At 40.1% G+C, this 228,696-nt stretch overlaps 7 protein-coding genes and 1 long non-coding RNA gene across 12 annotated transcripts; 3 read left to right on the forward strand and 5 right to left on the reverse strand.

The window, feature by feature from the left end:
* Positions 1-286: 286 nt before the first annotated feature.
* On the reverse strand, positions 287-7,150 carry bves (blood vessel epicardial substance). Its single transcript, XM_034612362.1, has 8 exons — positions 6,928-7,150; positions 4,598-4,848; positions 3,195-3,319; positions 2,576-2,763; positions 1,916-2,024; positions 1,491-1,658; positions 1,248-1,389; positions 287-706 (listed from the first exon to the last, which is right to left on the reverse strand). The coding sequence occupies exons 2-8, from the start codon at positions 4,821-4,823 to the stop codon at positions 579-581; spliced, it is 1,086 nt and encodes a 361-aa protein (XP_034468253.1). The 5' UTR covers positions 4,824-4,848; positions 6,928-7,150; the 3' UTR covers positions 287-578.
* Positions 7,151-8,996: 1,846 nt separating this feature from the next.
* On the reverse strand, positions 8,997-16,212 carry popdc3 (popeye domain containing 3). The gene is made up of 3 exons (XM_034612366.1): positions 15,304-16,212; positions 12,705-12,813; positions 8,997-10,758 (listed from the first exon to the last, which is right to left on the reverse strand). The coding sequence occupies exons 1-3, from the start codon at positions 15,807-15,809 to the stop codon at positions 10,483-10,485; spliced, it is 891 nt and encodes a 296-aa protein (XP_034468257.1). The 5' UTR covers positions 15,810-16,212; the 3' UTR covers positions 8,997-10,482.
* Positions 16,213-25,451: 9,239 nt separating this feature from the next.
* Positions 25,452-32,857, reverse strand: stx12l (syntaxin 12, like). 2 transcript variants are annotated; one of them, XM_034612369.1, is made up of 10 exons: positions 32,707-32,857; positions 31,009-31,161; positions 30,820-30,889; positions 30,599-30,698; positions 28,637-28,774; positions 28,425-28,468; positions 27,586-27,691; positions 27,412-27,484; positions 27,241-27,323; positions 25,452-25,904 (listed from the first exon to the last, which is right to left on the reverse strand). In XM_034612369.1, the coding sequence occupies exons 2-10, from the start codon at positions 31,106-31,108 to the stop codon at positions 25,812-25,814; spliced, it is 807 nt and encodes a 268-aa protein (XP_034468260.1). In that variant the 5' UTR covers positions 31,109-31,161; positions 32,707-32,857; the 3' UTR covers positions 25,452-25,811. The 2 variants fall into 2 exon arrangements, with proteins under 2 accessions (XP_034468260.1, XP_034468261.1); XM_034612370.1 differs by having other exon boundaries at positions 32,653-32,827.
* Positions 32,858-40,433: 7,576 nt separating this feature from the next.
* On the forward strand, positions 40,434-42,639 carry LOC117777526 (zymogen granule membrane protein 16-like). Of its 2 annotated transcripts, none has more exons than XM_034612375.1 (7): positions 40,434-40,531; positions 40,687-40,739; positions 40,874-40,997; positions 41,539-41,638; positions 41,837-41,926; positions 42,017-42,222; positions 42,500-42,639. In XM_034612375.1, the coding sequence occupies exons 2-6, from the start codon at positions 40,688-40,690 to the stop codon at positions 42,143-42,145; spliced, it is 495 nt and encodes a 164-aa protein (XP_034468266.1). In that variant the 5' UTR covers positions 40,434-40,531; position 40,687; the 3' UTR covers positions 42,146-42,222; positions 42,500-42,639. The 2 variants fall into 2 exon arrangements, with proteins under 2 accessions (XP_034468266.1, XP_034468265.1); XM_034612374.1 differs by having other exon boundaries at positions 40,457-40,521.
* A 388-nt stretch (positions 42,640-43,027) lies between these two features.
* cmtm8b (CKLF-like MARVEL transmembrane domain containing 8b) lies at positions 43,028-46,824 on the reverse strand. Its single transcript, XM_034612376.1, has 4 exons — positions 46,655-46,824; positions 45,185-45,358; positions 44,260-44,379; positions 43,028-43,974 (listed from the first exon to the last, which is right to left on the reverse strand). The coding sequence occupies exons 1-4, from the start codon at positions 46,784-46,786 to the stop codon at positions 43,888-43,890; spliced, it is 513 nt and encodes a 170-aa protein (XP_034468267.1). The 5' UTR covers positions 46,787-46,824; the 3' UTR covers positions 43,028-43,887.
* A 37,084-nt stretch (positions 46,825-83,908) lies between these two features.
* On the forward strand, positions 83,909-113,556 carry LOC117777531. Of its 3 annotated transcripts, none has more exons than XR_004616625.1 (2): positions 83,909-84,038; positions 109,792-113,556. It is a non-coding gene; the product is annotated as an uncharacterized LOC117777531 (long non-coding RNA). The 3 variants fall into 3 exon arrangements; XR_004616624.1 differs by lacking the exon at positions 83,909-84,038 and adding an exon at positions 86,348-86,542; XR_004616623.1 differs by lacking the exon at positions 83,909-84,038 and adding an exon at positions 98,327-98,585.
* A 153-nt stretch (positions 113,557-113,709) lies between these two features.
* On the forward strand, positions 113,710-128,457 carry ctnnb1 (catenin (cadherin-associated protein), beta 1). Its single transcript, XM_034612357.1, has 17 exons — positions 113,710-113,867; positions 121,084-121,134; positions 122,036-122,260; positions 122,373-122,626; positions 122,715-122,953; positions 123,169-123,370; positions 123,473-123,617; positions 123,823-123,926; positions 124,066-124,200; positions 124,308-124,511; positions 125,112-125,270; positions 125,398-125,517; positions 125,834-125,984; positions 126,239-126,360; positions 126,516-126,576; positions 127,333-127,583; positions 127,906-128,457. Exons 2-16 carry the CDS (start codon positions 121,122-121,124, stop codon positions 127,545-127,547), a joined length of 2,349 nt encoding a protein of 782 aa, XP_034468248.1. The 5' UTR covers positions 113,710-113,867; positions 121,084-121,121; the 3' UTR covers positions 127,548-127,583; positions 127,906-128,457.
* Positions 128,458-133,685: 5,228 nt separating this feature from the next.
* On the reverse strand, positions 133,686-210,659 carry ulk4 (unc-51 like kinase 4). The gene is made up of 25 exons (XM_034610388.1): positions 210,595-210,659; positions 209,744-210,051; positions 207,808-208,031; positions 207,474-207,518; positions 201,419-201,526; positions 198,997-199,080; positions 186,805-186,966; positions 186,083-186,271; positions 183,718-183,845; positions 175,947-176,080; positions 175,696-175,817; positions 175,260-175,321; positions 174,857-174,903; positions 174,004-174,098; positions 170,529-170,580; positions 170,059-170,137; positions 168,538-168,630; positions 162,880-162,928; positions 160,145-160,223; positions 157,080-157,103; positions 151,786-151,955; positions 149,698-149,799; positions 146,611-146,805; positions 139,872-139,960; positions 133,686-133,746 (listed from the first exon to the last, which is right to left on the reverse strand). Exons 1-25 carry the CDS (start codon positions 210,657-210,659, stop codon positions 133,686-133,688), a joined length of 2,766 nt encoding a protein of 921 aa, XP_034466279.1.
* Between the last annotated feature and the right edge of the window lie 18,037 nt (positions 210,660-228,696).

A 228,696-nucleotide genomic window follows, 5' to 3' on the forward strand; every position in this document is an offset into this window, starting at 1 on the left:
ATCGAGGAGTGAAGCCATAACCAATTTCAATCGCGATGTCACACCCACCTTTTATAGCATCAAATACCTTATTAAAATCTAACCATTTTCCATTTCATGTGTACTTAAATTTTTTAGTTTGGCATCTGTTAACATGGAGGACGTGGGATTTAGGGCCTCTACTGCAGCCAGCCACCAGGGGGCGATCCAGATGTTTTGGCCTCACTATTTCCGAGATGTCATGTCTTCACAATAATTGAGCCAAATGAATCAATTAATGCAGCTTTCAAAAGAAATCTGATAATAATAGGTATACCAACATTGTTTGTTTACATAAAAACATTTACATTTCATAACATTGATTTTTAAAGAATAGTGATCAAGATTTGTGCTGACATTTTACATCATAAAAATAACTCGTCAGTGCTCTATGGTGGGGAAACTACAAATTGAAGACACTATTTCTACATGACCACACACACACGTCTTTTGACATTTCTTTAGTATCAGCCATGTTGGTGTTCAATCAGGCTCTGGATGTTAGGTTGAAAAAAACACCTACTTAATAATTGTGATGGTGTCCATTTGTCCCCTGCGGACTACACTTCCTCAGTGGACGTGCTGGGCATACGCTGAGACTCGGAGGGAGTAGATTCTTTGAAAACGTCATCCTCCATGCCTTCTTCTATGGGGTTCATCTTGGAGGCCTTGGTGCCAGGAGATTTTTCTAGAAAGAATATTTACACTTAAAGACAGAAAAAATGCATGATCTTGGCTCGGCAGCCAATTGAAGGGGTCCAATGTCACAAAGGACCACAAATGATTCACACTTGAGAAGGAGGTCCATACACTCACAGAGCAGAGGGTGTATGTACAAGCAGATATTCTGAAAGCAGAAAACAGCCTGTGAATGTTTCTCCATCACCACTCGTAGCTGATCCATTAAAACACTAAGAACCTTAATGCAGAACAGAAATGCTGCGGCTCTGCTGGGCTCAGAGTACTTTTAAGAGCAACACTGTACTGCAGGTGCTTTTAGCCTGTGTGCAGGGTAGAAGAATGTCCAAACATTTGGTTTGCTGGAGTGTCTCCTCCTAATGCACATGATGCTTTCACTCTGTTCACTGACTGAGTGATGTCACTGGAGTTCAACAAATATTGGCTGAGGGAGAAGTGGATATTTTAGATAGGTGCTGCCAAGTGTCAAAAATGTAGAAACATTGAACCACTTTGAAATTCTACACACAGTAACAACTCAGTTGACTTACGGATGGACGATCCAGCAGATCCTCCTCGTAGGATCTGGTTCAGAACATCATCGGTGTCGCTGGCGCTCGCCATGCTGTTCCTCATCTGCATCATAGACAGCTGTGAGCACAGGCTGGGCTGACGGTCCATCTTCTTCACTGCCTGGGTCACATCCAACACCATCATCATCATCATCATCATCACCACAATATGAATAGTTATGGTAGGGTAAATCTAGAATCTGACAGCAGAGCTTGACCCACCTTGTCACTGAGGGTGGGGTCGTTCAGAGAGTACAGTTTATTGGTGATGTCTTTGCCGATGAGGTAGCGGAACACCTCACTGAGGAAAGTGTCGGACTCCAGGAAGTAGGTGAGCCTTTCTCGAGACCAGCACAGGAACTTACAGTTCTCCTCAGCCATTATGGTGACCTGCCAATCAATCAATCAATCACAATAAACCATTGTTTTTCAAGATGTCAGGATTATATGCTATATGACTGAAACAGAAGGAGCAGCAGGACGTTAATTAAAGCGCTGACACATCATTCATTTCACCTCACAGTCATTAAGGGTCGGTGTGGATGGCAGGGCAGTCAAATCTTTGTGTTCTTTTAATAGTTTTTAAGAAATTCACCAACCATTGCACAAATTGGGTTTGTTCATTTCTTTTTCCGCTTTCATATTACCTGGAACTTATCTCCTTTGTGCATATTAGTGGACCTGAACTCTGGAGAATCAATGAAAGCGTTGGTGTAGATGTTGTGGAGGAAATGGCCTCTGTACGACACCTTCATCCTGTCACAGAGAAAGAGCCAAGTCAAAACTAGGATCTTACAATCTTACAAAAGTGCACTGTCTTCTAAAGTGATTTTAAAAAGGATGGTTTATTTGCAGTTCCAAATTAAACTGAGAGTTATTTAATGTGCCAGAAATTTTAAATCAAAAACGGTTAAAAGGTTTGAAATTCAAGCTGAGATATAAAAATAGTGAATTTCAGTTTATATGAAACTGACAAAAGCAAATAAGAAGTAAACAGAGAAGCTGGATCAACTCTATCTTTAGCATTTTTTATTGATACCTTTTTAATCCTAATTTATTTAACTTCTAGAATTTCAGCACTAAATCTTAATATTAATAACAATAATGAATAACAACAAACATTTTCCATGTGAACCTCCATTCCAGTAAAGACGTCTACTTAGTCCAGGTTTGTGTTGCATGCAGACAGTGCAGTATTAGTCAGTCCTACAATTTGACTCAAATGCTCAGACTCACATGAAACATCATATAAAAGATGGTTGACACAGAATAAGAGCTGCACCTACAGCCAAACAAGCAGCACATACTTTCCTTTGAGGAGAATGCTGAGGCGTTCATCCACGGACGTCTTGTCCTCCGCAGCGTAGGCCTGGCCTTTCTTTAGTGTCTGGATGGTGCAGAACTGTCCTGTGAGCCTCTGAAACAGAGCCTCCTTCACGTGGAGCGGCTCAAACATCCGCTTGTAGACTGACCGCAGCTCCCGGTCGATCTTAATCTGACAAGAGCAGAGACACAAACGTTACTCGTTGTTGATAATGATATGAAACCAAACTACAGTGATGCTGCTGTGAAATTACAGCCAGTGAGTTGGAGCAGTGACCGAGGAGGACAAGTCTCCTGTCTCATTATGAAAAGTCCTGGTCTGATTCTATCAGCTTGCTGGAGGCCCCTTATATTATATCCCCCGGTGGCTCCCATGGATTTGATCAATCCTGCATCTTATTAGCATAAAGCAGGAGAGAACCCAGGAGGATGAGCTGCCTCCTGCCGGAGTCAGCCAAGAAAATCTCAACACTGAGCCCCTGCATAAATAAACACACTGTTTCCCCAACGTCTGCTTCAGTATTTCAATTCGGTGAAAAAATTTGGCCTGAATGTGAAGGGACTGTTGAAATGTGAAGGAGAGCGTGTTGCTGTAGAACTCACTGGCCTTCGCTTGTACAGGAGGTAGAAGAGGTGCATGAAGTTGACCACCATAAAAACCACGTTCCAAACCATCACATCCAGGTTGCACCTATACAGAGTCGCCCAGGCAATGTAGAAACCACATCCTGTCACGGATAAAGACACACAACAAAAAGAAGTGAATGATAACACTTCAAAGATTCAGAATCTAAAACCAAACATAAGTTAATTTATCGTAGATACATTTATTTTCAGATTTGAATGACTCCGTCTCTTAAAAGCAATGAGAGAGAACAAATATTAATAATTGTGACCTGAGATAACGTGTTAATGATTGATGAATAATCAATGTCTGTGTTTTTCATGATAAAGTGCACATATTAATAGTCAAGAGTAGCCAATGAAATAAAAGCAGCGCATCGAGAGGAAAAACAGTTCAAACTTAGCTTGAGACACCACAGGCAAAAGGAATAAATTACAAAGTTTGTGATTGTTGTGAAACCATTGGATTTACCACTAACATCTTTAATTAGCCTATAACACATGAAAACAATGATTATTTGTTAGTGTGAATGACTTAAGTGACTTAAATCTATCAGTATGGATCAGTTATGTATTAGAACTCATTTCTGAACTTAGTGTGCAGGAAATTTGATTGGATCTCTAGTTTTAAAGTGTATTCCACATGTGTGAATTACGGTTTCACAACACTGATAAAACTTGCATGAAATGTTATAGGGAAAATTCTCCAGCACCTATTTAGTAATTGTTTTGTTTAAAACTGTTAAATTGGTAAAAACTAAAAAGGAGTAGTTTTAAAATTAAGATAAATATTTAAAAATAAACATGTCATTAATATTTTAATTGATTTTCGATATTTACTCACGATAATTGTTATTATTTTACTCGCAATGTTTTGAAGTTAGCTTTAACTCCTTCGGTTGTGTGAGTTTACTCTTCCTCTCTACTGTGTCTGTTTCTTTTCCTCTGTAAAACCCCCTGAGACAGAAAAGGCTAATATAAATAAATAAACTGTCAAAATGGCCATTTTTTCCATAAATCCTGCTGCTTCCTGTCTCCACTCTCTTTCCAAGGAGAAGATAAACATGTTGGAAGTGTTTTTTCCATCTGCCATCCTCTCCTTCCGTTTTCTGCCACTATCAGAGCCTTTTAGGGCCTCGGACAGGGCCCAGTACCGAAGAGATCCCTCTCTAGGTAGAAGAGCTCTTAGAACAAAAATACAAATCCTCCAAACGTGAACTGAGCTCAACTGACTACTCAAAAAGCTTGTGGTGATAATTTACTGATGCATTGACACAGAGCACATTTTTGATTACAATAAAAACATCTGCTGAGGCTGTTAATGGTGTTGTCCCTCTGGTGAGCAGAGGAATGCCATTCGGCAGGGGGCGCTGTGGGCTGACCTGTCATCAGCAGGAGGCGCAGCAGGATCATGTGCAGGCCCACGGTGGTTGGGATGACCAGGCCCAGCAGCAGCGACAGGTTCCCCAGATGGAAGAGGAGGTGGTGGGCCTGCTCCCACTCCTCGCACGAGGTAGCATTGGGCACAGCGGCGAATCCTGGCGTGGGCGAGGGGAAGGGGAGCAGGGTGGTGAAGGAGAGGAGGGGTTGATCCGAGGGAGAGGACATCCTTCAGCAGGGGTCACCTTAGAAACTGGAGCAAGGTTAGAGTCGATGTGATTGGATGAATTATTCAGGGCTGATAAGATGTTTGAGAGAAAACAGCATGTGCTCATCCTTACAGAACAGGGGCACTTGATTTTAACTTAGCATTTTAAACTCAAAGTGTCTATTGTTTCTTTTAGGTCATCACATGTATTAATAACTTATGAAGTTGTCATGGTAAACATGTCAGCAAACAGTTTCCTATTCACACATTCTGGACCTGGAGCAATATTTTCAATTATTTGTTGCTGTGTTTGATTTACGTCTACTTTAGCTCAGGTTTGGTCTTCACAAACACAGTAAATCTGACTGTTTATTATTTTATTTAACTTATGTTATTCAGGTGAATCCGGTTGACATAGGATGAATGTTGCAAATTATTCTGAGATGGTTCCTGCTCTCACAACACATACAAAATAATCCACAACCACCATCAGTGTGAATTTGGGAATAGCTGCCCTGAACATTACCTTTATGAAAGGGTTACCATTTGTAGCTTCAGTTAACGAGACACATGTTGCTATTTACTCTGATAATGTGGCAGACATACAAAAACAGTTGTGCAGAACACACTGATACAATTATCAATGTGCTTTAAGTGTATTGATGCTTTAATGTTCTGCCTACACAATGCTTTGTGTGTGCATGTGTGTGTACTGATTGTGCACCATAAATAGGCTCTCGTTTTTTTTTTTCACATTGTTGTTCTTCTACTTTGATGTGAGGGCTGCATTAAGAGAAGTAATTTAAATAACAGCGATCTCAATTTTGTATGCACACGTGTGTAAAAAGTACATGAATATGAATATTTTCTGAAAGTGCAAACAATTTGTTTACATCAGTCTTTCTACAGCTTGTGAGCAACCATTTCATGACTGTTACAATTATGTACATGTAACAGCTAGTTGTGTTTTGCTCTTTTTACCATGATTTGGATACTGAACAATAGAACCCCACTTTACTGTATTTCTTTTTTCTTTATTATTTATATGAGCTGAGATTATTTGTTTTTGCTTTTTCTGTTATTTTGTATCTGTTGTTTCAATTGCTGTAACCGGAAGAGAGACAGCATCTCACCTGTACTTGCATCCTGGTATTTGCTCAAAGTGAAATGTAAAATTTTGTCTTTTGTTTGTTTTTAAAGGGATAGTTCACCCCCCAAAAAAAATTCACTCATTATATACTCACCACTATGCCGATGGAGTTTCAGGGGTAAACAGTGTTGCAGCCAAATCCAATACAGTTGAAGTAAATGGTGACCGATTCTTCAAAGGTAAACTTTGTACTGCTCCTGTGGTTTCATCCAGGTGTCCGTAAGCCCTGACATTAACATTTTCTGTTGATTTTTTTACGTTTGAATAATTGGTCACCATTTATTTCAATTGTATTGGATTTGGCTGCAACACTGTTTACCCCTGACTCAAACACTTCACCCACCCCTCCATCGGCATAGTGGTGAATGGATAATGAGTGAATTTTCATTTTTGGGTGAGCTATCCCTTTAAAGCTTTACATAGCCTAACCATAGGTTATAGCTCACCATAACTCTGAGCTCCTATGCCCCCTTTCCATAACCACATCATCAACTTTGAATTAGTTTCCTTCCATTAACAAGTTGAAGAGTAAAGTGAAGATTCAAGTGTCCTTATGTTGTTATTATTCACTTCTGAGCCTTTTATGTTTCTGTATTTATTTCTTCTACTTCTCTTTAAGTTGTTGCATTGTACAGCATGTTGCTCACTTCTGGTTGTTTGAAATGAGCTTTATAAATAAACTTGACTTTAAGAGCAGTTCATGTCCAGTTCGTCACGCACACACACACGCACATACACACGCACACACATCCTGTGATACATCTAGACTCACACGTGAAATATAAACATGCGAAAACATGTGCTCTCAAAATAATGTTCAGATTTGAGCATGGCTCCCACTGTAACAGCTGTGGGTGTGTGAGTGTGTGTGAGTAAAAATAGACATGGTTGTACTCTGAAGCTGCAGATATTTACCTCGTAGTTACAACTTTCTCTCAAAGTAAAAGTACCGGGAGGAGCGGCTCGTTACTCACCTTTCCCCGGGCTGGTGTGGGTGAAGCGGGGCTGTGCACGGCAGAGGACGAGGGGCTGGTTCCGATGAAGAAGACGGTGCTGTGGCTGCGGCTGCTTCGTCGCGTCGGGGCTGCACAGTGTGCGTCGCACATTCCTCAGTGAGGAGACTAAAATAGGCAAGAAGGCGAGAGCAGTGCGCCTGCAGTGTCTCAGAGTCCCGACAGGGGGAGACAGAGCTCAGAATAACACCTATCATTCCCTCCTCTTTACTCTCTTTCTCTCTTTATTAAACAAGTTAAGTCCAGTGACAGCTAGTGTAAATACAGTTTAATACTTCTTGAAATATTGTCAGGTATTTAAAAAAGTTATACATTGTTAGGACATCCAGTTATTCCAGAAGAGGATTAGGTCAGAGTTATTTATTTTTAAGAAAAATAAAAACATTTACAATTTTGACTTTAGTCTTAGAATTGAATTTCTACCTCTTAAAGACCAATCACATAAAAGCATTGATTCAGTTTCTTCATGGAAGCAGGGGCAGACCACGCCAGGCCTCTGGGCTGTATGTACAGTTTAATTTGGCCCAAAAGACAATTCTTGAAGACGAAAAAGCTGTTTAGCAAAACATGAAATTCTCCTGACAACAATTAATAGAAAGAAAATAAGATAAAATGGAGCAAGCATAAGTAAACCAACCATGCAGTCCACTTAAATATGAGCACCTACTGTTCACTTTCCCAAAACAACTACACAGCAGAGTAGTGAATGCCATGGACAAGAATAGCAGTGATAGTGGACCAGTAAAGTAACACACAATCTTCCTACTCAAGCAGAAATACAATTATTAAAGAAAAATCTCTTAGAAGTGAAAGTATCATTTCAAGTTATTTAATGATAGTCAAATATACGGGTAGAGAATGTATAAACAAGTTCCTCTCTGCCTCACTCCTCCACTGGGAACTCAACAACCTTGACTTGACTTGTAAGAGAAGTGATTTGGCCAGCTCAGTGTCAGTGGAGAAAATTTCCAATAGGGCCACTGTCTCTGCTTTATAAGCAAGCCACTGGCAAAACAAACAAATATAGATAAATAAATCATATTTTCAAGAGAAACAGACAAAAGATTATTCTTTTTGTGGAAGTAAACGACAAGCCAGTGTGACTTCTGTTCGTTTGTGGTGATGAAGTCATGAGCAGGACACATTCAACTAAACTGGAGGAGGTACATTCAGATGTGTTCCAAATTATCCCTTAGTGTCAGTTTTTCTCAAAGAATGATTGCTAACGATAGCAGGCGTGTATGAATGCCAACTGACGTTTTTTTAAAACATTGTACATGGAATTAAATGAATAATGAGGTTGAGGAAGATCTTCAGCAAAGTGGAGCTCGTTCTTACAAATGAAGGGATTGTTTTGGGGAAACATATTTGTGGAGGTGAGGGGGCTGGGAGAGCACCCTCACCTGCTCATAGAGGATCAATCAGCACAGGTGAGAGCTGTTAGCTGATTGGTCCTCGTGCTTAAAAGGCAGCGTCTACGCTGCCTCAAGGAGGAACTCAAAAGGAACTCAGAGTCTCAGACACTGGAGAGACTGAGACACTGGAGAGACTGAGACACTGGAGAGACGCCCGGACTGAGCTGCAAAGCCAGTCTGCTTTAAGTTTGTAGTTTCTAAGCATTTTTTATTAAATGACCAAACATAAACTTAAATCAGACTGGCTTTGCAGCTCAGTCCGGGCGTCTCTCCAGTGTCTCCGTCTCTCCAGTGTCTCAGTCTCTGAGTTCCTTTTGAGTTCCTCCTTGAGGCAGCGTAGACGCTGCCTTTTAAGCACGAGGGTGCTCTCCCAGCCCCCTCACCTCCACAATATTCTAATGTGGCACAATCACACCGATATTATCATAATGATTCATCAATATCTCACACACTCACTGATGATGAATACTATTTAGACTGAGATGTAGTTAAAAGCATACGAAAACAAGAAATTAATAACACTGAAAACTACTGTAAATTTCAATTTAATACATCGTATTGTAGCCAGTCTATTTTATATTGTTTGCATTGTGTGTATGTGTTTACTAGAAAAATCGATTGAATTTACACATTAAAATAAAGTTACATTTATTTTTTAAAGTGAAATATAGACACAATTAGCCTATTTACATTTTACATTTGCACAATCTTACAACAATAGTAACTGATCAAATCTGTCAATATTGCACATCACAATCTTATTCAGTTAAGACATCTACAGCCTCCTATTAATGTCACTTTATACATGTATAACGTAATTATAAATGACTAAATAAAATAAATAACATGAATTCACCTTTAGGTTCATTTCACCTTAGTTGAACAGCACAATCTTTAGTGTCATTTGTCTACAACTATTACCATACACACAAACACAATTTTCACAAAATCTTCAACGGTTAATCACTTTAAACTGCTTCTGTGAAGAAGTGCCGCCTGCTACTATCTAGGTTCTGACAGATTGCGAAGCGAAGCAAAAAGTGAAGCAAAGCTGTCTTGATCGCCCTCTGGTAGCTGGCTGCAATATAGACCATAAATATTGCCTCCCGAATGTTAGTGGATGGGACCAAACTAAAAAGTCAAAATCCGGGTCAAGTTAATGTTTCTCAAAGATGTTTTCTGCCATTTTAGGTAGCTGTTATCACAATGATGTTTGTCTAATTGTTTATGTTTCTAATAAGTAGGGTTTAAAATAGTTTTTTGATACAAAATAAAAAACAGGGTCAAACATCATTATCGACAGTGGGAGCTCAATGGTATGGCTCTATCCCCGGATAGAGAATTTTCAGACTCTGGCTTCAAATGATGTCTTTGGCGTAAAATGGCACCATTCATATTGTATTTACATTATGGCATCATTTCTGGGTAGTGGGAGGAAATGGAGACAAGTCGTCCATTTTTATATAGAGTCTAGTGAGTGGTCATCAATACTAGAAAAGCTCTATATAAATACAGACCATTTGACCATTTGTCTATGAGATAAAACAGTTATTAGCATTAGCATTAGCAGCATTACAAACAAGTAAGTCCGAATGAAAAAGGAAAGTTACACAAGTGCAAACTTTGATGTTTTGGCAGATTTGGTGTAGTGTTTTCGAGCTTTCAATGTACCACATATCTAGGTCATGTGAAGCTTGAGTGTAGTTCAAAACACACTGAACGTAGGACAACCTAGACCAAAGTGTCCCATGGGTGGGACGATATAAGGACTTGTTAACAAGGCAGCTATAATGTAGCCTATTGATTTATTGGGCTGTCAGTCATGTGACCCTTTTCAAATAAATCTATAGCATTCCCTGGACACATGACTGGTGACATGTCTGCCAGCTCAACCTACCTACTACTGCATATTGAGATCTAAAAACGTAGGCAGATATGATACAACTGCAATTGAGACCTACTTTCCCTAAATGGTACAGTCACACTTTGGCCTTCTTAAATAACACTATATTTACATTACATCCCTACACACAGTGAGTCACTTCCAAGTGTTTTAGGCCTAGAGCAGAGTGTGTTTGTGTGTGCAAGTGTGTGTGTGTGTTCAGGCCGTGCTCCCACCCTGCACCGGCACTTGCAGGACATCTGCCCCTTCTAATTCTGTCCCTGGCATGTGACAGTAACTTGGTAAGCGGAGGTCATAGCGGCGGCCGGACTCGCTGAAAGCCTTATCATTAAGGGAGAACAGCTTCTCTGCAATGTCATTGCGCACAACGAGGGCGAAGATCTTGGCGATGTAGCGATGCTTAGCAAAAAGCAGGTAGAGTTTCTTCCTCCTCCACGCCACGTAGCGGCAGGGGTTATCGGCACGCAGGGTCACCTGTGGGGAGCAAAACATTCAACAGAGAGACAAGGCTGTAAGGAAGTAAACTGGTATTCAAGCTAAGATCCAAGTTATAATAAACTACTGTTTTATTTTTGGTCTATTGCTGATATAAATGTCTGGATCACATATGATTTGATGAAATCCGGATTAAACATGTCACAATTCACAGGGAGCATGGACAGTTTGAGGAGACCTATTATGTTCATTTCCAGCTTTATATATTTTTAGTGTGAGACTCCATTATTGAGCTTTGTATAATTCAGAGAGTTTTCTTTAAAAGACTTAATTTGTGTATAAGCATCCTGTTATGTACCCCCTCGATTGTCTGACTGAAATGTGCAATATCAAATTAGACCTTTTTAAAGGGATAGTTCACCCAAAAGTGAAACTTTACTCATTATCTACTCATCACTATGCCGATAGAGGGGTGGGTGAAGTGTTTGAGTCCACAAAACACTTCTGGAGTCTCAGAAGTAAACAATGGAAGTAACTGGTGACCAAGACTTTAGACGTAATAAAACAACAGAAAAACACTTCACCCACCCCTCCATGTCAGAGTGGTGAGATAATGAGTGAAATTTCATTTGTGGGTTAACTATCCCTTTAACGCTTAACTCTTTCTGATTGGCCAAACAACAGGAAGCCTGCCTGAGAGGCAACCCCCCTGTTTTTTGTGAGCACTGCCTCATCCTCTTACAGATGAACCTGGATTTATTCTTTCAGTCAAAATCACTTCCCTACCATTTGCCCGTTATTAGTTGTATGTTTGGGAAACAAGCTAAAATGCTAATTGAATAGTGAAACGTCTGCCGTTAATGTTACTGATAAAGTATTATTCTGCTGCCATCGCTAAACAACTGTATATTAAACCTGCACCCTCTGTTATTTCTATGGAGTACATGAAATGCCTTTTAATACTTCTCCAGCACGTGTGTGTTTGTACAGCTTTGTGAGGACCAGATTGAGCATATTTTTGGAAAGTGAGGACATTTTGGCCGGTCCTCACTTTGTGACCCCCCTTTAATGGACTGTTTGGGGGTTAAGACTTGGTTTTGGGTTAGGGTTAGAATTAGGTTTAGGTAAGGTTAAGGGTTAGGAATTTAGTTTGGATGGTTAGGGTTAGGGTAAGGGGCTAGGGAATGCATTATGTCAATGAATGTTCTCACTAAGACAGCTGTACAAACGTGTGTGTGTGTGTGTGTTTATGGTAATAAAGAATCATGTCACCCAGTCCAACAATAGGGTTAAGGTTAGGTTTTCACAACATTGTATTGTGGTGTCACAGCCATTCAGTCCATTCCAGTGACCCAATAATACACACTACACAAACTTGCTTGTTATTACTTACAGTCGGATTTTTGCAGCCAAATCCAATACAGATTTTGGGAAATATTTCCTCTATCGATATATATTGGCTGATGTTATTTTTATATACTGTATGTATGTATGTGTATATATATATATATATATATATATATATATATATATATATATATATATATATATATATATATATATATATATAGTTGGTCCATTTGTTTAGTGAAGATAGGCTGTTCTGTTTATTACATTTACAGTTTCTAATTTTCCCCAAACAACCTTTTCTGTATTAGGTTTAAGTTTTCATATCAGCACATATCAAACATCATATACACAGATAATTGTGATAGTCCGATATTAACTAATGAAAACAGCAAACCAATATATTGGTCAGCGTGTAAATTACACAAATGCTTTTCATGCCATGATAAGTCAAAACTGCTTCTGTAAAAAAGAGCGACAAAAGGTCTATGACCCAAAGAAATAAGATGCAGTTTGTTGAGGACACGGAGATTTGTGGAATTTTAAAAAATGGGGTTACAGGCTTGTAGAAGCTACTGACACAGGGTTTGGTGAATTGCCTGAAATGTGTTTTTGCAAATGCATGAGTTGAACTGAACCTGGAAGATCCCCTCCTCTGCTGGTCTGAGAGAGTCCCACTCAGGAGAATCCAGGAACTGAAACGGGTAGATGTAATGCAGAAACTCTCCATTCACTGTCACACGGACTCTGGAGGACGGAGGGAGAGTTGATTTTAAATTTCCAGAGGGAAACACTGCTACATGAAGGACACGTCAACACTAAATCACACAGAATACAAGACAGCGCTGATAAAAGCATGACCAGTGATACTGTCTTACAGCTGAGGTCCTGCTGAACAACTGGAAATACAGCTGCTGTGACTTACAGTGTGGCTCAAAGTGCAACAGGCTAGAGGATCTTTCTCTTTTACAGCATAAATCTGATGCATGCAGTATGATTAGCATTTGAGTTCGGTATAACCTTTAACACATCCATCATCAGACGCCTGCAGCAACACAATCCTCCTTAAGGTTTTACCACTTTAAATGGCCCTGAAGTGCAAAACACAAAACAAAACAGCAAATAAGAAAACACGATCGCAAATAGAAACCACAAAAAATAAATCACAAAACACATGGACAGTGCATCCGTCCAATCAGCGACAAGCCTTGTCTATAGCAGGTACCATCTACCTTTTGCTAGAAGTAATGCCGTTGTTTCTTCTTATTTGCTGTTGTGTTTTGCGATTTGCTGTTGTATTTTGTGTTGTGTTTTGTAATTTGCCGTTATATTTTGTGATTTGTGTTTTGTAATTTGCCGTTATATTTTGTGATTTGTGTTGTGTTTTGTAATTTGTTGTTGTGCTTTGTGATTTGCTGTAGTTTAGCAATTTTCTGTTGCATTTTGTGTTGTGTTTTGTAATTTGTTGTTGTGTTTTGCAATTTGCTGTTGTGTTTGTGATATCCACTTCAGGGCCACCAGTTATTAGGATGATTGCGAGTAGAAAAAATGATAATTTACAGGGCCTGGGGGCGGAGGTTAAGTTCCAAGAAAAAAAACCAATGTCTGACATTGAAATTGTATAAACCAGAAGATATTATTTTAGATTAAAATGATACATTTTACGAGAAACCGAGAGAAAGTCAGGTCTCCTCTGAAAATAAAGTTACAAATTTAATCGTTTTTTTTGCATCAGACACAATGGACAGATGCAAGGATATAACTGGTCACACCTTTATTTTAGCTTCAGGATCACCTCGTTTGTCTTCTCGACTGTCTGCCTGCACACTCACCACAGAACAGAACACACCTCTCCATGAGCAGCTCATCTCATCAATCTGCTCTGCACCTCATTCTCCTGCCAGCTGACTGTACATCATCACTAATGTATGATCTCAGAGAATATCCAAGTTGTTTTCTTATAAATTTACAATTCTGAGTCTTTCGTCAAATTATTATATATCCTCCGTTATACTTTTTTTTACCCACAATGAGCCTGATACACTGTCGTACTTATATTTGATCAATGTCATTTTTATTCTTTGTGTTTATTGTTTAAAACAGCACTGAACAAACGGGCTATTTCCCCTGCAAACTGAACATCGTATATATGAAGACAGTACATTCCACCTTGTCCATCATTTAATTGTGTCCCCTGTGTTGAATGCTGACAAATCTCCACTTCTCTCATGGAAACACACACTTTATGTCTAATGCCAGTTGTTTTCTCTGCTTCTTATTCCACGAGACGTTAGCTGTTGGAAATTTGAACAACTCTGATGAGGCTGGATTCATTCACAACATGCATTGCTGCACATCAAAATCAAAATCATCAGCAGTCATCAACACGCCCTGAACACAGAGCATGATGACACGGAAGCCTTGGCCCCACTTCACAGCTCCCGAATCGTATTAGAAATATGAAGGGAGAGTAATAAATTATAGCAAGACATATCTTCACTCCTATCAATGCTGGTGCTTAATGTGGTGATGTCAGAAGTGGGCACACTAAAGGTATAACATCTAATGAGCTATGAGTATTTATAATTATAATGTAATTATACTATAATGCAGGGGCGTATCCAGGGGGGCACTGGCCCTAGCTGAAATCAGATTGGCCCCTGAAGTGCCCCTGTCCTATCATTAGTCTAAAAAAATAGTCACTACAAACAGTACAACAACAAATGTGACAATATTTAAATAATTGTTTATATTTCCTACATTTTTTTAACGAAGACAATACGATTGAACAAGGAACACTTTTCAACGTATATTCAATGATGTGTGGTTTTGCTCAAAGCTACAGAGCTATGCATGGATGTTGGACATATAACTTCCCCCTCTTTATGGCCCCTGATCTATAAAAATCCAAGATGCACCACTGCTATAATGGAGGTATAATTATGTTGCAATGTGACACTTTTTCATTCTTTTGCATGTCCAGTGCAGTAAACGAATCACAGTGCATCACATCATGTGTTTATTGGGACAATTAAACATGTCAGCAGTAATTACCTCAAACATGTCGCAGCTCCTACTTGATGCATGTTACAAATTAGGCTTCATGACGTCAGTGTTTTCAGTTTTTAGTGTTTAAGTGACTCTGGCAAAAAGAAAAAAGTCGCGCTGTCTTTATTTAATGTGTGTTGGATGTATAAACTCGAGTGGAGCACTTCGGTGTGAGACACGTGCAGTCACCTGCCAGACAGCAGCACCGACAGCTTGTCGATGGCGGTTTTCCCCTCGATGGCGAAGCAGTGGCTGGGCTCTAAGGTGTGGATGTCTCCTTCACTGCAGGCCACGATCTTCCCGAACTGTGTGAGCGACACCCCCAGCTTCTGGAACATGCACTGGTACAGCTCCTGGAGGTCCCGCTCGAAGGAGACGCCCCGCAGCCGGTAGGCGACGTGCACCGCCTGCGCCAGGCTGACGGCGAACAGCGCGAAGGTCCAGAGGAACGAGTCGGTGGTGCACGAGTCCGACCAAGCCCAGAGAGAGGCGCAGAAGAAGCCCAGCGTGAGGAAGGTGAAGAGGTAGAGGAGCCCGTAGAAGCCGCTGCCGCCCATGAAGCCGAGGAAGAGGAGGATGTGCGCCAGGTGGAAGACGGAGCCCTCCGCGCCGTCCCTCCACGCCTCACACAGCGGGTAGAGCGACGGCACCTGCTGCACCGTGAAGTTCATGGCTTCGAAGTCCGGAGGCTCCATGTCGGAGGAAAGTCCACCACACCACCTGCCGCGGTGCGTCGCCGCGCGCTGAGGAGTTTATCTAAAGTAAAGTTGACGGAGCGAAGCTGAGAAACGCGCAGACACTTGTAGTGAGTGTTTACACCAAGACTGTGGAGAGCGGCGAGTCAGGACCGGATGTTGTGTGGGAGTAGAGAAAATAAAACAACATTCAAAGCACCAACATTCAAATGTGTTAAGATAAGATAGGATGAGAAAATATAAGATGAGATGAGATAAGATAATAATTTATTAGTCCACCATGTTTAAATTTGCCATGTTACAGAAGCAAAGAGGACAATAAAAATACAAACATTATATAAAGCAAACGCAACATGTAAACAATACGCACAGTGTATACATAAAATGTATATAAAATGTGAATAGAGCATATACAATGTAAACAACAACATACAATGCAAACAATATATTCAGTGCAAACAGTTCATACAATGTAAACAGAATGTGTCATGTGACCTGAACAGATAGTGTGATCAGAATCTATATTGTGAACACATTAGAATACATACAATGTAAACCGAATGTGTACAGTGTGAACAGAATATATAGTGTGAACTGAATCTACAATGTGAACAGAATATACAGTGTGACTAGATTGCCCATAAGACTGAATTGCACAGATAGAAAATGAAGTATTCATATTCGTATTCAGACAAAAAAATGCAGCCTCCATTATATTGGCCAAACTAAATATATATATATATATATATATATATATATATATATATATATATATATATATATATATATATATATATATATATATATGAGAGGAAACAGTATCATTATATTTGTGGAGGACCTATCAAGATGTATTAGGAGTTAAGTGCATAAATCAAATGTAATGTTAAAATATATGCAATATGTATAAAAAAAAATTTAAGTCAAGCTGTCACACATTTAATATTGCTTTATTCATTTTGGTTAGATTTAATGTACAAATTAGAATGATATAGTGTTGTTATGGCTATGAAGATATTCAAAATTAAAGGACTCATCAGGATTTAGTGAAAAAAAAAGATGATTGACCTGATGGGAAAATATTTATCTTCATACAATTTTTGGCCTTATTTCCTAGCCCTAGAATTCTGAAGATCAGCTCATGAACTCTAAATGAAAAGCTTTTATTTTGACAATCAGAGGAGCTCTTTCTTTGATATGTCTATCTCAGTGTGACTTGACACTGCAGGTCATCTACAAAAGAAGGCACTGGGCTGCCTCTCTTGGCTCTGGTATCCCCTTGATTCTAAATATGACATGGTGAACGGTAAATGAAAATGAATAAAATACATTAAAATAAGCAGTCAGAATTTGCAAAGTGAGAGAGTATATCAGCCTGTACGATGCATCTAAATAAGAGGTAGTCGTGAACTGATTTCTTTAAACGTCCTCATTAATCAGAGCTACAGGGGGTTGAGAGAGTGAGTGATCTTTGTGGACCAGAATAGCAGAAATACTCTCTCTGTGTATCTGGTCAAGGTGACTGTGACTGTTATCTGGATGGGAGAAAGCGAGTGTGGTTGCTACCGTATGTAGGGCAGCAGAGAGGGACAGAGAACCCCTGGGTGTACTTCACATCGTGTCAGACAGAAGCAGCAGAAACATCCTCACCATGTCTGGCCCAGTTTTTTTCAAACCAGGGTTTAATGATGAAGGAAAGCAACAGGACAGCTGGCCATCAAATGTCAGTTTTGGAGCTAGTTTTATGAGAGAATTGTTGAGTTTGTGTGTCACAGGGGAGTGTATCTCCATACATGTTTGATTGCATGCATAAGCCTCATATAAATAGATTCACCAGCATCTATTTTTAGAGGGTTTCCACCCTGGACAGCCTGTGTCTTTGTGATATGTCTGAATATGTGTCTGTCAACGGATGACCCCGTGCCAGTCAGCGCGACTGTTGCTGCAAATGGCTGTGCATCCAATCACACATCACCTTTTCCAAAAACAAACCCGTGAGAAACAAACTACAATTTATCTCCTCCAGCAGATAAGCTTTGGTGTTAGCTGCTAGTGCTCTTTTATTTTTAGCCATCCCTGGATAGAGCAACAACTCCATTGGTACTGGAGCAGTAACAGGGCTCATCTTGGGCCAGAGGGTGTCAGGTTCAGCATGCGTTGGATCGTCCTGAACAACAATCTAAAGCCTGGCTGGGTCAGTTTCTTCACTCCATTCATTCCTGCACTGATAGTCAAGACTTAAGATATTTGCTTTTGGTAAAAAAATAAAAATAAAAAAAGCATCGGTATAAAACAACAAATTAGTTTTGAGGTAGTTCCAAATGGTGCTTTTCATTCCATTAAATTTAATCTCAACTGACTATAGGAAAAGCTGACACCCATACATGAACTGTTTCATAACAACATTGGCACATGAAGAAATACAGCATTTGGAATGAAAGCACTTGCATGCAACAAAAGTTGTACCCAAGAGTATTTTTACATAAAGATTGAGTAGAACTTGTGTAAAATAGGGAAGTAGTCCTTATTACATTAATCTTCCTTATAATATATCATTATTATCGACTCTTCAGTGCACTTAGCCTGGCATCATCCCTCAGTTCATGTCTAGTTTTCAGGGGCCGTTGTCAACTCTCAAAGAACAGACGTCTCATTTCAAGGTCACTGTTGCAAAATAAAAGTGTCAGGATCCTGTGTTTTTGGGCAAACAGTGCATGAGTCCTTCTTTGATTGAGATAGTTGATGCCATGCGTACTCCCTGTACTCATGATACTCTTCTTTGAGACACTTGATTTAAAAGAATCTAATTTAACTAGTGCAGTGGACTCCACAGAACCTGCAGTAAAGACCTGCTGCGGCACAAAGAGCTGTTCGGCTGTTTACTCAAAGTTCAGTGAAGCTTGACTCAGTACGCACAACCCTGAGCTGGAGAATCAGTTGTCGTCTCCATTGTCATGAATGCGACTGTTGTTGTGAATGCACTGTTATCAGGATCAACAATGTCCCGTTGATTAAATCCCAACCGCTGCTGCTACAGAGCGCTTTATTAATATTTGATGTATTACGTGTCCAAATCTCACCAAATTCAACACTGCACTTTCCTGGGCCATATACAATACAAATGCCAAGTGTGGAGCCGATTACGTGGACGGTTCTTAAGATATGTGAGCCACACAGAGATTACTGGAATTAGAAGATCATTTTAAATTAGGAGGTTCCCAAACTCACTATCCTGAAGGAGGTTAAAGAGCCCAAATAACATTGATCGGAGCTAGTTTATGAATCACCAACATGTCAGTGTTTCACAGTGACGTCTGTTTTTGAAAACATCAGCTGACTATTCATGATTTTTGACCTGTCAGTCTTTGTAGTGAACTTTATACCTCTTCAGGTGGAGATTTCTGTTTCTGTTGAGTTCTTTTTCCATGGCTAAACAATGATTGCTGCGACAGAAACGGAGCCTGAATAGATGAACACTGGCAACATGATGATCAGACTCATGTTAAATTGTTGCATCTGGGTTGGGAGCAGGATAATTTGCTCTTTGACTGAGAGACGTGCCTCTCTCCCTGTGATAGATCCCTATCTCTGACATACCAATGAGATGAGCTCCTGCCTGGAGAGAAGAATGCCACAGTCAGTCTACCCAGTCTACAGATGTGGTTTGACATGCCTGTTGCACCTTAGAGGAACAGTGGCTTGCACAGAGGGCAGACAATACAGTATATGAGGGTGAATTCAGATGATTGGAGGCAGATGACAAGTGGTGGTGCACATGAAAGGCCAGTCCATGTTGTCCTGAACTTCATGTCAGGAAGGGTCCTCATGACGTTAAGTTCTGTGTGGAGGTCCATGTGTCCACAATTTGACTGCCAATGCTGCAACGCAAACTGGACACTTGTTTTGTGAAGTTTATGTTTATTTCCCATCATTGGTCCTACTCTTGCTAAGCTGTCACACACGTTCTCTTCCAACAAAGAAAGGAGCCCTTCCTCTTGCCTCGTGATTATTATTAAGTGTGTCTGCGTCCATGTCTGCAGTCTGCATGTGTCATCCAGAAACCATTAACTGACCTTTATTCTGTCTTTAAAAGCTTTCTGATGGTGTGAGAAAAATGTAAACAGTTCAGGATGAGTGCACAGAAAGAGGTTGTTTGTCATCTGATGGGAGGGTAATGACAAAGAGGAGTTCTTTAGCCATTCTTCCCTTGACCAACCCCATCAAACATCCATCAAGAGACATGAAATATGCTCCCTTTCATTTCCTGCAATCAAGAGAGCCTCTGTTGCCTCTCTTCAAAGAGGGGAAATCGCTGTCACTCTCACTTGTTGTTTGCACATCAGCGAGGCAGATCAGTGCTGATGATGTGTGTTCAAGTCTTTATAACAGAGGAAATGAAAGAAGAGCTTGGACAATGGGTTCAGCCTCCAACAAAAAGGATATGGAAATTAGATGCACCCTCCTTTTATCCTCACAGAATAATGAAAGACGAGCAGGCAGGCGGTTTCCATCTGACCTTTTTTACTGGGTTACCTTAGAGACATCCGGTCTCACAAGGAATACACACTTTCTATAATCTAAAGGCCAGGTGAAAAGATGGAGAAGACATTGTTACATGGGCCTTTTCCTACTGTATGTGCTTCTTAATCCACAAAGATGACAGGAGCTGCAGGTAAGAGCTACCATCTATTCACAGGTACACCATGAAACCATCAGACATTCAAATTTGATCAGAAATGATTTTTCATTACATCATACATGAGTTTAAGGATGAAGGGATCAACCACTCAGGAACCTCATGGGCAAAAATTAATAAAACAAAAAACCAGTTGATTTGACATGGTTTGCAAAGACACACACCTTTCTGTGTAAAGCCTCACAGCTGACAGTGTATGTCACAGCACAAACTAAACCATGAGGTCGAACCAACTGCCTGTGGAGAAAACAGTAATGTGTCAAGGGGAGGGCTACAACTAAAATTCCGCTGCATTAAACGTCCCAACAGCCACAGTAACATCCATAATTAGGACCTGGACACTTAATGGTACCAGGAGCCTATTTGTCAGGGACTGAGCAGGAAGACCAGAGAGCCACAGATAGTTTTCTTTGAAGAAAATAGTATTTTCATTTGGTTTTCATTAACAAAAATGCAAAAGGTCAAACTTCACAAATCTGGGCCAGCAAAAGGTCAACCAACCAAACTAGCCTCCGGTACCCAGTGAAGCCAAGTTAACATCACCACAAAACTGCCTCTCAACTTACACAGGGGAACATATATAGTGGCTGATCAAGCCACTCAAAACACAAAAGGGGGGTAGAATTAGACATAATAATATTGAAAACAAACTACAGCCACAACATAGGACCCCAGTATAAGGCCGTATAATATTAACTTAGGAACAATAATTAAACATAAATATCAAAAAGTAGTCAAAGATTAACAACTACAAATCAAAATAAGGAAACAATATCCCTCCCCATGATTACAAGGGACATGGTGCAGTCCAATTAATGCTCAAAGCCATTCAAGGTTGTCTGCTGCAGCTGGGCCTCCTTTTGATGAATGGCCAGATGAACAAGCTTTAAAACTCACAAAACTATAAAAACGTCTGGTTAATGCTTAATATGTTGTGGTTGTTGTAGCACATGGGTGTGATGAACAGTTTCAATAATCAAAGCCCCCTGCTTTAACTTTGCCCTGGATGGATGAAATTATAGGGGCTGCATGTCTATCAGGCTGAGACTTTAAAAAGCCTCTCGGAGCCATAACCGAAACCCTTTTTCAACTCATTGGTAAAATGTTTTTGCCATTTCCACACTTTATACTTAAAGGCATATTTCTACTTCAAATTCTGCGAGTTGTATTGGAGAGCTTTACCTTTTTCTTAAAACTTAAAATATGCAGTTTCACTTTCACCTTACTGTAGCAGCTTGTTGCTTCTGTTGATGTGACACTACATGTATCCTAATACAGCGTTCCCCTGAATGCTGTGTCTTTAACAGTTAATAGCCTTTGAAAAGTATTTATAGACGACACAGGAAATTAAAACATTCTCATTGAAAGCCTCATTCATTAAAATTATCTCAAGCTAAGCAGCTTAAGACAAATTGAGGCATTTGATCTGCTTAGTAAAATATTCCTGTAACACACTGGAATGATTCTAATGTGTCTAATCAGACATCTGATACAATGACTCCACTGTCTCGATACAGGAGTAGCAGCAGCTTTCCTGTGGAGTTTACAGCCGTGCTGGCAGCTCCGTACAGCAGTGCTTTGATGAGCAATGCGAACATGCTATTTTTTAACAGGTATTATAATGGTAATCAATCAAATTTTATTTGTATAACAGAAGTGCAATAGATGTCAAGTGTAAAGGAGAACATCAGCAAGATAAGGCTATTTGCAGCATTGATTAGAATAAACATTTTGAAGCATAACTGAAGGTTAATGAATTGATGGATTATTGTCAGTAATGGTCGAGCAGTCATGGGTGATGGTTATGCTGATGTTTACCATATTACACTCCTTAGTCAGTATGTTAGTTTAGTGCTAATTTGCTAATGTGCTAATTTATGATATGTTGGTGGATAAGCAGTATAAATGATGGACTGATTGATAGAATAACAAGTGAGGGATTCCTAGAAGTCCCAGGACGGACAGAAGTGCAATAGTTCCCGCGTGTAGCAGAGCTCATCAACTAAATAACATTTACAACATTGATGAGAAAAGACAGTGTCTAACATAATTGGAGAGGTGTATCCATGTTTAAAGTATTTATACAAAAGACAATGTCTGGCAGAGAAGAAGGGAGCAGGAAAGACAAATGTACTGACTGAATGATTGCAACAAATATCATGGAAATCCATTGAATGCTACTCACCAATTAAGCATTTCAGTCTTGTAAGATTATTCGACTCACAATGGACAGTTTCAGTGCCTCTATTATCCACAATGCAATTTCACTGCAGATAGTTATTTTTTGTTGGACTCAAATAGTTGGAAAAACAGTAAAAATTCCCCAAACTACTACACATCTGAACTATCTAACTTACTAACGTTTTTCACATGTATATATATACACACAGTATATGGCTATTCTAAGACTATTTTTTGGGGGATTATGTAATGTTATTTCTATCCCCCCCAAAAATGATAGATGGGACTTTATCATATTGTTTTTTGTAATTTTAAAGGTTATGATTTCATTAATATCTTCATTCTGATCTTTTTTTTCAATTGTTGGTAATGACATGTAATGTGATGGAATAATAGTTTCCACTGTCTAAGACCAGGTGTAATCCATCTGCCTTTAGCTTATGCTGATAAGTCTTCATGTTGGCATTTTCAACCCTGTTAGCTGACTTTGAAGAGACATTCGTGGTCCCTGGAGACTGTATCCTCATCACTTAATTTGACTTGTTTGACTTTGGATGATGAAATCAGATTTGTCCTCCAGAGTTAAGTGATTTTGAGTGGCTGACACCTCATCTCTTAATAACAGGTCGGTGTGAGCGTACCCACACAAACCTGCTGGAACCTCATGACCTTACAGAGACGATGAGGACCACTTAGAGCTCCTCCGCAGCCTAAAGACGGCGTGTGGCCAAGACAACCCTGATGTTAGCCTCATCACATCCCACCACATACTCTCCTTTCTCACTTATTTTCTATTCCGTTCACACCAAGTGTCTCATTCAGACAAAATCCACCCACCATTTGAACATCTTGACTTAACTCTGAGAACGACAGCTAAATGTCTCCAGTACAATAATGAGGCACTCAGAAAACACTACAAAGTTCAGTTCATAATTGGATACTGTTGGATCTCAATCAGCAAAGTAAGTCCACATCACAAATACTGTACAAGTCTATTATTCCATCACTTCAGTGGCTACAAGTGCACTTGAGGCCTGATTTCACTGGCAATCAAAGTCCATGTCCAAGTGATTAGCTGACTTAAAAGCACAAGAAGCACTGTCATGAATACAGTTTGTGCTGCACGAACAAGGCTCAGGTGTATTTCTTACCTGAAGCATGTTGTCTTTGTTTTAATGTTCAGTAGAATTACCTGTTCTACTGTGAGTGGTTGAAATAGTAGCGCTATTGCAAATCAACAATAAATTGAAAGGGGTTTGTTCAGATAACAAAAATATACTTTTCCTTACCTTTAGTACTATCCAGGCCAGCAACATATTGTTAATATGATGATTGCTATGGAACTATTTTACACATTTTAATAAAACAGATATATCACTTTATCCATCTCTTCTCTCTAGAGAATATTGTCATTACTAACCCAAATAAACCTGTATTATTTACATTTAAAAAGTTCTCATTGGAAAAAAACTTGCCATAAACTTGTACTCTTGTAGGTGCTCTGAGAGAACACACTGCTCGAAACACAGTGGGCGACAGACAGAGTAACACCCTGAACAGGTCACCAGTCTGTCACAGGACGGACTCAGACAGGAGGAGAGTCATTGATCACATGTTTGTGGTGCAAGTCCAACATCCCTTTACTCTGGACACAGACATATACATTTTGCACTGCTACTCTAATAGTTTGGATGTAAGTTATTGACACAATGCTCTATAGATTAACAGGGAGATTTTAAGGAAACAGATTTTTCTATCAATGATATTCATGCCATTTTATGCCATTTTAATGCTGTGAGCCTCATAAACTATCCAGTGTATTCAGGTGGAGGCTGCATGCTGCAGTTTTTGTTCTTTGGTACACTGACTCTTTAGGATTGAAGCTCTTGTTATTGTGTTTGACACCATCACATTACACATAGAAATGTTTTTTTGTTTTTATTCCAGCACAAGTAAAAAAAATTGACCAGTATACACTTTGCAGCCTGTCCACAAAAAAAAATTGTATCATATTTTTCACATTTTAAAGGTGTGCTTTCTTCTTGTTCTACTGTCTATTTTAAGCATTTTGTTTTATTTTTTCTCGTTTTCACTCTTGATGATTGTATATTTAGCAGATGTTGCTGGTAATAGCTACATGTATTTGTATGTGGTGTGTTTCCACTATGGTGGTCCCACTTCAGTACACTAAAGTATAAACTCCAGGGCTGCTCATTTACAGTATCAGGTAATCTCCTGTCTGTGGTGTTGATCCCACTGACTCCCATCGTGCTTAGCTCCCCACCTGGTGGACGAAATGAGACATGACACCAGCAGCACATCATCAGGTGGATCTGTATTAAATTCTCTTTCTGCTGAGCACGAGCAGCGAAACAACCTGTTTTACTGAAGACACACATTCATCATATTTCTTTCAACATTATCATGAGTAAGACACTACTTACTACACTCCACATTCAAACAAGACAAGATGGACTTTCTCTGTACAAAATTGTGCAACATTGGTCATAATAATCCAAGCTGGGACTGTAGTGATAAAAGTTACACTGAAGAGAACGTTACTTTTGTGTAGGGATACAAGGTTTGTATTGTGCATGCATAAAAACACATAGCTTTATTTTGTCAACACACACACACACACACACACACACACACACACACACACACACACACACACACACACACACACACACACACACACACACACACACACACACACACACACACACACACACACACACACACACACACACACACACACACACACACACACACACACACACACACCAATCATCCCCTCCTCCATTCTGCAAAATCCCCATCCAATTATCATCAGTACTATTCGCAGTAGCAGTGGAGTTAGAAGTACAACAGTTGTAACGTACCAAACTACAGGAGGAAGAACTGAACATGTGTCCGTTTTTGACTTAAAAAAACAAACGATAAAAAATGTTCGACAGCATCACAAAATATATTTGCAGGTTAGTTCCTAACATGTTGCTGTTAGCCTCCAAAGACATAAAATATAACAAACCAACTCTTATTCCCACTCATTTGTCCTCCCACATAAATACACACACACAGAGGAAGTTGTGTGAAGGTGTCATCGGGCTGTGCCTCTCCTCTCATTTGATGGCCTGCCAGATGATGATGATGAGGATGGTGAGCACAAGCGTCAGCACCATGGCCAGCATGCACATCCTCTTACGAGATTTCCTCTGCACACAACAAATATCATGTCAGAGTGAGTGAAGAAGATGGGACTGTGCTGTTTTACATCACTGTGGCACTGGTAGAGGACATAACATCAGATCAAACTTTATTAATCGACAAATGATAATGTTGTATCACTTCCTTATGGTTAAAAATAAATCACATGAAAAGACCCAAACCAACAATGTGTGGGTGAATGTGACTGAGCCAGGGGTTTGGAAATTAAAATAAAAAGTTAAATAAAATATTTAATTGAATTTACTTTACTCAGTAAAAGTTACTTTTACTCAGTAATTTCCTGGTTACTGTAGTTTTTATTAAATGTGACTCAAATAGGAGGAAGTGTGCATTTGGAAAATGAGTGGGTAACAGGATGGTGTGTGTGGCTTGAGTTAAAATAAACAACAATGTATGAATGTTCATAGTGAGGAACATAACACCCACTACACTCCGGTAACTTAACAGGTATAGGAATATATCTATATGAATTCACAGGACCGGATAAATGGGAGCAGGCACTGGATGAGAACTACAATATGTAGTTCATATATTTTTTGAAGAAATCAGAAATTAAAATGATTGTGCAGTATTTGTAACATCAAAACCATTATATATGAAGCCTAGTCGACACCTTTGACCCTTAAACTTCAGCTGAAAAAACTGTCACTACCGACACTGAACTAGTTATTACATTAAAATGGAGACATAAAGACAGAAATAACCAGTGGTAAATACGTTCTTAGTGGCTTTGCTGCTTGTAGAAAGTGAACATAAGTATTAGCTTCTGATAGCTGCAAACTGGATCATTGACAGCTGCAGGAGTTCAGGGACTGCGACAATTCAGATGCTTTTTCAAGAACACAACTCAACCACTAAAACAGGAGGACAAGAAGCCCATAACCCTGCTGATGTGAGTTACTGTGTATGTTATATTTGTGTAAAATCATGGATGAGGGGTCAGGTGGTGGGACAAATGTAAACGGGTCCAGGTGAGTCCAGATTTGACTTGGAGATAATAGCGAGTAGCGGGTCGGGTCCAGTACAGAGCTTTGCAGGTTACGGTTGGTGTGGGTTTGCAAAGATGGAACAGTGCTGCTCACTGCATGTGTTTGTGCAGCTCTACAGATGAAGGGCATGTGTGAGGCTGTTTGTTAATGGGATCAGCTCTTTGTTGGTTTGGTATTTTCATGGAATGTAGAATCAGACCACGTCTTACCCTTCAACATGCAATCATTGTGTATTATTTAGTTTATTATGCCCTACATCTGTAGCTGGCTTTTAAAATGTGATTAATCTTTACATGTTGTGTTTCCGTTGTTTTGTCCAGACCCTCTATCCTACCTTGTAATAGGCTGCCTTCTGCAGCTGCACTGCTCCTCTGTCTACATGAACCTCAGCGCTCTCCACATTGGCCTCGATGCTGTCTGTCAACGGAAACACAGGAGCCTCAGTGTTAACACACATACACACATCTGTAAGACTCAGGGCTAACACGAGTTTCCTTTTACGTACCGATCATATCTCCCTGGTCGTGGATCATCACTGCCAGGTCCTTGAAGATCTGGTTCACATCCATAATGTCGGCCTGGAGAGGAGGACAGGAGGGACTACATGAGGACAACTACGCAGTGACAGTGTGACAGCGTCCCTCTCTCTGTGGGACATCATGTAGGTTCAGGTTTATACCTCCAGCTGTTTGATGTTTGTCTCCCTCTCCTTGATGAGCTCCAGGTCCTCCTCTGTGATGGCGGGCTCCTCAGTCTGAGTCTGGTTCTGACCCCATTCATCATCCCTGAGCAATACAATAATAATCATCATATCATGATATATATATAACAATACAGATCAAAATGCATTTAATTCATAAATTTACAAAATATCGACAAATACTTATGGCTCTGTTTATGCTGTGATGTCTTGAAACAACCACCTGATTTGATCATGACGGCTTGATCGGCGACTCTTGAGGGTTACGTTCTAAAATTGCTGTCCAATAAAGGATGTTTGAGGCTCATTCTTTAAGTGCAATAACAAAGTATTCCACAATAACACAATTTATTCACTTATTAATAATTTTCATTAAGATGTCTAAGATTCGGTTATTAAAGAATTATGACCAAGACATATGAAGTACAAACATTATTTAGCTGTAAAGTTGAACAGTATCCTCTATTGGACAAACTGTGTAATGATACTGAATGTGTCTGAATGACCTTACACATATCTTTGGCTTTACTGTGCTGATATGTCTTATTATTCATCAGCCTGCATTTCTACAATATGCTAAAAGCTGATCATATTGATAGTGTCACCATGCTCTGGATTATAATGTCTCATTATTATATTTGGATACAGTGAAAATACTTTCCACAGAACTGTTTCACTGTGGACTGATTCTTTAAAAATAGCTTGAACTTTGCAGTTTATCAAAGAACTTAAAGAAACAAACTGAACAGAGAACAAAATGGCCGACAGAGATTGTGGGTGAGAGTAAAATAATTTTAAAAAACACTTATGAAACTTACTTTTCAAATGTCACCAGCTGGTCATTCACATTCACTCCATCTCCCTGACAGACACAAAAAGGTTTCATCAGCATCAGCCTGCGTCACTTATCAATCACGCATTCATATTTAACAGGAGTAATTCAAGTCATCACTGTGTGTTTGGGAGTATAATGTTACTGGCGGTTAAGTCTAAACCATTGTATTCAATGTAAAGTCTGGTATTTGTTCACCATGACTCTGGATCCGGCTCGAGCTCTGGCCACTGACTCCTTCTCTTTCTCAGCCGCCTTCCGCTGTCCCACCTGGAAGTTGTTGAGGGCTGCAGAGAAATCATTCATCAGGCGTTCCCTCTGCAGCTTCTGCTGCCTCTGGAAGAAAGAAGACAGGAAACAATAAAGACTGTTTCAATGTTCTTTCTTTTAGTTTCTCATATCGGACACCCAAATGCACAAATGTTAAACCTTTAATTTCCCAGATCTGCAGAAACCAGTAGAGGCTGGAGCAGGGTCACTGCCTGAGTACTATTAAGAGAGCAGGATCTGCTGTTCCTTTCTGGACAGAGCACAGTCCCAAGGCACAAATACATAGAAGTTGTTGTGAGTCCAAAACAAAATGTTGATCTAACTTTTCTGAATGTTTTTTTTTTATGCATAAATAGAGCAGGTTCATTTCATAGCTGTGAACGAGCACTGAAAGAGAGAGCACAACTGAGTTAAGTTATCATATGCATTATAGGTATAAATACAATTTAAATATCATTGTTTACATTTTTATCAGTGAGTTCTTTAAATAAATTTATCACAGACATCCACTAATCCAGGGGAATACAGAAAAAGTAAAGCTTAACTAGTTTTAAAATATCTCACTTTTAAATGTCTAAATCCTTATTGTGTAATTAACATGTTATTCAACATTAACATTTATTCTAAATGTTTAAATAAATAGATCATATTTTGTTGCATGAATACTGTATGTCCCGAGGTTAAGCAAGTGGACATTTTGTTTGCCTAGTAAAAGTTTGCAAGTCCCATTTTTGTGGGTTTGACATGTGCATGTGAAGTATTTTAGCCTTCTCTGTTTATTCTGTATGTAACTTTACAGGTGTGGCGCTGTCCATGGTTCTGAAACAGAGCAGAGGACATCACGGTGCACGTCACTCAGTCCGTTTACTTTTCATGGTGAGAATAGAACTAATTGAATGTACCCCCATTGTAACAGGAGACAGACAGACAGACAAGGGATTGATTACTGTGATCATTCAAAGACAATAACTAAGATTTTGTTTGTCACGACAGTTTTGTTCAGTATTGTCTCGTTTCACCAGCTGACACCAAGGTTGTCTGATGTGCTCCAGGAGCTGTGGATTATTTTTAGATGTGCTCCATGACCTTTGCCCTCACCTGACCCTTCACACTCCCTGTGTTTCAGCACCTCCTGATGTACAAAACACACATTTCTCTTTCATCACCGTAAAATCAGTAAACTAGTCTCTTTTTGTGAGCATAGATGTTTCTTTTACATGGACTCAAGTGTATACTCCTGTTCCTTTTTTGTGTTTTCAGCCTTAATGCCTTTTAATTTGATGGCATATTATTTATAGGTGCTTGTGTTATTTTATGGTGCATTCACCTGAGATGGTACTCTCAACAAAAGCAATCCATGAATCATCTTTGTATAAATAGCAAACATATCGCATCATATGCTGGCTACCGTAGTTCGTTATAAGTCTAAAGTTGAGACAGTTAAAACAGCAAATTCATGATCATGGTTGTGGAATGACATGTGTTATGGAATTTTTACTGTCTCCTGTCCTCTCTCTGGGGCATAGTGCAGCTGGCTGTTGTGTTTGGGGAAGTCAAAGGTCAAAGGCTTTACTCCCTGACACCACAGATATGAGACTGAGTAAGTGTTACATTATCTGTAAGGGTTTAAAGTATGACCACAGGAAATGAGACTTCAGAATATGAGAGGACATCATGCACAGTTGTTGTATCGCTGGATTCTAATTTTCTCCTTGGCCAAGCTTCAATACATATTTCAGCATAAGACACCAAAGGGCTCCTGAGCACTTTCTTCACTGATGAGTTGACCTTTGACCAGCAGATTTATGTACCAGATGTATGTTAATTCAAAATGTCATTAATATGAACATGTAGCTTGAGTGAAAGAATGAAACAGGCTTCTACACTGACCTGCTCGGATGGAGACAGTGGCGGGGGCAGTGCTCCCAGCTCCTTCAGGTGTCTGTTGGTTTCTTTAGCCAGCTGGTTGGTGTAGTGCTGGAGCTGTTGGCTGCTCGGTGGGAGCACAAACAAATGCTTAGACTGAACTTTTGAGTTGTTGCAGTGCTCACAAACTGTATCAAATGATGATAACATGCATGGGATACTGTTAATGCCAGACAAGCACTCACAGCCTCTCCTGCAGCTCTGAGGTCTCCTCGCTCGTCCCCAGTTGGTAGAGGAGACTTTTGATCTGACCAGCTGCAGAGAGAAGGAACCCACGTCAGTAAACATGCAGCTGTTTGGGGGAAATAATCCATGTGTAGAGGTGTGAACACATTGTTGTGTGAGCGTGTGTTGGATGCAGTAAGGAATCTCACAGTTTTGGTTGATCCTCTGGATGTTGAAACTGCACGCCTGGATGAGGCTGCTCATGTCCCGCGGCTGGGACCAGCTGCTGTCTCCTCTCATTGACGACATCCTGGCTGTAGCCCGCTGGTCTGTCACACTAACGAACGCTCTCTACACACAAGCTAAACACGGCACAGGAGAATAGTTACATTATATCATTTTAACATTTCCCTAATTTAATTTCCTCCAATCTCTTTTTATTGGATTTATTTGTGCTGAAATAAAAATGTCAATTTCAAAAAAGGTACATCTTATCATATCTAAGATTTTCTTGTCTTATCTTTTTAAATTCAAGACACATACAGCTGTTAAATATTGGAAGCAATAATGGAGGACAGCAACAAAAACAGCAGCAGCAGCAGCAGCAGCAGGGGTATATCCGGCCCTTCTCCATAGGAGCGAATGTCTAAGTGAGGGCCAATGAAAGGAAACAGATCGTCCACAGGTATCACCGTGAGTGAGTGGGTGAGTGTGGTAATGACGTTTCTAGTTTGTGAAAACAGAGTCAGTTGCAGCTTTAGAATTGATGCGCGTCAATTTGTGGTGTTGCGGTACAGTTGTTTGTATGTAAGTTATGGATGCCATAATAAAATGGACTTGACTTTAGCTTGAATTTTCTTTTAAATTCTTAAGTACAAACACTTAAACCTTGACATACAAACACTCAGGGTCAGCCTGAAAAAGACTTTAGTGGTTTTGATGAATAAAATGTAATAAAAGCAAATTATGAATACCAGAATGAAAATTGAGCTGACTTTCCCCTTTCCCCTAAGATTTCTGCAGTATAATTACTTGAACCTTGACATGCAGACAGTGGGTGTCATCCTGAACAAGAGTGAGGTGAAAAGTCTTTGTCACCTCTTAAGGATTTTGTTGTTTTTAATAATATTTAACTGGAGCAAATTCCCATAATGATTTTGCCTTTGTTTTCTGAGTTTTTGGTGATAAGACCTGATGCTGGTGTTAATGTGCTGTAAACAATCCATCCTCTCACTGCCACACCCCTCACCTGAACACTCCGGAGAAAGTCCGGACCCAATTAGCCGGACATCCTCCGGAGGATCATATCTAACAGCGGCTAATGCCTCTCATCTGTCCTGCTTTGGTGAGAGCACTGTGTTCAGGTAAAAACAGGCTCAACTGCGTGGTCACCGAGTAAAAGCGTCTCGAGCTGAACACAGAGAAAACAGCTCATCACGTGATTTCATTGCATAACGCACAGTTCAGACCTTGGACCTTAGGCTGCTGACACTGGACTAACACAGGACGAACATAGGACTAACAGGCTGCTGACACTGGACTAACACTGGACTAACACAGGACTAACAGGCTGCTGACACTGGACTAACACAGGACGAACATAGGACTAACAGGCTGCTGACACTGGACTAACACTGGACTAACACAGGACTAACAGGCTGCTGACACTGGACTAACACAGGACGAACATAGGACTAACAGGCTGCTGACACTGGACTAACACAGGACTAACACAGGACTAACGCAGGACTAACACAGGCTCCTGACACAGGGTTTCATCCAGCAACTGACACCAACACACATCATAATAGACCTGGTAAACAAACAAATTAATCCGCGCTAATAGCTCCAGCCTGCATATTATGGTCTGCAGTGAGGTTGACGTCACGTTCACATAAAGCTCTTACTTGACCCTGACGCTGCTGGACTCCACAGTGTTTGTCTCTGCGCCCCCTCCTCACATCACATCTTTTATTCCTCTGCCACAATTAGCAGCAGACCCAGCCCGGCCGTGACGTCACGTGTCCACAGCACTAATCCGACGGCAGCTCTCGGGATGCGTTCACCGTCGATAAGGAAGGTGGGGATTCACACCATTTCACTATTTCAGTGGATTTCCCTGGGAACCCGAGGAATATATCAAGACTTTAGACACAACAAAAGCAACACAACCGTCCAAATTTATTCTCAAATTTATAATGAACAATAAGAAACGACCCCCCCCCCTCTTCCTTTTCTTTCCTTTCCTTTATATGAATGCTTTTTTATCATTTTGAACATGATGTAGGTATATACATTTTTATTCTTTCTGACACATATACATTTGTCTACATGCCTGTTTAATTAACTCTACTGTCACTTTAGCTGGTTATTTTTCTGTATTAGGCACATATTTGCAATGTTTTTATGATTTCATTTGTAAATAAAATTTTAAAAAGAACACAAAATTCCTGTGAGATAATAGCTTGCATTATTAGTGTTATACTAGGTTCACAACACCATACAATACTATTTTCTGCTGTTTATTCAGCATTCACACCCAACCAGCTATCATCCCCACATGAGATGTAGTTCATCATATCAGCTTTTGGGGGTTGTCTTATGTTCTTTGTTTGTTTGTTTTCCCAACTAGATACAGCTTCATGACATGTATGCACACATCATTTGGTTTCATCAAAATCCTGGAACCTACCACTATAATTAGAGTATAGTCACCACCAAGAATAAAGAAATAAAGAGTCACCACCAAGAATAAGAAAATGTCCATTGAAACATTGAATGTGGACTCAGTCAGTATACAGTAAAGTCTCTCTCTCTCTCTCTCTCTCTCTCTCTCTCTCTCTCTCTAATCCCGTGCCTGTCCCATGACTTTCCCACTGACTAATAATAAGTCTGATTGCAGCAGTGTGGAGCCGTGCACGTGACAACACACTAATCTCTCTAATGCTGCTGGTGTTATCTGATGCTGGTGAGATGCTATATAGTATATATATATATATATAGAGATGCTATATAGTAGGTCCATAACTTGTTCTTATCAGGGACAATGTGAGTTATCAGTGTAGACTTTTATTTATTTTTACATGAAACCATTATGAAACCAGCGCTCACTGCTAAAACCGTGGAGCGTGCTCACAGTTTAAAGACAAATGGTTTCATAACACATTGTGTATCGACAGTAAGGGAATGTGATCATTTGAACAGTTGTGATGGTGACAGTTAAGACTTCTGTCAAAGTCAGGGGGGGTTTTCATGTTAGTTTGCACTTAAAGCAACACGTTTCAATGCAGAACCAGAAAACTGAATAAAATGTATATGTCACAAGCCGACAATCAAACCTCACAGCAGAGCTTTTAGTCAATTTGAAGTCTAAGTAAAAAGACATTTTACTTAGACTTCAATTTATGTAATAAAAATCATTACTTTTTCATTTAACTCTTTTTGAGTGTCATTCCCTATGCTGGTGACTTTCAGTAACACTTTTATAATGATGTTATGTCAAGTAATCAGCAATGACTGAGTGACATGAGAGAAAAATACAGAACCAATGAGTGAAGGTGCCCTCTGCTGTAATAGACTGTGTACTGCATGGCACATGAGCAGAATGCATCATCAGGAGCTCAATGGCTCCCTTTGCTGGGGAGGTGAGGAGTGACATGGCACAGTAAATGAGGCAAAGAATCAATCACCTTCCATTTGACCCTTTGAACTCTGTAATAGAAATGGTCCGCCAGTGCTCACCCTGGTAACTTTGCTTACTGTGATGTCATTTCTTGTATCTCCAAATGCTTTATATCTCCTTAGACTGAAAATTGTGTTATAAATGAAAGAAAATGCCTGATGTTCTGTCATTACATTTTACTAAGTTAATACATAAAATATAATGATCCAAACAATAAAAACAATGAAATATTTCATTCCATGAGTCATTTGACCTTTGTAAATTTTATATTCTTGAGATGTGTCCCTTTTTGCACCACACATAACAAAACGTAATGATGTCATCACAAGCAAAAAAAAAAAATGATTTGACTTGACTGTGTAATTTTTATTTTAGATCGATTTAAACAGGGTTGTGCAAACAACAATCACCTGCACGGGGGCTGCCATGTTTGTTTTAAAGAGTTAAAGGGACATTAAGGATATAAAGGTGATCAGTGCAAATATGTGTAGTTAGGCAGCATTTATAGAATACTACTTACTTCAAATATATCTATTCTAAAATGTTCACATCTCTCCGAAGTCAAAATTCAGGTAAACCTTTTTAATCTCCTCCTTTTTTGTCACTTGAGACTGAATTTAAAGATGTTTGCATTTCGTTTTAACTCTTTTCACTCTGTCTTTTCGTGCGACAGACCAGAATAGCTATAAACACACTGGTTCTTTTCAAGGACCCTGTTACGACCCGGCTCGCTAGGGAAAAGGAGGTAACATAAAACCAGATGATTTTGGTTATAAAATTCGTTTTCAGGATTAAATCAAAACACAGTCGGTTAACTAACAGAAAAAATGGGCCGGTGGGTGCTGTTTCAAATCAAAGAAAGGAATATTACAAAAAGAGGGCTCTTAACAAGAGCTGCACAAACAACCAAATAGCAAACCAGAACGAAAATAAATCCTCACTATTCCAGACAACAGCTTCTAATTTAAAGACAAACGAAAATATCCCCCTGCTCCTAATGTTTCTAACTAACAATTCTCAAATATACAATTCTGGGTGTCAGTGATCAGTATGAAACTAACTGGCCCAACTCTCAGGAAACAGAAACCAGTGCCTCTTAAAACAACAGCAGGAAATACAGAGCTAGAGTGGCGAGCTGTTCACACACACAAATGCAGCTGCCCTGACTGACCAGCTGGACAGAATTTATATCGCCAGCCTTAAGTGCTTCGTCATGATGGGAGGCTCGGGGTTGATGGCGCTCCAATCCGGACCCTTGTCTCCACCACCTGCCAGGATTCCACCGGATACAGAGACAGAGACACAGAGACACAGAGACACAGAGAGACACAACACACATGGACAGGGGACGGTAACGGCTGTAACACACCCAGAGTGATGAAGCGAGAGTGAGAACCGTTTGTTACAGCAGTGTCACATTTCAGAGAAGAGATACATGTTGAACAATGGAACATTTTAGTTTGTTTAAGATCATTCAGTCAACTGAAGTGAACTTACTGTTGGAGTGGTGTGTTACGCCCGGGCTAAGAGAAACCTGAGCATAAAATAAAGTCTGGCTCCCCTCTTTCCCCACTCCCCAGGATGACCAGTGCCACAGCAGATTGCGGTCCAAACAAAAGTGATTTATCTTATCAATCAGATAGAAGAGGTGTCAGGAAGAGCACAGCCAAAACAACAAACAAAACTATCTATAATACCAACTAACTAACCTATATCCAAAAGAAACGAACAGAAAATACCCACAGAATTCCGAAGATCCGCAGTGTGCCAGCATCCTGACAGATCATCAGCCCATCAGCTCCAAACTCCTGGATCCACGAGAGGTGGCGCTGGAGGCCGTGCCTGTAACGTCCTGCAGGGCTTATGGCTGCCTCTTAAGAACACCTGCTTCAACATGCAATCCCAGAAGCTCGGTGTTCTGGCTGCTGTACAGACAAAAGTGGTTGATGAGTGGTTGTCCAAGGTTCTGCCTTCCCTGCCGCGCCAAGTCACCTTCTCCCCCTCCACCAGAGACAATGTGGTCCTGTCCATCTTGGAAACTATGAGACAGGACTATGCTCCACACGTTCTGGTAGGGGAGATCGACTGCTATGTAGCTGATCTCTTAAAAAACGGCAGTAATGTGGCTGCTCAGAAGATCTGTGAACTGTTTCAGCCACAGATGTCCAAGAAGGTGCCAGTGTATGTAAGCACAGCACTGCTCTCAGCCTGCAGATGTGCAGGCTGAGAGTTACAAAGGGTGCAACCACCCCTGTTGAACCCCTGGTCATTGGTTAGGAGCCCACAACAGGACTAGACTCTGCCTCCACCACCTCCTGGGACCCCCCCTAATGAACCTGCTGCAGTCCTGGAGAGAGAGGGTCTTTGTCTGGGACCCAGCAGACACTGTGTTCCACCAGCTCCTGTGATCCCACCTCCTGTCACCACTGCAGAGCAGCCTGACATAGACCTCAGGCAGGATGAGGCCAAAACTACAAAGAAAACAAAAAAGACTCGGCTGAATCCAATGCTTCTCTTGCTGGTAAAGCAAAAATCTCCGCTGCTGTTTTCATTTGAAATCATTATCCCTAGAATTTATTGTTGATTATATTTTTAATGTTTGTGTTCATTCTGTTCACATTGTGAGAATGCTCACATTATTACAATAATGAATAAATAAATTACAAATATAAATATTCTAATATTTTTTTTTTTCATTATGGTTTATGGCCTATTTCAAAATAATGAATGTTGTTATAATTGAAAGCCGATCCAATTCAAAGTCCTGCTGCTCACACACAAAACCTGACCGAGATCGGCAGTTGAATGCACATAGATGCACTTAATGTGTGAAAGGGTGAATGGCAAAAACTGTACTGTAAAGTGCTTTGGTGGTCATCAGAAGTTCCTTTACTCTTAAGATAATAATTTACACAGTTTTGGATTTTGCCTTTTTTCCAGTTTCCATTATTTGCTCTGAATCAAATGTTTTATGGTGACAATTGAGCTCAGCCTGGGCCAGGGCTTTAAACTCTTTTCCAAAGGATTTTCTGAAACATCAAGAGATCTAAAAAATGGGGCAGTCAGTTTTATATGGCCTCCACTCCTCTGACCTCCTCTCCCCTCCATTCAGGACCAAGCACCAGACCTGGGAAGACAGAACCTTTTCTGTAGCTGCCCCATCCCTCTGGAACTCTCCTTACAAAAACAAATCAGAGACTGCACTGAACTTTCAGTGCAGTCTCTGATTTGTTTCAGTTAAATCCAATTAGACCTGCTTTTAATGTGTGATTATGATTTATATTTTATATTCATAGTTGTTTGCTTTAAAGGTTTCATTTTTTTTTTTGTAATCCTATAAAGTGTCTTTGAACACTGTTAAAAACTGAATATTTTTTTGACCTGAATTTTCTTGCCTTGTTGTTATGCTGAGGCATTGTGTTACAAACAAGAAAGTCCAGTTCACCTCCCTCACTTATGGGAATCCACTCACAATGACAGCCCAGTTTCCAGTAAGACATTCCATTTGAATGGAATGTATTTTGCCACATTCTTGAAGCACAGTATAACAATAGTTGCAATTTGAAACTCAAATTTATATTAGACTAGACAGAAACTGCACTGACACATATTCTGACCTTCATATGCCAGCATGGTGGGGATATCATCAACTATAAGTGATGATGATTGTCGTATGAAGAGATGCATCCAGCACGAGGATCTCAATTGCGGGAACAGGATTCCTGCAAGACCGTGCATAAACCCAGAGCCTGTGCCGTGCTCTGCCATACTTTCCTGCAGCTCAACACCTCCTTTTCTCTCTCTCTCCTCAACCTGAGATACTTGTGTCCAGTTTGACAGTGTGGGGCTGATGCACACATTCACACACATGGTAACTACAAATACCAACATTTGTCAAACAGATTTTCCCCGGAAGAAGAATGGACTCACAAAAAAGTCAGGAATGAAAAAATCACGATCAGCCTATGGGAAAAAACCTTAATCAAACGATAGAGCTCAGATTAGATTCAATACAATTTGATGTTTAAACATTAACATGCATTATTCAGAGGGAATAACAATGTGTAATAATAATAACAATTTGTCTGTCTATTCTTCTCTCTTGCTCTTTCTCTCTCCAACACGCACGCACACACACACACACACACACACACACACACACACACACACACACACACACACACACACACACACACACACACACACACACACCAGTGTTGGAATAGCAGCATGTAAAGAAGATGCTATTTTCCAGGTGTTCAGGAGACACAAACTGCAACATCTGAGGAATTTAATGATGATGATTTTCCTCCACAGCAGTTTGACAGGTTTGACTTTGTGACCAATCAGCAGATAAACAAAAGGGATGGGGAAAAATGTCTTTTCTGATGTGATCTCAATCCACACTTTTGTCTTTGGAACATTTCTAAAAATGTTATCTTAAGTCTCCAACCCCCTCTCCTGCTGGCCGGGTCCTTTGTGACTATGTTTCATGATGACGGACCAGCCACCTCTGTAGGTCAACTGTAGTCACGGAGCAGTCGGCTGCTCTTTGTTAACAGATGCTTTGACAGCAATGACTGCAGCTAAGAAATGCAGCATCAGCCAATCTCTGAGACGCACATGTGTGATATGTCTGAGGTTTGGCATTAAGAAATCAATAACCGTCCTGAATGGAGAAGCATGACCCCAGATAAAAGTAGGTAGGGTGTGATTAAAAACACATTAAAAGAAAACAATGCCAAATAATTCAATCCACAAAGGCCACCTGGCAGGGGATTTTCTGATATGCTCACAAGGGAGTCTAAATTCATCATAAATCAAATCTGCTCCCTCCTTTCTCTGTGTCTCATGTCCAAATAGTTTTGGTAAAGGGTGCGGTGAAGTACATGTGATACATGTCGGCCAAGGACTCCAGGTGAGTCCAGTAGAACCAGTTTAAACAATCATGAGGAACATTTCTTTTGTGTTACGTACTTCCTGTTTTTTTGTAGCTCTGAAGAACGTCACTTGTGCACAGGAGGACAATTTCTATGAACTATAAGAAGGTGGATAAAATTTCGAGTTAATTGTATTATTTGTATCGACCAGTAACATGTGTATAACCCTGTGATCTCTGTTTTTCCTAACTTTCCATATCGTGAATAATATGAATAATTGTCATTAGTGAGTCATTATGTTTTTCATAAAATGAAACTGACTTTGTTTTCAAAGATTTATTGAACGGCTGTTATTTTTTCATACATTGCATTTCGGCTATTTCACTGGTCTGTTGAGTAATCTTCAGACCCAAGTTCACAAATACAAAAAATAAAAAAACTGTGCAATTGAGCTTGATACAAATCATTGCAGCAACAAAACAAACATTGTGCTTTTTAAAAATACATGGAAAGAAATACATATTTTAACATTTCCATGACAACGACTGCATCTGCTAGAAAAAGAATAAGTTATATGCTCAAAAATAGCAGAGCTCCTAAATAGGCATCGAGGTGAGATTAAGGGCGTTTTAGCACCTTAAAGTCTGGATGTCTTTATTACATTGTTTACATTTTACCCGATTAACAATTTGCCGAAATTGTCTGAACGATCAAATACAATGTTTTCACATTCCAAAAGAATTGAACCAAGGTTCATTTGATCTGGAACTTTTGGTCGGACAAAATTTTGGTCTGTTGGTCCTGTCCGTGGTATGAGGCACCTATTAGTTAATCAGGAACCTTACAGCTCTACTTACTGAAACAATCATAAACAGATTCATATCAATGGATTTTTCCATTTAGCCTGGAAGAAAAACATGCCGCTGAACAAAATGAACTGAAGGATGACTGTCAAAATTCTCTTCCTGGTTCAATGTTTAATTCCAGTAACCAAAAGCTTTTCCGTGAAATCAAAAACAACTCAGCTACTGTTCATCCAATCACAGGTCATCAAGTAGGAATGTTTGTCAGTGTGTGTGGTGAGCAAGGTAGATAGCTAAAGGTATTTAAATGCCAGTGTCACAGTGTCTGCTCATCCTCTGCTCAGTCTGCTCACACAGGTATCAGAAGGTAAGTTGGATGAACCCAAATATTTCAGTTTGAAAGATTCTTAGTTAATATATTTAATTTATTATGATTAAAATAATGTTTAGTCACTGCTTCTAATAAGTTGGAGTTAAAACATAACTAATGTAGATGATACTATTGCTCTCTATTGTCACCAGAATGCTTTCCCTCCTGTTCTTCGTCGGGCTCTTTGCCAGCTGCCTGGTAAAACGTAAGAAATGAAGCCTTTTAACACAATTCCTGAACTTTGTACACATCCGACATCCAAGATATTTCTATATGGATGGTTTAATCAAGAGATGAAGTTTGTCCCTCACGTAATACTTATTTTTTCCACTTCTCCAGCCAACACGGCCGTCTACTCCTTCTCTGGTTCCATTGGTGGTGGTGGGATTCCCTTTGCCTCATCAGGAAATGGAAGGGTCACAGGGATCAGGGTCTGGGAAATCCCATCTCAATACATCACTGGGTTAGTCTTTCTTCCTTTCATTTATTATGAAAATGTTATATTGTGAAATTTTTTTCATCGTAAGTTTTAAATGGCACACATTTTAAATCCTGAGTTGTGGCAATATAGTGATGTTATACGTTATACATTATATTATATTATTAAGTGTCCTTGGGCAAGATACTGAACCCCGTCAAAAATGCTGCACATAGATGCACTGTATGAATGTGTGTGTGAATAGGTGAAAACTGTACTGTAAAGCGTTTTGAGTGGTCATTAAGACTAGAAAAGCGCTATATAAATACCGACCATTTACAGACCATTTATTGTCTGGATATATTAAAGTGAACCATAGATTCTTCTACTCTCTGTTCCCCAATAATTTTCATATAGTTCCTTATTGCTTTAGATGGTGACAGTGTTTATCACTCCTTTCTGTGCATTTTCTTTATTCTAATTTTATTGATTAATTGAGTAAGATATCGAGACTCTATGGTAAGATATCGAGACTCTATGTATCATTTTTTTTAGTTCACTGTGTGTTTCCTCTGTTTCCTTGCAGTATCCAGCTGCGCCATCAATACATTTGGTCTAAAGTATTTGGACGGGCATATGGCCCAGTGAATGAGATGTCACTTTTTGATGGAGAGGCCGTTGTTCAGGTTAGAGATTTCATCGATACTAAAATAAACAACTACTTTACAATGAACAAAAAATTCAGATAATTTCAATGATTAGATTTATGATATTTTTATTGAAATGACAATTACAGAATTTGTTAACATCATGTATTAACTTATTGAGTACTAACTACATCCACAAACCATGCTAGTTTGTTTACATTGTCTCTCTTGTTTCAGGTCTCTGGTAAATACCACAGCAATTACATCTATCAGCTGATATTCGTAACCTCCAGAGGGCGATCTCTGAGCGCTGGCCAGCCTTATCAGGTCTTCTACCTATTTTCTATGTTGGAATTATCAATAAGGATGCTCGTGGTCATGCAATAACATAACAATTATAATAATGTTGTGTTGCAGAAATCGTTCAACTTCTACCCGACTCACCCGGAATCAGAGCTGCGAATGCTGAGCGGCCGACATAACGGCAATGGGATTTCTTCACTGGGAGCTCACTGGGCATCTGAGTTCAATAGTACTAGCACATAATGAATGAGTTAAAAGCTGAGTAGTGGTGTACTAATGATTGGTTTGATGGAATAATCAAAACTTGTCACTGATCAACCTGTAAATAAGTGACCAACATGTGTTGACAAATGTGCACTGGGTAATTTCACACCACTTTTGGAGCAATACCTTTGACAATTGAATATGAAACATTGTTTTATAAGTTAAAAAATAAAGATTTAATGGTGAAGGCTCTATATTAACTCATTCTGTGACTCTGTGGTGCATTCATACTAAACATGCACATATCAGTCTATATACTTTCTTATGTATCACATAAAGGGGCATTTATTAAAAGCACTTTGCCCATCTGTTTCCCTGAAGGAAACAAACCAGAAATGTATCTCACTTTTAATCAAAATCATATATGTTTGGAGAAGATTCAGCTGTTATGATAGAGGGGGATTATTGAAAAGACTATGGTTTTCATTCATGCATATTTTTAATGGTTGGAGAAATGTACAATTTGAATCTTATTAAATTTGGGTGCAAGCAAACACTGTTAAAATGTGTAGTAATTTTCCCTATCCATACGCCTTACCAATCACCACTCTCCCTCCCAAAAAGTAAACCTATGTTGCACGTTTTTTTCTTCGGAGGGAGGAGACTGAATTATTCACAGTTCTTATAAGCTAGTTGATACATATTTTTAGGCTCTTATACAATTATCTGAGTATGTCACAAAAGAGAGCCAATACAAAGTAATTGCTTGGTCAAAATCCATCAGATATTGATGTTTAAGGTGTGTTAATTGATTCACAATGTCAACCCATGCACTGAGGAACACACAAGAAAAAAGCCCAGTTTCAACGTTGCCAGTGTGTGTCGGAGTGTGGCAGATGCAATAAGAAATACCAGCCGCTGTCAGAGTGGCACAGTGACTTATAAATGCTAAAGCTAACATTAACAACAAATAGGGAGCCAAACATTCTTTCAATCATCATTTACTCATTTGATGGTTTCTTGTCTTGAGAAAATTTTCATTTATTTTTTCAAACCAGCCAATTAAACATGGACGTTTTGAAGCTACATATTCACGGCCTGACCTCTGTCTGCGTTGCAGCTTTTCCTCAGAATGTTTTCAACTTCTCTTCATTTGCTCAACACTAGAAAGCAGATTAAATGATCTGAAACATAAACTACTCGAAACGAAACGTTCTATCTGCTACTTAACCATTTGTGTGGCTGATTCTGAATGGGGGTGAATCTGTTCATGAGGCCACCATTTGTTTGTTTGGTCAGTTATGGTTATCTCTGCCAAGGAAGTTTTTGTTTGTCTGTTAGCAGGATGGTACAAAAAATACTGAACGGAAATCCCACAACACATTTTAACTTTGCCAGATCTAGCACTTAAGAAAAACTGACTCTGTTTGTCCAGCACACATACACAATATTTAATTTGTTTTAAAGGTCTTATTCTTTTGTTCCACACAAGAGCACTGATGAGTGTAGATGACTTCAGTGTGACACCACTAAGCACAAACAACCACATACATTTTGAAAGCAGCTTTTTGTTTCATCTTTAAATTGACTTATGTCTTCAATAAACTTATCTGAATTACCTGTCAAATACTCTGCATTCCATCGTGATCATTTACAGTCTCCTCTCAAGTTTTGATTGAACTGAAGCATCTTGTTTGAAGCTTGATCTCCTGTCATCTGATATTCCCCTCATGTTCATTCCTCAGTAATGCACCTCCTTGGTTGATGGTAACATAATTAAACTAGTGCTCCTCCTCTGTGGTTTTCCAGGCGTGGAAACTCAGGTAACTGCTTCCTGCATAGCACAGTGTGGTCAGAGAGGCAAAGAACTGGAGGAGTGAGAGGTGAAGCAGAGGTGAGAAACACAAGGAGGAACAGCTTATAAATTCAGCTTGGTGGTGAAAAACTAAGAAATGTAATACTATGTTATTAGGTAATATATTATCCTTACATATTATCAACTAGGTGAAAGGGCCTGGTCACACATACCAATATCGTTCACTAAAGTTGAACTACACACTGTGATTTGCCTCGCTACAGGAAGTGAATGTTTTGTGACCGGGCCCTAACACCAGAGAAAACATTTGCACATGTAATGGCAGGAAATCTCTTACTGCAGATGCGACCCAGCAGTTGTAGTTGTGTCGCCCCCTAGTGGCCTGGTTGACAGTCAGAGCATCTGCTACTGCTGTCGCGAGATAGAGAGCTGCTGCACTGCAGTTGAAACACAGCGACTAGAGGAGACATAGACACAAACTGTGAATTACAGATAAAAAGACAAAGCAGTCCAGCCCTCTTTCTAGAATTTACATCCGCATAGTACTAAACTTATTATGTTGAGGTGGGCTGCAAAGTTATTTTTGTGCCATTCAGCACAAATGTCTGCCACAGACTCGAGTATCTTTCATACATGTTTGTCACCACAGTGTAATTGGGATAACAATTACAAGTAATATATTGAAATAATTTCCAGGAGAATGGGCTTCTGTAGAACAATAAGGAAGATTTGTTTTGTTGTTATGAGCATTGTCTGGTGTTTAAAAACGCGTGTGCTGAATCTTAGATAAAGACATTGCTTCATTCATCTGACTCATCATAGGAGCTAAGCATTATTCCACAGTATTGAGCCCTAACCAGACCAAGATAAGAATTAAAAACTATGTTATTTCGGAAAGAGAAAGGAGAAACTGAACAGAATATAAACTTATCAAGAATAAGCAGAAAAGTACCACAATGCATAAAAGAGAGAAATGTTTTTAAACTTGAAACTTGTAAGAGGGATTTGAATGCACAGTTCCCTTGCATATAATATGTGTGGTTTGTTGCCAGTTAATGTGTATAAGATTTGCCTATATAAATCTTCTAAGTAGGGTAAAATACACTTTATATTGTAAATGTGTTTAAACACAACCTCTTAAGGATACAGCCCCTGAATCTGGACACAGCTTATATCTGTTGATCTTAAAGGATGTTAATATGACCACTGTCATCACAAGGCATGCATTGTGTCAAGGTTGTTCCCAGATCATGGTACGTTACCAGTGTCGTCCAGGGGACCCGTGGTATTCTCCTGTGAGCTCCAGTGAGGTAAATTAAAAACAGGCAAACTGTCAGAACCCAGCACGAGATGGCGACAAACATCACCCAGCAAAGAGCAGAGAGATGATAATACTCTGTACCCCCAATGAGAATCCACACTAACATACCAAACACCTGGAGGAGAGGAGAGGAGAGGAGAGGAGAGGGGAGGGGAGGAGAGGGGAGGGGAGGAGAGGAGAGGAGAGGAGAGGAGAGGGGAGGAGAGGAGAGGAGAGGAGAGCAGAGCAGAGGAGAGGAGAGGAGAGGAGAGGAGAGGAGAGGGGGATTAGGCACAAAACATTGCTTTATGGTGATTATTTACTGAAGCACAAAATTAAGTCTTCTATCGAAACAAGCTGAGCAAATATTTGTCTCAGTTTCTCAGTAAAGGAGATACAGTCGATGTGGGACATGCAATGTAGCATTTGAGCTGGTTGAGGGACAACTTTTCCATTTTGTGTCACTTTTTTATTCTGTTTTTCGATTTGTTTGTTTTCTCTTGTATTCATATGTTGTTCAAAGAGCAATTTCACATCCAGCATTTTCCCTCTCCTCTGCATCAAAGTGCTGTGGTGGTCAGTGGCGAAATCGCTTTGCTCCCATGCAGCACTTCACCAAATCCACCCTTCCTGTCTCACAGGATTCCTGCTGCATGTTTCATATCACAGGAAGAAAACAGTTTCTGGTGTGAAACACAACATCGAAACCACATCGGTTTCTTTTACACTGAAATATAAATTGATTATGTTATAAAGTTATAAAATTCAATATCTATGAATATGGCTGTATAACCTATAATTCAATCTTACAGTGTGCTGTACAATTTCCAAAATAAGCAGCTTTAGAGTGTCCAATTCCATTCTACTTATTAAAAAGTGTTGCAATCAGATCGGTCCAGCCTCGGCATGGCAGCCAGCCAGACTGTATTTACAGACTGGCTGTCCTGTTTCTTTCCCTCAGCTGATTTGGAAAGGAAGGGAAACAATGAAGGAGAGAAAGGAGGAAGAGTTGATTTGCCTGGTGTGTTGGTTGCTAACTTCCTATTTTCATAGAAACATAGTTTTAGTTTAATCTATTGAATACAATTTAAGGAAAAATGCAAAAATAAATTGATGCTATTATTACCCAAATATATTTCACATTGATTAAGACGTTTTTTTCTAGTGCAAAACCTGCTTTTATATGTTTCTGTACACATCTATACGATTAAACTGTGGAATAGAAACAACCTAAACAGAGATTACACTGTGTCTGGTCTTTAAGTGTGACATACTTTTCTGATAAATATTTAAAATTACGGTGATTATCAACGTATGATCAGATGATCCAATAGTAAATTGTTATCATTAGTTGCATTGTAAATTTGACATTTAGACCTGCTGATCATTTCTACAGTTATTTAAACACCTCAAAACTTTAAATCCCACTTACTATTTCAGCCTGGAGGAGAACTCCCTCAGCGGTCGTGGTGAAATGCTGGTCGAAGGCCAAGGTGGAGGTCGAGATGTTGTAATCTGGTACTGGGGGACTCCTGCGGCCCGACACCACAGCGGATCTCTCCATGGTGCACTGACACAGAGAGAGTGTGTGTATGTGTGAGTATTTTCAGTGTCGCTGCAGCAGAGGAAGTCGTGTTCCTGTCCCGGAACCCAACAAGGACACCCCTCTATGAAGTGATGTTGTAGATCAGCTGGTAGATTAACAGAAATGACATGAACAAATGTTTGAGTTGTGCCCTGTCACATTTGATAATTCAAGAAAAAAGACGTTTCTCTCATTTGGATATTTAAAAAGTCCGTAAACCTACAAAGTACAGCCCAACAAAATAGGTTTCCTGTTCTGTGGCTGCTTTTCTATTTCTCCTATTGGTTGATCTCATACAAGCTTCATTTGTAGGAGCCGTGATGCATTACACAATACATTACAGCAGTGCTGGGATGAAAAGTTCTATTTACTTCCTTACTCTACTAAAGTACATTTTTCATGTATCTTTACTTTACTCATTTTTCAGGTACATTTTACTTTTACTTGACTACATATATCGGCAAAAATCTGTACTTTTTACTATATTTTTATAATATTTTAAGTAATCAATAAGAGAAGTGACCCTACCTCCATTAATTCATATGCAAGAGTCTTTACTATTATTGTATTAAACAAATTATACAGTAAGTACTTTTACTTTTAATATTATTTAAATGAAAGTACTTTTACACAAATAGAAACATTTATGTGGTATTTTCACTTAAATTCATTGTTGTCTTTTTATTTATACATTTACTTTAGTAAAATGTTTGAGTACTTCTTTTACATGAAGTGTGACATCTGTATGTAGATAAATGATGCTGATCGTCAAGAGGAAGTGTTGCTGTCTGTGTGATGGACCAACGTAATGCTACAACCATTGTTAACCACTAAACTACAATTATTGACTATTTAAGTTGATATGCTACATTCATCAATCAATCAATTTTAATTTGTTTAGCCCATATTCACAAATCACAATTAGTCTCATAGGGCTTAACAAGGTGCAACATCTTCTGTGCTTAACTCTCAACAAGAGAAATGAAAAAACGTAGAAACCTCAGAGAGAGCCACATGTGAGGGATCCCTCTCCCAGGACGGACAGAAGTGCAATAGTGTATTTGAACACATAAACAAAATAACAGTATTTACAACATTGATTAGAATAAATAATATTTAACATAATGGAGATGTGTGTCAATGTTTAAAGGATAAGAGAATGTCTGCCAATTGTGATCTATGGTCCATGATCACAATTTCTCAGATTTATATATATGTCAGATTTATAATTTGTGTCTTATGTCATTATTCGACACAAAAAAGAGGTACCTAAACATTCATACTTCTCCTCCACTGAAAAATACAGTACTAAAGAATATGCTAATAGTGTTTGTTAACACAAATAATATGTCACTAAGATATCCATCCCGAATTCCTACTAATTTCTACACACGCTAAACTCCGTAAAACTTTCACCATCAGCAGATGAATGTAAAAACTGTTCCTCATGTGTCAGACTCTGCACATTCAACATTTTCAACAGTGAAGGTCAAACGTCCAAGAGAAGAAACCATGAGGAAAACACATTCCGAGCTCGTTAAGAGGGGAATGTGAGACCTTGATGCTGTGATAAGTAAGTCTGTTCATTCATAAGATAAAGATTAAAACCATGGTAGCGACACGGTGGTGGAGTGGTTAAAGCTGTTACAGAATCCTGTCTATGTTGAATTTGTATGTTCTCCACATGTTTCCGTGGGTTTTCAACAGTTATTGTGACTCTTTCCCACAGTCCAAAGACTTGTAGGTTGGGGTTCGGTTAGTTTGAGACTCAACTGACCAAAGGTGAGAATGTGAGTGTATTTATTCCTGTATATTGGCCGTCTGATTGGCTGGTGACCTGGCCTGTGCCCCCCTCTCTCCCAATGTCTGCTGGGATTGGACAAGCAGTAAGGATAATGAAAAAATTGATTAAAACCATGGTCCCATCAAACTTCTGCTCCTGCTGTGGCGCTGCTATGGAGGCAGTGGGCAGCTTTAACCACTGGGGGGCAGAAGTTACACACGGATGAAAAACAAAAGACCAGACCAGAGGAAAAAGCAGAGTACAAGGACAAAAGGTTGAGGTCGACTTACAAACTAACAGGGCTGATTTACACAAATATTTGTTTTCATTCATTTATTTATGTAAGTTGTTATTTTCAATGACTGTAAGGCGACACTTATTCATTTCCTGAATGTTTAGGCCCTGCAGAAGCAGGTGTGAATTAGGCCCCACTCCACTGAGGCAGAAACCTCAACAACTGAATGTTACCTGCTGCTGTTAATGTTGCAAAGACATCTATATCTGTACATGTCTTATAAACTCATTAAAAAAAAACCTCATTTTAAAGAGATGATAAAATCAGATTCCCATTCAATTAGTGTTTGCATGTAATCAGTGGGATTATGTGTTTCTCGACTCTGGCAGCAGTTTCCCCAGGAGGTACTTTCTGATTGGAGGGGATCAATTGAAATAAGCCGGTGACTATAGTCTCAGGCCTGTGAATTGCTCAAATTAATTTGCAGACCAAGCCAGAATTCTTTAGGTCGCACCCCGAGTTCTACCTCCACTTTGACAAATGCAAACAAACAGAGCCATAACCTTCACATTGAGATTCTTTGTGTTGTTGTGCTGCAGTCAATATCCTGCACCAGGCATTATCTGACTGGATATTTTACATGCGTTATTGTGTGGTACTTGATGGGCCGATCCTTCCCCGCTGAGCAGATTCTGCTCCGTACAGCAATATATCCCCCGCATCAATCTATACTCTGCATCACTCTCCCTCCATTTACTGGACCAATAGGCAAGCTTTTCTTCCTTAAGCCGGTGAGTGGCTAAATCGAGCCAATACCATAAAAACAAATGTCAGCCTCTGCGTTTCACGGGACTGGCAGGCTGAGACAAATAGATTTTCTATAAGTGCTGTCTAACAACTAATTATCACAGCCGGACTGATGTCACTTCACTTTTTCTAATTAATTGAAGATGGAAAAAAGATCTCAATGTCATTGAGTAATGTCAGGGCAGATTCTTAATTATTTCTTGACAGAATGAACATGAAGACCTTCTAAAAGTTTGAGCTTTTACAGAACATGCTCCTTTGTTGTGTATTGTTGTGTGGAACATTGCTGTGTCGATGACCGATGTGTTTCCTGCCCTAGTACATTTTAGTTTGGGTCAACATGCTTTTGCTTGTCCACCCAAACAACTGAAACTATTTGTGTTTATACTCAGAGGGGCGACATTAGTACATTAGTTAAGAGTGTCCTTTAAAGTCCAACATTAAGGAGGCTTGTTAGCTGAGGTGTCCGTTGCAGATTCTGCAGTCCAGCAGAGTATGGAGCGTATTAATAATGGAAGCCACTGTCGATGTGCTCGCATTAGAGCCCAGTCTCTCCTCAGCCACACACAGGGAAAAACCCTGATTGATGACATGATCAATTGGAGTTGCTCTAAAGTTATTCCAAAGCTTCCCCCCTCATCCGATATGTCTCTGTCCTCCTCCACCACTCATTTCTCCTCCTTCTTCTCCACCCACTGTAACGCATCTCCTCTCGACTCGTCTTTCTATAGCTCGAATGATGGTACCGTTATTTGTCCACACAGCAGCCTTCATAAAAACAAGGTGAGAGTTTAGTTTTGCATTCATCAATTTGGACTGAGTTTTGTGAAATCATTGAGGGTTTCATCGGATGTTGAAGGAACATGTGCAGAAGATTAGAAAAAACACCATTTAGTAAAATCATTTAATGTCAGAAAATACTTTTAACACATATTAGTATAGAAGTATCATATCAATTAGTATCCAAGCATGATAGTGCATAGTCCTTGATAGGAATAGAGCACTTTTGCTCTATTGGTTTAGAAGCTCATATGAACTGTATATTACTTTGAATTCTCTAAAATACCACAAAGGCTTGGAAGCATAAGGTTCCCTGCTTTTGTATTTTTTGTGTATTGCCCAAGAACATTACTCTGACCTTATATCTGATTCTTGATAACAAGTGACAACGAACAAATATTTCACTTGGCCCATTTATGTTATTGTCGACCACAGATGTTTTTACATCTAAGTCCAGATTCAAAACAGCAGCCAATATGAATTGTCAGGACGTAGGATTATGACCAATTATGACCACGAACCATAGAAAATCTGAATCATACTCACAATAATGTTAGAACAAGAACTACAATTTTACAGCCATGTGGCGAGATATAAAATAATTAAACAAAATGTTTCTTGTTTTTTTCGATTCATGATCTGGGCATAAACTTTACAAACGCAGTCAGTACTCGACTTCTGCTACTGATTCCATTTATATAAATGATATTAAATTGAATGCAATCTTTCACAAGACCCCAGTTAGCCACACAGCAAACTTATCTTCATCTCAGACTGATTTGATTGAAAGAAAGGAAATAAAACAAATGGGATTAGTTTTCTACAGACTCCAGAGGGAATTATGCATCAACCTAAATGTGCAGAGTTGTACCCTTTGTAGCTGAGGTTCACTCTGTACCTTGTATTCTGTGAGTGTGGAGAGACAGACGTCGAGGTATCACGTCTCTGCTGGAAATGACAGAGCTTTTATTTAGTTTTCCTCCTCTCGCCTCTTCATCGTCTTCATCACTCCACTGTATTTACTCTTCGATCCCTCTAATTCTTTCCCCCCCGTTCTGTCCCTGTCTTCATGGTGTGTGTTTCCACTCGGCTGCAGTGACACAAAACCTCATCGTCTCACACACACACACACACACACACACACACACACACACACACACACACACACACACACACACACACACACACACACACACACACACACATACACACACACTGCACTGTTTACTGAAACTCTACATGCCTAAGATGTAAATAACCTGAACTCCGCCTGAACCTCCCCATCCCCTCCAAACACACACACACGCACACACACGCTAATAAATGTGTGCTAGCCCAGATGCTGCACTGTAATTGGCCGCTGTGGCTTCCCGCTGTGGCAAAGATATTTTTAATGCACACACTTACAGACATGCACACACTAATCCTTGCCTCTGCAACATCTGCCAGATCCCGCAGCACATGTGCTAGTTAAATGCAACCACGCATGCATGTACACACACACACACACGTATACACGTATCGTGCATGCACCCATTGTAACCACACCGGCTGCCCCTCCCTGTTAACCACTAGCCCTGACGTCAGTTCTAAATAAAATGATGCAGTTCACAGAAAGGCACAGCCTCGCCCTCCGAGGCTAAATCTGCTATTTGCTCTTCAGCAGCAGAGTTTCCCCTGCACTGCTTTCTTGGCTGTGTGGAAAGGCCTATAAGTATCATGTGACGCTAAACATTGCTCCTGGAACTTTCAATGAGAGTAAATCAAAGTTATTCAAAAGGGTGTTTGTCATGTGACAGCACCATCTGTCAGAGAACACTACAGTGTTCAGTCCTCTATTTGCTGCTCTCTAACTTGTCTACTTATTTCCCTATGTCCTCAACTAATAGAACACTATAGGACAGAAGAGTCTATTAAATTTCACTTGCACTCTTGTAATTTTTCACTTTACTATGGTTGTTGTTGCTCTTTTGTGTTTGGCTAAAGAAAGACACATTTTGATGCTAATACTTCAACAAGTAAGTGCTTTAACTGTTAGTTAATAGCAGGTATTCAAGGTTGGAGCTCGTGCGTAATAATACATGCACGTCCCTAACTAGGAACTCATTGAAGGGAGCTGTGGCGGCGGCTCACCTCGTCGACTTTGAGTTAATTACAACAGAGAGAGTCATAAGGTGAAGTGATATTATTTGAAATGAATGAAATGTTCAGTTCTGATCAAGGTGATATTGAAATCTGATAATATGAACTGACAGCTGGTACAAGTGGGCCACCTCTGTCACTGGGACAGATTTTAAACTGTACACTTTTATATTGTATTGAATTGCACAACAATTGACATTAGCCTATATCATTATACGGTAACTTTCCTTGGAAATTCAAATGAGATTGTGGATGAAGAACCATATATGATTGTGTTTCTATCTAATCCAGTGGTTTACGGATCTGCTAAATAAAAACTTTGATGCAAAAATCACACAGAAATCCAATATTACCATCTGCTCATGTCCTGCAAACCGCCAGAAATATTTAAGTGATAGCCACCACATTGTAACAGTATTGAAAAACCACTGCTGCGGGACAAAGATTTATCATGTTTTATTATACCGTCATATTTTCTACACGCAGTCTGTAAATCCTCTGCAGTCTAAATGGTGGCCAATTCTGTGGCACTTTCTACTGAGACCACTAATTAGTATGCAGTAGAGATAAGTGAGCAGACGCTTGGATCTCACTGATTAATTCAGTTTTCATTGTTTCTCATGGTCTTGGTAACATTATGAAATGTGAAAAAAATCGTGTTTTTTAATGGTAGAAGTTGTTTTGTTCTTTTCGACAAGGCAGGGCTGCTCCGTTTCTCGACGAGCATTTACTCTCTACTAACCTCACTAGTTAAGAGAGACAGAGAGAGTTAGGGGAGGGGAGACAGGGCGAAAAAAAGGAGAGAGAGAGCGAGAGAGAGGGAGAGAGAGAGAGAGAGAGGGAGAGAGCATGGATGTATCAAACAGCAGCCTCCTGCTGAGCAGGGAATGGAAAAGCTGCTGGCACCAACATGAATATTTCAGCAGAAAGCTACAGCTCTCTGTACCCCTCTTTCTCTCTCTCTCTCTCTCTCTCTCTCTCCCTCTCTCCCTCTCTCTCTCTGTGTCTCTCACCTTTTCCTTCTCTCTACCCCTCTCTCCCTCTCAACCCTCCACCACCGCCCCCTCACCTACTGCCTCCCCTCTCTCCCTTTACTCTCTTTTGGAGTGGCCAGTTATAATGAAGGGTGATGGAGATGGAGAGAGCGAGACAGAGAGACATATACAAAGAGGGAGACGGGCTCAGACTGAATTCTGGGTAGCCGAATCAGAAAATGGCTCCTGAATGTAAATCTGGGGAGGCAGCAGCCGCAGCAGTGTTGCCTCAACTTGGCTGCTTCCCCAACCCCCCCCCCCCCTGCTAGACACTTGTAATGGTTTGGCCCGGGGTAGTTCGACGATGAAAACAGAAGGAATGGAACAAAACAAATATCAGCAGGCGGGAAGTTTCTCTGGAGACATAGATTTTTAACAGTTTACCATTAGGTTTTTTCCCCCCAAAATTTAAACAACTCTATTCTTCATTTGATGTTTATTCATAGCAATCTTGTTATCTTTTCTGTGAAGAGAGTGTGTGTATGTAAATGTGAGCCTGTTCTCTATTGGGGGTGTGATGATAAAGACCACTGATTGATCAATGGAAATCCCTTGATCAGTAATAATGACATTTTCTGATAATTACATATGGCTAATGTACAACATTAGGATGCAGAACACACAACACAGGTGAGCTGCTGCCTGGAGGAGCAGTCTGTGATCTGAAATCGTGGTTTGTTTGTTTTTTTCTCCAAAAAAGCTCTGTTGTAAATTTGTCTAGAAAGTGTAAATTTTGAGCTTTAACAAAAAAAGTCACTTGAGATTGCAAAATGTATCTGAGTGACATTCACGGTCCTTTGTATTTTTTTGGCATTGCACCGAAAATAAACAAAACCCTTGGGTTGCCAGGAGTTTGTCATCTGAAACATTCAGAGAGCAGGGACTTCAGCATGTCGCATGCATCCTGTTTGAAAACGCTGCCGCCATCGATTCATTCAGTTCTATGAGTTAAACCTCCCCCGAAAACAGAGATTAATAAATTGTTTCTTAAAGATGGTTCTCAAATGATGATGAAAAAAAAAAAATCCATGTTGTTGATGCGAGAAGAGTATTAAAGTTAGAAATCTCCATTTTCCATTTCATATTGTGACACCTACAAAGCCTTAGGAACCTATGGAAAGTGAAATGACACTTTATAACATATTGGCTTTTGATAAATGTTGGATCTATTGCCCTGCTCAGCTTGTTTTGTTGTATCAGCCTAATGGACGGGCTAATTCAGCCTGTTTCTTTTGGGAATATAACTGAGCCGTTGCTGGTACTGCCAATATAAGCAGCCAGCCAAATAGCCTCCAACCTACTGTACAGATACAGCCTCATTATTTTGTATTTGTTTATTTCGCTCCATCAGTGTTGGGCCTCTGCAGCTGGCTGACTCTTATTGGGCTAGCAATATGAATAGCATTGTTTTAGGATTAAAAAAAAAAAAATTTCAGTGCATGAGTCGGTGCAGCAACAGGATGATGTCATCAATCTGCAAAGTAGAACTTCTTGCAAAAGGTGATTATGGGAAAACCTCACAAAAGCCCTGCACTCATGTGTCACTCTGAGGTAGGACATGAGTGGGCGGAGTGAGTGGCCGAGCTGACCTTGTTTTTGTTTGAATCTTGTGCCAGTTTTAATGAATATCCTTCAGAATGTTCTCGCTTGTGCTCCCAGCGCGACGCCCTGATTCATAGTTAATAACACGTTGAGCTTGCATCATGCAAAATGAAGAGGCCCACATCGCTGCTTACATTAATGCTGAACAAAAACACTCAGAGGAATCTGCAGATGTGCGGCAGAAGTGCAAAGGGACTAATTCAGTTTTAAAAAAATTACAACTATTGATAAACTAATAATCCTATAGCTCTGTAAGTATCAAATCTTTGGTCGCATCTTTATTTCATGGACACTGACTCCCTGCTGCTGACCTGCCTGTTGAAGGTGTGAGCTTAAAGGGGGTTTCTTCACAGGGATCCATCGCTGGGTTCCAGGTCAAATTGAGTCAAGTTTCATACAACAGGGGTACACTCAATGTTCTTCAAGACAAAAAGCACAGAAAGGCAAAAATCATACATGACGAAAATATCCATCCATCCATCCATTATCGGTACCGATTATCTTTGAGGGTTGCAGGGGGCAGCTGGAGCCAATCAAAGCTGACATAGGGCAAGATGCGTGGTACAGCCTTCACAGGACAAATAAACATTCACACCCACGGCCAATTTAAAGTCTTCAATTAACGTTACCCTTTGGACAGTGGGAGGAAGCCAGAGTACCCAAAGAAAACCCACACAGACATGGGTACAACCCGAAAAGTAAGTGGATTCGAATCAGAAACCTGACCTGAGAGGCGACACTAAACATGCTAAACACTGTGCCACTGTACTGCCTGACAAAAACATACACTGTCAGAAGGTATTACAGTAAAAAAAGGCAATTGGATAGGCAGGTATAGTGATTATTAAAAGGGACTAATAAGTATATAAATACAAGATATATTTGTCAACACATCAATTTAATTTAAAAAAATGTGACTCCAGAGGTGATTATGACAGATTAGCGACAGCATCATTTGCAGCAGGTCCGTTTACAGCACCACAGGAAATGAATTGTGAACTACCTCAAATAAATATCAGTCAGGATCATGGGGGTTGCATGTCTCTGGCACGGATATTTTGGGGCTCAGGGACGAAAATTTTAGGAACCACTGATCTGATGTTTCTCTGTGCTGTGTACTCAACAACGCATGGAGGAGCTAAACCATTCATAGATTTCAAAATGATAAGTATTTTAAAATCAGTTCTTTGTTTTACAATATAATCCAGTATTAGCAAAGTGCTATATATGTTAGAGTGTGTGGGGGGGAAGTTGAGTGTTGGGCCATTGGCTGGTTATTTTTCTATCTGCAGATACGCTTGTCATCATACAGGCCCAAGTGGTTGCCCCTGGCCAAGATATGGACCAATAAAGAGCTCTGATAACACTTCTGCTAAATATGAGTCAGTGTGTGTGTGTGTGTGTGTGTGTGTGTGTGTGTGTGTGTGTGTGTGTGTGTGTGTGTGTGTGTGTGTGTTTAATAGTGTGCTTAGTGTTTCATGGTGGTAAATCGTTCGTTCTGTCTCATCTCACACACCGCTGGACAGCAGAGTCTGCACTACCCTGATAACACACACATGCACGCACACACCGCCGCATCACACAGAGGCACAAGATTTCTCTCACACTCTTTTAGGCACACACACGCATACACACACACACACACACACACACACACACACACACACACACACACACACACACACTCACCAAGGATACACACAGCCCCTCTCTCCATCCTTAACTTGACAGTTCAGTAAATACTGCAGCCTGTAGAGTAACAGCCAGTCTATTTGTCTGTCTGTATGTGTCTGTTACTGCCCTGCTGCCTAGGTCAGTATTGATAAATCTAGGAGTCAGTGAAGCTCTGTGTTACAGTGGAGTTGGAGCTATACAAATTTAACGTAAAGGCTAAAACCTTCCTAACCTGCTTTACAAAGACTTTACCCATTTTATTTGTAGTCACTTTTTATTTGACTACAGATAGATACCAAAGGGCTAAGAAACTGAAACCTCATTCAGGAGAATTTGTTAAGCTGCTAGAACCAGACAAAGTCAAATTGTTAATATAGTGTCAGTTTGTCTCAAAGAACTGTCACGAAGCAAATTACAGATGTGGTACGGGATATAATGAAAAAACAAGGGAGGACACCACAAGAAATATCATCATCACTACCATCTGACATCAGAAGCCTTGTCAAAGTGCAGTATATCCAGCATCATATTAGAGAGGTTAATGTGATGTAGTTAGAAGTAAATGAAGAAAGAACACCTTTCACAGACACAGAATCACAAAGTGATTTACATTAACAACAACGAACAAGAGATGCACAAAATGAAGAGAAAACTTAACACAATGCGTGTTTAATAATTCAGTCACACACAAAGGATGTTAGATAATAAAAATTGATAATGCCTGGGAAAGCAGATGCCTGTGCTTAAAGACAAGAGCAGGCCTGAACCATGTTGATGTTAGATATTATAACTTCTGTTTCTTTCATAAAAGTGGCTAAACTGACTTTTCGATTTAGAAGTGTATTGATATATTTTGCGAAATTCCAAAATATTGATGTTTGAAATGGGACCGATACATGATTTGAAATGGTATTTACATGAACTATCCTGGTGTAAACACAGAAACAACAGGGCTGTCTGTTAGAGATTGGTGTTTTTTCTATGTTACTTTCTTTTTCCTTTCGAAAAAATGTTTGATGATGTTTAGTGAGATCTTTACTGAAATACAAAGTCCATCTAAGTGGACAACAGAGCGAGAGCTGCAAAAGGGAAAGAACGATGGATAAAGTGATATGAAAATATAAGGGCGCAAAGACACAAACAACAATTCGGGAGATGGAGGAGAGGGGTGGATGAAGGAAGAGGTAGATGGAGTAATGATAAGAGAGAGGTGGAGTTGGAGGTGGAGATGACGGATGTGAGATGGCAAAAATGGAGGCAGGAGCAAATGAGAGAGGGACAGATAGGTGAGTAGAGGAGAAAAAGAGAGCAGTCAAATATACTAACACACAGGGGTTATTAAGCTATTGAGCTCACAAAGAGTAGTAATAAATGGCAATATACCGTGTGTGTGTGTGTGGAAACAGAGAGAAAGTGTATGTATAATGGAGCGTTAATACTGTTGGCTCTTAAAGGTAATTTTGGCCTGTCACTCTTCTAAAGGCCATCGCTGTGGGCCATCAGCCCACCACACACAACCACCAGCACACTGCAAATGTCACCATTATCACAACGGGCCGTGCCTGAGTGTGTGTGTGTGTGTTTGTGTGTGTGCATGATAAATTACTCTTCTGTATTCTTCTAAATCACTCTGATTTTCTTGCTTTCTTTTCCCTCTGAGATCCTCTGATCTGAGAGGGATATGTCTTTATCTTCGCCCTGACCATCCTCGTCTCTCTGTATCGACGAGGCAGACTGTAAATATTTACATGTCCTGGAACCCAACTGATCGATCTCTGTCCATTTCTTTCTCAAACTAACAGAGATCAGCTATGCACTCTCTTTAATTGGCTCCTTTTTTTTCCCAGCCATTGTTCATTATTTATGTTTTCTGTGTCTGCAAGAACCGTAGCTACACTTTTAACATTTCTTTTAAGCAACTGACAGCCAACATTGTCTCTCATGTGTTAAAAATGTTTTATCACCATGAGGCCGAGCGAAACCATTGATAATGCATGGGAACATGCTTGTCAAGGGAGAATTCAGTTTTTCTCTCTGGGAAAATGTTGTTTTAGGCTATTTTTGAGATGCCATGGTTTCTGCAGAAAATGTATGTTACAGATCAGTTTTAGAGCCGAGCTGTTGTCTTTTGACCAACTGCACATTTGTATTTTATGAGGACGTCTACCAGATAATAAAAATATTCACGTTGCATTCTTCAGTCTCGAGGTTTTACTTCCTTGATTTTGTTCCTCATTTATCATAGAGACTTAGCACACAAACATTTTATATTTTAAAACATTGAATATGGGTCAATATTACTTTGATTGTGTATTGTGAGGTCTCCAGGTCGTCTTTAATGAGTACCTTTTGATGCTTTCTCACTCGACTCAGCCTTAACATTTATTTTATTTCAGCTCAAGATCACGCTCCAGCAGAAGTTACCACATGAAGCATCATTGAACCACACGCTCAAAGCTTTTAATCAAACAAGCAACAAGCTTGTCCAGACCAGCAACAAGTGTCTTAAGTTTCTGTAAAAGATTATTTGCTTTTCACAGACAGTTGGGAATCAAATTTGATGATGAGTCAAAATGTATTTAATAGACAAAAGTGAATATACTGAAGCTCAGACCTAATCAGTGACTTTGGTGACAGTAAAATGTATACACAATATTTATTTTGATGAAAATGTGTCATGTGGAAACTGACCTTCCTTGTCACATCATTTCTAATGGTTTTAGCTGTGTATTATACACAATAAACGTCTTTACATGTATTGCTTTGTACATGTAAAGCCGACATGTGAGGTTATAATTACACATCAAACAAACAGTCATCACACATGATGAATGTGCTAATAGGCAATGATTCTGATTTAAACTTTAACACTACAGGAGGAAGATTTCTCTGTTTAACGACATTGCATCAATAAAATAAAATAAAATAATGATGACGTCTTTCTTCTTGTAAAAAGAAAAAGAAAACATCCAATTCTGAAAAGTTGTGTTTAGTATGATACCTTTTTAACCTTTTTCAGACAGGAACCATGCAGCAAGAGTTTCATCACTCAGAGTTCACAACAACGATGAGGGTTGAGGGGCGGTGCAACATGTAGCACGTAACGTTATTAATGACATTAGGGTCGGCCCTTATCACCAAAAGCTCTCTTGACATCTGCGTTCGCTCACAATGAATCCTGTGGAGGTTCTCCTGCTGTTTTGTTTCAAATGAGCTCACTTGGACATTATCCAGAGTTTAGTCTGGGGGCTGACAGGAGAAACTCCAAACTCCTCTCTGGAGGATTTCAGCACATTATCCGGAGTTTAGCGCATGTCTGAAAGCAGCTTTTGTGTTTCGTTAAGGTAGGTCACTGAATCACATTGAAACAGTCATAAAGAATGATCCAGTCATGGTAAATAGTAAATACTGACACATGGGGTGGATGCTGATACTTCTGAAATTTGTAGTCTATACTATTAAAGTAATGTCATTAAAGCAATGTTTTTTAAAAGCTGAAGGAATGCACTGAGGTTATGTAGCCTGATGTGTTGTGTGGCATGCTGGGTAATGTTTCCTGACAATGACTCTATAGACTTCCAACAGACTGAATAGGAATTAGTCTCCATTCACCACCACACCCGAAAGGTCTGACCCCTGTGTGTGTGTGTGTGTGTGTGTGTGTGTGTGTGTGTGTGTGTGTGTGTGTGTGTGTGTGTGTGTGTGTGTGTGTGTGTGTGTGTGTGTGTGTGTGTGTGTGTGTGTGTGTGTTTCTCTGAGGGGCTGGTGGTAACACTGCACAGAGGGCGCAGTATTGTATTGTCCTCTGGGAGATCAATGACATTCCCCTCCTTTGAGTCCACAGATAATCTGTCTGTCTGTGTGTGTGTGTGTCTGTCTGAAAGTCTCGGCCAGCTGAGCTTTCTCTCTTCTACACACCACTCCTCTGTCCTTCATTCTGTTTTGCTGCTTTTCCAGTTGCAGTGTTGGTTGTCCTGTGTGCCAAGATAATCTTTAAAGAATCAGACTTTTACCTGTGATGTTGAGGTAAAGGTTCTGTGCATCTAAACACATAACGTAATATGTTTGGAAGCTGTAGGCATGATTTCATATGAATGTGCAAATGCTGGTCTCCTGACAGGTACTTCTGTTCAAATATTCTTGTCTCTGAATTAAAAGATGCACCATATGACTTTGTCCAAGGATCACCATGGTAGAGGTTTCCCTGTGTGACTCTATAGTTGCTTCCAGACATGCACTAAACTCTGGATAATCTTCTGAAATTATCTGGAGAGGCATATGTGAGAACGCAAATGTCTGAGTCAGTAGCTGCAGACACTCCGGAGTTTCTCCTGCCAGCCCCCAGGTAAAAACTCTGGACAATGTCCCAGTGAGCCCACGTGAGAACACAGCAGGAAATTATTCAGAGGATTTACTACAAGCGAGTGGGCTTGTTGATGACGTGTGACCTTTGCAAAATAAAAAATAAAAAAAGACTATAAATATCTCAGGGTGAAAAAGAGGTTTCATATATGTAGAGGACACAGATGAAGATGTCAACTTGGAGAGACAACAACATTCAAGAGCTTTTGGTGATAAGAGCAAATGCCGGTGTTGATTTGCTGTAGATAAAATGTACATTACATCCCCCCTACTGCTGCATCACCCACTCGCTTGAATGTTCCGAAAATGTTCCTGTTGTTGTAAACACGTCTAAATGGAGAATTTCCTGTTGCGTTGTTCATGTGTGAGCGGCAAACTGATCAGAAAGTCTGGACCCCATTGTGCGGACATTTTCCAGAGTTCATGCCTGAAAACTGCTTTAGATAATGACAAAAACAGACAAAGCTGGCTGCACTTCCATGGAATATATACAACTATGAGGCAAATAGGATCCAAAACCTTAAAGTACTCAAGTCAAACAGAATCAAAGATCCATCAACCATTTCACAGGGTAAAGTATCACGGGGGAAAGAGGTCTGAAAAGATGATTTTTGCTTTATTTTCTTCAGAGGTGATACTCTTTTGCTGGAACAGGTTCAGTAAGTGATTGTTAAAGTAACTGACATGGGTGCTAAAAGATAGTGGAGGGGTCATGACCCCCACTGCTGCAACCGCATGTATTCTATTTTTACCCTGAGGATCAAATCCCCCTTTCCCACCCTCTCTTCTCTCTTTCTAAGTAAAGACAAAAAAAGACTCTATCACAGTCTTTAGAAAATAAAAACGTACCCGTTCATATTATAATATACAGTATATTGCACAATGATTAATTTCACTTAAATGAGGGTTTAAATCTCAATTGTTTTTTATACAGTGGTTTTTGATACAAAAAAAAGCATCCTCACATTTCACCTTTTGGTAATGATGGTATGGCTCCGTCTTTTTAAAAAGGACATCTCATGGTGTCTCATCTCTAATAGACATCAATGTTGATAAATAGGAGAAATATAAGGGAGTGACAGTGATACTGAATAAAGTAAAAGGAGACAACATGAGATATACATATAGAGCTTATACTGTTGATTTTTAACCATGATTAAATCATCATGTGTGTAGGGAAACACACAATGCCAGGGTACACCACTGTGTGATGATTGTAATTCTGGGCAACAAAGATTTCTCAGTATCGGTGGCAGTGATTTGACGTTTAAATATGTGTTATGTGACAATTCTACATTAAAATAACTAGACCTATGTTACATTATCCAAAATGTTTCCAACCATGGTCAAACCCATAGAAATTCCCAATCAAGGTAATGGGATGTTTCATGTTTTACTTGTGGCTTTTACCATCTCTGCTATAACTTCTTAAATGATGCTATGCTATGCTATGCTATGCTATGCTATGCTATGCTATGCTATGCTATGATGAAGGAAAATCACAGGACTAACCAGTTAGCCAGTCTACAGTTTTTCCCGTCCACTGTTTCTATCGATCACATTTATTCGTTGCCGTTTGCCTTAATACGTTACCTCATCCGTAAACATGATTTGCACTTGAGTCACGTCAGGTAGATTTTAATCAGCAATGATGGTAAAGACAACAACTCCCATGATCCCACGCAGCTTCATGATGTCATCAAACTAAGTCTTTTGAAATTGTTTTGATCAAGAGTACCCGAGAGGCCAAAGTTACATATTATATATGTTTAGTGAAAGGTGCATATTATGTACATATTCTGCATTTCTTTTTTATTTAAAAACAATATTGTATTGCCTTTTTATATCTACCTCATTCTGACATGTCTGCAGCTGTAACAAGTGAATTTCCCCCAGTGTGTGGATCAATAAAGATTTATCTTATCTTATCTTTGAGGCAAATTATATATTTTAGATTTCTGGTCAATAAGAAAATTACAAATGGCTAAATAAGTCATGATATTATAAACAGCATCTGAATTAGACAGTACCACCATTTTTCTGCACCAGTGTAACTGTGACACAGTGTTGTTTTGGACCTTGGATTACTAATCAACCAAACACAAGTGTCATTGAGATTAAAAGAGGAGGATGTTAGACTGTTAGTTTAGCAACCTCCTCTGACAAATTTAATATATTTTCTACAGCTCAAAATCAATCTACCAATGTCAAGATCGCTCATTTTAGATTCTGTTTTCAAAGTAAGGTTGTCCATATTTGGGAAAAATCAATGTGCAAATTGGCCACTCTCCCTGAACCTTGACGGCTTAAAGCAAATTGTTTTCCTTCATCCAAAAATGCAAAATGTAATCAATAATTCGGAAACTAATTTAATGAAAAAATTCTGAGTGTTGACTTTTGAGAATAGAGAGCAGTGCCTAGTTTAATATTGTGTTATTGGCACTAAATCCCATGAAAATACACCAACCAGCATTGAATTGATCCGACAAATAAGCGGTGCCTGAGTATCTAAAGTCGGATTCACTCCTCTGTGGCTAAGAGCTCCACAAACCACATAAAGTCTCACTGTAGTGCTGGTTGACATTTCTCCATCATATACAAGTCAGACCCTTTTTGGAAAAGTTAATTATATATTTGTGACGTGTATTTACATCCCCAGTGGGGAAAATGGGCTGTAGGTTTAGTTTCTTTGTGGAGTTTTTGGCAGAAATGTAAATATAGAAAATCTTCACTATTATCTAACCTCAAGAGAAGCAGCAAGAGATCTAGTTGCTGGCTTGGCTGAAACAGACAATTTGTTCTGTAAGTGTTATGGAATATATTTGTGTGTGTGTGAAAGGGCCTAAAATGAGTCAAAAATGAATGATTTCGGGATGTGGGCTGAGATAGAGAGGTGAGCTGAAGAGAAAAACATGGAGAGGGAAATTCAGGAGGAGTCGAGATGGAGGAAAAGTAGGAAGGAGAGAGGGCATCTCCACAGCTGATGCTACGCTCAGCCAGAGGGTTCCAGAAAAACAAACACAGTAGCCTTAGCTATGCACATGTGCACACACACACGCACACACACACACACACACACACACACACACACACACACACACACGCACGCACACACACACACACACACACTACCCTGCTTTGCACACAAATACACGCAGGTGGGACTAAGGAGTGTAGTGTGCCAATTTGTTGTACCCCTGATCCCTTCTCAGGAGACCCACAGACAGGCATCCAGCCATGCCAACACTGGCACTGGTCCCACTAACACACACACACACATGCACAAACCTGCACGCACACACAAAACCCTGATACTGCAGTGCCTGCAGCCACAGTGTGGTAGGGAGGTGTGTGTGTGTGTGTTTGCCTCCGCTTTTCTCCATTTTCACAGACCACAAGAGACAAACGCTGAAGAATTGGGAGCATGTCAAAGACACTGCAGCCATTTTCACACATGGAAGATGGAACATTTCTCACTTGAAATATCTGTGTAAGGTTGTGGTTCACGCTTAAGGTTCCCATCCCATCCATTTGGACTCTTTTCACACATAAATGTTGTGGATACAGCAGATTTCTCTCCTCCCGACCGCGGTGGCAGGACTGTCGGAGAACAGCAGCTGGATAATGACACACATTGAGAGTGAAGACTGTCTCAGTTCTGTCACATGTTGCCTCAGGGATGAATTTCAGAAATCATTTAGCATCTGAATGACTGTTTATCTCCCCGCCTTCGTCAGCTTTGAGGGAGCTCATCCTCTTTTCAGTAAATGGGCAGAGAAATGCAAGTGGCTGTGTTGGTGTCATTGAGGCAGATATGATCCCAGAAGTCAAGTTTGAGTCAGAGCTTATGAGCCCACAAATCACTACATGGTAGTTAGGATTTAACACCCATTATCCTGTCATGATAATCATCTGCTACAAGGTGAAATTGATGGCATTCACATTACAGTGTGTATGTGTGTTTACTACACTGCAGCACTTGACAGACCTTCGGTGGATTAGCACAGCAGGAAGATAAATTCTCCGTGTTCCAACAACTGGTTCAGCTCCACACTTTCAATAACATCATCATTTTCTTCTTCAGGGACACTTCAACCTCTGAGGACATGGTTTGCTGATCCAACAAGATGGCTTCTTTGCTGCTCAAATCTAATTTCTTAAACAAAAAACCATGAGTCCTGCTTTTCTGGTCTGTTCTTCCTCTCCGCGCTAATGTCATTGTGACCGTCCTCTGGGCCAATTATGCAGCGTGTATTGTCTGATTGGACGACATATTGTTTCAGCAATCAGCGCCACTGTGTGTGACTGTATGTGTAAAGGGATTGTGTCTATCTGGCTAAGTGTGTCTTAATTTATTATCTGATGTGATAAGTATCTCTGCAGAGGAGGGTGGAGAGGACAGCATAAATTGAAAGATAAAACAGAAAGAAAGAAAGGCCTGACTCCTGTCTTTCTGTCTTTTCAGGGGCCCAGTCTGGCTCTAATCAGGGAGACGTAGGGCCGACCGCACTCAATTATTCACTCATTAGTCAGCAAACAGGAGAGGCCACGGAAAGCTGTGTTCCCTGCATGCTACTGTTCACACACCCCTCCACGCTCTTTGTCTTTTCATCGGTCTGTCACTTTTCAGACAGCCTGTGCACTTGTTGCATTTTCTGGTTTTGTTTTCCACAGCATTGTGCCTCAGTGATTTTGAATGCCAGAGCTATAATGATTATTACATGACACTGCAATCTGAAAAAGAAACAGTGTTCCCTTTCTACAAAGATTCTTACAAGGACTCTGCGACTTCTGAAAATCAAGATTTTTTTTACTGTGCTTTTTGTTTGTTTATTTGTTTTTGTTTTTGCTTTGATGCCATCACAGCTATTCAAGGGAATAAAACCCAGACAATACTGCCCTCAGCAAGAACGGGATATGCAACTCAGAAAGAAATCAATGTCTTCAACGCAGTGCACTGTGAGGGAGCAAAGTATCATGGAAAAATACTGTTGGTCATAATCGTTGGCTAAATTGCTTGTCTACTTTGGCTCCAAACGTCCGGATTCCATGGCCTTGACTTGCCGCTGGAAATAGTTACTGTTCAGTTGGCATTCTTGAACCTGCCACTCATTTTGTTGGCATGGTTTACTGAACTCTACAATTCAGTAGGTAGATGGACAGCGTGTTGAGCCCTGTGGGGCACGGTCTCTTGAACTACAGGCCTGGAAAATGTGCCAGTGCTCTGATTCTGTTACTTATTTATTAACTGCTGAACCTAGAGAAACAGGCAATGGGCCAGAGAAACAGAAACAAAACAAAAAGATGATTTTTATTTCTTCCAGTGTTTTTTTTTTTTAAACTTTGACCATGTAAACACCATGATGCATACATTTGATTTGTATCCACACAGGTGTGTCAACACCATAGACTTTAAATAAAGATGGATGACGTGTCTCCAGAAATGAAGCCAAAATATCCTGAACAGAAACGCTGCCTTCTTGCATCGATAACGTCATTTGGAGCCAGTGGTCCATGGTAGCGCTGTCCATCGCAAGTGACTCTCAGCTGTCAATCATAGTTTCATCCCATTTTTATAGTAATAAAAAAGTAAATAGAACCAAACTTACCTCACTGTCTTGCTACCATTGCTGTGATAAGAACTACTTAAAATGACAGAAACCATCTTTGAGAAAAATGTATTTGACGTTTACTTTGACCATGGGTTTATGCCCTTCTCCTCAATGTGATCAGCAAAAGATTACATCAGCCATCTACAACAAGTAGAACAGATGCAGCCAATAAAACCCCTCGCTGTGTTATAATTCATCATAAGGCATGTTATCAAACTACATTTTAAACCAAAAGTGTGAATACATATATAAAAAAACAACTCGGGTGAAAATCTTGCTGTCATACACTGCTCTCAGGCATGCCAGAGTAATTTGCTTTGGACATTCTCCCGAGTTTTTCCAACCAGAGAATGTCTGAGTGTGCCCAATTGAGAAAACTATCTCTTTGAAAAATAGTTCATTGCTGAAGCACAATGAATATTGGGATAGGTTGGGCTGGGAAGGATCCACCCATTGGAGCCTTTGTTTGTCGGCCTCATTTGAAGGAGCCTTCAGATGGAACATCCCAGTCACACTGCTGTGACGCAATTGCTCTTCAAATGCATCTCCGAAAGGATGCAGCCCCTGAATAGAGACACGTGAGCAAAATTCAGACACAAGAGAAACAGGAAAAGAAGCTCAAAATAAAACAGGAAATGACACCACACAAGGATTATGAGAAATTAACTAAACTTAGAGACATGAGGAAGGATAACAATCAAATAAAGAATATAAATCCACACATCCAAACACAAGGAAACAAGGTAAAAGTCCACACAACATAAAATCTTTCAGAAACGTCCATAACACAAACATTCTTTTAAAAGTTAACTCCAGTTCAGAGTCATGACACCATGTAACACGAAGACATCCAGTCATTCATATAAACATTGCTAAATATGCTTGAACAGTTTTCTCATTTTCTGGTTTGCCCAATTCGAACCAGTGGGAAAAGAAATAACAAACATCCCTCTTGCACACCTGCTCAGCCCATAAACTTTCCATTGAGATTACAGCACAAACATGAAAATAGCTTTTCTCAGGGTACACCCGTTGCTCAGATGTTAAAACGTCAGACATGAACCTAAACCATCCTGGGTTAGAGTTTGACTGAAGACCGTTGTTGTTGTTGTGGTGGTGCGATCCAAAATAAAATGCCTGAAGAAATTCTTAAAAAAATACATAAAACCTTTGTGGAACAGGTTAACAGATGTCTCGTCCTTGGGTAACACGTTTTTGGGGCTTTTTAATACGGTTAGTCACTGGAGAATATTGGCAGCAGGGCTGACCAGGTATATCCAGCTCTTTAAAGAAATTACTACTATTTTTCACCATTACCAACATTTACAAACTGACAAAAAAGAATCTGTCAATAATAACATGTTTTAGGAGAAGTAGGCTTTGTTGATTTTTGGCAATTTAGATTCATCATTTAGTTTGATACTTAAAGAGGCCATTGTGATTAAATATCTGCAATTTACCCATAAGGGGCTTAAAAATTGAACAAAAACAATTAATAAAAGAAAACAAAGGTGGGCATGACTTAAATAAGCTAAACTAAACTATTCTTACTGCAAATGTTGGGGAATGAATGAACTGTGCTCCTTCGTGTATTTATCATTATTGCTCATCATAACTCACCTGAATGATCCGTTTTCACTGAGGTTTCAATGACACCATGAATTAATGTCAACTCCCACTGTCAAGACTCACTCACTGTCTTTGTCTCTTCTGGTTTTCTGTCTCTCCATCCAACGTTCTCTCTTCTCCCCTCTGCTCACTCCCTCTGTCTCTCACTCCCTCCTGTGCATTCACCTGCACCCCCTTTACAACAGAGCTGTCAGCAACGTGTGTGTGTGTGTGTGGGTGTGAGTGCGTGTGTGTGCGTGTGTGTGTGTGTGTTAATGAAACTGACAAATCTACTCGTGCTACTCCTCCCTCTCCAAACCAGACCTGACAAACATATGAAATATGCATGCTCAGCAATTTGTTTCATACTCTCCTGGCAGTGGCCTTCTGCAGAAGCTTCTTTCCAGAAAAATACACTTTAAGACAGACAAACAGCTTGTTTTCACATTTTTCTTTATAATTACTGTCAGTTTTCTCTCGTTGTTTGGTCAGGGTTCGGCAACGAAAATATTCGGTAATGTTTTGGGAAATAAGTACTCAGTCATTAAATCAGGTTAGGGTGAGTATATACAGTAAACAGACACAGCACATAGGCTACATGGAACAGCGTGTGGCAGGTGAAACACAGGACTAGGGTTTGAGTTCTGTAAAGCTGATTCAGAGGAAGTGTACAGGTATGTGTGACTTTCTCCACCTGGCCCCCTAGTATAATGCCATTAAACCTCGGAGCTCGGAACTTCCAACCCCCGAGTCGGAATTAGCCACTGGAACGCCCCCTCAAGTCTGAATTTCAGCTCGGAAGGTCAAGCAACCTAACTGCCCACAACTTCAAAATTCAAGATGGCCTCTCCGTATACAGTATAAACAGTAGAGAAAGCCGTAGCTGTTTACTAATACTTCTGTCATTAAATGTGTCATAGACATAGTACTGTCCAATTACTGTGTGTGTATGTTTTACTGCTGTAATAGTATGCGTGCAATGCCATGTAATGCATTATTAAGAATGGCCAGCAAACATAAAACATTGTTCCTGTGCAACTGGAACACTATCAACTTGGGTGTGACATCATTCATAGCTCCAAGGTGTCATGGAAAGCTAGTATTGTGAATGAGTTTCATCTATAACAGTAGAGGGGCACTCAGTACAGTGCATACCTCCGCTAAAGCGCAACAGCCCCCTCATGAAACCATATTTAAATTCACTAGATACACAATTTTTATTTGGATCTGCACCAAATTGCACACACTCATAAATATCAGTCCCCTAAACATGTCCGATTTTTTATCAAGATCGAACAAAAATTTTGAAAAATGTTCTATATCACAATGTTAAAGAAAGTGAAAAAGATTCCTGGATCCGTCCCCTGATCCAAATCTGCACCAAAGTTCAATGGGTTCTTCCTTGACTGATATTCCGTCCTTTCCTTAAATTTTGCGGTAATCCGTCCTCTAGTTTTTGTTTAATTCTGTTAACTAACAGGCAAACAAACGCAGATGAAAACAAAACCTCCTTGGCTAAGATAATGATATTAAAGAGAGTGTAGGATGCCAACAGTAAAAACTGCAGTTTGGAGAGCATCAGAGGTGAAAATACTTCTAACATCATTTGTGAAATATATGATGACAAAGTCCGAAAATCTTTGCCTTCAAGAAATATCAAATGAACCCAACCATGGACCTATTCTAGTCCATTTTTACATACATAACTGAATATGGCCTACTACAGTCTAATTCCTGGGCTTCACCAAGAATCAACGTGTCAAGCCACTGTCATCAACACTGAGGACAATGATGATAGATTTTCTGATTAAAACGTTACACAAACAACCCCACAAAATATCTGTTAGTGTCACTTTTGTTAGTGTTTCCAGCCTTTATAATAAAATGTATATAAACAAAGATGCATAAAAGGTGAAGCACATGTACATACAAGATAGAACAACATATCAATGCAAGACCTTCTGAATGAGAGTAAATCTCCAAAAGGAAACACTGCACTTGTATATAACTGTTGCAAATGTACTGGTCAAAGCCTTAGCCTGGAACATTGTTAAAAACTACAGTTGACAGATCCAAGATCAGGTGTCACTAGTTGTGCTGTAGCTGTTAAACAAGTCCAGGTGAAAACTGACAGCTACTTTTCATTGGCTATGAACTTTTCTACCTCTACCTGACACATGCCAAATGTTACAAACTCCTTCACAGTTCACGTCTCGCTTGCTGTTTTTGACCCAGGTGGTTTTACTTGTCAAGTTTGCAGGCTTTCGGCAGATTTTGACTCACAAAAGTACGGACAGTGGCAATATATTGCAAGTGATTGAAACCAATTATAATATTGTTTTCATTTTATCTAAAATATTTGCAATTCATACATGAAAATGATAGTTATTTATGAGAGAAACAGCAGGCACATGTGTACATTGGGAAATTTTGGGAGAGATAAATAAAATCGAAGCTACTAGATGCATGCAAGGAAATACTGAAGAGCATAACTAACATTAACTTTCAAATAACTTCCAAAATATCACAGCAACACAAATCAAACTTATAAACATCACAAGGAATCGCATAAACAGTCTTTGCTTAGCCTAGTATAATTATTAAGCCCAGTTGTGTTACCCGTCCATGGAAAGGGAAAAAAAGGTTGCTGTGCTGTTCGAAGTTCTGTGAAGTCGTCTTGCTGGTTTTGTGGCTCCTGCCTTTGTGGTTCTGTTGTGCGGTACAGCTCAGTTGCTGTTTGAAGTTCTCCGGCAGGACATCGCGTCGCTGCTTGAAGGTTGGTAGAGCTTGGATTTGAGGAGGTTTCCTTGTTGAGGTGAGTGGAAGCTGCACCTCTCCTCCATGAAGTTGATTTGAGTTGAAAGAGTGAGCTGGACTGCCACCCTTCTCCTCTGAGAGGATTCATGGAAAGAGCGGTGTGCTCCTCTCGAAGGCTCAAACCTGTGCAAGGTTTTCGACAATACCACAACTGTCATACAGCTGGAGTATGTTGGACATAGTGTGCGAAGGCAGGTCCAGGGCAAATGGAAAACACAGCAAGTGGCAGCTCAATGTGGTCATGCTGTGGCGACTCAGATCCACTTCCAATCTCCTGGGACTGCAATCTTCAGCAAACAAATGAAGACTGTAGGGTATAAAAAGGGTTGTTGTTAGCTCCAAGTGGAGTGGCTGTGCAGCTCGAACATTTACATGAAACAGTAGACTAACTAATTTACCAGTCAGTGCCCAGCAGCCGACCAAGAGTGTATACGCATTTCGATCCACTCTCAGAAAACAGAGGGATGCACAAGTGTGGATCCTCAGTGAAGAGGAAGAAAGCAGTGGACAGAAAGGAAAACAGCCCTGAGGGAAAGAGAAAACAACAAAAATGTATTATGTATGTTACCATCTTAATGTACAGTCTGTTGTTCTAATTGGTTGGACCTCATATGAAGAATATATTTACCATTTGCTGAACAGAAGTCTGTGACTGCTGTTGTCTTTGCTAGTGAAGTTCCAATTTGTTCCCACAAATCCAGTAACACAACTGGATCTAAACTTGAAGATCCAGAGCCATTTTCATGCTGCTAAAAAAAAAAGAAACATCAAAAGGAAAACACAGGAAAATATTAAAGGTCTTCTTCTGGGATTCATCACATACATTTTTTTTAATTACATTACAGGTATTGTCTGACCTCAGAGAGTGTGTGTAGGAGTAGAGACAGCAGACCATCACAAAGCCCCCAGCCGGAGGGAAGAGGAAGCAGCAGCTGACGAGACAAGAGGAGAGGGTAGCACTTCAAACAGAGGAGGATCACTTTAAACTTTGCATCAAAAACTTAAAACTAAAAATGAATCACTCATCACTGATTCAGTACCTCATACAGTGTTGGAGGAAGTACTCAAACACTTTACAAGTTAGACCAATATGGACTCAAGTAAAAGTAACATTACCACGTTACTTTTTTACTTGAGTAAAAATGTTCTTCTAGTACTTGCTTTTAAATATACTTAAAGTATTAAAAGTACTTCCCCAGTGCCTATCCGCTAATGCAACAGTCTACTACATCATTAACTCTGTCTAGTGTATATTTTGTTTAATAAAAGAATAATAGAGACTCTGACATATTAATAAAGAATGTTGCTGCTGATACTGCTGAAAACACTCATATTAATTAATGGCGGAATCTAAGCAGCCACTGGTCTCTTCTACATCCATTTCAGGGGTTTCTTCTTCACCAGTGATGCTGCTGCTGGAGGCGGGGTCTAATTGTCTGCTTTGACTGGACCAGTGCAACAAATCCCCTCTTGCTATTTATTACTCTTAAAAGTATATAAAACAATATGAACATGTAACACATCATATTGTGAAAATGCAGTTGAGTACAGATGTTTGCTGATATATGTGGTGGATTAAAATAGTCCCTGAAATCAAATCTACCCAAGTACAGACACATGTAAAATGTACTGAAGTACTGTAAATGTACTTTGCTACATCCCAACACTGACCTCATATGAGTCCAAAAGCAGGTTTTGCAGCAGGGAGGTTAGACTGTTCACATCAGCTTTGACATCGACGTTATGTTGTGTAAACAGACACAAAACAGACGCAGCCAAAGGCTAAAAAAGAGAAACGGTTACAGTTTATCAGACAACTGGCGAGAGTCATAGTAAATGATATGTGAACATGGTTGACAGCTGCTTTGGACTAACTTGAGTGGGTACTTACTGACAAAGGAAAGAAGTCTGGTTGACTAAGAATTGCGAGAAAGGGCTTGGTGAACTCTTCCAGTCTAGAGTAAGAGAACAGTTGATGAGCTGCATTAGATGAGGGACTGTGATGTATGATACAAACAGTATTCAACACATGAACAGAAATAGCTTCAGTGAAGACCAAAACAAACCTGTGATCTTCTTCTATCCAGTCGGGATGTTTATCCCAGTAGATCATGACGACTGTGATAATTTCTCCAAGTGCTGACACACTCCACGGTCGCTGAGCAGGAAAGACACATACCAGAAAGGTCAGGAATATTGTTGACTGATACCTGACCATGCATTAATGAGTAAGTGATATATACCTAACCGGGACGTAGTCGGAGTTTTCTACAGTAACGTGGACAACGTCCAAGAGGACATGGGGTAGTCCCAGTTCCTGGCCAATGTAGTTGGACCTCTTAAGGTCAGGAGTCTGTAGCAGGTTGCGCAAGACCTTCAGCAGTTGGTGAATCTGCCATGCTTCTTCAACAGCCCACCTGTTAACTAACCAAACAATAATAAAGAAGAGATTCAATTTAAAATCCTCCCTGAGGAAGTGTTGATTTATGCACAGTTTTACCTAATTACCTAAATTTTAAAAAACAGAATCTTGGCTTTAAGTTGAGGTATAATGGTATTGAAGTTAAACTGCTCTCCCTGCTGTTTGCTCTGATCTGATTCTTGGGCCAGTTTTTCCCAGTACTCCACACTGTCAACATTCTGAAAGGGCGAGACAAGACAGCAAACACTTTATTTATTACAAGGGCACATTTGCTAGTGCAAGAGAAAATATACATATATAATGGAACAAGACACTAAATACGAAATGTCTTTATATCACCAGAAAAAAAACACCAACACTGACCTGCTGGTTATGACTGGTCTGTTTGTTGTCATTGCATCTACTCAGCAGTCGTGGGCCGACCTTCACAGACAGAAATTCCTTTTCGTAGTCTATGCTGATCTGACCCCTGCAGAGGAAATACCCATAATGGTGAACACACACTTAAGCCTGCTCTGGTTATATATTGTATCTTTATTCCTAACTTCCATTAATACCTGGGTTTTGATCTCACGCAGGCTTGAGTCTTTTGGTTGAGGACTTGATTGGCAGCTTCGGATTTAGCTCTGACAGAATCACCTGAGGTTACAGAACCATCACTGGGGTGGGGCGTGGCTCTGCGGAGCTTTGTTGCTTTTGCGGAGTCAACCCTTTTATTTCCCAGTCCATGCTTTTGTAGCAGGTATTAAAACTAATATTGCATTCCACCAAAAATCCCTCAGCTTGTGTTAATTATTGCTGTTTATTGTATTGGTTGAGCTTGAACTGGTTGAGCTTGAGGTTGAACTGAAAGTGTATGGGGAGAGTTGCATTGTTCCAGCTCTTGTGGTACCAGGTCAGCGAGACGACCTTATCATTGGCACAAATGTGATAAAGTTCCTTATGCACCAGTTGAAAAACAGTGATGATTATTGGCAGCTCATCGCATGCGTCATTCATGCGCATGATGCTGAGTATATTCGGTGATCTCAACTTCAGCGGCCTTTTATGCTACTTGGATGACCTGCTCGTTTTTGCACCAACTGAGGGGGAGACTTTACAGAGACTGGAGATTGTCTTCCAACGACTGCGAGACCACAACCTCAAGTTAAGTCCTAAAAAGTGCCACTTGATGCAGGCGTCTGTCAAGTTTTTGGGCCATATCATAGATGGCAGGGGGGTGGCTGTGGATCCGGCAAAGGTCGAAGTCATATCTAAGATGTCCAAAGCTGATCTCATGGAAGATGATGGGTGTACACCTTCAGTGCGGAGGATCAGATCCTTTTTGGGGATGGTATTTTATTACCAGCATTATATCCCCAATTGCTCTTCCATCGCTAAACCACTCTTTGCTCTCACTGCTGGACAGAAGAGAAGAGGAAAAGTGAAAGTAAAGGAAAATGCGGGGACATACAGGAAACTTAAACCCGATGACTGGACTCCAGAATGTGACATTGCTTTAGTCAGTCTGAAGGAGAATCTATTGAACTGCATGGTTCTTGCCCACCCTGATTTCTCACGCCCACTGATTCTGTCAATCGATGCTTCCTTGGACGGGCTTGGTGCAGTATTGTCACAAATACCAGTAGGTGAAAGTAAAGCACGACCCTTAGCTTTCGCAAGTAAGACCCTGAGCAGTTCCCAAAAGAGGTATCCAGCTCACAGGCTAGAGTTTTTGGCGCTTAAGTGGAGTGTGTGTGAAAAGTTCAGCCATTGGCTAAAAGGCACTTATTTCACGGTATGGACAGACAACAATCCACTCACATACATAATGACCAAACCAAAACTTGACGCCTGCGAACAGCGCTGGGTTGCCAAGCTCGCTCCATACATATTCAATCTAAAGCACATTGCAGGAACCAAGAACATAGTGGCTGATGCCCTCAGCCGGGACCCGTTTGCTAGGACAGTTGGTCAGAGCCTTATCACAGAGTGTTATGACTACTATGTCTACTTACTGAATCTGGGAAGATGGGGTTCAAGATGTCTTTCGTCTAAAGGTACAGTGTTTTCAGACAAAGAGATCCACACAAGGGTATGCAAATCAGTCTCATCCTCTCCCACTATCATGTAACAGAACATGGTATTCCATCATGTATATCTTCAATTAAAAAAGATATCCAGTTTAAAGTTGCAAAATCACCATTTTCATTTCCCATTTTACCCATTGATCTTTTCACCTTCAGTTATTGGAAGAAGTGAGGACTTGAACTTCAGGTGAAAACCATCTTCTGGGTATTTAACAAAGTTCTTTGAAGGTTTTGAGGGAATCAACAGATCAAAACACAACATGCGTCAATGCCAGAACATTGTAAGAAATGTGAACAAATATTTTCTCTGCAGCAGAATCTTTAGGTAGGTTATATAAATTATATAAATGAGGCCTGGTATTGTGGCAGAAACAGTAAGTGAATATGATATGTAGGCTGTTGCTAATAATAAAAGTAGATCCACATTAGCAAGAAGCCTTTTGAAAAAAAAAAATCAGTGTTAATAAAATATATGTTTATACTGTGCTGTGGATAACAACATCATGCCGCATGCTTAGTTGTGGCTTTATTTGTTTTTGTTTTACATCCCTTGTACCAGGATTTTTTTTACTATTTTATATATATTACATTACATTACATTTCATTTAGCTGACGCTTTTATCCAAAGCGACTTACAATAAGTGCATTCAACCCTGAGGGTACAAACCCAGAACAACAAGAATCAAGAAAGTACAATTTCTTCAAAAAAGCAAAACTACAAAGTGCTATAAGTAAGTGCCATTTAAGTGCTACTAAATTGTTAGTTTTAAAATTGTATTCAACTGTAGAGAAGCTAATACAACTTTTTTTTACAGTGTATCCATCTGTCACCATGAAGACACCTTCCAGGAACTGGCAGCTTAGTTCTTCACACAGTTTGCCAAAGTATTTGGCAGGATATTTCCAATAGTCTGCAGATTTAACATATTAGCATTCTTCATTCATTGGAAAAGAATAGTGCAACTCCAGTGATTCTCAACCCTGTGTGTCTATTGCTGTAGCCAAGCATTTTAGCGGTGTGTATGCCAAGTGCTGTATGCGTGTGACATGTGTTGCTGTGTTTGCATGTGTAGCTACATGATTTGTACAGAATGTGTGCTTGTCGTCTAGTTCAGGGATAAAACCAGTAAAGCTCTCTTTGCGAGGCTGACTCACCCGTTCCTGCCATTTTTAATATCTGTGCCTCATCAGTTGTGATGCCAGGCTTCTTCTTTTTTTTTTTCTTTTTTTTTTAAGATCACAAATTCCATCTCAAAATAGAACTCACCACATTTACATTTCAGTGGAAAGGGGATTGTGGACAGCAGCAGGCCCAGAGTTTCAGGGTGGATTGCCCCTTGAGTTTGCCTTGTCAGTCCAGATGTGCTGCCAACAGCGCAGTGATTGAGTACAGTCAGATTAACGAGGATTTAGCACACACACACACACACACACACACACACACACACACACACACACACACACACACACACACACTTGGACACAAACACACAGATATTTGGACACACTCAACACACATCCTTACACTTTTTTGGGTGTGTGACCAAGGTATTACTCGCGTTGTGGGGTCCTAAATCTGTTTCTACAGTCACATTATGGGGTCTTGTGTTCCTCATAGGGATGTTTTATACACATGAAGCCTATGCTCCACCCACACAGGTGATTTTATACTAGACACCTCCTCAGCACTATGTGGGTGTGGACCATGCTTTTTGATTGACAGCACCAGTCTCCTGTTAATTCTCCTGGCAAGTCATGTTTAGGGTTCAGTTTTTAGTCCAGGAATAAATTGAAGTTTAATAAAGAATGGTAAGTCTAACTAAGACCAATCTGTGTGTGTGTGTGTGTGTGTGTGTGTGTGTGTGTGTGTGTGTGTGTGTGTGTGTGTGTGTGTGTGTGTGTGTGTGTGTCAGACAAAGATAAAGATAAAGAGATAAAGCAACAGAGCTGCAGGTTGCGTGCAAACTGGGCAGCTCAACAAAAGGGGAGAAAAAAGACTGTTGTTTTCTGATTGTTATCTTAGGGGCACTGCAGTCTGTCACATACAAACACACGCTCATGTGCAGCTACACTTTCATTCAATCACTGTGTCCTGCGACAATCTCTGGCAGGCCTGCGTACAGCAACACGCAACATTCATGTAGTGGATGTTCAGTCAACATGATTCATGTGTTGAGCCTCAGGTAGCCACACACTGGGGATACGGTCATCATATTCTGCCTCATCTTCATAGTCGGAAGAGCGTTTTGTCATCAGCTGTCACGCGGCACCCCCGCTGCAAGTCAGTGTTTCAGATAAATCCATGCTAATCCCCAAATTCTCAGGTCAACTACCACAGCTGACGCACACACATACATACACACACGCACACACACATACACACTTTCAGCCAGGTTAGCTAGCTAGGCAGGAAGTATCACACCTGACCCCTCTCTGCTGTTTTTCAGGCCGTGCAATTCCAACACTAAAGATTACCTCTTTACATGCGCTTGACCACACACACACACACACACACACATTCAGTCAATGTGTAACAACCCGGTATGGCTGGACTGGCACTATCACACCTGACCCACTGAAACACACTCAGGTGTCCCCGAGATAGTCTCAGTTGGCAGGACGACTCTGTGGAGAGGCGATTGGATCAGCTGTTAGCTGAGGACACCGAATGTAAAATGGACACGAGCCAGAAAATCTGAGTGAGGCCTGAATGAAAAACGAGGTTGTTGAGAGGTAAACAAGTTTAAAAAAAACACAATGAGATGGACATTCATACTCAATATCCAGCCAGTGTTGTAAACTTGACTTATGTGTTGCCATTTTACTTTTTAGATACATGAGCAGCCAAATTTAGATAGAGATGTAATAAAAAAAAAAGAACAGTTTTAAGAATATGTTGTGTGTTTTTTCTTAACCATAGAAAAAACAAAATATTTACAGCCAGGCAGTGTTAACTCTTTCCTGGTATGCCACTTCAATTTATGATTTCTCTGTTGGTTGCTCACAAACTTGTGGATTCCCAAACCCCAGGAGTCCAATGTTATATGCACCTATAGGCTTCCTGCATGAATGACAGAACTTTAATTATTACATACCAAATTACATTATTATTTGGCTTTTCACAAACATTTTAAAAGCTTGTATATGTCAACACCAGTTAGTCCACTCTTTTAGATCAAGGGCCATATATTGTTGAACATGTTCCATTGAGCAAAGATCCAGGATCTGACCCCTTTGAACAGATTGACACCAACATTCAATGGTTTATTTTTTGACACATGACCCATCTCTCCACCCAGTTTGGTGCAAATCAGTGCAGTTGTTTATTTGCAACTGCTGACATTAAACAAACCGACACGATTGAGCACAATCTCCTCTGTAGGGGTAAAAACACATAACTCAGGCTAGAGCCTCTTTGTGATTCGTAAAGGTCAATCTCGAGAAGTCAGTGACACATTTGTAACAACATGTCTAGAAGGATATTTAGCCAATGTTCCTACAGGACAAACATTCATATCATTTTATGAAGCAGATTTACCATAAATCTACTTAAATTGTCATGTGCCATTAAAACTGCTCAAGTACAGGAGCAAAGCACGTAAGCCACAATTCATCTCAGTGGGGGTGAGAGCTCTGTGAGGACGTTTTTTTAAGTGTTGTCAACATGTCGTTCACTCGCTCTTATGAGTTACCTGCGATTACTTTGTGTGGAGTCTATTTTCCTGCTGATGTTTAATTTCACAGTTGCTTGTTCATATTTCCCAAGGCTTCAGGCCATACTGCATTTCTGCTTACATTTCATGTCATGGACAAAAGAGAAGTCAATTTAACCGCAATGTGTGCATAAGTGTGTGTGTGTGTATTAGTGTGAATGCACACTTTTCACTGCGTCTCTGCTGCTGTGATTTAAAGGCCATTTAGAGTGGAAAGAAAAAAAATAACAGCCATTAAAAAACTGAAAAGTCTATTAAATTCAATCAAAATAAAAAACTAATAACTTGATTTTATAGTTAAGTACATTAACGTTATAGATGGGAATAAACTTTATAGATGATACAAATCTGTAACCTGCTCTCAGCTGAGACAGAGGAATCAATAGAGACCTGCACTGCAAAAATATATAATGATTTCAATGATAAATTGGAGCTTTACAGCAGCCAGAATAAACATGAAATCAAGGTCCACGTACTCTATTGCCTGATATTCTGTGCGAGTACATACTATAAGTTGTCTTTTGCCGATTTTCATTTGGGAATGATGCTAACTATGAAGTAGTTACAGAGCAAAACTTCTTGAATAAATTTCCAGTACACACTTTTTAAGCTCAGTCTGTTTGCATAAGCTTTCCTCCATTTTTGCATTTCAACTATGTACCATACAAATTATGGCTGTATCAAGAGAACTCTTCCAAAATTTTGTGTTATTGATGTTCAGGGATTTTCTAACCACGAACATGAGATGCATGCGTGAATCCTGTTCTGTAGTAGATGGTGCTATGATTATGTTGAATTTTCAAAAACAAAGCAAAAATTGTACATTACAATCAACTTCGCCTGCTTCCTGTTGAATAAGGGCTATTGCTCCAAGACACTTTTTTGTAAGTCAGGCCATGATACATATACCTACCGATTTTCTTACATGTTAGTGAAACAAACCGCTGGGGTTGCTTTGTTTAAATCAGTTTTAGCAACTGATTTGACTTTGGTTCTGAATTAAACCAAAACATGGGCCACGTTAATGGGGGCATGGTCTTCCATGTCCTGGAAACTTACATTGACAATCATTTCATATTGATTTTTATTGTTGAGCTAATCGCAAGGTCCATAGTAGAATGTCTATGGAGAGTCATCCATGTGATTGTATCTTTAGGAGTTGTAACTGTGTACATCGGCAACAACTTCAAGAAACACAAGCAAATCCAGTGAAACATGACAGGGACAAAAAATAAGAAAAAATAAACACAATAACAATGGGGATTGGGGATACAAGATGTACCAAATGACAAATAGCTGTAATGACAGAAAATGTGTATTTCAACAGAAACATTGTTTTTGTAATGTATCTCAGCTTTTAAAAAGACTGAATAGATTACAAAGAAACATGAATGGGCCTTCACACATACAGTATTACATTGGCCAACAACTGACTTTGCCACTGCAGTAAAAGCTGAGCCAGATTTTATGTTTTCTTCACATGTTCCCAAAGTGATATTTTTAAATAACTTTCAAATAACCATTTTTTACTACTTCAGTAATTTCTGACCAACAGTTTTAAGCCCAATTCCCACGTTAAATGGTAAATGTACTGGATCTATAGGCCACTGGTCTCAACCAGAATTGCTTCCCATGCACCAGAAAAATGGTGGTTACAATAATAAAAAATGTGTTGTAAAATATGACAGATACAGTTTATCAAGACAGAAATACAGAAAAGAAAATAATCATAATCAATGAAGTCATTATTTTGTTACAGTCTCACATACTACTGGTATTATGTTGTATGCTATAACAATAGTTGTCCGACGAGGCCCAGACTTAGCATGACGTTGCTGTTACTCACACATATTTCACACTCCAGAGCACTCATTCCCTCTCAACGTGCCTCTCTGCCTGCTCATAAGGTATTTGCGTGTTTGTTCTCTTCACAGTCCCATTTTTCCTCTCCCTCTCTCTCTCTGCGTACAACATACCAGGAGAGTCAAAGTATCATACCAACACCTCAGCTCAGGCACACTAAAGTCACACACACGGTAAAGCACACACAAGTTGGTAATGGCTCTGTGGTCTGAACGGCCAACCACTAGACTTTAAATAGCCACACCTCTTACAGCATATCAGCTGACAGTGAGCAGACCTGACAGTTACTCACCATCACTGCTCCATGTCTATATGCTCCTTAGTCTTCTATGAATTTAAACTTCTGCTCCTTTCAGTATAAGAGCTTAAAGGACCAGTGTGTAAGATTTAGGTGAAAGGGATCTATTGGAAGAAATTGAATATAAAATAATCCTAGTGATGTTTTCACTGGTGCGTTTCATTAAAATTGTACTAATTGTTGTTTTCTTAACCCTAGAATGGGCCCTTTTATATTTAAATACTTTTTTATTATTTTATTTACATCAGTAGCGGGTCCTCTCTACGGAGGCTGCCATGTTTTCTACAGTAGCCAAGACTGGACAAGCTTTGTTCAGCTGCAACATGCAACTTCACCACTAGATGTCACTAAATTCTATACATTGTACCTTTAAAAGGTATACCAAGGTGATACTGCCACAAGCATCAGGTGTATACATCTTAACTTTAGATCATGTTTTCCTAACAAAGGGTGATTTTATGAGCAGTGAGTTTTAATGTTGCTGTTTGTCAGTGCTTGTACAGTTTTCCAGTTATTTATCCAGGAGAACAACAGGCCTCAGTGTTTCATTGGCAACAACTGCTACACAAAATAATCCACAGCATCAACCACCTGTTTGATTTCACTGACTTTTCTCTGAGTGAGTGGGTAATTTATAAAGAAAGAAAATAATAAGAAGGTGGGGGTTATTAGTTGCAAGATTCCTGCTCAGTGCAACAACTTTGCAAAGGCATAAAGAATTAACACAAAAAAAAAACATTGTTTAATATATTGCTAGATTATGACTTTTTCTAAAGTTCATGTATGAAAACGGCTTAATAGAAATGAAACTCTTTAACATTGTCTCTTTGTTTTGGTGTGTCTATTTGTAGCGCGTTTGTCTATTTGGTTATGTTGTGTGAATTCGCAGCCCATGTTGTTGAACCGATGAACATGTTCCCTGGCTTTGCTGGTCTTTTCTCAAGATGCAGTGCATTAGCCACCACAGACCAGGCCTGTGTAATCTCTGTCTGCACTTTATTACAAGTAATTTTGCCTGCATGTCAAATTTCATGTTGTTTTGAGTTTAGTGTCAGCCTGAGATTTTTAGGTTTATGAATATCAACCGAAGGTTCTGTCTGTTTACAGGGTGAATAGTGGAATTAGCACAAAGCTGAAATCTACACGTTTCAGGGTGTGTAAATGCTCGTATCTGATTTGCTGTTGCAGTGCGATGCGGCAAAGGTTGAGCGAGGTTGAACTGTTTTGCTGTTGCTCTGAGCAGCGTCACCCCTGCTGCGCCGATGCATCGGTGTCTGAAATGAACGAGGAGGCCGTGTTTTGTGATGCAGTGCTGCTGCCGGTCTCAACACGTCCGACAGCAGAACAGAACGGATGGTTTGTGTTTAACCTTGGTCTCAATGTCACTCACTAGCCTCATGCTTCTCAACAGCCCAACAGCCCCCCCCCCCCCCTCCTCCCCGAGCCCACCACCACCACCAGCCCCCACCCTCAGTTGGTGTGTTTGAGCTTCTCAGCAGGGGGCCTGCAGTTCCAGAGATATGTGGGGGTGGTGTGTGTGTGTGTGTGTGTGTGTGTGTGTGTGTGTGTGTGTGTGTGAGAGAGAGTGTGTGTGCGTGCACTTGTTCTTAGGCATATGTGTGTGTAGCCTTTCGGCTTCTCCCTGTTTGTGCTAACGTGATAATTGAGTATTCCAAGTTCTATCTGCAACTGTGTCACACTTGCACATACAATAACACACACTCTCACACACACACACACACACACACACACACACACACACACACACACACACACACACACATACCAACATCTCACAGCTCGTTTGTCTCAGAATAGCTTCCTCACTTGATGACATACTTCAACCTGAGCTATAATGAATAGTTAGCGATAACACATGCAGAGAATAATCTGTTCTTTTTTGTTGCTTGCATGTCAGCTTGTATGATGTATGTAGCATTATCTCAGACATGTGCATTTAGTGATGGATTTAGTTTCCTTTGTATTTCTTGCCTCATATATGAAAACCCTAGAGCCAGAAAGAGCTAATAAATGTTTCAACAGTCATACTTGATCCTTCCCCTGTATATTTATGATTTATTATTTTTGATCAGTTATTAATTTCTTCATTATGTAATGTAATTATGAAGTCTAAAAAAAAATAAAAGAGATGTGAGAGGCAGCCATGCTGGAGAAAGTTTGAAGGAAATTGCCGGGCTACAACTAGAGCACTGTGAACAATGTGCTCTCTTTCTATCTCGCTCTCTCGTCTCTCTGCAGGAGGATGAAGCACAGAGATGTCTCCAGAATCCCTTTAAAGGAGCCACCAGGGCGCCCAGGGACCGGTGAGCAGCAACCAGAGACCAGCACTCGTCCTCCTGCCCAGAGTCAGAGGAGCGGTGAACTGAAGAGATGATGCGTTCACAAGCCAGTAGGTCATAGCTGCAATCTGAGGCTCCAGGCTAACACATCACAGACAAACCAGAAAGGCACTCTCTGGCTTTCAATATTGATCACTTCTCACACATTCACAAACACATACACACACACACACCCACAGACAAGCATCACATGTCAGAGAAATCAATGAGCAGACAAATTTACACTGGCTGTGAACCAAGTAATTCTACTGGTATTTGTGTTATTTTTTTTTAGTTTGTGTCAGCTCGAGCGTATATGCATGAGTGAGAAACAAGAGTTGAAAAGTTGAATCCAGAAAGTTCAGAGATTTTTAACAAACGATTGGTGGTGGGGTGGGGGGTGTACAGAGAGGAGGAGAGGAGGCGTTGATGAGGCGTTGTCGGAAGGAGAAGAGAGGAGGGGATTAGGGTTGGCGGTTCGCTGTCGAACCAGCATCGATACAACGGCAGCATTTGCCTAATCCCCTGGTAATGGGAGCTTAGCAGCCTCCTCGGACACACAAACACTCCCACTGCCTCCTCCTCCGCTCCTCTCCTTCCCTGCCCTCTTCCCTCCTCATTTACATAACATTAGAGACATTAAGGCGGCCCCAACAAGGCCCCATTATGTGCCTGTTGGTTTTGGGTCCCAATGCGTCGGCCCTGAGGCTTTGGAGAGGAGAGGAGCAGAATGAGTCAGAACATCACAGAGGCTTGTCCACTGTTTTGTCTGCTGGAGATGGTTTGTGTGCTTCTAAAGGACGTATTGAAAGAAAAGAGAGAGCGGTGGAAAGAGGGGCAGAGAAAGTGATAAATGGTTCTCTGAGAGTCCAGAGCTTGTGATCTGATCGCAGATGTGCGTCTAAAAAAAAGTCAGCGGCAACACCTCGAAAAATGCACAGGCTTCAGCTTAGATAGGTGTTGTTTGCTTTTCTGATGATTAATAAGGCAACAGGAACTTAAGAAGCACCGTGGTAATGATGTTTCATGGACGCTTCTTGGCTCCAGAGTTGTTTTGCGGAGCAGAAGTTCAGATATCAAGGTGACGGAGCAGAAGAAGAGAAGTGAGATTTTCCCCTCACAAGCCAGTGTTTACTCACCCTGCCACACAGACCCTTCTTTATCACCATGAAACTATTCAATATACCATGTGAGGCAGCAGCTTTTCAACCGGGACAAGTGTAATGGTGATAAATGTGATAATATGTGGTGCAAACAAGCTGCAAAAATTCTCGTTAAAAAATGTATTTTTTAAGAAAAGACAATTACATTATATGACTGGAGAAACAGAAATCCTTACATTCTCTGTAGCCTATTAAGATATGCATTACTTCTAATAAGTGATTATTATGAAAAGACACCGACAACACAAAATACTGCATCATTTTTATGCCACCATAATAAAGATATATGTGGAAATAAATAAATGACGAATAAATGACAAGTATTTATTCTAAGGGAATTATTTTATAACATGATTTTTTTTACAACAAATGATAGAGGCCCCACAGCAAAAGGTGTGGCCTTGACAGTCCAGGAATAAGGAGGTGTTATTATAACATGAATTCTACTGGTTGAGCTAAAGACAGCAGTAACAGTTTCTCTAAAGTTGAATTATTCACCTCATATTAAAGCAATAACATTTTACAGGAAAATATTGTAAAGAGGAAACCTGTCCAAGGCCATGAACATTCACACCAACATAACACACAACAGCATTTTCTGTGTTTCCTGTTCTGTAATATCTGCCTTTAAGATTATAAAAACTATGTATATCATGGTTGTTGGAGTGTAAGAAAATAAACATTTCATACTGCAGACATTTTCACCCTTACAAAACCACTCGAAAATGTTTTTCTTTGCTAGTGTTGTAAAATAAAACACAAAGTATCTTATAAAACAACAGAGAATTTGTCTGTTAAACATGAACAAATTACTAAATTTAACGATAAACAATTTGTCAATACACTATAATTTGGTTCTAATTTTTGAATACACTTTTTCAAATTAAGATCATTTATCAATACTTTTAACTAATACCTGGGACATAAAACAGTCAGCTGTGTCTTACGCTGAAAAGACAGACCAACAAACTGCAGTGTCACAGTACTTACTGATACATGGTACCGCAGACCTCATATAAATTTATATATATTTATATTAAGTGACAAACACATCCTCCAGTTAATCGTCAAACCACAACAAACCATGAACCATCAGAGAAAAATATCAACAGTGCTGATGTGTTTCTCTGCTTTTTATAACTTTCCCCCTTTTCTTCGCTTTCATTTAGTCTCATAAAGCAGAGTTTTCAGTTGGCTTCAAAGCTCAGTGCCGAGCTCGGTTGGGGGCCTTCAAAGCCCCCTGTCTGACGGCAGGTTTAGGCACAGAGAAAGCTTCTTGTTCTTTAAGGATTTGGCTCACAAATAACGCCCAGCCAGGGCCAAGGCAGCTCGCTTGCACCCTGACAGGATCGTAGGCAGACTTCAGCATGTTAGTGATGTGTTTTTTGGGGGCTATTCCTACTTCTGTCTGAGTGAGTACCTGCTCTGTTTGGTTTTATTCTGCTCTGTGCTCATGTTTCCAATGCTGCCCTTTTCTTAGAAATACTACAAATGTATCTCGTGATGTTTGAGACGAAAGACATTAATCTAAAAAATTGTTGATGTAATTTACTGTTATGTTATTATTATTATATTATTTCATGTTAGTAACAAATTTTTTAAAATTGAAATTTAATTTAATAACAAATATATTTGAGGTTATCTTTTGTTAATCTTCTTTTGGTAATGGTTCTCAATTTGAAAACAATTTAAGTTGAGGGTTGAATAATCAACATGAAATTTTAAAATGAGTCTCTAAGTAATCACAATGCTTATGAGACCTTTTCTTACAGGGATATTATAATGGTTTAATTCTTACTACTTAATTATTACATATATAGAACTATGATGATAGTTGAGTTTAATTTTTTGACACTGGATAACTGAAAAGATAAATAACATTTTACTCTAGAGTGTTTCTTTCTTTGCTTCTTGTCTCAAGTCTTAAATGGAAACTTGGACCCAAACGAAACAACAGGTTTCTGCACTAAATACCATGAAAAAGGGAGGAGACCTGACTCTGACCAATCACAGTATTTTTAACAGGTGACGGACAAACAGGTAAACAAAAACTGTTTGTGCAGAGAAGAAGAAATAGAAGATCTGTGTGGATCTTCCCTCAGTGTTTGCTGAACAAATTTTGCCTTGTAAATCATTGGCAGTTATAAATCGGAATATTTTTTTGATGCAATAGCATTTTGTCCGAGTTTTTATACAAATTTATGTTATTTGGCAGGTTTTTTTTTAAATAGTCAGACATCTTGATTATGACGTGTTCATATTAAACAAGCACATGAAAGGGATTTTTTTTTGTTCATGAGTAGATTTAAAAGTTAGCTGGCATTTTTGTGTGTGTGTGTATGTGTGTGCACTACTTACTGACTGTTTTTGATAGCACACTAGCAGAAGTAACATTACGTGTGATAGCGTTTAAGGCCTTTAAGTTTGTTGTGCAGTGAAGAATAATGAGTGAAGGAAACAACTCTGTCACCCAGCAGCTTCTTCGTCCCTGACGTTTGAAGATGGAGGTCAGACTCTGAGTGATATGTTGATGAATGTGGATGAATGTTGATGAATGTGGATGAATGTTGATGAATGTTGATGAATGCTGATTCCTGCGCGTGATCAGTGATAATGCAGCTTGACCTTGAAGAAACTTCGAGTGCTAGCTTGAGCTCGGTGCTCTGTTGGCCTGTTGTGCACACGTCACCTTATTATTCTGTTGTTATAAGACATTAACCTGTGATATTTTATATGTCAATACATTAAATCTAATGCATAAAAACCAAAGGAAAATGACCCACTGTAAACCAGGTGTGAGGAGCTTAGCACTGGTCAGCAAACATTTCTAATAATTGTCCTCCTGTATAGTTTTTGCATTTTTTAAACATATAAGTTAAAGACACACGTTTCATAACGTTAACACAAATACAGTACAAACTGTTTTGTCTGGCCTATAGCCTTGCTGAGGTGTTTTAAGGTATGGTCATTTGGAATTAAAATAAAGTCGCTCTGTTATCACCCACAGTGTAAACACAGTATAACCTTGGTTCTCCTATTCACCGGCTATGTTGATTCATACTTGTGTGTTGTACTGTGGTCTCACTCTCCTCTATGTTCTTCCTTTCACTTGTTTGGCTCTGCACCTGTTTCCTAAGTCTTCCATTTTTTTTACCAGACACATGCAGCCTTTTCTGCTGCTGCTCTTATTGTTAGTCACTTTGGATAAGGGCGTCAGCTAAATGCCTTAATTGTAATTGTAAATTGTAGGGCTGCCCACACGTTAGCCCAGCAGTCACAGCCCTCTTCAGAGAGCAGCGGCGAGAGGCTGACGGGATGAGATCGAAACAGGCAGCCATTATAATCAGTCATTGAGCCTTTTGGAGGAGACATTCAGTGGCCGTGGTTTGTTCTAAATTTAAAGGGAACCTCTGTGACCTGCTGGCTTTCACATCGGCCTGAAGCCACTCCGCTCTCCCTCCCTCCTCTCTTGTCTTTTCCTGCGATCCCTTATTCATTCCCTCACTCCCTCACAGTCTCTGCTTTTCTCCCTGCTAGTCTTTGTTTGTCTTTCTTGTGGAAATACTCAACGTTCTTTAAAGAAATAACTAAAAACAGAAACTTTGAAAGTCACATTTACGATTAGAGTATTTGATGTTATGACACGTGGTTGCGTCATCAGTCAATGATATTATCATTGCCAATAATTTTCATACTTTTAATATCTAGTATATTTTCCGAGTCAGTGAGATTCTGCAGTATCCTGAGCTGTTCTCTAATTAGACTGTAATTTACCGTTGATGGCAAACCTTTCCTAGAATTGTTGTTGGCATCACTATTGCAATAATCTGCAAAAGTTTAGTTTTTTCTTTATTTGATTTGTTGTTTGTTGTTTCCTTGATTATTTTACTTCAGTGTGTAACTTTGTTAAAACACTTTAAGACCGAAATAGTGGCGCTGTTCACAATGTGTTTCCCTTCTTCAGGTTTAAATATGGACAGGGGTTATGTGAGGAGAGTTGTTGTGGGAGTGCGCGTTGCCTGAATGATAACCAATGAATGACGGCCGCGACAACATCCACAGTATTTTAGGAGGAGCCATGAAAACATAACGATGAAATAAGATTGCAGTATTTACGGTAGAGGAGAAATTAGAAAAACTACCGTTAGATGCTCTGATAGTGTGTTTTTTAACTTCGTGCAATGATACAACATGATTATTGACTCGTTCGGTCTTTACTGAGTTACTCTACTGTTCGGTGGAAAGGGAGGGGGCAGGGATTAGAGCCCTTCCCAGCATGCCTTGAGCAGAGGACAGGGAAACTCCCCCTAAGCATGTCACCAGAGCATCATATGGAGGATGCAGATAGACAAACAGTCACACTCGGGGGCAATTTACGCTCTCCGATCCCTCTGGCTTGTGTGTGTGTTTGGGCTGCGGGAGGAAACCTGGGCAAACATGGAGGTTAAATCAAACGCCACACAGAAACCTACGGTGGGCCGATGCGGTACCCTGGTATTATTATCCGTCACACCATGTGTCTTGGCCTTACCTTTCCTCTCTCCCGCCATTTCTTTCTTTCTCGGCATTGCACTGTATGTGTGTGTGTTAGTGTGTGTGCCTGACTTCTCCATAAAGAAAAAACGATGGTTTTCAGCTCTCCAATATGCTAATCATATTTCAGTTGTTAGCTGTAGCAGGAGAGAGGGAGGCAGGGAGGGTGTGAGGGGGGGAGAGCAGAAGGTGATGTAGACGAGAATACGAAACAGTGGAGGGGGAGAGAAGTGAGGGAGAGAAATCGCATTGGGAACCGGAGGTGAAATAGACAAGAAGGAAGAGAGGGGGCGAGTGGAGTAATTAGTTAAGTTTGGCGCTGGTTTATAACTCAGACACCTTGTAGAGACAGTTGCGAAGGATACCTGAATCTTCCTCCCTCCCTTTATCTCTCCTCGTCCTCTCTCCCTCCCCCCGTCTGTCTCCCTCTCAACCTTTAAATAATGCAGTGCAGGAGATGGTTCTTACATACTGAGGAGGTGTCAGCACGCAGTTATGGGAGCGTCAGCACCATTGCACCCACCTAACTGACACGTACACACGAGCGCGTCCACACCTGCACACACATCTGTCATCTCTGTTTAGTGTGTATACACTCTGCCACACTGACGAGATAATTAGACAGGCTTATACTGTTAGTGCGATGCATTAAGGCCCAGTAACATGAAATAAGTGCTAATGCCACATATTTATACACAGACACACACATTGAAAAACGTACTGGAAATGCCAAATTAATTTAAAGGTACTGCATACAAAACTAGGCCTTTACAATATAATGTTTGCATTAGGTGACAGTTTCAAATATTTTACTGTAAAAGTGCATTATGATTAATGTTGACATTAATGTGTTATAACAAGATGATATTTCACAGTGGAAAACAAACAAGAAGCAGTGGTTAATTCAATAAAACAATGTAATAATGAATGGAACGGATGGGTTGATATATTGAGTACTCAATTGTGTGTATTATATACTGTTTTAAATGTGATATGCATTTCTCAACATTGCTTTCTTTTTATTACTTTGTGAACTAAAAAGCTTTTTTCAAAGTTAGTCTGACAATTGAGGGGATATATTATTATTATTTGTATTATTATTATATACACTATAATAATATAATAATAATCATAATAAATATGCCAAGCTACATACAAATATTTCTATGATTGCAAGAATTTATGTTGACCCTAATAACAAGATAATTTAGAAAGCAATGTGAATAATAATTAATAGCATTTGATTATGCTTGATGGGGGGGGGGAATTGTAGCACAGCAGAAAGCACACATGATTTAATCTATTCTTTTGTTTGATTAACAAAGATGAACCCGGTGTAATATGGTCATTTCTTTTTGCCTGCAGGGATAAAAATGTTAAAATGAGCCAAAATGTAATGTGATTTATATCCAAAGCATTTTCATATGGCTGGATGCTGCCAGATAAAATGGAACAGCGTTTGTTTATTCATTTTTTATGTTCCAGCCATTTTCAGCCATGTCTTTATAATGTTATGTCTCACAGACCATTGGCTCACCTAACACCTATAGAAATAGCAGGGAGCCATAATGTAACCGTTCAGCCAGCTCTTGTTTCCCCTTGTTTCCGAGCCACTGTGGACCTCTCCTGTTTTATTTTTTCCTTCCAGGAACTGCTCTTTTCTGAGAAAATACAGCCAGACACTTTTTTTGTCTGCCTGTCAACACTGGATCTGTTGCTACTTTAATAATCTCAACGTCAAATTTGTTTTAGACAAATATCTAATAATAGCCAGTGTGTTAGACAGAGGGCTCTTACCCAAGTTTAGACGCAGAGAGCGGTTACACACTGTCAGGATCCCTTGAATACTGAGCTGATGAAATGGTTGCCTATAATAATACGATAGACAACACATGGCATTGTATTATCTTTCTGCAGGACTAATACTGTATGTACATTCTTTGTGGGCATGTTTAATTGCACTGTGACCTTGAAATGACACAGGAACATTTAGAGAGTAATTTAGAAAGTCAGCAAAACATTACTACATCCCCCCCCCCCTCACAGCTTCAACACTTTATTAAAGGCCAATACCGGTGTTTCTGTGATGAAGCTTGAAATGTGAATACAACGTTTAATCATTTATGCTAATTTCAATATTATAAGCAAACAACTCACAAAATGTTTTCTTCGACGTGTTAAGAGTTCCGTGTTCAGTGTGTGGAACACCTAACAAAGCAGGGCTCAATGAGGGAGTAATACGGCGGGGAAGAATGTGGTAGAATAGATTATTATATTATTAATACTAAGGGGATATTTCCCATATCATTTGAAAGGAGAGTATCACCCACACGGCTTTGTACCCACAGCCGAGGCGAGGCTGCCTTTATGCATAATTCATATTTCCATATCGTCATGATGATCATGTGCTATGAGTGTTTGCTCTCACAGCAGGGAGCTGGTTGGTGGTGGAGGTGTGTGTGTGTGTGTGTGTGTGTGTGTGTGTGTGTGTGTGTGTGTGTGTGTGTGGGGAAATCAAGGTGTCAGGAGGGACAGAAAACGCCCTGCAAAGGGGGGCTGGGGGCGGGGGTGGATGCATGTTTGCCTTAATTATCCCCTCGTCTTGATGCGGCCCATTTTCAGATTTTTCTAACTAGTTATTTTCACACAGTGGAGACAGGCGGCAGGAGCAGGACGAGGAAACAGCTCATAAATAGCTTGTGAGTCATATTTTAACTCACAGAGCTGAAACACCTCTGCCCTGTGATCCCCAGGATTTTTAGTGTATATTAATTGACTGAAACCTACTCCTCTAAGATTGTATCACAAAGATAATGTCACATAATCTTATTTTGGGCAAATAAGAGCTCGGAAATGTTTCGCTGTTTTAAAAGACCAAAATATATATAGATCTAATATAGAAAACATCCTTAACATTAAAAACACACTGTCAGGAAATCGAATATATAAACATATACATATACTATAGTTAACATGTAACTGGGGTGTCAACTGACAGCAGTGAAATGGAGATGTTGCAGTCTCAAAAAACCAGTTGATCAAAAACAACACTTCCGGAAAAAGATCAAATGTAAAACAGAGGTAGAAGCAGAGTGAAAACAATGGCAATGCTTAGCTTCACGTTTGGAGTGCAGTGTTTCATCTGACACTGGACAAAAATGCAGACATTTTCAAATAAACAACTAAAACTGTTCATTGAACTTTATCTTTACATCTTGACTCCTACGAGCATTTAGATTTATATACACTCAGTGAGAGCAGCATATTCCATTCTTTCTATCCATTTCAAAACATTACCTTTTATATATGATCAATCAAGAGTCTTTCAAATTTGAATTGTTTGTTGGGCATTGGGGTTTCATGATATTTCGGTCCCAGCACTGGCTGAGCAGATGTGGGTGGGGCTCCGTCCTTCTTGAACCACTGTGGCGATGCCTCTGACCCGAGCATTTAACCTTCAACCATTCACACTAAGACATCAAGAGTAGGATTGTAGCATTTTAAGTTCCAGTAATTAAATAACATTTACAATTCATTTATATTAATAATGATAATAATAATACTAAAAATGAAAACAGTAAGTGTATCATTATTAATATGATGAATGAGGGTTGTTATTCTTCCTCTCCTATTGTCTGTTTAACCCCCCTTTCTCTCCATCCTCAGTGAGGTCGAATCGATCCAGTTGCTGCTCTGAATCTTCTCAAGAAGCTTTTACACACACACACACACACACACACACACACACACACACACACACACACACACACACACACACACCACACCTCATTCAGTCTCGATATTCCGCTCTCCCTGGGGACAAGATGGACGAGAATTAACTAGTTGTTATGGACACACACCTATCCCATATCCACAAGAAAAGGCACACAAATAAATACACACATTTACTTTTATGTGTGTGTGTGTGTGTGTGTCTGTCTGTCTGTGTGTGTGTACAATTTACCACTGAGGAGTGTGAAGTTACTCATACTTAGTATTCCCTTGGTGTCTTACAGAAAGATATTGCAAAGTGTGTGTGTGTGTGTGTGTGTGTGTGTGTGTGTGTGTGTGTGTGTGGTGTGGTGTGGTGTGGTGTGGTGTGTGTGTGTGTGTGTGCGTGTGCGTGCGTGTGTGTGTATATGTGTGTGTAAGGGCTGGAATTCAAAATGGTATTGATTAAACACAGCAGGGGGTGAGTGTGTGAGCGCTGCAGATAGCTCACTCACCTGCCACTCTGCACATACACTACACACACATACTACACACACACACATCAAACTGTCCACTGGCTTCATTAGAAAGAGGCTGCCTGGCTTTCGATATGATGAATAAAATAAATCAAGGAATTTTAATTCAGCTTTGAGCAGCGAAATATCAAATTTGTATTGAAAGTGTGTTTACCAACCGTGTTCTGTCCTCCACTCTGTCCTCAAGACAAACGATGGAGGATGTGTTTGACAAGCAAGCGCTGACAAAGACCAACTTCTCCTTCACACAATCCACCCCAACAATGGCCGTTTGAGCTACTGGTGTGTCCACGTGATCTTTTAAAGGGTCACTGAACAAGGCTTTGAATGAACACTGCACACTTAGCTTTGAAAGATATTTGTTGACTTAGTCTTGAGGAAAACCGCCAGTTTTGATTTTCTTTATTTCACTTACAGGATAACTAGGTTCCCGTTGGCAGAAGGAGAGGCCGCTTTTAATAATTTTTGACGCTGGTATCTTAAGAGTTAACATCACCAGATTGAACCAACCATAATCTGAGATATGTGTCCATATTTCATGTGTTATTGATTTGGCAAAGTTCATATAATCATAAACAAAGGACGATTAAAAAAGTAGCAGTTGTTCTCACTTAAAAAAAACCTCTTCTCTCACAATTAGCGGGTAAACGCAGGTTTTTAAACCCGCTAAAAAATTTTGATTTTACTTTTTTTTCCCCCAATGCGTCACGTTCAACATCATAAACGCACCAGAAACTGAGGCGCTCGCTCACCTTACTGTTTTGTCAAATCGTTCACCCGAGCGCCATATTTCCATAACTGCTGATAAAACCTGTGCCTTCTGCAGTCATTTGACTTGGGAGTGAATGCAGATAGAATCCATTCCCATTGCAGTATAAAGTCAGGTGTTAATTGGTGTACAAGGTTTTTTTTAAAAAGGGGCCTTAGTTTGGTTTCTGTAGCCCATGTCAATATGCAGGTAATTTCTAAGCACAAGTCTCTTCGCATGCAAGTGCAACAGGACGGTGACTTAAATGGTTCCTCTCATCAGTCGGGAGCCTGTGTTTGTGATAAATATGACACGGTAGTCGAGGAAATGTGGCGGTTACATCTGTCCGACCCTGCACAGAGCCAACTGCTGATTGATTGGTTCCATTTTCAGTGTTTCAGCCACCAGCCTCTTTAAAGTGTGACGCCATGGTGACTTCATCATTTAAAGATTGGGATAGGTTGTGGTCGCCTTACATCAATCAATTAGAGGAGTAGATGCATTTACGGTTCTATTATTACACATAAACACAAATCTGGCTCCTGAAAGACTGAGGAAAGAAATTATATCTTCTAACCTGTGTCGCCAATGAGAAAGACCATGACCATTACTATTGATAATGAATAAGGCTTCATATTTGAGATATCCAGAATTATGCATCAACACTTATTACAGTGAATGCAAAGGAAACCAGAACTTAGACCAGATAAGCTGTCACATATGTACAAGATTGTAAGATACACTCAAGTAGTTTGATTTAATTAAAATGTTCTTAACAACTATAATAACTAAAAAGTTTAATCTAAGCATTACCGATATATGCGCATAGTACCACTCCTGTCCTCCACACATCCCTCCTCTGCTTCTGTCTCCAGTCCTGTGCCCTATTCTATTCTTCTCCATATCTATATGAGGGTAAAGAACTGAAAGGTAGATGGTTTGGTTCAATGTTGTGGTAAATAGGAGAGGAGGTTAAAGATTAAAATATGTTTTACCGAATTTTCCAGGCTGAGCTCTCACCCATTTACTTATTCTGTGAACTACGCCAGGATGGGAGGAGAGGACAGGCTCTATATTCATATTCATCTCGTGTCATGTATGTTTCTCTATAACTCTACGGCTTCACATACGAAAATACAAAATGTTTAATGTTGTGGCACAACTTATTCAGCAGATGGCAGGACCGGCTGGTGGCTTGTTACTGTAAGTCAATGTGGCCTTCAATCGACGGTTTCCCTTTTTCTTTTCTTTTTTTGAGGGAATGCACTTTGCCTATGGTTATCTGGTTTTATCCCACTTACAATAGTGATGCTGGTTACACAAATACACAATAGTGTTTACTGAGTTTTCTCTTGGGCTTCACACAGTTAATGACCCATTACACCCATTTCTAGACCTTTTGACAAATATCACCTCTACTACTACTGTGTAGCATATGGGGGCACTCTGTTGTGTCCTTGTTCATTGTATCTCTATCTATCTGCTTGTCGTTCTGTCCATATCCTTTTTCTTTCTTCCTCGCTCACTCTCTCTTTCCACACTACTGGGTTTTAATCACTGCTGTAATTGGCAACTCCCTGCTGTGCATGTGCACACACACACACACACACACACACACACACACACACACACACACACACACACACACACACATTGCCAGAGGGTGTGTGTGCGTTTGTGCGTCCGTGCGTGTTGTGGGGGCAGGAGAGAGATAAGGATAATGAAAGAAGGAGAGTTTCAGAACTGCAGGCCAACTCACCAACTCAACAATCTGTCTGCTGTGAGGAAGTGGAGCTGAGCAGGCAAATGATAATTATCTGAGAGAAAAAAGACATGGCTCAAGATTTATTATAGAACACAAACATTGTGTTGGAGTTGGTGGAGAACCTGACGCTGCCCCAACTTATTCAAATTAATCATTAGGCCTGTCGTACTGAAAGTATGTCACCATTGTGTATATGCAGTATAAGCACAGATGCATGTTAGCACAGGTAAACAAATGAACAGATCACAGTTTCATATGTTTGCATATGGAACAAAGATTCTGATTTGTTCCCCACAGCCTTAAAAGTTCATTATCAATTGTCCATTGTTGATGATGGGATGCAGACTCATTTACACCACACTGACACCTCAGGCATGCTCTGAGCAACCACAGTTGTTCACATTCACGTCCAATTTTTAATACTTAAATAATCAGAAATCATCTAAATCACAATGTTTTCCCAGTTAAAGCCCTCAGAGTTCCAACTGAGGTTCCAGTTTTGTGCTAAATGTTATTTAAAAGTTATACAAATATTTAAAAACCTTTAAGTAAAAACACTGTCATAGTTAGTATAGTCTTATAACAGTCTAAGGCAGACAGAAAGTAACATTATTCTGAATAACTGCAATATACTGTATATTGATTGCATTTGATAACTGTCTTCTGGAAGATTTACTTCCAGCAGGGTTGTTGTAGCAGGACCCAGCATGGAGCTGGAAGAAGAGATTTGGTTGATTTTCACAACTTTGCTATGTATGCGTAGTTCCCTCAATGTAATGTTATGGATTTATACATTTGAAGTCAGGATGCATAGCTGTAATTATTTAGCAGGAAATTGGGCTAACTGAGCATGTGCTGTGACACACAGAAAGATAACAGGATGGGAGATATCTTCGTGAGTAAACATCATTGAATATAGATCGTATAGATTGCTTGCCATAAAATCTTGTTAAATTATAGAAATGGCCTCCTATGCACGAACAGATCTGCTGCTGCACATGCAGTGAAAAGGAAAAATTGTTTTATTTAACATTTTTCTTAACTTTGTTATGAGTACATGTACAAGTGGGGGAACAATAACAGGAACACATTTACAATATTTATGAATCTATTTCACTACATCAAATTTATCTGCAGCAGAAAATGTCCATCCATCCTTTATCTATACCACTTATCCTTTGAGGGTCACAGGGGGAACCTGGAGCCTGGAGAGGTCACCAGACAAACAACCATTCAGACTTACATCCACACCTACAGTCAAGTGTTGGAGTGGCCTTGTCAGGTGCGTGTGTTAGAATAAAGTGCATATCCCACCACAAACTTCCTTTCCCATCCTATCAGCACTAATGAGTCAGTGCTGACAGAAATCTGCCCTTCACAGTGTTGAGACTTAATGCACAGAGCAGCACCACAAGCCAAAGTGCAGCAGAACACATACACTGTGAAAAAAAACTTCCACTTAGAAAATTGAGCAGGAAGAATGTGTTTCATCAGTGAAAAGGGTTTGTTTGATTTCCACTGAATATGCCGAGGCTCAGTGAACCAGCAGTTGCCACCAAATCCTACACTGTGAGAACCATGTGACAATGGCCATGCTAAAGAATCCTGGCTTTATGGTTATCATGGCACATTGGCCGCTAAAGGGAAAGGTTCATGCTTGTGTGTGTGTATGAGTGTCTTTTATGTGGGTCACCCCACCATGTCTAATGGCCCCTCGCTGCGTGCCGCGTCCTGCACTGAGCTGCTCCCCGCTGTCACACTCACACACACACAAACAAACGCGTACACGCAGTGGGGGAGATTTTGGGGTGTCCCTCATCCTAATACCCTCCACAATACACCACCACTGCATCTGTTGCTCCTAGCTGTTCACAAAGTTGAAAGTTGGATCAGTGAAGTGCGAGCATGTCTCCCCTTTCTGTCTTTCTTAGATTTTGTCCTCTCCTCATCACCTCTTCTCTCTCTCTCTTCTTTCTAATACTTTTTAATTGAATCTTACACCAAAGACGGGTGCAACGGTGCATTTTGGTTCCTTTTTCCCCACCCTTAGTTAACTTGCTTTTTAGAGTTAGCTGACGGCCCATTCTTTGCATTTAGTCAGCTTAAAGTAGAAGAAAAGAGCGGCAGGCCCCCATCACGTGGACAGCAACTCTCTCAGACAGGTGAGCATCTGCAACATGCAACTTTTAAGCACCTCTGTGACTTGTGCTGTGTGTTCTTCTCTGAGGAGTCTATAATTGGGTAGCTTGTGTATTACTTCAAATACTTTTGAATAATTAGGAACGTGCTATTGGATGGACATGTATCAGCTTGTTAGCATTGGTAGTCCTGGAGTAAAAGCTTGGCATCTCTTACTATGTCTCAGAATCCTCATATTGTAATGGTACGAACATATTTTTAATTAGAAGCATTTTTATTACTGGTAGGACGAAGAAAGGTTTTTTGTGCATGTCTAAATGTATTCTGGGTGAACATGTGTAGCTTCCCCACAAAGAAGCCACTGTTTTTACTTTCCTTGCTGCGTCTATCCAGGCAGTTACTGAGAAGACTGTCATTAAAATTGTAGAGCTGCAATTATATATATACTATCTGTTTTGTGGAGAGGAGAGGAGAGGAGAGGAGAGGAGAGGAGGAGAGGAGAGGAGAGGAGAGGAGAGGAAGAGAGGAGAGGAGAGGAGAAGAGAGGAGAGGAGAGGAGAGGAGAAGAGAGGGGGATGGGTGACCGAGAAAGGGGGAAGGAAAGAGCTGAGATGGTGAGAATCAGAGAGAGCAAAACACACCAAAAAGACAAACATAGGATTATTACGACAATAAGACAAACTTGGTGCAACATGAAATCACATGAAACATCTGTGCACATAGACACACCCTATATGGCATGCATATTTACTTCGTTCCACATACACACACAGAGTAAATCTCAGCCACAGAGAAGCCAGCTACGTCAGTGTATTTTCACACTGCAGTAGTGTCTCTTTGTCTGCCTGTCGGCCAGCCAGCTGTAAGATGGAGGGCGAGAAATATGCTTTTATTGGACGGCTTCAGGAGACAGAGGACTCGGCTTTGTAATTTTTGTTTCTGTACAGCATTGTTGTCACATTGATTTCTGTCACACGATTATTTCACTTTGCTGTTCGCTGTTTTCGATTTGTTCTTTTTCTCCGTCAACGCGTGTATGTCTGATTATTTGTACGTGAGTTGGGACGGTGTTAATGTGTGTGTGGATGTCCAACAATGCTTTGACTACAATTACTAGTTCTGCACTTTAGTTATGTAAGCTTAGTAGTTGAGACAGTGTGTGTGTGTGTGTGTGTGTGTGTGTGTGTGTGTGTGTGTGTGTCTGAACAAACAACAGCTGATGCTGCATGTGGACAGGTGGACAGAAGCTCGCAATCCCCCACTAATTTTGACACACATTAGGTATGTGTTAGCATGTTTGTGTCGACTCTTATGTGGACTCACACACACACGAAAGAGGTCATTGTTCCGTACCATTCTTTTCGAAAAGGAGAACAGTTACCATATCGGGGGGCACACACACACACACACACACACACACACACACACACACACACACACACACACACACACACACACACACATACACACACACATCACGTTAAAAAAAGAATGGGACTGCATTTTAATATAATGTATACCAATACCTAGGTTCTGCAACACATGCTGCTTTTTGTGAAGCTTCCAATATTTCTTTCTTTTCTTTTCTTTTCTTTTCTTTTCTTTTCTTTTCTGTTTGTTTGTTTTTGCTCAATGTACAGTGTGGTGTTCATCACCAGTGACAGCTGCTCATCATGTTTATTGGATGACAGAAAATATAACTTGTCACAGTTGCTATGTCATCAGCTGTGCTCTCTTATTTCAAGCTCCATTTACTTGACCCAACACAATAAACACACAATCAGAGTCACAACACTGATGCAGAGACAATAACAACTCCCCCCATGCCTGACTCTATAAAACCAGCAGTGTAAGGGCTAATGCATGCCGATTTTAACCTGAACAGATGCAGCATAATTTTTCGTGCAGGTGTCAGTGATGCACTGCCTAAGGTGAAAGAGCCATTTCAAGGGGAAAACATTGATATATGACACACACACAGGCACAAAGTAAAACCCTAGAAATGCATGGCGAAGCAGAAAGAGCCGCAGAATGATTCAGATGTATAGAAGGCCTCAATGAGAGGATCACCATTGTGTGATAAACACAAACACAGATGCATTTAGGTTTTGAATCCAGGTTGCTTTTCATTGCTCGCAGTGGGAGCCGTCCTAAAGAAACAACCCTCACACACACGTACGCACACACACACACACACACACATGCACACACACCATGGACCGGACTGATAGGATTAGACTGGTGCTATAGTCACTCTCTCCCTCTTTTTCTTCCTTTCTCACCCCCTCTCCCTCACGAGCTTGCCAAGCCTTGATTATTCACAAGGTTAGTTCCTGATTGCCTATAGCAGTAGCAGACACAGGTTCATTATCTCTCCACCTCTTTTACTATGCCTCTCTCTGTCCTCAGTGGTTGAGTGAAAAGGATTCACTTGCTTAGGACTCACTAACATTCTCTCAAAAAATTAGAATGGCACAAAATCTAATAACATTTAAAGCAAAATCAGTATCTCTTATAAATACAGTTTTCTGTATTTATTGGGATTGGATTGTATTTATCTTCTTTAAATCATAAACCAATGTTTTCACATTACTAATATTGAGGGAAATCTATCCATCTATCTATCTCTACACTTTTTTGTTTATTATCAGTGGCTGCTTGGCTCTGGATCTATAGAATATTATTTATGCATTCAAAGATGATGTCAGCTGTCAATTATATTAATAAAAATACAGCAGAGCTGGAGAGAGGCGGGCGTTGCAGAATACTGATGACACTGTATGTGGTGGAGAATATCGGCACTGCTGCTGCAGCAAGCTTCAAAAGGTTGCCGTCAGCCAGCATTTTGTTGTAACGCTGGAGCTGCCATTACAAAATCTCCACTGGTCGCTCACATACAGCTTTACAAGAAAATATTTTTAAAAATAGAATAATAAATCCTGAAAAGAAACCAGCTGCTGTAATCTCTTAAAACATATTTCCTTTGTGAGAGAAACTGTCCTGATGCAGTATTTCGTTATTGATCCTCTCACAATAAATTAAGTTTTATTTATTTTGTCCTCATTCGTTTGTCCGGTTATCAAAAGAGTGTTAGTTTTTCCTTCTGTGTGCCAGACAATGAGTGTAGTGTTGACACATGTTAGTGCTGGCTGGTTAGTCGACACATAAAGGAACACACAGCCCCTCCATCACTATTCAGCCATTTTGTCTCTCTGTCTGTCACACTAGTGGAGTAGATGTACGTGTGCGCGCGTGTGTGTGTGTGTGTGTGTGTGTGTGTTTGCGTTTGTGTGTTTGTGAGAGAGAGAGAGAGAGAGAGAGAGAGAGAGAGGCTTTTGTTAAGGTAATGCTGAGAAGAGAGCGAAGGAGAAGACACCGTGAAAAATTACTCAGACCATATCCAAGTCCCAATGACCCAGACCAGCTTTCTCCATATAGAAAACATCAACTCTGATTAATTAAGTGATTTTTACCACGATAGTCCTTATTTATATATTAGCAGCAAAACAGTGGAGTGAAATCAAATATATTTTAGTCATAAATCGTTAGGAATGTGTTGTGCGAGGTAGTGATCCACTAGATCAGTGGGCCTGCTGTCTATTGTGTGTTAAGTGGATTAACAGAGTGGTCAGTGAGACAGACAGCCAAAGTGGCAACCATAACCATTGTTTACAAGCTTGTGTCGCCTCTGTCGCTTCACATTTTCATACGATGCTGATTTGTTGTCTTAGACTTTCTCACAATGGCTGGACGGAGTTTGTGCAAAATCGTTGTGTAATCTTTTTGATAAAAGCATGGAAGTTGGCCCAGTGACATCTCACATATTTACAGACATGTTATAACTTCACACCTACCTCACTGTGGTTGCATGTGAGACTGGATTCTATATAGATATATTTCATAGTAATAGGTTGTTATATTCACATGGTGGTTTTATAACAGATTGATAAACTAATATCATGCAAAATGCCAAATTAGCGATTGTTCTTGTAAAGCAGAACATTACATATTTCATCATTGTGAAAAAAAATTTCTTGTCAGATAACTTTAAATGTCCAAAGAAATACAAGTGTTATTTTGTCTTGTTTTAAATGTCTCCATTCCATTAAACTGCAGCTCTATTATTTTCTATTTCATAAAGACATTTCCGGTAATGTGCTGCTCAGCCTTGTTAGATTCGTGATTTACAATTTTATTTGTAATATAATATAATTAAAGATTAGTCATCTGGTATACAGATTCAAAGCAAAGTCACACAGTGATCAGAATAATGACAATAATCACAATAATAATCACATAATTATATGTTTTCAGGTGGTTATTCAGATGTGATTATTACAATATATTGACATCAGTTTAATATCAATCATAATGTATTGTGAATGCTCTATATTAACTTGCTATTTCCAGTACCATTAAAAAAATGTAATCATAAAAAAAAAACATAATTAAAACATTTTCACACCCACAGACCATGTTCAGATCTGTTTCATCACCAAAACATGTTGTGTCTCCTCAATATTTAAAAAGTACAAATGAACGTGAAATAAACCATCAGCAACAGAGCTTTATTTAGCTTTTACATTGAAATGTAATTAGCTAGGATTGTTAATATATTGTTTACCATTTGTAAAGAAAATTGTTAATTATAGGGTCTTTTTATATGTCAAATACTTTCATAATTAAATAGGTTAAAAACAATTATTACATTATTATTATTATTATTATTATGTTCTATAATTTAGCTTAACTAATTTTCTCACATATGAAGCAAATCAAATTATCGTACAGCGCAGCACCTTCATTGGCTTGATATGTTGAATGCACCTTATTTGATGGATACAGTTTTCCTGTCAAATCAAAAATGGTGCAAGTAAAGTTTGCCTTTCATTTTCTTTTTCTATGTGTATAGTTTTTTTCCATCAGATGTGCCAATCTTCTGAACTACTACTTGTTTTACTGCAAAACCTGTTCTTTTGGCTGTGGACCCTATGACATACGATCTTGTTTTAAGTGAGATTTTTGACCTTGAGCTCAGAGTTCATTCTAAATAGAGTTTGAACTCCTCAAGTTCATTTGGTTCTTTTTATCATGACCACATAGGATCTCAGGCACTGAACAATCTCCTGAAACATTAACTTGCAGTTCCATTTCAAACTTGATTTTAATTTCTTCAGTTTCTTAATATTCATTTCTAAAATAGTCTTATACATAAACTATATTTATGTATGTATGTATGTATGTATGTATAAATATATATATATGTATAGCTATACATCAATATAGGGAAGCCACAGGCATTGTGATGGGAAAAAATATGTATATGTAAATCGTTTTTTAGCTTTTGATCAGACTTCTAATGCTAAATGATTTCAAGTGAATCCTCTTTCATATTTATTATCACACTACACATTTCTTATCTCTACAGGTAAAAATTACTCACATCTTTCAGATTGATTATCAAGCTCTCTACATCACTACCTGTAATATCTACAGCACGTCTGTATCTATACACTTAACCTTACTGACAATATATCTACATGATAAGATTTCGATAATTTTGATAATTTCTAACACACACACATCACACATCTGATATATATATATATATATATATATATATATATATATATACACATATATATATATCTCATTAAGATGAATGTGTGTAAAGCCAATTTCCCTCTAACCATTGAATCTATTACCTCCATTCATTATGTTTGGATGAGGCCTATGATGTAGGCGGCTATTCATGTCCAACCGTCTACATAAACAGAAACGTGTCATTGTGATGGTGTGTGTGTGTGTGTGTGTGTGTGTGTGTGTGTGTGTGTGTGTGTGTGTGTGTGTGTGTGTGTGTGTGCTGCAGATTTTTAAACTAAAAACAATACTCTCTATCTCTCTCTCTGTTTTTCATTTTTTCACTCTTTCCATCAGTGTAACACATTTTCCCTGTCATGAACACACACACACACACACACACACACACACACACACACACACACACACACACACACACACACAGGGTCTGTCAGACATACGGAGGATCAGTCATGCTGGAGGTCGTCTATGGGCCAACTTGACATTGTTGTCTATAAGCTGCTTTGGGGCGAGTGGAGAACTTTAAAGGACAATTCCAAATAGTTTGTAGAAGAAAAGGCTTTCTCGCTTCACATATAGCTTAGTGTGCGTGAACCAGGCTTTGTACAGAAGGGGGAGGGCATGAATTCATTTCAACTCATTCTCGGTTCAACCCCTTCCAAATGTGAAAAGAGAGTGCAATTGATTTGCTAATGATAGAGTATTCAGTCCTAATAAGGTGGATATGACAACCTTGTCCTCCTCGATGGTGACACGTTTGGAAGAAAATTGGCTTCCTAAATTGATTAAGCTGAAGGTGAACTGGAGCCAGCCGTACAGGATGTTGTGTTATGCTACGAAAAGATGATTTGATATAAACGTGATACAGCTGTTTATATCAGGTTTATTGCTCAAATTTGTTGGGGCTGAACAGATCATGATTATTGAATCATCGCGTAACAATGGAATATGTGCTCAATATTGATCTATTTAATGGCATCACTTTCCTTGTCTCAGACAAGGACTAGCGCAGGATGACAATCTTCCATCTTTGGAAACAATAATTTGACATGCTGAATTTCAGATTATTACATTTTTCTACTTAAATCATATTGTCTGTGCCTGCTTCATTTTCTGCATGTATGGTAACATGTATTTTAACTATGGGTCATCTATTTTTTTTCTATTTTAAAATTGTGTGTAATTGTAATATTAAAGGGATTTATTTCCTCATTCAATTCCCTTATTTAAATTTCCTTGAACTGATAATCATTTATTTAAATAATAATGTTCAGTGATACAGTTTATGATTGTTGTTTGTCTTGTGTCAATTTGTTTACCCTCAAACAGCTGTTAAAACATATGGCCTGGCATTATTTTAGCATTGTATGATTTATGTTTTCTAGTTTATCCAACATAAACCACATCTCTTATATTGTGAATAAAAAATCACTGTAGAGAACTATTTGAAATGACCCCCTTATTTCCCATCAAACTAACATTTCTGCTCGCTCTTGCCTTGTAAAAAATAATTTCTTACTTCACAGTTATATGACAATAATATTGACGGTCATTGGATCAGGCAGTGAATGTGACACAAATGGCACATAAATCCAGATGTGGCTGGTTTTAATGAGCAGCTGTTAGCGATAATCTATGTGATAAATGACTTTTAGCAGCTTTAAACCCTTCGGCTGCAGGATCTCTCCATGTGGAGTGTAATTTGAACATGACATCGTGATAAGTAATGAAATATCAGGGAGCAGTGGGATCGCTCTGGTGCATCCGCCGCACATTCACAGTGTCATGTTGACTGTAATCCAGCACATGGCCTCCCTCCCTCCCTCCCTCTCTGTCTGTCTGTCTGTCCGGGGGGTGACATCGGAAATTTTCTTTCAATATGGAGTAAAACTCAGAGGGAAACAAGCGCAGCTGCAGTGCACGGCCTTCCTTGTCCACAGGCTTGTTGTGCTAGTTGCCATATTGTGCTGTGCCATAAACATGTGATGGACACAGTGCAAGAAATCTCAGCGTGATTTTACAGTTAGATCACAATTACACCACTGCACCGTGTAACTGTGAATAGCTGTCTCTAGGTTTCAGCTGTGTCTGACTATCAGACCCTCAATTTGCTCCAGCAGAAACCAGCATGAGTGTTGCCTCTCTGTCTGCACAGGATGGATGCGGGATGGGGGGACTTTTACCATGGCAACCACTAATGCAGTATAGATGCAGAGACCGAGCCTTGGCTACCGCCGTAATAATACTGGATTCATGGAAGGCAGGTGAAATGTCATGCAGGCGGTTGTGACCGAGGAAAGCTTTTGATGTCTGGAGTGGTCAACACTAAAATCCCACTGGTCTCTGCTGTAGAAATGAGGTTATTGTCTAGAATTAGTTCAGCACCGCAGCATCCTTTCTATTCAGTCACTATTCAGCAGTTTGTAGATGGCCTCCTGTATTGTATTACAGCACCACTTCTTTTTTTTCATGTTAGCTCTGACAATATTGTCAAGTGTCTCCTTCACATTGTTTTCCTATATCGGCTTATACTGGTCAATCCTCGTAATCCCACTGTAGCCGGACTCAAATATCTGCTCCCTGCAGTGTCATCTCACCTTTTTCTAGGATTTCTGTTTCCTTCTCCTCACACACTGGATTACAAATGGACGTGTTTGAAAAATGACACCTAGAATTTTCATTACGGTATCTTTGTCTTTTATAATCTTGCCATGTTTGCGCTGTCCAAGAAAAGAGAAGCAATTTCACCTCTGTACATTCAGTGGTTTAGATGATGCAATGTTTACATGTCCCGTACACTAAAAATTCACTCTCTGCTGAAAGATGCAGGGGTGCAAACTAAATTAAATAGCATGTATTGAAGGTGATAGTGAAGAACGTTGGATTATTATTCAGGGTATTTTATATTGCATATTAAATACACTAGGCCTCAATAGATAAATGTCATATTCATAAATATAGGGGATACATTACTTAAAGAAATACACATACATTTGAAATTGGTCACAGATTGAGACCTGTGCAGTCCTGTACCCACTGTGTGTTTAAAAAATTATGTTTGGTTTGTCTGGCTGCATGAGAGCCATTTTTCAATAAGGCCATAAGTCAAAGCCCTTGACACGAAAGTGTCCAAAACAAACATTGCATCTATGTGTTCCCTGTCCATAGCACTTCTTTGGCCTGTGCTGCTGTTGTAATGTGCGTGTGTGTTCCTGTGTTTGAGGGGGTATTTGTTTTGTCTGCCCCTATCTATAGTTCAGTCCTGCCCCTTTCTTTCACAGCTAGAGAAAGGAACCACACCCCTCAGACCTAGGCCCAGTGTATGTGTGTGTGGCATTATGCTCTCCTGGGATTTGGGGATTTCTTTAGCAGTCTCTCTTAGGGTAACCTCAGGAATAACTACATACACACTCTCTCTCTCTCTCTCTCTTTACATATATATATATATATATATATATAAATTAAATGTATTATTTAGTTGTATAACCCTTGCTTGCAATATTATATTCTTCACTTCTGATGCTTTCCCAGCCTTTTACTGCGGTAAGTTGTAAGTCGGGCAGGCAAAATATTCTAAATTCATTCTGCTCTTAACGTCATGTGTCTTATCTTCAATAAAGATTAGTGAGTCCGCTCCAGAAGCAACCATTCAAGTCCAAGACACGACACCACTCCCTCCAGGCTTCACAGAACCTGTTTGTTCTGGATCATGAGGAGATCCTCTCATTCTCCACGCTTGGGCCTTTCTGTCACTTTGATTGAGGTGAATCTTGATCTCATCAATCCAGAAAAACTTTGTTCCAGAGCTTTTACACCTCATCTCTTATTTGCTAATTCCACTCTGACCTTCCAGTTGCTGCTGATTGCATTTTGTGGTTTGGCTTCAGTGTCCCTGCTCTCAAATTCCTCTTCAAATAATGTTGTTGTCCTTGACCGATCAGGTCCCTAACTAGGTCAGAAACTTATGAACCCCGCAACCATGATGCAAGTGTTTCTCTAAACCATAGTGACTGTGTCGTGATGACTACTCTCTGTACGATGTCTCCTACACCAGTATTCTTTTTGATTTTTAGTACATTCTGAATTGTTGTATGGGTTTTGCCCAATGTTTGTGAAATGGCTCTGATCGATTCTCCCTCTTTTCTCAGCTTCAAAATGGGTTGCTTTTCTCCCATAGACAGCTCTCTGCTCTTTATGTTGTTTTTACCTTTTCAACAACAAATGCAGTCTTCAGAGGTAAAATCAAACGCTGAAAGAGTATGAAAGATAGACACATACATCCAGAGTATTCACAGAATTCAATGCTTAAACAATGAATGTAGTTGGGCAAAAAGAATCACCTGTCAGTCACATGTTACAATATTTTTGCTCACATGAAAAATGCATGGATTTGAAGAAAAGGCGCTGTGTCCTAACACATCCAGACGTAAATACATAAAAGCTGAAATTCTGAACTCGTGTTTCATATTCATCTTTTGATCTTAATCCAAATGTCGCTGGTGTCCAACAAAACAAAGGCATTGGCCCTTCCAATATTTATGGTGGGGACTGTATATATATATACATGTACATATTTTGTCTGCCTGTGTCGTGTGTGTGTGTGTGTGTGTGTGTGTGTGTGTGTGTGTGTGTGTGTGTGTGTGTGTGTGTGTGTGTGTGTGTGTGTGTGTGTGTGTGTGTGTGTGTGTGTGTGTGTGTGTTTAGACAGAGAGGGCGAGACACATGACTGAGGAAATACCATACGCTGTATATCCATATAGGAAGTCTTAAAGGAAACATTCACAGACATGTAGAATAAATTAAAGACTGTAGTTCACGTATGTCAATGCAGCTACACACACACACACATATGGAAACACACCGAGTTGGCTTCAGCCAATAAAAAAAGAGCTTGAATCTGACCTGTGCCTCCTGTGAACATAAACCCTCAGGGAAACCAAAACCCTCCTGCTTCAGTGTGTGTGTGTTATTAGTGTGCTATCCTGAGGTTTGTGTTATCGTGGGCTCATCCTGTGTTTAGTGAGAGCAGAAGCCACACACACACGTGCAGTTTCCTCAGTCGTGCATTAAGCCGGATGAGTGCACAAGTCAGGATAATTGTTGGTTCAGTCAAGGTGTGTATTTATTTGTGCACTGCGAGTGGGTAATAAAGTATGCAATCCCCTCAGGTTTGGTTGTGTGTGCCGGTGTGTATCGAGATCCTTAATCTGCTTTTCACATGCATGGTGTTGTTTTTTTGTCAGTTTTAGAGGACGGTAATTCTTTTAATGTTTGGAACGTCAGACCACTTCACCATGTGAAGAAATAAAGAAGGTTGATGGCTTCATGGACTCAGTGAACATATTTTATTCACTATTAGTTGTTTCCTTTAAAGCTGAATTGACCGCAAGCTGCATACATGATGTTGAATAACATCAACCTTAACGTGTCCTGCATTGCAAGTCAACATGTGACACATTTTTCTTTACTACTAAGGATTGATAATTACTGTGCTACATTAATTAAGTTTTACCTTTTACAAAGTTTTTATGAACTACATGTATAGTTATAAATAAATACAAAATTGCCATTATAAATGCACTATATGCTTAATATAAAATATGCTGTCTTACTGTCAATAAATTGCAGGTGTCAATCCTCCGGCGAACTCGTCCAGCTGCCACAGTGGAACATGAAACGGCCTCTCCAGCTGGAAGAACAAGAGCTATGTGGGCTCCCTGAAGTGGCACAACACCGGGCCATTGGAGGGCCGCAGCGTGTTTGGGCACAGAACAATCTGTGTTATTTCAGCACAGCTTGTTGGATGGAGAGCCATTTCACAGGCATTATGGATTAATCTTTGGCAGGATCTCTCCAGGATCAAACCAAATTGGATGTTTAACCTCACGTGTCCTCGAGCTGAGAGTCCTCCTCTGATAAACCGGGATAGAGAGGATTGAATGTGACCCACATATTTTTTCTCAATGTATTACCTGACTCCCTATGAAGGGATGGAAATGTAGTTACTCTGTACAGTGAACATCCGTCTTCAGGTGAGTCATCTAAAGAAATAAAGATTCATTGTGGTTAAAAAGAGCTTTCACTTAATACAAAAAAAGTTTTAATGGGCTTTTTTTCCCAGCTAATTCTAAGCTACTTGTATTGTTTTGTTTTAAATAAAATTGTAAATTGAATAAACTGTAAGAGCGATAGCTTTTTACCTCAACTCTTTGACTTGAAACCTCTCCATTCTTACACTAACAGAAGAACAGATTTTCATAGTTTATCTATATTTATTACTCCTGTTTATTTTCATTCGAGACACACAGAAACTAGATTCACGGCTGAAAACGTCTCATCTCTTCCTTCACTTATTATTACCTGTTTGTTATTTTGGGCTGCAATGTAGAAATATTAAAAAGTTCAGTATGACAGGGGAAGTGATTGACAGGTCTAAATTTAACTATTCACATACAGGAATAACTGTAATGTAACAAAAGAGGTCGTATAGCAGTGTGTGGAAATAGCAAAACAAAACAATGTGAATGGAATTTCATGAATGTGATCTGATTTTCTGTATAATCCCACACGCATTGAACACGAAAGCTGACTGTGTTTTTCAATGAAACATCTTGACACAGAAACACTGAGCGCAGAGACAGTTTGATTGATGCAAAATGAGTCACAGATAAATTTACACGAACGGTAATTTCGATTTTTAACCCTGGTTCTTGATCCTGGACCAGTGGTCACAAAATGATACAGTGTATGTTTACAGTGTGGTTCTGAATAAACCCAGCTCTGAAGCTGCAGTGCAGCACCCTCTGTTGAAACCCTGTCAATCCTCTGCTGTCTTTGTTTAAGGAGTTCATGTTACATTATTTATTCCTGTTGCTTTTGCATTGTGTGACAGGAGCAACACACAGCTTTGATTGCTGATACATCTGTCAGAGACACAATAACATTTTGAAAAGGCTGTAATAATCAGTGAACTAAAAGACGTCTGCATTTTGATTTGTGATGGGCCAACACATGTCCAACTGGTAAAGGTTTTCAATGTACAATATAAAAAAACATGCAACATGCTCCTTTTCACTGCTATATGATCTTAATTATCAGATGTTTGTGTTGTCAAGGTCAAAGTGAAATATAAACAGGTACACAGTTCAATTCCTAGAAATACTTTTAGGTTAGCTCAACTTTATTTCACCAATAGAAAGACAGTTAACTGGTTACAAATCACATCATAACAAAAGTATGTTATTATTATGGCAGTGCACCATTCTCCCTGTTCAGAGATACGTTTTTCATTATTTAATTTTATCCTAGAAACCTGACCCACAACTACAGTGTTTAGTGTTTGATATGAAGAATATATACTGAGTAAAGATGGAGTTTAAGTGCCTTGCTCATGGAAAAAAGATATCCTCAGCCATATTAGAGACACACCTCACCAAGCACATGGTCCCCAAACCACTGCACTTCCTTTCTGCTGACATATGTTTTGGAATATAATCAAAAGATCTCACATGCGATGTGACGTCATCCTGTTTTCTCCAGTCACCCACTGTGCCACCACTCAGAGTCTGGTTATATCAGCACGGTCCCGAGAGATCACGTGACTGCGTGAACTGATTTCACAAACCATGGCTGTATATTAAACTGACTGACAGTAATTCTCACTGTGGCTTGAAATCCGTTCAAAATCATATGAATCACTCACAGTTTCTGTAAATGTCAGTGTTGCAATCTAATGACACAAGGTGGACTCACACTAGGTGATGTCATAATTATCATATGTTCTATCCCATGTGCTGCACTGTAAGAATTAGAGTTTGGCTTTCACTAACTTATTCCACCCACATGCTGTAAATAAAGGTTAATGAAATAGCCTGCAGGCAGATGAGAAGAGAGACTTGTTCCTGTGTTTGTCCATGACAGTGTCACCTGTAGAATGAAGGGATAGTGTGAAGGCAGCACATTACTGCTCTCCATCTTTTATTACACAGACATTAAGCGACCGAACACCGACTAGAGGACTTGTAATGCATATTTAAATTTCCTACATGGTTTGACTCACTTAGTATGGAACGAAATAAAAAAAGTCATCTGAAAATTAATAGCCACAACTCTGTGATCTTAGAATAAAAGAGAGATCACACTTTTCCCTTAAAAGGGCCTCGGCCATGCCCATAGATCACTAATAATTCTAATGACTGAATCTGCTTTCTAATGGAGTCAGGAAATATGATTAATCTAAGTCTATAATATTTTGAAGAAATAATCCCTTTAGGAATGCAGGCATTGTTTGATCAGTTAAGTCTATAATACAATTAATTGCCTGAACTCAGATTTTCTCCCACTCAAACTATAAAAAACAGTGGTAATGAGTCACTTCTTTTATATATTCCCTTAACGTGTGAGATTTGATTTAATTCACAAACACAGGCAAATGTATTTCATTCATCAATAACTCAATCACTGGGTTACAAATTCATCAGGAAGGTGCTCCACCCTGCTGCAGGACCAGAGGCCTGATCACCTGATCGCTTTAGGGACCCCAACACCCAATGAAATGCTTACACACATATTACAAGAACAATCTGAATGTCTGACAGAACAGTGGTTTGTGAACAGGTCAGCTCCTGAGACTTGACATTTGACATGAACGGACATTCAGTGTCTGTTAATCGACTGCCAACATAGTGAAGAAAACCTGTTTGTTGTTTTCAAAGTTTATTATTGTGTGCTGTCATTGGAGATATTCACTCAATTTTGTATTTTATTTTTAGGGTGGACATGAAATCTTTCATTTATGTTGTTCATCTTCATCTTCTCTGGTCTAGTAACATATATGCTTATGGTTACACCTCTGCTGAGATCTTTATATAAAAACCCTTATGTGGATATCAGGATAATTCATACAGACCCTGTAGTTGCAGAGATACTCTCTAATAATTCCAGCCATGTAACATTTAAGCATTGGCCTGGGAAAAGAACCGATTTTAAGAGGTTGAGTCTTAGTTTGACCTTTGGTGTCACTTAGCTTTTTGATAAGGTGATCACATTGTTTGGTAGCTCTAATGAAACTTCTGTCTTTATAGTGTTTTTAAACCGGTTGTTCATTACTGTGTATACTACTGATAGTGTGGACTACTTTTTGAATGTGTGTGTCATTTGTTATTCTGCTGATAAACGGTGAAACTCTGACTCATTAATCGGACTGAACGTGGATGTGTCACCGTTCTCAGGTGTAGAAGATTCTTTCAGCCCAGGAAGTTTGACTTGGATTGGATTTCCCTGTTCCTAGTCGGCCGGAACTTCATTCAATTGTGTATTCATACTCTGCTGCGGGCAGTGATTTATTTTTCGTTTGCTTTACATTGTTTGAATGAAATAAAACTCACAACCAAGCCGCGTGGTTTCATGTTAGATAATAAATGTGTATGAACGTGAAGTAGTTGTGTGAATGTAAAGATTTATTTGATTTGGGTTTCTATTTTATTAGAACGCAGGGCAGGATACGCGACGACCGGGAGGTGTTGTTCGGTCTATATAACTACGCCGCCATCTTACCTTTCCCAGTGTCTGTTCCGGGCTGGTGTGAGTCTGACTGAGGAGGGAGTGGACGTGGGCTCCCCGCTGACGCTCGACTTTCTTTCTCCATTTCTACGTGTTTTTACCCTCCAGGACCCGAGTGGACGGAGTTGCTTTTGTTGACAAGGGTAGGCTTCCCCATTCTTCAGCTATGGGCTCCGCTCACTTTCTGCCTCTGGTCTTGGCGGTGACTGGCAGCAGGAACGGGGACGGACGGGTTGTTGTGTGCGGGCCGGCCGGGGATGATGCTGCTGCCGCCGCCGCTGCTAGTGAGCCTCTCCCGGCAGATATTTGGGATCTGCCGGTGGCCACCGCCTAAAGGGAAAATCCACATTTTACCGACGACATTCACTGACTTTATCACAGCTCCGGTAACACAGACACCAGCGGGTAGAAGTGGGCAGTAGTTCCACTGCCTCGCGGTTTTATTCCGAACCTTTTTGGAGGTTTAGGAGTAAACGCAACATGTTGTGTCTTCGCTTGTTTCACTAGTTAGCTAACGTTAGCCCGGGTTAGTTAGCTTAACCAACAGTAGCCCAGTTGTGCTGCTGCTCTAGTCGGACTCGCTTGTTTTTGCAGCTGGTTCGGTTTAACAGTTAACACGAGAAGAGACCCGCTTGTTGAGCCCGGTCTGCGGTGGCCATGTGTTCACATGTACCCATTTAGTCCAGTTAGATAAAGCAGCGGTCTATTGACCTTTACGTAAACATTTCCTTCAAAGTTGAGTTTGAACTTTTATAAAAACTGAAAACTGCTCGAAACTCTGACTTTGAATGAAGCTCGTTGCCGGTGGAATTGGAATTTAAATGTTTCGTCAACGATCATACGCGAGTGAGTTTTTAGTGAAATGTCGGTGCGTGTGTTTTCCAATCGTCCTTTTAAACAAAGACCGACACATTCCTCCCTGAGCCTGGGGAAGACGAGGAGGAGCCACGGTGTGAAATTTGAGTCGCTGGTGTTGGAGTAAAGAAAGTCCGGGCAGCTGTGGAGGAGACGGGGAGAACCACGCTAATATTTCTATGATTGTCTGGATAATGTGTCGATCTATTGTGTGTGGGGGGTTTGGTTTCCTCGCGTTAGTTCCAGCTGCTCAGCCAGATGTGTGTGTGTGTGTGTGTGTGTGTTGAGCAGCTGGGCACGGACCGGCGGGTCACTACGGAGGAAAGTTGGATTCCTCGCTGCTTCTCGCCGCACTGTCGATACTGGAAACCAGCGGACTGGCTGCTTCTGTGGATAAAACTTAATGGTTCTGTGGTTTAAAGGCGCTGATGGTTGAGATTTGGTTTTACACGTCATTGATTATGTTTTGGTTACATCGGAAATGATGATTTAGATAAAAAACATGGATGTTTATCTGCGTGGATGATGACATCTCATCGGGCGGCTCCCAAATTTGTTTAAATGGCTAAAGCTCTGAAACTACTATACTGTTTATTTTAGATGAGGACGGGGCTGGATCCAATTTTTACTTACATTTACTGGACCAATAACACAAATCTCTAGTATTTCCATACCACAGAAATCGCTGCATTGACTTTAGGTCTGTCTCAACATGGTTTAAAAAAATCAATCTCCAATCAGATTACACTGTGGAACAAAAACTGACTAACATCATCTTGTCAGCGAAATTTCCTTCAAACAGTGCATTAAATTGTTCTAAAGACGGAAGCGTGGGTGTTGTCTACATCACAGACCGGTAGTGGTTTGTTTTGAGGTGATCCACTTGCGAGGAGGCTGTTGTCATCAACCTCTTTAGTGGTATTGTATTACCTTATAATGTAATCTTTCTGTCTCTTGAATTCACCGTTGTGGTTATTTGTCATACTTGTATTTCTGAGGCACATTTTAAAAAAAATGTTAAAGTAAATCTGAAATTATCAGTATAAGTGTTGATCAATTGGTATTAATACATGTTCAGTTTAAACTGGTGATTAGATTTTTCTCAAGAAAATACAACATTCAAATTTTTCCTTTTTTAAATATATTTCAATCAATATATAAGCATTTCCAGGGCTCGTGTTTCTCCATGGGCATGTGTTATTGTGCAGTTGAGACACAGACAAAACACTGCAGCGGCTGCAGGCATTGAGCTCATTGTGTTGTTGGCAGCCAGCAGTGAGTGCTGCTGACCCTGCACATTACGTGGCTAACACTGAATCCTGTGGCAGCTCCGTCTCCCTGCTTGTGCTGATAATACAGCTTGTTTGGGTCATTATCTTATGTGCCTGTATTGAAACCACTGTGGGCTTTTGTCACCGGAGAGAGAACGGGCTGTGCGGGAGTTTAGATGAGATTTAGTTGAAACTCCTTTTGAAGTCTTGTTCTCAATTTTATTTTTTTTTAACTCAAGGACTTTGTTACCTCTAACAAATTAATTTAGCATGAATTATTTAAATGCCACCTCACACTAGGAGGATAAAATTAAGTCCCAAATGTCTCCGGGCTAAATGAGTGAAATGCAATTAGAAGTGCATTTCATACAGTGATTTATTTTTTTGAAATGGGAATAGAATGCTGTCCTCTGCACCCTAGGTAAATATAGAAACTTAACTGACCTTGTTTTTTGGTTGCCAGGCTCAAATTTGCTGACAGAATGAGGATCTTTTCTGTTTAGAAAGTGGAAATAGGATTGGTCTGTTTTGATTGCCATCTATGAATAAATATGGTTTCCAACCCTCCCAGGATTGGTCTATTTAAAGTTCCCACAAATTAAAAAAGGAAAGGAGAAGACAATACTCACAGGGCAGCAGTGAGGACGAGGATTTTTTTATTTGTGTGACAGCATCTGTCATTGTTTTCTTGTGCCTGAAGGTGTTCAAAAACTCAAAATTTCACTTAGAGCTCACAGCCTTTTATAAATTTGTGCTTAGCTAGCTCCTCGTGTTTTTAGATATTTAAACTCTAAAGACGCTTTAGACTTTGTAGGAGTCATTGTGGACATGGAATAACGAGCTGGTGACTTATTATTTTTTAATGAAGTTGTCTCATGATACTTGTCAGTCATTTGGCTTAGTGCCTAATCTTGACAGAGATGACCTCTGTGCAATTAAGCAAGAGCCACATGTGGGAAATCCTGATGGTTCAACGAGCCAAGTTTGCCTTAGTATGTGAGAGCAATCAAGATTTTTATTTTCTTACTTTTTACATAATTATCCTGATGATCCATACTGCACAAGCCAAGATTGACTATCTGACTCTTGTGACTGCTATGTCACTCATTACTCATCTGGTTTGAGTCATATGGCTGAAACTGGATCAGGCACAACTCTACATATTGGATTTCACATGTGGCTTCAAAGAAAGAAGAAGAAAGAAACCTCTTTTTAGATTCTTGTGGTTCGGCTGCAAGCCTGATATCTAGGAACACTCTTCCTGTAATGACTTTTTGTTTTAAGAGTCAGATTCTTGACTTTAGGGTAAGGCGGCCATTTGTGACTCTCAATTGAAGACCAGACTTTTCTCGTTCGGCCTTCAAAAAAAGCTATCGTCGGCTCAGTTCCCAAAGCCAGATGTAAAAGACCACATTTTCCACCAGTCTGAATGATAAATGGTTCCACTGTGCACTTTGATTGTATGTTTGATTTTTCTGCAGCCTTGTATGGGACATATGGCTCCCATTAGGGCAGGGCTGGGTTATGTGAGGGCAGGCCTGCACAGCTCTGGAGGATGGCGTGTGAACAGCGAGTTTGAGTTGGTGTGTTTGTGGTTAGAAGCAGCAGTTTTGGAGCCTGACTCAAGATAGTGTTTTAATGACACAGCCGAGTTGTGTGGTGTGGGTGTGCGAGGAGGGAAGTAATTCAGAGCAGTGGTTCAGTTGTCCTTGAATTAATCTGTATATTGATGACCATTTAATACCACAAACTCCTACACATCGGCTTTTCCTCATGCCAGACTGATTTGTACTATTATGTGCTATACTTGTTTTTTTTTCTCAGCCTTTTAGTATTCTCTTTGAGCTTTATCATTTTTAATTTGATTCCATTATATTCTTGTTCTAGACATAACATATTATACGTACGGTATAGAGCATTTTAAAGTTGAGATAACAAGTCCTCAGGAAAACAAAATGTAAACCTTTAAATCACCAACTGTAGTGTCTAAATAACCATTTGTTGGCTTTTTGCTTTTGGAGCCTATACTCATGAATATCTTTAAGACTGTTAAATATTGGCATATAACTCAAACACCAAATCACATTTGATCTTAAGCAGAGATTAAAGAACATGAAATACCTATATGAATCTGAAGGGGTTAGTAGGGCTCATTAAAACAAAAGAACAATCATATTTAAATTGATCCTCATTTAACTGATCCGATACTGACTCACAAAATCCTGAGCTAGATCTTTTGATGTATGACTGTTACAGTCTTTAAAGATTTACTATCACTTGTCTCATGTAGTCATTCGTCTTACGCAGCAAGATCTGTCCACATGAGACAAAGGGGGCGGTCGTAGCTCACTGAAGCCATCACAAAGCCTAGAGGCAGATGTCTGGTTGGATTTTAGTCTTAAGAACTCTAAAGAACTGGTCGAAGCAAAGCTAAAAGCCAATGAAGGTGAATAACTGAGAAAAGAACACTAATGTGAAAGTATTGATTGAGACATCACCCAGATACTTGAAGTGCAGAACCATCTGATCAAAAAGCCTCCTAAATTAACATCTAAATTTATGTTTTTAATACACAGAAGCAGGGCATGGGAACTTAATGAAATGTATCGAAAGAAACATTTATAACCTCTAACCAACCTAATTTTGCACATGTCGGTTAATACTTTCCCCAATGCGTGCATTCACGCGCTGTTTCCGCTACGTTCCGTGTGGTATCACCCTGCTCCTCCCTCCACACTCCCCTGATGACCTGAGCTCACATTACACGTTAACAATAAACACCAACACTAATCAGAAGTTATTAGGACACGTAGGCTACAGGACTTGAAGTTTACCTTGTGTATGTTTGATTCACTCTAACGTTTAGGAGACACATATTTAAACACTGAAAAAAAATTCACTACGGTGGAGGAGCACTTGTACAATGTCCTTAATACATTAGCTGAGTCTTTTATATCCTTGTGAAAATGTTACAGTATTGGTGCTAGGCGATAAAGCCAACAATTATATCGCAAAAAAAATGTTCATGTCTGTCAATAGTAACAATCATTTTACATATCTGAGGTAGATCAATTTTGTGTTATACCTCCTCACTGTGCTGGCACACAATGGATAAGCATATCGATATCTATTGGACTTCTGTTATTGCAAAATGTGATATGTGAGAAGACCTGAGGGGTGTCTCTTGATCAAGTTGATCACATGACTTATTCAGACAGCCTATTCACAGCCGAGTGTTTTCTTTGAAACTAGACCAAAAGTAGATCAATTCTGAAGACAGGATACCTCTCAGATATCGACTGTAACATTGTTAGGCATTATTATGTCATTGACCACAGGCAGATAGATATACGACTCTTTTTCTGGGGGATGTAATTATTCATCTAACTCAGTAGTTAGATGTAAATTGTTACAGGGGATGGGTGTATGTTGTATTATATTCTACTACTTTATTTTGTGAATAATACCCTGACTGTCAAATTTCTGCAGACCACAGTTACCTGACCTATTAAATAGTATTTCTCGCAGCAATTTTTTCACCTTTTTTTATTTTACAGGCACTGACCTCAGAGTTGCTGCTGTCACTAACAACATCTGACCTTAGTGCAGTAACACAGCTGCATTGAGCCCTGGGGCAAAAAGTGGCTGCTCAGAATGTGATTCTCTTTAGCTGCTTTCAGACGTGCACTGAACTCCGCACTTCCTCCGTATTTACTCCGGAGGAGGGGCATGTGCTAACGCAAATGTCCAAGTGAGATGCTCTGCGGTGTCGGCAGACTTTCTTTGCCTGGCCCCCTCGTATAATGTCTGTAGAAATCCAGGAGAAGTGTTGTGTGAATACAGAGAGGGATTCCCTGCTGGATTCACCACGAGCGGGGTGGGGGGGTTGGCGGTTCAAACACGCAAAGGACGCAAACATTTAAAAAACAAAAAGAAAACATCTCCCTGCGAAAAAGATATGTGAAGAGAGTTTGTGGTGATAAGAGCTAGAGCCAGTGTCTGTGTGATGTAAACAAAATCTCGTGATCTACACAGCAGAGTTAATACGTCACTTCCTGTCTGCCTGCTGCACCCAACTGCTCCACCTCTTGCATGAATAATGCTGAGGATTTGTTGCTGTTGTTCAGCGTCTGTGCAGCGAACCACCCGCTGTGTTGTGCATGTGTGAAAGGCAAACTTTGGGTAAACGCTGCAGCCAATTCTCCAGATTTTACCCGCAGGTCATGTCTGAAAACAGCTATACACTGACTTTCAGTGGGGACAACTGAGAAATAATCCTACACGAGCTGTTTTTGTGGGGATGAAAGTAGGTTACTTAAATTCACACTATTGCATAGAAACATGGCCGGACCGTCTTGTAGTAAATTATTTTTGCGTTAATGCGTTTTGAACAGTGCTAAAGAGATTTGATGTCAACAACGTAGAGCTGTGGTACTTTTTTTTTTTTTTTTTGGCCATACCCTTATTTTCCATCACTTTTCTCTTAGTTCTTACAACATGTCCAAACTGGTATACCGTGACTGAATGGGGTTTGGTCTACATTCATCATGGAGGACTCATCTTTGAGTAACTACAGATACACTTGAAAGGGTCTGACTAAAGAGTCTCTGACTCAGGGACCACAGCCCCACTTTCTCATTTGAGTTATTTTCCTAGTGTTTTTTGTGTGTTACTGTCATGACATATATCTATGAGTTTGAATTGAAAAAAAACATTTTCTGACTTTATCCCCTCTTGCTCGCTTGCTCTACCTCTCTGCTGCCATTGCCAGTGTTTACTTTCCTGGAGAGTGTGGTTTCAGCTTCAAAGCCAGTGCAGGAATGCGTATGCCCTCCTCCCCCCTCCTGCCTCTTTTCTCTCCACCCAATGCTCCACTTCCCCCCGTCCTTCCTCACCTAAATAGTAGCTAGCTGCTAAACTTAATGAAGGCTTTGTGTGCGAGCTGCTGTTGTTTGGATGGCTGGTGTGAACAGAGGAGGAAATCCAAGAAAGGGAGGAGGCAGGAAAGGAAAGAAGGCCCAGGAAACTTACTTGTCTGGACTGCTTCATTTTAACAAAACACCTCAGAAAAAACACACACAAACAATCGGCCTTAATCTCTGCTATGATCACTTTGTTTTAAAATAAAATGTCTTGTGTTTGATTGGAAAGAAAGTAGATCGGCAGTGTAGAGAGCAAAGGCGAGCTGTGACTGGGGTAGTTGCCCTAATTGCCTTTTTTTTCTCCGTTTCAGATCAGGAAGCTGTGTTGGTCGCGGTTTGAGAACGGAACATGGCTTCCCAGGGTGAGTTCATATTTTTCAGAAATTACCTATTTACTCTCTAGCTTCTATTTAATCATTTCTCTGCATATTTGACACCCCCCACACACAGTGTGTTAAACTTTGCTGCTGTTCCAAACTGCCTCTTCTCCTGGTGCAGATCTTTTTCTCATTAGAGCAAAGTGAATTAGTTATTGATTTCAGTTTAGTGTGAAATCAAACTTCATGCTCAAATGGTGAAATGGCAGGTTAGAGTGAGATAGAAATCTATCCTGTGCATTCAGAGACTGTTGGTACTCTGCTTATTAAATAACATTGTTAATACAGTATTTTGAACCATCCTTTTTACAAAATACTTTTGCTGGATAGGACAAGTGCAATTAAATTTCTGACAGTTATTGTGTAGACCATTTATTTCTCCCGCAACACTGTTCCAAAGAAATTATAAAGCTGACAATACCGGTTCCTCTGCATTATGTCATTATTGTCATCTGCTGCATCATGGACTGCATCAAGTTTTTCTAATGGATAACCACATAGCTTCTCTGCTCATTGGTTGTAGTCAACTATTGGCTGTGTCTTGCGTAGCATTTTACTCTTCTGGTTCCTGCCTGTCACCATTTACAAATTTTCTTCACCTTGGTAAACAACAAATTACAAGTGCAAGATGGCCAACAATTTTATTTGGACAAAGATTTGGATCATGCAAACACAGTCTTCCCATGTCTGACTGCTTTTTGTGATATTTTCTTTGCAGGGAATTTGCAATTCTAAAACACTATTTTACAGATCTCTGCTGTCCAAGATAATTGTGATTGGTCTAAAGAATCTAACAAGCCAGAGCCTTTTTCCCTCGATAGAAGAATTGAACAAGCTATTTTTCCATTTGTTGATGCACACTTTTTAATACTCCTGTCTCTTACAGCTGATCTGATGGAGCTGGACATGGCCATGGAGCCAGACCGTAAGGCAGCAGTCAGTCACTGGCAACAACAGTCCTACCTGGACTCAGGCATCCATTCAGGTGCCACCACAACTGCTCCCTCCCTCAGTGGGAAGGGCAACCCTGAGGAAGACGATGTCGACAACCAGGTTATGTATGAGTGGGAGCAGGGCTTCAACCAGAACTTCTCCCAGGACCAAGTACAAGGTAAGTTGTGATACACTCCTTTGATAATAGGAGAAAGAGCTGTTCACTGCACATGGAATCTTGGAGCTTAAAACCTAATATAACAAAACAACTGATGGTCCCTCTTTTCCAGATATAGATGGTCAGTATGCCATGACACGTGCACAGCGGGTGCGTGCGGCAATGTTCCCAGAGACTCTTGAGGAGGGCATGCAGATCCCCTCGACACAGTTTGATGCAGCAAACCCCACCAACGTCCAGAGGCTGGCAGAGCCATCGCAAATGCTCAAACACGCCGTGGTCAATCTGATCAATTATCAAGATGACGCTGAATTGGCAACCAGAGCCATACCAGAACTCACCAAACTTCTCAACGATGAAGACCAGGTACTTGTCCATTGTGAAAGTATCTCCTGGATTTAGCTCTTGTTTTTTCTTACTATCATCCCATAACGTTCGTGTCTGTCTCCTCCAGGTCGTAGTAAACAAAGCTGCAGTGATGGTCCACCAGCTTTCAAAGAAAGAGGCTTCTCGCCATGCCATCATGCGCTCCCCACAGATGGTGTCTGCTATTGTCAGGACCATGCAGAACACAAACGATGTAGAGACGGCTCGCTGTACCGCGGGAACACTGCACAACCTTTCCCATCACAGAGAGGGTCTGCTGGCCATCTTCAAGTCTGGAGGAATACCTGCTCTAGTTAAAATGCTTGGGTATGTGAAAGGACGATGTGAGGATAGTTTGTTTCTTTTATTTAATTTACTATTGCTCACCTGTACAGAAAGCAACGTTTTGTTTTTTTTTACGTGATTTTCTGATTCTCAGTTAATGGTTACTCTCTGACTCCGCTGTCTATCAACTGTGACAGAGATTTAGTTGTGCATCTTTTCCAGTGGCACAGTAATCTAATAATCTGTCTGTCCTGCAGTTCACCAGTGGACTCTGTCCTGTTCTACGCTATCACCACCCTCCACAACCTCCTCCTGCACCAGGAAGGAGCCAAGATGGCTGTCCGTCTAGCTGGTGGTCTACAGAAAATGGTGGCTCTACTCAACAAGACCAATGTCAAATTCCTGGCCATCACCACTGACTGTCTCCAGATACTGGCCTACGGCAACCAGGAAAGCAAGGTGAATAGCAGGATTTTGACATTTCAAGACAACAGCTCTCCACAGTGGCCATCATGAGAACATTCAAACCCCTAATGTTTTACATGTGTTCTGTTTGTGTAGTTGATAATCCTGGCCAGTGGTGGCCCTCAGGCATTGGTCAACATCATGAGGACCTACACCTATGAGAAGCTGCTGTGGACCACAAGCCGAGTTCTCAAAGTGCTGTCAGTCTGCTCCAGTAACAAGCCTGCCATTGTAGAAGCTGGTACGTCTCAAACAATCGAGAGAATATCATGCTACTGTTATTATAGATTTATTGTTTTTGTACATTCATGAGTTCTTCCTTTTGGCTTATTTTAAATGTATTTATCATCTCAACCACTGCAGCAAACAACAATAACAGAAAATATATTGATTTGTGATAACGCTAACATGTTACTTTTTGGTAACTAATTCTCTCCATGTTCCAGGAGGCATGCAGGCTCTGGGGCTCCACCTGACAGACCCCAGCCAGAGACTGGTCCAGAACTGTCTCTGGACTCTCAGGAACCTATCAGATGCTGCCACCAAACAGGTGATGAGAACTGTCCCTTGTACTAACACTGAAGCAGAAGTCATTATGTGGGGTATCGGGCAACATTACTGAGCAGATGCCTATACAGACAACTTCCCAGTCTTTCCTTGCATGTTAACATAACTGTGTATCTCTACAGGAGGGAATGGAGGGTCTGCTGGGAACCCTGGTTCAGCTGCTCGGCAGTGATGACATTAATGTGGTGACCTGTGCTGCTGGTATTCTGTCTAACCTGACCTGTAACAACTACAAGAACAAGATGATGGTCTGTCAGGTGAGGAGACACACCGCACATACACAGTTCATATTTAAAAAAAATTCTAATATGATTGAGACAGTAAGATTGAATGTGTGATGTATCATTAATGTGTCTCTCTGTAGGTTGGAGGTATTGAGGCGTTGGTGCGCACAGTGCTCCGGGCAGGAGACAGAGAAGACATCACAGAGCCAGCAATTTGTGCCCTGCGTCACCTCACATCTCGACACCAGGACGCTGAGATGGCACAGAATGCTGTGAGACTGCACTACGGTCTGCCTGTGGTTGTCAAATTACTACATCCGCCGTCACACTGGCCTCTCATTAAGGTACACACACAGACGCGCACAGACTTGCCAGCAGCAGTCTGCCACATAAGCTGTTCTTCGTACTGTCAGACAGTTATTTGGCTGTACTTTTAGTGCACTGAAGCATTCTACACTTAACCAAACATTGAAGCCAAAATAATGGGCCAAACCTGGCTTTAAAGGCTCAGTATTGTAGTGGAGCTGGCTACTGACCCATGTTGGCAGCAGATCTCCTTTGGGCCTCTCAGGGTTGAATGTTTTGTGCAATAAAAATGCACTGACTCACTGCTGTAAGTTGCAAATCCCTGCTTGTTCTGTGCCCAGTCCAATGTAGAGACCGCAAGGTGCACCTGAGTGACATCATCAGGTCTATAATATATGGTATTTGTTGTTATTGACCACTAAAATCAGTATTAGTACAATTTGTCCCTCGACTGAGACAAATTGTTTCACCTGTGGTCTGGCAGAGGGAATCAAGAGAGAATTAGAATGTTGCAATTCAACATATGTGAATACAAACCTGTATTTGAAAACGTAGCTTTTTACTGTGATCCCTGATCAGCTGTAAAGCTAACTACCTAAAGTTGGCATTTAAATAACATGTAACTGTTTCTCCATCAGGCGACAGTTGGTCTGATCCGTAATCTGGCTCTGTGCCCTGCAAACCACTCTCCTCTGAGGGAGCAGGGAGCCATCCCCAGACTGGTTCAGCTGCTGGTCAGAGCACACCAAGACACACAGAGACGCACCAGCATGGGAGGCACACAGCAGCAGTTTGTGGTGAGAGCTCGCACGAACACACACGTCCATAACTAAACCAGCATGGCATAATGGAACACATAGTCCAGTGGTGCCATGTTTCATCAAAGTGTTTCCTACAGTTTGAACTTGACTAATTGTGTTGTAGGAGGGAGTTCGTATGGAGGAGATAGTGGAGGGCTGCACAGGAGCACTTCACATCCTGGCCAGAGATGTCCACAACAGAATAGTCATCAGAGGACTAAACACCATTCCACTCTTTGTACAGGTACAATAATGCTTTTTTCACACAGTCAACCCAAATAATATTGAGAATGAGGAGCTTGAACTGCTCTGAAGATTTCAAGATGTTATAAACTTGATAATTGTCAGAAGCAAATTAATGGGGAAAATGGATCTAAATATTTGTAATATAGGGGTAGTTTTAAAAATCATGACTTTTTCCATGGTCAGTAAAGAAGAGTTTCTTGTGCTGTCTGCTGTGTCATCACATTCATTGTTGCATCCCTGAACTAGTGGTCTGCAGCAGCACAATACTGTGCAGCCTGAGTTTTGCTGAGCATCCTGTCTGTATTTGTGTGCAGCTGCTGTATTCTCCCATTGAGAACATCCAGCGTGTAGCAGCAGGCGTCCTGTGTGAGCTGGCTCAGGACAAAGAGGCTGCTGAGGCCATCGAGGCAGAGGGAGCCACTGCCCCACTCACAGAGCTCTTGCACAGCCGCAACGAAGGAGTTGGTATGTGAACAACACATTTACATACTGCAGTCATTCACATACTGGCTACTCTTGAACTCCACAGATGTTCAGAGTGAGTCCCACTGGGAAATGTCTGGTTATGTTTGTATAAAACACTGTCACTTAGAAAAAACTGTTCTGGACTCATGGCAGTACCCCCTATGATGGCTTCATTATTCTGTTATTTATAGCAAGAGTATTTTTGACACGCCACATAAACGTGACTAATCTATAAACCCCTCGTCTTCCTCCAGCCACCTACGCTGCAGCAGTTTTGTTCCGTATGTCTGAGGACAAACCCCAGGACTACAAGAAACGCCTCTCAGTAGAACTCACCAGCTCGCTCTTCAGGACAGAACCAATGGCCTGGAACGAGGTGCGACACGTTTAAAATCACCTCTGGTGTTTAAAGCAGGATGTTTGTGCACAAAACGCTCAGATATTTAAAGTTAACTTTGGTGCAGAAATGTCTGTGCTCTATTACAAACGGTTGCCTCCTGCTCATCTTTGTGTGTGTCTGTTGCTCTGTAGACTGGAGACCTGGGTTTGGACATCGGAGCACAGGGAGATCATCTGGGCTACAGACAGGAAGGTAAGTCATCTCACCTCCGGCTTGGGGGGGGGCGCTCTAACACATGGGGGACAAGTCAGGAATGTCAGAGCTGTTGTCAGTGCCTTTGAATTCAGGCTAATTCTGTCCTATGAGTTCCTATAAACCCATGGAACTCTTATTCCCCTTTACATCTAAATTGTCAGTCCACTGACGGAGCTCTTTCTGTCCTTGTTATTACTGCAGATAACAGGATTGGTTGTAGCAGGTCATGATAGACAGAGAACCACAGACAGTGAAGAAGGGCAGTAATACTTAATTTCTCCCTGTGGTCAGTCAGCACAACACAGGTGGCTCTAACACATGCAATACTGCAGCTCTTAGTTGTCACAGTTGTCAGTCATCTGAATGTTACCAGTGTAGCAGGACCTTGGACTGTGTACTGCTCAATAAGCTGAGGGGCCTGCGTTGGCTGTTTAATTTACAGCGCTCTCTCTCTCTCAGCACTAACAGCTTTAATTGGCTCTCAGTCCGACTAATGAAAGAATGACCTGGTCACTGCAGATGTTTTTCTGTCTGTGGGACCAAAGTAAACGTGGTGAACTGGACCACGAGTTCAGCTAACTTCAGTTCAAAGTCTTTTTGAAGGGAGTTGAGCAGTAGATCAGAGGAAGGGCGTGTGCTGTGTTGCTGTGTAGTGTGGATTGATCATACTACTGTGTGACCGCTTGGTTTGTTAACATGCTTCTAACAACTGCTCTGCTTCCCCTGCTTCTCCTCCATCCACTCCTCCCCCAGACCCAAGCTACCGTTCCTTCCATTCAGGGGGTTACGGAGGGGACACGATGGGCATGGAGCCCATGATGGACCACGATCTGGGTGGAGGCCACCACCCGGGCCAGGACTATCCCCCAGTTGAGGGGCTGCCTGACCTGGGACACGCCCAGGAACTGATAGAGGGCCTGCCACCCGGCGACTCCAACCAACTGGCCTGGTTTGATACCGACCTGTAAATACCAAGAACAACATTAAACTACTCTTTCTACTAGGTAAGAATATCTGCAGTCCCTCTGTGGCCTTGTGTTAGCTGACATGAGAGGGAGCCATTTCCTGTGCCGATAAAGCAGAGGCACAGGAGGGAGGTTTAGTGTCTGGATAAAATGGCTGAGGGGGGAGGAGAGTGGATTTACTCACGGAGGCTGCTGCATGGTCACACTGCTCCTAATTGCAACGCTGTGTGATGTGGTGTGTGTGATGTTTGATCTGTGTGTGTGGTCTTTACCGAGGCTGCACTCGGTCTCCTTCCTCTCACCTCTGGTTTTTCCCCTCATTCCTTGTCTGCTCCACTCATGCCTCTCCTCCCTCTTGCAGCTGTATCATGTGATCTGGATGAACCTGCATTGTGATTCGCCCACATGGAGGAGGCGGGGTTTCAGAAAGTGCCTGAAGATGACTCAACAACAGCAAGCAGAGTTTCCTGTCTATGGGAACTCCATTGGGACAAACAAGATTTAAGTGCGGTTCTGTTCTGGTCTCTCAGCCTGACGGGGGGCTGACATCAAATCGTGACATGACACATGGATTCTGATCTCAACAATTGATTTTCAAAAACCCTTTTTATGTATTTTGTTTTTCATTTTTACTTCTTTCACTTGTTTTACTTTTTTATTGTTTTCCTCAAGTCTGTAATTGTACAAACTGGTTCTAGTTTGCTTTTTTCATTATTCAGAATTATGATACTCATCTCTTGTTTTTGCAGTCCCTTGTATTTTAAGTCTGATAGTGTTGAGTTTTTTTAGTGGTAATGCTCCATTAAAGTAAAGAATCTGATCACATTTTAAATGGTGTCCAAACACTAAAGTTAATCAGTTGAATTGTATTCTGATGATCAAGTGTAACATTGTGTAGCTTTTGTATAAAAAACATGAATTGGAAATCATGGTCCAAATATCAAGCTATTTTCTTGCTTTAAAGGTGGACACTGACGTGTCTCTGCTGTTCCAAAGGGGGTGTAGCTGACTAAAGCTGGAGGGGTGGAGGAGGGCTTTTACTGGTCTGCTGTTACTAAGGGGAGGGGTAGTGGGAGGAGCTGGTTGCTGTAGCCTGCTGTGTTCTGAAACAATAAAATGGACTGTCATTTCACCTGGACGCCTCCACGTCTCATTTCACCTACACCCTAGAGCCAGGAGGACGGGTTGCACAAGGAGACACTATGAGATAAATATGTCTACCGATCTTTTGACTAAATCCTACAAGTGAGTCCACAGCAGAGATCATGGGTTATGGTAGAAATGCAATTATGAGTTTCCTTCTAAATCTCACAACGTCAGATGATTCTGAATAACTATAAAAAAAGATGGACGACACGTCTCCACTTCCTCCCACTATCCAGAGATGAAGCCAAAAAATCCTTGATACAAACGTTGCCATCTTGCAGCGATGGCATCATCTGGACAAGTCTTACCGATGGTAAGGTCCTACACTCTAAAAACTGTTGTTTAGTCTAAAAACAAATTAACGCACCAGTTTGCATTGATCTTTTTGAGTTTTTGGCAAATTATCTTTAACCAACAACCAACATTGAGTTAGGGGAATTAGCTTTTCATCTGCAATCAAAGGTATTTTGAATCTCTACTTACTTAAAAAATTGTTACAATAAACAATAGTTTTCAGGTTGGTTACTCATTAAAATTAAGTTGTTCCAAGTACTTTTTCCAAGTTATTGAGAAGGACTTTTAAAGTGTTTTGTACTTGATTTCAATGATAATGAACACAGGTTTTTGAGTTGACAACGATATTGTAACCTTTAAGAAAAAAAGAATTGATTCAACAACATTGTTTGGCATTTAACTTTTTTTTATTTTGAACTGCAGTTCAATTGAACAGTGAACATTTCTATGCATAAGCTGCATAATGACATGAGTAAACCGACAATCATTTCCAAAACACAAAAACTAGCATTTCCTCTGTAGGCTAAAATAACTTTCTTTGAAAATCTTTAAATAACCGTTAAGACAATATTTCTTGCACATAAACCATATCTCAGGCAACTTGACAGAGAAACAACCACATATAACACACAAATAACACAGTGCCTTGTGTTCCCTATAATTTCACACTCTCAAACAAATCCTCAGAAAATAGCGTTCTTGAGATTGGTCACTTTTGCACTGGTTCTCAGTCCATCAAGTCCGAGGAACAGTTTCTGAAAAACCTAAAATTTTGATTTAAGCTCCTTCCGATAACTCAGATTCAGGGCATATATTGTGCCCATGAGCAAAGCACAGCAACTTGGCATGTCCTTTCCCACCAGGATTTTTGGCTCCCTCAACCACGATGGTTGCTGACTTCTGGTCCGATCCTGGGGTCAACTGCTTATCACCAATAATGGCAATATTCATCACTTGCATATGAGAAACCTGTGTCTGTGTTCAGAGATCTTACTATCTAGATAACCAATAGTTTCCTCAGTGTGAACGTGACTCACAACAAGCTCAACTATATCTTTGAGTACTAGAAGTACTTCCCATGCTGGTTCACCCTCAGGGATTTTTGATCCAATTATGAGGGGCAGGAATCGCAGCAATGACCAGTTTTCATGGGCGTTCCCTCCAACCCTTTTCTTTGCTGCAAAAGTCAAAGGGATCTGCTGTGGAGCATCAGTCTTGTCTGACCATTTGTAAGGGAATGTTTTGATGCATTTGTTGAGTTCATCAAGGTTGAAGTATTTATTTTTGATAAACACTTGAAGACAGAGAGCAAGTTCTCTGGGAACCACACCCTCAAACAGATCATGCAACAAATCAGGTGGGTAACCTGACAAAACATTGAAATGCTTCAGATTCTCTGTTTCTCAAATGCTGACCGTGATGTTCAAAAAACTCCTTTTCTGTGGAGATTGCACTGTTACTGCAACACTGGCAAGTAAAAGAGACTTTCTACACATCTCACTCTTTCCTGAGTTTCCTGAGAGTGATTCCTTGATAGATGTGATCTAAGGCTACCCCATGTTTTGAAGGAAGAGAAACAATCTTGGTGAAGACATGGCAGTGATTGCCCCCCATGACCATGGTGTAGCCTGTAATGTTTTAGCAACTCTGTTTTTGAAGAGGCTCCAAATTTACACATTTTGCAACCCCAGCTCATTATTTTTTTTTACAAATGGGCCAACTTATTAAAACACTAATCAAAATAGAATGACATAGTAAGCCTATCTTGGATACAATTGTTAATGCAAAGTCTTTATGTCAAGTAGATAAATGTAGGTCTTGATATTTTATCCCTAAACTGAAATGTAATGCAGCCTTTAAAACTACGAAAAATACAAAGTTGTTATATCACAGCAGTAACCAATATCTAAAATCATTTATACTACAAATATCACACCTAACATCTCTTTTGGCATGTGCAATAGCCATAAAAACAACACTGAATTAAATGAGCAAGAAAGACAAAAAAGAAACTCCACTAATTTCACCCCTCTCACAGAACTTTCCACTTTCCAAAGGCTGGTAATTTGTAGTTAAATAAACAAGAGATAATGCTTTCTCTTTCCACAGCATAAATGAAAAGACCCCTCTTGCTGAGCAGATGCATAAAATGAAACTTTATCATTTGTATCCCTTGCTGAGTTACATTAAATGGTATGATGGCCTGCTAAATATGAATAGCATTAGCTATGTGTAGTAGTACAACATGTTCCAGCAGCTGTAGCCTAACATCCGTACACAATCCCACTAATGGTCAAGATCACAATTGAGAACACTGAAATTTATTGTTTTTTACATGTGAGTGAGATGATACTTGCCTTGAAAATGTCCTTCAGTCAGGTCCTCTGACAGGCAGTCCCAACTGTCTGAACATGTCCGGGCGTGTTAAATGGGGACTTAAAATCCTGAACTAAGTTGGAGAAAAATTAAGTTGGCAAGCAAATTTTATGAAGTTACTAGAACTTAAACTCTATGTCAAGTCACTTAATGCAGACATATAACTTGAAATAAGACACAATATTAAGGTGATGTAATTATCAACATTATTATTTCATCGTAACTCAACAAAATAATGTTGCCAACTTAAAATGTTGATCTGAATCAATAAATTCGATCTTTTGGCCTGCTACCATGCATTTAATTAAGTGGCTGTAACAGGTCACCTGAATTACTTTTTAGAGTGTACTGATGCTCTCCCAATGACTCGTCTCAGCTAAGAACTACCAACAATGACAGAAACCATTTTTGAGAAAAATGTGTTAACGTAAGTTGTTAGTTTTGTCCCATGTCCCATCCAATAACATGGAGGAGGCTGAATTTATGACCTTACAGTCTATGGTTTGACCAGTCACATCACTGATGCTGCCTTCAGAGGTCTGTAGTATTGAGCTGTGTCTCAACTAAACACAGTCAAACATACACAGCAGTATAATAACTTCAGCTTATATGGCTCTTTGGGTCAAATTAAAATCAGGCTCTCTGCTGTAACAAGGCAGGATCTGACAGCCGTGGACCATAACACAAGTGTGACCCTCAGTCTTACCCAACAAACAGCTGGGTAGCATGGTGTGGAAAACAAGCGTCCACATCCACCTGCAGAGACGCGCTGTTTGGCAGGAAGTCAGTTCAGGTCATTGTCTTCCCCGTATGAGACTGTGTCCTAAATTTCAGTTGGTAAAACTTGGTGAACGATGTTAGACAGTTGTGTCTGCTGCAGCTTTCGTGAGATTAGTCAGCTTTGCATATGAAATTAGAACCTGGAGTGAAGAAGTAAAAGCTCTGCCAGTGGTGACCATGACTGTGTCCAGGATTTTAGTTTTCTCAGAGGTGGTGTCACCTAGAGGACACACATTTCTTAGTCAGTGTCTTAAACTGATTATCAACCAGCTTTGTATTGTTACAATATCAATAATACAGTATATGAAGAAGAGCAATGTTTAATTTCCCTCCGTGTTGCCTGGACCGTGATTAACTTGAGTTTTTGTTGCCAAAAGTCTGCTAGACAACTATTGTGATGTCACTGACAGACTTACCAGCACCCCCGGCTGTGTGCTGGAACTGCAACATGCACCTATCCATTTTTCTGTGCAGTTGTATCGAGAGGCAGCGGATTAAAAACATCCTGGTCGGAATCAAGCGGTAGAACAACAACTACAAGACAATTATCTGATAGAAAGGAAGAAAGCAATAACGTTGAATATTGAAAGTGTAATTAATGAGCTCAAACACACTGCAGAGCAGCTACAGCTTCTGGAGGAGGGAAGAGGCAGCTACTGCTGGGACACCTGTCTCCTCACAGACACTCTGTGTAATTGTGCATCAGAAATCAAATGCACCTCGTATTAGGCAACAGACCCAACAACGACCTGATGAAGTTATCTGACTTTGTAGCGAACTACCTCAGTCTGTATATTGGCAGCTCTGGTCCCTGTTGTCAGCCTGCAGAAGAAAACTGCTTCATTTGTGTGGTATCTTAACTCCTGATCACAACCAGCCTCAGTGTGTGATGCCTACAGGAAAGGAGAAATGCTGGCAGCAGCTGAAAAGTGTGTTGTTCACAGCTGCAGCCTCAGATTCTCTGCCTCCAATACTGAGTGGATGAGACCAGGCAAACCCAGAGGCTAGTGCTGTGATGCCTCTGACAGGCTGGATGAACACCCTCACTGTAATCCTCTACAGCCTGACGGACACTGGATGGATGTTTTGATTGAGCTGTCAAATTATTGTCGTGACAGGGCAATATTTATTACAGTCATTGATCCAATTTGTGAACGTAATGAGTCATGTAGAGTCGAGTGAGCGCTCTGATAGCACACGGACAGATTCACTGGTGTCTCACAGCTCACAGGAGCCTGTCTCAGAATCAACCAACCACATACAGCACATCAGTATGTTTATTTCAAGCCTGTGAGGAGCAGAGATGTGATACATAAATAACTAATATCTAAACAGTTAACTTATTGAAAAAAGTTCATATCTATGTTAATCCAAAACGGACATCTCCAAAGAACAAACACATCTACTTAAATAAACCATGAAGACACAAGTTATCTGAAGAAACAGTGAAATATCGAATAACTACGTCGCTAATCATGCGTTTGTTTTAAAGTGGTGGTGGTAAAGGGTTGCACACTGTCGACCTTCTGTGAGGAGGAGAAGCTTCTAGGATCCAGAGATCTCCTGGAGGATTTCACCAGCCAGTGGAACCACATCAACGTGACACCTGGGACACAATCAGATATTAGCTTGTTAATTCACCGTATCACAATTATGTTGTTTACACAGGCTTTCTTTAACCCTTGTGTGGTGTTCATGTTTTGGTCACTCAGCCAATGTTCACGGGTCTTGTGGACCGGCTGCGGACGGCCTGGTCCTGGGGCTGGCTGCGGACGGCCTGGATTTGGGACTGGCTGCAGATGGACTTTTTTCGTAGCTGGCTGATGGTCAATCTCATCCTCTTCTTCAAACTCACTGTCAGACTCTGAATTGACAGAAACATGATCTTCATATTCTGAAAACTCTTCCTCTTCATTGTCTTCCAAAGCTTCTCTCTCTTCAAAAATCATTTCTAAGGCCCTCTGAGCAGAGTATCTTTTCGCCATCTTCATGGATTGTGATAAGGAACCACACAGTCAAAGCTATTTATTTGTTGTATCCCGCCCCAAATTTGCAGCTGGGATAGTGTGAGAGAAAATGTAGAATTTTTCCTGCAAGACAGAGGGTAAAATGTGCAGGAATGTGAGAGCAGAGGTGCTTGAAATGTACAATTTAACACTTTTCGTAGTCCTGGGTCCAGTGGACCCGAACACCACATATGTAATATAAATGTGTAGGGGGGGTGTACAGTGTACAGTCACTGAAAATATGTGCTTTTATATGTTCATCATAGAAAATGAGCCAAGGCCAATGAGTGAGGTTGAAAAAATTATTTATCGCATCATTTTTCTTTAAGCAAACATTGAAAACAGGTCCCACAGACCCGAGGGTTGAAATGTGCAGATCATAACATCACATAATGTACATAAGGTACCAGTAGGTAAACTGTATTCTGTAACATTTCATAAAGGTTTAACATGTTAGTATATTTAAGTCGTTCATATTTCTCTCACTCTCTTCGGACACACACAGCAGATGTTACACAAACCCACAGGTCAATGGTTTCAGTCTGCATGGAAATTCAACTGCGACTCCAATCTTACCTTTGGCTGAATGAATACACCCAAGATTTGATCTAATAACTTTATTAACACCACCTAAAATAAACGTGCAGTCACATGCTCCCTTGAAGGTCCCATTGCCCGAGTTGTGAAGCCGCTCTTCCAATGTCAATTATGTTAATTGATTTATAAGTGATGATGTCAGCAACTTGGCCACTCGTGAAACTGACTTGAGATAGCGTTCATGTGAACTTTCCCAGTGGGGAAGTAATTTGCAATTATTCCAACACCATGTGAATGCACAATAAGTCTTGTGGGTTAAGGTCCAAGCACTCGAAGTGGTTCTAAATGGGTAAAAGACCTTTGTTTCAATGGGCTTGAAGCATTGAAAGACACCATACACCATCACTGTCGGCTTATGCCTTCACCGCGGTGAACTGACACTACAGGTGTGCTGGGTGAAAGCATGCAGTATCGTACCTGGCCTCTAGGGGCATTGCACAATACATATAATATAGAAAATGGAGGAGACAGGTTTTTTTTCCTTGGCCTCTAGGGGCATGACACAATGAACAAAATGGAGGAAGTCCCCTGCTGGCCGTCAAGAACATCACTGTTGTTAAGGATGGTGCAGAAAGAGGAGAGTTGATGGCAAACATTAAAATGCAGCAGTTAGGTAAACATTATATAAACAATACTACAAATGTACTCCAGTGAGTATCTACAACGATGAAACCAATTTGAGCTTATTTAAAGAGGGATTGAAGAGGAAAAACCTCACAGAATGATCAACTGATGACTATGGGATCATTTATAAAATAAAAAAGTCAGACACTGGGGAAGAGGCACTGAGGTGGGGAGTGGGGGGGCCGATGCAAACTGCTGGAGGTGTGTGTTGTTAGTGGGAGCGTGTTGTTGAAAATGACAATGAAAGGAATCAAGGTTGTGTTGAGGTGGATTGTGTTGCTGAGTGGACTGAATGATTAGACTCTGTGGAGAGTTACAGTTTCTATACCGAGTCTCCACTCTGGTCTGAGCTGCTGGTTTAGTTTCTCACTGGTCGTGTTTGCTGCGGTTTCAGTTTTGTTTCTTGTGCCAGTTCTTTTTAAATGACTTCCTGTGAGTTGTTGTCTTTAAATTACTGTCACGTAGTATGTTAGAAGTTTCTTATGTCATATTTGATGTTACATAGGTTGGATTTCTCTTAACTTTTCTCTGCCACATGACATATTTGTTATGGTTTACTAAAAATATACTCAGACCCCCCCCAGGGCTGTCTATGACCTCACTCCTTCTCTCCCCTCCTCTTCCCCCCCTTGCCCTCTTAGCTTCCTCCCAGGTGTCTGTGAGGGCATCCATGCCAGCATAAAAAAACACTTACTCCCCTTAGTTAATTCAAACTCTATATAATTAAGCTAATTAACATATCTCCCAGAGGCCTCAGAAATCCTTGAAAGTTTGTGGATTTGGAAAATAAATAAATAAATAAATTGGATCCATAAAGTTTTAGCCCAAACTTTAGTTTGGTCACTCATTAAACTTCCACAGCCATCAGCTACACAGAGGATGGTGGAAAATGAAACAGATGGTTTTAGATCACATTGAATGACGGCTGCAGCAGCACATTAGTTTACACTACATGTGTTTTTTCCACCATTTCAGATAAAAGCAGGAAACTAGAGTTTCCTCAAACTGTTTCATTAATTTACATTCTTCATCTCTCTTCACACTAACACAGTAAATTGGTTCATTCACTGTGAGATTACCTCTGTGGATTAATCGCAGTCCTTCAGCATGGTCTACACTGTCATGAAATGTACCAATGTCATGTTCCTTAAACCAGTGGCTCCCAACCTTTGCCTCAAACCATCAACTCTTCTCATCACGCTCTATATAGATGATACTTTCTGGTTTGCTCTAGTAAGAAATCACTGCCCTTACAATGGGGAGAAACTAGAGTGAAACAATGATTTAAGATTAAAAAGATTTGTAAAACTCAGACCATCATAGTTCTGATGTGCTGCAGTTTAGGATATTTCTACATATTGAAGGTATTCATGTGCTTTGGTAAAATTCTTCACAAACTGTAGCTAAAGATTTTAGAGTAGTTTTGTAGTTTGGCAGCTCTGCAGCCTGAGCAGGCATTAGTGCTCAGCACTGCTGACGGCTTCATGTGTATAACTGACTGACACAATAAACTAGGGATCAGGTTTTTGGGCCTTACGGCCCCTCCCACCCCCCACCACACTTGATCAGGCTTGAGGTTTTGAAAAAGCATTCCTCAGGTTGCCATGGTGAAGGCTGAATGACATCATTTAGGTTAGGATCTCAGCCCAGACTTCCCCTCTCCTTCACACTTTCTTCCATCTTCACTTTTCTGGCCCACCTCCTCCTCCTCCTCTCAATTAAAACCAATCTCCACCCCTCCCCCTTCCTTCTTCTCCTCTTCTCTCTCCCCTCATAACTCCTCTCATCTCCTGCCCTTTCTCCGAAAACCTCTGCTCCCCTCCTCCTACCACTAAACCAGTGGGAGTGTGCCAGTCTCCGCTACTTCAAAGCTCGAGCTGATCTCTGCTTTCATGTGCCAGAGAGGGAGAGGAGAGAGAGGAGACGAGGGGAGAGGAGAGCAGAAGTGGGAGAGGGAAAACATGAGAGGGCGGGGGGGCGGTCGAAAAGAAAAAAAATGAGGAAAATAGAAAGAAAATGGACGGGGAGAGAGGAGGAAAAATGGGTATAGGGTGACAAAAAGGCGAAAAAAGGGACCAAGAGACCAAGGAGAAAAGAGGGAGGGGGAGAGGGTAGCAGAGGCCTCTATAGCAGGACAACAATACACCTTTATTATTGATCTGACAGGTTGTGTGTGTGATTGAGAGAGTTTGTATGAAGAAGGGTGTGAAGAGTGTGTGTGTGTATACACTAAAGGTCTGTGTGTGTTTGAGAGAGAGAGAGAGAGAGAGAGAGACAGGAAGCTAGTCTCATAGATCAAAGACAGCATGGTCGGTCGCTACGGTGACAAAACCCTTGGCTCAAAGAGGGAAAACATATTCAGCCGAGATACTCAGAAAAGATCCATCCCCCCCCCCCCCCCCCCACACACACACACACACACACACACACACACACAAGGATGTTCATATAAATTTGCTCCATTCTAAAGTCACAGCTCAGTGATATTAAATTGATGTGTGTTTGAGATGTCATTGTCTTTATGGCACCCTGCTGCTTTGCAATAGATCTCACTTATGACAAAAACAAGTGATTGAGTTTATTAAAATGGAGTAGAGAAGGCATCAAAGTAATCTCATGAAATAGGGGAGTAGAATCCTTTACTTTTTAAATAAGCAGAAATGTACAAATATTAGCATTACTCAAAATCCGATTGATTCACTTTTACTTAATACAAAATTTTGTTTTTATATTTTTGTTCTAGTGTACAGCAAAACACAGTCTGACAATGCACATGTAGAATACTTTCCTCCCTTCATTTAGAACGTGTTAATTGCTACATGGTTGAAAGTGAGTATAACGGGATAGTTCACCCCAAAATTTAAATTCACTAACAAAACACTTTTGGAGTTTCAGGGGTAAACAGTGTGGCTGTCACATCCAATACAATTGAAGCAAATTGTGACCAATTCTTCAAATGTAAAAAAACACGAGGAAAAAAACATAACATGCCTCCATACTGCTCGAGTGGTGTCATCCAAGTGATATTTAGGCTAAAAACATGGTGTAAATGACGTTGTTTTGAATTTGAATGTGACACTTCCTGCTGCATGCCTGAATAATACGAAGGATTTGTTGCTGTTGTGAACACATCTGTGCAGAGAAGCTCCTGCTATGTTGTGCTTGTGTGAAAAGCAAAGTATGGGTTAAGTTTGGACCCACTTGTCCAGAATGTATCTGCAGGTCATGTCTGAAAATGGCTTTAGTCATGAAAGAGTCACAGTTAAAGATAGGGTTGGTAATCCTGGAAAATCTAGTAGGCTACACTTGCAACCAATGCTTGACAACTGCAAGAATACGACTCTTTTGTGGCTCGCTCGCAAACGTCTGACTATCGTCTCTGTTTCATCGTGTATGTCTCCTCAGCTGAAGACTCTGGTCATGTGCAGTGAGAGCACAGCCAGGGTGCTTGCAGGCAGGCAGGCAGGTTGCTTAGTGACAGACAGGTACACCAGCCAATCATTTTAGTCCAAATAAAATTATTGGTTATGTTACAGTCCTGCAAGAACCACAGACCCCAGCTTTTTTATTCCTTTTTCAGACAACATCATTTATTAATGTCTATTGGAATGGTTGTAAATTTCAACAAATAAAAACTGTTTTAGAAACAACTTATCGTCTCTACCTTTAAAGCTGTAATTGCTGTAATTTTTATGTATTTTAACAATCCTCACACATACCTCACATTTCTAAAACTCGTATTTGTTGGAAGGAAGATGTTCTTTTGACGAGTGAGTGGAGAGATGCAGGTCATGTTCCCTGCCCCTGATGTGAGAGAGCTAGAGGCTCCCAAACAGAAACAATCTTGTTTTCTATAAAAGTAGATATTTAACCTCTCTTTAGTGATCTATGTAAAACATATATTCTACCAAATTGAAGAGGCAATATTCCCTAATAATTACTACAGAGATACTCTGCACTTTCTCTGGAGGAGGTGCATGTGTAAACACAAATGTCATGGAGTGAGAGCCTCTGGATTATCTGCGGACTTTCTCCACCTGGCTTCCTAGTATAAAGTCAGCAAAAAATCTTGAGAATCCGATGTGAGAACACAGCAGGGGATCCCCGCTGGATTCACAGAGTGCTAATGAAGGGGTAGATGACGCTTCTAATAAGTGACAGACACAAAAATGAATACAAATATCTCTGGGTGAAAAAGTGGAGCCGCGCACTTAGAAGACATCGTTTTTGATGTGCTGTAAAAGAACAATCACATGAGCTCCATAGTGGAATTAATGCATCACTTCCTGCCTCTGCCTGCTGCACCCGACTGGATCAGCGCTCGCCTGAATAATGCAGAGGATTTGTTGCAGTTGTGAATGTGTCTGTGCTGAGAACCTCCCGCTGCGTTTTGCATGTTTGAAAGGCAAACTGCAGATAAAGTCTGGACCCAATTCATCAGACTTTATCCACAGGTCATGCCTGAAAACGGCTAAAGAGATACACAAGCAGCAGACACACTCACCTGTTAGATGTGGTTATATCCTTCAGTAGACTCACTAGATCCGCCCCTTCAGGACATTCTAACCAATCAGATCTGTCTGTAGTCTGCACCTTAAGAAACAGGGAGAGAGGAAGGACAAAATAATTTCAATCAGGAGAGACTTGATTCTCAATTTAACGATGTTTATTTTGACAAACGAACAGAAGTAATGTGAATGTTTACAGTCTTTGGCATTTTAGACCCCTGTGAGATGTCATCAGGATTAGAAGGGGGTGGAGCAGAGCATCGAACAGGAATACCCCCCGGGGTCTAGACACTGGTGGTGGTTCATCAGTCAATCGATTGTTTTGGATGGCCCATATTCGTGAGAATTGTCCTATTGGACTTCGCCAATTGTGACATCCTCTGCCCTTAACCCTCAACAAGAGTAAGGAAAAACTACAAAACCTTTTTGACAGGAAAAACGTAGAAACCTCAGGAAGAGCCACATGCGAGGGATCCCTCTTCCAGGACGGACAGAAGTGCAATGGATGCCACGAGTAATAGGTATATTGTCGGGCAGTCTTGATGATTTTTTAGTCCGCGATCAGCTCCCACCATGATCGGGTGCCGCCGTAATCCACGATCCATTGTCATGATCCACTGATACTATTGGGATCCATCATCAAGGTCCATGATCGCTGCCAACACGATGTGAGATTATGCATACGATCAGTTGAGGTCGGGATCCGGAAGAGGTGATGAATATTCTGCTGGAGACTGGAGGAGATTGGGGTGGAGGAGGGGTTATGCGCGTCACTGAAAGACGGCTGACTGCGGAAGAGAGAAGGGATTTTAAAGTTTGACAGGTGCTGGGAAATTTAGGAACACCCACAATCAGCTGATTAATATGCAGGTTAGGTCTTCCTGACTGAATTTACGCTAAGCTTCATGATGAAAGAGAAAAAACACACGGCCACTTTAGTATTTAGTTAAATGGCAGCAGTCCACACTCAACAAAGGTTGAAAACAAATACTGAGCACTAACACAGTGTAAGAGATCATCACTGCCACAGGATTGTACAAAACAGATATGACCAGTCAAAGCTGACCACATGTGAACTGTGACCTGCAATTCTGCAAAACCCCACTGAAAATCACTATCTGAAAAATACATTCAGAATTCAAATCTTTTTTTCCTTTTTGTCTGTTTAACTAGTTTAACAAAAACCAAACTTACCACCTTGTGTCATGTTACAAGTTAACAAGCCCAAAAGTCAATATTGCTTTTGATTCAAAAACATTAATCCTCAGTGTGGCTTTGTATGATGTCATTTTCCAGGCCTTATAAACAGGCCTGTTATAACTGAACTGTTTATCAGTGATGTTTCTTACTTTCAACAAAGTAACACCAGTCACGATTGTCAGTTTTTTTAAACAGGCTTCTGAGGACTTCAGCAGGAAGCCAAGCAGCAGTAACCAGTGTTTCACTAATGATAACAATGATACATTTGTTTATTACTGCCCCAATATTCACATTCTTCATCTTTTCACAGAATTGTGTTGATCACAGCATATAAGACACATCAGTCTGTCTGATCATCACACAATCATCCTGCATGTTGGTATGAACAACTGCTGAGTGACATCCCAGTAATTGGTCAATACCATTTCAAAGGAGATTGATCTAAGTGCTAATGTCCCTAAAATCCAGTTGAACGCACAAACATACATACATACATGCACACAACACTCTGTTATTTTTCCTTCTTTCTTTATACTAGGGCAGTGTCCGCTCTATCTTCTTGTCCTGTGATAGTGCTCTGGAGATACTTCAGCATCTTTCCTTTTTAGTGAGTCAAACAAATCTACAATATACTGTCACTTTGTATTGTTTGTTTGTGTGCATAGCTTTTTATAAACAGTCTATGGTGCAGAGTGAAGTTAGACAACTTTGTGTTCATCCTACCTGGTTTATCTGCAGTGAAGATTTTATAGATAATGTCTTTCATAAAATGAAACTGAATTTGTTTTATTACTGTTCATGTGTGGTTTATATATATGTTTGAATTATTTACTGAACTGCTGTTATTTCTATTTCTAGAAGGCTACACACCTAGTCCTCACACTGCTATGTGTCGGAGTGTGTGTTCACAATGGTTCTCACTAACAAAAGTGCAATTATAATGTTTAAACTGGTTGCTAAGTACAGGTAATAATATGATTTAATATTACAGTGGCAGTTAAACTTATGTAACAATTTACTATCAATAAAACATTATAACAAATCTGTTTGCTTGTGTTTCTTTAAGCCCTGTTCAAGGTGTGTTTGTGTGTGCGTCTGTGTTTGTGCGTGCTAGTCAATGTTTTGTGAATGTGTTCTCTCTGATCTCCAGTGACAGCATCACCTCTGTCTCTGTGGTGACACAGCATGGTTGTTGCTAGGCAACGGAGTTAGGAGGAGACAAAGATGCTCGCCTCGCTCGCACGCACGCAAGCACACACACACTTTCTTATCAACCCATCTCCACCCTCACTGTCCACCTCTTTGATTCTCCCTTTCTACCGTATCAACACCTGATTCAAATACTGACCGACAGAAGGACAGACAGACATGATGCCTCTTAGAAAGACAGAATAGGGCTGTCATATAGTGACAGTGTATCTGACAACAGAGAGAGAGTGGTACATTAATGCATAAATAAGTGAATGTGAGTGAGATTATTGAGGAATGATTGTTCAGTGGATAACAGGTAAGTGCTACACACTGCTGTTATAAAAATGGAGTTCTTTGAGAGATATTTACCAACACTGGGGACTGTCTGGAAACATTTTCATGTCCTGTGCAGACATTTGATTTCACTGTCCATGAAAATATTATGAGAGTTTTTGATTTTAATAATCTTGGCACTATACAATCACATTTGATTAGAGTGCATGATATCATGGTCATTATGACTGCCTCATTTCTTCACCTCTTTTGGACCCACATTTGCAGAATGAGACAACTGCCTTTTTTTGTACTGTTGTATTATGTATTTACCTTTTTGTGAAAAAGTTACTGGTCACAAATAACCAGTCATCATTTTTCAATCTGTACAACTTGGATAGGTGTGAGGAAAATATCTTGATGGAACTGAAAACATGTTGAACACAAATGTATATCTTCAGTTCAATTAATGCCACTTGTCGAGACTTGATATAGAACAACAGTCAGGTGAGTTTGATTGAGCACCTGGCAGAGAAAGGAAGCACTAGAACGGTGGGACTGATGGATTGATAAATAAATAAATAAATGTTCATGTTTCAGCTCAAACATGGAACAGGTCACAATAATTGGACGTCTGCTTTGACATTTTGGAGACTATGCTGAGATATTTCAGCCTATGGAGATGAGAGAGGAGAAAGCTTCTAGACATAAGTGTGAGATTAACAAGCAGTGAGACAGGACAATGTCAACAACCGCAGTGTGCCTTCCCTCATACATCCAACCCTGTCAACATATTGTGTGTGACAACATTTACACACAAATACAAGAGTAATGAACATTATCACTGCTGGACAGGTTAACATGAGTGAGGGAAACATGATTTGTACGTTGTTAGGATGACCTTGTAAGAGGCAGAGACCAGAGATTTAACCGACCCCAGATGTAGATTTATTCATAGACCAAAGTTCAGATTAGACAGCATCAAGGAAATATTGGGCAACATCTCCAGGCATAACTGCCGGCACTGACCAACAACGCTGGAATAAAGGGCAGCCTTATATACCTCTTCACCTCTGGGTGCTACCAACAGCAGGGGTGCTCAACGGGACCTATTTTACATCCCACATAAACATAAAAAAAACACCATACGAAAATCTGACAAAACGAATTCTAACAATACATAAACTATCTAAAAATGTAAATGTCAGAAATCCTAAGACCATACAGAGCAAACAAACCAACCCTTCATGTTTCACCCACCCCCCTATGCCTCTCCCCTACGTTCAAACCCTCCCGGATTGATAAAAAGGTGCTTGTTTCCCCGGGGACTCTTCGACATGAGCATCCAGAGACAGGAGAGCACAGGTAAGTGTATATTTGTCTTGTAGTTAAACCTAAAAAATAGATGCATGTAGTATGTAGTGTTTCTTGCTGATTCAGCGAGCCACAGAATTGCCGGTCTGCACTCCACTAATCACGCTGCTGAAATGTCGTTTACAGGTAGTGCACCAATCCCACCACCTGGCGTCCGGAATAACCACACTACAATACACACAGACAACCATTCTAAAAACAACCACAATCAAATCTGAAATATATTCTCTGTCTGTCCTCATTATTTAATTTGCAATTATTCAACTGTGCAAATCACTGTATTTTAGTGGAAATATTGCATGCAATCCGGAAGTGACACAGAAACATAACAGAGACTGAGAGGACCTCTGTTACATACATATTAACCACCAGTTATTGAACACAATTCATTCAGTGTTTCTCGAGGGAGATTGTAAAGTCTAAAAAACATTTTACAGTGACAAAGCAAACTGCTTTAAAAGAAATAATGAATGCTTCTTGCTCTGAAAACTTCCTCTGAATCCGGTTTCATTAAATTAGTATTCCGCTTTAAGTCTTTCCAAGTTGTGACTGGAAAAAAAAGACAAGTTGAAAATGTTACTTATTCACTCGATTCATTCTCCATCACTTCTCCCCGACAGTTTCCAAGCTATTAGTGGGATCTTTGATTGAGATTAACAGAGCCCTGAAATCAATGAAAGATAATTAAAAAGCCTTTGTTGAAGGGCAGGCACTCGTCTGCGTGTGTAGGTGTGTGTTTGAGACAGAATATGTGAGTCATTGTGTTTCAGGGACGGTGCAGTTGTGAAAAAGTGTGTGTTGCGGATAAGGAATGTCTGTTGCTTTCTTTCAAAGCTGCACATTGCTCTCTGCTGACTGACTGACAATGAGATTCAAGAAAATTAAATTTAGCAAACGATTAGAGGATTCTTTTTTTTTTTTAAGTTTAGCTATACTGGACTCCAGTAGAAAAAAGTGCAAGGTGGGAGAACAGGTTCGCAGCAGTATGCTGAGGGAGAGTAACACTTTAACATTGAGACAATGTGTGTGTCTGTGTCTGTGGTGTTGAGGGTGGTGAGCAGGATCTAGAATACACATGTCAATGTTACTGTAGCTGTTAGCACGGTGGGTAATGAGGAAGTTTGCACATGAGGACAAATTTGTTACGACAGTCAGAAAGAGAAAGAGGTAAATCTGTGAGCGTGTGTGTGATAGAGGGAGTTAGTGTGTGGGTGGTTCAGGTGTCTTGATCTAATTGGTGAGAGGAATCAAAAATATACACATGCACTCTTGCACACTAACACACTAACTAACACACACACACACACACACACACACACACACACACACACACACACACCTACAGATATTAGGTAGCCTCCAGACAAAGTCAGGGTGACAGCTGACCTTGTGTCCAAAGTACAGCAACTCTTCATTGACCCTGCAGCCATGTCAGAACATTAAGAATGTATATTACATTATTCATAAGTAGTCGACAGCAAAATCAGCCATTTCTCCAAACTTGGTCATGTTGATTTTGAGATGTAGTTTCACTGGACTGTCCCCTCCAACCCTGCTGTGTCCTTTCTTTCACCTGACAGTTCAAACTGATCTTGTACAATTCAGAAAAATCCTGGATTATTCTCAACGGCAACATTTTTAGGCATCTTATTCCTGAAGTATGGTTAAGTTTAGTTAACCAAATCTTCTGGTTTAAGGTTAGAGAAATGCCATCATGGTTTAAAAATTAAGTCTGAATTGCCGGCCTGAGAAAGGATGCAAACCCTGGTCTTTGGTGTTCAAGTAAATTGCTAACTTGTCCAGATGGTACAGTCATATCTTTCTACATTGCTACTGAGTGTTGGCACTGACTGTGAATCTTGTACTGCAGAATCATCCAATATGAATTTATTTTCTTTGGAAGGCTACAGAATGTATACCAAACCCATGGTCTGAGTGCTTCACAACAGGATTTGTCTGATGTGGTTTGAGTGTCTGCTCGCTATTTTACTGGCAGTTTACTCAACTGTCTCATTGGGTTTTTAATTTGCGTACTGAATTGTTGTTGTGATTTTATTGTGGTGTGTGTCTAACAGGACAAGAAATTGCTTCCTAGTTAAAACCTGTCTAATTCTGGTGACAGTTTGCTGAAGCTGCATCCGTATTGCTCATTTTTCCAGATTGAGATAATATTATTAGAAATGAGAGAATAGAAGCCTCAATAAATCTCCACCTGCTTCACTCCAGTAGACTGTAGAAGTCAGCCGTCTTTGGCCTGTACTACAAATCATTTTGACTATCAGACAAAATTGGACAGGCACTCAAAACATAGAGTGACAGGCTGATACAAACCTACACTTTTTCTCCCTCTGTCTTGCTCCCTCTGTCAGTCACGTCGTGGTGAAACTGCTCTCTATTTTCAGCACAGCATGACTGTGTGTGTGTGTGTGTGTGTGTGTGTGTGTGTGTGTGTGTGTGTGTGTGTGTGTGTGTGTGTGTGCGCGTGTGCGTGTGTCTGAGTCAGTTCCCGTTATTCCAATATTTTCATTCTTCAGTGGCACAAGATTCTTCAATCAAACATGCTTCAGGGTTGTGTTTTGACCAGTACTAGGAAAACACACTGAACACAGATGTTGACATACGATATTTGCTTTGTGTTTGCAGTTGCAGATGTGAGTCTGTTTATGTTTGTGTGTGCATGTCATTCTATGTACTCACCAGCTGTTTGATGATACTAAGGGTTGTGCGCTGTATTTGGGGCGTCATCATGTGCATGTGTGTGGAGAGCACGTGTGGGAAGCTTTGCAAGCAGGAAGGTGACAGGCAGTCGTGACCCTCTCCACGGTACAGCCGGGCCAATAGGTACAGACATGGAATGGATTCCGCCCACACTTCCTGGTTTTCAGTGGACAGCTACAGAAAGAGAAAATATGTTCATAAAAAATAACTCCTGTTTATATATAATAATAATGTGGTCATTAAATAGTGATTTAATTCACCTTCTCTTCCAGGTGTACCTACAGTACATACCATAAATAATTAAACTAATTAAATGGCATTAATTACATTTTATGAAAATAATAAGAGACATAATGTACTGTACTGTATCGATGCATTGATTTATTTATAGTCCATATAAAATAAATATCAAAAATGTAACAGCCAATCATCCAGGATCCCCCTTCCTTCTACCATGTGTATATGAATAAGATAAGTCTATAACTGACCCACTGTGGAAAATAATTATTGCACTCAGGAAATCTTACTAATTCACCATGCATCAGTAATTGGTCCACTACCTGCTTTACTGATGATATTAGATTCATATTGACACTTCTGCTCTCTCTATTCCATAATACCCCATGGGGCAAAAGCCCTGTGCAGAGGCTGGGGGTGTGTCAGCTGCCCCCTTAACCCTCTCCCCCACAATCAGACACCCACACACACACACATGGCTCACACTCGATGTGTCAAGTATAAGTAAAAACCTCTATTGTGTCCCTTGAGACTCCATCCTCTCCTCCTCCCACTCGCCTTTCTTTTCCCTTCCCTCCTTTACGTCCTCAACTTCCCAGGATGCTTCACAGCACCCTCTCTCTTTTGAATGGATTCTTTCCATCTTTACATGTCATTTCATAGTCTCAGCCCCATTTCATTCCGTTGAACGTCTTCCACCCGTTACCTTCTCTTCTCCATTATATCCATTTATTCATCAAGTTTACAAATCATTTTTATTTTGTTTTTAAGTAAAAAGTTACAGAATGAAAGACACAAATGGCATTATTCAATTACTGAATTAGATTTGAACTATATCATTGTACTGAGATAACAGTTCTAAGATTTTGAGTGCAGATAGAGGAGGAATTTATTCTGCATCACATTTATTCTTTATCCAATTATTGAATCCTCAATACTGCCTATATAGTGGCAGAATGTGTGGCTGTTTGAATAGCTACTGTGAAAACATTTCCACATTTCTCTCAGCAGAAAGGCCATGATTGAACCCACTCTTATCTTCCTGTTTTCAGATTGCACAAGTTTTTGTGTGGGTACTTGCAGATATAAGACTCCTTTCTGTAAATGTATGGGTATAATATTTGTAATAACTGCAGAAAAAGGAATTCAGTACACTAAACAAGTACCAGTATGAAAAATAGGGATTAAAACAGCCAGGGTTATGTCCCAAACCTATGAAACCACTCATGTCAACTTGTGATGGGGCTGGGTCCTGCAGCATATTCATAGATCCCACTCACAAAATGATGAAGAAAGATATACAGTTGCATTTCAGTCATTTTAAGGTGTTGAGGGGATTCTTTTCATGACAAACCTTTGACTATTTAATTTTGAGGAATTAAGATGATTTTTATGAGTGAAATAAGCAACTGGAGTGGGACTTAAAAAATACTATTCTGTAGGACTGCTTGATTTATTTCATCACAGACACACAAACATCTTCAGACTACAGCTAATGAAGGAAGAACTAAACTCAGTCAGTAGTTTTGGTGTTTAAAGTGCAGTCACACATGGCCGTAAATTTGAGAACTGACACATTTAGTATGAGCTGCAGTCAAAGAAACTTGTCATCACGGAACAACAGATGGTTTTTCTGATGGTCTTTTTGGATTCATCTGGTGTTAGTTTAAAAATATAATTTTACAGAATTATTGTGAATCGTAATGGACGACAACTGATGCTGCATCATGGAAGCCTTTCTGGGAAACAGAAAGACTGGCAGACTCTTTCTTTTGACCGGTTTCGTCACCTCTGTGATGTTAACCAATGGAACACAGATGATGGTGTTCTGCTGGGAAAAATGATGCTGTAAATAAATGTAAACATGGGTAAGATAAAAAAAGAATGATGGTGTTGGAAGATGGAGCTGTGATTCAAGTAAGGTTTGTCGAGCTGTGGCAACAACACCCCATTTTTTTTTGTATTTACCTCCACCAAGCAGGTTAGGTTTTCTCCCCTGTCAATTTGTTTGTTAATTTGTTTGTTTGTAAGCAAGATTGTGCAAAAACCATTGGAAGGATCCAGATCAGGGGGATCCTGTATTTTTGTATTACTTTCTCTTAACCTAACCCTTGTGAGATGATATTTTTTTATTTTTCCCAGGGAATACAAAAATCAGGCATATTAAGGGAACTGATATCTATGAGTTTGAGAAATTTGGTGCGACTTAATTGGATTTAAGGGACTGTTGGGGCGGTGGTATGCGCTCTACTCAGTGCCATTCTAGTTCCTCAAGGGATTGTGTCGACAGAATGAAGAAGAAACATTAGGCACATCGTAAAAATGGCAAACTGTGGATGGGGAGGAACATGTAGTCTGTCATGTATCTCAGTTAAGATACAGCAAGGATTTATGACTCTAGTCTCAACAGTCTCAAATTTTGTGGTCTGAGCCGAGCATGAGATTTACACTCACAAGTACACATGGAAGTGACTGTGGTGGACATTAGTGTTTGGTGAAAGGTGCTTCTTAAGGTATTACTTTCAATCAAAGGAGTTGATTTCAATTGCTAACATCATATTTCATGAATACTTGTAATTTTTCTTCCTTGTATAATGCCTGGAGACTAATTCAGGTTCACTCAGACTAATTCTCAGAATGTGGAAAAACATGGGCAGGCACCATTTCTCCTGTTGTGTTTTCTTCTCTCTCTAACACACATGCATACTCACATTTCCCCACATGAATAAGGATGTATCCACAGTTTGTTTAACTGTACCAGGCACACTAACAGTCTATAACCAAACAAACACACACACACACACTCGGCTCTTTGAGTGTTGGTCTCACCATGTGAATGAGGGGTGTGCTGAGTTGACTCAGGGGTCTGTTGGCTAGGAACAGATTCTCTGCTGCCTCCCTGTCTACTGCTGGACAAGATAGCCTCTGGCTCTACACACACAACACAACACAACACACACACACACACACACACACACACACACGTTAAATCATTTATAGAGATTTGACAGTCAATAATGATGGATCCAGAGACCTGCCAAGACAGATTCTGACAGACTGAGACAGACACAGAAAGACACACTGATAGATGGACTAAGGGAGGAACTAGTTTTCCTCTATACTCTGTTATTTTAACCCTTGTTCAGGACAACATACGTTCATCTATTCATTTTAATTGTCACTTTCTTTTATACAGAGATATATTACCATTAAGAAGACACTGCTTTGCGTATTTACACTGAACTGAACAAGCTGGCACAACATACAACATACAACCTTTTCAACAGAAAAATGGAACTAAGGTTCATCATTCCCACATTGATCCGACTTTGTAAAAATAAGCTCATAAAATGTAAGTCCTCTCATGTCTTCCTTTTATACTTACACCCCACCCTCACTGCCCCTTTAGACCGTCTGTCCCTGACTTTGGCTTATTTTAGTTCAGTTCATGGCTACAGTGGAACTTCAGCCCAATTAGCAGTGGAATAAGATTAATATTGGCACACGTTTTCTCTCTCTCCCACAGTCACTCCTCTGTTATCCTCTCCTGCTTTTTCTTTTTTTATGAAGTATATATAATCTCTCTCTCTCTCTTGACCAACAGAGTAATAGTTTGGGGAGAGTGGTCTAGTCACGTCCTCTCTCCTTATCAGACCTTATTACCCAAATGAATTTGGTTTGGGCAGAAGTTTTCTTTTTAATGAGCTTTGCATTTCTCACAGAATTGATTTCCGCTGAACATTCGCCCTGCTCCCTTTTCCATCTGTCTCTCCTAACTCTCCATGCTTCCCTCTTCTGTCCTTCTCTCTTCCACCCAGTCTTTTACCCTGCCTCCCCTTTAGCCCCCCCCGTCTAAGCATTAATATGTATGCGTTGGGCTGGGGTGCACACTATGGGGAGATGGGGTCTGGTGTGTGTATGTGAGCATATGTGAGTGTGTGTGCATCTGTGTGTAGGGAGGCAAGCTGAGGACAAAGCCAGTGGTGATAATGAGGCCGCAGGGACATAGCCAGACAGGCCCCTCTACGTTCGCCTGTAAGTATGAGAATGTGTGTGTGCACGTGCACACGTGTGTCCCAGTGACTTGGGACCCTATCTGCTTCCTCCTGAGTTCACAACTTCAATATTGCAGTTGCTTAAACCTGCTAGCCTCCACTGCACACATCAATGGACACACACTCACAAACAAACACACATAGACACACCTGCCTTCAGGGACAAGATACAAGGACAACATTTTTAGGGAGCTGACTTCGCTTTGTGATTCTGTGCTCAGCAGAGATGAAACTGATAAATAGTAGTGAATCAATGTGGGAAATACACCAGACTATAAGGACCAATATTACATGATACAGCAAAACAACTGAAACACAGCTAACAATCATGAAAAATATTATAAAATACAAGCGAGGCCATTTCTTTGCAAGGACTGTTGCAATGCAGGAGAACAGAAAGTTGTAGTTATAAGGATATTGGTTTGTAACTTGAGGCCGAATATCCTAAAATATCTATATTTTCTCAAAAGATAATTAACATTAATATCTAATGAATAATTAATATTACAATTAAGCCATTTATGTGCCTAAACAGCAGGTTTTCATTCACAGACATGAATATGGAAAAAAAGACGTACTTCAATTTAGTTTGTTGAGTAGAAATCTTTATCTAAAATGTATTCTCTTTATATAAGCTTTTTATTGATGCTTCTGGGAAATTCTTTTGTGCAAGTGACCGACCATAATCCCTGACACTGGGGCAGGGGATCATTTGAAATACACTGCTCATAAAGCACTGAAAGATCACACTGGAGGTTGGTTCTTGTTTTCTGTTCTGCTCCATGCTGCAATGAGAGGCAGCTTAGTGACCATTGCTGAAAAGAGGGTGATGAGTTTATTGTTTATTTAACTGTGCTGATACCTTCAGTGCAGAGCGGACGAGATGTAATGTTTGTTTTAGTATGTTGTGAAGCAGTTCCAGAAGAGCTTTTAACACAAGATGGCCGATCTTCCTTGTGGCATGCCTGTCTTCGTCCAGGTAGACCACTGCAGCCGCCGAGAAGGTAGTCACGACCAACTCTATTAGGCCTGTGAGGCAGAGAAGATATCATCATGAGAAGGCTATGGCTAACCTGCTGGACTTTGTTTCAGCCCAGTGAAATGAAAGATATCATCATCTACACTCTGTGGACAATCTACACCACATTAACCACAGCCAAGGAAATGTAACAGACCCACCACATATCATTTTGCCACATGTTAACTGAGTTGTAAAGAGAAACCTGAGTGTGGAAATGTTTGTGACTGCAGGCTCTGGTTCGACTCCTCAGTAGATCAAGATAAGAGACACTCTCCCTCATCTGGCCATTAGCATTTCATTGTCACTAACTGGCCAAGCAGAAAGAAAATAGCTGAAAAATTAACAATTTAAACAGAACTTATACTGTAGAGGGATCGAATCGTATCAATGCATGCAATGGTAACACAAGCGATAACATCGGAGCACAACTCAGTTTAGATGCTCAACTAAAAATAAATTCTGTTCTGCTCTTTTTATCTCTTTCACCTCCCTCCATTTCTGCCTAGAAAACCATCCAATGTAGAACAGGGTTTAAAGCTGCTTACCCTTGCTAAGCCATGAATAAATACCACTCACTAAAGTGAAAACCCACGTTCCTTGCTCATTAATTTTAACGTGGAACAGAAGATACTGTGTATTTTGCAGGTCTATCTGTGTAGTTAGCTGTTGTGTGTATTTGTCCCTAAGATGTTCTCACCACATGTCTCTGGAAGTGGAGACAGGATGGGTTGACATGACACATGCATTTGAGAGAGAAAAAATGCACACTGCATGAGCCTAAGTCCAAAGTCAGTTCCATTTCTGTTCACTAAAAATAAGAGTTAAATAACAAATGAACCGATTCACTGTCTTCACTGGGGAAAGTACAGCCAGGTTATTTTCTATTCCAAAAGATCTTTATTTAGAATATAGATGTTGTGTGTGTTTATTTTTGTGAGTGAAAGTGCAACAGTGCAGACACTAGAAAGCTATTAGGCTAGACTTCTGTGAGTGAGATGTACTGTTACTTTGTCAGGCGGCCTCATAAATTAAATAAACAGGCTGCTCTACTTTGGACTGTTCAGTCAAACAAAGACCTTCTTCTGTTAATGTGTTCTGACAATGCAGTCCTGTTTAGAAGTAAACTCTGCTCTAGATAGATTGTTTCTCATGTATCATGTATATTAATAACGTCGTTCTGTTAATGTCTGTTGAGTATAGCTGCCCCCCTTATACTTATCCATCTGCAACATATTATGAATAAAAGACAAAAAACGGTATATTTGATCAAATAAACTCCATATATGAGTCATCTATTTACAAAGGATTATAGCCATTAAAACAATATAGCTGCATACATGATCAAATCTAAAATTATTGCAAATTTTTTTATGTTCATATTGGGAATATCCTCAGACATAGCATCTGCGTGTTACTGATGATGATGATATGCCCTATTAAAGTATAAAATTCTCTTTATAGGAGTCTAAATATTCAAACTGGTGTTCTAACCTGCTACAGTTTGATGTAGACAAACCAGCACTACAAAGGCCAAGATGAAGTTTTTACTCTTCCACACTATACACATTTTCACATGAGCTAGGTGCAAAGAAGAAAAAGGTTTGTGGGAAGGCGAGGGTGACAAAAAAGCCAGAAAAGCTGAAGAATGGAGAAGGAATTGGTCTAAGCAACTTTATTTCCAATCACTTCTTGTTTTCAACTTTTTGTCACCATGGGCAACACCCTGTAGCTCATAAAAACACCTGTTTGCTCAAGGCATCAATGTAATTAAATTATATGGCTGTTTAATTGTTAAGAAACAAATCAACAATCCTGTTTCCATGTACTCCTTATGGAATAAAATCGCATATTTTGTGAGTCACTGTAAATAGTGATATAGAGAAAACTGATGTTTCTCACTGTTTAGACAACCAAAGACCATGTCTGTTCTTAAAGGGCCCAAATTGCGTAAAAATACATTTTCTGGGCTTTTACTACCCGTACTGACTTGAAGGGGGTCAGTAGGGACCCTCATAGTATGAAAACAGTCACTTCTGATGTGCCGTGTCGCTGTGCTCAGTACGGAGTAACGTAGACGTTACTTCGTATTGAAACTCCATTGTGAAACTCCGTACTGTAACTCGGGGCGTTACTCCTACATTGGCAAACTGTCCTGCTAAAACTTGAACAGACATGAGGACGGTGTAACTTACCGTTCAGGAACATCCTGTTGTAACCGACAAATATGTGGCTGGTCTTCTATAGATGTATCAAAACAGTACAACGTGTCTTTCAGCTGTGTTTACTGGAGTGAATGCGCCAGAATGAGACCGGTGATAGGCCTGGTCGCGTGTCACTCAAAGTGCAGTCAGCCAATCAGAGGAGGGGCTCAAGAGGAAGGGGAAAACAGCCTGTTATGTCTACAGCTCCAGAGAGAGGCAGAAGACAGGACATGGAAATACACATTGCAGCAGTTTTTTCGACTTTAAACCACTGATATATCATCTTAGGGGTACTAATACCTCAAATTAAATCCCAGAAAGGTGTAAAATATGGGCCCTTTAACACAATAACACTTATTTGACAGAATTTCAACAGCAACCTGTGACACACTGCATATACAGATTAAAGTGATCGATTAATCTATATAAATAAGTTAAAACCATAAGAGATATTTAGCTCCATATTAATACTATAAAACCAATGCTATGTCAGTAAAGCAGATTCTGCACTGACCTATAGATCAACAACAACCTCCTCAACTGCTCACAGATTGAACAAAAGCACATTTATGCATTCTTGACCCACTGTGGTTACTCTTGATCAAATAATGCTCAACAAGCACCAAGCTGCAGCTGAATAGTCTGACAAACCTTAAAGAACAAGGGGCTACTTTTAACAAGCTGTGCAAATTACAGGAAGTGTGAGGGACAAAAGCTGTGTCCCAACTCAAGGACACAGTCTTTGTGGGCCTTGTAGAGTGCGGAGGCTGGACTGAAATGAGACTAAGTGGTCTATAGAGGATTTCTGTGATCGTCACCAGCTACGACGAGAACATTTCAATGCCCCTTTTTTAATTTGTGTGCGGTTAGCTGTTCGGTTGAGTTGCAGCCTGCTACTTTAGCATTGGACATCTCGTTGCCTGCTGGCTACCTCTTTGAAAAATGGCTTGTCAAGAGAAACACAATGAATCCCATTGCTTTGCCCAAAAGGGATCCACACGGAGCCTTTGTATCTCGGGGAAAAACACATTTGTCGGCCGCATTTGAAGGAGTCTTCGTAATCAAGTCTTGTCTAGCAGCCCCTGAATTGACACACTACTGACATCATTTCAATTTTCCTTGAACTTTGTGAACTGTTGTACTGAGCACAACAGTTCGCAAAGTTCAAGGAAACTTTGAATTTAAAAAGTAATGTCAGCAGCTAACATAATGACCCTTAACTCATAATGCATTCCCTAGCCCCTTAACCTAGCATCATAGCTAACTTTAACCCTTCCTCTTACTTTGACTTTAACCTTAACCGAACCAAACCTAATGGGGACATGACTTTTTCTGCAATTGAATACGAATACATATAAGGAGCCCATTGTATCTTTCTTAGGTAGGTACATAAATAAAATGCCAGAGCATCCAGTGTGACATCTTTGCGTGTGTGTGTGTGTGTGTGTGTGTGTCTGTGTGTGTTGTGTGCATGTTTTTGTGCATTATGTAATTATGAATATTGGTTTCACTGACAGGTGAGTGAGTGGAAACCACTGTGGTCTGTCCTATTTTGGAGATTAGACATTAACTAGGTTAAAAATAGATGTTCCACAATGCTTTGCAATATCATCTATTTATAAACCACTGTAAAATGATTTCTATTGCAGAGGACGATGATGGTTGGCTCAGGGCATTACTGTCAAATAAAGAAACAAAGTTTTCTGAGGGGGAAAACCTCTATTAAACTGATTTATTGTAAATAATGGATAATGCTTCAGTTTATTTATGAAGCTCAATTTAAGCATTTTTTTATAATGTTATTTTCCACATTAATGATTGTTAACACCTTGTTCACTGGTGCCAGAAAGTATCCAGACCCCTTAATCTGTTCCACACTTTATTGTAATAAAATACAATGTGATATAATTGCAATATTTGTCACTCATTATAAACTCAAACTTATTTATTCAACTTAAATTAACCCATAATGACGAAGTAACAACATACTTTGCAAATGTATGAGAAAACTAAAAAGTTAAATCTTTCACTGAAACAAGTATTTAGACCCTTACTTCAGTCCCTTGTAGATTTGCTTTGAGTCTTCTTGGGTATGTGCACTCTTTGTACACGTGGATTTGAGTAGTTTGTCATTCTTCCTGGCAGATCATCTTGAGCTCCATCAAATTGGATGGAAGCATCTATGAACTGAGATCTTCAGATCTCTCTATAGATGTTATATGGGGTTTAAGTTTGGGCTTTGACTGTGCAACTCAAGGCCAGTCAGAGACTTGTCCTGAAACCACTACAGTATTGTCAAAACGTTATGTTTTTGGATCATTGTTGTGCGCAAAAGTGAACCATTGCCTCAGTCTCAGGTCGTACTCTCTGTAGTTGACTGCATTCATCCTTCCCTCAGTTTTGACAACTCTTCTTGTCCGTGTCACTGAGAAGCTCGCCCCATACCACCACAATGCTTCATGGGGATAAGGTACATTAGAAGTGCCTGGTGTTTACTGGCCGATGTGTTTGGAGTTCTGCACAAGAGGTAAAGTTTTTGTTTAATCGGACCAGATAATCTTTCCCTTCATGCTCTCAAGAGGCCACTCCAAATTTACAGGAAATTAATTGGCAAACGTGTTTTCTTTTAAATGCAGGTAAATGCTAAAAAAGCAATTGGCTCCATTCGCATTGCCAGTGGTAGAGTTTGCCTTTCTGTTTTTCCCCCAGTACGTCATGTATGACATCACAAACTTGCCAAAAAGTGAGGCGTTTCTCACTTTACTGTCTTCCCAAATCAATACGCTCAGTAGGGTGTAATGTTTCAATCACTGCCAACTGGAGACGGAGCTGAAAAAAAAAAAAAAACATATCTACTGCACAGTCATTTGACCCATTGCAGATACAGGTCAGAAGTTAGTGGATGTATTTTGTGGTTTTTTGACCTGTGGAAAAAATGCTTAAGTGGCTTTCGTCCAGCTTCTCTACAATAAAGGCCTGGTTGCTGCTGAGATTAACGTTCTTCCAGCTGGTTCGCTCAACTCTGCAAACAACTTATGGAACTGAGTAGAGCGACCAAAGTCAAAGTGGTTCCTAACTGTTTTCCATTTCAGATTCATTAAAGCTAATGGAAACCACTTAAGGTTTCAGAAATGCTTTTTTGTAGAATTACCTGGTCTACAGGTGAATCAAGCTGCATGTGGACAAAACCCATGGACATCCATGGACAACCAGGATGTATCTGACCACAGCTTGCAGTGCCACATAAAGGGTCTGAATACGTACGGGACATTTCAGTTTTGGGTTTTAGAGACATTCGGAAAAAATCTAAAAACATGTGTTCTGTATTTATAGGTGTAGAATTACAAGCAAAAACTCCAAATGTATCAATTTAAAATTAAATCTATGACATGACATGACATGCACAAAATGAGGTCTGAATACTTTCTGAAGCCAGTGAAGAGTATGCTCATCATTAATGGTGAAAATCACAGTATAGTAACCATGAATGTACATATTTGATATAGTAAGACTGGGTTTTCATACTGGGATGTTGTTCTTCCTAAAATAAATAATGTTACAAATCTATCTTTTGCCTTTATATGTTTTCAGTGTATCCAAGGACTTCAATGCAAATTGCACCAGCACCAATGAATCAATGAACTGAATAAACTGAAGACACAAAGTGAAACCTTGAATTTGTTATTTCTGATTGATTGTTAAACTGTCAATTCAGTCACCTACTGGATGCTTGCTACTATAAAAAACATTAATATGGAAGATGGCTGTGGTATAAATGATACCAGAGGGCATTTTTATTGATTGGACACATATGGACATGGTGTGGAAGAATCATTATAAACTTTTAAACACCTTTGGGGAAATAACCTGAGCCCAATTTCAAATGGCAATTTATAAATGGAAACAGCAGCACAGAAGCAATTACCTAAAAAACTCCTCTGAGCTTCTCACAGAAGGTCAGGAGAAATAACAAAGATTGGTGATGGATCAAACCCGATGAGGAACCTCAAAGACCTTCAAGGATTGTGAAGACACACAGAGCCCCTGAAGACTTTAATTAATTAAAGGACATACATGCTTTAATTAACTGACACCCTGTCAGCACCACAGCCTAAGACCAAGTTGAGGGCTTGCTTAAGATGCAAACAGAGTTTGGCTGTTCTACATGCTCTACGTGTATCATGTTCTTATTAAATCATGCAGGCTGCTTGTCAATGTACCTACAAAATGATTCTCAAACTTGCCCTTGGGAGAGGCAAGGCTTCATATGATTATATAATCAGATAATAACCAAGACATTCCACATTAGTCTGTTCGAAACAGAACAATCCACAACAAACTTTGTTAAGGGAGTGTCTCTTACTCCCCAATCAAGTTACTCTTCCTCTCCCGCCTCTCTATCTCTCCCTCTATCAAACTGTCACAAACTTCATCCTCCAGTTTTCTCCTCTATCATCTAATCCCACCTCCCTGTCGTCTCACCCGAATGCCCATATTCTTTCTCTATAGTTCATTCTTGCTCCGTGTTGCCCTTTTTACCTCCCGTTTTGCTTTCCTTCTTGTCTTTCATGCCTTTCTCTTCTTTTTCTTTCTTTCTTTGTTCTGTTCTTCCTCCCTATCTCTGTCTCTCTCCCTTTACTCCCTCTGTCTTCATTCCCCAGGGGGTATTATCTCAGTCAGAAGCAAATCTACCCAATTATAAACGTCATCTCCTCCCTCTGTCTCTCTCTCACACACACACACACACACAGATACTGGGTGCTCCTGCATCCACCGTCCCCCACACCCACCCAACACACACACAAACAGGGAAGCATACGCACAGATATATTAACACAAGCACAGTGTGCATCTTCACTGTCTATTTCATTGCCTTCCAACACACACTCACAAATACATGCTCACACACCACCCTTCCCTTCCTCTTTCTGTCACACCTTAAAAAGCCAATTATACATGCTTCCTCCCTTCTCCTCTTCTCTCCCTCTCCCTCCTTTCTGCCATCACCACACCGATCTAGAGTGAACCACAACAAAAAGAGTGTAGAAAGGGGAGAAGAAGATAGAAGAGGAGCCCAAAATAGAGGCTAGGGGAGAGGTAAAAATGGGAATGGAGGGAAGCCAGAAGAGAGGAGGAAAAGGGAGCGAGATGTGAGCTGATTAGAAAACTGGATAGATGAGGAAAAGGATGGATAAGACGATGAGAACAAGTTAATATGGCAAAGGGTAACAGAGGAGGAGAGGAGAGAAGAGGAGATGAGCGGAGAGGAGAGAAAGAGAGAGTGAGCAAGAGAGAGAGAGATAGTGTTAATTGCCTGGCCAGTATTAGTGCTGGGTTGACAGTTTCGTGTTGAGAGGAGAGGTGATTGGATGATAATGATGCTGACTACTGAACTGCTGTACTGCTGACCCAATAGAAATGGAGGGAGAGGAGGGGTTGATAGTTATGGTGTTTTTTGGGTGGTGAAGGGAAAGAGGTGCAGAGAAAAAGATACACGAAATGAGAAACTAAATTATGAGGGAGAGAGAAACAGAGGCAGAAAGAGAGAGAGAGACAGACAGAGGCAGAGAGGAGTGTTTGTATTTTTATTCTTGTGAACATTTTTAATTTAGTGGATTTATTATGTAACGCTAGATTTCAGCTGCTTATTATTCCTTCCTTCTAATGTTAGTCCAAATCCCAAACTATGTCTTGGTTCCTCAAATGGGCCTAAAATGATCCTGAAAACTTCTGAAAAATGTCCTCCCACAAGTCGTACATTATGAATTACTCCACCCCTCACTGGATCCATTCGAATCATGCAGAATCGACAAGAAATTCTAATATTATTGAGTTTCACCATCCCTCTGCCACACACACACACACCCACAGACACACGTTTGTACCATTAAAAGTGGGTTAGAAAGTGAGGACCGGCCAAAATATCCTCACTCTATAGGTTCTAGGCTCAAATTGGTCCTCAAGTTATACTGTAAAAGTACACACACACACATGCACACAGACTGAATCTTCAGTGAGGTTACACAGCAAGGCAACTGCATTTTGGACCATCCCACTGTTAACATGAGTTCTATTGGCCTAAAATGAGAGAGAAAGTTACAGGAGATCTTCCAACAGCCAGTATTCCATATGTTTTGTAACTTTATTAGCACTTCTAACATCTACTGTTGAACAACAAACTATATGTGACCTGAGATTATTAATGTAAATAATTATAATAGGACTATGATAAGATAAGATAGTGGGTTAGGGTCACATCGCAATAGGCAGTGGTTTGTGTATGTGTGTATGCAGAGTTATAAAAACACAAACACACCATTATGGATAACCATTCGATGGATTCGAATCTGTTTTAAAGGCATACATCTTTCTTAGTAAAAACACATGTATGCTGCTTAACCCAAAATTGGAAGCTTTAGTTCCAAATGATCAACTTCCATGTTATTCACCCCTGTCCATTACTGCTGCAACTGCAACATACAACTGCTGAAAAGATGTTCAGTCAGTGTAACAATGGGACATGGGCTAAGAAAGACACCCATTACCTTTTGCCATTGATCTGGACAGACGGATTGATCCAAGAATATTTAATTCATTTTTTTGCGAGATGTGGCATATTTTTTTTACATTTTCACAAATTTTCCAGGGGAATAATATATGACTCTTGATGCATATTTAAGGAACTGATATCTAAGGGTGTGTACAATTTGGTGCGGCTTGATTCAATTTTAAGGGAACTGTTTGGCCTTGGTGGAGGAGGTATGCGCTCCGACAAGTGCTATTAGTTGGAGCCTCTATTTATAGAGTAGATTGCAAAAGCATGGCTTTTGAATAAAGGCAATTTTTAAAAAGTCTTTAAGGCATTTAGCTTTTTTTTTTTCGCACCATGTACTGTACCTAGGGTGTTGTTTTTTTCCCACAAGCATTATTACACACAAATCTGTGAAACTGTGGGCAGGACCCCCCAAAATGACAAATTAGTTAAGTATTACTAATACTAGTATTGGGTCACACAGCACAGAAGCCAACCAGCAAGAGAAAAGAAACTGTCTGGTATATGCACTGTTGTGTTTTATTTATAATTACATATTTGATCTACTGTGAACTGTAAGTGTATATTAGGTTCAATGTTGAGCAAAAAATTCTAATTAACCTATCAGAGGATGGTGGATTCGTGACCTGTGATAATAGATCGTTTTAAAAAGAGGGAGCCAGACTGCAGTCGCCACTTTCCTCCTACTTCTATTTCTTTGCACTCTCACGGACTCCTTCTCGTTTGCTTTTCCTTAATTTACTCTCTTCCTCTCCTCTTTCTCCTTCTCAAAAATCTTCTCTCCTCCCTAATTCTCTTCTCCTTCTCTCTCCTGCCCTCATTTCACTATTTGATCCTCTCTGGGATGCACCAGCTCTGCCTGCAGGGTCTGTGCGCATCAGTGTGATCTGTGTACGGTATGATAAGCCTGACTGGTACTCATCATGCACTGTAGCCTGAGGCTGAAAGACAACGACATCAATCCACACCTAGGACAACTTGCCTGTCAGTACCAACAAATGACACAGCTAATTTATTGTGATCTTTATGGGCTAACAAGCCATGAAAAGACTTTGTGCACATCACTGAAAGCGTAACGCCGGCAAAAAACAACAAGGAATGTCAAAGAAAAATGATGTTTAACTTGAAGACTCACTGTCCTGCCCCTTGACTCAGAGCATTACAACCTTAGTAGCCAAGGTGTACGTACTTACAGTATGTTTAAATAAGGCAAGATTTTCAAATGTATTTGACTGTAACCTGGTGTGAATAGTCTGCCTCCTCAGGCGCAGCAACCAACCAATTAAGAAGCATGGTCTAAATGGCTTCCTGAGGCCCTTTAATGTCTGAAGCAGAACTACTTCATCATCTCGACAAATACAATTAGGTGAGTTTCTCCATGACAAGTGTGATCACCAGTGACGGGCCAATCAATCCAGATCAGAGTGTTTCAGGCAGCATAAATCAATCCACATGTTAGCAATACAGACGGCACTAATGGATCCTGACATGACTGCTTCAGACAGGAGTAAACAATCAGGAGAAAAGTTAATCACGCTGTGGATAACAGTATTTAACATTCTGCATCAGCTAGTCAGGGCTGGATGGGCAGCCATGCAGAACACTGATTATTAAGTGAGAACGTGTGAGCACATTTCGTGTGTGTGTGTGTGTGTGTGTGTAAAGCATAAGATGTTTGTTGCAGCACAAGTGTTTTGATTTTCTGAAAACATATTGTGTTGTGCTTGTCGGTGGGTGAATTAGATTGTGCGTATATGCAAAGAGGGTCAGGTGAAATAAATTGTCTGCTGGAAACGTTGTTATGCTTCGCTGATAACAGACAAGTGCTGAGGTGTTTGTGTGTATATGTGCTGTGTGTGTGCACTCTGAATAGTGAAGTCCATATTCCCACTCTATCAACCCTTCTCCCTCTCTATTGCTGACCTGCCAGTCAATTACACAAGCCCTCTAATAGTTCAACACCACTTGGATTAATTTACATAAATACATCTATAAGGTTAGATGGAGTTAGTGAGAGGTAAGAGAAGGAAGGAGCTGTAATAAAACAGAGCAGAAATGACAAAATAACACAGATTGGGATAACTGGGTTAGTTTTGCTGAGTGACTGAATGACCGAGTGATTTACTGATTGTTTGAATTGAGACTAATTGATTAACTGATTTACTGAGATTGGTTTCTTACCATAATGAGCTGAAAAACTGTTGGTAGGATCCTACTGCGTTTGATCAACCTAAAAGGGAGAGAGAGAGAAAACGCAGACTGGATGAGAGATAGAAAAGGGCGGGAGAGGAATTAATTAAATTTAGCAGCAATTCACTGCACTGCTCACATACACACTTGCACATGCACACACACTGGAAGGTTTCATCTTCATTATGGTTGAAGTTCCGCTACAACGACTCCTTTCTGGTACCAGTGGGATTGGCGAGAGGGTAGAGACGAAAAGTGGAGACATGATGAGAGCAGATGAAGTGAGACGAGGTGAGGACGGAGAGAGGCAAGGACACGGGTAGAGGAGATGAGATTTAAGGGGAAGATCAGGTAAGAGAAGATTACATTTGGTGATGAGAAGAGAGAAGGTGGGATGTGAGAGGAGAGGATTAGGACATAGAACAGAGGGTGGACAGAGGAGGTGAGAAACAACTGGGTGGAAGAGGGGAGTAGAGAGTGAAAAGAAAAGAGTGATGTGAGAGAGAGAGAGAGAGAGAGAGAGAGAGAGAGAGAGAGAGAGAGAGAGAGATGTGAATGTCAACAGTATATTAGAAATGACAGTCTTTTCCCTTACTGATTGAGGTTCACAACCAACTGCTGTGTGCTTGGATTGTCCACACATATTCACACACACCTACACACTGTGTGTATTGGAAAGAAGAAGGCATTCAGGCTGCAGTGGGAACAAAGCTGCCTAAAGTCAGACAGGTGTTAATATACTGAAGGCAACAAAGCCTGACCATTGATTTAAAAAATCTGTCCTCACTCTAACTATGATTTATAGTTTGTCCGACAGGCGTCAGGCCATTCATGGAGGCCACCTTTAAACAAGCTGATTCAACAGTGTCCTACAGTTACAAACATTATGTTGCACCTCGTCACATGCTCTTTTGGGACTGAACGGGATGGGACCTACGTATGGTGCATATTAACTGAGAAGCTTTTGTCATTTAATATAAGTTCTTGTAGAAATGCCGAAATACTAAATGTTACTGCCCTCTAGAGGTGTTAACAAGTTTTTCGTAACTTTTGTTTTCGTAACTTTTGACATTCCTTTTTTACGGATTAAATTATTATTTTTCTAAACAAGTCAATTGCCTAATTTATTACCACTGGGTATTAGAGCCACATTGAAGGAAAAAAAATTCTCAAATTTTAAGAATAAAGTCATATTATAACAGTGAAGTCATAATTTTAGGCTGTTTAAATGAGGAATGTGGAGCATCTTTGAACAAGTTTCACATATACCATAATACTTACCGTAATACACATCAGCACCACATTATCATAAGTATCAGGACTTTGGAAAGATTGTGTAAGAAACTGTGTCTATTCTGAAGAAGGAACCACACAGACTTTAAGAAATTTGCCTCTTTTGTGGAAAAGGAAATGTTTGATAGTGGTCGACTGTATATCGTTGGTTACAGCTGCATGATTTTCAAAGAGGTTTCATAGTTTCAGAATGAGACTGGTCTAAGATTTTGGATAAAGAAGGAGTGAAACTCCAGAGAGCATTGTTTCTCGTAGCAGCTTTTCCTAGAAAAATTTTGTCTTTTCTCTTTTACGATTATGACTTTTTTTGGTAATATTATGACTTTATTCTGTTAATATTAAGTTTCTTTACCATTTCGAGCTCATTCTTGTAACATTATTTTATGAATGAATTTATTTTTGGAATCTCACACGTCTGTCATTCGTTATATATATATATATATATATATATCTCTTCATCCTTGTTGAATCAAAGTATTTTTGCTTCAGTCATACATGCTACCTTTTACACTTTTTTTAAACTAAACATTTGCTGACATATTCCCCACAAATACACCAACTTCTCAGCTCACAGTCAGCATCTGAAAAAGAAAGATTTATTGGACAAAAGAGTAACTTCAGCTGCTTCAGTCTTCTCGGGGATCATGTACCTCATTTGAACTTCTTAGTTGTAATACTAATTTGGTAAAACTAGAAGACTGCATGGTTAGATTGTTAGACTGGGACATTTTCTGCCAACTTTGACAAGTCTATTACCTTGAACAAGTCTTGTTAAACCATTTTCAGACAAGACCTGAATTCTGGAGAATTGGGTCTGGATTATATCTGCAGTTTGCCACAAAGCAGCAAAAAGGAACTATTTTTCAGCTGAATAGTGACTTAATCCATGTATTTATATTTAGATGTCTCACTGGCTGTAGGCACAGGGTGCATGTAGACACACAGGGCTCAGGTATTTCAGTGGGAGCAGTTTTTTACTTGACAAGATGAATGAATCCAGAGATTAAGGATGTACTTTTGCTATTTTGCTCAGTACTCTATGTTAGGTCTTTTATGAAGGCATAAGTGTGTGTGTGCTCGTGAGTGTGTGTGTGTGTGTGTGTGTACGTACGTGTTTACAAATATGATGGATGAACTCCCATTAGTGAGGTGACAGCCTGAGACATGAGAGGACAGGCCAGGCCAGCGTGACATGATAAACTCGACCATCGTCCACCTACCAGCCATACATCAATAGACAGTGTGCCCAGACACTGAACAGACCAGAGCACAACACACTGCCAATAATAGAACATAAGACGGCCCTCACTGCAGTAGTCATACATCACCAGCTCTATAATAGAGAATATAGTATAACAATAAGGAAAGGCTTTAAACTAGATTAACCCATGCTCCACTGTAGTCAGATATTGCTGCTGTCAATTAAACAGTAATAGATCAAACTGAATCATGATGGTTTTGAAAAGGCAGCATGGACCTTAATAAAATATTTCAAGTGAAAACATTATAAACACCAAGTATAGTGAGGTTATACAGTATTTTAGCAGTAGGAAGTAATTTTAACCTATAATCAAAAGGATGGTCTAATTATTCATGAGTGACAAATCTCTCGTTTTTATATCATCTAAAGAGTATTTAACATTTTCTTTATGCATTTATTCATGCTAGAGAGCAGCGCAAAAAAACAGACTCCTGCATGCAATAACATGCTTTTAACATGTGAAAATGATCACCAGAGGAATCACTAGGTGTCGTTAACACCTAGTGATTCCTCTTTTCTCTGGTATTGAGAGAGTTGGACTGGAGCCATTTCATGATGTAATGGCTTAAGTCTAAGTCAAGCTATTAACGAATGATAAAGTAAAAGACACACAGGCAAGAATTATGAAGGTTTAAGATACAGTAGATATTCTTCTAAAAATTCCGACACAATATTTAAGCAAGGTAAACCATGAGAAAATAAAACCTTATACTAAGTTGATAAGCATAATGTGTGAAAAGGCCGCATCCACATACAATTTGCAGATAGATCCAGTAGAAGGACATTTAAGCATACAAGGCCACACACGCGCAGGCGCGCGCGCGTGCACACACACACACACAGAGCACGAGGTTCTTTGGCTAAAGGTCACAGTAAATGTAGTTGTTTGAAGGTGTGTCTGGGCTGTGATAATGTAGAGAGAGACAGCAGGCTGCCTTCCCAACGTTAATGTCCCCAATTTACCATCTAATTACCGCACGGCTGGCTTCATAGCCACACTTATCTAACCAAGACCCAGGCAATTTAATTTCTGATTGTATAACCGCAGTGATGGAGGGTGAGTTGTGGAGAGAGGGCACAGGGAAAGACAGAAATGTGGACTAATGTTAATAAATTAGAGATGCGAGAGAAAGAGAACGAGGGAGAGAGCAAAAAAAAGTAAAATATTGTTAATAATGTCAGAGGAAAAAACAGATGTAGAGAGAAGAGTGCTGACACCAATTTGTAAAGTTCACATCACTCTACTTGTGTCAAGGAAGGAGGGGATGAGGAGAGAGGGAGGAAGAGAAGGACAAAGATGAGAAGGGCTAATATAACTGATAAGAGAAGTAGGGGCCTACTCTCCTATGTGGGTGAACTTTGAACTCTGGGAGGGATGGATGGAGATGGACGAAGAGTATGGCATTAGTGATAAGAGGTTTATTAAGTTATAATGGTTGAAGTAGATTAAATGAGTGGATGGAAGAGGAGGAAAAAATAAGGGACAAACTAAATATTAACAGTCACAATATGATATCAGCAGTAAACGATGGAAAAAGATGACCCAGGTGATCAAATTCTTGGTGCCGTTAAAAGCTGTGGGATTTAACACACAGATGTACCATTTACAAACAGTGTTGTCAATGCAATATTGTGTTTTAAATGATGCAAATACATAAGTCTGGCTAGTTAGAGTCCGGATTTTCTTGACAGTACATTACAAAGTTGGGAAGAAAGATCACAATTCAGATTGTGGATTGTTATTGTTCATTAAAAAGGTCATGGTATGACTTTGTAGGAAGATTGCCCACTCTTACTTCCATTCATCTTCCTCAATCTCTCTTCACATCTCTTTCTTACTTCCTCCATCTGTCCTTCCATCAACCCCTCCATCCATCACTTGCCTTTCCCATTTTCTCTCTCCCATTCTCTCTCTCTGCTCCTTTATTTTCACCCTCACATTCTGTGTCTGTCAACAGCTGAAAAGAGAAGACAGGTGACCAGAGAATCAAGATTTACTGACAGCTGCTGTCAGAACACATCGATCAAACACATCGATCAAGCACACATACATCAGGGCACGCACTAAAAGACCCCCACACAGACATACACAAGGTGAGTCAATCTCAATATTAGAATAGGGATCAGCAGATTCTCTGTAACATATTACCTCTTTATTTTGGTGTCAGAAGGCTGCTTCCTTAGAACTTATTTTGTATTTTAATTACTTCAACATTATGCAGCAGTGAATCTTAACAGAAACAATCATTTTGCCTTGGAGCTGTATATTTCAAGCATGTGCATTACACTTTTTTAACAAAGCTCTTCAGGAGTAGCTAGTGTGCCAAGATATATATCTGCACAACATGTCAAGTCTTTACACATCTTAGCTGATACAGCAGCTTATACCTGCCACTAAACTGATTACTAATGTAGAAAACATTGGCGTTTTCACTGTAGATCACTGGCATTGGAGTTGCTGTGCTGATGTTGCTGTTAGCTGTGAATGTGTATCAGCGACGTCAATAAATAATGATTATTTGTGTACATCTGTATGTTCTGTACTGTAGTGAGTAAATAAAACACTACCAATGGTAGGTTTGTGTGTTTGTGTGTACATGTATGCATCTGTGAGTGCATGGTTTTGAATTAGAAACACTTATTAGTGATTCACAGTGCTGGACTGGGAGTGACTGGCCTTGGCATTGAAACATCACACATTCAGAGCCTAAAATGTGCCTGAGTGTATTTGTGTGTGTTTATTTGCTCGGACTGCAAAACGCTCCAATACAACCAAAGCTTGGTTTTGGACAGAGAGCAATAATAATGGAATATCTCCATACAAACCTATTGTCCACATATACTTTCAGTTACTTTTAGAAGGAATAATGGATTTTAAGAGGTGCCTGACCAGCATCTATAGAGAAGGTTTGCATGTCAGTCTGTGCTGCTGTACATAGGACCAACATTAATAGATGTATAATATAAAAGCAGTAAACTATGGTGTTAATACTTAGAATAGTACAGTCACATTTTGGTCTTACGATGCCTTCTCTGTCTGTGTGTGTGATTGATTGTGTGTGACTTATGAGGGACCTTTGCTTTGTGTACAGTACCTTTGTGTCTGCCTGCTGTATTCCGTCATTGATACCAGCAGTTTGAGTGCGTAGAGCGGGACAGGCTCTGCAGCTTGAAGAAGAGATTCATACCTAAACACAAACATTCATGAGTACAACATTTGGCTTTCGTAGTGTTAATTATTAATACACTGTTCTGATCATTAGTAACAGAGTGTAAACTGGAACAGATCTGGAGAGAGAGCACAGAGCAGAGGGGGAGGGGGAAACCAGATTCATAATAGGAGGAGGAGAGAAAAAGGAAATGTGGGAAGAAGAGCAGAGGCGAGAATTTGAGAGGCAAGGGGAGAGGACAAGGGGGAGATATGAGGAAGAGAAATGGGGGTGGAAATAAAAGTGAACAAGAGGCAATGCACAAGACAAAATTGATAGAAATGAGGACATTTTGGCAGGGTAGATATGTAGGGAGAGTAGTATTGTGAGAAAAAATAACACAAATGTCAATGTCTATTTTTGTTACTGCATGACTGTCTCTGCTCTCTACAGTATTGTATGATCTTTGGATGTCAACACTCATAAAGACAGATGCTTGTTCATGTCAAGTACTTGGATGTGACGATTACCACAGAAGCAGAACAAAAACAAGTTTGTATATTCTATTTTTAAGGAGGATAGAGGTACGATTTTGAATAATGTTGTTTAACACCATGAGTATCAGGTAATATGTACAATTAGCTTGACTGAAGGAAACCCCAAGATCTTGAGTGGACCTGTTAACGATTGAGTTATCACAATTATTATTACAGTATGATTATTAATTCATAAAAATGTTTCTGTGTAAGTTTGATATATTAAGAGTGGAGCAGTGAGAGAGCGCTGCAGGTCACCTTTTAGCAGTAATAATGGCACGACATTCACCAACTCTGGTTCTTAATGAGTTCACAGCTAATTACCACCCCCTACCGACATAGGATGACATGAGATAAACAACCCGAGCAACATATCATGTTCTCAGAGTATATATAGTTATTTCCTACTGGGCTGTCACATGCTTTTTACTTCAAGTGGCTTCAGTCTAGCTGCTCTACAATTAAGGCCTGATTGATGGAGTTGGCTGAGTTGGTGGTCATTATTTTCATCTCTGCAGAGGACTTCTGAGGCTCTGCTGAGTGACCAATGGATTCTTGAATATCTTGCAGAATCCTGCTGGTCCCAAACTGCTGCCATTTCACAATCATTGTGGTCACCCTGCTTTTAGAAACACCCAACTCTTTAAAATAGTTTTATGCCCTTGTCCTGATCAAAGCCTCGACAGAATTTTATCGCACGCTGTGTGAATTGTGGGACTTTACATAAACAGATGTTTGCCTTTCTACACTACGTCCAATCAATTGAATTAAACTGGATGAACTCAGACCAATTCCTGACACATCTCAAGGATAATCAAAGCAACAATGCACTTGACCACACTTTAGAGAGCCAGAGTAAACGTCTGAATAGTTTTGTAAATGAGAGTTTCTGTCTTTTCCTTCGTCTTCTCATCTTTATTAGAACTATCACCATCGTGGACCAACAGGGTGAGACCTATGGGTGAGACTGAGTTCGGACAGCACCATCAAAACAACTACAGAGCACTCCACTGTAACATAAACACAGAAAAAAAAATGTATTCATATTTTACACAAAATCAGTGACACTCAACAGCTGAATAACATTGTGCTAATATCAATCAATCAATCCATCTACTGTATCTATCTATCTATCTATCTATCTATCTATCTATCTATGGGGAAGAAAGGTGAATATCACATGAAATAAAGGTGAATGTCATTATGTCCTTTTGCTATTTTGCTCTATCATTATAAATGCCTCTTCCACTTATTCACCTCTGCTATTTGCTCTGCTCTTCCGTAGTCTTTACTCTGACATTTACTTCTATTTCTGCTCCTTTTCTGTTTCAACTCTCTCTCTCTCTCTCTCTCTCTCTCTCTCTTTCCACTCTCCCCGAAACGACTCACCAATACTCTTACCATTTTTGCTGAAAGCCAGTGTTGTCAGAGGAGGCAGGATGGCATCCACAACCTTTAAGAGAAATATTAAGACCCCCAAAAATTAACACATTACACTGTATTGGTCCTTGACTACAATACTCTGGAAGAGGCTGATGAACTACATTGGCATAAAAAGTTAGTGAACCCTTTAAAAACATGGCCAGATCCTCATTTAAGTTACAATCATGAACAAATATACTATTTTAACTAAGAGCACACAAATCATCAAACTGGGCCTTACAAAGTAAGAGGTCTCACAAGACTTACAATCGAGAACTGTTGATTTGCATAAAGATGGAAAAGGTTACGGAGTAATCTCAAAACGTTTAGATATTCATCAGTCCACAGCTAGAATGCAGATTATTTAGCTCAGCGGCTAGCCTCCCAAGAAGGGGGTGTCAGAATAAGTTGACTCCAAAAGCACAGCGTAGAAGTTTGCCAAAGTGCACCTTGACACTCCACAACACTACTGGCAAAATGTTTTTATTCTCGGATGAAACTAATTATAAACTGTTCAGACCAACATAAAATCATCATCCCAACAGTGAAACAAAGTAGAGGGGGGCCTATTAGTTGGGGCAGCTTTGTTGCCTCTGGGCCTAGACAGCTCGCAATCATGGAGGGGAAAATTAATTTTCAAGGTACTGCAGGATAATGTCAGGGTGGCTGTTCGCCAGCTGAAGCTCAGTAGAAGTTAGGGGATGCAGCAGGAACATGAGCCTAAACATGGAAGTCAATTTACTTACAAACTAAGACAATCGACCTATAGACGTGGCCCAGTCAGAGATCAGACCTTAACGCATTCGAATTTTTGTAGAATGACTCTACAGAGCGCTTCAACAACAGACATCCTATGAATGTGGATGATCTGGAGCAGTTCCATAAGAAAGGAAATTATTGTAACCAGAGAAGCTTCGAGCAGTTAATAAATAGTTCACTTACTTTTCCCACCAGCACGTTTCAGTAAAAACACAAAATATCATAATTCGTGTATGTAATTAGCTTCAGCACGTTGTCTTCCACTTGTGACTTGGACAGAGACCGGATCACATTACATGAACAAATAATGCAGAAAAGTAGAAGCGATTCCAAAGGGTTCCCTCTGAAGAATCAGGCAGAATGAATTGTGATCCTTGTGATGATAAATTATTTTACATCTAAGATCTAACTGTTGAATATGAACAGTATAATTATAGCCGATAGTTTAATTTGGTCCCATGTCCTTTTAGTTCGGGGTAAAAAAAAGTATATCAATAAAAGCAATCTCATCCCTTCCTCTGAAATCCTACTTGATATACAGCAAATCTAAAAACAGATATATTTAGATGAGACTGAATAGAAGACACTGTTCTATATTAATTCAGTGGCCATCAACCACATAGACCACTGTCACAGAGGATCAAATTACTATGGAAATACACTGTTGAGTGCTTTCTTTGATCTCTCACACACACACACACACACACACACAGAGAGAAAATGTACTTCCGCCACTGTCAAAGCCTTTATTTAGGCATGAATCTGTATTGCATGAATTTGCATGATTACCAATATTACCATAGAAACAACACTAATGCTGAGTGAGTGCGTGTGAGGTCATTACATTGAAAGCCAGAGAAAGAAAAGTACAAAGGATGTTGTCCACCACTTGATGGCCTGTGTATTAATATCACAACCATCAAAAGCCTGGATGGGGTGTGTGTGTTATTTCTCCTTTTTCTTCTCCCCAGTTTTCTGATTTTGCCCTCTACAAGAGTCATCTTTCTGCTTATTGTACAGTGGGGCAAAAACACCACATTTGCAACCAACGATGAATTTCACACAATTTGCTTTGCAGCCACTACAAAAATAGTAAAATGCTATTTCATCTGTGTTCTCACAGGACGAGGAAAGATGCAATATTGTTATGCTCTTGTTATTTTACATGTTCTACCATTTGCAAATCAGAGGCAACAGGTGGTCTTCTGAAATATGTTGCTGGTAAACAAACCTCATGTGTACGCTGTTGATAGGCAGCGCATACAACTACATGGTCGTTAATATACAGTACCTGCTGTGCTGGAGCTACTGTATATCATTAATCTAACAAAAAATGGGCTATTGTTAGCAAACAGCTTCTGCAGACAGAAGTTTATAATGATGCTCAAAATATCTCTTAGTCTTTCTAGAAAACGTTGTCAGACTAGGTTGAAAAGAGGATGGTGGCATATTGTGTTGCCAAAGTAACGACTTCTGGTATCAAAATAAACAAATTATTAAATTAAATTAATTGGTTTGGTCATATATATAAAAAAATTTTAAGGAAAAGATGTTATTTGTTTTCTCATCTTCTGCTATGAATTACTAAATATGTAAACATAACCCAAAAAGTAATGAACCAACCTTAGTGGCTGACTGCACATTTAGTGCAATAAAATCATTCTATGAAACCAACTGGAAGTATTATTAGTCTTAATAACTGTGTTTCCACATAGCAGTTCAATCACACAGTAGTTGTTTCAGTGGGCAAAACAAACTTTACTCAGACGGATTCAGACACGTTAACTATGTCTCCCTGTCCAGCGGCCAATAAAAGTTAATCTAGGCTGGCTGATGGTAATTAAAGTGTCTTCCTGTGTTATTGACTCTCAGTAGCAGCAGACTACTCTTTGCTTCTTTCCTCTATTCCTCATTTCTTTTCTCTCCCTCAATCCTGTGTGCTTCCTGCTGCTCTACAATTCCATTCGTCAATAGTCATTAAATGCAATCTTATCGTCCCATCACATGCGCACACACACGCAACAGATAGAGATCTGATGAGACTCTGTTGGTTCAATAGTTGATTAGTGTCTTGCCTAATAGCCCACGAGTTGACCCTGTGTCCTCTGACCACTTTTAGACAGGTTTAGTGGACTGGAACACACAGTGAATATCAAACTAGGGGCTACCATATGAAATGGACAAAAACTGGATACATTCTAACATTCACCTGACAATTTTTATAGCACTCACCTGTTTTCTGTGAGTAATTATTCAAAAAAATTCAAAAAAGTACCAGATTTATGAGAAATTGTCAGAGGTGATTAACAGATGTTGAATATCACAACATACCTGTCGTTTTACCTCTATCAAGGAGGTTATGTTTCCCCTGTGTTGTCTGTTAGTTAGCAGGGTCACGCATAAACTACTGAATGAATTAACACAAAACGTAATTTAAGGATGTAATATGGGTCAAGCAAGAAGAGCCCATTCAAGTTTGGTGTGGATCCAGATCACTGGGGCCGGATCCAGTTGTTTTTTTTCCTGTTGGGCCTTGGTGGAGGTATGCCCTTTATATTTTATAAAACTAGCAGCAAAATCAGTCAGTCAGACAAGTAGACACATATCCAGTTTACTAAAACATTTATAAACAGTGTGTATGACATAGCTATTGAGTCAGAAAGTGGGTTGCATCTTCACTTGCTTGCATACTTACAGCACGATGATGTGAAGTGATGAGAGCGTGGTGCTGACTCAGGACTTTCACGCTGGACAGACATGTCCTGATCAACTCATCAAATATTACTGCACCTAGAAGAGAATCAATTACTATTCAGCTCTACTGAATCATCTCCTTAATAAAAGTGGAGGATGACACACAAGGTGGCCAGAAACTGAATTCTCTTTACCAACATCTGCATGTTTATTTGTGAACTGTCAGCTTAAGTGTGGTTGATAATATGCTATGCCACTATATACAGTGGCTGCTACAGCTAATGTTGCCTTGTGTACAACACTTTTAACATTCAATGTCACATCTGTCTCTTCAAGGATGTACTGTATGTATCGTTTTCTCACCTTCCACATAATATTTTTTCCAGATACGAAGTGGAAATCTGTTAAAGGTTCAGCATGTAGGATTTAGGTGCATCATGTGTTGAGGTTGCACATTACAGCCAATTGGATACTCCACCCTTCCCTTCCAAGTATAGGAGAACCAACAGTGGCCTTACAGGGTAATTATGTTTTTTGTTTTGGTTTTTACCTGGGACCTGTGTTTATAAACGTGGGTTTGTAAATGAACAGTTCTTACAAAAACTAAAGAACTAAACAAAACAAAAAAATGTCTTAGTACCATTCATTTACACACCCTCATTGGCTCAGGTTGAAAAATACCGGAATTCCCACTTAAACTTGGATAGAAAGCATGGTCAAAACGTGTACTTTTATCTATTGGAGTCGCAAAACTATAACTTCCACCCCCTTACTGAATAATGGGGATGCACTTGCACTATTGCTCAGGTGCCTATGGTAGAATGTTATTGTTGAAAGTTGAAAAAGTAACTCACCCAGAGCTCTAGCCAGGTTGGTTTCATTGGACTCTATAGAGGTGACATAGAAAGAGAGTGGAGAAATGTTACATCAATGAAAAACCTTGTTAGTTTTACTGTGCTGTAACTAATAAAGACTATATTTTTTTGCCAAGTACTTATCACCATGTGTAGCTGTGTCTTTCAGATACTATTTTCTATCTGTATCCCTGTAAAATATTAAAGGACGGCATTGGAAACTAGGAATTCTCTTTATATTACTGTAATTGTCTTAATAGATTAAACTTGTTGGGAAGTCACCGCATGTTTTAATATTTCCAAAAGTTTATATTCAAAATGCCCCAATGCATCACAGTGTTATTAGTTTGTAAAACAGCCAGTCTGTTGTGGAGGCAGATAACAAGTCGTTGTAATATGAACACTTACAAGAAGCAATCCAAATTGAGCCAGAAACCCGTCAGTCACAATTTGAGATCGAAAGACCTGTGAAAAGAGTTAGTCACAGTCAACATAGAAGGATTTGATTGGACAAACAAGTAAATTAGTGAAAAAAAACACAGAGGAAGTCAGTGCTTCAGACGACATTATAGTCTGGAAGGTATCTTATGCACAAACTCAGATGGTGTATAGTGTCATAACTAAATCCTAATGTATCCATCTGGCACTAACCTAACCAAACAATTACATACAGTATATTTGTTAGCAGACACAAATACCTTCAAGGACTAAAGATGCATGGTTAATGAAATAATTGCAAAAGTAGTAATAATTTATGAGAAAATCTTTGAGGATAACCAGGCAAACAGGACTTTTAAAGCATGTAAATTGTGGACAATATTCCTTTCAGTCGCAGATACCTGTGACGAAAGAAGGTCCAGCACAACAGACATACAAGGCAAGGTGTGTTTAAGCTGTCTGCTCTGAGCTGGAGATTGGTGTCTCCTGCCAATCACATCTCTCAATGCACATAGGACGTCCTCTAGAGAGAGGACAGGAGACAAGATGAGAAGGGATGAAAGTTGAGGGCTGATGGGTTACTGTGCATCAAGAACAATGTTTGAAGATTTTGTTTACAATATTTTACTGTACAGTAATGTTCTGTCTGTACCCAGTATCAGTGGTGAAACGCCGGTCAGATATACAACCAGTAAGTCCAGACACTGAGGCAGGTATTCTGATTGGCCGGGGTTCACTTTGAGAGGTGTGGCTTCACGCAGGTCTCTCTCCAAGTACTTGATGAATCTACAGAGAAAGAGACACACATGCATTGTATGTCATAAAATAGAAAAGAAAGAAATTCTGATCCGTCTCTAGTATTAATAACAGATCACTATTTTAATTAATTAGGGCCCGAGCACTGAACAGTGGGAGGCCCTATTGAAATTGTAAGGATTATTTTTATTTTATTGCTTGATTCATTTTAAGATATTCACCAATATTAACCTAATTACTACAATGAAAATAATGAAAATAATACAGACGCATCAAAAACATAATTTTGGTCTGTGAACTGTTTTGACAACATGCATAAAAAAGATTGGGGAAACTGGGCTGCCGGGCATGACACAGACAGACAGACCTCAAGTTTTTATTCACGCCAAAGTGTGAGAATTGAACACTAATCAGTGATATTCTATTCACAAATTCACAGCAGAGCATAAGGTTAGCAGTGCTAACCTCATCATCAATTGTTTTGAGAATTTGGTCCGTCTGACAGTTTCCTAAACTGGTTGAAAACATATACATTGAAGGGAGGAAGTCCTATGTCAGCGTTGGAGATCATGTGACAAACATGGCAGCTGTTTTGGGGTTGCACAGGGAAGCTGCGTGGGATCTTTATTATTCTCACTGTACATGCTGCCACTGGGTGACATCATCAGAGCGCACAATATTTTTTTCGATAGTTACGCAGATGATACACAACTGAGCCGAATGATAATAATGCTCTGCCCTCCATCGCTAATCCTTTAAATCAGCCGAAAACCAAAAAGAAATATGCTGGAAAACAATCTGGGTCAGCTAACTCCTTGGATTAAATAAGAAGTAATAGGTCTAGGTGTTATCTTGGACTGTACTTGCAGTTTCAATGGCCACATTAACATGGTGACCGAAACCTGATGTTTCCACCATAGCAAAGGTTCGGCCATTTATAAATCAGACAGCTGCAGAAAAGCTGATTCATGCCTTCATTTCTAGCCGATTGATTAGTGTAATGTACTTTTTACAGGTGTTACAAAGAAAACAATAGACTCCTGTTTATTCAGAACTCTGCTGCTCAGTCGTTGACCAAAAACCAAGAGGAGAGAACACATTAGTCCGCTGCTCTGCACTGGTTACCTAAACACATTTAGGTTCTCCTCCTTACATACAAGGCTCTGAATGGGTGAGCACAGAGTTACATATAAGTTGTGGAATAGACTGCCGCTAGATGTCAGAGAAGCTAGTTCAGTAAACGTCTATAAAAGAAAACATTTCTCTTTACTTCAGCCTTTAACTAGATCTTGCACTTGCCCGCACTTTGTATCAATTTCTTTCTTTTCTGTTTTTATGCATTTTCTTGATTTCATTTTCTTTTTTATTCCTTTTCTTATAAATGTAATTTCAAAATGTCAATGACAATGACAATTTAATATGTTGAATTTCCTATTCTTTAAAACCTGGAAAAAACGCTCAACACTATAAGTCCAGTGTGTGAAAAGTTCCCACCCCTAATTCTCAATGCCCCCCCAATCTGAGCAGTCTAGATCCAGGCCTGGTGAAAACACAGGCCTGAATGAATGCAGAGGTCACATTAGTTCACACATTTTAATTATAAGCTTCAAAGTGACAATGATGCAAAGGGTTTGGGGATTGTGAAGTCAGTATTTTTTTTCATAATGTTGTATGTTAGATCATCATCCAGTTATATGATATGAAACAAAGCTCCAATATTATATTAGGGTTCCAATGGATTTAAATGGATTTTAATGGATTCATTTTCCTTTTACTGTTATGGGTTATTGCAAATAAACAGAAAAATAACTATAATGCAATAAAAGGAAAAAGACAAAAAAGACAAAACCATTGCCTTTGGTATTACTGTTCACATTCAACATTCAACATAACCTGTGAACAGACCTGCAAATGATAGGTACCTCTTATCTTTATACACTATTTAATCACACACAAGCAAGAGTCACAGTCAAATAAATGACTCCATCGTAGTTGGTATCATAGAACAATCTACTACCTTAATTACATGTGATAGGTACTAAATACAATGATATAATTAACAATGACAGCAGGAAATGAAATGATTGATACCAAATAAATTCACGATGAGGTAGAAAACAGGGATTTCACTCAGACAATGCAGAGCAGGAATCAGAAAATGTTATGTATTTTAAACTTCGTTTCTTTAAAGAAATTACATGTTTAGCTCAACACAACTTTACAGGTCTTTTAAGGTGTTTTATTGTATTTTGTTGCATGCCCTAAAGCAAATTGCTTTTGAGATTATTACAGTTGTATTGTTTTTTATTGTATTTGTAAAAATATATATATATAAAAACTATAATTTACAAAAATAAACTGTGGTCAGATGCATCCTGTACTTTGAGCTGTGCCAACAAGGTTACCCTTTAGTTTATATTTTGGGTATACTTCACTTTCAACAGGACTTAAGTCAGTATTTGTAATAACCTCACCAGTCTAAAAAAGAACTATCTAAAATGTTTATCAATGTAACATTCCATCTACCGTGCAAGTATGTGTGTCTGAGTAGCTATCTGTCTATCTACCCAACTCCATGCCTGTATCCCGTCTGTCTTTCTATTTGTCTCCATGCTAAAGTTCTGCTGGTGTGTTTCTCAGTTAGTCGTGTTGCCATTTTTCCACATTGCTAAATAAATAGAGACAAATTTGCCACCTCTCTGTCAGTCACTATGGGAGTCTCACAAAGTACTCACACACAACTGACCTTCAAGTGGCCCCCTCTCTCTCTGTGTGTGTGTGTGTGTGTGTGTGTGTGTGTGTGTGTGTGTGTGTGTGTGTGTGTGTGCGTGTGTGTGTGTGTGTGTGTGTGTTGAAAGCCATCTCACTCCACTCCCAAGGCAATCTTGACACTTCCTCAGAAGGGCCTGCACAAGTTTATCTCACACAGACAGAAACACATACACGAATACATACACAAACACACACATATTTTCACACCACTGAGGAGCTAATTAAACACAACGTGTCTGGGTGAAAGCAGGACTGAGGAAAAGACGTGTGTCTGTGTGTGTGGTTGAGTCAGGCACAGAGCTCGGTGGGAGAGAGACAGGCAGGTCAAATTTGACAGCTCTAACACTGTGAACAGACAGAGAGGGGAGAGAGAGAGAGAGAGAGAGAGAGAGAGAGAGAGAGAGAGAGAGAGAGAGAGAGAGAGAGTGTGTATTTGTGTGAGAGTGAAAGACAGGCAGGCAGAAAAGATGCATTGAAGTGGAAGTGAAAATTACAAACACCTTAATTCTATTAAAGTGTCATGTTTGGTTTGGTCAGTTTATATTTGGATTTCCAGGGATTTCAGCCTCATACCTAAATATGAGAAAGCAAAAACCATTGTAAGTTCCAGTATATGATGCTGAGGCATAAAGCTGTCTCTCAGGGAGATGGGTCTGATCAAAAAGAGACTCATGTCCATTTATGGGTACCACTTCGAGAACATACACTCTGATTATGGAAAGTTATATTCTTAAGTGTTTAGGCTGGTAGAGTGCAGGAAGTAATGTACCGTAACATTTTACTCTAAAAGTAAATGATCAAAGACATGTGTCTACAGATCACAGTAAAACTGCAAAGTTAATTTTTCTGTTAAAATGTGGAACAAAATGTTTTCACAAAGATATTGTATTTTAGAATATGATACAACTTATTCTCTTTCCAAATTATTCTTGACCACACAACCAATTTCTTAAAATTAATCTCAAACTGGGAATAGGTGCTTTATTTCCAATGGACCTGTTTTGTAATGTTTTGCTTGGTGTTAATGCTTCAGAGCTACTTTATAATTATTCCTTGTCATTTGTGAGTGCATCTCAAACAGTTCTACAATAAACTGTCACTTTTTGCACGACGTTGCGTGAGAGTGAAGTTTGAAAACTTTGTGTCCATCCTACCTGATTTGTCTGAAAGGAAGATTTTATAGTCAATGTGTTTCATAAAGGGTAACTGAATTTTCTTTATTAATGTTTACGTGTGTGGTTCATACAAGTGAATGATTTACTGAACTGCTGTTATTTTTCCATACATGCATGTCGGCCATTTCAAATGGCTGTTAAGCAATCAACACAATTTTCAGACCCAAGTTCACAACTTTTCAAAATAAAAGTTCTGTAATTCAGCTCAATTTAAGCATTTAAGCATTGCAGTGACAAAACAAATGTTGTGCTTTCACTTTGAAGACTAATTGCTAAAGAGGAAGTGATTCCATGAATATTATTGCAATGACTGAGATCAGCTCCTGTGACACCTGTGAATGTCTGTGTCAGTCCAATATGGTGAAAAAGAAAAAGTATCAAAATGATCTGGTGGAAATTTTGACCCAGTTGCCAACAGCTGCTGTAGTCTAGCAAAGGACATGGAAGACATGTTCAACTCGGTCCACTCGCTGACTATTAGCACACTGCACCCCTGACTGCTACAGAGCACTGGTCACCTGTTTATGTCTATTTGTCTCTTCAATTTATCTAGTTATTTAATGTATGTAACGTCCAAATCGCACCAAAGTCTGAATTGGAATTTCTCTGGCAATTTACAATACACATTCCTAATGTGAAGTGGATTAGATGAACTGTTCGCAAGATATGTGTTCCACATACATACATACAGACAGGCAGACGAACAGACAGACGTTTGTGGAATTAGTAGGTAAATGAACACACAACTTGTGTACACTCTTCGGGTGTTATAAATTGTGTGCAACTGTTTAAAACAAATACAATATTTAATGCCTTTTTGGCAAAATATCAAACTACAGCGATGATGAGCTCTTTAGCAGCTGCCACAGAGCAGTTTTCTGGTTATTTGTGTCATAGATAATGAAATAGTGTTTACAGACTGGTTTACTGTTTTTTGGTGATAAAAAACAATTATCAAGTAAATCATTGGTTGTGACCCCAACTAACAATACCATTCTTGTTTTGAATATTTAATCTGGCAGTTCACATGTGTACAATGTGAGACAACCATAGTGGAGACAGAGAGCGTTAGCGAGAGGCATATCAATAAACGAGAAAACAAACTTAGAGAAAAAAAGAGATGGCGAAATAGAGGGAGAGAGAGCCGACGAGAAGAGACACTGTTACAAGGAACCATATGTCAGTAATCTAGGGCATCTTTTTCAAACTGAAATACCAACTGGTCATAAATTACCAGGGGAACTGGGTGTATATATATATCATGCATATGCATCTGATCATATGAGCATTGCACATTCACAGCTGCATTGCAAGTTTGAGTGGGGTGAAACACAGGACAACCAGCTCTAATGAACCATCTGAAGTTCCAGTAAAGTTACATCATGCAGCAGCACAATCTGAATGTCCAGGGTACATACATTTATATTATAATTCCCACAGCTGCTGTGCTAGTTAACACAAAGGTTACACAGAGTACAAGTGCCTTGCCAACAACCCCAAAGGAAGTCTCACGTTATTTAAAGCAGTCTGCTTTAACTGTGTTGAATGTGATTTATGTGCTTAAAGATAAATCACTTTGAGCATGGTCTGTATGGAAAATGTGTTGGTTCGAATTTATCTGATCTTTCTTGTATAACATGTCCAGACTATATTGATTGAATAAGAAAATTCTTATTTTTCTCTCAGTTTTCCTACAATGCTCTCTTGAGTAAATAAATCTGAAATATGGGGGTTGTATTTATTATGGACATAAGAAAACAGAGCTTTTGGAAAACAATGACATAAGACTGTGATCAGCTGCCATGTGTGAGTAAATTTCACAGGGCAATGGTCTATAACTCGGAACCTAAAAACAAACAACAAAAGTACAAGATTGAGTCAGTTACTGAGGCTGTACACTACTGAGGAATTCTATTTAAACGTGAGATGTGAGTGCTACTGAAACCTTTGGTCTCGTCAGTCCACACTGATTTTTACTGACATTAGAACCAGCTCTGTTTCTTTCAGCAGCTCTTGAGGTGCTAAAAGAAAAAGTGGCTGAGCAAACTGTCTTTACCAGGCATCAAATATCAGAGACTTAACTGAATAGTTAATGGTAAAGTAGTCTGCAATGTTTTCGGTTGATTTTAATTTCCCACCATAATGGGCTCAATGAATCTGCCTGCAGTGAAACCAGAAAGCTCACAATCACACCCGCAGCCTTGATCAGTCATTGCAGATATAACTGCATATTTTGTGATTGAAGAGTTGTCTGTGGAGATTCAATTTCACAAAGTGTGCCAGAGAGAAGATAATACTGTTGTGAGACCTTGAGTATGCCATCTCCTCTCCCCAGCAATCCCTTCATCATGGCTTACCACCTGCTGGTTCTCTTGGACCAACAAGACAGCTTGGCTGGAATCAGATTATGTGCAATATACACCAGTTTAACCATGTAGATTCCTTGTTGTGGTAGTTAGTACTAATGCCAATCTCTGTAAAATGAATAATATCAGAAAAACAAACACATGGAGCACAATTTGGGGTTTTCTCAGTGCAGTCAGAAAGACGCAGGGGCCACTGAGCTTCATGTGGTAAGACAACAGTTAAACCTCCCCCTAAAGTTGTGTCCAAATGTTATTACTGCAACTACAGTTAAAAAAGTGTGTAACAACAAAACCAAATTATATTTCAAACTTGCAGCATCCTTCATACTAGACAGGAATGAAAACCCTGGTCACTCATATCATATGGCTACTGCCTTTGCAGACCACAAACATACTTTCTTCTGAAGATCACGCAATTAAGCTGCTATTCAGACATGCACTGAACTCTGGATAATGTCTGCATGAACCCATGTGAGAAAATAGCAGGAGATTATCATGAGGATTCACTGCATGCAGATGGGTGGGTGATTTCTAACATGGGACAGATGCAAAACTGAAAACCCCCCCGAAAAGAATACAAATATCTTAGCATAAAAAAAGGAGGCCAACACATAAAAGAGCCTTACAGATTAAAGACGCTGACAAAGATGTCAACAAAGAAACACGACAAGATTCAAGAGCTTTTGGGCATAAAACTAAATGTTTAACATGTGAAAATGCCTTTTAAGGTTTCCAGCTGATCAAACTCATATGTTGTGTTCTCACCAAATGCGATGCAAGTTCCCACCACAGGATAATTTGTGTTGAATCACATTACATTCAAGTAAAGCGATTCAACACAAATGACTCACAACCAGCGACCAATTGCCTGTTCACCTCCCAAAGAGAGGACTACTGGCTGAAGCGACTATAGTTGTGCCGTTGTGTATAGGTCCACAAGCCCATTCAGAAGAGCATACAGGTAAAAGAGTTTGCCCCCATCCTCCAGGAGCTGTGTCTGGATGACTGCTCTACCCGAGGCTGATCAGTGGCAGGTTTGATCACCCTTTAGCTCGGATCAGTGCCAGAAAGGAGTCGGGTGAGTTTCATTCTCAGCGCGGATTGGCTTTCACAATGTGAATTTGTCGCCCAAATTCAAATATTTACACTCGAGTGTCGAATGATGCGATACACACAAATTTGACATCTATTGCATCGCACCAAACTCGACATTTGCATCGTTCGTGACGCACAAATCGCACCATTTGCATCACCCAGGGCGAGAGTTGTAAAATTCATGTCTAGTCAATGACACAAATATATGTTTAATAATCTAAACATTATAGACTTTCACTTGTCTGTGAGCAACAATTACCTGTGACGACAGCAGTAAAGCAGTGTGTCCGAGTTGTCCTGGATCAGCAGCAGCAGTAGCAGTATTGCTTTGGCTCTTGTTACGGTGGATGGACTCTCTAGACAGTGCAGCACCTTCATCACCAAATCCTACAAGACACAAACAGAAATGTGCAGGTTTCTGCTTGTGAAGTCTAAGATGCAATACTATGCATTTCAAATACAAGTCAGCTATGTGGATCACACTTACGCATTAACACTACAAAGTAGAGCCTGACTGAATGGAGCTGATACTGATATCAATTTTAGGTAAGAAACATTTAAATCAAAACTGATTGTGTAGGTGTGTGCATGTCTGTGTATCTATTTCTGCATGTTCTTCTGTATACAAAACTTTAATTACTGCCCTGCTGTTATATACCTCCACCAACCAGTGCAGTTTGAGTCTACATATATTTTTTTCCAGATTCATATGAGATCACTGTGACCACTGAAATCCAATCAATTAATCATAAAATCTTAAGAAATCCCCTTAAGGCAGACATGATACGTTTAAATGGCCAAAACATGTTTGTGTGACCTTGACTTTTGACCTCTAATCACCCTAATTGTATGCGTTTACGAGGCAAAATAGGGTTTATCCTCCAGTTTTTAATCAGGTCATTCTTGAGTCCTAGTGAATGTTTGCGCCATATTTCATGAAACTCCCTTCAGGAGTTGCTAATATATCATGTTCACAAAAACATGAGGTCCCTGTGCCCTACAATGACCAAAAATTCTTCTTGAGATATCCTGTTGAAAATAATGGCACAGATGGGCATGCGTACATAAGGACAGACAAACCGAAAACATAATGCCCACGGCCAGCACGGAGAAAAAAACATCATGTTGGAGCATGTTAGACAACATAAATGTCTTTACCTATATATCTGTAATGGAACATTATTGATTTATCAGCCGATTGATATGTTGGGCTCTACTGCAAAGTAACACCTAAATGTTTTTTTGATGGCGACATCCCAACTTAGTAATTTGATTCAGAGTACGGAAAGAAAAAATATCTTCATTGAACACAATGCTATACTCTAGCTTTATCTTATTAGAATACTTTCCTGAATTGTATTCAATTAATGTATGTGGAAAAACAGGACATTCCGCAATGTAAAATGTACCTTAAAGTGAAGAAAAACTTATTATTCAGAAAATGTGATAAGCTACCAGGCTAAAATCTTAATTAGCCCAGACTCTACATTATTACAAAAACATGCACACATGTACACAAACTTGCATGCAGACATCCATTCACAGAAGCTGTAACTGGTTGGAAAAACATTTTTGACTGGCCAACATTCATTACCATTACCATTATCATCAACACCATACACTCCAGACTGTGTGTGTGTGTGTGCATGGATGTGTGTTTATGGAGAGACACACCAAGTTAATTAATTTCAAAGCCCAGTAGTGTGTGCCTAGCTGAGATAAGTCCCTCCCCACTACCCACAATGCTTTGCTGAAGTAGAAGGCTGCAGTGCTTTCATTCAGGCCAATTAGCCCAGATACTGACACACTCCACAAATTAGTGTATGTGCATGTGTGGACGGACAGACACACACACACACACACACACACACACACACACACACACACAGACAGACAGACAGACAGGGTTTTGTGTAAACAAACTCTTGGACTGTCTGTCTTTGTGCCAGGGGAGAGGGGGTGGTGTGTGGGGTGGGGGTGAATGCATATCAGTGTATAATTAGAGTAGAGTTAAAGTACTAAGTTTGTATTCTGGTGTTAAATTGGAAATGCTCAATGCAAATAAATTCAGTTCAGAGTCAATTACCAATGCTAGACTCCAAGTAAAAACCTTCAAATCAATTTTAGCCCCCTGCCTTACCAAGATTAGCACTTCACATACACACTACATGGCTATCTTATGAAAAATTAAACAAATAATTCCTGACAAATTAGTTTGCACACAGTTCAGCATCAGTTCATAAACTGTATGGAAGAGAGAGAGAGTAAAGGCAAAGAGACAGAGAGGGGCAGAGAGAAACCCTGCAGTAAAGGTTTATAGAGTTTGAAAACAGTTCCGTTTGTTCCTGACGCTGGGGTGTTAACTCGTGTTTTCATCCCTCAGTGCTTGTGTAAAAACGTCCTCATTAGTGATACTGCCCACGTAAATGTAAAAAAATGCAACCCTGCCCAAAACTGATGTTATCTCAAAAGCTATAGAATTTCTATATAGCAGCACCAATAGAATATAACATGAAAACAATATGGATTATTGTATCTGGGTTTCTTGTGACATGTAATGTGAGTGTATTTGCATTAATTTGGCATTTTTACGACATACTCTTACATTCTTAGAATTAGCGTGCATGCCTTGGTCTGTGTGACGTGGGTGTTTGGATGCGTGAGGTGACTAAGGCAGTGGCCATAGCAGTGAGCAGGTGCTGCTGGACCCTGGCCCCTGCACCACCCACACCCCCCAAGATGGCTGCAGGGCCACATGTGTCAATCACAGCTGAGAAGACTGCTGGGACCACCCGGGTTATTCTGAAAAGAGACTGGAAACACAGTCAGACAGATAAACACACATGCACACACAGGTAGCGTATGTCATTCATGGATTGTGTTGTCCCATTCTCTTGTAATGTCATGTTGAACTTGACACTGCCGATGTTATGCTGTTTTGAAAAAAGGAGAAGGTTCCCATAGGTAGCTATTGCACTGTTAACAAAAACATTATATTATTATTTCCAGTCTGACAAAGGTGGATTTAAAATATCAACTTCTATATAACATATATAGTGATGGCCAATATATCACTATCTGATCACGATATCATATATAGTGATCAGTATGTATGGAATATAATGCAGGTCAGGAAACAAGATTCATTATTTTAGATTAGCGATCAAAAAATATAAGCAGTTCATCAATTTCAAACAACCAAGTAGCTTTGGATGCTTTTACCTTAAGTTTGTTTGTGGGTCTAATGTGTGTTTCTAGGACTTACAGAGATGGTGTTTGCATACACATCTGTATGTAGTAATGCATACTTAATGAATGGTGTGTGTTTTCATACGTGCGAACATACAGAGATGGCCGTGAGTCTGACAGCCTCCACATCGGAGTGAGTGAACAGGTACCACAGGGCCGAGCCCATCTCTGTGGTGAACAGGCGGTGGGAGGATCCCGAATCAGTGGTGGAGATGTTCTCAATGGCTTTTGCAGCAATGTGATGAACTATGGAATCATCCTGTGAGACAGACAAACAAACAGTTTTGAATCATTTATATTCACTATGGTAAAGTGACCTTAAGTAATTTTGACAAGTTAACTGAAATTATGAAGTGAAGTTAGCATTAACAAACCCAACCAAGACGGTGAGAATGAGACAGATCTCCTACAACAGTAATTCATTTAAAGTGCTAGACCATAATGAGTCATACAGATGCTATAGTAATGGTATATTCTATTAAGTAAAAAAAAGGAAAAAAACACCACTTACTGGACCTATAACGAAATAATACTGCCTATGTACTCTCTCTGATCAATCAGTTAAAATTTATAATAAATGAAATACAGTATTATTTAACACTATTGCAAGTTTAGCCATCTTGTGTCCGATTGGTTATTACTTATCATTTCTTTCTCATTTTCATATTTTATCAGATGCAATAAATAACATTAACAAAATAACTGCATAGTATATCAGTAATTTTTATAATGGCTGTAAATGAAACCACATATACAGGCATTATATACGTGATTATAAATTAAAACTATTTCAGATGGATGATCTAGTTCTCCTGGTCCACCTTGCAAGAGGATGTGAGACCATGTATTTCTCAAAAACATTGCAGCTTGAATCCAAACTCAGCACCAGCACTGTGACAGTGACCCTCCTTAACATGGACTTTAAATGGATAATGGAAACGTGCAAAGACTGCTGACAGAAAGAACAAGTACAAGTACTACAGTATGTGCTTAATGCCTCTAGGGTGCAGAAACTGGCCCAGTGTAAACACTTCATATTAGAACAGCCAAGTGGTGGGTGTCTTCTATTTGTAAGAATACATAAGATAAGATTTCATACTGCTGTGTAAATGTGCACATCCATCTTAATAACAGAGCACCAACAAAATGTGTTTTTGGTGCTTTCACGGCATCTTGTGCAACATATTCTCTGGTTCATCATTAAGTTACAAACTCTAAACTTAACTGAAAAATGTCATACAGCAAAAGGCAGAAATGAATAACGCACCAATGAAATCACAAACTGGCAATTAGATTAGCTCTCAGCATCACGTCACCACAAAGAGGAGAGGGAAGGTGTGTGTGTGCACGAGTGAGCATATACGAGTTAGTGTGCAAGTGTTTGTGTGTATGCTTATGTGTACTCGTGTACCCACACACCTTGGCCTGAGTAGAGAATGTGTTGTTGTGTTCAGACAATGGGGCCAGACTAATGAAATCTGTGTGGCGGAGGAAATGAGTGTTTCCAGGAAAGTCATTGTGAAGAAAGACAGGAAGTGGAACAGAAGTGATTGTCTCTGTCAGGTTATTGTTGTGTTTCACTGTGTTACATCACTTAGATGCTACTCTCTCTAGATATGGGATACAATAGACTCTATTCATAAAACCCAGTTAACTATATTTTGTGTTAAATGTTGATAATAGCAGCTCTGTGGTTATTTATCATGGTAATTCTGCAGAGTGGTACACGTGGCAGATTATCCCATTATTACACACATTAATTTCACACATAACTGTACTTGCTGTCTATATATTCAGTACAGCGAACAAAATTTAAGAATGCAATAATTAAAGTGATAATATATCTTGAATTGTGCTGTTCAAGTTTTTCTCGCACAAGCTCCTACACTCACGCAGTGTACGGACGGCAAATGTGGATTATGTGGATTTAAGAGGTTTCTATAAATAATGGTTTGATACACTTTTGTCCACAAAACTTGTCAAAATATAACAATTTACTACAACAGGCATCAATTCAAATTGACTAAATAGTTACTGCAATGTCAGAAAGAGCTTTGATCCTCATTTTAGGTATTAAACCCCATGTTTTATTGTTTTCAGTTTCACAAAAAGATTTGTCTTAATGCCATCTGTTTTAACATGTTCAAAATTTGTAAATAACTAAATAAATGAAATCAGATCTGCCAAAAAATATGCACTGTAACTGCAAGATAATGTCCCGTCTGTCCTGAAGAAAATGTTTTAGGACTGAGAAAAAACAATGCATCAATGGGCAGGCTGTGAATCACAGTTATTTAACTTTTTACCGAAATTAGACACACTTCCTTCCGAACGGGAACTCTAATCATCACTGATAGCTTAAATAGCCTACCTATTAATCTAATATAGAACATCACATTGTGTATTCATCCCCAAGGGACAACGTAGCGCGACAACAAAATGAATCCTCTGGCACCCCTCTGGGAACCAGTGGAATGGTCTGTTCCAGCATTCCCTAGGCCGTGCGGGCCAGCTTACTAATGAGCCCACGGGGGAACACCCACTGTCTGTGTGTTTAACAGACTGTAGCCCTGCCAGGAACTACACAGAGAAAGAGAGAGAGGGGGGGACTGAAAGAAAGCGCCAGAGAGAGAGAGACCGAATGAGATATATCCTTACATGTGGTGAGAAACAAGTAGTTCATGCAAGAAACTCCATCATTATGATGCAGAGAGAGAAATGCCGGAGACAGAGGAAGGAGTAAGTTATTCTCATTATAATTTCTCCTAGTGTGAGAAACAAGTTCACACACTCATTATATTATACTCAGTGTCCTACTTAAACCTCACATCTCCAGAAAGTCAACTTTAAAGAAATAAAAGTAAAAATTTCCACAATGGCTTTCCCAATGCTTTGACTACAAGGTCATCTAACATTGTTTTTTTCCTCAAAACCCAAAGCTTTGCCAAAATTTTGAGTAAATGATGAGAAATCTGTATCATTTTTATTTTGCACAGCTAGAGTTATATAATCGAGGTGTTTTTTTTCCTCACAATACCACAACTGAGAGTTGCTTCCAACGAAAGAAACCAGCATTAAACATGTTGAACCATTTCTACCTGCTAAGACAAGTCAAAATGGCACAACAAGGGCTGCTTGGTCATCCAAGGGGCCCATTCCACATGCCGATGGGTCATTCCGCATGCCGAAGTGTCCTTGGGCAAGACACTGAACCCCTAAATTGCCCCTTCTCATAGAGAAAGTGCTGCAAATAGATACACTGTATGAATGTGTGTGTGAATGGGTGGATGGCAAAAAACGGTACGGTAAAGCGTTTCAAACTAATTCGTTCATTCAATTCATCAAGACTAGAAAAGCAGAGACCAGACCATTTACCAGACCATTACTGAGCATAAAGTATAGCTGATGCTGATGGGAAAGTGAGTTTGTAGGTATTTGTTATGAAACAAGTTGAGTATTTGACACATTCACCAGAAGTGAAGTTCATCAGAACTGTTTTCAGAGGGAACTTCAGAAAATTGGGTCCGGACTGTCTCCGCAGTTTTTCTTTCACACATGCACAACACAACAGGGGGTTTTCTGCTGAGACTACAAATTGTAGTCAATAGCTGCCAAGAGATTTCACTTAATACCAAGAATGATAACTTCCTGCTTGCACTAGAGGCACAGTCTGGAGATCAACAAAATCATTACACTGGGGAAATATTTGGAAGAAGACCAAACCATATCACGTCCCAACTTGCCTGAATCATTTTACAGCTAAGTGGAGGGACTGCACGGCACCATGCCTCCTTATAAATCACTCACATAGTGCTTTTATGATGACATTATTTTTAGGATTCAGGAAGTTTGAATTACTGTCAAAATTATAAAGCAAAGATAATAATGGATTCTTTGTCACGCCAGAAAATAAAAGAAATCTCTTAAACAGGTTCATGATCTAAAATGACTTAATGGGCAATAAATTGAAACTGCTCAACAGGTATTGCAGAATACTTTATTTGTAAGTACAGTATTTGTATGAAGATAATATTAGGATATTAGGGAAATAGGGAAAATAGGGAAAATTTGTCGATCTATCTTGGTTATGTCAAAGATTAGAAATGCTTTGACTCAACTGCTTCTGCAAATGTATTATCCCCCTCCTGGACGATTTGTATATAAAAATCTGTCAGGAACACATTCCCTTTATTTTATTAACACTGCCAAGGAGGTTACGCTTTCACCGCTGTCCATTTGTTTGTTTGATTACACATTAACAACTGAACTGATTTCAAAGAAACTTGGTGGTAGGATGAGTCAGGGAAAAACCATTCAAATCTTGTTTGGTATCCAGGATTTTTCTTTCTATTTGCTTTAACATTGTGAGATAGGGCATTTTCCACATTTTCCCATGGATCTTAATGAAAACAAATCTGTCATGTTTAGGGAACTGATATTTTATATGATAAATGTGTAGATTTTGGTGCAACTTGACGGAATTTAAGGGGACAGTTGGACCTTGGTGGAGGTATGCCCTCTACTGAGTGCCACTAGCTTCACGTATGTGTTAAGTTTAAACAGGATTTCCATCAGGTTTTGATATGATTAACTGGCTTAGAAGCAAATGTTCAAAATAAAAAAAATCTCCCTTATAGTATTCAGATGAAAAGGGTTTAAGGGTAGAGCAGACAGGAAACCATAAAACCCTGTCTTCAAGTGTTGATCAGTGGATTAGTTTTATATCCCAACATGTTTGCACCTGGCCTCTGAGTCTCAAGTAGAAAGAGATATATATCACAAAAATACATCACATGAACTGACACAGGATTTGTGTGTGTGTGTCTGTGTGCACACACGTGTGTGTTCACACGACTGATGTGGTTTTCCTCTGTAATTGAAGTCCTTTAGAAGCCAGTGCACCTGGTTTTGAATGAGCCCCTATGGCAAAAACAGACCCTCATCTATCAGCCTCACACAGCACATCTAAAACCACTAATAACCACACTCAAAGAGAGAGACAGACGGTCTGATTAACAGACCTGACGGTGAGGCGTGAAGAAAGTGGAAGAGATGTGGACAAAACAGAGGGACAAGTTGAGAAAAGGCTGACAAGCAGACAGACAATTTTTTTAACTTACAGACCAAATTATTTTTTTATTTTTTTGGGATTGATAAAGTACATCCATCTATCCATCCATCTAGACAAAACAAGAAAGGTACACAGTGTGGGTACACAGACGCACTATGTTATTCGTCCTCATTTTTCTGTTGCACTAGTTTCTTTAAAAAGGGATTATCATTACACTTACAGTATATAGTAAACAATGACTTGCACAACGGTAAATGGACAGTATTTATGTAGCAATACGGTACAGTCATCAAGAGCGATTTGGGGTTCAGTATCTTGCTCAAGGACACTTGGGAGCCGGGGATCGAACCAGCAACCTAGTCAGTTAGTGGACGACCCATGTGTGAGAGAGAGACTGCATGCACATGTAGTGGTCACATTGATGTTAGAGACACAAGGGTAGGACCCATGACTGTCTTAAAAAGTCCCCCTCTGTTCTCCTTTCCTTTGTGGAAGATTGTGATAAATCATTAATAGGCTCACCACTGACGTGTGTGTGTGTGTGTGTGTGTGTGTGTGTGTGTGTGTGTGTGTGTGTGTGTGTGTGTGTGTGTGTGTGTGCGCGCGCCTTCTGCCCCTTGGCTTCTAACACTGTAATACAGTTCACACCCCATTCCTGCTGTGCATGGACGCACACACGCATGCAGACTTTTTCTTCATCTGCAGCAGAAGCATCATCTTGTTCATGCTCATAAATAATTTCCTGCAGCTCAAGTCTGGCCTGGAAACCTGTCTTTCACTCCATGCCATCCACTCCCCCTCTCCAACTACAGCTCTCTCTCCCTGACTCCCTGACTCCCTGCCACCCCCCATCCCACCACACTGATCCCTCTCTCTGCTCTCTCCCTCTCTGTCACTCCCCGTCATCCCCCACTATCCCCTTCTCCACTGGTTATACCACCATGCACTCTTTGGCTGTTTGCCCACCCATCAACCCCCTCACCCCCCACCCCTCGACCCTTCTTCTCGTGCAGTGATCTCTATCCCTCTCTCCAGTGCTTTACTTGTAAATCAGGAAAACTCTCAACAGCAGCAGAGGGGGCTGGGGTGATCCAGTGGGTCAGAAAACGCATCAAAACCACACTGCCTGGAGCGTATTAGACAGGGTCTTGGCACCGAATCTCATTGCTGTCATGCAATGAAAAGTGTGTGGCACTGGATTTACATTTACCACATGGTTAGACAATCTCAAATATACATGAAAAATGCATCACCAAGTACTTGATACACAATTGATGCCATAAAACAATAATAAGGATGCAATTGTTCCATTATCAAATCAGGCAATGTGGAATATTACCTTCGGTGAAAAGTCAAGCATATGTTTCTAACATCCCATTTGTTGGGAACTTCAGACCTGCATTAGCATAGTGAGGCCAGAGCATACTGCTACGACTTAACATCCCTTAGTGTGTAGGAGTTGACAAATGTTACGTTTTCAACCGAAGGTTATGTGAAACCCAAAAGAAATAATCAATGCTTCTGAATCTGAATGCTTCTTAAATGGCCCCATTCCACATCTGACTGGTATGTGGAGGGCTAGTAGCTCATACATTTAATACAAAGCTGCACAAATCTTTTTTTAAAACACCAATGTAATAAATATGTCACATTAACGGAAGTGCTCTTTATGAAAAACCAACGATTATAATCTCTGATAATTATCATCTCTAGTTACCCGTTTCTGCATTTCCCCTTACCTGTATGTAGTGTTTTAGCTCCTTTTAGTTAATTGTTTTGGTTTTTCAGGCATCAACTTTACTCTTTTCCTACTTGTTTCCAGCTAAATCTAAAACACAACCAACTTGAATAATGAAAAGAGCATAATCTAATATGTTAGATATTAGGAGTTGTAAAAACAGAAAAAATTTAAAATGTATTCAATCTTGATTTAAGATCTGGCGGCAGAGCACATGTTTCTCTTAGCCTCTTTGTCGGTTATGAGTATCTAAGGTTTTTCTCCACTGCTCTCCAGCTTGCGCTCTCTCTACACCTCAAAATAAATGTGAAAGTTTGTCATAACTCCCTTTTGGCCATTCTTCTTTCTTCCTACTGACAAATGAATATGTCACTCTTGCTCCTATATCTCCACTCAATGCAGCATCATCTTAAAACATGTCTTCCAACAAGCCAACTCAAAGCAGGCAAAATACTCCTTACAGCCGTGGTTGTTGCACTGTACACCAGAAAAATACTTGCACATGACTTCCCTCTGTAATTTACTACAGTTTGTGATTAAAAACATTCATAAAGCATTTGCTCTCACTATATTGCAAGACAGAAATGATTGAAATTATCATTAATAATTCAAGTTTAGAAATTAATATTGCCTGTGATTTCAAATTCAGATAGGCGGAGATTATACCATCAATAATAACTCATATTGATTGTATTTATATTTATGAAAATAACCAGGACTGTGAAACGCCCCAAAAAATATTGACTTCATGTGGAATTTAACAATCCGTCAATAGCAGATCACACCTCACTATTACATCAAGCCTTGATTGGTTTAACGGTGACTATCACACAAATGAGCGAGCTGACCCTGGAATGAGTGTCAGGCTTTCATCATAATTGACGAAGGTAGTTGAGGTGAATTAATAAAGAACAGAACCACAGTGATGATTAAGGTTAACAACACTGCTCTTGAAACTGGTAATGAAGTTCAACAAGCTTAAGACATTGCTGCTGAGCCTCTAATAAGTCAACCAGCCCATGGAAGTAGATTCACCGCCTGGCGGGTTAAGTAGGAGGTCAAGGGAGGATGAAGTGTCTGACATTTTCTCTGACTCTTTATTCTGATGACTTTAACAAACACAAAGCCAAAACATTAAGTCTCATTTTAGCAACATAATAAAGTAGGGAGCTATATGCAATTACTGCAGGTTAAAAGTTTACATACAATAGGATTCTATAATGTGATGAGTTTTAAACCACCCCTGTGTTTATAAGGCATTTCCATCTGGTTTCACCTTGAATATCTGCTGTATAACTACATATATTGAAGAATCAATAATTATGTCTCTGTTTTCACCTTACCTTTATTGAGTTATATTACTAATACACAACTTTATATTTTGCATCTTCTTTGATTTAATGGATCAAAAAGAAGATGAAATGAGAGAAAAGAAAGAGAGAAGAACTGTTGGAGTCATATCTTTCCATGTTTCCAAGTTCCAAACCAGCTTTGCTAGCTAATACAACCAGCCACCAACTCATTGACAACTGTGTCCACACCACGAAAACACACACCGTCTATCAATGAAGGAAAGGGATTGGGAACTGATGAACAGAGCAGTGGTGGATGAATATAAAATGACTGATGTGAAGCAGTGCTGAGGTGGTGACCTCTGCCTCTGGAGTCTGACTCAGATCATATCAGAAAATTCTGTGTGATGCACAGTCTTTAATTAAGTTTTGCAAATCTCGGTTTTATTCTCACACAGATTGTGTTTTCATGCAGAAATTTTTCCAGAGAAAAGCTTTCATTCATGTCCTCAAGTTCAGCTTAGTCTGGTTATTTAATGTGTTTTGGCTTCATCACAACTTACATAGCCAATCCATGATCCCTGAGAAACTCCATATTAAATATGTAACTTGACACATATAACATCAACAGATCAAGAGCTGCATATTTGATTTAAGAGAAGACAAATCCGCATGGATCTGTCAATAGAATATACTGTATATAAAAACAGACATAGACTCTGGGTCCGGAAACCCAGCATAGAAATGCCTGAAACCTGTATACTCTCAAATGACAGTACAGTGCAAATTCACTGGTTGCAAATTAAAGTTTGTTTCTATTGAAGTCCGATGATCCTACTTCTCACTTGATTTACAACATCAGTAAACATTTTCCTAAGAGTTTATGGTCTAAATTTCTAGTTTCAAGTCTTCTTTAACACAGCATGATCATTTTGTAAATTGTGGTACCATTTAGAATACATTAGATGAAGAGATAAAATAGATAAAAGACGGTATGCATGATTGACAGCTACTACGGCCCAATGGGTGCAAGTTGCATGTGTAAGTTGGCGTGCAGTGTCCTTGAGCTCTCAGAATATATTCATGCTACTATGTTTTCAAACTAAAAAGGATCTCAGTCCACACAAGCATTTTGGCTCCTTATCAGGGTCACTCCCCATCAATACCAACATGTTTGAAAACGTATATGACGTGACCACTCAATGAGACCACGTTGCAATGTGCATGCAATGGCAAAAGTAAGCCTGTCTCCAATGCATGTAAGCAGTTGTAAAATATACATAACTCTAAAACAGATGTTAGCAAAGACAACAGAGTCAGAAACACACGGGTAATTTATTATCCATGTTGTGTTGTACACTGGTAGCCGGGGCTACCAGTGTACATAATTCCAGTTGATTATTACCAGAAAGGGGTCATGTGCTAGGAGCCTGATGAATCAGCAAAAGCTACATCGAATTTCAGCAGCCATTAAGTAGATATGGAAACAAATAATTAATACCAGTTTTGCTCTTCTGTTTCATGATGAGTAAGGGTGTTTCTGTTGCCAATGCAGAGGATTACTGGAGAAAAACTGCCTTGTAAAAGCAAACTGGTTACAGGGAAAGCACAAAGGTCTATGTGATGCACAGAGGACATCCCTCCTTCTGCTCAACTCTCAGATAACCCTGTGGTGTTGAATCTCCCAGGATCTTTCAAATGTCATTCTCACCCTTCACAAGTAAAGTAAAAAAAAAAACAATTGTTTGGGATCATCCTCATCAGATCTCCAGTAAAGGAAAACACAAGGTCAAAATGTTCTCGTAGCAAAGACTTTTTTAGTATTACTGAGGTCCCTCAAATTTGTTTCTCAAAAATTGTGTCCAAGAAATGTACTTGGCAGGACATTTTCCACTGGAAATAACCTTGTCAGTGCTCTCTGATGGACAAAGTATGCAATGGCATCAGTGCGAAAAGCATATCCTTGGCATTGTTGTATTGCAGGATCTTGATAATAATAGGCCAGCACATGCAGTACAGTGCTACAGATATCTGTATAAGCTAGAATCAGATGATGCATTGGCCTGACCTTATTTTAAGGGTACTGAAATCCATTACAAATTCCATTGCTAATTCAATATTTTCCACAGTTTACCAAGAACATTTTCAGGAAAGAGGAGAAACCAAAATGAAGCAGAATATATTACAATGTCTTTTGGGGCCCTTACCACAGCTGTTCATGTCTGATGAGTGAGTTTCCACTTAAAGAAGAAAGTGGCACAAAGACATTGGCTGACACATCCTTTTCAAATGGGTGGTGATGAAAACTTTGTAATTAGTTGCAGGTGTGTGCCTCAGGTAGCTAGCAGGCTAAACACTAAAATGCTAGCAGAGCACGTTAGAACTAGCAACCCATGATAACCTGCCGGACAGCAGGGAGCTAACTGGATAATCATTTACAAAAAGACGCAACCTCTGGTGGGACATGGATAAATTGGATGGTGCATCAAGCCTAACATGATAGCCTCCACTATTGTGGTCTCTTTGGCTCTCTATTCCAGGAAAGGTCAACTCAGTCAAATCTGCATTCGGTCCACAAAGCAATTTTCATTAAAGCTCAACTTTATGCCAAAGCATCACATCCAATGACAGCAGTGATCCCATTGCAATATAATGCATTCGACTGATAGTGATAAATGCTGGTGTAACTGCAACCTGAGACCGACTTACACTAGTTACTCTGCATTCCTGAGATGTTGCACAGGGTATTTTTACACAAGGAATTATATCATTATATCTCAGTAAGTCTCAACTGTTTGTGGAAGCATAGTAAACTACAGTTTACTGTCACTATCTCGTTAACGCCAGGAATACAATCCCCAAGAGACAAAGTTGGACTATTTAGACAGCTCTGTAATGATAATACCAAAATATACTTGTGCATACACAGAAAAAAACAGCGAGTCAGAGAGAGACAGGGTTGAGAGAGGGAGGGGAGAGGAGGGTGAGAAAGAAATGGAAAGAGGGAGGCAGGGTGGGTCTGAGGATGAGTGTCTGGTCCCTAAGGCTGCGTGTGTGTGAGTGTGTGTGTGTGTGTGTGTGTGTGTTTCCATCAGTGCACTCTCACAGCTCAATAATGATAAATAAGTCAACCTCCTCTCTCCTCCCCTCAACCCCTCTCCCTGTCACATGCACCCCTGCTCTGTTCATCTACCCCCCACTACACTCCCAGTGGTAATGAAGCAACAGTAGGTACTAGCTGACAACTGTGCACACCAGTTTCATCTATATTCATTCTGCTATAGTGGGCCACCACAGTAAGACCCCTTCTACCCCAGAGAGACAAAACAACATCCATCCATCTCCTTCTCTCCCTCTACCTGTCCACTGCATCCATCACTCCCACCAAAATATTCCTTATTCAGCAGCAATGGCCTACCATGTGGGAACGCTACAAATAATATGAAAAATATAAGATCTAACCTTCACTTATGTTTACATACGAGCACAGTGAAGAAAAACTTAAACAAGTAGAGCTAATTATAAAATGTCTTCCAGTTACCAGGTACTTATTGCTCAAGATAGGAAGCACAAGGTCCAAACCAAAATAAGACCACATCAATCTCTAGTCATCAGTAGCATGATGCCAACATTAATACATTACCTGTTCTTTTTCTTTACACATTTTAGCAGAGAGCTTTAGTTTTTGTGACAGTCTAATATAAGATTGGAAACATAATTAAATGGAAAAGAGATTAGTGAGAGAGACAAACAGAGAGCCAGCAAATAGGAAAGAGCTACGTATATTTACGATTGTGCTTCTGCTACTACTGTATGTGTGTTTCTGGAGGGTCCTAATTGCTACTGAGGTCAGGCTGCTGAGCAGTAAAGGGTTGTGTTTGATGCAGGTAAGAGTGCGTGTGAGTGTGCGTGTGTGTGTGTGTGTGTGTGTGTGTGTGTGTGTGTGTGTGTGTGTGTGTGTGTGTGTGTGTGTGTGTATGTGACTGCTCTGCATGCCCTTGACTTGCAGCTGGCAAACAACGCTTTAGGCCCACACAGCTGCCTCATCATTACTGTTCATAGGGATCCCCTGCCACACACTTTCACATACACATATTCGCAGGCACACACAGCGAGAGAGACTTAGTCACAGCTACACAAGCACAGACACAAATACAGACACACGCAGACATACACAGAGACACTCACCCCTTCCCGCAGGCTCCTCATTAAGCCAGTGTAGGCGGCAGCGGGAACGAACCACAGTCCCTCTGGGGAGCCTCTCTTCTCTTCCTGATAGAGAGGCATAGGAGAGACAGGGTGAGAGGAGGGGGTATGTATGGGGGGGCCGGGGCAGTGGAGGAGTAGAGTAGGAGTGAGAGAGAGGCAGAGAGATATAATGTGGAGGAGAGGAAAGAAGAGAGGAGTGAGGAAAAGGGCAAGAAAGGGCCAAGTTGGGGAGATGGGAGCCAGGGGAGACATGACATCTTGATTATTTGGTTAGCATGTCTGTGTATGAACATGATTTCATGACCATTTAAATTCAGCACTTTATTATTGATTTTACATGGTATATGTGAACAATAAACCTGATGTTTTCTTTAATGTCTCATGTTTGTTTACTGAAACATCTCACTTTTATTTTTGTGTAAGTGTTAAAAATTGTTTTCACTATGGTCATAAACTTTTTCATTTAAAATTAACATATTAGCAAATAACTATTTTCAGTATCAATTAATCTCTCAGCTATATCTTACGATTATTGAAAATTGTGAAAAATATGTATCACAATTTCCTATGACTTAGGCAATGTCTTTAATGGGCTTGTTTTGTCAACAGTTTAAAACCCAAAGATATTTAGGTTTCCAATTATATGAAAAAAGCAAATCTTCACATTTCATCAACTGGAACTAGGGAAAGTTTGGCATCTTTGCTTGATGAATGGTTTAAATGATCAAAACTGATTCTTCCATTAGTCATCATGGTGAATGTGTTTTGTTTTTCCTAATAAAATACGCAATGCTCTACAAACCAGCACTCTCATTACATTCCCCAAAAAATCTGATTATTTTAACTAATATTTTTGTCTTTTCATGAAAATAAAACTTGCTCTGTTCCATTGCTACTGCACAATGCTCTGGGCCACATCTAACCTTGAGGATGAAGACAGCACTGGGGGCTATAGCTAATCGTTGTCATTGACTGGTGCTGCAGAGCAAGAACATGTGATTTTACCAGGGGACTCTTTAAGGGCCATTCCAAATGATTCCAATAAAACTATTTCTTCTCCTGACATTAAACAGCCGATGTGGCTCCACCCATCAGGATGATTTCACAGTCTGTATGAAGACATTAGCTACCACTAATACTGCAGACAGAACTTAAACTCCATCAGACATTTTTGCATTCAGTAAATGGTTTCAACAACATGGTGTAAATAACGGCTCAGAGAATTTAATTTGTATGATCCTCTGTGGTGTGTATTGTGGTCATATACTTGTTTTCACCTTGCCCTCTCTATGACTTCTCTATTACCTCACTATTTCAACCTCGAAAGAATCAGTCCAAAGTCCAATAAAAATGTGTTTCTTGTGTTTGTAAACAGTGTAAATTATATCTAACCCTTGAGAATAGAGGCAGCAGTTCACAGTAGATGATCACTGGCGCTGACCAATAACCCACGCAACAGCAGACCTGCAAGGAAGAGAAAATAAAATTATTGTTGTCTAGTAAGCACACTCATTTATTAATTACATGGCATAACATTCATATTTATATTTTTCTTATGTTGATATATATATTTTGTATTTTTTTTTGTATTATATTTTATTTTAAAACTCTTAAAGCACAGTATACTTGTAGTGGAAGGCAAAGTAAGAATTTCATGTACAGGACTGTATATGACAAATAAAACACTTTGAACATGTGTTTGGAGACATTCTTTTTCCTTTGCAGCCCTTAAATCCACGACACTAAAAACTATGTATCGAGACATCGATCTTGGTGTCCTCACTAACACCAAGAAAGTGCACATTACACCAGTCCTTAAATCACAGACTGGTATATTGTGTCTGATGACTTTTATGATTTTAGAATCCTATGGCCATCTATAAAGCACTTAATGGGTTTGGGCCAAAATATATTTCTTATTTACATGTCCGTTATGAAACATCCAAATCCCTTGCATCACACCTCAGTGTCCCCAGAAACAAAACTAAGCAAACTGAAGCAGCTTTTAGTATCTATGCTCATCACCAGTGGAAAAAGCTGTCATCTCTTTTTAAATCAAGGCTTTAATACTACAGTTTACTTGCCATTGTAAGACAATGCATGTATACAGACAATGTCCCTGTGACATCACTGTAGACCAAGTCACCAATGTCAATAATGGTGAAGGAAAACAACCAACATTTTGCTTATTGTTTGTGGCTTATCAAGAAATTATGTATGTAACCTCTTTTTACTATTAAGGAATGTATTGTTATTTTATTATCGTCTAATATTTCATGCTAAAGCACTTTGAATTGCCTTGTGTCTGAATGGTACTATATGAAAAAACATCCGTTCCTTTTGATCAATTATCTGCAGTATCCCTGTCTTATGATAATGTCTTCTGACATGCAGAGCCTACCTGAGATGCAATGAGGTAGAGAAGCTCCCCAAGTGGTGGCAGCAGGAAATGCTTTACTTTACTATTCTTCAGATTATCCCTCAACAGGTCTGATAATGCGGACACTGCCTGGAAAGAGAGAAGAGAGGAGATACAGTTTTATCTTTGTTTATGAAAACAAACAAAAGAAATCAAACAAAGGACCTACAGGCTCAATAAAACCGAAATAAATGACTTCAAAGGGGTTTCATTTTTAGAGATAGTCATTGATTTCTTGTTGTGGTTTTTACTGCAATGTAGAAAAGTTCTTTTCTTAATGTAGTTTCTTTCTATTTTTCCTGTGACTTCAAATACCCACAATTTGAGTTTAGAATGAGCAAATTTGGTCACACTCTACACTAGAAGAGCTATAGAGAGCTATTTATCAGCAAAGACAATATCAACCATAATTTATGATTATCTGTGTCAAATTGAACAACCTCATATATGTCAAAATCTTAAATACATTTTTTACATCAATATCCAAATATTTTTTCCTTCACAAAAAAGTAAAAAATGCCACATCTCAAAATGTTCAGGTTCAAGTGACACCAAAAATATTCCTGGACCCATAACGTACATGGATTCCGTGACCCATGTCATGCTTCTCCATCAAGTTTGGTGTAAATCGTTCAGTTGTTGCATAATGTTGATGACAAATAAACTTTGATTTTCAGCAGAGCACTTACGAAATGTTCACTTGTGTCTTGGTCAAATTTAAAACAACCAAATCGAAGCAATGCCTATTGAGATTGTTTATGTTTGGCCAAATATGATTTTTCAAAATATCCAAATATCACTGTTGGCTAAGACAAAATATTGGTTCGGCTAGAGCACAAAATTCATTTTTGTCAACATTTACTCATAAGCAGGTTTTAATGGGAGGAAAGAGATGGGACAAGTGGTATTATTGTGGAAGTACAACATTTTTTAATAATTAAGTCAGACAATAGTAACTGACCCTAAAATAATGAAGTGTAGCTTCTAGGGGTTTCCACATCTAAACTGTTGGGTATATATAAAATTCTGCCACAAAACACAGAATGTGTGGGAGAGCAGTAACGAGAAAGATATGAGGCTGGACAGAAGACACAACAGCCTCAGTGAAAACCACTAAAATGCACACACTCACACAAACTACGGGACATATCACATAACTAGGTACACAAATTCATGCAATCATAAGCAATTGTAATAAATGCGTGCACACACAAACACACACACGCACAGTTAAGGATATGCAGAGACAGCCTTGCTGGCTGGCTGCTTCTTGGCATTAGCATTACTGCCAGCTTCCCCCTCTGTGATCTGATGCAAGTTGTGCCTCACTCCTCTCTCTCTTCCTTCTCTTTTACTTTTTCCATCTTGCTGTTTTCTCTCTCCTCCCTCTGTTTTTTTTTCTCTCTACCTCTTGTCTTTGCTCCTGCTCTACTTTGAATTGCCCTCGATGTATCGCATAATATCCCTCACTCTCTTACCTACATCTCTATCTCTCACTCACTGTCATTGTCGCTCACCTTCTGTCTCTCTTACTCATTGTAAGGTGAGAGGTGGTAACAGTTTGTCTTCCTCTCTACAGATATTTCCCTTTCCCCAGAGAGTTACTCATTCCTTTTATTTTCGCCCTAGCCGTTGTGTATCCTCACGCTGAGCCATCTATAAGCATGGTACTTATCAGTTTCCCACTAGAATCCTGAGTGGGTCTTGTTTATATAATTTGAAAATAGCGACAGAAAGATTTACTTTACCTCATTTAAACATATTTATTAACAGACTCACACCATGCTGTGTCAGTGGTAACCCAGTATGTTAACTGCATACACATTCTGTGAAAAAACTGCTCTTGGTCTCTGCCCTTTTCCTGTATGACTTCTCTGTGCCTGCTTTCCTGAGCTGAACCCACTAATAACATAAATGGCTGACTGGGGAGTTTACATTCTGGGCTGTGTTTGAAACTGACCACACAGCTGCTCTGAGGCAGAAGGTGCTTAAAGGCATTGCTGTGGAACCAGCAAACATAAACTCTCTCACACACACACACACACACACACACACACACACACACACACACACACACACACACACACACACACACACACACACACACACACACACACACACACTATATTCAAGAGGAAACATACACATTATGCGCTGAATTAATATGCATAAACAACTCCCAGGTAGTGGTGCAGAGGATAAAAGGTTGTCCCAATATTACACACAGAAGTTTTGCATAAACACACATTATCGCAGACGATGCATATGGGCAGATACCATGTGTGTACAAGTGGGACAGCCACACATAGTAAAAAAGAAAGAATACAGAGAACAGGATGGTGGCTTGTTGGTCCTTTAGAGAGGAAACTGTGCATGACTTTAATAACTTATACAAGGTTTGTTTCTGCAGAGGGGACAGAGGAGACTGGTGTGCCAAGCAGTGTTGCAGCACTGCAGTCAGAGGTAACCCTCTTATCTTCAAGCACACAGCTTTCCACCTCAATTTGCTTAAATTCATAAAGTTACATTTTAACTTTTTACAAAGATTTACTAACTAAATAATAGATTTTCTCAAAAATGTATTTATGTCTGAAGTGTCTTGAGGCAGATTTTACACCAGTTAAACAAGACAAAGACCTAATCTCAGATATGTTGGATTTTGGTTTAAGCAGACTAAGAATGTCTTCAATAGATATCTCAAAGAAACAATATTGCAAATTTTTTTCAGCTTGACCTTATATGTAAAGTGCAAGGTAGAATATTTTGATTCTTATCAAAATCCATTCGTTATCTGATGATTATACAACAAGAGGTATTCACAAATGATTTGAATAGTGTTTTCCTGGAGCCAGCGCCCTCTGACTGTTTGTTCCTATAGACTGCTGTGAGCTTTTAGAATGCATTAAGACCCAGCCTGCACACAGAAGGCTTTACCAGCTAAACTGCTGTATAAGCCACACAAAACTTAAACTTTATATATATATATATGTGATGATAAGTAAAGGGGAACATTTTATCTATTTGATTTTGAAAGCACAGCTTCTCTAACTCACACAAAGACAGCTGCAAGCTTGTGTTAGTAACATTAACTGAGACATTTTTTTCTCATTTTATTTTATAAGAGGAGAGAGAGACAGAGTGAGAGAGACGGACAGAAAGACTACAAAAAGAAGGTGTGGGACAAACAGAAAGCATAGAGTAATAAGACAGACAGGTGTGTGTTTATGTGTGCGCGTGCGGGCGGGTGCGCGTGCGTGTGTTGGGTGGAGTGGGGTGATTGAAGCATATAGCAGTTACTATGGTAACTAAGCCCAACCCTGTCACTCCAACCAGCAGGGCTGCAGCAGGAGAACCCCTGCTGAGACGAAACACACACACACACACACACACACACACACACACACACACACACACACACACACACACACACACACACACACACACACAGTTTTATTGGTCATCTGTTAGCATCACTAGTACGCAAGAATAGCTCACACACCAACAGGGAAACAAAACAACACAGACTACATACCCAGGATCCCTGCTGAGCTTATGCGTGCGTGCACACACAAGCACAGAGAGAAGCCCTGCTGAGTCTATAGATGGACACAGACATGGTAATAGACACAAACAGACACACAAAGATGCATGGGGACAAACGTACAGCTTTGTCTTTCTCTCAACAATTTGTCATCCTACGGTAGCTTGCGGGGAAGTAGGAGGGTAGCCGGGAAAAAAATGTTCTGCCATTTGTCTTTAACAACAGGCGCACTGAAAAAACACTGCTATGCCACAGTCAGCCATTTTGTAAATTGCCGTGACGACTTAGTAGCAGTAAAGTGTCAGAACAAGATAGAGGAAAAAGACAAACCAGGAAAGGGAGCATGTGGGATCAAAACTAATGTAGCCAGAAGGATTTCATTCAGAATAAAACGATGTGATCAAGATGACAAAGAAACGAAAAGACGGAGCAGAAAAAGGTGTTTTGGTCTGTTCAGGATGAAAGGATCAAATAAAAGAGAGAGTCTAAAGATCTCACCTCCATACTAAACTGCTTTTACATTAAATTAGTTCAGCACTTCGCTGTTTGAATGTATGTGTGTGTGTGTGTACGTGTATCGAGGGGGGCTCAGTAAAGCATCTGAATTTGTTCTGTGTCCTTGTAGATGTAGACAAATCCTTAAAGTACTTCCTTTACTATGATTATGGGTATAACAACGATGTAGCTACATGCACTCAGTTTTTTTAGATCCACCGAACTAAAACTAATGCAGTCCAATACATCAGCCCTACAATGATATATACTGACCAGTGTTTGTGTTATTTATTCTACCCTCACTGATCTTGGGTGGACAAAAAAAACAACAACCACAAACTGCATCCTCAAAATTCAAGTGTCAGATCTAAAACAACTTCAACAAAACTGAATATTGTAATCTTAAAACAAATATTTGCAGGATTCTTAAATTGATTAGTTTCCGCTAGATTGACCCTATTAAACAGATAAGTGTTCAGCCACATCACTTTCTTACTTACTGTAACTATAACAACATATATCCACAAATAATCTGTCAAATCAACACAAAGTTAAGAAACATGAGCAAAACATTAAAGTCTTGTAACTACCTAAGGAATTATGACAAAAGTAATAACGGGATGACAGTCACCTTCAGAAGCCACATGAGCAATATATTGGCTGAACAGATATAGGCCTATATATCAGTATTGGCCTATATTATCCAGCAATATAAAAACTTTCTTTACACAACGTGATGCAGAGAAAGATGCTTAAGGTCATTTAGAAATGGTGTCATAGTTTGTCCAGCAGAGCCCACTCTGACTCTCTGAGCCCTGACAAGGTGCTGCAGAATAAGTGGTTTCTACTGCGTGAAACACTGGAAAGTTAACAAACAACAACCCCCTCATTGTTCACTTTCAATACAACTCTAACATATCTAACATAGGTTGATGTTATGTCTTTGATTTGCCTTCGTGTCTGGGCGAAAGAAAGACGTGGTCTTTTGGGTTTTTAAGGACACCTGCTGGTAGACACTAGTATTACAAAGTAAGAATGGTCTATAGATAAGTCTTCCCCTTCTGATCTTGTTTTAGGGAAGATTTCCACTTCATGTTGTATTTTCGTCCTTAGTGACATACCTCCGAGCAGAACGAAAGCAGGAACAACATCCAAACAAATAATTACATTCTTAGAATTACCAAGAAAAAGATGGGCAGAGCAACATTAACCAGGACTTAATATAAATAAAGCAACAACTATACAAACTGTTTGCAGTACTACACTCATTGATGTTGTGCTTTATGTATGCTCTTATGCATAAATCCTGTCTGTAATGTACATAAATTGGGTTCATGTTAGTATGTACTGCCACCCTATGGTGCAAACTGGTAGTGCAAATTTGAGTTCTCCAAATATTTAGGAAAGGTTTTGGAATTCCCCTGTTTAATTGAAAAAATATAGAATTAAAATTTTCCATTTAGATAAGAAGAGCATGTGGGGTATTTTTTATATCCTGGTAGGTACGTCTACCTTAATACATACTAAGAGAGACTGCTTTTTGAGGGTTAACACTTGGCTTTGGGTTAAGACTGGAGTATTATGGGTTAGAGAGCGTGCATGCCTGCGTGCTTGCATGTGTGTGTTGCACACCTCAGAAACAGCCCACTTTGTTTAAGCGTTCATCGACCATGATATAGTTTGGTGTAAAAAGCAGTCATTTGGAAACTCAGGGCAGTGGTTCTCTGTGTGTCTACCCCTGATGTTTAATACTTTAATGCCAAAACAATTTTGGCTGTTTTGTCTCATTGCTTTCTTTTTATTCAGTAGTTTTATCATAGTTTAATTCACTCGTATTTTGGATGTCTGAGCCTCATTAGCTTGCAGGTAATCTCCATCAATGAGATTTTAGTTCGGGATTTTACTATGGATCGGTATTAACCACTTCTCCAAAATTCCTGTAAAGGTGCAACATTTTGCTCCGTGGTATATAGAGAGGATAAAAACATATTATACTTACACATCCCAATTAAGAGCATGTCTTAATTGCTGGGTCAACACTGACAGCTAAATGAGAGAGAGGGTAGATTAGGGAAAAAGTAGAAAAAGAAACAATTTGTAAAAAACAATGACATGTGGAAGGAGAATATGGATATTAGATTAATTAGAGCTTTTACTAATGATCAAATTAGATCTTTGTAAAAACCTGGGTAAAATACTACTAAAACTAAGTTTCACTCAGCGAATAGCAAGGACTCCCACACTGCATAAATTGAAAATATATCTTGTTGAAACTATGCCAACTGTGATGCAAGAATATCTCTACAGTGACCCTCACTAAATACAGTTTACCTACCAGTGGTGAGTTAATCAGCATGTTAGTAATAACTTTGTGTCCAGCTACACAGCAGAGGTAACACAGCAGGTTGAGTTTGGAGCGAGCTGCTGTGGTAGAAAGTGGAGTATTAGCAGCTGAGGAGGAGGACAGAGGAGTGGAGGGATTCTGTTCTTGAAGGGAGGAACAAAGCTGTCGGATGAACACAGTCCAGCCTTCCTCATTCAGAGACTGCAGCTCCTTAACTGGAGGAGAGGAGAGGAGAGGTTTTCAAAATCCATTTATTGTGAATTTCCAGGAAGAAAAACCCTCATTACATCAACAACCAAATGTAAAACCACGAAACAAGATTAGTAAATAATAAAGTTTTCCTTTCCATATGTACACAAACATCCACGCATGTACATACACGTGCACACACTATACACTACCGTTCAAAAGTTTGGGGTCACCCAGACAATTTCGTGTTTTCCATGAAAACTCACACTTTTATTTATCAAATGAGTTGCAAAATGAATAGAAAATAAAGTCAAGACATTGACAAGGTTAGAAATAATGATTTTTATTTGAAATATTAATTTTGTTCTTCAAACTTTGCTTTCGTCAAAGAATGCTCTTTGTGCTTTGGGTCATTGTCCTGTTGTAGGAGGAAATTGGCTCCAATCAAGCGCTGTCCACAGGGTATGGCATGGCGTTGCAAAATGGAGTGATAGCCTTCCTTATTTAAAATCCCTTTTACCTTGTACAAATCTCCCACTTTACCAGCACCAAAGCAGCCCCAGACCATCACATTACCTACACCATGCTTGACAAATGGCGTCAGGCACTCTTCCAGCATCTTTTCACCTGTTCTGTGTCTCACAAATGTTCTTCTGTGTGATCCAAACACCTCAAACTCTGATTCGTCTGTCCATAACACTTTTTTCCAATCTTCCTCTGTCCAATGTCTGTGTTCTTTTGCCCATATCAATCTTTTCTTTTTATTGGCCAGTCTCAGATATGGCTTTTTCTTTGCCAGCATCCCGGAGTCGCCTCTTCACTGTAGACGCTGACACTGGCGTTTTGCGGGTACCATTTAAAGAAGCTGCCAGTTGAGGACCTGTGAGGCATCTATTTCTCAAACTAGAGACTCTAATATACTTGTCTTCTTGCTGAGTTGTGCACCGGGGCCTCCCACTTCTCTTTCTACTCTGGTTAGAGCCCGTTTGTGCTGTTCTCTGAAGGGAGTAGTACACACCGTTGTAGGAAATTTTCAGTTTCTTCACAATTTCTCGCATGGAATAGCCTTCATTTCTAAGAACAAGAATAGACGGGCGAGTTTTACATGAAAGTTCTCTTTTTCTGGCCATTTTGAGAGTATAATCGAACCCACAAATGTGATGCTCCAGATACTCAACTAGCTCAAAGGAAGGCCAGTTTTATAGCTTCTCTCACCAGCAAAACAGTTTTCAGCTGTGCTAACATAATTGCAAGGGTTTTCAAGGGTTTTCTAATCATCCATTAGTCTTCTAAGGCGATTAGCAAACACAATGTACCATTAGAACACTGGAGTGATAGTTGCTGGAAATGGGCCTCTATACACCTATGTAGATATTTCATTAAAAACCAGACGTTTCCACCTAGAATAGTCATTTACCACATTAACAATGTATAGAGTGTATTTCTGATTAATTTAATGTTATCTTCATTGAAAAAAACAGTGCTTTTCTTTGAAAAATAAGGAAATTTCTAAGTGACCCCAAACTTTTGAACGGTAGTGTATTTTCTCAATTTAAAGGTAAATACTCAGTTCCCTATCATCCCCAAGAGAGCATAAAATCCCCCCGACAGCCCATATGTGACTAAAAGCCAGCACATCATCCTGTAGTAGGCGTGTCCTTATTTTATGTCTGGCTTTCAGAAGTCCCACTAGCATTGCGCCGGATGTACGCCACCAGTGTTCAGGCCTGGTTCCTACGTGCACTACCCTCCACTGGAGGTCTGCTGTCCGTTATTCGATGGGCAGCTTGTACAAGGACCGCCAGCTGCCTTTCAAAGAAGCGTCTGGTTCCAAAAGCCCAGTCCACCTTGAGTCTCTCGTCCCTTCCAGAGTGAAAAGTGCGAACCTTTACACAGGTCTGGTAAACTGACTGTTTTTCCACAGTCTGAAGGTTGTCCAGGTGAGGAGTTGGGAAGGACAACAGCTGACCACCCCCCTCCTGCCACTCCCCTACAGCTGGGGTGATGGACAGGGAGGGGAAAACTGTATTCCGATTCTTCACTCCACTGGTCACACAGAGCATGTTTTTTCAAAAACTCTCATGGTTTGTGGCAGGGCGGCAGAGACCTCCTCCAACACTTTATTGATCAGTCTGGTGGACGTGATGTTGCTTTTCTCTCTGAGGGTGTCCAACGATATTGCTGTCATCCTCATCAGATGCTACTACTGCTGCTGCTACTACTGCTGCTGCTGCTGCTACTACTATTACTGCTGCTGCTGCTGCTGCTACTTCTACTACTACTACTACCTCTGAACCGAACCAGTTGCTCGTCCACCGTCACGTCGGGCCCGGGGTTGTAGAGGTTGTAGCCAGTTTGTCAGAGGTGCGTCTCGTCGGCCTCGTCTCGCGGTCGTCGAAGCGCAGTAGCCCCGAGTATGCGTAAAACACTTTGAGCGGCATCGTGGAGCGGAAGACGGCCCTTCCGCTATCAGCGTCCCACAGGCTGGCGGCGGCCTCGCCCCGGGACCTGTACACGCCCGCTAAGATCAGCAGCCCCACGTAGGCGCGCAGGTCGGTCTCGTCCATCCCTTTCCAGCCGTCTCCGTACCTTCGGAACCCCTGCAGGTTGGTCATGTCCAGGATGATCTTTTCCATATCCGGCGTGACGAACATGCGGAACGCGGATGAGATGTCGCGGGCTCGGGAAACGGCGTACGCCGTGGGCCCAGCCGGGTTCGGAGTCGCTACGCGTGGACACCCCCTGCGTCGTCTGCCGTACGCCGTCGAGGACCATGTAATTTCCCCATTTTTTGCAGAGGAGACACGCGGTGGATTTCTATACCGACCTGTTTGGGGCAGAGGAATGTGACGGGGAAGCTGTTGCCGATTTGCTGCAAGACCTCCCACAGCTGAGTCCAGGTGAACGAGACACCCTGAGCTCCGACATCACTCTGGAGGAGCTGACCACTGCAGTGTCACAGATGGCTGCAGGCAAGGCTGGATGGCAAGGGTTGGACGGATTATCCCGGTAGATTGTTTACAACATTTCTGGAATATTATGGGACAGGACCTGCTGGATGTATTGAAGGGGTCGTTTGGGAAAAGACTTCTTCCAGCCTCCTGCAGACGGGCTGTCATATCCCTCCTGCCAAAAAAAGGGGATCTAACCCTGTTAAATAACTGGAGACCCGTCTCTCTTTTTAGTGACTATAAGGTTTTATCCAAGGTGTTAGCAAATAGATTTAAGGTTTTTATGGAAGTGTTTATTGGTGCTGATCAATCGTATTGTGTACCAGGTAGGTCAATGCAGGACAATTTGTTTTTAATGAGACATTTTTGATTTGTGTACAACGTATAATATTAATATTTGCATTATTTCCATTGACCAGGAAAAAGCATTTGATCGTGTCGATCGTTCATTCCTGTTTGCCACACTGCAGGCTTTTGGTGTCGGGGAGCACTTTCTGTCCTGGGTGAAATTATTATATAATGATATGTGTTGTGTTGTGAAGGTGGGGAGGGCTGAGCAGGGGAAGGTGCAAGCAAAGTTGTCTAAGTGGAAATGGTTGCTATCCCAGCTGTCCTACAGGGGAAGAACTCTGATAGTCAATAACCTGGTTGCAGGATCCCTGTGGCACAGACTCCAGGTGCTTACTCCTCCACCGGGACTCATGGAACAACTGCAGAGGCTGCTGGTGGACTTCTTTTGGTCAGGTCATCACTGGGTGCGGGCGTCCGTTCTGTACCTCCCTGTGGCAGAGGGGGGCCATGGACTAACGGACATCATCTCCAGGACTGCTGCTTTTAGACTGCAGGCAGCCCAGAGGCTGCTGTACGGCTCCCCACTGTGCTGGTCGGCTGTGGCACGCCTGCTGCTCTGGAGAGCCGGGGGCCTCGGGTATGACAAGCAGCTGTTCCTGATGAACTCTCCTCAGCACAAACTGACTGGACTCACTTATTATTATACCTCTGTGATAGATGCCTGGAGGACTCTCAGCTTCACTAGACCTCCTGACCCCACGCCTGGGATGTGGCTCTTTGAGGAGCCACTGTTCGACAATGGGTTCCTGGTGTCAAAGCAGTCTGTCCTGTGAGAGCGAAGCCGCCCCCGGACCTCATCTGAGAAATGACAGGACATTGTGACCCAAGAACACTCAGGAGGACGGCAAGGAAAGGAGCCTATCGGCGTACCAGGGAAACCGACCAGCATTTAGTACCGTGTCGTGACACGCCTCCGGGCTCCCCGGGGACCAGCAACAAGTGTGGGTCACAGGGACCTGGCAGGACAGCGGGAGGGTTAACTAACTACATACGTTTAACGCTACAACCTCTGACACATCAGGTTCTTCAGCTCGCCATGAGATACACAGCGCCACTCTGAAGGGGACCGTCATTGATATGTGACATGTTACCTGTATGTCAATGTGTCTGCTAAATAAAACACAAGCTTTGAAATGTCAATAGTCTTTATTGTCTCACATGAATGAATAGACATGGTAGTGCAATAATGATTTAGCTCAGGTTGACAAGGGGTGCAGTTGAACTCTTCAGCCTCCCCGGGTCCGGTTGTTGCAGGACCTCCCCGACAGGTTCTGTTGAGACAGAGTGGCAGGAGTAAGACACTAAACACACAGACCTAGACCGTAATGTTTTTTACATTAGGTTTAATTTACCCCTTTCCACCCCGATCACCGAAGCATCTTTAGTGTCGATGATATATTCATCCTGGTTGATTGCATCATGCCTTCTATCATCAAAAGCACATGTTGTGGGAAGGTAGACAGAGTTGTGCGTGGGTATCGAACACGGGTTGTAAATGCGGGACGGCCGTTTACCACAGACCCTGTGAGTGATCAGCACCAACCCAAAAACGATCATCAAGGGGGCCGCTATTAAGGTCATCTTGAGCCAATCGTCCTTCTCGACAAGCCACCAGTAATTACTGTAGTCCTCGTTGTGATCGACCATTGTGAAGAGATGGGCGTCGGATCGTGGATGTACGTTTTGTGGTATGTGTTGTATCCAGACTATGTTCCCTGAACTGGTTTTCATTTAACACCGAATAGTCCACACACTAGTACATACGGATTTCAGTGTTGTTGTATATAAGGGTCACACAATCACACAAATGTGGTCATTAGGGGGCAACGACGTTCATTCTCCACCATGGCGTCGTAACACCATCTGATCACCCGGGTTCTTGGGGCTGAGGTCTTCGTCCGGTACCTGAGGTTAGTTCGGCAACCTTGTACAGTGCTCGATTTGTGTGTATATCAGGCTCATGGGAGGGATCATGGTTACAGAGCCAACTGACAATCTGATCTGCTAAGGCGTAGGCAGATATGCTCTCAATAACTCCGTAGCCAATGCGACCGTAGCCAATGCGACCGTAGCCCTTGACGATATCTGTTATCCCCACCGACCAACACCCATTCTCCAACCTACAGGAGAGATGATCTCCCAAGCTCGGTCGGATACGGACTGCGGCTCCTTTAGGTTTGGGAAAGACGTGGGAGGGGTCACACGTTCCTCCGATGGGGCTCGTTCCTCCGATCGAGCTGTTTGATCCTGACACTGACTGAGGCTGTTTTAGGTTTGTAAAATGACGTGGGCAGAATCGACCTGGTCTACGGGATAGATGCTCTGCTCGGTCCAGGACGACCTGCGGCTCGTTTCGGGTTTGGGTAGGAAGTGTGCAGCCCTCCACCAAGAATGTACCAAAGTATGATATCTGAACAGGTCAAAAGTTACAATCCGAAAAACATCTACAAGAGTATGCTGCTTGAAGTGTTCAAGCAGCATACCCTGGACAATGTAACCAAAGCCCAAAGGGCCTGGTTCAACCTTATCAGAACGGGGCTGAAGACTAAGGAGTTTGCATAGATGTGTACCAAGGCCAAGGTGTACTTTTTAAAACTCCGCACCTATCACGCCAAACTTAAGAAGGGTCTGAGGGTGGAAGGAGACCACAATCCACAGAGCGGATCATCCTCCCCGGGTTCTACCGAAGCCCAAGGTGACACTAAGACCGAGGTCAACATTGGATGTGACACCGAAGACGATGTCGACATTGCATGTGACGTTGATATCGAAGGCAACATCGACATTGAAGACTGTGGCGATGATGAGGCTAGTGTCGAGAAAAAGGAGTACTCTATCGTTACACCGGACCCGATTCCGATTTCAACATGGATCAAAAACATGTCGACTCTGCTGCTGAGCGGTCCCTGGTTGACTGCCGGTGCCAAGCTGAGGAGAGAGGCAGTTTGTACTCTCCTGGGGTTAGATAACACTCTGCTGGACAAAAGATATAGCGACGTCCTTTGTGAATGGGTCGTTGACAACCGAAACATATACTCCAGAGGTATGGCGTGCAGGATAGACTCAGTGAAGCTCTGATTGAGTGCTTAGAGTCTATGTCCACCGACAACTGGAGACGCACGTTGATTACCGCCTTCCAACTCAAACAGGGCCAACCAGCGGGTCCTGATGGTAAAGTAGGCACCAAAGGCTGTGCTAAGGTACAAGTGCGTAACCACAAGGCTGTGAACTCACCTAGCCGCAAGGCTGTGAACTCACCTAGCCGCAAGGCTGTGAACTCACCTAGCCGCAAGGCTGTGAACGCACCTAGCCGCAAGGCTGTGAACGCACCTAGCCGCAAGGCTGTGAACGCAACGAAGCCACATGACAAGAGTCACAGTTCACACATCCCGTATAGCCACGAGGATCACCCTTGGCTAAGAGAATCAGAAGACGTAAGCGACCCCGAAGAGGAAGCGTGTGAACAGATCCCGGGTGAGGACCTGGCAATGACAAATACATCCGATAGCCTGGAAAGCCTTGATGACTACGACTACAGTGACGACTTCATAAATGACGTTTCCGAGGAAGAGAGTGTCTCAGACAGTAGCGAGGAGGATGACTTCTGTACACAGCAGAGCAAAAAAGCTAATCGGAGATGGTGTATTATGTCGGAGTCTGAAGAGGAAGACGAGTACCCGGAGGCAACCATGTGTAGCGGGGAAGAGGACCAAGTTGTGAGCTATAAGCACTCAATACCATCTGACCCGGAGGACGATGAGATCAAACCAGATGCAAAGTTTGTCAAAAGTGGGGACAGGCGTGACAGTGGGGACTTCACCAAGGGGACACGTGCCCAGCATCTTAAAGGGAAGGCTCATGTTAAAAAGAGCCGGGTGAAGTCCGACAAGAGGTCCAAACGATTTAACCATGCAGGGACCAAGATGAGTTCACAAAAAGGCGAGTCATTGGCTATGCAAACTGATGTTCATGAGGGGGAGGAGCAACGGAGGGATAAAAAGGCTAACCCTTCCAAGAGAAAACACACTCTCTCCCCTGTAAGCGACACTGACCGAGAGGAGAGAACAACACTCAAGAAGCGACCAGATACGACACACAAACGAAAGCCCGAGCACGAATCTACAGAAAAGCACTACAAAGCGCAGAGTCCTGGTGGTTTGCATAGGTTCAACAGAGACGAGCCTTTGAAGGCTCCGAGTGATCAAGTTGACAGCCTTGTTGACCAAGAAGAACAAGAACTGTCCGAATGGGAATTTGACAGCGACGAAGATCGTACCATTTCTGCTTCCAAAGGCAACATCGAATCAAGCCTAGATAGACCCGACAAAGCAGGGTGTATCGACTCTGACATTGACATTGACTCTAACGACTACTTTGTTTCCATGTGAGATTTGTTATCATGTCTTCCCGGTTGTTGACAAAGAAACATGCACCTGGAGCCCAAAGTACGTGCATGATACGTTATCTAGAAGGACTGGCTAATGACGAATGACGAATCTGCAGCAGCATCACACACTGGGTCGTAGTCTTCGTCGTCGTCGTCGTCGTCTTGGCCTTCTTCTTGGTCTGCTTCTCCATCTGGTTCTCCGTCTGCTTCTCCGTCTGCTTCTCCGTCTGCTTCTCCGTCCACTTCTCCGTCTTGCTCTTCCGCGTCCTCTTCGGGTTCAGAGGATTGTTGCTGGGAGAACAACTGTTGGAGAACCTGTTCTCTGGGGAAACGCGCTTGACGTGACATCGTGACCTGGTCAGGGAGAACGGCACACGGAGAAACACACCGGCCTCTCTGTGGGGTCAATTAGACCCACAGAGAAGCCGGTGTGTTTCTTCCGAGATTACAATTGGAATCAGCTGTGGGTCTAAATGACCCCACAGAGAAACACCCCGGCCTCTTTGTGGGTCTAAATGACCCCCAGGAGAATTGAGAATGACAATCCATTGGTCTCAATGACCCCAGGAGAATTGGATAATGACAACCCGTGGGTCACCCTAACCCTGACCGGCCAGGGCTTGCAGATGATCAGACGCACGCACGCACGCACGCACGCATGCACGCACGCACGCAGACACGCACACACGCACACACACACACACGCACACACACAAGTGAACAACACAAGGGTTAAGTAAGCAATGTTGATGATTGATGTATAAAGAAAGGGTGTTTTAGTTTTAAGTAGCTCGGCTCTAAATGGAGCATTCCTGCATTGCTAGGAGACATGGGAGCACACGACGGATCGCAGACAGCAGAGCGTAAAACAGTATTCAGGGGACACAGCAGTGATCTCCATTAAAATCACTGCAGAGGAAAGTCATGTTTTTCACTGTAACTGGAAATCGAGATGAACATAAAACGTTACAGTTTAATTTGATTGATTTGTATCTTATATTGCTCACAGTTTAACCTGAAATCTATGAAGGGCAAATAATAATATCAGTATAGATAAATAAATGAATAAATAGATAAAAAAAAATACATACATAAATAAATTAATGTAGAAAAAACAATTAAATACACAAATAAATGAATAAAAGATACTGTTTGCAATGAAAAGGGCCATTCTGTGTTTCTACATTTATTCATTTATTTATTCTTGTGTGTTTTTTGTCCTTCATAAAATGCAAACCCCATCCACACGTATACACACACAAGTTTGTGCAGCAACCCTTATTAGGACTTGTACTAACTTCTATTCATTGTGAACAACCAAACCAAATGCACACGCACACACACACTCACACAAAGCATGAGAGTAGAATGACGTCATTCATTGAATGGGACCGGTAGTGGGACACAAGCCCCCCGTGACCCTCCAGTGTGGATGTGATGCAGCGTCTGTAATAGCTCTCATATCAGACTCCTCGTGTTCGTGTTCATTACAGTGAATCATTTTATATAATCAAGCAACAGCCACCAAATGTTTCCTCGAGATCCTTTAAGTCCTCTTTCTGGCCAAAGCCATTCATCAGTCAATGTTTACCATGAGCACTTAGAGAAGCTGTTAATCAAGATAAACCTGTACGATTAAGTTTTTATAATCATAGAGAAATGCCTGCTCACCACAGTGACGAAATATATTAAATTAAAAAGCAAAAATAAATAGAAACTGGTTTCAAAATCCCATAAGACAGTCGTTCGTGTCTTAAGTCTTGGTTTGTGCATGAAGATGTAAAAAATCAGTGAACAACGATGAACATTCCAATTGCTTTCAATGCAAAGTTAAAAACTTCCCAACCTGTAAAGTTCTGCGTAAATCTAAGACTACCGTTTCCTCTGAAAGTATTTCGATCTACAAAATAAAAGCAAGAGATACATTCAAATAGTAAAAGCGTTTCAATTTGCTTCTTAAATCATTGTATGACCAAATAAATAAATGAAACAATTAAATTGGTATATTTCCTTCAACTCCAGAGATCTGAGCAGGAAAGGTGCAGTTTTCTACCATTAACTACAAAGGCAGCAGTAATTTAGTGTCTTCTGTGCAATTCAGTGTTAATATGCATGTGTAAAAAAAAAATCCTGTAATAGACAGTGAAGTGCTATAATACATATTATTACTAATAATACGGATTATTATTATTATTGTTATTATTATTATTATTATTATAATTAAGTCACATTGTATAAATATTACTCTAGCATGTTAAATTCAAAGGAAGATAACTCTGCACATTATAATATATTAATAACTACGTTTGGACACCAATAATCAACTTTTCTTATTCTGACATTATTTTGATCATCATGTTTAGCTGTGTTGCTCATAGAATATCAACAAATCCACATTATGTTATGCCTCAAACATTCCAACCAGAATTTCAAAACGTTATTGTGAAATATATATAATGCTTGATGCAACAATTTTTCTTTTGAATTTTGCAAAAGCTATAAGTCTTACTCTTCCATTTTGTTTAAAGTTAAACTAAGGACATGTGTCACCAAGCAGTCGGTAATGGCCAAACATCAATGTCACAAAAGGCTATGAAAACTAAAAGACGTTATAATAAGATAAAGAAGTCTACATGTTTACATGATACCACTGAGGTCAGAATCAGGGGTGAACTCAGGGGCCCCTCCTGAAATCGAATTGGCCCCTGAAGTGCCCCTGCCCCGTCAGTGGTCTTTAATACACTCGTCACTTGTTAAGACTTTTTATTTGCTAAGCTTTTTTGAAGAACCAAAGTGTGCTTGAACAAGTGACAATTTTCAAAATATATTTAATGATGTGTGGCTCTGCTCAAATCTATAGGGCAGGCTGAATCTATGGAGTTTACTGAATCTTTGGAGCTGACTGAATCTATATAGAGTTTACTGAATCTATAGAGTTTACTGAATCTATAGAGCTGACTGAATATATAGAGTTTACTGAATCTACAGAGTTTACTGAATCTATATAGAGTTTACTGAATTTATGGAGTTTACTGAATCTATAGAGCTGACTGAATCTATATAGAGTTTACTGAATCTATAGAGCTGACTGAATCTATTGAGTTTACTGAATTTATGGAGTTTACTGAATCTACAGAGCAGACTGAATCTATAGAGTTTTCTTGAATCTATAGAGCTGACTTAATCTATAGAGCAGACTGGATATATAGAGTTTATTGAATCTACAGAGTTTACTGAATCTATAGAGCTGACTGAATCTATAGAGCTGACTGAATCTATAGAGTTTACTGAATCTATATAGAGTTTACTGAATCTATGGAGTTTACTGAATCTATAGAGTTTACTGAATCTATGGAGTTTACTGAATCTATAGAGCTGACCGAATCTGACACTGTGTCCACGTGTCTTACTTCGATTATTGATTATTCTGGGTATGAATTTATTTAGGTTGAGGTAATCATGCTGTTTACATGGCACAGTCTTCGGCTTATTGTCTCAATCGGGTTGATATCAGAATATTGTGTCCGTGAGAAAGGAAAATGCTCATAATCAGTTTATTTTGAAAGTACTTCCACCGGATGTGCCTCCATGTTTTCTGTACCTTGACTCCGCTGCGCTCAGCCGCTTTGTTTGCATCCAGCGTTTCTCAGGCTGGTTTCACATGGAGGCGAAGTGAGAGTCAGAGAAGTTTAGAACCACGGATCCTCGGGGCTGACGGACTGAATCACAGCCGCTGAACTCACCTCCTCACTCGGCCGCTGTGTCGCCTCAGAGCCGGTGGATTTCACAGCTTCATATCCGGTTGGCATCGTATCGTTTCTGCTCAAATTGCGAGTGAAGTGAGGCGCGAGGAGCTGAACAGCGAAATCGGAATAATTTGGTCTCCTGAGGTGAGTCGGATCTTTACAGGGCATGCGGACTCAATCGTTTTCAAGTTTCATATTCATGTGGAGATGATAAAACTGGAGCAGGTGCAGAGAGAGAGAGAGAGAGAGAGTCCCACAGTTCGGTAACTCGTGTGGTGTCTCACTCGTTCTGTTACTTCACACTATAACTTCATACATCGGATGTTTTCATGTGATCTCTGGATGAACAATACATTCATTTTGTTTGTGCTGTCTCAGGTCAGCTGCACCGTGTGGGCTCCTGGTTTCTGTTCTCTGATCTGTTACTTCTGTTTTTCTTTGTCTCACTCTCTGTAATAAGACTGATGCCTAATCCTGTCGCAGTAGATCTGCCTCCACTCATTAAGAGTCTCTCTCAGTCTGATCTACTCTCACAGACTTTGTCCATTAATGCCCAGTGACATGAGCTGAGTATTAGTCACCTGGTTAATAAAAAAAAAAAAAATATATATATATATATATATATATATGAATAAAGTTTGAGTTTATGAAAGTTTTTTGTTAGCCAATTACTTGTGTTAACCAATTATAAATATTACTGTAGCATGATAAACTCAAACTCTGCACATTGTGGTTCTTTTACATATATTGGTTACATCTAGTTACATCTAGTACATGAAGTGCACACACTTTAAAAGTACAGTAATGGTGATATCTTGATTTATATAGCACCCTTCAAAACAGCCGCTACACAGTGCTTCACAAAGAGGCAAGGCATCTTTATTTGTGTAGCACATTTCAACAACAAGGCAGTTCAAAGTGCTTTACATACAGTATTAAAGGCATCTCGACAAAAAGCAAAAAACCAACCATAATATTAAAAAGGAGCATTTAAATAGAGAATGAAATGAAATCTTATATACTAGATTGAAAGTATCAGTGCATTGTAAGAAATTTGTAATTATTGGAGTTAATAAAAGTCCGTGGCAAACAGGAAGATCTTCAGCATTGACTTAGCAGAACTAAGATCTGCAGCAGACCTGCACTTCTCTGGGAGTTTGTTCCACACAGAATCTGAACGCTGCTTGTCCAGGTTTAGTTTTATCTCCGGGGACAGAAAGCAGACCTGTTCCTAAAACCTGAGGGGTCTGGATGTTTCATAACGTAGCAGTAGAACAGAAATATGTTTTGTCCCAGACTGGGAGCCAGTATAAAGATCTGAGAACTGGAGTGATGTGGTCCACTTTCTTGGTGTTAGTGAGGACTCGAGCAGCAGCCTTTTAAGATTTAGGATTTTTAGAGAGACCTGTAAACACACCATAACAATATAAGTCGGCTGAAGATAAATGTTTTTTTCCAATCCTGCTGAGACATAAGTCCTTTAATCCTCGATATGTTCATTAAAATGGTAATAAACCGACTTTGTAGTTGTGTTTATTTGGCTGTTTAAGTTGTGGTCTGAGTCTATGACTCCACCAACATCTCTGGCTTGGTTTGTGGTTTTTGACTTTACTGTGCTGACTTTTAATTGTTCCTCCCTATCTCCAAAAACAATGAATTCAGTTGTATCTTTGTTTAACTGGAGGAAATTCAGACTCATCCAATTGTCGATTTATTCTATGCACTTAGTCAATACTTGAATCGGATTATAGTCCCCTGGTGGTATGGTTATGTAAATGTGTGTGTCGTCTGCATAACTGTGGTAATACAATTTGTTGTTGAGAGAGTGGGAGCATTTAGATGTTGAAGAGGACAAAATAAAAACAAGAATATGAAACAAAGACCAGATGCAAATTAAGACAATTTCAGCAAATGATATAATGATTTAAAATCAAAGACAGCAGATAAAATAGTACTAATTTGAAAGTAATGGCAAAAGAAAATGATAAAAGAAACATCAGTATTAGTAAAAGTATGTTTTTGGAGAAGATTTGAAAAAGTTTTAAGTCTGACTTCCTCAGATAAGCTGTTGCAGTATTGAGGAGTCAGAGTCATTGAATCTGAGCTGTGCACGAGGGTCTCTCAGCCAGTTCTGAGACGCTAAATAAGGCTTCAGTTGGTTTTGCCAACTAACTGCACATGAGCTGAGTGAGGCCTGCGTACTGTCTCACTACTTACACGCACGCACGCACGCACACAGTGAGCCTCGTGGTGTTAACACAGAGACTTCTGACAACGTTCCCACAGCCAAGCAAACAGATAGCTCATATTTCTGACAGAGACACTGACAGATGGGCTGTGGTGCGTTGTGTTCTTATCTGACCTCTGTCTCGCCACGCGCACACACACACACACACACACACACACAGAGTTGTAGCACATGGTGAATAAGTTATCCTGGCCGGACCTGTGATTTCACAGTGTATTTTTAACTGCATCTCTCCCCTTTCACATAACACAAACATGAATTTGTTTATTATGGTTTCACATTCAACTAAGTACAAGCAGAAATTATTATATTTAAATATGTATTAATATTACATAACGATAGTGTAAATGTTCTGTTCTGTAAGCACATAGACAGTAAGTGTGATAGAGACTGATCAAGGCCTTGTATATTGCACCGTACTCACAGGTTCTTGCTTCAATTCATTTATTCTGAGCAAAAATAGAAATTAGTCAATAGGCTGCACGAGATCCTTTGGTCTGCCCTCACTGTAACACAGCCCATCTGAGTGTTGAGTGTTCACACATTTGAGCCTCTCTCTTTTGATGTGTTGTCTTTGAGCTTCTGTAAAGTCAGCACGTTCTCATTATAAACTTTAGTGTTCTAACAGTTATCAACCTTTGTCTGTCCCAGTAAAATCTGCAAAAAGTCCTTGAATTGGAAAGTGTGTGAACACTGACAGTGGTAGACATTTCTGTGAAAGGATAGAAAAGGTCAAAGGTTGCTTTTATGAACAGGACCCTCAATATTAACTTGGCTCCTTTTACAACACACTATCACTAACCTTATGGATATATGACTTGCTGAGCTATGTCATGTAAAATCAGACGATAAAAACACCTCATTATCAGGTTTTAGATGAACATTAACTTTACTGTTCCTCAGTGAAGGGATTTTATTTTAGCGTTTCCTCTGGGATTTATTCTTGTTTACCTTATGTTGACTTGACACTGTGACAGGACTGATATGTTGGCACATCAATGACCATTTATTTCACCAGTAGTAATAATGGCAGTAACAAATATTTAAGCTTCAAACAAGCAGAAGAATAGCTCAAGTATCTGATTGTTTTCAAAATGATTTGGTACAATCATGTAAGACAAGAACTAAAGTCAAAGTAAAGTTCCTCTAATGGACATTACATATCAGGGTCTCTCCTGGATGTGGTTTCCTCCTGTCTCCCTTGAACACAGCTTTCCAACATGTGGCACACACGGTCATGATCGTCCATCAGCTCTTTTCCACTGGAAGAACAACTTGCTTGTATCTTCTCGGTTGCACAGAGCTCCTCAGGTGTTCATCTCTGGCGTCACATGAAGGGATTTAAGTGATTTGGGAAAAGACGTCTCAGTTTCCTTTGACTGATCATGTGACTCATTGGTCTTCACAATGTCCTGTGAAGACGACTGAACTGAGACTGTGTGAGTCCATGTTAGTGATGGACCAAATTACTTATTAATGTGTAGTAAATGTACTGTTGAAGTACATTTATTGTACGCTGAATGTGAGTGAGGGACAGACTTCTCTCATGAATGTATGAAACCAGGCAAATTACCAGTTGCCATTACCAGTGATCTTAAAGTAACTTCATGAATTATTAACTCCAAAAGTGTTTGGTGGACTCAAGCGCTTCATCCACCCCTTCATCGGCAGAGTGGTGGGTCGATAATGAGTGAATTTTCATTTTTCGGTGAACTATCCCTTTAAGCCCCTTTTCCACTGGTCAAAAAACCCACTAACTCCCACTCCCATCTGACTTTTGTCTGTAATAAGAATGGATACACTCCCAGAGCAAATGACTCTGCAGTGAGACAAGTTTTTTATCGGCTCAGGCTCCAATCAACAGTGATGGAAACATCCCACCCTGGTGACCATGTTCGTTTCTTCTTCTTTATTTTGGTGCAACGTTATGACACGCATTGAACTCCCGGGAGTGGATAAATGTGGACGTTTTGTACTTGATGATGATGTGAACATGACTCACGAGGGGAAAAAATGGGGTAGGGTCAGTGGGGTAAGTAAGTCTATGACCTTATTAAAAAAAATATATATAAAAAAGCGTATTCCCACTAATTTGTGTCTCGGCCAAAGCAAAGATTTTCTCTGAACTTACTTTCGTTACTTAATTTGTTCAGTTTTTTATGAAGTTTTGACCATTTTGAAGCAAAATAAGTGTCTTTTTAAATTAAGTGTAATTTAAAAAGGAACAACATTCTTTTATCAGCTCTGTATTATCAGTTTCTTTTGGAAGTTCTCTTATCCATGTCACTGCTGCTTCTGACTAAAAAGTTGTGTTTTCGATTTCATCTCTGCTCAAACGGAAGCTATTGGAATATTGATTGGATGCATTGATTGTAAAGTGTCTGACAGGAAGTTCTGCGGCCTGGACTCGTTCATTTACAACTTCACTCTAAATCATTACATTTTGTTGAAAGTTGCTGTGAACATTTAACATTGAGAAATTACATTTTTAAATCCACAACAACCATTTTAGTGTCACTATTGTTCACTTTGAATTAGGTTGTAAAACAAATACTGACACTGAACGGTTTCAGTCTAAATAATGTAACATTATAGATACATATAATAACATTAGCATTTTGCTTAGGGAAAGACAGAAGGACTTTCACCCGCTCTGATTCTGGGAGAAAAGGAGGTTTATGCACTGAACTTGTAACATTTAATCAAACAGTAGACGTTTGAGCTTTAACACTGCTTTAAACATGGCTCCTGTGTAATGAAGCTGTTTTAAGGTAATGTTGACATTTTAGTTTTCAATAGAATCCTATGTTTACTGTAGGCCCCTGGTTTATAATGACCAGTGATTTGTATTGCAGAAGATTAACATATGTAGGTCCTCTCACCATGATGTTGTTATGGAGACAGTTACATATTAACAGGCTTCTATATGGACCTGCTCCCATCTGTCAGTGTTTCAATAATAGGTCCTGAAGCAGTTTATTTTTCAAACGTTCTGTCCCCTGTAAAGAATCATCCCCCCGAGGGCTTCACAGCAAAGAACATTCACAGGAAGTTGTTTATGGTGTATACAGTGTTTCCTATGTCCTATAGCTCCGAGCCAGTCAGTCTCGGCATGTGAGCGTGCTTACAGACAGACGGCCATCGGAAATGCTTGTGCATCAGTTTGTCCTTCTGTATTCCATTAACCAGAACACACACACACACACTCACACACACACACACACAAGGTCACACACATTACATGATAGAAAGCAGCTCTACACCCCCAGTCAAAGTGGTCTGCATTATACTGAAAGTAAGAGAATCCCCTCCAGCAAGGAAAAAACCTCCGCTGCTTAAAAGTGCTGTTGTGGCATGTATTGTGAATTGACATATTGACTATTAGAGTAAAGTGCCGAAAAGTGTTTTGGCAAATAAGCTGCATCTGTGCACGGCTGATGGATGATAAGACAATATCTAATTATCACAATGTCATTTTTATTAATTGCAACACAACAAAAGTCCAATATATGTATCGATGTTATGCTTATGAATTGTGTAAACACCGCGAGGAGGTTTAACACATAACTAATCAAGGTTTTGCTGCCTGTCAAGTGTTGGTCATTTTCTGGTCATTACTACTCAGTCTCTGTTCTTGCACTTGTTTGGCAGCTGTGTCTAGCAACAACAGATCTTAGATGGTGGTTGTTATATGGAAACAAACTCAAGTGAACTTGCAGCTACACTGCTCTATTTCTAGTCTGTTTTTCTTTCTTCATGTAAATGGAATTGGCTTTTGTACGACAGACAGCTAAGATCAAACGACTCAAGATCATAAAAATTCATAAAAAACGAATAAACATGTTAAAACTACTGTAAAATATAGGTTCTGGCAAAAATACATTGAAGTAAATGTGGTTTTGTGAAAACATCAGGTCTTCCTTAATAATACGTTTCTCTGTTGCAGTACTCTTACAAACGCCATAATACATTTACATTGTCTACGTCTCTGAATCTTATCAGTGCCTCACTGAACATACTAACTGTTATATGGCTCCATTGGAGACATGCATGTCATAAAGGAGTCGACACACACGCACATATCTTTAGTTTGAATGCTGCCACATTTCCCACAGAACCTCAGTGTAGTGTTGTGACTATTTCTGTATAATTTGAACATGAGACTCATGGGCATATCTGTTGAAAGGCTGCCAGTGTGCTCATGTGATCCAGATGCACTTTAATTTCTCAAAACATTTGTGATTTTTTATATTTCTGTGTTTCTGCATATCTGTGAAGAGACACACACACACACACACACACACACACACACACACACACACACACACAGGCTGCAGATAGTAGAGTTCTTCTCGCAGATTATCACAGAACACATTCTTCAATTTTGACTTCATTGTTGCAGAAGAAGCGATGGAAAACATAAATATTAATTCACAAGGTTCGTAGGGTAGATGTCAGTTGGAGAAGGAGAGCTTGGGTGGGGCGGCTCCTCTATGAGCAGGAGAATGAATCTCTGTGGTCTGTGTTGTAATGTCCATATTGTTGCAGTTTAGAGCACAGAGAAATCCTGCGTGGGAAAGAGACTTCATTACTTGACTGTTCTCAGTCACTGGACTCTAGAATGAAAACAAATTTTCTTTACACTAATGAGCATTTGGGGGGTTATTAAGAACAATTGAAGCTGTAACTAGTGGTGTAGTGGTTTCTAGGGTCTCAGTGGTTTTAATATGAGTAGGTCAACTCTTCCAGAGATTAGGGGCAGCCACTGTAAAGTCTATTTTTGAGTCTGTTTCTTGGGACATCAAGAAACCTCAGGTTGGTCAACCTCAAGTGTGCGGGATGGAGTGTGAAGAACGGTGCATTAGTTCAATTAAATAAAGTGGTGCCAGCCCATTAAAAATATTTTAAAAAAGCAATTCATTCCTAAAATCAAACCTGAATTTGAGGGGTAGTCAATGAAGAGACGCCAATACTGGTGTAATGTGATCATGCTTTCTTTTAGCAGTGAGAGGGCGAGCTGCTGCATTCTGTATTAACTGCAGATGACATCACCTACCAAATGTTTAGATGGCCATATTCTCACATACCTTTCCCTTTGAGACCAAGAGTTTAGTATCTGGACAAATACTGTATGTCATTGCATGTAAAAAAAACATTACTGCAAACATTACAAATCAAGAAAGAATGAATTTCTGTTGTCTTTTAAAGAAATTAGGGGAACCACACCTTGTCCCTAAGAGAGAAAATTGCACTTACTATTGTGTTTTTGAGCACTTGCTTCCTCTAAACTGGATTCAGCCCAGCCTTGTCATTGTGACGCTCAGTGGGAATGTTGTGGCTATAACATGTTTGATTCTGGTGCTGTTGATCCTGATGCTTTTGAACTTTAGTGGGTAAATACAGTACTGTTTGGTCAACATTACACTAATTATAATGTTATTAATTCAGGGGATCAAGCTATGAAGTGAAAGTTGAGTTTATAACAAGTCCTATGATTCTGTGTAGTGTTTAGGAGGTTAGAACAAACACGATGCAGGGAATTCTCGTCAGGTCCTGATATATAGAACACGAGGGTCTAAGCAGCCTGTCATACGTTTTGTTTTGCAGTGACTGTATGGTGTGTTGTCATTAGCAACAGTGTTTGGGCATTTCGCTGTCCTCTTAAATAATGGAAACTTCATGACCTAAATTTTGCTTCCCACAAGGCATCAGGTTCTGACTCAGTATGTCTAACTAGAGAGGAGGGTGGAAAAAGAAAGATGGAGAGAAAGAAAGGAGAAACACGGACGGAGGAAAGGAAGGTGTGGTACAACAGAAAACCTCAGCTGTGTTATTTAGTGATGATAGAGAGTGAGTCGGGGTGAACATGTCAAGAAGCTTGACTTGAGGTGTGTGTGTGGTCCAGGTATTACTCATGTTGTGGGGACTTTTAGGACATTGAGGTAAGAGATAGGCAAGTAGTAACTGTAATGTCATGTCCTTTGAAATCATGGAGACATGACTACGTGTGTATGCGCTGAAGGGTTGAACTATTAATAGAAACTTAGCCGAGTTCCTCACCAGTGTGGGGCTGGGTGTTTTGACTGTGTTGTACTTGTGTTGCCCTCTTTAGCTTTTAAGCCAAGTTTATTGTTATAATTGACAATTATAGAATTATCTCACCTGTTGTTTAGTTCATCAGTGGCTAAATATGGGGAGGGGTCTTGTTGAATTGGTGTCCGGACGATAATCAGCTTCACTCCAAGCACAACTCTCTCAATATTCCGGTTTGAGTTATAAAAGCCGTTGTTTTATATCATCTGAAGTGTTCTTAGTAACGTCGAGTCATCACTTTTTTTGTTCTGATTTGATCGTTTTGATGCTTTAAGTTAATATATTTACTTGCTTCATATTGCATGCATTGGATTCATGAGATTCAAACATACACACAGTAAAGAGGTTATTATGGGTGACTAGACACCTGCTAAATGCAACAGGGATAGAACAGACATTCTGATTTTGTAATTTTAGGCTGTTTTTATATATATTTTATACGTTTCTAATATTATATCTACCCCCCTTATGAGAGCAACAGAACATTAGATTAGTGCACTTGTATCCAATATTACAATTATTGCCCCTGTCATTAAAATAAATCTATATCCTTCTGACACATTGTGAGCAAACAAAGGACATTATAAACATATGACTTATTATGGGACTGTTGTATTAAACCTAATAAACTGATAACAGTGTGAAGTAGAGTCACTCACATCTATAATTATCCACACTTGAGCACGTGCTCTGTGTATGAAGCAGTCATTATGCAGATGATTTTGACCCGACGTCTATAAATACTACTGCTTAGTGTGGTTTAGGAAACAGGAAGGTAAAAATAATATATTGTATATACATATTAAACAAATTAGTTTTATATTTAGTAAGCCTAATGCACATTTCATTTTTTATCTTACAAATGTCATTCATAACAGTAACTGGTTGCAAATTAACAGTCTTCTTCTCTTTTCT

This window comes from Hippoglossus hippoglossus, chromosome 16, assembly GCF_009819705.1.
Source record: "Hippoglossus hippoglossus isolate fHipHip1 chromosome 16, fHipHip1.pri, whole genome shotgun sequence".
Classification (NCBI taxonomy): Eukaryota; Metazoa; Chordata; class Actinopteri; order Pleuronectiformes; family Pleuronectidae; genus Hippoglossus; species Hippoglossus hippoglossus.

Bases quoted from the DNA above. Each gene is read 5' to 3' on its own strand.
- bves (XM_034612362.1), bottom strand. From the start codon at position 4,823: ATGTCCTCTCCCTCGGATCAACCCCTCCTCTCCTTCACCACCCTGCTC. The intron at 2,025-2,575 runs GTATGTGCTGCT...TCTCTGTGACAG, and splicing joins AGCATTCTCCTCAAAGGAAA to GATGAAGGTGTCGTACAGAG. The intron at 1,659-1,915 runs GTAATATGAAAG...ATTGATTGGCAG, and splicing joins ACAAAGGAGATAAGTTCCAG to GTCACCATAATGGCTGAGGA.
- popdc3 (XM_034612366.1), bottom strand. From the start codon at position 15,809: ATGGAGCCTCCGGACTTCGAAGCCATGAACTTCACGGTGCAGCAGGTG. The intron at 12,814-15,303 runs GTGACTGCACGT...TCCGTCCTCCAG, and splicing joins TCGGTGCTGCTGTCTGGCAG to AGTCCGTGTGACAGTGAATG. The intron at 10,759-12,704 runs GTTCAGTTCAAC...TGCTCCCCACAG, and splicing joins CAGAGGAGGGGATCTTCCAG to GTGACCCTGCGTGCCGATAA.
- stx12l (XM_034612369.1), bottom strand. From the start codon at position 31,108: ATGTCGTCAATGAGAGGAGACAGCAGCTGGTCCCAGCCGCGGGACATG. The intron at 30,699-30,819 runs GTGAGTGCTTGT...CCCACCGAGCAG, and splicing joins TCAGAGCTGCAGGAGAGGCT to CCAACAGCTCCAGCACTACA. The intron at 27,324-27,411 runs GTACGTAAAAGG...TTCCGTTGACAG, and splicing joins CGACCAGGGAGATATGATCG to ACAGCATCGAGGCCAATGTG.
- LOC117777526 (XM_034612374.1), top strand. From the start codon at position 40,472: ATGCCAGTGTCACAGTGTCTGCTCATCCTCTGCTCAGTCTGCTCACAC. The intron at 40,522-40,686 runs GTATCAGAAGGT...TATTGTCACCAG, and splicing joins TGCTCAGTCTGCTCACACAG to AATGCTTTCCCTCCTGTTCT. The intron at 40,740-40,873 runs GTAAGAAATGAA...CCACTTCTCCAG, and splicing joins TGCCAGCTGCCTGGTAAAAC to CCAACACGGCCGTCTACTCC.
- cmtm8b (XM_034612376.1), bottom strand. From the start codon at position 46,786: ATGGAGAGATCCGCTGTGGTGTCGGGCCGCAGGAGTCCCCCAGTACCA. The intron at 45,359-46,654 runs GTAAGTGGGATT...CCTCTCCTCCAG, and splicing joins TTCTCCTCCAGGCTGAAATA to GTGTTTGGTATGTTAGTGTG. The intron at 43,975-44,259 runs GTAAGAGATTTC...TCACTCCTCCAG, and splicing joins ACTGCTGGGTCGCATCTGCA to TTCTTTGCCTCTCTGACCAC.
- ctnnb1 (XM_034612357.1), top strand. The intron at 122,261-122,372 runs GTAAGTTGTGAT...CCTCTTTTCCAG, and splicing joins CTCCCAGGACCAAGTACAAG to ATATAGATGGTCAGTATGCC. The intron at 124,201-124,307 runs GTGAGGAGACAC...GTCTCTCTGTAG, and splicing joins ACAAGATGATGGTCTGTCAG to GTTGGAGGTATTGAGGCGTT.
- ulk4 (XM_034610388.1), bottom strand. From the start codon at position 210,659: ATGTTCGTCACGCCGGATATGGAAAAGATCATCCTGGACATGACCAAC. The intron at 174,099-174,856 runs GTGAGTTACTTT...ATTCTCTTCTAG, and splicing joins CAACCTGGCTAGAGCTCTGG to GTGCAGTAATATTTGATGAG. The intron at 162,929-168,537 runs GTACTGTACACA...TCTCCCTTTTAG, and splicing joins TACAGCAGGCAGACACAAAG to GTTGATCAAACGCAGTAGGA.